Source organism: Cimex lectularius, unplaced genomic scaffold (genome assembly GCF_000648675.2).
Source record: "Cimex lectularius strain Harlan isolate CLEC.00 unplaced genomic scaffold, Clec_2.1 scaffold92, whole genome shotgun sequence".
Lineage (NCBI taxonomy): Eukaryota > Metazoa > Arthropoda > Insecta > Hemiptera > Cimicidae > Cimex > Cimex lectularius.
In genome coordinates, this window is record NW_019942502.1 from 9637 (window position 1) to 297994 (window position 288358).

General features: G+C 33.6%; 4 protein-coding genes across 9 annotated transcripts; 3 read left to right on the forward strand and 1 right to left on the reverse strand.

The window, feature by feature from the left end:
- Positions 1-69784: 69784 nt before the first annotated feature.
- On the forward strand, positions 69785-225940 carry LOC106666907 (suppressor of lurcher protein 1-like). The gene is made up of 11 exons (XM_014394445.2): positions 69785-69984; positions 140662-140818; positions 160179-160238; positions 207802-207998; positions 211355-211414; positions 216264-216453; positions 216519-216709; positions 221450-221657; positions 221732-221979; positions 222045-222189; positions 225655-225940. The coding sequence occupies exons 4-10, from the start codon at positions 207884-207886 to the stop codon at positions 222086-222088; spliced, it is 1056 nt and encodes a 351-aa protein (XP_014249931.1). The 5' UTR covers positions 69785-69984; positions 140662-140818; positions 160179-160238; positions 207802-207883; the 3' UTR covers positions 222089-222189; positions 225655-225940.
- A 6514-nt stretch (positions 225941-232454) lies between these two features.
- Positions 232455-250716, forward strand: LOC106666676 (zinc finger protein OZF-like). Of its 4 annotated transcripts, none has more exons than XM_024230395.1 (4): positions 232455-232816; positions 232877-233038; positions 233120-233349; positions 243397-244567. In XM_024230395.1, exons 1-4 carry the CDS (start codon positions 232652-232654, stop codon positions 244274-244276), a joined length of 1437 nt encoding a protein of 478 aa, XP_024086163.1. In that variant the 5' UTR covers positions 232455-232651; the 3' UTR covers positions 244277-244567. The 4 variants fall into 4 exon arrangements, with proteins under 4 accessions (XP_024086163.1, XP_024086164.1, XP_024086165.1 ...); XM_024230396.1 differs by lacking the exon at positions 243397-244567 and adding an exon at positions 249849-250716 and having other exon boundaries at positions 232456-232816; XM_024230397.1 differs by lacking the exon at positions 243397-244567 and adding an exon at positions 238357-239293 and having other exon boundaries at positions 232479-232816.
- LOC106668434 (ubiquitin carboxyl-terminal hydrolase 15-like) lies at positions 250688-272314 on the reverse strand. Of its 3 annotated transcripts, none has more exons than XM_014397195.2 (18): positions 271842-272314; positions 271607-271737; positions 266955-267220; positions 266761-266883; positions 262778-263160; positions 262456-262713; positions 262207-262396; positions 256876-256969; positions 256631-256806; positions 256431-256538; positions 256261-256371; positions 256082-256188; positions 255798-255993; positions 255523-255737; positions 255322-255438; positions 251932-252056; positions 251722-251865; positions 250688-251009 (listed from the first exon to the last, which is right to left on the reverse strand). In XM_014397195.2, the coding sequence occupies exons 1-18, from the start codon at positions 272006-272008 to the stop codon at positions 250930-250932; spliced, it is 2991 nt and encodes a 996-aa protein (XP_014252681.1). In that variant the 5' UTR covers positions 272009-272314; the 3' UTR covers positions 250688-250929. The 3 variants fall into 3 exon arrangements, with proteins under 3 accessions (XP_014252681.1, XP_024086161.1, XP_014252692.1); XM_024230393.1 differs by having other exon boundaries at positions 266955-267223; XM_014397206.2 differs by lacking the exons at positions 271607-271737; positions 271842-272314 and adding an exon at positions 267301-267437 and having other exon boundaries at positions 266955-267223.
- A 2662-nt stretch (positions 272315-274976) lies between these two features.
- On the forward strand, positions 274977-279786 carry LOC106670500 (viral IAP-associated factor homolog). Its single transcript, XM_014400929.2, has 6 exons — positions 274977-275084; positions 275160-275322; positions 275406-275538; positions 278864-279092; positions 279156-279364; positions 279428-279786. Exons 2-6 carry the CDS (start codon positions 275317-275319, stop codon positions 279559-279561), a joined length of 711 nt encoding a protein of 236 aa, XP_014256415.1. The 5' UTR covers positions 274977-275084; positions 275160-275316; the 3' UTR covers positions 279562-279786.
- Positions 279787-288358: the final 8572 nt, after the last annotated feature.

A 288358-nucleotide genomic window follows, 5' to 3' on the forward strand; every position in this document is an offset into this window, starting at 1 on the left:
TACTGGTTTTTGTAAAAAGAAGACAGTGTTTTACTAATTGTTTAATGATTCTTATACTATTCATTATTTTAGTATATTTATATAATTGCCTACCATTTTATTTCGTTTCTCTCTCTCTCTCTCTCTCTCTCTCTCTCTCTCTCTCTCTCTCTCTCTGTCTCTCTGTATCTCTCTCCTCACCATTTCCTCGCTTTTTCCCTGCCCCCTAACATTGTTGAATATCTCACTGTAAATCTAAATCTAATCTAAGCAACATTCGTTTATCTTTTACATGTATGATGATGTGGTATCTAGTCAAATAGTGTTTTTTGTAAAAAGAAGGCGATGTCTTACTAATTTTTTAATGATTATTATATTATTCATTGTTTTATTTATTACTTACATAAGTGCCTACCTCTTTAATTCATCTTTCTCTCTCCCACTCTCTCTCTCTCTCTCTCTCTCTGTTTCTCTCTCTCTCTCTCTCTCTTATAATTATATATCTATTTGACTATCTCTATTTATCTCCTTGTCTATCCATCTATATCTATCTATTTATCTATCTATCTATCCAGCATTCCTAGTGACTATCTACATGGATCCAAGAAATGATACAGTTCAATTAAATAGTACAAATCAAGGAATCTTACTTTTCTTGCCGGAGATGTACTTTCCTAAAATATAATTTTTCGGCCCATTGAAAAGATTTCTCGGGCTTTATCAGTTTCTCTTATAATTCATTAGATTTCGTGGTTCGATTGACTAAATAATATCTTTCAATTAATTAATTTTTATGTACAGTATTGGTCGAGATAAAAAAGTCAGTGTCACGAGCGGGATTCGAAAGGTTGGGTTGAGATGGGAAGTTGGTGTCGGAGTGGATCGAAGTGGTAGAGCAGCTGTGTATTTACCCGAAGGTCTTGGGTTCGAATCCCGCTCGCGACATTGACTTTTTTATCTCAACTAAAAACCTTAATTAATTGAAATATTATAAAATAAATATGTAGAGATTAGTGACCGTTAATCGATAGTTATTCAGATATCGTGAGATGCGGTCGGGTGTGATGTAGGTTTCAGAAAAACATTTTCTTTATCGTNATTTGTTAAATGTAAACATTGTTTGTAAATCCCAGGCCCTGAAGATGATCTCAATAAAGATCGAAACGTTGGCACGATAAAGAAAATGTTTTTCTGAAAACTCATCACACCCGACCGCATCTCACGATATCTGAATAACTACAAAATAAATATTTAAAAATTATTTAAAACCACAAACCTGGTCCTATAGGTTACCTCGGTTACACATAACTATAAATACACCTCTCTTTTTCTTAAAATAAATAGTAAAATCTTTTTTCCCTCAGGTACATAGGAATATCACAGTTAAGATTAGATTATATTTTTCTAAATCGTACTATATACAGTTAATTCAAATTTGAACAGTTGTAGGTTGAGGAGGCGAGTAGTTGTTCGAGTAGATCGAGGTCACGATAGCTCAAATGGTAGAGCAGGTGTGTATTTACCCGAAGGTCCTGGGTTCGAATCCCGCTCGTGACATTAACTTTTTCAACTCAACCAAAATCACTAGATCAAAACAATAATTAAATGAAATAATTAATATGATCAGTTATGACCGCTACACATGTATTGGTTAAAAAAACTTCTATGGAACTTAAAAATACTTCCCCCCCTTTCACCTATTTATTTGATTTTTGTTATTCAACACAAATTTTGCATAAATTTATTTTTACTTAAATAAAGTGTTTTATTATAAATATATGCCTATTTTAGCATAGTTAAAAAACCTAGATCATCATGCAAAAATAGAAGGAAAAGAAAAATCCCTAATTTTTAAACTTGAACATAAAGCATTATTATTATCGTGCCAAAGTTTCGCTATTTTCGATTAATTAATAATAATGAAAGGTATTGGTTGAGATAAAAAAGTCAGTGTCACGAGCAGGATTCGAACCCACGACCTTCGGCTAAATACGCCGCTGTTCTCCCACTCGAAGTGGATCGAAGTCACGATAGCTCAAGTGGTTGGAGCGGCGTGTTGGGCCGAAGGTCGTGGGTTCGAATCCCGCTCGTGTCACTGACTTTTTTATCTCAACCAATACCTTACATAACGTTCCCTTATAATGTTTTCTTAATATCCCCTAAAGCAAATTATTGAAACTGTTTTGATTTTATGTCCTTAGCATCTTCTTTTAAGTTAATTTATTTATTATGATTTTGTAAGATGAAATCAATAATATTAGTTACTAATAGTGCTAAATTTAAATTAATGGTGTAAAAAAAGCTTTGAATTTTAATTAAATTCAACTAGTTTTTACGTTAAATTTATTTACGTTCAAGATATTCTCAATAAATATGTAATTAATGCAGATTATATATATTTGTAATAAAACATTATTACGTATATTATTTGCTCATTTGTAAGTGAGTAATGGTATTGATAAATTTTCAATTTACCAGAATGTCACGGTTAAATGAAGATAAAAAATAAATGCAGCCTGTGGAAAATGTATAAAATATAAATCCTTATTTACTTCCTCGTTTTGAAGCCGTAAAGGATTAGATATGAAAAAACCTTTCGGCTCATAAATAAACATAGAAAAGTATGGCCAAACGATACCTAAGTCTCCTGAGAGTATTGACCAGAGGACACACTTCATCCGTACCTTACTGTCCAAAGATAGACCATTTCGAACGGAAAACTTATGAAATATTCAAAAGGGAAGTGTCCTTTTCCCGATAATGCCAGAGCCCTGTGTCACGACCGTTCCTTTCTCTTTGACTTGTAAAAATCGTTATAGATGTAAATTATGGCACGGTGACTAGCGAGGGTGCGGCTCTCAGTTATGCTAGCGTTCTAAAGATATACTACCTAAGTTTTCCCTGTGTGCCCTTCCGAAAAAAAGAACATTTCGTCCTTTTTAACCGTGTTGAGGCTAGATAGGAAAGTTTTGTATAAAAAAGGTAAATGGGCTTTGATTTTTAATCCCGAAAAAAACAAAAGAAGAACAAAACTGTCTACTGGAATTTAACAAAACAATAATTTTATTAACTTTTTTATAAACTTTAGTCCTTCTGGTTAAAAAATCAGTTAATAAATTTTAACCATTTAATGTAGATTATTTTACAGGCTATTTATGAATCCGTCTGTCTAACTATAAGTTGTTGTTTTTTTTCAAGTACAAAGATCTGATGTTCGATAATAAATATAAAATTTGGACAAGAAATATTATAATTTAAGATTTTTTGTCAAATCTAAAAATGGTTTCAATTTAAAATACATGTGCTTGCAAATGGTCATGCGAGAATTTCCATGATGCAAAAATAGAATGAGGCTGAAGCAGGTTTTTTATTGTATGAGGCTTGTATACAGGGTGTCAAGCTACTACTCAGAATAAATTAGTAATTAATTTAGCTGTTGGGAAATCTGTTTTGTTAGTTTTGTTTGTTGCAAGGTATTTCCTACTCACATAAAAAAATTAACTTCACAAGCCACAATGACACAACCCAACACCTTGATTGAATATAAAAATTCACTTTTTTCCACATCCTAAATGTATTTGTTAAATTTAAACAATGCTTGTAAATCCCAGCCCTGAAGATGATCTCAAGAAAGGTTGAAACGTTGGCACGATGAAGAAAATAGTTTTTTGAAACCTACATCACACCAGACCGCATCTCACGATTTCCGAATAATCATAGACCAACGGTCACTAATCACCAGAAACTTTACCAGTGAATTTCACTCCTCCAGAGTGACAAAAAATCGTACCATGGTCCTATTCTCAACCATTTTGCATATATCCCACATTTTATGTTGTTTTTTTCCCAACTATCTACCGTTTTCGTCGTATATCTAACTGTGGCTCCAGAACTCTTCAGTTTTGTTGAAATCCAAAAAACTAATTAAATTTCTAAATTGTAGTTGTATCTTTATTTTCTTTCTTAAATTTTTGTCAATTCAATTGGTGGTCAGACTAGGTAAACATACGGAAACAAGAACATCGATTTATTTTTTTATTTAATAACAAAAAAGGAACATTGCACATAATAAAAAAAGGCTTTAATTCCATGTAAAAAAACTAAATGGTTATAATTGTTTGTATTTGTTTAATTAGTCTGATCAGCATTAAATTTCATTTAAGCAAATTCACTTTTAGAATATCCAGTTTAACATTTGGTAAAAAACAAACAATAAATCATTAAAAAAATGCTAAATTTAAAATTGCAAATACTGAATATGCTATATGTTGGAAAAATTCACGATCTAGCTTGGCACATTTTCGAACAACTTCTTCGTTGAATAAGCTTAGATGAGGTATTCTATTTTCTTTAATTACGTCTAACCAAACTGCCGAAATTTTAAGCTAAATGGGAAAAAGTGGTGAAAGTATTAAAAGGAGGGGCGTGGATTACTGTTGTAGTTCAACTTTTTGTCCCGGGCGAAAGTTATTTTCCAACTTTACCTTAATAAAAAAGCAAAAAAAATGAAACAAAACAGATAAAAGGAGAATCGATAAATATAGCGAACGGCCAATGAAGAAAAGTTGGACAAAATATCTACACTAAACATAGACAAAAAGAATAAACAATACAGAAATCGTAAAACCCTGTCCTATCCCTATAAAACTACCACAAAAAGTTCAACGTAAAAATCAAACAAAACCCATGCACTACATAAAATGGACAAACAAATTACGTTGAATTTTTCTTTTGTTTATTTATTAAGTCAAAGTTGGGAAATAAATTTTACCTAGGACAAAATTTTTTTATTAGGTTCCGTGGTTCACATGGCCCAGTAATTTTTTTTTTCAGTTAATTAATGTTTAATTAAGGTTTTGGTTGAGACAGAAAAGTCAATGTCACGAGCGGGATTCGAACCCACGACCTTTGGGTAAATACGCAACTTCTTTACCATTTGATCTAACGTTACTTCCATCCACTCGGACACCAACTTCCCATCTCAACCCCACCTTTCGAATCCCGCTATGTGACACTGACTTTTTTATTTCAACCAATACCTTTCATTAATATTAATTAATCGAAAAGAGCGAAACTTTGGCACGATACGTTTTAAGTTCAAAATTAAAAAAATAGATATTTTTCTTTTCCTTCTTTTTTTGCATGATGATCTAGGTTTTTTAACTATCCTAAAATGTCGCTGCTCTACCACTTGAGCTATCGTCACTTTCATCCACTCGAAATTAACCGAAGGTCGTGGGTTCGAATCCCGCTCGTGACACTCACTTTTTTCTCTCAGTCAATACCATACATGAAGATTAATTAGGTTAGGACAAAAAGTTGAATGGGTAGAGTAACCCACTTATGGATTTTCATATGTATACAGTGTTTATTGTTTTGTGTCTGTGTTGTGTTTATAAAATTTATTAGATTTCGTGGTATGATTGACTAAATAACATCTTTCAATTAATTGATCTTTGTGTAAGGTATTGTTTGAGATAAAAAAGTCAGTGTCATGAGCGAGATTCGAACCCACGAACCTCGGCTCAATTCGAGGCTGCTCTACCATTGAGCTATCGTATCGTGACTTTGATCCACTCTGAATTAGCCGAAAGTCGTGGGTTCGAATCCCCCTCGTGACATTAGAAGTTCGTGGGTTCGAATCCCGCTCGTGACATTAACTTTTTTATCTCAACCAATACCTTACATAAAGATTAATTAGGTTAGGACAAAAATTTGAATGAACAGAGTAACCCACTTAAGGATTTTCATATGTATACAGTGTGTATTTTTCGTGTCTGTGTTGTGTTTATAAAATTCATTAGATTTTGTGGAATGATTGACTAAATAACATCTTTCAATTAATTAATCTTTATGTAATGTATTGGTTGAGATAAAAAAGTCAGTGTCATGAGCGGGATTCGAACCCACGACCTTCGGCTCAATACGCCGCTGCTCTACTACTTGAGCTATCGTGACTTCTATCCACTCGGACACTAACTTCCCATCTCAACTCAACCTTTCGAATTTTCCCTCCTTTTTGCCATTTTTCAATTTTGTTTAATCTGTTTGATTCTCGGCGACAAATGAAATGGCCACGAAGAGCTTTAGTGAAGATATACTTCATTTAACTTATAAAATTCATTAAATTTTGTGGTCCGATTGACCAAATAACATTTTTCAATTAATTAATCTTTGTCTAAGGTATTGGTTGAGATAAAATTGGTTGTTTTAATGTTAATTTATGTGAATGAATGTAATTTCTTATCGTGAAAGGAAATCGTGATAATTAATAGTGAAAGGCTATCTGAGGTACAAATGAGAAGCTAGTATTTTTGGATAACAACTTAATTTTTCAAATAAAAGCAGAAAGTCAGATTGAGACGCTGAAATGGCTGCTAGCTGAAAAATTCGCTTCATTCTCACGAAAAATGTTTAAAATATTCTTATAAATGGAACTTTGATTTGAATATTTTTCATTTGTTTTAGTATAAACCTATTTTATGTAATAGCTGATGAATTGCTATGAACTGGCTGATAATTCCAACGATCCTAGTAGAGAAATCCTCCTGGGGGTGATAAGAGTGTTGAAGTGTTTACCAATAAATTTCACGCGGAAAACCGCTTTTCAAAGTGTAGGTAGGCTAAGTGCTTTATCGACTGTCAAAGTCTTAGCTAAGTTTTTTAATAATTTATCGGCCTGGGGTGAGGGAATTGTGCGTCAGGGGTTCGAGTGAGGGGCCTATCCCTGTTTTTAATAATCAGGGTCAACTTTGGAAGGGTGGTTGCGCTCTGAAAACCCAGCCCAATTTATACGAAACGGGCGCCCATGTATAAACGAGACTTCTTACCTGTATTTCACGTTATCTGGATTTTTCCCGCACCTATTATTCCGCACTGATTGTTCCCTGTTTTTTTCAAAGGTTAAAACGGTAAAATAATTAAATCACAAAAAACAATCATTAATTCAAAATTCAACTAAACTTTGTGATTCTTCTAATATTTATTGCTTCACTAATTCGGTATTGTATTTTTTTAGTTTCTTTATAAGTATGATATTTTCCACATGTTATGTATCTTAGCATAATTTATCACGAACAGATACGAACTCATCATTTCAATTTTGAACGTAGATAACTTCAAAGTTTTTCAGTATGGAATGGTAGGATTTGAACACTAGGCTAGAGAAATAAAAAGAATAGGTACACGTTCTACAAAGATATACATTTTCTCTCAATGTCAGGCCCTTAAGGCTTTATCCTTATGTCAGGTAAAAACAAAACGCGTAAGCGGCAGATATAAGTAGCACCAATGACATTACCCTGGCATAGGTATCTAGGCATTCTGGACATCGCTTCCTTTATACTCGGTCGTCCTAAAAGAGACAATGAGGATCTTTAACGTCCACACCTAGCCCATTCGGCATTATCGGACGTTTTGATTCTCAAGCTGAGAGCTGACGCGCCTCCACATACGACAGAATGGTGTTACTGCCGCAGCATCGGTGTAGAGCCAGCTCAGCCCCAAGGGGCCAAGACAACCTCGCTCTCCGCTTGCCCATTCCGAGTGGTCCGGTCCGCATTAAGCATCGAACCGTAGCCGCGTGCAAAGGGCTACCTAAACCGAAATACATCTGCCTGGTCTCCCGCGCAATCCCTAGATAGAGAAGGCCACTCTACCTCCCAGACTAATGGGGCTTCCCCAGCGTAAAACTACCGGATCCGCTCCGGCCGCGGTTTTCTTTAAAGTGGACTTGCTAACCACCCCCTAGAGGAGAACGCCTGCGGTAAAAGCCTCCAATCGAGCTCAGCCAACACCTACGTGCAAAGAATACTAGAGTAGGAGCAATCGATTCCCATCCGCCACTACTCAGCATTCGAGAGACTTTTCAGCATAATCATAGCGTCCTCAACGCTTATACGCTTCCGTCCGATCCGCCGTCAGATAACGGGTGTATAACGGTGGTCATATGCAAGTTTCGTGCGAAGGTCATAGGTAGAAGACAGCTTCTTGTCTAAGTACCCGCCAGGGGTCTCACCACGACCAACTACGTGTCCGTTCCCATTTCTGTTACCCCAGTACAGATGGTTATGCACCCTCCCCCGTCTATGCAGACAGCATCTCGTACCCTAACCCTCGTGCATCTGATAAGGCACCCGCCGCCCCATCACCGACAAGAATACAGCTTGTGCTTTAGAAAGGTTGCCACGCCCTCAGGGCTGCACCGTTATTTTGCGCCCGGACACCCCCCTTGTAACGAAGGGTTTGGAGGGTTCACAGGAAAGAGTGAAGAAACCTGGATTGAAAGAGGGGCGTGGATGAAGACACGCGGTGCACCTTTTCAGGGCCCCGAGCCTTAACCACATTATACCACCCGTCGTCGCTGTAATTCCATATTGAGTTAGCTACAACTCCCTGGGTAAAAGGCATTCTGGACATAGAGGCTATGAGAATATTGACATGTTTGCCAAAAAAAGAAGCCAATATGAATTCTCTAGGCCACCAACCCTCCTATGGCCTAGCGCCTAGTCATAAAAAAAGATATCCAACAATGAATCGGCAGTGAGTCCAATACCTGGTGTAACAATACCTTAGGCAGAAGGTAAGCGATTCATAGAAGGGCCATCAATAAAACTAACAAAAAATTATTGGTTGGCAACCGCAACAGTGCCAGAATTCTGGTAGACTCTGGAAAAAGCACGGCCTAAGAAGGCACATGCACCGAGTAGGACTGCAGTCAGAGGAAACACTGTGCATATACTGCTAGGAAAAATTGAAAATGCAAAACCCATTTTATGTTTTTGTGGTTGGTTACGTAGGTCTAGCTTTTTCCAACTAGGATAAGAAAAAAGAAAACTCATGTTGAATTGTGGAAGTTCTTGGCTACGTCATTTATCCCAATCCTTATACCTAAAATCAACGTTTTACACTAAAGACCGTACAACTTTTTTTTTCTCTTAGCAGTTTTTTACTTTTTCGGAAGTGTTAAACACGTTTCTTATACACCAAGACTACTTAAACTAATTTCCAAAGTTTCTGAAACTGATAGATGTCCTGTCAATTTAGCCATGACCGACACATGGGGCGCAAATTTACCATTATTTCAATATAAAAAAATCTATAATATTTATTCAGAAGGTTTCATCTTTTTATCAACCAACTTTCAAATTTTGGCAAAAAGAAGCAAAATTTTATTTGAAACATTGCCTCTTTACAAATAATCCCATGAGGGCAATGATCGTCTAGAATTTTTCTGTGAACTTCGACAGAAGGCCAGAACTTTAATCTTTTAAGCTCCCTTTTAAAGATAAATCAAGCGTTTTAGAGAAGAAATGTTTTCGGCATTAAATGGCGTTTTATTTAAGGCCATTAGTAGGCCAGAAAACTCTTGGGCCGTTCCAGTCATTATAAATGCCAAGGCTATTTAAACCCCTTTCCGTGTATTACATCTAATAAATAATACATGTTTTTAGCGTTTTTTTCTTTATATCGGATAGAAGCTTACTTTTGTGCGATTGTTAGGTTTTTTATTAAATACGTTGATATGTAAGGAATTACAACAGAAAGAAGCATTAGTTGTAATTAGCTTTGTATATTCAATTTCCTTATATTATCCTTCATTTGCAGTAGAATACATTATAACGAAGTCTTATTTTTCAAGAAATTAAAATGAGATAATTGACTTTAAGCTAATTAATTTTTTCTTTCAAATTTAATAACAATTCTTTTTTATGAAGTCTTTTCAGAGGATCTTCGGAAGAGGTCAAACAGAGAAAACTTCCTTACGGTTTTCGCCGAGCTTTCGACAGTTTTATACTGTCATCTTCAGGGCCTGTTTTATTATCATATAAACAAACAATTAAAACATGAAAAAACAACAATTACAACAAAAATTGAATATCTTACTTTAAACCTTAATAGGGAATTAAACAACATGGTGNTATAATTAACTTATCTTAAAATTTAAACAACAATCAAGTAGGATCACGCATCAAATCAACAAAAACAAATCCTCTATGACGAGGGGAAACAAAGGCTACGGGATACATTCGTTTTTTTTCTTTTCTCTCCTAGTTAACAAAATCCACCACTAGGCGACCTTCTCATTTCCCTCCTTTGCTTAGAAATCCTGTATTCTCTGTTTGACACTTTGACCTCTTCCGAAGATCCTCTCAAAAAACTTCATGTTTCCAGCAGGTCGATAATCTAGTTCATCGTTAAATTATTTTTTACTTTAAATTAATTATAAATTATAAGCAGATCTTTTCTAACATTGTTATCTATGTTTAAGTGTATTCTTCTGTTCTGTTCTTACATTCTGCAATTGTATATCTTACAGATATTCCTCGCTATTGGGAATAGCGCTGATATTTAGTAAAGATTACCAGCAGGCCTCGACAATCACCTAATCCCCAAGAGCTGGCTAACCAGGGTCAGACATAGGTCGTCCAGCCACCATGGTTGGTCGCCAGTGTCTATCAAGGTCTAGGATATTTCAGCACCCAATGCAATCAGTTCTTACTTTAACTCAATCTTAAATACATTCTTTCTTATTTAAATACCATTCTCTCAGTTAGGGTAGTGAGGAATCTTCCAAGAATAGAGCAAATGCCATGCTCAAGCAGGATGTCATATCGGGTGGCATACTACCAGCTCTGTACATTGGCACCCTTCAATCAAGTGGGACACGTCGAGCAATCTTTATCTCCATGCCGGACACGTACACGGCTTTTGGCCCACGTGCGTCAACCTCGCATGGCCTATTCTCAATCGAGTGAGGATGACCATTCTTCTACGAGACAGTACTTCCGAGGGCCAATTATCACTGATCCAGCCTCGAACTTTCATTTAATCAAGTTTTTTTAAATTGTATTTTGACTTTCAGAAGGCATCATCAGCAGTGGTTAAATCCGTAGGTTGGGACATCCTGGCCTTACCAGTCTCGTCCGTCGTTTGGTACCCTCCAGATCTTTCTGTTCGGGTACCCAGACAATAGCCACGTTTTGGCGGATATTTTGTTCTTGGAATCTCTTCCGCGTGTGCAATAAGTAAAAACAATTATTAAAAACGTTTTTTTTTCTCTTAAAAAGAAATGATAGATTTTTACATACCTAAATTGATTTTGGTTTATTATTATGGCTTTGTACAGGACTGGGGATCACTTAATCAAGAGTAGAGGGTGGACAGAATGAAAAAGAAAAAGAATTTTTGAAAAAGTGACTTAACCACTGAAATGGGATGACAGATAATTTTTTTATTACAGATAGATTTTTATCTCAACTAAAAAACCTTCATTAATGGAAAGATATTTATCGGTCAAGCGGGCCACAAAAATTAGTGAATTTAATAAGTTAAAAGGAGTATATCTTCACTAAAGCTCTTCGTGGCCATTTCATTTGTCGCCGAAAATCAAATAGATTACACGACATTTGAAAAATGGCAAAAAGGAGGGAAAATTAGAAAGGTTGGGTTGAGATTGGAAGTTAGTGTCAGAGTGGATCAAAGTCACGATAGCTCAAGTGATAGAGCAGCGGCGTATCAAGCTGAAGGTCGTGGGTTCGAATCCCGCTCGTGACACTGAATTTTTTATTTCAACTAAAAAACCTTAATTAATTTAAAGATATTAATTGGTCAAGCGGACCACGCAAATTAATGAATTAGAGATAATAGTGTGATTGCTTTGAATAATTTTGACGTTGTTTTACGCCTCAAGACGAATTTCGCCTTCTCACCACTTCCCTGTTTCAATTATGTTTATGTTATAAAGCTTTAAAACATTGTCTATTATCACTTTTATATATTTAATGTTTTATTTTTGGCCTTATGATGACTTAAAAATTGTAGAAAGTACCAATAAAATTTTATCATTTTCCTCAACATCATATATATTTATTGGAATCTTTGATATCTAAAAAAAAATCAAATAAATAAAATGTAAAAATCACTACTTAAGGCTTCCTTTTACGTATTTAATATTTTATTTTTGGCCTTATAATGTCTTAAAAACTATAGAAAGAAACAATAAAATTTTATCACTTTCCTCTACTTCAGATATATTTATTGGAATCTTTGATATCTTAAAAAAAATCAAATAAATAAAATATAAAAAATCGCTACTTAAGGCTTACTTTTACGTATTTAATATTTTATTTTTGGCCTTATAATGTTTTAAAAATTTATAGAAAAAACCAATAAAATTTTATAACTTTCCTCCACTTCAGATATATTTATTGGAATCTTTCATATCTAAAAAAATGTAAAAAATCGCTACTTGAATCTCTGATATCTAAAAAAATCAAATAAAAAAATGTAAAAATCGCTACTTAAGTCTTACTTTTACATGTTTAATGTTTTATTTTTGGGTTTATAATGTCTTAAAAATTATAGAAAGTACCAATAAAATTTTATCTCTTTTCCCCACTTCAGATATAATTATTGGAATCTCTGATATCTAAAAAAATCAAATAAAAATGTAAAAAATCGCTGTTTGAAAATCTAAAAAGGATTTAATGTATTGTTAATGAGAACATAAATTTATTTATTGCTACGTTATTGTATTATTTGAATGAATATAAACTATACTGACAGCATTAAACATTTTCTTCTTAGAATATTTTCAAGTAATAATTTATTCATTTGTTATACCCAAGTAAATTAATTAAACCACGTCTTCAAGTCTTTTAAAATCATTGTCATGCTATTTCAATTGTACTGTGGGGAGTTGTTTGGTAGTGTCATGAGCAAGAAAACTAATTATGGTGTCTTAATTATAAGTGACGGGTGGGCGAAGGCTCTGTTTGTAATTAGAAATGTGATCCGCACGAGTGGGGAAGAACGATTCACCATTTTGAAATATTCAAAACTTGGCCTGGCCAGTGCGAAGCCCACCAATGTAATATTAAAGGCGGTTTGACTATGGGCCGACTTGAATAAAGGTTGATCCCCTCCAGCTACGCTCCCACCCGAATCCCAGTGGATACAAAAGGGGCTTTGTTGGTCCAACATTGTCCTTTGTTACAGTCTCACTGGGAAATTCAAGTACGCCGTTGTCCTACACGTGTGTCATCTATATTTGGCTATACTATACGTTTTTTGGTAGGATAAAGCGGTTTGATCGGTCTTTTTTTTATTCGGCTCTGACCAAGACTGACCTGGGAGTTTTTATCGAAATGCTGAGTCTTACAAGCTGCCCTGAAGGAAACAAAACGATATCAAAATATTTATTCAGCCATGTGTTATGTTGTTTTAACTCTAAAAAGCTTTCTACGAATTATTTAAATTCTTATATGACACATAATCAGTAACAGATAATTCAAAACAGACTGTAATTTAAAATTATTATTTCTTATAATTTTTTAAAGAGATTAACAAATAGTCTACATATTTCAATAATATTCAGATTTTCCTGGATTAATGTTTTATAAATACCAAGTGAGTTTTTAATAGGTTATGTCATAGGAAGTACAAATAGATATGAAATCTCTCTTTCAGAAGTGAAGGTACTGACGCTATCAGGAGTTGAGATGACAGAACCTTAATTTTTTGATCAAGCTGAAAAGAGCTTAATCTATAATGGGCATGGATAGACTTGAGACGCTATCGTGAGTAGAGGTTGAAAGAATGTTACGCTGTCAGTGACGGTTGAAGAATCCTAAGCTTACAATAAGTAGATGGTTACATGAGGTTACACCTTCAGAAATAGAGATTGACAAGAGCTAGACAAGACGCTATAAAAAGTAGACTTCCAAAAGTGCTTATGGTATCAGGAGTAGCTGTTGACTTCATGTTACGTTATTAGGAATAGAGAATGAAATAAAGTTACGCGGTCAGAAGTAGAGGTTGACAAAATCTTACCCTATCGGAAGTAGAAGTTGAGGTGATGTTACGCCATCACGAGTCGAGATGGACAAGAGGTTACGTTATAATGCTGTCAGGAGTAGAAGTGGACAAATCTTAAGCTTTTAGGAGTAGAGGTTGACATGAAGTTACGCCATCAGAAGTAGAGATTGTCAAGAGGTTACGCTATCATGGGTAAGGATAGACATGAGCTTAGACGATCAGAAGTTGATGTTGAAGAGAGGTTATGATATCAAGAGTAGATGTTGACTTGAGCTTACATTATCAGGACTAGAGAATATAGGATGCTATGCTGTCAAAACTAGAGTTTGACAGAATGTTAACCTCTCAGAAGTAGATGTGGACGTGAGGTTATGCCATCAGAAGTAGAGACTGGTAAGAGGTTAGGCTATGCATAGACATGAGCTTACGACATCAGAAATAGATCTAGAAGAGAGCTTATGTTATCAGAAGTAGAGATTGTTAAGAACTTACGCTATCGTGGGTAATGATAGACATGAGCTTACGCCACCAGAAGTTGATGTAGAAAACAGCTTATGTCATCAAGAGTAGATATTGACTTGAGGTTACGTTATCAGGAGTAGAGAATATAGGATGCTACGCTGTCAAAACTAGAGTTTGACAGAATGTTAACCTCTCAGAAGTAGATGTTGACGTGAGGTTATGCCATCAGAAGTAGAGATTGGTAAGACGTTAGGCTATGCAAAGACATGAACTTACTACATCAGAAATATATCTAGAAAAGAGCTTATGTTATCAGAAGTAGAGACTGTTAAGAGGTTACGCTGTCGTGGGTAAGGATAGACATCAGTTTACGGCATCAGAAGTAGATGTAGAAAAGAGTTTACGTTATCAAGAGTAGGTGTTACGTTAGGTTATGCTATTAGAAGGAGAGATTGACAAGAGGTTACGCTAAGCATTGACATTAGCTTACGCCATCAGAAATAGATCTAGAAGAGAGCTTATGTTATCAGGAGTAGATTTTGTCTTCAGTTACGTTATCAGGAATAGAAAATCAAAGGAAGAGGCTGTCAGGCTTAGAGGTTAACAAAATCTTAACCTATCAGAAGTAGATGTTGACGTGAGGTTATGTCATCAGAAGTAGAGATTTGATAAGAGGTTACGCTATAATGGGTAAGGGTAGACATGAGCTTACGCCACCAGAAGTTGATGTAGAAAAGAGCTTTTTTTTACCAAGAGTCGATTTTTTCTTCAGATTAGGTTAAATTGAAGAGAATAAAGGATGCTGTGCTATCAGGAGTAGAGGTTGACATGAGATTACGCCATCAGAAGTAGATGCAGAAAAGAGTTTACGTTATCAAGAGTAGATGTTGACGTTAGGTTATGCCATCAGAAGTAGAGATTGGCAAGAGTTTACCCTAAGCAGTGACATTGGCTTACGCCGTCAGTAATAGATCTAGAAGAGAGCTTATGTTACCAGGAGTAGATTTTGTGTTCAGGTAACGTTATCAGGAATAGACAATAAAGGATGCTAAGCTGTCAAGAGAAGATGTTGACCGAATCTTAAGCTTTTAGGAGCAGAGGTTGATATGAGGTTACGCCATCAGAAGTAGAGATTGTCAAGAGGTTATTCTATCATGGGTAAGGATAGACATGAGCTTACGCCACCAGAAGTTGATGTAAAAAAGAGCTTTTGTTACCAAGAGTCGATTTTTTCGTCAGGTTAGGTTAAATTGAATAGAGAATAAAGGATGCTGTGCTATCAGGAGTAGAGGTTGACATGAGATTGCGCCATCAGAAGTTGATGTAGAAAGTAGCTTATGTTATCAAGAGTAGATTTTTTCTTCAAGTTACGTTAAATTGAATAGAGAATAAAGGATGCTACGCTGTCAAGAGTACAGGTTGACAGAATCTTAAGCTTTTAGGAGTAGAATTTAACATGAGGTTACGCCATCATGGGTAAGGATAGACCTGAACTTACGCTATATGAAGAAGATTGAAAAAAGATCTTTTGTTACCAGGAGTAGTTGTTTGCTTCAGGTTACGTTATCAAGATTAGAGAATGAAAGAACGTCACTCGGTCAGAAGTAGGGGTTGACAAAATCTTAACCTATCAGAAGTAGGTGTTGACGAGAGGTTACTCTAAGCATAGACACGAGCTTACGCCATCAGAAATAGATCTAGAAGAGAGCTTATGTTATCAGGAGTAGATTTTGTCTTCAGGTAACCTCTTAAGGTCTTAAGGATGTTATGCTGTCAAAAGTAGAGATTGACAGAATCTTAAGCTTTTAGGAGCAGAGGTTGATATGAGGTTACGCCATCAGAAGTAGAGATTGTCAAGAGGTTACTCTATCATGGGTAAGGATAGACATGAGCTTACGCGAACAGAAGTAGATGTACAAAAGAGTTTATTTTATCAAGAGTAGATGTTGACGAAATGTCATCTGAGTTAAGATTGACAAGACGATATGCTATCAAAAGCGCTGACAAGAGCTTATGTTATTAGGAGAAAATGTTCACTTAGGGTTACGTTATCAGGGGTAGAAAGAGCCAAAACCTTACCCAATAGGAAGAAAAAAGCTCTTCTAAATGTTGGCCGTTAATGAATAGAATTAATGCTTCAAAAATACAAAGAGAATACTTTATTGTAAAACTTGTACGCATGATTTCACTTTTCACTTATTGCAAATAAGGTTGCGAATGTGATGAGAAAAGAGGGTTAGGTTTTCGCGCATAAGCTATAAAAAACGACTTCTTTAAAAAAATGTATATCCATGTTTACTTAAAATATATGTGCATAAACGATCTTTTTAATAACATTTTGTCATTATTTTTAACCCATTTGTATCAACTCTTTAGAAAATAAAATTTCTCTTTCGAAACATACTAGAATATTTAAAGTTTTTAATATTACATTCTCTTGAGAACGAAACGGTTTTTTGAAAAAAAATTATGATGTAAAATTATAAAATAGTTTATAGACGAAAAAGTAAATTTTTATGTAAAAGTATCAGTCATTTTATTAAACTCCTAAAGGATTTTTTTTTTAAAAGAGTGATTGAATAATAAAAATGTTCACATTGGCTACATTGGTTATTTCAGTTTGGCTTTTGGATTTAGTTGGACGGCGGTGACCGGTCACGGAATTGGGAAAGTTATGAAACTTATTGCTTTTCCGAGAGAAAAGAGTTTCCACGAAACAACGTTTGGCATGCCCTTGTTGAATGAACAAAACTGACAAGTGATAGACACGTGTTGTCTTTTCAAAAATTTAATCAAAGCCGAATTCCTGTATGTGAAAACCACATGGATTTCAATACCCCACGGACAATAATAAAACATAAAATAAAGATGATATGGATTTTTGATTGACTCGACCATCGTTGAAAGTGGTGCCTGGGCCGATTTTCAAGCCCTTGCCAAGATTCGAAACCACAGGCGCCTTACTACTCAGACCAACTAGAATTTGTTTGTTTACCTTTTATAAGAATCGTACAAATAAAGCCCACACTAAAACATCCATTGAAAGCAATATATCCATAGCATAAAACTATTATGCATACAGAGAAAATGAGAGGGATGAAATGAAAGAGAGAGAGAGAGAGAGAGTGTAGATGATTCTTACGTCTAATGTGAAATACAAAGTTCATCTATGTTTACTCAACTCCTATTTAATTAACCATTAATTATTTCAAATAACCTAGTAAGTGATATAGACAGAGCCAGGGTGAAAGGCAGAGAATAAAAAGGTGATTGAATGACAAATAAAAGAAGAAAAAAAGAGCATAATGTGATAGGAATGTGACAAATGGTTATTGAAATAAACTAAATTTTCAAATATTTTCTTTGGTGATTGATCAGCCTTCTTAGTTTAAATATAGTTTTTTCTTTCCAAAAGGTAGATTGGGGATGAGGCCAGGAAGACAGAAACAACATTTATTTTCTTGTCGAGTTTTCGGCAGAATATATCGCCTTCATCAGCACTTCGAAAAAAATCGTTAGCTCTACCGGCTATCCGTTATCCACACATGTACTTGTTCATATAATATAACGATTTTTTTCGAAGTCCTGATGAAGGCGATATATTCTGCCGAAAACTCGACAAGAAAATAAATGTTGTTTCTGTCTACCTGGCCTCATCCCCAATCTACCTTTTGGAAAGAAAAAAGTATATTTAAATTTTCAAAATATATGATTGAAAATTGTCTGTAATGAAATCAAGCAGCATAGCTATAGAATTTTAATGTAAAAAAATCCTTTCACCTAAATGAAGGTTGTTTCATTTCGTCTTAGGCAATTTTAACTAACCACACTAGCGATCATGTCAATCCTTCTTGTTATCCTCAACGTCAGATTAAAGCTCATTTTTAAGTCACTAACCTCATTATCAATGCACAATAGACTAATACTGGTCACGGTGGAGAAGTCGTGAAGAGGCCGGCTCCTATATAATCTAATAACCTCGTTATCTACGATGACCAGTCAAAGCTTTTTCCTACGTCGCCAACCCACAATCATTAGTACCATGTAGCGCTCATACGTGCGCCACTAACCATGTCCAATGTCCTTTCTACGTCACTAAACCTAAGATCCACAATGATTATATCAAAGTTCCTTTCTGCGTCTCATTAACCTCTTTAGAAATTCTTCTACAATTACCATGTAAAAGCTCCTTGATACTTCACTAACACCACATTCTATAGTGGCAATATCAAAGCTCCTTTCAAAGTAGCTAACTGCATCCAAACGTCTTTCTAGGTACCATACCAGACTGTCCAAAATGACTATAACAAAGTTCCTTTCTGCGTCTCATTAACCTCTTTAGAAATTCCTCCCAACGATCCTAACCACACTATCTAAAATTGCAATGTAAAAGCTCCTTGATACTTCACTAACACCACATTCTATAGTGACAATATCAAAGCTCTTTTCAAAGTAGCTAACTGCATCCAAACGTTTTTCTAGGTAACATACCAGACTGTCCAAAATGACTATAACAAAATTCCTTTCTGCGTCTCATTAACCTCTTTAGAAATTCCTCCCAACGATCCTAACCACACTATCTACAATTGCAATGTAAAAGCTCCTTTATACTTCACTAACACCACAATCTACCATGACAATATCGAAGCTCCTTTCAACGTAGTTACCTCCACAATCCAAGCTTCTTTCTACTTCCCTTACTCGACTGCCCAAAATGACGATATCAAAGTTCTTTTCTGCGTCTCATTAACCTCTTTAGAAATTCTTCCCTAAGATCCTAACCACACTATGTACAATTACAATGTAAAAGCGCTTTTATACTTCACTAACACCACAATCTACAAAGACAATATCGAAGATCTGTTCAACATAGTTAACTCCACATTCCAAGCTTGTTTCTACATCCCTTACCCGACTGTCCAAAATGAATATATCAAAATTCCTTTCTACGTCACTAATCCCATTATCCGCAAAGATCATATCAATGCTCCTTCATAAGACTTTAACCTCATTATCTACCATGATAATCAAAGTGTTTTCCTAAGTCGCCAACCTAAAATCCACAATGACCAAGTCAAAGCTCCTTCATACAGCACGAACCCCTCTATACACAATTACCTTGTCAAGATGGATCCTAACCTCACTATCTACAATTACCATGTAAAAGCTCCTTAATACTTCATTAACACCTCATTCTACAGTGACAATATCAAAGCTCCTTTCAACGTAGCTAACTGCATCCAAACATCTTTCTAGGGAACATACCAGACTGTCCAAAATGACTATATCAAAGTTCGTTTCTACATCACTAATCCCTTTATCCACAAAGATCATAACAATGTTTCTTCCTAAGTCACTAACCTCATTATCTACAATTATATTCAAAGTTTTTTCTTAATTCGCCAACCCACAATGGCTATATCAAAGGTGCTTTCTACCTCATTAACTCCACTATCTAGACTGACCATGCCAAAGTTCTGTCCTACGTTTCTGACCACACTATCCAAAATTACCATGTAAAAGCTCATTCATACGCCTTATCCACAACGACCATATCAATGCAACTAATCTTATTATCTACAATGATAATCAAAGCTTCTTCCTAAGTCGCCACCCACAATCCTTAGTACCATGTCAACGACCGGTCGAACGCCACTAACCTAAATATTTACAAAGTCTAATCTGTTTCTTATTATGTGATAGCCTAGGTACCACTAGATGCCACTACGGCTTATGGAATGTTCTCGCCTTCCAACCTGCAACCAATCGGAGTAGAGCCCTTCCGAATATAAGCAGGGGCACTGCCTGCAGACTTGAGACTCGTCAGCCCAACGAGGTCTCACTTAACACTAATGAAGCTCCTATGACGATGGCAAGACGATTCTCAGCGTTACCTTCAAACTCGCCTTCTCAACATAGCCGACTTGGCTACAGGCAAACCTCTCCACTTGGCCAACTGCTGCACCCTTTATCGATTAGAGTCAGCCGACCCACGGCCCAGGACCTCAGCTCTCTCTCCCAACACGCAGAAACACATGGTCCCGGCCTCGATACATCGTCTCAGCGCCAAGTTTCCAAACAAAACTGGCCCTCCTAAGGGCCACCAAAACTCCCAGTCGCTAAAATGACACTAACCCGACGATCCACAATGACTATATTAAAGCTCTGTTTTACGTCATTAGCCACACTATCCAGAATTACCATCCGAAGTTCCTTCCTATGTTCCTGACAGCAGTATCCACAATTACCATGTCAAAGCTCCTTCATACGTCACTAACCTCACATTCTACAATGACAGTATCAAAGTACCTTTTAACGTAGCTGACTCCACAACCCAAGCTCTTTTTTACGTCACTTACCAGACTGTCCAAAATGACTATATCAAAGTTCCATTCTATGTCATTCACCCCAGTATCCTGAATGGCCATGCCGAAGTTCCTTCTTCCGTTCCTTACAACACTATCCACAATTACCATGTCAAAGCTTCTTCATACGTCACTAACCCCACATTCTACAATGACAGTATCAAAGCATCTTTCAACATAGCTAACTCCACAACATAACCTTCTTTCTACGTCACTTACCAGACTGTGCAAAATGACTATATCAAAGTTCCTTTCTGCGTCATTAACCCCACTTTTCAGAATGGCCATGCCGAAGTTCCCGCCTACGTTCCTATATATATTACGCAGGGTGGGCGACCAAAACCCGAGGGGTTAAATGTCTAGGTAGAATCGTACCCCATCCCTAAAAGGTCCGGGACTTGGTCGGCTATGTGGAGGTTTTTATGACTCCCCCTTCTCCTGAAATCAATTGATATAGTTATGATATCCTTAGAACAAAACCTAGTTATGGGGATTGGTTTTAGTTCCTTCTGGGCCACAACACACGCTCTTGGCTTGTCATGCCTTAGATCCTGAAACAGTTCAAAACTATTATTCTTTAAACCGATTACTTGACCCCTATATGTATAGGATTCCTGTATTACATAAATCAATGTTTGCAGCACTGCCATGTCACTTCCGATTTCGGCAGTGGCAGTTTTGCTGTGCTGCATATTAATTTGTGACACCCTGAGAGGCCTCATGAATAGTTCATGGTACACTCGGGGTGAGTCGCTAGATGTGGGTGGATGGTTTAGCCTCTTTCTAGAAAGGAGTCTTCGGCCTCGCTAGATAGCTCGGCCATCAACTCCCCCAGACTGGGACCGCCCGCCTCAACATCTCCCTTACCTATTTCCTCGGCTTTTGCGGGGTTTACCTTCGTATTCTCGTCCTTTGATGTTGGAGGTATCTCCTTTTCGATCTCCATATTCTCTTGTTGAGTTGGTATGGAGACCTTCACCCTTATTCGGTTCAACTCCAGTGTTAACCTAGGGTTCTTCTGGAGTGTCCAATTAGCTCCCAGTCCTTAATGCTTAAACCTGCACTTTATTTATGGACTCTTTTCTGGTTTCGAGTCCCACTGCATACGTGGATGCTTTGGCCTTCCTCGGTAGATCGTTAATATCGCACACCACATATTCCCTCTCTTCCCATAGTTTCTTTAACGTGTCCCTGACAAACTTGACGGTTGGTTCATCGCCACAGCTTATCAAGAACATGGAGCCTCCTTTTACCAGGCCTGAGTTTATGAAGTCTACGCCTTGGTCTTCATCCTCTTCTTCAATTAAGTCCAAGGCACTGTTGCAGATCAGTGATCTCAATTTCAGTGCCTCTTCATTAGTGAAGAAATCCTTACTGGCTTTCCTAAAAACAACTTTATATGTTGGTTTTTGTGTTGTTACCTGATCATCATTGTCCTTTTCCTGCCTTAGTTTTTTGGAAGGTATTATGGCGGAGGGTGGAGTATTAGAGTACTCCATCCTACTTCTTTTTGTGCTAGTCCCCAGTCTGTTTTGAGCTGGGGTTGTACTTACCTGTCCTCGTTTTTGTTTAAACCTGTCCTTAAAAGGTGGCTGGACGTTTGGTGTGGACCCACTCCTTCGAGGGTTAGAGCGACCCTTATTGTGCACGTTCCTGGATCGCTCGCCTCTCCTACCTCTTTTAACCAGGGTGAATCCTGCGTCTGTATCACCCTGTTCCTTAAGGAGAGCAGCGTCATCTCCTTCACAGCGCACCAAAGCGGTGCTGCCGGTGGATAAAGGAGTGCTCTCCATGACTTTATCCGTCTTCTTCTTCCTCTCCAACCCCGTCCTCAACTTCTTCTTCTTCTCCGACTCCATTCCTTCTTCCAGTTTCCCACTCATCCGAGTGGAAAACACCGAATTTTTCAACAAAATTTATAGTTTGCAATTTGCACGTGGCTAAATGTACGTGTTACCTTCCCGCGGTTCACCGCCAAGTCCCTGCCTACGTTCCTAACCTTACTATCCACAATTACCACGTCAATACTCATTCATACGTCACTTACCCGATTGTCCACAGTGACTATATAAAAAAATCCTCTCTACGTCGATAATCCTATTATCCAACGACCAAAGTAAGCTCATACAGCGGCCCTGCATTCGAACCCGACATATTTACAATTTTTTTTTTTCAAAAACATCGGCACCCCGAGGGTTAACCTCTACTCTTGGGAACCCTCGTTAAAAAAATGTCAAGACGGATTCTTACATCTCTAACCGCATTATCTACAAAAATTGTCTCAAAATTCCTTCCTTTGTTACGAATTTAAAAATATAAAGGCTTGAGTAACTATTCACCAAAGTAGATATCTACCAAAATAAAATCAAAATGTATGAAGTATATATATAAATACTAAATATTTAATATAAATGGTAGTGATTAAAATATAATCACTATAATTTTTATAAGCCGGTGCTAAAAAAGAACACACTTTTATTAGGTGTTTAATGTATTACGCTTGTATCTAGACGAATTCTAATATTTCAATTCAATGTGACGACTGAAAAATCGACGAAACAAAAATCAATCAGGGCAATGAACGGATTTGTGAATATTCCAACCGATGTCGCATGTGGGACAATAATATCTCAGAAAGATTTCGACCGAATTTCGGGTCACACACGTCACGCCACGCTAGGTGAATAAATTTGCATGAAACATCAGACGACTAATCACTTCCTTTTAGCGATTTCTTTATAAAACCTGGTCTGAAAGTGTTTTTTTTTATCTTATACCTATTCATCGAGAAGGATAAAAGGAAAATACGATCAAACTTACAACGTCTTATATACTGTATAAAAGTATGAAAAGGAATTAAATGGAACGTTGTACTTGTCTAAATTATCTTTATTTCAAGTGAAAAGCTAAACAAATTATTTGAAAAATGTCGTCCAAACGTTCTTTTTAGCAATTATATTTAATTAAAACAGTAAACTTGCTTTCCTCTTAGAGTGAGATAAATGTTTTCTCATTTCTTTTTATTTTCTTAAAAGCAGAACAAAAACATAGGAAAGTTCTTATATTCCTGGAATAAACATTTCAAAGAATATCTTTGTTTATACTAAACAATTATTTTAAAATATTACTGTATTGTAAAATTTTCTAATTGGTAATATGGTTTTTTTTAAAACAATTTTTATTTCAGCCATATAATATTAATATCAAAAAGTTGTTCGATAGAGATTATGTGGATAATGTGAAATCACAGTGGGAAAATCATAACTTGTATCAGATGATCCTGTAAGCTTTTACTTCTTATTTATAAGAATTATTCAACAAGAAAATAGTACTCTTATAAAAAGTTTTTTTTTGTAGTTTAACTTTTATATTTCCAGACGATCGATCCCGTGGAGAGAAAGCACTCTAAGAAACACTTGAACACTACTTTTTAAAAGGATAGTTCCTACTCACAGTAAGTTGTTTTTGCAACGATCCGGATTTCGAGCCTTTTAGCTCATCATCAGGTTGAAGGACTTCTACAACCACGTCTCTCGACATGAATTGACAAAGTGAGCCGCTGATGAGCCAAAATGATGAGCTAAAAGGCTCGAAATCCGGATCGTTGCAAAAACAACTTACTGTGAGTAGGAACTATCCTTTTAAAAAGTATTGAACACCACACTCACTCCATCATTTATCATTTCTAACACTTGAACACTGTATCAGGCTACTTTTTGCATAACCAGAGTGAAGGATGAGGTGGATCATGCGAAACCAAACGGACCGGATTTTTAGATTCAGCGTTCGATATTTACCACAGGTTTTGGAATTCATGTCCCAAAAACCTTATTAGATTTAATACATAAAAAATATCGAATATGAAGATTCGTAACCGATGTGATACGGCTGATGTCCGATGCAGTGATACGTTATCAACTCCCCTCTGACATTGACAGCGCTCTTTTAACATCCCTATTCTGTCAGAAACCGGCCAAATTCCCTAATCTAAAAACCCTCTTATTTATATTGGTAATCCACAGTAAAAAGAGTTTTATTTCCAAAAAACCTATTCACTTTTTTTCTTTCATATACATGACTTTATATTAAAATAAAAGTCTTATAAAAATATTTTGCGCATTTCCTTATTTTTAATTAGAAAATAATGTTTTTACGGATCGATGGGTTAGGCTTTTAGTTTCTTTTATTAAATAGTTTCATTTATATCTGATGGTGTGGACATCTAGCGATGAAGCTGTCATTGATGACAACTTTTTTCTTATCTTTGATAGCCGTGGAGTACTCTAGTATCTTAAGGATAGCGACTTTTGATTGGAAATATTGGTTGCACTGGATTTTGGAAGGTTTCATCCAAACTTACTGTTCCAATATAAAAAATGTAGGACATAAATGTGTGGTGATTAGTGACCGTTAGTTATGATTATTCGAAAATCGTTAAATGCGGTTTCGTATGACTTAGGTTTCAGAAAAACATTTTTTTATCGTGCCAACGTTTCGATCTTTATTGAAATCATCTTCAGCGCGTGGGATTTAAAACATTGTTTAAATTTTGTCCTGCATATATCCTACGATGTGGGATGTATTTGTTAAATTTAAACAATGTTTGTAAATCCCAGGCCCTGAAGATGATTGAAATAAAGATCGAAACGTTGGCACGATAAACAAAATGTTTTTCTGAAACCTACGTCCAACCAGACCGCATTTAACGATTTCCGAATAATCATAGGACATAAAACACCTATGAAAATGTTTCGCGCATTTACTTATTTTTTATTAGAAAATAATGTTTCTATGGATAGAAGTTGTGCACTTTCAAAAACATTTTTTTTGTTGTCAAAAATGTCATTACCCATAAGCTGATGGGTTTGGCTTTAAATTTCTTTTATCAGATAGTTACACTTTTATCTGATGGTGTCGACATCTAGCGATGAAGCTGTCATTGATGACAATTTTTTTCTTACCTTTGATGGCCGTGGAGTAGTATTTTACTAGTATTTTAAGGATAGCGACTTTTGATTAGAAAACTGGTTGCGCTGGATTTTGGATGGTTTCATCCAATCCTACTGTTCCAAAATAAAAAAACATAGGACATAAATGTGAGGTGATTAGTGACCGTTAGTCTATGATTATTCGGAAATCGTGTGATGCGGTCTCGTATGACGTAGGTTTCAGAAAAACATTTTCTTTATCGTGCCAACGTTTCGGAGATCATCTTAAGGGCGTGGGATTTACAAACAATGTAAACATTGCATATGTCCTACAAATACATGTAGGATGTGGATGTACGATGTGTTTGTTAAATTGAAACAATGCTTGTAAATCCCAGGCCCTGAAGATGATCTCAATAAAGATCGAAACGTTGGCACGATAAAGAAAATGTTTTTCTGAAACCTACGTCACACCAGACCGCATTTCACGAATTCCGAATAATCATAGGACATAAAAGTCCTATGAAAATGTTTTGCGCATTTACTTATTTTTTACCCTAAAGATATCGACCACCTACGCTAAGAAGAAGCTTTGATTTGGCCATTGTGCATAACCTGGTTTTTGACGTAGGAAGGACTTTTGGCAATGTTATTGAGATAAAGCGTAAGAAGGAGCTTTATAGTAAATAGTTGTTCACCAACATGACGTAGTGAGTAGGTTTCACATGTTCATTTGGGTAGGTTAATGACGTTTGACAAAATAGTCTGAAGATGTTTGATTGGAAAGATTGGGTGCGCTGAATTTTGGATGGCTTCATTCAATCCCACTGTGCCAAGATAAAAAAAACCTAGGACATAAAAGACCTATGAAAATGTTTTGCGCATTTACTTATTTTTTAATTAGAAAATAATGTTTCTATAGATAGAAGTTGTGCACTTTCAAAACATTTTTTTTGTCAAAAATGTCATTACGCAAAAGCTGATGGGTTTGGCTTTTAGTTTCTTTTATCAGATAGTTACCCGTGTACGTGATGGTTATCACTTATGACAACTCTTTTCTCAACTTTGAAGACCGTGGAGTATTCTAGTGCCTTATGGATATCGACAACCTACGCTTAAAAGGATCCATTAGAGTTCGTGGTCCGATTTACCAAATAAGGTTTTTTCAATTATTTAATCTTTATGTAAGGTATTGGTTGAGATAAAAAGGAGGGAAAATTCGAAAGGTGTGTTGAGATGGGAAGTTGGCGTCCGAGTGGATCGAAGTCACGATAGCTCAAGTGGTATAGCAGCGGCGTATTTAGCCGAAGGTCGTGGGTTCGAATCCCGCTCGTGACACTGACTTTTTTATCTCAACCAATGTCTTACATAAAGATTAATTAATTGAAAGACGTTATTTAGTCAATCATACCACGAAGTGTAATGAATTTTATAAACACAACATAGACACGAAACAATAAACACTGTATACATATGAAAATCCCTAAGTGGGTTACTCTACTCTTTCAACTTTTTGTCCTAACCTAATTAATCTTTATGAAAGGTATTGGTTGAGATAAAAAGAGTGACTGTTACAAGCGGGATTTCTCGACCTTCGCCTAATTCCGAGCGGATCAAAGCCACGATAGTTCAGTGGTAAAGCAGCGGCGTATTTAGCCGAAGGTCGTGGGTTCGAATCCCGCTCGTGACACTGACTTTTTTATCTCAACCAATATCTTACAAAAAGATTAATCAGCTAGAAAGAATGTATGACTTCGTCATTGCAGATAGCCCGGCTTTTGACTTAGGAAGGGCCATTGACCATCCGATCCCACTGTTCCTAAGGATTCGCAGTTATGTCTTGTAAAAATTTCGTTTCTAAGACATTTCGCTCATAATATTCTTTTATTTTGTCATATTTTTATGTTAATTTGTTTTCTCTGAAGTCCTACGAATCTGCCTTGAAAGGACTTCGATGGCTGCATGTACAATGAATCCTATCGATTTCCCATCTCAACTAAAAACCTTAATTATAATATATTAATTGGTCAAGCGGACCACGAAATTAGTGAATTTAATGATTTGGAATGAAGTATACTTCACTAAAAAAGCTCTCCGTGGCCATTTCATTTGTCGTCGAGAATCCAATCCGATTACACGACATTTGAAAAATGGCAAAAAGGAGGGAAAATTTCAAAGGTGCGGTTGAGATGGGAAGTTGGTGTCCGAGTGGATCGAGGTCACGATAGCTCAAGTGGTAGAGCAGCGGCGTATCAAACCGAAGGTCGTGGGTTCGAATCCCGCTCGTTGACTTTTTTATCTCATCTAAAAACCTTAATTAATTATAATATATTAATTGGTCAAGCGGACCACGAAATTAGTGAATTTTATCAAAATGTTGATCATGTTATGATTTCGTTACATGTGCATTTTTCAATTGTACCTGCTATAATTTTTTATAAACTATTACTTAGCAACAAGATTTTTCACTGTATTTTTTTAACAATAACAATTTTTGAGACTTGTGTGGTAATTAGTGACCGTTAATCGATATTTATTTAGAAATGGTGAGATGCGGTCTGCTGTGATGTAGGTTTCAGAAGGGGGCACTCTCGACACGACACGCAAGAATGACACAATTACACAGAAGACAAACACTTTGAGCCCTGAAGATGATCTCAATAAAGATCGAAACGTTGGCACGATAAAGAAAATCTTTTTCTGAAACCTACATCACACCAGATCGCATCTCACGATTTCTAAATAAATTTTAGAGACTGATACTAAGTGGTGTTGTACGAGTCGACGGATTCATGCTGAAACTGGGTGATTTATTAGGCCCGGAAGGAATTTCGTAAAAAGTCATCAATGAAGATGGCGCAATGGCGAAAAATAAGCTATCCAATGCCGGTTCAGCATGAATTTTACAAATTATTATTTTTCCAATCTCAATAAAGTTTTGTATTTTATCGTTTTGTCCGCTGATCAAGGATTATAACGGTTCAAAAGTTTGGAGAAATTTCGCTTATCTAAGCACAATCTAAACAATGAATTAGATTAATAAGCCTCATTGCAATTATGAAGTTTGGAAAACAGTAACAACTTCCCTGATGGAACGAACTTTCTGTTGTACCAAACAAGGCAGTTTTCTTTTAACAGTCTGGTCATAATATTCTAGATAATTTTTATTTTGTAAATTCAAAAAATAAAAATTCCGTCATATCCGTTGTGACAATATCTAGTGGAATTAGGACCAAAGAGTTATAAATTATAATTCATCCGTGATAATGGTGTTAGCCTGGGGCAGTTAGTGCCTCCCAAGAGCCATATGGGCCATCAAGATAATTGTCATGTGAATTTCTGCAGTAATTACTGGTACTATTGAAAATTAGTGGCAATAAGGAAAAGCCGGAATGGTTTAGGAGATGTTGAAGTTATAACGGTTATTACCCGCTTGCAAATCGATAAGTTCACTGTTTCTACCCAAGAACAAATAATCACCAAAAAATAAGTTTGTGGCTTAAAATCTTTTTATCGCTATATCTTTGACTTAGCTTACTTAATTTATTCGTTATTTTTATTCTATAATAGTTTTGATGACCATAATATTGTTTTAAATATTTTGAGTAAATTCATTAAGGATAATGAAAACTAAATAATTATGATTTGAGATGATTGTCTACAAATTTATTGGCACATCAGAAAGGGTGGATCCTGGTTGGTCATCAGAGGGGGGTAAAAATTTTGATTGTTTTTGCACAAGGGGCCTAAAAACGTGCAAATTGAGAGAAAACTCTACACGTCGTTTTTCGTCCGAACACTACTTTCTTTTCCTTCAAAGGGAAAAACTGAAAATAAATCATTTAATTTAAAAGTTTGAATAGTTCATTTTCAAAAAAGCACGTAACTTTCATAAGTTTCCAAAATGTTTATTCCGTCATAGTCGGCAATGTAAATGTTTTTAGTCAACAACATTAACGAATATAAAAAATTACTCACAAACGTAGCTATTATCACATCGAGAGATCGAGTAAAAAGATTAGAGACAGAAATCAGAAAAGAACCAGAAGAACATGTCTAATCACGAACAAAATCATGGTTTGCAATGTAATTTTTTAGAAAAAAACATAAACGGACAAAAAAAAACACTCACCGCAGTAAGAAGTAAGAAGTAGATTTTTCTTTATTTAAAAGTTTCAATACTTCAATTTAGAAAAGGAACATAATTTTCATACATTTCTAAAATGCTTTTCTGTCATGGTCTGCAATGTGAATATTTTTAGTCACCAACATTAACGAATATAAGAAATTAATCACAAACTTAGAGGTTATCACATCGAGAGAACGAATAAAAAGATTAGAGACAGAAATCAGAAAAGAACCAGAAGGACATGTATAATCACGAACAAAATCATGGTTTGCAATGTAATTTTTTAGCACAAAACATAAACGAACAAAAAAAAACACTCACGGCTGTAAGAAGTAAGAGGTAGATTTTTCTTTTGCGGATTCAATCCACCGGTTCTAAAAATTTGCAACTTTAAAAATTATAGAATAACTTGAAAACAATGGGTGTATATCATTATTTATTTTAAACAAAACGTAACATCATAAACATATTGCAATAGCATAAAAAAATTAATCAAACATTTTTGTTTCTTATTAGCAGTGGCTTTAAATTAAATTAGATTCGGGCCATATTTTCTAGACCACTGAAAATAATGAAAATAAAATAATAGTTTACTGGTTAACTACCTAATTTGAAATTTTATTTTAGCTATTTAATTAATTATTTTTTCACGTTACTTCACTATTAATTTTTGGCAAAAATGTGAGATTTACGAAAAAAGACGTGTGATGGCTACACGAATTTTTTTTAAAAATATACACCATAGTAAGGGCTTTGGCTCTTTACCGTAATTTATCTGTTAATTTAAAATAAATCTTGATATATTTGGTAATAAAAAATTAAAAAACGGCTACTGTTTCATTTTATTATAAAAATGAAATTAATTTGATCTTTTAAACGAAAAAAATTAGGTTTGAAAATACGGTACTTGAGAAAAAATCCTGCTTAAAAATGGGATTTTTTCAAATTATAACTTTTAAAATACCCCTTGGATATGAGCAAAACCAAGCTTAAAAGTTACAAGAAGAATCCAGCTTAAAAAACGCTACCAAAAATGACAAAATCCAATATTGAGGGGTGGAGCAAGGAGTGAGTGAATTTACGCAAACCGAGCTGTTGTGCTTGAGAAAACGCAAAAATGGCTAAAATTTTTATCGATTTTTTTTAGTTTCATCGCCTATAACTTTGCCACCACCAGTCGATTTGGCTGAAAAAAAATCCCAACCGTCCTGATAAGATTCTTCACCACCCTATCAAATTGTATTGCAATGCGATTAAAAATGCGGCCTCTAGAGAGCGCTAAATTTTCAAAGAAAGGTCTAATGTTACGTAGGTTTAAAAAAAAAAAAGTTTTCTTTATCGTGCCAACGTTTCGATCTTTATTGAGATCATCTTCAGGGTTCAAAGTGTTTGTTCAATCTGTTTGTTTTCCGTGTAGATGTGTCATTCTTGTCTGTCGTGTAGAGAGTTTTTAAAACATTTATGGGGAAACTTTAGACTTGTTAATATTTTTATTTATTTTATATATATATATATATATATGGACAAACAATGACTTCAGCAATGATTATTATACATACATAAAAATGTAGTAATCAATATTTATTCAATACATAACGAAGCGCGATAGCAACAGTTACGCAACACATGTGAGTTATGCGGGTTTAGCCTATTTTTCGCCCTCATATTTGTCTACACGGAAAACAAAACTTTGAGCCCTGAAGATGATCTCAAGAAAGATCGAAACGTTGGCACGATAAACAAAATGTTTTTTAAACCTACGTCACACCAGACCGCATCTCAAGATCTCCGAATAATCACTAAAATTAAACATCAACTTACAGCTTTTTTGGTATCAAATCAAATGATGTAAATAACGAACCGGGAGAAAACAAAGCCAAAGCGAGATCAGTTAAAACGAAACTGATTTAATTTAGGGAAGTTTATCAGATGTAACAGATCAAGGTTTTATAATTCTGAAATATAAGCCTCTTTCCTTAATTAAGGCTAAACTAAGACATATTACATATAACACATAACATCTTAACTTGGCTCCCCTTTTACACCCCCCTTGGATCCGCCACTATACATCAGACAATATAGCAAACAGCCAACCAATTTTAATTTGTTCATGTTTTGGTTTATAAGTGACAGACGGCAATTCATCAAAGATCCATCCCCGTGGTTTCGTTTCATCCGGGCTGTGTGTATATCATCGAGGCGATAAAACGTTTCTATTTATACTTGTCGATGTATAAATCAATCGGATCATTTCGGATAAAATAGACCGTCATTAGCTGGAAAGCGCTCGAGTCAACGCATTTAAATTACTCCCTTCTGAAGTTTAATTTACCATTTAAAATTCCCTCTGAAATGTTGGCGTGTGTAGACGACATGCACGGTTTATTGCCGTAGCTAAAATTATTTTCTCCAGTATTTTTTTTATGTGTCAAAGCAGCAATAGAGAAGGTTGAACAAGAAATACATAATGACAAGCTTTGTAAAAATTATAACATAATTTTCACACAAAAAAAAATTTGTAGTTAAAATTAATAATCTTCCCAACTATATTTTTTAGAGGAAGGGAAAACGAGACACCTAATTTTTTTCTGTTGTTTCTCTCGAGTCAAAAGAGCTAATTCTGCCAAATACCAGGATCCTCAACAATGTTTTTTTTTAAGTTACTTGACGCTTAATTCTAAAGTGTAAATGGTTTTTAATTTAAAACGACCTTTTATTCCTTTACCGTGAAATCCTAACCATTCCCAAAATAATAATTGACGCGACAGTTCTCAAGTTATGAGCAAAAATCTGAAACCAAATATGTTTTTTCGGAAAAAATAAAATCATTTTAAACCAATCGACAATTTATTATAACCATAATTAAATCAAATTATTATTTTATAAGTTTCCAAACGCTATTCACCATGGTCCAAATTTTGGTCCATACATTCAAGTACAGCCGGAGACGATCTAGGCGTGAACGAAATTTTGGACGACCAGGTTAGTGTACCACGGATTTGGACCGAATTTTTTTTATATTTTATTTATTAATTCTACCCCACATTCTTCACTACCATGTCTTGCAAATAAGCCCTGGTTTTCCCAACAAGAATTTTTTAAAAGTTGAAATTTTAATATTTTTAATTTGCCGTTCTACTTGCTCAAATCAACTGGTTCAATACATTATTTCACAACATTTTTTATGTTGATTGCAATAAAAATATAGTAAAATCAATCAAAGTATATATTTTTTTGTGGAAAAAATGAAATCTTTTTAAACCAATCGCCAATTTATTATAACTATAATTAAATCAAATTAATTACTTCATAAGTTTCCAAACGCTATTCACCTTGTTCCAAATTTTGGTCCACAAATTCAAGTACAGCCATAGGCGACCTAGGCGTCAACGAAATTTTGGTGTACAAGGGGATGACCAGGTTGGTGTACCACGGATTTGGACCAAACTTTTTTTCTATTTCTATTCTACATCACATTCTACACAATCATTTCTTGGGAATAGGCCCTGCTTTTGACAAAAAAAATTTTGCAAGTTGAAATTTATACTTTTTTTTAATATTTTTATTTCGCCGTTCTACATGCTGAAATCAGATAGTTGAATACATCATTTTACAACATTTTTTATGTAGATTGCAATAAAAATATAGTAAAATTTATCAAAGTATATCAATAACGAAAACATTTCTAAAAACAAAACTTTTCTCGTTCCTCTTCCTTCAAATGGTTCTTTCTTTTAGTTGTTTCTGAATGATGGCAGTTTCAATTAGACCCTCCGACAACGACTTTTTTAAAATTAGAAATTTAGGGGGCAAAAATTCGATAAATTTAAAATCAAACAAAAATTTATATTTAGGGGTATGTAGAGATGCTAAAAGATATTTCATATTAGTTTTAAGAAAATAATTATATGACTAACTTTACTTGAAAAAAATTGGTTTTTTAGAGATTTTGTGATTATTGATAAACGTTGATAGCTTTTCTTTTACTTTTATTGAAATGTAGATAAAAAAATGCTGAAAAATGTTATATTCACATAGTTGATTTGTGAGAGTGGAACGGCGAAATAAAAATATCAAAAAGGGGTAAATTTCAACTTTCTAAAAAAAAAAAAAACATTGGCGAACCAGGGTCTTTCCCTTAATATTAGAATAATTTATACAGAGGAAATAAAATTGAAAATTTAATTACTTTAGATATCTTAATTGTTTCTTAAGCGTTTTTCTTTTTAGTTAGTTCCTAATTAGAGAACATTTTCTCCAGGCTAGAAGAACTCCATATTCAGGTTACTTACGTAGTATAACCTTGAGTGGAAGCCTTGCTTCCATTGAAGAAGTATTACGGTTATCGACTATGGTTCGGATCCTGGATCAGTTTCTGTGTTTTCCCTTTTTTTTAGGGTTGGGTGTCGACCCTTTCTCAACGATACTATAGCTCAACATGAAATTCTTATCCTAAATCCAGGGGCGATGAGAACAACCCCAACAAACACATTAGAAACCTTTCTAAACCTACCTCCACTAAAAATATTCATACAAGGAGAGGCTAGGAAAAGCTCACTTAGGCTCCCGAAACAATTAAATTGGAAAGGAACTAAACAATTCGGGCATACGACCATAATCAACAAAATCAGACACCCATTATTAGAAATGGGGACTGATTATATGATCCCGAAACAATCTTCACAATTTCCTATAAAGTCTCAACGGACTAGAAAGGAGAGGAAGAACACAGGAGAGCATCAGATACAATGATATTGTACACAGATGGCTCCAAAACAAACAAAGGAACCGGATCAGGTTTTTCTGTACAAGCCCAAAATATGAGCAATCAAACTCACTAGGGAAGTACAGTTCGGTCTTTCAACCGGAAATACATGCCATCAATGCTTGTGCTCTGGAAAATCTTAGAAGAGGTTACACTGATAAAAAAATCCTCATAAGATCAGACAGCCAAGCAGCTATTAAAGCATTGGCATGTAAAAGAATTACATCAAAACTAGTCAGTGAATGCATCCAAAATCTCCAAAACCTGGGAAAACTCAACCTGATGATATCTTGGGTGCCAGGGCAAAGGGGAATTCTGTGTAACGAAGAAGCAGACAAACTGGCCAGAGGAGGATCTGCAAGACCATACATCCTTGGGATAACAAAAACAAACATAGAATCCTCCATCGCAGAATGGATCCAAACAAAACAAAGAGAGAAATGGATAAACTCTAGCGGTGCTAGACGTAGTAAACTTATGATGAAACAACCCTCACCAAGATTGGCAAAATCACTGCTGCAATTGGAGAGGGCAAAACTCAGAGGAGTGGTGGGGCTACTAACCGGTCACAGGTATCTGAAAAAACATCTACACCACATGGGTATACACAATGATGATCCCATTTGCAGATTATCTAATGAGGAGGAGGAAACAGCAACTCATATCTTCTTCGAACGCGAAGCAACAGCTCAATGGAGGCTTAACCTAACGTACGGAAAAGACATCAAATTGCAGCAACAGTCAATGACCTGATACTTCTAAGAAGAAGGATTGAATCTATTGACTGAACTAAGGAACTAGGAAGGTACAATAAGCCAGAAGGCTGCAGTGCCTGGGGAATAAACCCCGCTTCCTAGTACCATTTCCACCATACCATACCATGCCATATCCTAAATCAATATTTTTCCTAACACCTTTCATCACATGACTTCACCACCGAGTTACCCTAACGTAGGTTATAAGCAGAATCAGACAACAGTTTCGGGCTTTTTCGCAATAAAAATTAGAAAAATATTCGTGGGGCAGAAGTTAAATTCATCCTGTTGAAGCAAAGAAATATACACTCTCTTATGGATAGTAAATCCGTTAAAAAGCCATCTTTACTTTTCATTCTTTAAAATAGTACAATGACCTGGAATCAATTGTGATCGATACCCTGATGTCATAATATTCTTAAAACTATTTTTTGCCAGTTGTGATAATCTCGACTTGTTTGTATGTTTTTGTGATTTCTCTTAAATAAAAAAACAAACAAAAGTAGTTTATATTTCTTACGTAGCTTTTCTGATATAACCAACTTTTTAATAGAGCAGTAAAATAACTTCCAGTTTCGAACTTATAGCCGGAACGGCCACGAGTTTGATATAGGTTTTTTGATATTTCCTACTTATATTTCCAAGCCGACGGGCTTCTGATAAGTCGAAGACGAAACTTTAATAAAAATTTATCCGCAAGATATGTTCGGTTTATCTGAACCTTGACGTGGCGATAAGTAATAAAGCCAATAAGAATTCTATCCAATATTGAGTTTTTATTGTCTTTTTTCCTTCCCTTAACGTCAATATCGTCGACAGTCGACTTCTGTAAGTATTTAATCTAGCAAGATTAGGTGCCAAATCCATTTCTCCAAAGATCAAGTTACATTTTTATTCAGATAAAACTACATATTGTCCAATGATATATAAATTTTATCGTTGGATTATTTCATTTCAATAAAATTATTTTATAATTATCTTACGTCATAAATGAAACGGGAGGAAAACTTGGCGAAAAGGAATAAATTGATTGATAATAAATTTTCTGTTTGAAAGGGGAATAATATATTAATTGGGGCGAAAATCCTGTTGAGTATTACGCGGTTTGATCAAATAATTTCCTTGGCAAATTTTTATTAAACTTTTCCAATTATTTCACAGGTTGAAATTAAAATTTAGGCCTTATAGGACAACAGAAAAAGTTTAAAAAATAACTAGTAAATACAGAAAATATGTATTTTTTCCTTGGAAATTTTATTTGACGACAAATCGCTCATTTTCTATTATTAAATTCTATTTTATCTTTTAAAAAATACTTTATCAGACAAATGAGGATACATTTCAATCCATTTGTGTTTGATTTTTCTCCTAGATTCTTAATTTCAACATCAAATCTTTATTTTTCTATCGATTTTCATTAAAATTCTAGACTTTTCGCCTAAATATTTTAAATTATTAATTCTCTCCCAGATTATTGGCAACGGCCTTTAAAATTTTCATTGGACGGTTAATCAGGCCACGTTACCTTATAGATTTTACAGTAAGAGAGACAAGCCGGTGGGTAATTGTAGCCATCATGTCATATGTATGGTGGTGTTAATTAAATTTCCACACTTAAACGGCTTTTCCCCTTATAAATCGATTATTGTCCGTTTTTTGCATAACGGTAAAACAAATATCTATAGTGGATGAATAGTTTTGTGTCAAATATTGTACCTATTTGAAATGAAACCTTGTTGTACCGGGCTGTGAAGTATTTATGTTTTCTTGGACTCCTTGGAAGGAAGAAATAATGTTTGATGCAACACTTTTATGGAATAATAGGTCCAAAATGTTTAGACTACGAGGAAACAGATTTAACTAGTTAAATTTTCATGGACAATCTCGCTGTTGTGCATTCATGAATTACAAATTGTAAATTCAATATTAAAGACGGTAAATATATTATAGAAGTTGGAATAGGTATGACTCTCTCCCTCTCTCTCTCTCTCCCCCTCTCTCCTTCTCACCATTTCGTCACCTGTTCCCCTCCCCAGTACATTGTTGAATATCTCACTGATAATCTAAATCTCATTGGTTTATCTTTTACATATATGATGATGTGGCATGTAGTCAAATAGTGGTTTTTGTCAAAAGAAGACAGTGTTTTACAAATTGTTTCATGATTCTTATATTATTTATTATTTTATTGGGTTGTCCGGAAAATAATGCAGGATTTTGGTATTAANATTCATACAAATGAGTAATCCTGTAAACGTAAACAGAATATTTTATATAGATTTTTTTTAATGAAAACTTAAAATCCTGCATTATTTTCCGGACAACCCGATATTATATTTACATAATTGCCTACCACTTTATTTCAATTTTTCTCTCTCTCATTCTATTTCTCTCCCTCTCTCTCTCTCTCTCTCTCTCTCTCTCTCTCTTCTCAGCATTTCCTCACTCTCTCTGCCTGTCTACTTCTGCCTTTCGTTTTCGGCTAAATCGTCCATTTTCGATCAGCACGGCAACAAAGGAACTCCTTCTATATCAATAAGTTATTTTCTGGGAAGTGAGGTTTTTTTCTCGATTTCTCGCTCAGTTTCGTTTTCGCTCTTTCTTTTTTTCACTCTCTGATAATTACTCTTTATCACACACACTCTTTTGTTTCATCTAGTAATAAATTTTGTAAGGAAAAATAAAAAATACCAATTTTTGTTAAAAGCGAACATCGGTAAAAAAAAGTTAGTAGAACATATAACATCAAATCAACTATTTACTAAATATATATACTTATTGTTATGACATTCTTGAATTTTAAAATATAAGGAACCATTAAATTGCGTATTACTATATTTATATGAAACTAGCCTTCCTAGCTAATAAGATTCCTATTTTGTCTTGTATGTACATATGCCAAATGGGAAGCTTATGTGTCGACAAATCGCCGGCCGTCTGCTTGTTTTCCTTTTTTTCTTTTCTTTTGCATTGTATTTTGTTTTAAAGTGCAGCCATTTCAGCGTCTCGATCTGATTCTCTGCTTTCAAATGTGTACCACGTCGATATCCTAAAATATTAGTCTCTCGTTTGTACCTCCGGTTGGCAAATACAGAATCGAAACAAAACATATATTATATATTTATATATACGTCATCACATAAATTGTTTACGCCTGAATTTAAATTGTATTTTTCTTTTTAATTTGTTAGAGTTTGTTTGGTCTCGTTGCCACGCGGAACGAATGTTTACGCCTCCCGTTGCTATGGGAACCAAATATTTACGCTTTTGGTTGCCATGAGCACCAGTGTTTACACGTCGCCGTTGCTACGGTGATTTGTTTTGTATTTTTCATTACCATGGAAACGCCCCTTCCTTTTTTGTCAAGTCCAGTCGCGTCTCAACCGCCAAGAAGACAGCATACGCTCTCTTTCTTTAAATTTAGATGTTTCAGGCAGTAACATTTTGTATAAGTTATTTTGTAATGTGAATGCGATAGTTCAAGTTCTGTTGAACAATACGGGCGTTATTATTATTTTTCGTCCGCCGCACTACAATAGTTGTGTTCTTCTTCTACACAACGACCGCATGCCTGACATGTTCCCACACCGCAGCATACGTGGACCCGACTTCATCAGTCTCTCCCTCACAACCGCAACGCTACATCGCATCTATAAATCAAGAGTACTCAAAGTGAACTTTTAGATTAATTTAAATATCTTTTTTTGAATCTTCATTCTAACATCGTTTTTTTCTTTTTTTCTAAATTCATTGAAGAGCTCTTCCGATATTTCTTTGTTTAATTATTTTTTAATTTAAAACAAATACTATAATTTTATTTGATAGTATTATTATTATTACAATAAGAAACTAACTTTGTTTACTTTTGCCGTAACTGATCTGTATTTTCTTATAATATATTTGTTATTTATATTATATAACATTTTATTTTGCATGTTATTACCTATTGACGCTGTTTTAAGGATTTTTAATATACAGAAGCTCTAGATCCAATCAGATGAATGATTTGAGTGGCAAAGTGTCGTAAAATAGTTCTGGCAACATATTTGAGAAAAAGATTACCTCTAACAAACGGATGAGGTCGCTGAATACCCAACATATATATACGTATTTTACGTATATTTATATATATATATATTATATATACGTCATCACAAACATATCTGGTCACATTCTCCCCCCCTCCAGGGTATTCGTTATTCCTCGGGGCGGGGTTGAACCCCCTCCATTCTCTCTAATTACTTACTTTTAATCTCCAGACGTCACACACTCACCCCAGAGTACTCGATATTCCCGGGGCGGAGTTGAACCCACTCCATTCTCGCTAATATCTTACTTTTACTCTCCAGACATCACACACTCACCCCAGAGTACTCGATATCGGCCGAGGATAAGCAACCCATTCCTTTCATTCTAATAAATTAACATAAAACACAACACTTGATAGAAACGCATAAGTCAGGTCACATTCACTCCTCCAGAGTACTAGATATTCCTCGGAGCGAGATTATGAGCAAACCCCTCGTTTCATACTAATAAATTACGTATGTCGAGTTCCAATATTCGTAGAGGTTGTTAGACGGGTGAAAAAAATACTAAATTCTGGATTCACCGAGCTTTCGGCAATTTATAGTGCCATTATCAAGGACTATTTTATTACATGATGATATGGTTCCATGATGATTATGATGATGGCGCTATAATTTGCCGAAATCTCGGTGAACCAAGCATTTATTTTTTTTTTCACCCGTCTAATGACCTATACGTAGATTGGTACCCTACATATATTATCTGCAGGTCGATCAACGAAAATCATAGCTAAGAAATTACATTCCAATAAATTAACATAAAACACAATACTTGAAAGAAACACGTAAGTCTTATCACCTTCACTCTTCCAGTTTACTCGATATTCCTCGGGATTGGCAAAAATAACCCCTTCCTTTCGCGCTAATAAATTACTTCTTGCCTGTTTTACTTCAAATTTTCAAACTTTGCATGTTTTAACGTTTCTTTTTTTCATATAATCATGTTATTTTAGCAAAAGAGCTTTTAGTAGTGTGATATTTCTTTATAGTTTTATACTTACGTGATTCGCTACAAAAATAATTTTTAGACAATTATATTTGTAAATTACTTGAACAATTTTTTTTAAACACATGTGTGTGTGTGTGTGTGTGTGGTGTTTAGTGACCGTTATTTAAAAATTATTTGGAGGTCGTAAGATGCGGTCTGGTGTGACGTAGGTTTTTGAAAAATATTTTCTTTATCGTGCCAACGTTTCGATCTTTATTGAGATCATCTTCAGGGCTCAAAGTGTTCGTTTTTCGCCTAGATATGTATTCTTGGTTGTCGTATTGAAAAACATTTATGAGAAAACATTAAACTTTTTAATATTTTTTTATTATAGTAAAAATACATGGACAAACAACGACTTCAGCATTGTTTATTATGCCTACATAAAATTTAGTAATCAATTACATAACGAGTTACGCAACACATGCAAGTTATGCGGGTTTAGCCTATTTAACCCCTGTTTCTTTGTAGTGGGGTTCGCGGAGTTTTGCAGTGGTTTTGGGTTCGAATCCCACCATAGCCGTAAGAATATTACTTTAGATTAATTTTGATTTAAAAAAATTGTAAAATAGGCCGAAACTGAACATGTCTTGTAGTCAAAACTATTTTTAAATATTTTTTTTTTAAATTTATTAATTTTGCAAATTCGTTTGTATTATGAGAAACCTGTAAGTTCTCACGACAAATTTATCTAAAAGTTTGGGGCTAATATATTTTTTTATTATGTATGATTTTATAAATTAATAAATTAAATAATTATTATTTAATAAAAAACATCAATTTTCAATTTACTTATTATTTCATAAAATAACGCGCTGAAAATACTTTGACACTATAATATTCGTAGATTTTTTTTACATGTGCACAATATTAGATGGCTAATTAACCTCTAATGATTATTCCTATTAATTTAGCATCACGTTAATTAAACGACTCTTTTTTTATTTTGTAAGCATTCGAAGTTATATTTATGTGGCAATTTTTAAAGACTTAATACTATGTTTGCATTCAGACAGTTTCAAAGCTCCAAAGGTGATAATTATACGGGGTCCATATTAGTCATTCTAATCCGTCAGTATATTTGTTTAAATCCTTCCTCACACGGTATAGAACATCGGTAGTTAGCTTGAGCGAAGATCAAAGTGATTCAAGATCAGAAGAAACATCAGAGGGCCAGGTTAGGATTCAAATCTGCAAAATGAAATCTACAAAGTCAAAGCGATAAGGGAAAAAGCGGATATTGTTAAAATAATTAAAACCCTTTTACGAACATTTAATCACACAAGCGTTTTTTTATGAAAAAAAGCTCTCAACGCCAATGGATGCAAGTGAAATAATATTCTTTTGTAAACTCTACATTTGACTAGTGACATGCGATACCAGAAAATGTTTGATACCAGTACTCGATACTGATATCAAAAGAAATATTCGATACTAACTAGTACTTACTCATATGAGTACTTTTTCGTTTATTCATAAATGATAAACTTACTATTGTGGGCTCTGGTTAAAATACGCGTTAAAATAATCAAGAAATTGCAGTTTTAAGTGTTTTTTTAATACAGTAGGTACGTAGGTAAGAACAAGGAAAAGCTGACAACACATTTCAACATAACTGATATTTAAATTTTACCATTATCGAGTTTTGAGAAAATTGATCATCGGGTGTTTGGTTTTCAAATGTTTGATAATAAGACGTATTTCCAAGATGGCGACGATCCAGTTTTCTTAGTAACATAACCTCATTCCTCACTTTTTTTTGGGGGGGGAGACATGATTAGGTATCTACATACGAGAAGTAAGGCAACACTTTTTAGTGACTCCAAGAAAAAATCATTTTTAAAGAAATTACTGAAATTGAAAGTGCGAGGTGCGACGCAGGAAAGAATTATGAGTTTCCAGAATTATCAGCAGGGTTACCAACCACCAATTAAATATCTCGATTAACTTTTTTAACACTTGGCGCTATTCGGCGCTCTCAACATTAACTGGTCATCTCCCAGTTTGATGAAAGGTAAGTTTCGAACGGAAAATAATTCCATATTACTTGAACACTCGATGAAAAATCTATTTGAGTGTACTTTTCAATACTACAAAAAGTACTGACACGGTATTTCTATCGAATGACAAAATTATAGAAAATACTCGATACTTTACACATATCGTTTGGTATGGCACGTCACTACATTTGACGATTGCGAAATAACAAACTAATAAAATAGAAGAGCTGATGAAAATAATTGCCAAATTACAGAGAAATTGAGGAGAGAGACAAATAAAAAACTAAGAAACTGTGACAAATAAATGAACAGAGTAATAAATAGTTCATTTGTCGCCGAGAATCAAATAGATTACACGACATTTGAAAAATGGCAAAAAGGAGAGAAAATTCGAGAGGTGAGGTTGAGATGGGAAGTTGTTGTCTGAGCGGATAAAAGTCACGATAGCTCAAGTGGTAGAGCAGCGGCGTATTTAGCCGAAGGTCGTGGGTTCGAATCCCGCTCGTGACACTGACTTTTCTATCTAGACCAATACCTTCCATAAAATTGAAAAATGATAATTGGTCAATCGGATCACGAACTGTAATGTATATGTAATAAATAAATAATAATAATAATAAATTTATTTGCGAAAAGTACAGTACTACAGTAAGAAAAAACATAAATAGAGAAAAGTTAAGGATAAAATAATAAGGAAAATTGAGTCATTTAACCAATCTGCACGTTTTCGCCTATCATCTAAAAACAGTGCTTGTAACAGGTGGCAGGAGTTATGTCAGTGAACAAAATTGCTAAAAATTAAATCCAAAGGACTGAGAAGATGTGTATGATCAAATAAATGAAAGAAAAAAGAAAATAATGAAGAGGGAAAACAAAAATAAAATAATATAAAGATAAAATAGCAATTAAAGAATACCATAATTGCATATGTTGCCAAATAAACCACAAATAAAGTTGAAATTATAAATTTAAAATGTTTACAGTAATACATTTTTTGAAATCATAAAAAGAATTAAATTTGTTAAAATTAATTTTATGATTACAAAAAAATGTAAAAACAGCATTTAGTGAATAATTGAAGTAAAAATTAGTTTCACTAGTTTCGTGGTTCGCTTGACCAATTAATATCTTACAATTAATTAAGGTTTTCAGTTGAGATAAAATGGCAAAACGAGGGAAAATTCAAAAGGTGAGGTTGAGATGGCAATAAAATTGGATATAAAAATATTAGTCGCTACTTTTTGTCTCGTTTGATACTCATTGTTTGATTCAGCAAAAAGTTTATTTTTTAAAGATATACATACAAGAACAATTTAAAAACAATTGTTTAAATTTTAAAACCTGAAAAGTGCCATATAGTTATTAAATCTAAAATGTTTAAAAAGAATAGTTCTCAAAAGAGAATTTTGAGTTATGATTAATGGATTTAAATAACAATTACTCGTTCCTCCCCTTGTAACAGTACGATAGGAAATTATAGACTGAACCAAAGAATAATAAACTAATTTTAATCATTTTAAATTTAAAATCTTTTTTAATATACTGAATTTTTACTTATTAGGATTTTTCTCAATCGCATAACCATGGAATCAATGTGTAACTTAAAATTTAACTTATAAATAAATGCTTAATAATAATAATAAGTAAGTCCTTAGTACTATGGATTTATGAGAGATTTGCTAAATTACAGTCAAACCAGAAGGTGACAGAGAAAAATAGGAAGAGAAAGTGAGCGAGAAAAAGTAGAAGAGAGATGTATTTATAGATGTTAACAAAATAAAAAAAATAAATAGAAAAAGCCAAAATTAAAATAAAAATGGATTGCGAAATAACAATAGAACAGCTGACGAAAATAATCGGTAACGGTCAAATTACAGAGAAATTAAAGAGAGAGCAAAATAAACAACTAAGAAAACAGTGACAAATAAATGAACAGAGTAATAAATAAATGCTTAATAATAATTTAAAAAAGCCCTTATGACTAGGGACTTAAGAGAGGTATGCTAAATTACAGTCGAACAAGAAGGTGACAGAAAAATAGGAAGAGAATGGGAGCGAGAGAAAGTAGACGAAAGATGCATTTATAGATGTTAACAAAATAAAAATAGATAGAAGTAACAAAAGTAAAATAAAAATGGATTGCGAAATAACAGACTAATAAAACAGAAGAGCTGACGAAAATAATCGGTAACGGGCAAATTACAGAGGAATTAAAGAGAGAGCAAAATAAACAACTAAGAAAACAATGACAAACAAATGAACAGAGTAATAAATACTTAATAATGATTAAAAAAAAGTCCTTATGACTAGGGACTTAAGAAAGGTATGCTAAATTACAGTCAAACAAGAAGGTGACAGAGAAAAATAGGATGAGAATGTCAGCGAGAAAAGTTGAAGAGTGATGCATTTATAGATGTTAACAAAAGAAAAATAAAAATAAATAGATAGAAAAAGCAAAAAGTCAAATAAAAAGGATTGCGAAATAACATACTAAAAAAACAGAAGAGCTGACGAAAATAATCGTTAACGCCAAATTATACAGAAAATGAGATAGAAAAATAAACAACTAAGCAAACGGTGACAAACACACGGTGAACAGAGTAATAAATAAATGCTTAATAATAATAAAAAATAAGTCCTTATTACTAGGGACTTAAGAGAGGTATGGTAAAATACATTCAAACTAGAAGATGACAAAGAAAACTAGGACGAGAAAGTGAGCAACAAAATGTAAAAGAAAGATTCATTTAAAAAAAATAGAAAAGTCAAATAAAAATCATAAAAAGATGTGTACATATGTTATGAACAACGAAAAAAATGAGTAAGTGGTTGAGATAGTGATAGATCAATAAAAACATTGATAGATGAGAGAGAGAGAGAGAGAGAGAGAGAGAGAGAGAGAAAGGTGAACAGAGAAAGAGAGAAATAAAGAGGTAGGCAGATATTCAGGTAAATCAAAACGACACAAATATAATGAATGAGAGTAATAAATATTTTGACATGATTTGACAGCATATATTTATTCGTTGCTGAATTAAAAAAAGTAAATAGTTTTACTCCAAACTACCCGGATTATTATTAAGCTATAAAATATTTCACTTAATTAGCCGATAATTATGTAAAGAAACGTATAAATTAAAAAAACCTGCGGTACATTATAGAGTTTACATACCGCCGGGCGGAAAGTTCGCAAGTGCGGTGAAGCACGGAAGGCTTCCTGCAATCCGCTCCCCGACCGCACCTTCCAACTTTCCCCCATTAAGCCACACGTCGATAAATCTATCCAAAGTAAAAAAAACAAAAAAACGGTAAAAAATGTGTATTTAATTTGGAAAGACTTCCATACATCCAAGGTGTAACAAAGGGAAAGGTGTTTTCATTTGATTGTTACCAATTTTTTAAAGTGCTTTTGTTTTTAAAACAGTTTTTCTTATAATAACGCTTGTGACAGGGGTGAAAGAAAATAGATTCCACCCGGTATCATCGTTACTGGTCCTAAAAGGAACCTATTGCTTATTCCAGTCACGATCTGAACTCCACGACCCTTCCCCTGGTTATAAAAAGTCATTAATAGCCTTTGCTTTCCTATTACACTTATATAAACGCTCACTTCGTGCGAAAAAAAATTTCAAAATGAAACAGTACGACTGGCTCGACTGAGCTTTTATTCTAAACTATGCAAAATTGAAAGAATCGTACTTAAAACATTTATGGATATTCTGTTGACAATTTTACTGCATTTAATTGTTCATGTCTAGTTTAATAATTTTACTTCTATTGTTCAAATTAGTGGGTTAATCATTCTTAGGAATTGAAATCCTAATCAAGTGAGAAATATCTACTGCTATATTCTAAGAACGCGCCAGTTAACAAGACAAATAACTCTCATAAAGGCCTAATGCTTTAATGGAAAACAATTCGCAGTTTAACACTCGAGAGATAGCGATTTTCGGCGAAATTTAGTCTTGATTTAATTAACCATTAACCAAAAGGAGGAAAAAACGGAATATTTCGGTAGATTTTTCATTTCAGAACTCATTAAGCAACATAAAATGTTCCAAGAAGCCATTTCATCTTGTAATTCTTCATCAGACGAAATTCCCTCTCTTTGAATATTTTGTAAAATTTAATTGTTCAAACGGAATGAACCTTCAACGTGGTGCTCTGGGTAGAATTATGTTGTTGTGCATTCGGGTGAATTAGTGGGTATTCATTTACCCGATTAAATTAAATGGTGCTATTAAGAGAAAGAGGTTTGCATTAACGAGTAGAAATGGAGTCCTTTTCTTTTTGACAAGACCTCATATTTTAAATAAATGGATTTTAACTTGATCCTACTATCACGCACAACTTTTCATATAAATCATTCCTCTATAATCATAATTTATAAATATAGTAACAAAATGTATAATACATTGCCTTCATAAGTAAAAATTAAATATAAGCGTTTTCCTATAAAAAATAAATTTATTCTCATTAACATCAGAAATTTTACGATTCAGAACGATTAGCCTAAAAATTCCACCTATCGTGATCAAATTGTGGAAGTACTTCTGTAACCTATTCAAATTGTTATGTACTCTTTGGCAGCATAACGATGTTGTTTACTGGTTCAACCAACAATTTTCCTCTTTGATCTTCAGTCAAAAATTGAAGAGATAAGGCGCGCCATAACACGCGTCGTACCTGAGGTAAGGAGAGTGTGAAAGACGATTACAGTAACTCACTGAGAGAAAAAAGCGCGATGTCACACTCACCATAATAAATGCCTTAAACTTGCTTGATTGGTCCAAGTAATAACCATGATGCAAAATAGACTAATACTTCTAATATTGTGTTATATTGTGTCTTTATTTTTTGCCCAAAACATTAAAATACAGATTGTTCGGATACTTGTGCTACAAACTTCGCCAGTAGATTCTGCATTCAAATTGGAACCAAAAAGTCTTAATTATTTATGGTCTGAATCTCAACAGTTTCGGAGTTATTTCAGTTTTTCGGATTTTTTAAGATTTCACGACCTTACTTCAAATAAACAATCATAACTCCAAAACTGAAAAGTTTTGGACAAATCCGTTGATATCATTGAAAACAATGTTAAATTTCCAATAAGATGTGATCAATTCTAAATTTGTAAAAGTTCGTAAAAAAAAGTGTTTTAGTTGCGAGAACATTGAAAAATATTATTTTTTTCAAAGTTGAAAAACTATGGTGATTTTAAACTATCATTTCCAAACCCAGAGACCTCCAAATCTCAGGAAACGCACTCCATTTAACATCCTTTTTAGTGAAGTAATTGCTTTTTTAATTACATTTTCAACGATGAAGAAATTAATCAAAGAAAAGAAAAACCATGGTTAAAGGATTGGTAAGGTGGAACAAAATACTTAAAGAAATTTTAATGAAATTATTAAACTTTTTTAATTTGGGTTCGAAATCGAAATAGTGCAAATTTTTATTTATTTACAGTGTTTTTTTAGTGTAAATAACACTATTATTGATAGTGTTAACAAAAAATCACGTAAATAACTAAAAATGTTTTGCATCTTAAAACTCTTTTAATCGGGAGAATAATAATACAATATTTCTTTAATCAAAGTTCCAATCGTGTTGCTAAATAAGCAAACATTTTCACTATTTCGGTTTCAAACTCAAATTAAAAAAACGATTTTTTTTTAAATTTTCCACCTTAAGAATCCTCAGCCACCGTTTTTTCCTTTCCTCTATCAATTTCTTCATCTTTGAAAAAAGTAATTAAAAAAGAAATTACACCACTAAAAAGGATATTACATGGAGTATGTTTTCTGGCATTTGCAGGTCTCTAGGTTTGGAAATAGTAGTTTACAATCAACACAGATTGTTTTTCAACTTAGAAAAAAAAGATTTTTCAAAGTTCACGCCACTAAAACACTTTTTTTACGAAAGTACACAGTTTTGTATTGATCACATCTCATTGAAAATTTAACGTACATTTGAATGGTATAAACGTATTTGTGCCAAACTTTTTCGATTTGGAGTTACCATTGTTTATTTCAAAAAAAGTCGTGAAATCTTAAAAAATCAGGTAAGTGGAATAACTTCGAAACTGTTGAAATTCGGACCATAGTTAGGAATTCTTGGTTTCTTTTTGAATGTAGAATTTACTGGCAAAGTTAGAGTTAGAAACACGCTGTGTAAGAAATCTATGCTTTAAAAATAGAAAAATAGATTTTTCTTTGAACATTTGAATGGTAAAATCTTAAATTTGTCCGTTACTTTACAACAATATTTTGATTAAATAGTAAAACATGTAATGCGCTACAAAAGGATTTTATTAATATTTCTTAATTATATTTTTTGAAGAATAAAAAAGTAAAAAAATTATTTGCATTTTCGCGAAATAAGCGTTTTTGGAGCGAGAACTTTAAAAATAATTTTTTTTCAAAGTTGAAAAACTTACTATGGTGATTGTAAACTACCATTTCCAAACTTGCAAATCTCAGGAAACGTACTCCATTTAATATCCTTTTTAGTGATGCGATTGCTTTTTAAAATACTTTCTTTCAAAGTTGAAGATATTGATTAAGGGAAAAAAAGAACATAGTTGAAGATTGGTAAGGTGGAAAATTAAAAAAAATCTTAAGTAAATTTTGAATGAATTTTTCATTAGAAAAAGTAGCCATAGTGTAAACAAGATATCACATAGAAAACTAAAAACGTTTTAAATGTTGAGCACTCTCGACACGACATGCAAGAATGGGACAATTACACAGAAGACAAACACTTTGAGCCCTGAAGATGATCTCAATAATGATCGAAACGTTGGCACGATAAAGAAAATGTTTTTCTGAAACCTATATCACACCAGACCTCATCTCACGATTTCTGAATAATTTTAAAAAACAATTTTATTCCGGAGGATAATAATACAATATTTATTTAATTAAAGTTACAGTCGTGTTGGTAAATAAATAAACATTTGCACTATTTCGGTTTCGAACCCAAATTAAAAGAAGTTTAATAATTTCATTCAAATTTCCTTAAGTATTTTTTTCCACCTAACCAATCCTTTAACCACGGTTTGTCTTTTCTTTGATTAATTTCTTCACATTTGAACAAAGTAATTAAAAAAGCAATTGCACCACTGAAAAGGATGTTAAATGGAGTACGTTTAGTGATATTTTCTGGTCTCTAGGTTTGGAAATAGTAGTTTAGAATCAACACAGTATGTTTTTCAACTTTGAAAAACTTTTTTTTAATGTTCTCGCTACTAAAACTCTTATTTCACTAACGTTTACAAGTTTAATATTGATTACATCTTATTCGATATTTATCATACTTCTCAATGGTCTCAACGGATTTGTCCAAAATTTTTCAGTTGTGGAGTTATCATTGTTTATTTGAAATCTTGAAACAACCGAAAAAGTGAAATAACTCAGAAACTATTGAGATTCCCACCATAGTTAATTAGGAATTCGTGGTTGCTTTTTGAATGTAGAATCTACTGGCAAAGTTTGTAACACGAGTTAGAAACACGCTGTGTAAGAAATCTATGCTTCAAAAATAGAAAAATAGATTTTTCTTTGAACATTTGAATGGTAACATCTTAAATTTGTTCCTTACTTTACAACAATATTTTGATTAAGTAGGAAAACCTGTAATGCGCTACAAAAGGATTTTATTAATATTTCTTAATTATATTTTTTGAAGAGTAAAAAAGTAAACAAATTATTTGCATTCAAAGATGAAGAAATTGATTAAGGAAAAGAAAAGAACATAGTTGAAGATTGGTAAGATGGAAAATTTAAAAAAAATCTTAAGTAAATTTTGAATGAATTTTTTCATTAGAAAAAGTAGTAGTGTTAACAAGATATGACATAGATAACTAAAAACGTTTTAAATGTTAAAACTATTTTATTCCGGAGGATAATAATACAATAATTATTTAATTAAAGTTGCAGTCGTGTTGGTAAATAAATAAATATTTGAACTATTTCGGTTTTGAACTCAAATGAAAAAACTTTAAATAAATTCATTCAAAATTTCCTTAAGATTTTTTTTTAATTTTGCGCCCTGTCAATCCGTCAGCCACGGTTTTTTCCTTTCCTGTATCAATTTCTTCATCTTTGAAAAAAGTCATTAAAAAAGAAATTACTCCACTAAAAAATATATCAAATGGATTCCGTTTTCTGAGATTTGCTCGTCTCTAGGTTTGGAAATGGTAGTTTACAATCACCATAGTTAGTTTTTTAACTTCGAAAAAAAAATTATTTTTAAAAGTTCTCGCTACTAAAACCTTTATTTTACCAATGTTTACGTGTTTAGTATTGATCACATCCTATTGAAGATTTAACGTAGTTTTGAATGGTTGATTAATGGATTTGTCCAAAACCTTTTAGTTTTGGAGTTGCAATTGTTTATTTGAAGCAAGGTCGTGAAATCTTAAAAAAAAACTATTAAAGTCTTAGCAAAAAACAACGGATATCAAGAAATATTTATTGATAGGTTGCTAGTTAAAAGAATAAAAAAATTAACTTTAAACGAATCAACAATAGGACTCAGTCACCTCGGNGATTTTTTTGGGGTTTTTGTTTTCTTTCTCTTTCTAATTATGTTATAAAATACAGTGAATATTATTATATTTTATTACTTTTTTTAAATATTTTCTCAGTAATCAGCAGACCGATATTCCATTGCTGTACTTATGTTCTTTTTTTAAAGGGTATATTTTGCTATTTATAATAATTGTGAAATAAAGTATTATTATTATTATTATTATTACTTCCCTTAACTACTCTTAACTCTCTTGTAGTCACTTCGTTAAACATAATTATACAAAATAAGTAACCTAAATTGTCACATGATGATATATGTTCAACTTATTTATGATAAAATATTGTTAAATGAAAAATTTGTTTTTAAGAAAAAACGTGAACAGAAAATTCAAGATTTTGGTTGTAATAAGTGAAAAAATGGATTCTTTTCTCGACGAAAAATTTTTTTTGCAGGGCTTTTTTATATATACAGCCACTCTCAGGTATTAAGCTAGCGCGGGTTCCTAACTTTGTTTTTGAGGGTATAAACGAAGGGGGTTTGTGATAGGGGCAGATCGTCCCTCGATCAAGTCCCTCACGTCGCATCTAGCTTGAACTTTTCCTCCGTCGACGGATAACGCTCTCAACGAGGAACGCCAAGCCTTTTAAACATCCGGTCGCTGTACTTGATCCCGCTTTTTTCTTTTTTTTCCCTCCGTCTCGTTCCAATCCAGGGAAGGAAGGGCATTTCATTATAGTCGATCAGGCGTTTCGGGTCCTGTTTCTCTCTTTTTCCTGAATTGCCAGTTTTATTTCCTACCGTATCGCTCAAATCAAAGATAGACTCGTTTAGCATTTGCTACAGTCTTCATGACAATGAATTTGATTTGATCAGATAGCAATAAATTCCTATAGGAAAAATAAATCAAATGTATAAAGGAAAGAGCAGACACAAATGAGCAATTTGTCTTAATGTCGTTCATCTTATTTATATAATTAAACTGTATTTCTGATCTTCTGAATCATTTGTCACTCAAGAAAATTGAAATTGAAATTTTACATTACTTAATGATGCTTTTTGTTTATCAATAAGAATATGAAATTCAACTAGAATTTCAATGTTCAAGATTTAATTTTTTTTTACATTTGAATTTTAAATCTTTATCCTTTGAGAATCAATAATCCAAATGAACGGGGTGTTTTCAAAAATCAGAAATTTGTCCCTTACACATTAATGGAATTGCTTTTTCTTTCTAAAAGGTTAAGTTTTATATTTTTATAAATCAAAATGCTTCTGTTATATTTTAAAAATAATGGCACGATTTATCAAACTATCCATCTCCGTTGTCGAGATGCATGTCATTATGCATATGTTGCAGCGGCTGTAAACTGCGTCAGATATAGACGGCATTGGCAAAACATGAGAAGTGTATTTGGTTAATTAGTGAAAAATTAATTGAATTTTCATTATTGTAACTAAGTGTAATTAATATTTCTATATTAAATAAGAACATTTTTATCGAGCGGTTGCCTCGGTTATAATATGTCGTCAAATGAAGACGGCAGGTCTATCTAGATGGCATTGACAAAAACGTGGGATCTTCCCAGGTTTTTGTCAATGCCATCTAGGTGGTATTGTAAATTAATATTAAAATACATTACGTTTATGGAGGTTTTGTGGGGGCTATAATGTACCGTTATGAAGATGGCATGTCCATCTAGATGGTATTGACAAAAAAAAACCTGTGAAATCTTCCTTAATCTTAGTCCATATCCTGAGAGAACTTAAAAGAAAAGATAAAAGTTTTGACAATCACAAAATAGTGAATCTACATTGCGGCTAAGCTCACTTAATTTTTAATGAGAAACACTTTTTATTTTATTTTTAGTGCTTAACACTTTGGCAGTTTCTGAATAAGGATTAAAACATCAGGACCATGTGCGCTCACACTGGTGAGGTGGGTGAAGGGAAGGTAGAAAACTTAATAGAAAAGAAAACAAAAGACAGACTCGTCATTGTTTTTTTTTTCTGGTATCATTTTTTTCACTTCAGTATTGTCGACGAAATCTTTGTACAAAGAAAAAAATTGCAATTTTCAGATTCTTACCTTTACTTAAAATATAAGACATACATTTGTACCAAATATCACGTTTCTACCTATATGGGGATAATTGAGACTATTCTCTGCCCCTTAAAGAAGCGTTAATTTTGAGAAAATTTCAATTTTTAGAGTTTAGCCTTTTTTTTACAATATAAGACTAACCTGAGTAATAAATCGTGACTTCGATCCACTCGGACAACAACTATGTCAATCTACAATCTTTCGAATTTTCCCTCCTTTTTGCCATTTGTCAAGGTTGTAGGTTGAGATCTGGGGTTATTGTTCGAGAGGATCGAATTCACGATAGCTCAAGTGGTAGAGCAGAGGCGTGTTTAGCCGAAAGCTTACATAAAAAGAATAATTAATTCAATAAAGCAATTTGGTCAATCAGACCACTAAAACATAATGGACTTGGGAACAAACTTGGAAAGAAATTCACTATTTTTCGTGTTCCGCTTGACCAATTAATAACATTAAATTAATTAAGGTTTTAAGTTGAGATAAAAAGTCAGTGTCACGAGCGAGATTCGAACCCACGACCTTAGGCTTGATACGCCGCTACTGAAAAACGGCAAATAAGAGGGAAAATTCAAAAGGTGGGGTTGAGATGGGAAGTTAGTGCCCGAGGGGATCGAAGTCACGATAGTTCAAGTGGTAGAGCAGCGGCGTATCTAGCCGAAGGTCGTGGGTTCGAATCCCGCTCGTGCCATTGACTTTTTATCTCAACTTAAAACCTGCGATGAGAACATGTCCTACAGTTGATATAGAAAATGTACTGGGATTTGTCCCCCTACACCACATGATAATGAGGACAGCACAGAAAACTATTATTAGTATTAAATTCACTAATTTCGTGGTCCGCTTGACCAATTAATATATTATGATTAATTAAGGTTTTTAGTTGAGATAAAAAAGTCAATGGCACGAGCGGGATTCGAACCCACGACCTTCGGCTAAATATGCCGCTGCTCTACCACTTGAGCTATCGCGACCTCGATCCACTCGGACACCGACTTCCCATCTCAACGCCACCTTTTCAATTTTCCCTCCTTTTGGCCATTTTTCAAATGTCGTGTCATCTGATTGGATTCTCGGCGACAAATGACATGGCCATGGAAAGCTTTAGTGAAGTATACTTCATCTAAATTCATTAAATTCACTAATTTCAAGGTCCGCTTGACCAAATAATACGTTATAATTAATTAAGGTTTTTTATCTCAACTAAAAACCTTGAAAAATTGAAAAGGTGGGGTTGAGATGGGAAGTTGGTGTCCGAGTAGATCGAGGTCACGATAGCTCAAGTGGTAGAGCAGCGGCATATCTAGCCGAAGATCGTGGGTTCGAATCCCGCTCGTGCCATTGACTTTTTTATCTCAACTAAAAACCTTAATTAATTATAATTATTAGTATTATGAAAGAGAAACCTCCAACATGAATAAAACTAAAATGGGGAGATAGCAACAAAATAATAAATGACCAACGGATACACATTGCTCCAAGAGACGACATGAGCAAGACATTTGAATTTAATCAAATCTTCCAAATTAACTTAGGAACCAAAAATGAATGGAACGAGAGGAAAACACCTTTTTGAAGTACGGCACAATCCATTGGTACACAGAAAGATCAAGAACCAAGGAAGTAAGGAGTAGGAGTATTCGGTCCTGGAACCAAATACTCAAAACCCATGGAAAAATACACCAGTCCTTTCAAGCTGAGGTCTACGCAATCCAAAGATGTACTCAATTCAACATGACTAAAGGATGCAAAAACAAGAACATAGCAGCCATTAAAGCGCTAAGCTCAATCATTATTACATCAAACATGGTGTTGAACTGCAAAACCAAATTAAACCTATTACGCAGAACAAAGTCAACCTCTGGTGGGTCCCTGGACAGGGGGGGGGGGTTGTAGAAGGCAACGAAAAAGCAGACACCCTTGCAAGACAAGGAGCTGCTTCACCGATGATAGGACCCGAACCCTTCTGTGGCTTAGGAACCAACAAGATCAATGAGTACCTCAGACAAAAGGACAAAAAGAAAATGAGGGAATAATGGAATTCACTCCTTGAACACAAACTATCCAACAACCTTCTAACAAATTTCGAAAAGAAAAAATATTAAAATTTATCTAAAGAGGAAGTGCTTGGGGCCGTACAATGTGACCGTAGAAGAAAGTATCCACTGAAACCGGGCCTACTAATCAAATTCCTTGAAAAATTAGGACTCCTCGGTGTGCTATAGCACAGAACTGGCAGAATAGCTTTTAAAGGGCGCAGTATATTGCACACCCCGGCTGATGCATCTACATCTTGTAACAAACTTCACTTTTTTACCTATAGAAGTGCCTTATAGCTTTGATGTTGAGGCAACACCCTTACCTCTAAAAATCCATTAATTTTGAGAAAATTGCAATTTTCAAATTCGTATCTTTGTACTAATTTCACATTTCTACCTATATGGGAAGTGGTTTACAATTTTGAAGATGAAACTAGAATCTTACCACTAAAGCGGCACTAATTTTGATAAAATTACAATTTTTAGATTTTTATCTTTATTTATTTTTTTCTAATGGCTTTATGTTCTATGCATATTAGCCAATGACAGACAATGTTATGCGTATTCGTTTTGGTTTATCGTGAAAAAAAGGCCAGAGGCGACGGCGGGAATTGAACCCACGACCGCGGGGTCTACGAGCCGACAATCTCTTACGCTAACCACTCGGCTACCGCGGCCTACTACACGTAAAGCTAACTTTTCTACCTAATTTCACATTACTAGCTATTCAGGAAGTACATTATAAATTTGGTGATCGGGGAATCAATCAGGAACAAAAATGAAAATATTGAAATTCCCCCATTGGAAATGCCTTATATTAAGTGCTCAAATTTTTACAATTTCTTAAGCGACTTATGCTTAATTTTCGTTTCAACTTTGAAAAACCCATCGTAAGAGATTGAGAAAAACTAAGTGAATTGCTTCGAGTAAAGCTATACTTGGCAGGTTGCCGGAACTTGGTCAACGCACTGCCGTACTTTCAGATTGAACTTTTATCGTTATATTATTTAAGTGTGATTATTGCGTCTGTATATTTGTCCATTATAAATTATAGAAATCATTCGGAGATCATGAGATGTTGTCAGTTGTGACGTAGGTTTTTAAAAAAACATTTTCTTTATCGTGCCAACGTTTCGACCTTTATTGAGATCATCTTCAGAACCTGGGATTTATAAGCATTATTTTCATTTTACAATTATATGTAGGATGTGAAAAAAATTATTTCTACAATGCTAGAAAATTTTAGATTCAGAAAGTGTGCACGGAAAACAAACACTTTGAGTGAGTAAAAATACTTTTAATTGAATCTAAAATGTTCTAGCATTGTATAAATTCATATTTTTAATCTGAAATTTTCTAGCATTGTGTAAATTCATTTTTTTGAATCTAAACTTTTCTAGGATTGTATAAATTCATTTTTTTACATCCTGCATGACTTTGTAAAATTTAACCAATATTTATAAATCCCACGCTCTGAAGATGATCTCAATAAAGATCGAAACGTTGGCACGAAAAAGAAAATGGTTTTCAAAAACCTACGTCACACCAGACCGCATCTCACGATCTCCAAATAATCATAGACTAACGGCTCCTAAACACCACACATTATAGAAATTCTTTCCGTTTGTAAAATTTCCCGTTTCATATATTTATAAATCAAAATACCACTGTTATATTTCAGAAGAAACGGTTTTGAAGTGGCGCGATTTACCATTCTATCCATCTTCTCCACTGTCAGAGGTGCATCAGGGAGGGAAAGGCGACTTTTCTCAAATCTGTATTCCGCTGATCGATGGGGAGCTGTTCTTTTCCCAGACGTCCCGATTTAGCCCGTATCTCTTACGTTCAAAAAGGAAAGAAGAAAACTTTAACCATGAATCAGATCCGTGGAACTTCGTTCATATTTACAATTGGTTTAGACTTAGTTAGATCTGTTTTATATAATCCCTTTCCGAATTTTCGGGAGACCATTACCTCTTCATCGTCCTGCAAGGAAATTAACGAAATGCATAAAAAATTTCTCAAAAAAATCTGCATTTTTAAATCGGACGACAACGCCATTCTTCATGTTTCATAACATACTGTAAAAAAATTAAAAGAGTTTGTCTATGAAGTTCTTCAGCATCCACCTAATTCTCCAGACTTGTCACCAACAGATTTTGGTTAAGAATTTAGAAAACCTCGTCGAAGGAAAAATTTGTGAATATATGTTCGAGTCCAAAAAGCGTTTTCAGATTTTGTTTCATTTAAAAGCTCAGAATTCTTTAGTACCGTCGTAAAAAAGTTGGTGACGCGTTGGGAAATATGCCTAGAGAATAAAGGTAAATACTTCGAATAAAATCATTTTGTTTTTATGTACTAATTTTAGTAAAAACCCATTACATGGGAAACGGACATTTTATAGAAATAATGAATGGTGGAGAAAGTGCGGTGTTCAATTCTTTATTAAAAAAAATATTTTCTACACACAGTAAGTTGTTTTCTACGTGAAAAGCTAGTTTTTAATGCCGCTCAATTTTGAACGTGCGAAAAGCGAAAATTATAACAAAAGTAAATATATTAATATGTACTGTAAGAAATTAATTATAAATTAGTGATTAAAGATAAAAGATTCAGGGGCGTCGGTGGACGCAATGATTTAGGCGCTGACACGGCGCTCATCACTGTAACTTTAAGGTCCCGGGTTCGAATCCAGCAGCCCTGCATTCGAAACCGACATACTTACAAATGGGCTTTTTTTCAAAAACATCGGAAAGGGTCGTCGGTGGCCGCATCGGTTAAGGTGTTGACACAACACTCACTCGGCCATTATAGTGCCGTAGCAGACATACGTACAAAAAGGACATTTTTTTTTTTTCAAAACCACCGACACCTCGACACCTAAGACATTAAAATGACATGAAACGCATTAGCCTTTGGCGTAATATTAAACGTATCCTGCGTCATAGCATTGTCTCAGTTCCTCTCAGGAATGATGTTGGAACTTGATTAGTTTCTGATAAAAAAAAGTCCAAAACATTTGTGAACCTTCCCTCCGACGTATTCAAACCTCATACCTTTGTCGATATTGAACACGATAAATTTATTTCAGGTTCACTTATGACACCTGTACCTCTATATCTGTCAACTAAACCAATAACTCCAAAAACAAGTATAACGAGAAATAAACTTCATAAAAAAATCAGGTCATGATTTGATAACAGTTGAAGATCAACAAGAACATCCCAAAAAACCGTCGAGTTTCTGACTTCTTTATTTAACGCTATTTTGATAACTACGCACTTTCCTATACAATGAAAATTTTCTTAGATTAAAATGATCCCAAAGCCACATAAAAATTTAAGCTCCCCATCATCTTATCTTCCTATTAGTTTGTTGTCCTTTCCTTCTAAATAATTCGAAAAATTAATTTAAAGAGTAATTTGAATTGCTACTTTCAACATCTTACTATACTATTAATTTAGTTTTCGAGCCCATCATTACTCATCGCCTTCAGAGTGTTACACATTTTATTACTACATATAAATGATGAATGATGGAGTGAGTGTGGTGTTCAATCCTTTTTAAAAAGATAGTTCCTACTCGCAGTAAGTTGTTTTGCAACGATCCGGATTTCGAGCCTTTTAGCTCATCATCAGGTTGAAGGACTTCTACAACCACGTCCCTCGACATGAATTGCAAAAGTGAGCCCACCGCTACCCCCTCCAACCCGGCGTTCCAATTAGCAGCTGGTTTTTTAATGCCGCTCAATTTTGAACGTGCGAAAAGCGAGAATTATAACACAAGTAAATATTATAAAAGTAAATACTGTAAGAAATTAATTTTAAATTAGTGATTAAAGTTAAAGATAAAAAATTAAAATGATACCTTAATATTATTAAATTATTATAAAAATATTTATTAAAATAATTAATTTAATTATTTGGACGTTTAATATAATTTATGTACATATTCGAAATGGGAGTTGGATCAAAATCTGTTATATTATTAATGCATTTATTACCATGCTCAATTTTACATTTTTTAATTTCAAATTTCACAAAACCAATCTAGTTCTCTCACTTTGTTGAAACTATGTAACACTGTTTTATTTAAATTTGAATTGAAATTATGTTTTGTTTCTTTTAGATGGTCCTTAAATTCCCAAAATTTGCTCGATTTAGGCATGTGTTCTTTTACTCTTGTTTTTATTTCTATACCGCTTTGTCCTATATATTTAATATCAGAATCATTACAATTGAGTTGGTAGAACCCTCTTTTTGCCAAGTTGTCTACCTTGTCTTTAGGTTTTGGAAGGTTGTATGTGAATGAACACTATTTCTAAAAAGTACTCTAAAACCTTCTTTTTTAAAAATTTTACTGACCTTTTCTGATAGTTCACCAATTTATATCAAAGAACGGAAACCTGATGATTCATTTATGGTGGGGTGGCTGAGTCCTATTGTTGCTTCTTTTAAAGTTAATTTTTTTTATTATTTTAACTAGCAGCCTATCAATAAATATTTCTTGATATCTATTGTTTTTTGCTAAGGTTTTAATCGTTTCTAATTTTTTATGTGTTAATGGGAGTTTTAAAATACGGCCCATGGACCAAATGAAACCAGCAGAATTTTGGGTCCATGGGTGAGAAGAATCCGCTGGCATCATAGCGTCTGTAGTTGTGGGTTTTCTGTAGACGTGGTTATACAACTTCTTCAACCTGATGATGACCTAAAAGCTCGAAATCCGGATCGTTAAAAACAACTTACTGTAAGTAGTAACTATCTTTTTTAAAAGGATGGAAACGGATATTTCATATGAAACAACACAATATTTTGTATAAGGGTAGTAACCGTTATAAATATATAAAAAAATTATAAATATATAAATTTTGAGTATCAGGTTATTAAAAGTTTGATGGTAAATTATGTTTAATTAGCTGTATAAATTCGATATTTCAGACTCTTCTTTTTGTCCTTACTAGATAAGTTCATGATATTAAAGCTTGTTTTTTTTAACATATGCTATATAGATTTTTTTAAATTTTTATAAAGCAGAATCGTGATTGTCATTCTTACGAGAGTAAACCGAAATTTTTTGAAAAGCTTGGAAATGTGCATCAGCTTCCGAAGCGATATTTTCCACTCGGTCATCAGCTATTCCACGTCGTTCGGGACGAGAGTGGATTTCCGTTTTGCAACCCCAATCGATATTCTCTTAGCTCAGCGCCCGGTCCGTGATGAGACGTGCCGGATTTATGACCTGGGATACGAAGGGTAAAATGTAAATATTCGTATGAGAAGTGAACACCTGAAGTAAAGGTTTTACGAGGTCGATTCGAGGTGGGAAGTCATCGAAGGTATTTCGTTCAAGGGCAGTGTTTACCGTTGGTTACACATACAAACAATCTGATCATTTTATTAGGTTTCGTGGTCCGCTTGACCAAATAGAAGTGGCAAAACTAGAGAAAATTCAAAAAGTGGGGTTGAGAAGGGAAGTTAGTGTCCGAGTGGTTCGAAGTCACGATAGTTCAAGTGGTAGAGCAGCGGCGTATCAAGCCGAAGGCCGTGGGTTCGAATCCCGCTGTGACACTGACATTTTATCTCAACCAAAACCTTAATTAATTGAATCTGATCATTGTTCTTCCTCTGTGGCGTAAAAGATTATTTTATCGACAAAAAATTATCAACGCTGTTCTTTAAAAAATTCTCCATAAAACATGGGTTGTAAAATCTATAACCTATTATATATTGTCAATGATTGTTTAAAATTTCAGATCAATAAAACTGAGAAACTTGAATTTTTTTGAGGGTGGACAAGGATGTGTGGTGTCTTAGATTGTCCAGATCTAACCGGATCTTGACCAAGTCAAGAACTAACAAGTTAATTATGAAAAATTACAAATAAATATAAAATGTAATTACTTAAAACGTACGCACTCATAAAAACACAAAGCAAAAGTGCTTGTAATTGGCATTATGTGGCAAAAAAATTCGATAATCACAAATAGCCGAGTGACGTCTACCGATAGTATACGACCATTATTTAAAAACCATTTTGGTGAGGTTATTGGTGGGATGTTTAACAAAAACGGCCCGTCCGGTCGCTCCGATTCGGAGCTGGTTTTGGACAGGGGATAAATTTCACAATTTTACGTTCGGAAGATAAAGCGGGCAAGCTAAAACGTAGGGCCTCCCCTATCAGATAGCGTCCGCTGATTTACGAGACGTCATAAGATAATGTTCGCTCTTGTCATTCCGAACACTTAAAAGAAGAATAAAAGACGTGTCACACGTTCTCTTGACGACCCTTTTATGCGAAATATGTTATAAAAATAAAACTAATTTATGATCCGGCCATTTATGTGGGCAAATGGTTGTAATTGCAATTATACGTGTCACATCAGTTTTTTTCATATAACATACGGTAAAAGCAAAATTTTATTAACATACATTAAATTCAGAAAAACCTCGTTACAACGCTCTGCAAAAGTAATTTTCAATGACAAGTTTATTCTTTTTGACGCCCTGATTTCCCGGTTATAAGCTCCAATTTGAGATTGTTTAAATGTTGATGTATAGAACATCAAGCTTGTTTTCCTGCCGCCATACACTACGAGTGAGTTACAATCTTTCAAACAAGAAGTATATAAATGTCTTGAAGCAAGGATACGCTACAAAAGAAGGATGGTACAAAAATACCTATTTGGTGGAAGACGACAATGAATTAGGAAAATATTTTTTTTTCCGAAGATAAAGAACCTATATATATATATATATATACTTGTGGTGCTTCGTCAGACCTTGGCGTCAATTCAATGTCTCATTTTTTCAGAATAGCAGAATAGGGGTTGGGATACCGAGGGATACTTTGCCAAATTTATTATTTTAAACAATAAATAGGCTAAACCCGTACGACATCAGAGTAGTGCGATACTGTATCTGTAGCGCCGTTAATTCTTTACAAAATGTATAAAGTTGTAATTATGATCCTTTTACCTTGTAAACTAGTGATGATAAAACCGTTTCGTTTCAAGTGAATCGATTCCCTACGGCTCTATCTCTGGGGTGAGTCGATTCTTTTTTCAGATTTTCGATTTGATTCAATATAATGGTCCATTTTGAGATTTAAAAAAAATTTAATTCTTACACGCAAAATATGTCATATAAAAAGTTAAATTTTAAATTAAATTCTTGTTTTTAAATCAATCATGTGGATGACTAGAGATCGGTTTTCACAATAGCTACACGAGTGGGACGCTGAACTAAAAGATCACAATGTAATTTTGCTAGTAGAAAATTGTACTACACATCCAAGAAATGTTGATCTATAGAAACATCAAGCTAGTTTTCTTGCTGCCATACACTGCAAGAAGAATAATGTCAGTCTATTTTCTATTTCAAATAGAAATTTGAACGTCACTCTCAAACAAGAAGTAATTAAAATTAATGAAGCAAGGCTACGCTACAGAAGAAGAATGGTACAAAAATACCTATTTGATGAGACGCCGACGACTTCCCCAAAAATTTCTATTTTAGACGACAGCAACTTTTTCTGCATGGATAGGAAAATATCTTGTTTTTTTCGAACATAAAGAACCTAGGAATCTCGTTCATTTGTATTATATTTTTATATATATATTCTTGTGCTGCTTCGTCAAACCTTGGTGTCAATTCCATGTCTCAATTTTTCTGAATATCCCAGGGATACTTAGCCCAATTTTATTTTAAACAATAAATAAGCTAAACCCGCACGACATCAAAGTGGTGCGTTACTGTATCTCTATCGCCGTCAATTCTTTACAAAGTTTATAAAGTTGTAATCATGATCCTTTTACCTTGTAAACTAGTGATGGGAAAAACGATTCTTTCAAGTGAATCGATTCCCTACGGTTCTATCTCTGGGGTGAGTATTATTTTTTCAGATTTTCGATGCGATTCGATATAATTGTCCATTTCGAGATTTTAAAAAAATTTAATTCTTACACGCAAAATATGTCATAAAAAAGTTAAATTTTAAATTAAATTCTTGTTTTTAAATCAATCATGTGGATGACTAGAGATCGGTTTTCACAATGGCTACACGAGTGGGACGCTGAACTAAAAGATCACAATGTACTTTTGCTAGTAGAAAACTGAACTACATACACATCCAAGAAATGTTGATCTAGTTCTAGAAACATCAAACTAGTTTTCCTGCCGCCATATAGGTACATTACGAGTGAGTTAGAACCTTTCAAACAAGAAGTAATTAAAAGTCCTGAAGCAAGGTTACGCTACAAAAGAAGGATGGTACAAAACTACCTATTTGGTGGAAGACGACGACAACTTCCCAAAATATTTATATTTTAGACGCCATTTTTGCAGCATGGATTGGAAAATATCTTGTTTTTTCCGAAAAAGAACCTAGGAATCTCAAGTTCATTTCCATTCTATTTTATATTATATATATTCTTGTGCTGCTTCGTCAAACCTTGGTGTCAATTCCACGTCTCAATTTTTCTGAATAGTGGTTGGGATATCCCAGGAATACATAGCCCAATTTTATCTTAAACAATAAATAGGCTAAACCCGCACGACATCACAGTGGTGCGTAACTGTATCTCTAGCGCCGTTAATTCGTTACAAAGTTTATAAAGTTGTAATCATGATTCCCTTCCAAACTAATGAGGGGAAGAACAATTCTTTTAAGTGAATCGATTCCCTACGATTCTATCTCAGGGGCAAATTGATTCGTTTTTCAGATTTTCGATTCGATTCGATATAATGATCCATTTGAGATTTTTTAAAAATTTAATTCATACACGGAAAATAGGCTATAAAAAAGAAAATAAATTGTTACTTTAAAACAATCATATGGATGACTGTAGATATATTTTCACAACAGTTCGAGTGTAATGCTGAACTAAAAGATGCAAGATGGTTTTCCTCGTAGGCAACTGTGCTGCACATCCAAAAAATGTTGTTTTATACAAAATCAAGGTAGTTTTATTGCCGCGAAACACAGTGAGTTACAACCTGTTAATGAATAATAAAAATCCTGAAGCAAGGCTACGCTACAGAAGAAGGATGGTACAAAAATACGTTTTTGGTGGAACACTCTTCTGCGACGACTTCCCTAAAAATTTCTATTTAGACGCCAGCCACTTTTTGCACGTTGCACGGATGGGCGTGAAGAAATAATCAATTCAGAATTGTTTCAAGACAGGAGTTGGAAATTTAGAATTCCAAAAAATCGAAGGGTTGATTTTATTTTAATTTATAATTTTAACTTTTTAACATTTTTTGTTATGTTTGAGCATAATATTACTTAGGCCATTAGTCATTTTCATAATAATACTAATCTTAATAAAGGGAAATGTATTTTTTGTTCTTTTGATAACAGAGGTCTTCTTAATATCTTCCTTTTTTTCTTTTTTAAGTTATACTACCTAAGAATCTCAAGTATATTTCCATTCTAAGATTTTTTTATATTATTATTGTGCTTCTTCGTCTGAACTGGGCGACAATTCCATGTCCCAATTTTTCTGAATAGGGGTTGGTATACCCAAGAGATATTTAGCCCAGTTTTATTTTAAACAAGAAATAGGCTAAACGCGCACGACATGAGAGTGGTGCGTTACTGTATCTGTAGAGCCGTTAATTCTTTTCCATACCTTCTAAAGTTATAATCATAGTCCTTTTGCCTTGTAAACTACTGATGGGAAGAACGATATTTTAAGAGAATGGATTCCCTACGATTCTACCCCTCGGATGCGTCGATTCTTTTTTCAGATTTACGATTCAATTTGATATAACGATCCATACTGAGATTTTTTTAAAAATTAATATATACACGCAAAATAGGCCATAAAAATGTTAAAATTTTTATTTACTCAATCATGTGGATGACTGGAGATCGGTATTTACAATGACTACACGAGCGGGACGCTGACCGAAAAGACAGCAATGTACTTTTGGTAGTAGACAATTCTGATGTACATTCAAGAAATCTTGATCTGTAGAAAATCAATCTAGTTTTCTTGCCGCCATACCAACGAGTAAGTTACGACCTGTCGAACAAGGAGTAATTAAAAGTCCTGAAGCAAGGCTACAGAAGAAGGATGGCACGAAAATTAATGATTGAAGACTCATCAGCGACGACATCCTCAAAAATTTCTACTTTAGACGCCATCCACATTTTGCACGTTGCAGGGATGACAAAAATTCTGAATTGTTTCGAGAAGCAATAGTTGACATATCAGAACGCCAAGAAATCAAATGGTTGATTTTCTTATTTAAGATTTTTTTTTTCGTTTTTTGTTGTTTGAGCATAGATGAATGACGAAACTTCGGATGAACTTAAAACCATAGACTTCGAGTTGGAAGGTTTTCATGTTTTTGACGATAATCTTGAGACCTGCGAAACTTCAAGCCTTGAAACCATCTCAGTGCACCGAAAGATGATGAAGAAGAGAAGCGTATGATGATAATCCTGTAATTGGATGTGATCAAAACGCTTCGTACATTATTTCCCCGTACATTATAATACCGGCATAAATGAAGAAACCTTCAACAAAATTGGATTGGAAAATTTGGTGTTCAAAAAATGTGTTGGCTGTTTTAAACAAAACAAAATTTAAGATTACGTATTACCAGGCACGTCTAATATGTAATTGAATAAGAACGTTTTGTGTTTTATTTTATTTTTTTGTATATTTATTTGTATTTACCCGTTTTTATATATTCTATGTTTTTAATTTTTTTCATTTTATGCTGGGTTTTGATGATTTCCCTGTTATAGTGCTATCTCGGTTATAGCGCTGTTTGTACTTGGACCTCAGAAGAGAAACACGAAATTTTATTATAGTTTTAAAGCATAAAAACGTTAATGAGTCATAACATAACTCACAGACTTCCAGTGGCTAAAATGTGTCATCAGATCTAGATGGCATATCGATCAAGAAGGCAAATTAAAAATAAAGCAAAAGAATATTCTGTTATCTAGTGAACAATAAAATCAGTATTTAAATAGATAATAATTAATATTGTCCCTGCATATTAAAGTATTATGAGCTTATGTTGTCGCGGTTATGTGTGGTAAAATCAATATGGCATGTTCATCTAAATCGCACCGGTAAACCAACTGAGAAGAATATTTTGGTAATGAACAATTAATAAAAATTTAGTGATTTTATTAATTAAATATATAAATTTACTGGTTTCCATAGATTTGAGTATAAAAAAACAATGCGGAGTGAGATAAAGTCTGCATGTCAATCTAGATGGCACTGGAAAAAACCACAGAGCATTATATTTATTTAGATAGTAATTAATATTGATTGATTTTATTAATTCAATACAAAAATTAACATTTTTCCTATACTTCCGTTTGTTAACATTTAACAAATATATTAAAGTACAATAGAATTTTTTGTGGTGCTGGTACGGCGGGTAGAATGGGTCGTCAGATCTAGTCGGCATGTCAATCTACAAAGGTCTACAAATATTAACATTCAAAAAATTTCAATATTAGATTTAATGCACACCTGTTGATTATCATGTTTAATTGAAGTGATATAATACTATAGCTTGACATGAAAGTTAGAAACTACGATAATTGCACTTTTAAACAAGATAAACATCAATATAAACAATACTGGTAAAATCCAGGATTGAATTGACATCTGTTTCTGTGAAACTTTTATTTGAAGTGATAAAAATTCACTAAAATTTACTGTCCAAAAAGCAATTATACAAAATTTATTTATAATACTTACCAGAATAAATAACGTAAAGCTTTAAAATTATTATTGATTTTTCACAGGTTAAAAAGTTAAAGGATAATTTACATTTTTATTTTCTCAAATTATATGTAAGCTTTCGTTTATATACCAGTACATATTTTTGCAAGTGCATACGTAATGTGAACAAAAATATGTTTGCATTGTCGAAAAATCTTGGTTGAAGAAAACAAAGTTTAAAATTGGATTTTTATAATTAAGTTTCCTCCTGTTTTGAAACTTTTCGCATTACAGTTGTGGACAAATTATTTAGAAGATTATTTAAAAATTAAAAACCATCAAATAATTAATTTGGACATTTTCCAACAAATAATGAAAGACTTAATCAGTCTACAACTATACAAAATATGAATAATTTAAGATGAAATGTACAATGAAGAGTAAATTGGAACAAAACATATGTAAAATATATTAACTTTATATACCGTGTATATATGAAATATATAAATTTCCTTTCGGAATACAATTCATCACAGATTCGAGGTTCATTGAATGGACTGAAACAGCCATTTATTCGACATCATCATCACCGAGTCGACATGTTTTCCATTTCCAGTCATGCCTCTTCCAGAATAAAATTTTAGCCGGATAAACCCATTGATAGTGAGTATCCAGGCTGCTCTGTATTCAGCTGACAAACTGTTTTATCTACGATGATCATGCCTTTTTGGCGTCAAGTACGCAATATTCTCGAGACGAGGGATCATTAGCCTTGAGCTCATTCTCTGATGCCGGATACTTCCAGAAAGTCAAGAAATATATTATTTATTTTAAAAAGTTATAGCTTTAGAACATCTACGTGATATCCATTGTAAAAATATATGAAATTAACTGTTTTGTAATTTCTAATGTACTTATTTAAAAAAAAATTGTTTTTGAAAAATATTGAAAACTTATAACTTCAATTAAAAGTTAAGCATATCTAGATGCCACAGGAAAAACAAACTGGGAATTTCTTGTTAATTAGTGAATAGTCAATTAAAATTTAATGATTTTGTAATTTATGTGTCTTATCAAACCTTGTATCTACATAATAAAATACAAAAACCAATGGCTAAAATATACCATCATTATCATATATATATCATATTAAAATATATAAAATCTAGTCGGTATGTTGATTAAAAGCATCTCAGAAATTTTGGTGGTTAGTTAAAAGTAAATTTATTTCTTAAAAAAACTGCACAAAAAGCAGCCTAGGAATCTTGTTTAGTCAAACCCAAAATGAAAATCTTCCAAATTATTCTCTCTGCATAAGACAAAATATACAAATCCAAAAAAAAAGCTAGAAACCTTTGGCAAACTCAGTCGTTCACAAGCAAATCGGCGACAAACTTTTAAATAAATTGAAAAATAAATAAAACAAACATTCGAATTTCCCTCCGAGGTATTCAAACCTCATAACTTTGTCGATATTGAACACGATAAATTTATTTCCAATTCACTTATGACACCTATACCTCTAGATCTGTCAACTAAACCAATAACTCCAAAAGCAAGTATAACAAGAAATACGACAACTTCATAAAAAAATCACCAGGTCATGATTTGATAACAGTTGAAGTTCAACAAGAACTTCCCAAAAACCAGTCGTCTTTCTTACTTCTTTATTTAACGCAATTTTGATAACTACGCACTTTCCTATACAATGAAAATTTTCTTAGATTAAAATGATCCCAAAGCCACATACAAATTTAAGCTCCCCATCATCTTATCGTCCTATCAGTTTGTAAAATAATTCGAAAAATTATTTTAAAGTATAATTTGTATTGCTACATTCAACATCTTACTATACTATTAATTTAGTTTTCGAGCCCATCATTACTCATCACCTTCAGAGTGTTATTTTATTACAAAATATTATTTTCTCATTTTTCTTCTAACCACGGGTGACATTATTGCGAAATAAATGTGTGTGTGTGGGGGAAGAAAGGAAGAAAAAGAGAGAAAGAAAAAATGAGAGAGAAAGTGAGGGAGAGAGTGATTTATATATACAACTCTGATTTTAGTTAAGGTAGAGATATCAGTAGAAACTATTAAAAAAAGTCGAGAAAAAAATTCATCAGCAGCTTTTATATTAATTTAAATTTAATACATTAATAATTAAAAATTATAGCTAAAATTAAAGTAAAAAATAAAAATTAAAAACGTGGTCCAGAAAGGTTACCTAAGTCTAAAAAACCAGTAAAATCTTCCTTTCTTTGTTTTTCAGGTACATGCGATCACAGTGCGTTTCTTAAATATATATATATATATAAAATATCATATATATATGATATTTTTGTGCTCTTAGCGTGCATTCAGAGTGAATGTATTTATTGGCGTGATGTATAGTGCGGCGGAATTTTGAATACCCAATCAACCCTCAATTAGGGAAATTATGTAATAGGTGAAATGGAATGAAAAACACCTGAGAAAGATCTTTTTTAATGAACAATAACATAAAAGTTTAAGATTTTATTAAATTGGCGTCTAATTAACAATACCCTATGTATAAAATTACAATAAAAAACGCTACGGTAAGGTGCAATTGCTAGATTATTTTGTCGGATTAAGACAACAAATGCATCCAGATGGTATGAGAGAAATATTTTATTAGTTAGTGAATAGTCAATTGAAATTTAATTATAATTAATTAATTTTATTAATTAAGACGAATAATTAATATTATACCTTTATATTAAAGTACAAGCTTTTATGTTGTGATATTGCCACTAAAAATAACTGGGAAAAATATTTCTTAGTTAAATATTAAAAAGAGTAGATTTCTTTATGACTAATACTGGTAAGTTGTTTAGTCCTCTTTAAAAAAAATTCTAATTTTAGTACTAAAGTTAAATTAAATTTAAAAATAAGCGGTTCAATCAACAGTTGATGCCTCACTAATTTCCGATAAACGACTGAACGATTTATTTGTAAACAAAAGTTGTTTTTTACATAAAATGATCAATGAACGATTTTGATTCAAATTTGTTTAATAAAATTTCTCTTTATTTTCATTTTGCTTGCTTTACATTTCTCATCAATTAAATTTCACTGAAAATGTTTTTTTCTTGTTTTTCTTCCAGATGTATAAACAGTGACTGGCTCAGAGTGTTTCAAGACCTCGACACGCCGGAAGTGAACGAACGTACTCCCTGGTCAGGGATACTTTGCGGCACTTCCCTCCCGACACTTTACAGTTCCGGTCCAGTACTGGTACTCGAATTTCACACCGATAGCATTACATCCAATTCAACGGGATTCCGAGGAACCTTCTCGTTTGTTGATAAAAGTGAGTGTTTTTATCAATTTTTCTAAAAGTTTCGTACGAAATGGTAAAATTTTAAGACCAGATAAGGCACTGATTGTGTGCGTCATGTGACTACTTGCTATCCCAAGATTTACTGAGTTAAATCTAATGATTCTTCGTCGTTTTATCAATAATAAATCAAATAATTATTTATTGGCTTCTGCCCAATCAGACGTCGGTTTTCGCTTTGTCCGGCTTTCATTACATTCTACGTCTCATTGATTAGTCTGTCAATACCATTTTTTTTACAAGAGATCCCTAAGTTAAAGTGTCTATATTGATTCATGTACGAAGCATAAAAAATTCTTTCTATTCATATACATAACAGAAACTCTTTTTCTGGCTGGATTTCTGTTATTAAGTTATTTAGTGTTATTTGTTACGAAAGGAAAATTCTTTCTTGCAAAACAACAATATTTCGGCCCGCAAAGCGATTTCGCTTTGAAGTTTTAGCTTAATTAAGAGTTCAGCTCTGTATCTAAGATTCCGGCCTTCGGCCTTATTTACAAAGGGTTCAACAAGATCCAACAACTAATGGCTATTTTGAAAGTTGTTATTAAAGCTGAAGGAAATTGGGGGTCTGTGAAATTATAACCCCAAGGTATCAGGGGTAAATTTTCTCCAACCCAATTATTTACGAGTTTATTTGTTAAACTTTTAATGAAACGAGTATTTGCAGGCCGGTTGGGAGACTTTGACAGTACGAGATTAACAAACAATCACTATTTCAAATGGCACATTCTCTTAAATTATGAATGGGAAAAAAGCATGACTGGACATCATGAATTCTATTTTTTTCTAAACGTAAATGATCAAACTTTTTAAAGCATTTTCATAAAATTTTACTATACAAAAAATAGATTTGAAACAAATGTGATCAATGATTACGATGCTCTATAATTCAATAGAAACAGAAATAATCTCAGGATTATTTCAGCTTATTTAGATTTTTAAACAAGGAATAAAAATATTAAATAACTTTTTCTACGGAAATGAATTATAGTAAAGTCACTCAAATCAGACGAACCTGGTCTGCAAATGTCTAACATGTAAAGCATAAAATGTAAGATCAGTTTTTCAATTAATTAATCTTTAAGTAAGGCATTGGTTTAGAAAAAAGTCAGTGTCACGAGCGGGATTCGAACCCACGACCTTCGGCTAAATACGCCGCTACTGTACCACTTAAGCTATCGTGACTTCGATCTTCTCGGACACTTTTGTCGCCGAGAAATGAGAATCAAGTAGATTAAACGAAATTTGAAAAATGGCAAAAAGGAGGGAAAATCTGAATGGTAGGGTTGAAATGGGAAGTTAGTGTCCGAGGGGATCGAAGTCACGATAGCTCAAGTGGTAGAGCAGCGGCGTATCAAGCCGAAGGTCGTGGGTTCGAATCCCGCTCGTGCCATTGACTTTTTTATCTCAACTAAAAACCTTTATTAATTGTAATGTATTAATTGGTCAAGCGGACCACGAAATTAGTGAATTTAATGATTTAAAATGAAGTATACTTCACTAAAGCTCTCCGTGGCCATTTCATTTGTCGTCGAGAATCCAATCCGATTACACGACATTTGAAAAATGGCAAAAAGGAGGGAAAATTCAAAAGGTGGGGTTGAGATGGTAAGTTAGTGCCCGAGTGGATTGAGGTCACGATAGCTCAAGTGGTAGAGCAGCGGCGTATCTAGCCGAAGATCGTGGGTTCGAATCCCGCTCGTGCCATTAACTTTTTTTCATCTCAACTAAAAACCTTAATTAATTTTAATGATTTAATTGGTAAAGCGGACCACGAAATTAGTGAATTTAAAGAATTAATATGAAGTACACTTCACTAAAGCTCTCCATGGCCATTTCAATTGCCCTCGAGAATCCAAACCGATTACACGACATTTGAAAAATGGTAAAAAGGAGGGAAAATTCGAATTTACCAATTACTACAATTACTAATATTTAGAGATTTCCTTAATAAAATAATATTTTGAAAAATGGCAAAAAGGAGGGAAAATTCAAAAGGTGCGGTTGAGATGGGAAGATAGTGTCCGAGGGGATCGAAGTCACGATAGCTCAAGTGGTAGAGTAGCGGCGTATTGAGCCGAAGATCGTGGGTTCGAATCCCGCTCATGAAACTGACTTTTTTATGTCAACCAATACCTTACTTAAAGAGTAATTAATTGAAAAGAATATATTTGGTCAACCCGAGCTCGAAACCTAATCGATATAAAATCAACCTTTAAACCTTTGGACCCGAAAAGCAAAATTTGTCATGAATCGATAGAAAAATGACCACGCTTTGGGTGAATTCGCCACGTTCAAAAGAATCAAAAACTTCCTCAACATCACTTCCAGCAAAACAAAAATCTAACCCTTTCTTAAGGAAAATAAAGGGTTTTATACGAGCTTAAACGCCACTGCAAAAAATTGAAAATCCTGACAACATGAAAAAGCAGAAACATCGGACCATGTTGCTATCTGACTGCGAAGAATCAGACCGGAAATCGTACTTCCTGTTCTGAAAGACTTTCCTCGGTTTGGATAAAAGAATGGTCGATTTGACAATAAATCTTTTAGTTCAGAAGAAAGGAAGACTAATCATTCATCAATGACCCAAGAAGGCAAAAATTCACTATGATTGTCTATTAACTGAAATAAAATTAAATAGAAAAGCCAGAATCAAATATTAAATATTGCATTTATTATATTCTAAGTCATTTGTTATTATTAAAATAACTGTTTCATATGTTCCCAGAAATTTATGTTACTTTTATTTCATTTTAGTCGATTATTTTTTAGTTATCATGACAGTAACACAATATTTCTTATAAGTTTAATCATTGTAATAACTTACTAACTTGCGGTATAATTAAACCCTTCCACCCATCAACAGATAAAAAAGAGTTTGTTTTTAAGAAAACCTCGGCCTCTTTGGGACTTCTCGGAATATGCAAATCGGTCCCATTCTCCTCTTCTATAACCGAGTAGGCTCATTTAAACCTCGTTAAGTTCCGGATTTCCGTCTTATTGCTTGAAAAGAAATTTACAATTGGCATTGAAAAAAGTCCAACCGAATCACCGCTTAGAATGGCCGTTTAATGTCGGTTTTTGAAATGCTTACAATCAGGGAAACAAATTTTATTACAGTCATTATTTCAAGGTGGGGGTGATTAAGCGTGATCATTTAATAAACTGTTCTATTCAATAATCATGGGTAATAAAGAGATATGACTAGCAGGGAATTTTGATGGCCCATGGTGAAATTCATTTCATTCGGGAAATTAACCCTGCATACCTTTCCAAGTGCAAACTTAAGTCCTTCAAAATTAAAACCTTAAAATGTAAAGTCAAAGTTTACAAAAAAAAATTTTGCTTAAGATTTTCTTAATTCACACAAACAAAAATTTAAGTAGGCACCATTTAACAATATAATATTTGTAAATGCAACGTTTCTAGTGTTAAAATGGGAGATTCTCGGATAAATTTCTCTATGTGTTAACAAAAAATCGACGATTTTTCCACTATTCTTCATGAACTTTTGACCGTTTATTTCCGACATTAAAATAAACATTTAATTAAGGTTTTTAGTTGAGATGAAAAAAAGTTAATGGCACGAGAGGGATTCGAACCCACAACCTTCGGCTAGATACGCCGCTGCTCTACCACCTGAGCTATCGTGACTTCGATCCCCTCGGGCACTAACTTCCCTTCTCAACCCCACCTTATGAGTTTTGGAGGCAAAAGGAGGGAAAACTCATAAGGTGGGGTTGAGATGGGGAGTTGATGTCCGAGTGGATCGAGGTCACGATAGCTCAGGTGGTAGAGCAGCGGCGTATCTAGCCGAAGGTCGTGGGTTCGAATCCCTCTCGTGCCATTAACTTTTTTTCATCTCAACTAAAAACCTTAATTAATTGTAAAGTATTAATTGGTCAAGCGGACCACGAAATTAGGGAATTAAAATAAACTGTTAAGATCAAATAACAGACGAACTTAAATAAATAGCTTTTAAAATTCTTATTAATTGTACTTTACAACTTTCGAGTCATTACTGTGTTAAAATTTAAATAATTTTAATCGCTAATTTATATAATTTAAATAAATGAATTGGTTTGATTGAACAATTTATTTTAGGGAAATTTAGGATATTTTCAAAATATTAGTTGACTAAGGAAATCTCTAAATATTAGGAATTGGTAAATTTTAACTTGTGATTATTAAATTCACTAATTTCGTGGTCCCCTTGACCAATTAATATATTACAATTAATTAAGGCTTTTAGTTGAGATAAATTAGTGAATTTAATTATTTAGAATGAAGTATACTTCACTAAAGCTCTCCATGGCGATTTCATTTGTCGTCGAGAATCCAATCTGATTACACGACATTTGAAAAATGGCAAAAAGGTGAGAAAATTCAAAAGGTGCGGTTGAGATGGGAAGTTAGTGCCCGATTGGATTGAGGTCACGATAGCTCAAGTGGTAGAGCAGCGGCGTATCTAGCCGATGATCATGGGTTCGAATCCCGCTCGTGCCATTGACTTTTTTTATCTCGACTAAAAGCCTTAATTACTTGTGATTATTATTTATTCCAGTTCGTTTCTTTGAATTTGAATTTCCCATTTGAATGAAATACAAGGGTAGATTGATTAGGCACAAAGGTAATGGACCTAGGCATAGTTTTGGGAGAAAGGCTAAGTCCTACAAACCATGCCATCAAGATCAGAGAAATGACGAGATGCTTCTTCTCGAAACTAAACTCGATCGTAAAATCAAAAAGGGGGCTGAGTCCAAGGGCCCTCTCCATCACTTACAAAAGCGTATATCTGCCCATTGCCGGAGGAAGAGCAGCTTGCAACAAAATTGCAAAGCAGGAGTAGAAGCATCCTCGAGCAGAGTCAGAGAGTAGCGCTCCTGAGAACGACTACAGCTTATAGCACAGCCCCTAGTCACGCTCTCCAAGTCCTTGCTTCCGCTGGACCAATAGACATTGTCCTCCACAGTAGAATTGCAATCCTACACCTAAAAGACGGAAAGGAGCCAACAATGGTAAATTTGGATGCGTCAGATAGGGAACTGCACCTAGAAATCAGATCCGGGAGATCGTTACTGTTTGGATAGTCAACTCGTGGCAGGAAAGATGGGACAGAAGCACCAAGGGAAGCTTAATCCACGAGTTAACTCAACACTCAGTATTGAGGACCGAGCAAGAGCCAAATAAACCACAAAGAAAGTTAAAATTATAAATTTAAAATTTTTACAGTACATTTTTTGAAATCATAATAAGAATTAAATTTGTTAAAATTAATTTTATGATTATGAAAAAACGTAAAAACAGCATTTAGTGAACAATTGAAGTAAAAATTAATTTCACTAGTTTCGTGGTCCGCTTGACCAATTAATATCTTACAATGAATTAAGGTTTTCAGTTGAGATAAAATGGCAAAACGAGGGAAAATTCAAAAGGTAAGGTTGAGATGGGAAGTTAGTGTCCGAGTGGATCGAGGTCACGATATCTCAAGTGGTAGAACAGCGGCGTATCTAGCCGAAGATCGTGGGTTCGAATCCCGCTCGTGCCATTGACTTTTTATCTCAACCAAAAAACCTTAATTAATTGTAATGTATTAATTGGTCAAGCGGACCACGCAATTAGTGAATTTAATTAGTAGTATTGTTAGAAAAAATATTCTGTATGTTTATTTCCAATCTTTCAGTGATTTAAACATTATATGAATTTGGCATATGTTATACATTGGGCCCAATACGTCTATGGGCGTTTTAAAAACAAAAGGTAGTCTAATTTGAGGTGTGAATTAGAGAAAAACCGGCAAAATTAGCAGGTGTTGCTGAAGTGTCGATTTTCTTCGCCGTGCCTAAAATATTTTTGGTTTAGGATGTTATTGGGTATATGGTCCTTCAATGAATCATACACTGTAATATAAAGTTGCCAAGCTTTCGGCTTTATATATGGCCTTCCTCAGGGCACTACAACAACATAGTAAAATATAATTTTTTTTTAAATACATATTCAGTTAAGTTACAAACACAGAGATAACATTAACATTCAACTTACATTTACGACGTCCTAAATTATAATAATAATGTAATAACCATTTAAAAGTCTACAATTTTATAAATACACCTCAATACACGTTTTTAACAGAAATTGTCAGGTTATAATAAGTATGGTTTATATTTCAGTGACTACCAACTTAACAAATCCATTTTGACCAAAAACTCTCTACAATTAAGTTATTATTATATAATTTGTATTTGCATTTATATAATCAATAAGATACATAAATAATTTTTATGTACACTATTTACATAAAATATTAACCATGTAGAGATAGAAGTTTAGTTTTTTAGCACATTGTTATAAATTGTAGGTAATTTATTGCAATCAGTCTTCAGATTACAGCTTACTGATATTTTGGAAAAATTAGATCTAAACAAAGATTATAATGTAACAATTAATTAACGTTTTTTAGTTGAGATAAAAAAGTCAATGGCACGAGCGTGATTCGAACCCACGAACTTCGGCTTGAAACACCGCTGCTCTACCACTTGAGCTATCGTGACTTCGATCCACTCGGACACCATCTCCACCCACCTTTTGAATTTTCCCTCCTTTTTGCCATCTTTCAAATTTCGTGTGAACGGATTGGATTCTCGACGACAAATGAAATGGCCATGGAGAGCTTTAGTGAAGTATACGTTATTTTAAATCATTAAATTCACTAATTTCGTGGTCCGCTTGACCAATTAATATATTACAATTAATTAAGGTTGTTTAGTTGAGATAAAAAAGTCAATGGCACGAGCGGGATTCGAACCCACGATCTTCGGCTAGATACGCCGTTGCTCTACCACTTGAGCTATCGTGACCTCGATCCACTAGGACACTAACTTCTCATCTCAACCCCACCTTTTGAATTTTCCTTCCTTTTTGCCAAAAGAAGTTAAAGGCTATTTCAAGGACAACTGTGATATATATGAATAGATAGGAGTTGCTATGGGAGGAACATTATTTCCTATTTTCCTAGGGAAAACTCATAAGGTGGGGTTGATATAGGGAGTTGATGTCCGAGTGGTTCGAGGTCACGATAGCTCAGGTGGTTGAGCAGCGGCGTATCTAGCCGAAGGTCGTGGGTTCGAATCTCTCTCGTGACATTAACTTTTTTCATCCCAACTAAAAACCTTAATTAATTGTCATGTAAAGTAAATTATTTCCTGCCATAAGGAAGAAGTTAGCGTCTGACTTCCCGTTGGCTGTCGTCCATAAGAAGCCAGAAAATTGCGATACATTTTGCAAATTTTTATCCATTAAATTTTCAAGATTTTTGCTGGGATTCGAACCCAGAACCGCTACCCTCTCTAATAAGAGACGAGCTCACATGTTACCAAAGGGTAGGCTAAACCAGCATAACATGTAAGTTGTGCGGAAGTGTTGGTTTTTAAGCAATTTGGTAAATGACTCGTTCATGTTAATTATTTTTTAATTATTCAGAAATCGTGAGATGCGGTCTGGTGTGATGTAGTATTCAGAAAAACATTTTCTTTATCGTGCAACGTTTCGATCTTTATTGAGATCATCTTCAGTGCTCAAAGTTTTTCTCTTCTGTGTAATTGTGCCATTCTTGCGTGTCGTGTTGAGAGTGCCCAATCGATTAATTATCGATTAACAGTCACTAATCATCACACATTTATTTTTTATTTTCGTGATATACTCATTTAATAAATTTATCATAAAAATAAAAAAAGTAAAAAAATTAGAAAAGAACTAATTTTATTTTGTACAATTATTTAGTAAGAATTATCGAAGAATGACGGTTTTTTATTATGAATATGTACACATTGCAGGAAAATCGGACGGAGAAAGACAAAAAAATAATTATTTGATAACATACATAAAACTAATGAACTAACCTCTTATTCGACAATGCACCTAATTTTAAAATGAAGCTGTAAATTATGGTATAATAAAATTGTTATACTTTACATTTTCTTTCTAAAAGTATCATAAAAATGAGTAAATAATTTTTAGTAGCTAGTCTTTTTAGTTTTAAGTGCTCCTAAATATCTTACTAATATTGTATTCGCGTCTGAAAGTTTTTGGTATATAAGGATCTTTTTCATTTAAATTTATTGGTAAATTGTTTCACAAATAGGGTCATTTTATACTTTATTATCGTTCTATTCACTCGTATTTTTATAAGTTTTACTTTGCAAAATAATAAAGTAAGGAATAATTAATTATTATAATTAATCACCCAATTTTATTTGGTTGTTGAAATTTCTTATTAGGTCTGCGGGAGATAAACCTACCGTGTGTTCGTTTCCTGATTACTTTGATCTTCTTATCCTTGCTGTGTTAATCTGACAGACCTATCTCGGCTTCTAATTACATTCAGACTCTCCACTGAAGATAGCGAGAAGCCGAACAGAGACTAGTTGTCTGGGCTAAAATGATTAGGCAGGCTAAAATTAAGTAGAATTAAATAAAATACAAATGTTATGTGCAAAAAACTCACGTTTAGTTGTTACAGAGTTTTATCGTTGTCAAGCGGATAAAAAACAAAATTGCCTAAGAAAATAACGTTTATTTAGGTTTCAGGTTTAGGTTTCAGAAAAACATTTTGTTTATCGTGCCAACTTTTCGATCTTTATTGAGATCATCTTCAGGGCCCAAAGTGTTTGTATTCGGTCTAATTGTACCATTTTTGCGTGTCGTGTAGAGACTGCCCACACGAGGCAATAAATTCATTTTTTCACATCCTACATGTATTTGCATAATTTGAACGATGTTTATCAATCCCGGGCCCTGAAGATGATCTCGATAAAGATCGAAACGTTGGCACGATAAAGAAAATGTTTTTCTGAAACCTACATCACCCCAGACCTCATCTCACAATTTCTGAATAATTATTTGTTTAAAATTTATAAATGGTGGATAGTCATTGAAGTTGTCAGCAAACATAAGTGTAAAACATACATTATCGCTGCATAGCGGTCGAAGTGCAAACGTAATAGTATAACCAGTTCTTCAAGTTTACAACCTGTAAAGTCAAAGTTTACAAAATCAAGAAAAAAAACAAGATTTTCATAATTCACACGTACAAAACTTTAAGAAGAAACTATTTTACAATAAAATATATGTAATGGCAACAGTTGAAGTGTTAAAATATTTCGGAGATACTGAAAGAAAGCTGATTGAGTAGGAATTTTTCGGTTAAAATTTGCAGACTTAAAATCGACGATTTTTGTACTTATACTCGTGAAATTTTGACCTTTTCTTTCCAACTTAAAATTTAATCCAAATAAACAATTAAGATCAAATAACAGGTGAATTTAAAAAGTTGTAAAAATTCTCATAAATTTTATTTTTGAACTTATTGATCCTATGCATTAAAATTTCAATAGATTTAATCGCTAATTACTATAATCTAAAAAAAGAAATTGGATTTTTTTCGGGAAATTTAAGTTATTTTAAAAATATTATTTGACTACGGAAAGCTCTAAATATCAGTAAATGGTACATTTTAACTTGTGATTATTATTTATTTTAATTCTCTTCATGAAACAATAATAAACCATTTCAACGAAAGACCGATTCTTCAAATTTACAACTTGTAAAGTCCAAGTTTACAAAAAAAAAAAAAAACAAGATTTTCATAACGCAAAACGTTAAGAAGAAACTATTTAACAATAAAATATTTGTAACAGCAACGGTTCAAGTGTTAAAATATTTCGGAGATATTGAAAGAAAGATGATTGAATTGGAATTTCTCGGGTAAAATGTGCTAACTTAAAATCGACGATTTTTGTACTCATCCCAGTGAAATTTTGACCGTTTCATTCGAACTTGAATAAACAATTAAGATCAAGTAGCAGGTGATTATAAATAGCTGTCAAAATTCACATAAATTTTACTTTTTAACTTGTTGATCCTATTGCATTAAAATTTTAATAGTTTTAGTCGCTAATTACTATAATTTAACAAACGAATTGGGCTATTTTAGGGAAATTTAAGTTATTTTCAAAATATTATTTGACTAAAGAAAACTCTAAATGTAAGTAATTGGTAAAACAGCAATATCTCACTGGCAGTCACACGACACGCAAGAATGGCACAATTACACAGAAAACAAACAATTTGAGTGAGTAGAAATACTTTGAATGAATGTAAAAAATATTTTACATTGTATAATATCACTTTTTCCACATCCTATATGTATTTGTTAAATTTAAACAATGTTTGTAAATCCCACGTCCTGAAGATGATCTCAATAAAGATCGAAACGTTGGCACGATAAAGAAAATGTTTTTCTGAACCTACATCACACCAGACCGCATCTTACGATTTCTGAATAATAAATAATTGGTAAATTTTAACTTGTGATTATTATTTATATTCATTCGTTTCTTGAACCTATAATAAACCATGTTCTTGAAAGACTGATTCTTCAAATTACAACCTGTAAAGTCAAAGTTTACAAAAAACATAAAAAAATGAGATTTTCTTAATTCACACATACAAAACATTAAGTAGTAACTCTTTTACAATAAAACAAATAGAAGTGAATTTAATTAGCTGTTAAAATTCTCATAAATTTTACTTTTTAACTTATTCGTCCTACTGCTTTAAAATTTCAATAATTATATTCGCTACTTGATATAATTTAAATAAATGAATTGGACTGATTGAACATTTAATTTAAGCTATTTTCAAAATATTACTTGACTGACAAAAGGTCTAAATATTAGTAATTGGTGAATTTTAAATTGTATTTTTTTTCTATTTCGTTTCTTTAAACAATAATGGCCCATTTTAATTAAACACATGGATTAGATTCATTGAAATTTTCTCTAATAGAAAATGAATTAAAATATAACTTTATGCAATATAGACTGATGAAAGCTGAAAAAAAATGGAAATTAATAAAATGACATTTGATGTTTTCAACATAATAAAAAGGCTTTCAACATAATAAAACGATACTGGCCGTTCAAAACAGGTTGGACAGGGAGAATAAAATTAATGAGGAATAACGAAACGACAAATTTTATGTGAAATGAACTCACTTTAAGTTGATACAATGTTTTATTGTTGCTAGGAGGATAGAAAATAAAATTTGTACAAAAATTATTTATTGGACAGATTAAAGTGTTAAAAAGAACAACAATTTTAACCAATTTTACTTATGAAAAAAATTATTTAAATTATAATTTGTCGAAAGTAAATAAAGAAAAAAACAATTTTACTAGAAAGAAGTCATTTTACAAATGTTCTGTATTGTGCATGGTTAAACAATCTGAGTTATTTTACTATTTATTCAAATTTGTAAATTGTGGATGGTCAATTGAAGTTGTCAGCAAGCGTAAGTGTAAAACAGCGGCTAGTTGCTAGTGGGGCCAAGTAGGCAAATTACTCGTCCGACACCGAATACATTTCCATGTAATCCCATGTGATATTTAGCAGTGGACATGTAAAGCAATCGAACGTCCTCACGGGGTGAAATCCCATTGTGAATACACCAGGATTAAAATGAGATTGGATCTGCCTGGCGGGAGTTTGCGTGAGCCGGAATTGAAATAGAAGTTATAGGATGTTCGGCTCCGGCAGATCCGGCACGATTACTTTAAAAAGGTCCCAATTAGTCGGAGCCCCGAGCCTCAATCTGTCTGTCCTATTGGATTTATAGCCTTTTCTCTAATGGAGACAAATCTTAACGGTTTTGCCAAACCGTCGTTCACTTTTTTACCTCGCGCAAACGTGACCGGAATGGAGGATTCGGAAAGATTTTCCATAATTGCGCATCCGGGAAACATATGCAAAAATGAAATTTAAATCAACAAATCATCCTCTGCCACCATCGATTTAAATAAGATTCGCGGCCACCCTCTTATATTCAAATCAGGTTATACGTTGTAGGGTAAATAATGCAAATTTTTCTCTGTGCTTCCTTCGAACTCCATTTTTTACATATAAGCATTTGCGCACGCCGATAATTTATAATTAACAGAATGTATATGAACGGAATAAACGTTCAAAAATAAAAATATAAAATATAATTACTCCAATCGTCTGGTTTTTTTCTCTACGTTTGTGTTTAGGAAAAGGATGCTTTCCTAAGAAGTTCCTGTCCAAATAGGAAAATCAAGTTACAATTATGTTCCATGACTTACAAGATAAATTCTCTAATTTCGTGGTCCGCTTGACCAAATAATATATTACAATTAATTAAGGTTTTTTCTTGAGATAAAAAATTCAATGGTACGAGCGGGATTCGAACCCACGATCTTCGTCTTGAAACGACGCTGCTCTACCACTTGAGCTATCGTGACATCGATCCACTCGGACACCAACTTCCGAACTCAACCGCACCTTTTGAATTTTCCCTCCTTTTTGCCATTTTTCAAATGTCGTGTAATCGGATTGGATTCTCGACGACAATCCGATCACACTATATTTAAAAAATGGCAAAAAGGAGGGAAAATTCAAAAGGTGGGGTTGAGGTGAAAGAACAATCTAGAAGATCAAGCTTTATAATTATGACTAAAATTATGTAATATGTAATGGATTTGAGATTTAAAAGCAAATATTTTTTTGTTTAAACTAAGATATTGCCAATATTTAATTGGAACGAAAATGAATTTTTATCGGTTGAAAACATTTTCAGAAAAAAAGGTTCGTTAAATATCTTTTCAATAAAATTTAGCACGTTTTGTAACATCCTTTCGTTGAGAAAAAATATATTACTAAACTTTTGTAATAACACAGCCATTAAAGAATGGGTTTGATTATTAACCGTCTATTTTTTTTTATCCTTATTTATATTTTAAATATAAGTAAGACATAATACATTGGTTAGTAACAATTATGAGAATTGTGAAAATTAAATTATTAAGTAGTTAGTTTATATTTGTGAAGTCGTCAAAATAGAACGATACTCTTTCAGACTGAAGAGAGGGAAATTTATCAAAACAATCCGCTTCCGTATATAGACAATTTTCCTAATCCTCACAATCCTCGGTAACGCATTGATCCACCGGATGGGACGAAAGCTACAAAATCTCCTGTCGCCCGTGAACAGAGCCCGAAACATATTTTCATCCGAAATTAACTTTTCCCGATATTGAGAAAAGGGAAAAACTCCATTCGATTTTACAGCTGTTGGCCCTTGAAAAAGAAAATACTCGCCTTAAAACCAGAATATTTTCTCTGCTAGGTCGAAAACTGCCCAGCTGTTTCCTTTCCCTACAACCAGTTATAATTAAACCGAACATATGTTTCATTCACTAAATAATTTATCAAAAAATGTAAATAAACTAATATCATAAAGGATTGTAATTATAAAGTTTTCCTGTTTCTATAAAATCATCACTAGACAACATTAATGCTTTTAATGTCACTTTGGAAAATCAATTCTTAACGAAAACTTCATTTTACTAGACACTGTATAAAAAGCATCTCAAAGTCTGTTCGGTATAAAGTCCCCATTAAGCACAAGTGGTTTATGGCAACTTGGGATATTACGGAGTGGATCATAAAACATTTTTTTCATATTGCCTAAACTCTTTCAACCTAAAACCTTTTATGCAACAAAAATTCACATATGTATTTCATACATTATAAAATGCTATAAATTGACGATTTTTTTAAATTTTGCAAATCATAATGAACCTAAATCTTATTTGAAGTGAGTAGATCTTTCGAAATATATTAAATAATAATAATATTTTAAAGCGATATTTATTCAAAACAAAAATTGACTATTGAGACCTTTATGTCGTTCCAATTGAGGCGGAAATTTTTTTACGAACGGTAGTTTCGACATTAAATATATGCTTTATTGGCACAAAAGAATCGTTCTCTGTCCATGGTAAATCAGCTAAAAACGGAAAGGTTGTTTCCCATCGGTGCTTTATGAGTTACTCTGAGATACCTTATCCTCAGTCGAGCGAAAAAGGCCTTTCAGTTTTCCGCTTTTTTCCAGATTTTCAACAAGGTATCTCGGGAAATATGCCTGCCATTCTCGTTCCACACGGGCTATTATCGTTTGTAAATAAATTCTATACTTTGGTTACATTTCAATATATTGACATATACAAACCGAAGTTTATTTTAAACAAACATTTAGTTTTTGTAATATATATTTTTAAGATACTTTGAAAAATGCACCGACTCAAAAATTGTACCCACGATTTTAATTGGCATTTAGAGAGATTAAGCAATTATGATTTATAATGATCATATTCTATCCAAAGAAATGGTTAATTCCAAGTGTATACTGCAGGAAATTGGATGGATTAAGTCAACGATTGACCAAAAATGACCGGCGTCCAATTGCATTTTTCCCAAATTACAAATATTTAGTTATAACCATGTTTTCAAGTACTTCCAGAAAAATTTTGATGAAAAAAAGACAAAGTGTAAATTTATCATTGGCTCTATGGCATAATGTCAAATAATAAAATATATACTCTAAAATCTGGGGTGCCCCAAGGCTCTAGCATTTCTCCTATCCTTTTTTCCATTTATATTAATGATCTTCCCGACTCCATCCAGTCTTGTAACTATCACCTGTATGCCGATGACTCCCAAATATACTTATCCTTTCACCCTTCTGATCTTCACTCGGCCATTCTCAAGATCCAAAAAGATCTAAACTCCATCAATGAATGGGCCCATAAAAATTCCTTAGTCCTCAACCCGTCCAAATCCACCGCCATAATTATCGGGTCCAAGCAACTCCTCAATTCCCTCCCCAGCATCCCACCTCTCATGCTAAATAACCACCCCATCCCCTTCTGCTCCTCGGTTAAAAACCTAGGAGTAGTCTTTGATCAAAACCTTTCCTGGCATTCTCACATTTCCCAAATTTCTCGCCATTCCATCGCCTCCCTCTGCCTGTTCCGTCGGTCCTGGCTTCTCTTACCTTTCTCCACCCGCAAACTCCTTGTATCTTCCCTTATACTTCCCTTCTTCGATTACAGCTGTGTGGCATACGGTGGTCTCTCGGAGAGGGAGAACGCGCGATTGAAGCGTATTTTCAATTGTTGCGTAAGATTTGTGTACGGCACCCCTCGGGGATCCCGGGTGTCGGGGTTGTATTTCCAACTTTCCTGGCTATTCCCCTCCTTCCGTGCCCAGTATTTCCTAGGTTGCTTTCTTTTCCAGTCCATCCACACTCGTCGTCCTCCTTATATCATCCAATCCCTCCAATTCAACTCCTCACATCACACCCGTAAAACCCGCTCATCCCCAATCGACCTTATCCTTCCGCAACATACAACCCATACCTTCGAAAGATCCTTTCTGATCCGAGCCCCTAAACTCTGGAACTCCCTTCCCCTATCTATTCGTCACGCTGCCTCCTTCTCCTCATTTAAATCCCATCTTTATAATCACCTCCTCTCCCTCCAAGCAGAGACCTCACGATAACATTTATTATTTTTGTCTTTGTTTAATATACCTCGTAATTTTCTCTTCTGGCCCGCCTTACTGGCATACATTGTGCCACGATTTCTATCTATCTTTTTTTTCCTTTTTTTTTTAAATTATGTGACTTCATAGAAGGTTATTATATTTTGTCTCATGTAAATTATTCTAAGGGGACACCAGTCCCAGAATAAAGTTATTTTTCTTCTTCTTCTTAAAATATCTTTTAAATCCAAAATGGTTATATTTGAAAGTATTTGTAAAATGTCACTTTGTTATGGAGCCCAGACATGGGGGTGTGAGCAGCTGGAACGTGTAGAGTAAGTGCAGAGGTATTTTTTGAAAAAAAAAATGCTTAATTTACCATCGCATACACATAGTCATTTTTTGTACTTAGAGCTAGAATTGTTCCCGGTTTTTGTATACAGGGTGTCCCAGTTCCTTCTGACGAAACTCAGGGAATCGATTCTAATCTTTGTTTGGAGCAAAAAATGCCCAGGAGAAAATTTTCGAAAAGTTCTCTATTTTGAAAATATTCGTCAATTTATGTGTTTTCAACTTTTCACTACCTGACCACATAAAAACGCTTAAAACTTCTAAAATGTTGAGACTACAACAAATCCAATTACACCATTTGAATAATTACAAAATTTTCTGTAAGATACTTATATTTGCAATAATCTGAATGATATAAAATGTTAGCCAATATCAGTTGGAACATGTCAAAATTACAAAATTTAAAATTTTGGTCATGATTGCACGTTCTACTGAGGTTACAAAAAATACCTACAACTTGTCAAATTTCACAAAAAATTTTCATCTAATATCCTTTACGTTTTTAAATAACGTTCTGGTAGAGTTGAAAAATAAAAAAAATTTGAAAGAGGGTAGAAATAAATCAATTAGAACTTGCTTTGTAAAGCATATTAGATGAAAAAGTTTTTGTGAAATTTGATAAGTTGTAGGTATTTTTTTGTAACCTCACTAGAACGTGCAATCATGACCAAAACTATAAATTTTGTAATTTTGACATGTTCCAACTGATATTGGCTAACATTTTATATCATTCAGATTATTGCAAATAGAAGTATCTTACAGCAAATTTAGCGTTCTTTCAAATGGTTTAATTGGATTTGTTGTAGTTTCAAAATTTTGGAAGTTGTAAGAGTTTTTATGTTGTAAAGTAATGAAAAGTTGAAAAAACCTAAATTGACGAATATCTTCAAAATAGAAAACTTCCCGAAAATTTTCTCCTGGGAATTTTTTGCTCCAAATGAAGATTAGAATCGATTCCCTGAGTTTCGTCATAAGGAAATGTGACACCCTGTATACCTTAAAACTACATATACATTATTTGCGTAAATGTCTCAGTCGACCATCAAAACGGTACCCCAATTGCTTTTTAAATCAAATTAAACTTAAAAATGAGTATTGGTTTGAAGTATATAAAATGTTGGAAACGGAATATGGAATAACTGTAACAGACTTGTAAAGCACAGATTGTAAAGTAGAAAAATTGAAAGTAGAAAAAAGTAGTAAAGTAGAAAAAACCTTGAGAAGGTGAGGCTAACCTTAAAAAACCAGTATATACAGAAAAATGGCAAAAAGGAAGTAAAATTCAAAAGGTGCGGTTAAATGGGAAGTTCGTGTCCGAGTGGATCGAGGTCATGATAGCTCAAGTGGTAGAGCAGCGGCGTATCAAGCCGAAGATCGTGGGTTCGAATCCCGCTCGTGCCATTGACTTTTATCTCAACTAAAAACCTTAATTAATTGTAATATATACAGAAAGTTCACTTATGTAGTTTATATAGGCAACTGAATTCTGTAAATAAATATGTAAATTGTGACTTAAGAACTGACCAAATTAGTTGAATTTTTCAAGCTAGATGTGAGTTAATCCATCTAAATAAATACTCATTCAAAATGGTATCTAACTTATGCTCGCTCTGTAATAGAAAAGAAAATGAAACTATTTTGCACTCTGTAGGTATATGTCCAATCTTATCAGAAATCAGAAAATCGGATTTTGGGAAGTGTAATCTTTCGAAGAAGTTATAGAAATTCTTAATGGAAAATGTTGGGACATGTTATGTAATTATTGTAATAGTGCATGGTTCTATAGATATGATTTAATACTGGAGTCTAATTTCGTTTCAAATTCTTAAAATTCCTATAATACAGATGGATTGGCGATAAACACTTTATAATGATGGAAATGTTCTTGGTACTATCTAATTATGTACTCCAATAGCTAATTATGTATTCTAACTAATAAGTTTGTATAAAAAAAAATAAAAATTGCAACTCCTCCGACGGTCACGGTACCAAGGAGTAATGTCTTACGATATGAATAAAATGTACATAATTATTATTATTATTAAATTCACCAGTTTGCGTGGTCCGCTTGACCAATTAATATCTTTCAATAATTAAGGTTTTTCGTTGAGATAAAAAAGTCAGTGTGTCACAAAATATAATTCCTAGTGTTTTGTCAATGCCATCTAGATCCGATACATTAAAACCGCCACATCAACACTATCTTGTTTTATTTTAATAAATAGGTGCAATATTAATTATTACACTTAATAAATACAAGAGTTAAAGTTCAGTTTATTTGACAATTAATTAAGGTTTTTTTTTAGTTGAGATGAAAATCTATCGATTCATGACAAATTTTGCTTTTCGGGTCCAAAGGGTTAAAGGCTGATCTTATATCGATAAGGCTTCGAGGTCCGGTTGACCAAATATATTCTTTTCAATTAATTACTCTTTAAGTAAGGTATTGGTTGACATAAAAAAGTCAGTTTCATGAGCGGGATTCGAACCCACCGTCTTCGGCTTGATACGCCGCTGCTCTACCACTTGAGCTATCGTGACCTCGATCCACTCGGACACTAACTTCCTATCTCAACCCCACCTTTTGAGGTTTCCTCGTGTTTGCCATTGTTTAAAGCTCTCCGTGCCCATTTCATTTGTCGTCGAGAATCCAATCCAATTACACAACATTTGACATTTTTTATCTCAACTAAAACCTTAATTAATTGAAAGATATTAATTGGTCAAGCGGACCACGAAACTAGTGAATTTAATAAGTTTAAATGAAGTATACCTTCATAAAGCTCTCCGTGGCCATTTCATTTGTCGCCGAGAATCAAATAGATTAGACTGGCAAAACGGAAGGAAAATTCAAAAGTTGGGGTTGAGATGGGAAGTTAGTGTCCGAGTGGATCGAGGTCACGTAGCTCAAGTGGTAGAGCAGCGACGTATCTAGCCGAAGATCGTGGGTTCGAATCGCGCTCGTGCCATTGACTTTTTATCTCAACTAAAAACCTTAATTAATTGTAATTATTATTATTATTGCATTTTTCCCAATAGAATAACACTCGCTCCTTCGTGTCTATGCAGACGCGCCAGCAGTTTAGATTTTCATTATTCCTGGCTTATTCTTAAATTTAATTATTAGGAAAATTTTAAGTCTCTAGAAGGCAAAACGAGGAAAGGAGGAAAAACGTGAGAAGTTTTGTTTGGACGGGATTAAGAAATTACATAGAAGATAGAAGACATGTGAATAGGTAAAGAAAAAATATTTTTTATATCTGTGAGTAAATTTGTTTAGAATTTCCTGAAATTTTAATTGAATTTACTATTAATTAGCTGTATGGATTGATTTTACGACCGGACTTTATTTTTTTTAAACTGAGTATTCAAGGGCTAATGGATAACTAACATAATTCGCACAAATTTTTACAGACAGTCTCTGCTAATAAATAATCAATTTATCCCAGAGTCTATGTCAATAAGATGTACCAAATTTGACTGAAAATGCCGCTTTTTCATATGAAAACAGCCTTTTTTCTGAACATTTCTCAGGTCCAGGAAGAAAGAGGCAGTTGAAGTCCTGCTCCATAGGGCCTTGTCACATCACTTATTAAATACTGAGACCGGATGTGAAAACTTTTATTACGTACGTGTTCCGGAGGATGCTGCGACGTCAGACTTTTCCAAATGCCCCGAGGAAACAATTCAGAAGATTTGTTTTTTCAGTATGATTCAGAAAAATACTAAGCGATTTTAATTTTATACCTGGTTGGCATTAAAAATGTATGGGGGGTGTGGAATAATTAGTCAGAAAAGATCTAAATTACACATGCCACCTTGGAAATTTTAAAAAGGAATATTTTGAAAGATATCTTTTGATATGAACAGATCACTTAATTTCCATTATATAAAAAATAAGGTTATATTTGATCAAACAGTTTACAGTTTATATGCATTAAAATTAAACAAACAACTACATAGCAATCGTCCTTGGACTAAAATAATTTATAAGTAGATGGTCATTTACTAAATTTTTTTTATTACATTTATTTGGTATTTACAACTACAAGTGACGTATTAAGTAAATATGTTCGTATATGTTGAATTATCATTTGAGGCTCTTGTAGGAGAAGTTGCCCAGTGGTAACACTCCTTCACACTGATATCTTCAGTCTTCACACGGTCTCGGGGCAACTTTCGCTTCAATAGTCTTGGAGGATTTTCAGGTTGGAAGTGATAAATTTCGTACGAATAGATTACTGTGTGTGTTCAGTGATTGATGAAATTTTTTATATCGGGTTTTGATGAGTTCATGTACAAACGGGATGTGTAGGTCTTTATGGATAGTGTAATTTGAAACGTAAAAAGGGGGACCGCGGTAGCCGAGTGGTTAGCATGAGAGACTCTCACGCCGCGGTCGTGGGTTCGATTCCCACCGTCGCCTCTGGCCCTTTTTTCCCGATAACCCCCAATTTGAACACAAAAAGAAGCATTTATAATTTGACGGAGAATTTTAGATTGGATTGATTGGAGACGCTGGGAATTGGAATCCTTGGTTGAGCCACACACTTCACAACCGTACGCCCAGAGATTCCAAGTCAGTCGTTTATCCATGAAAAGTCCAAGATAACGCACAAGGTCAGTGTTAGGCAATGGAATTCCATTTATACTCACCGCAGGACAGACATTTTTACGTAAGGTAAAATTGATCTGTGTGCTTTTTGTTAGGTTTACCTTTATTCTCCACTTTGTGAACCATATTGTTAATTCATTCAGATGTTGTTGTAAGTGTTGAGTGTTAGTTGAGGGGTCCGAATTGCGTGTAAGAATCGCTGTATCATCAGCGAATGTGTGTGTCGAAATGTTAACGTGTGTAGGAATATCTGCAGTGTATATGGAAAATAGAAAAGGGCCAAGTATGCTTCCCTGAGGAACACCCGCCCTTATGCGTATATAAGGTGAGAATTCATTTCCCTGACGGACTCGACAAAATCGATCCGTCAGATAAGATCTCAGTATAAGATAGTACGTATGACGGAGGATGTTCCTCAGTTTCCAAAGCAAGCCCGAGTGCCAGACTCGATCGAAGGCCTGTTCTAAATCAAGAAAGACACCCAAGCAATGCTGTTTTTGTTCGAGGGAAGAGGCTATATTGTCAGCAACACGATGTAATTGTTGAAATGTGCGGAACCCAAACTGATGATCTGGAATAAAATTAGAATTTTCAAGTATTGGCAGTAATCGTCGGAGAAGTAGTTTTTCTAGTATTTTGGCAAGGATAGAAAGGAGACTAATGGGTCGATAGGAATTTGGAAGATCAGAAGGTTTATTTGGCATATGAATCATTTTAATTATAGAGAACTTCCATTGCAATGGAAAATATGTGGCCCTGAGTACAGCGTTGTATAGGTATGTTAAGAATAGTAAGCCTCTGTGGGTCAAATTTTGTAATATTTGTTTTCTAATTAGATCATAACGTGGAGCTTTTCGTGAAGGTAATTGTTTAATAGTGTGTCGTATGTCTGATGGAGTAAATGCTTTAGGAGGATAAGAGAGTTGCAACGGGACATTCAAGTCGTGTTCAATGTTAAGTTGATGGTCATGATCAAGTATGTCATAGTGTGCAGTAAAAATTGTGGAAAGATGCTCTGAAAACAATTTATCAATGTCGGAATTGGATTTTGCCCAAGCGTTGTTACTACGTATAGGAGGCGGATGGTCCTTATATCAGGATCTTACGGGTACAGTACCACAAAGACTTGTCTGTTTTGGAAAGCTAAATAGTATATTGTTTGTCCATTTCAACCCTAAGTTTGGCCAGTTCTTGTTTCAGCTTTCTCGCGAGTTGGTTCATCCGTCGATGATCACTCGGATATCTGTTACGCTGCCAGATTGCCCTGGCCCTTCTCTTTTCAGTTAGAAGTAGCCGAATGTGTGGAGGTAATAATAACTGCTGATTATTTCGAGGTGGTGGTATGGAGGTTGACACCCATGCTGCATGCTGTATTAATTTTGTAAAATCGTCTACAGCTTTGTCAATTTCTTCTGCAGTTTTTAGAGATGTGTGTAGGTTAACATTTTTGTTTATTATTGTTTGGAAATTTTTCCAATCTGTAGGTCCAGTTATTAGGCAAGGATGTTTTGGTACAATGGAAGGGGCAGAATTTTGAATTAATTGAACTGGGCTATGATCAGAAGAAAAATCAAATGAATTTGAAATATCCAGATGGGTTGAAGAGATTCCGGATGTTATAAAATAATCTATTATATCAGGAAGTTTACGGGTAGATGTTGGCCAGTACGTTGGGTTTGGAGGTGTAATAACAGTGTAAGTGGTTGAGGATAAAGAGTTAAGGAAGTTGCATCCACGTGGGTTAGAAACACGGCAACCCCACTAAAGTTACTAAAGAAATCTAAAAAATAAATCGGTAGAAAAATTCTTTCACATGAACCCCATTAGGGAGAGTAAATGTATTAAGCATGCATTTAAAAAGGCAATAAACAAATATTCAACGTAATAAAGCCATAATGTTACACAGCGTTTGATTTGTATATTTGTGTAGTAGGTTGGAAGGGAAGGGGATGAGGGGTATTTGACCTAGGTTGGTTAACCAAAAGTTTAAAAAACATACAATATGAATAAAATCTTTATAACTTTGGAAAATCGCAAAATGGGCCAAAACGTTTGGCTTTTTTTTCATTTTCTAATTTCACGATTTTACACAATTGTGAACCGTAAGATTTGACTTTTTCTCATTTGAATTTCACTTTTCACATTCGTAAACCGTTTTTATGGTATAAACTGTTTATACAGCCGAGTCCTGACGAAAAGAACGTACACTATGAATAAAATCTTTATAACTTTGGAAAATAGCAAAATGAGCCAAAACGCCCAGATTTGGGTTTTTCTCATTTTCTAATTTAATGACATTTCACAATTGTTAAACAACGTTACAATTCGTGCAACTTCAGGAATGATGATTATTGCGTACTTTACATTAATAAAGTACATCGAGATATTATATCCATCGATTATTATTGACGCCATGGTTTTATTTTTTGTTTTTAAATTTTCATCGTCTTGAGATTTTTTTTATTGCTGAATTTAATTAGATTTTTTCCCGTCAATGGCGTAGGGAACGCAAAATTTACACATTTAAAACGAAACAGCAATCAGAAAAATAGAAAAATCAGCATATGCCTAAAATTATGCAAACATGCACTGGGGAAAAACTGAAATACTTATTCTAGAGATAAAGGGGCTGTTAAAATTCGTATGAAAATTAATTGCAATTAAAATTAAACACTATATATAATTAAATAAAAATTTCTTCTTTTAATTTCAGAATTTTAAAAAATAATAAAGTTGATCCTTAGGTAAAACAGGATATAACTTAATTACAATTAAAATTAAATATAAAAATTAAGAAATCTTTTAATTTATTCGCTTATCAGATATCGAAGGTGGCCCTTAGAAGACGGACCCGTAGAAGAATGATTGTCCTGAAGCGATTAAGAATAGGCCATGCGGGGATCACACTACTTTTAGACCAAGCACGAGTATGTGTCCGCCATTATGAGAAACGCCAATTAATTATTCTTTTTATCTAAGGTTTTTGGTTGAGATGAAAAATTATCGTCACGAGCAGGATTCGAACCCACGACCTTCGGCTCAATATGCCGCTGCTCTAACCACTTGAGCTATTGAGACTTCGAGGTTGTAGCTTGAGATGGGAGGTTGGTGTCCGAGGGTATCTAAGGTAGTTCAAGTGGTTAGAGAAACGGCGTATTGAGCCGAAAGTCGTTGTTTCGAATCCCGGTCGTGACGCTAATTTTTCATCCCAACCAGAAACCTTAGATGAAAAGAATAATTAATTGGAATAATTAATATGGTCAATTACGACGACTAAACAAATATGGATTAAGTGAAACATTGAACGTCGTGTTCCACCAAATTGAAGGGTGCAATTCCTTGGCTCCATATAGAGAGCAAAATTTTTTTTTTGGGGGGGGATTTTTGTTTATAGTATATATTAATGATAGTGTATAGTGCGAAAAGTTTGTGTTGTGCGAGTTTTATGGCCCTAGCGTATGTCGAAAATGAATGTATTTATTAGCGTAAGTGTATATAGGATCATTGAGTACTACATCGATGTTCACTGAGCTTAGTTTTTTAATAGGTATAAAAGGTGATGGTGGAATTTCCAGTACTTCACCATCCCAATTGTGTGTATGGTTCGTAAATAAACAAACAATGTATTTAAGCGTGAGCTAGAGTTGGCATCCCTGCAGCTAAACCTCGGTGACTGGAAGGATCAGACCCAGGTCTGCCCCCGGTCTGACAACACACGAAGTGGGTGTTTCTCGAGGCCGGTAATTTACTATAAAGTCAAAAACTTGGAATTGCGAAAAAAAATAAAACCATGTTAATATTTTATGTTTTATTAATAATACGCCGTGTATAGTATACCAAGGTGCATATTAATTACCGTTAAGTGAATAACCGATCTAAAGGCAGTAAGTAATTAATATGCTGTTGGCTGAGTTAATTACCTGCCATTAGGATGATTAGGAATGTCAGGTGTTTTGGTTAACAATTGGCCCTCTGTCCGGGTTCCTTTAAGTCAAAGTTCGCTTAAGCCGTGTGATATGGCTTTAAAACAGATCTATACGAACGAAAACTGGTTGACTATCGTCAAATCACACCTTGGTAAAAATTTATTACAATTGTATACTACTTTTTCCGCATTTTTTTTTCATAAAATCTTTATGTATTGCCTGGAAGGAGTCAGCCAATCATAGTAAGAATAGGACTTTATTTGTACTAGTAATAAAAAATAAAATAGCTACAAAATAAGCAATGTTAAGCATGAAAAATTTCAGCTGCAGGAAGTGAATGAAAACCGAAAACAGAAGAACAGAACAATAAAAAATGTGAAAGAAGGAGAAAAATTTAAAGAACTTCAATTCACTAATTTCGTGGTCCGCTTGACCAATTAATACATTACAATTAATTAAGGTTTTTTAGTTGAGATGAAAAAAAGTCAATGGCACGAGAGGGATTCGAACCCACGACCTTCGGCTTGATTCGCCGCTGCTCTACCACCTGAGCTATCGTGACCTCGATCCACTCGGACATCAACTCCCCATCTCAACCCCACCTTTTTTTCATCTCAACTAAAAAACCTTAATTAATTGTAATTTCAAGAACATGAAACTAAAGAAAAAAAAATTAATAAAAAATTGAAATCAAATTGTACAACCTTTAGTTGTTTAAGATAAATATACATTGTCACACATGACATTTTTTTCAGTGTTTTTTTAACAATGGATACCAGGAACTGGAGAAGTTCCCTCCTGCGCACTGCAGCTGAGCTCGCAACACAAGTTTGAATTTGAACTTTCGGTGTGCCGGTGTTCTTCCATCGAAGAAACTCATTTTTGAAGGGGGTTGGGACCAAATTCAGGGTCGCTGAGATCTGATCCCGCTCTTTCCATTGATGCCGTATCAATTTATTTCAATTACGGCCACCGGTCCCGTTCGGCGTCAGAAAAATGTCCAGAGGCGATGTTGGGTATCGAACTCACGACCGCGGGATCTACTAGCCGAGAGTCTGACGCCTTAACCACTCGGCTACTGCGGCCCCCAAAATTCAGTGGTTAGTTCATCTCTAAACAAAAAACTGCGGCCTGAGTGGAGCGTATTTTTTTTTTAAATTTTGCATTCTGCTAAAAAATGGAACACTTCTTCCTTTACCTTATAGTTACATAATGGATTTTAGAATGCCTTTCGAATCAGGGTGTGTAATTTAGTCAAAGTAGCCAGTATTCAGTGAGGATTTTAACCTGCCAAATAGTTTTTCCGTAGATCATCGTATGTTTCTATGTTTTTGAGTCCAGTGAAGTTCAAGACTTTTATACAATAAAATCCCAAGTAGTGGATGATATTTGGTTCCACGGAGAGGAACAAAGTTGTAATGGAATTGAAGAGTAAAGGATTCTAGAAATTGGTTTTTCTTGAGTCTGAACTATTTCTTCAACCATTTTTCAGGCAGGAGAGATGGATCCGGAGTTTCTGACGTCCGCTACTGGTCTGGGTTTGCTGAAAAACTTGCGAGTTGTTGCATATGTGTGGAGTTTTTTATCGGGATTGATAGAATAAGCATGAGAATGTTGGTCATCTATCTCTTTTAAACTTTTTCAGCTGTTGAAGACCATAAATAAAAAGTGTATCTTTATTGTAGATTTTTGGCAATTTAATTACACAAAGGTGTAATATTTAGAATAGATACTGGCTAAATGCAATGAACGGTTAAAAAAAGAAAATGATACCAACCAAGTATATAATTAGTAAATATAATAAATTTAAAAAAGTCAGTATCACGAGCGGGATTCAAACCCACGACCTTCGGCTCGATTCGCCGCAAATCTACCACTCTTCCGAGAAGATTGAAGTCACGATAGCTCAAGTGGTAGAGTACGGGCGGATTTAGCCGAAGGTCGTGGGTTCGAATCCCGTTCGTGACACTGACATTTTTATCTCAACTAAAAACCTTAATTAATTTTCCTTATTTGGAAATTTCATTCATTTCAGAAAGGTGTTGAAATTTTTAAATTGTCCATTTTTCTATAAAATTAAACGGGTCCTCTCTGACCTTAGAATTTCAAATAGAAGCCTCCAATGCGGAGATAATTTAACCAATGTAGTTCACACATCATTTCAAAAACTCAACAAAAATTGTCCGGATTTTAATGCTGATTAAAATCAGATTGTCAGCACCAGTGGTCTTTGACTTAGTTGAAGATGCAGAATAGTCAAATAGTTCTTTTCCTTCTGTTTTCACAAATCGTGGAAACCCAATCGAACACAAAATAGAACTAAAAGGTAGTAGCTAACTGTGATGATAAGATCCACGGAAAGCAATTTTCATAAAAGCCTCACAGAATTCTCAAGTTGACATTAACTAAATTTGCGAAATAGAATCAGTATTAAGCTTCTCTTCTGAGTTATTATTAACAATTCAGGTAATTTAAGTTATGTGGGTTGGAATATTTAGAAAACAGAGTAAGCCAGTGGGAGAACCAGAATATATTTTATTATCCTAAGAGCAGTATTTGAAAGAGAGAATCAGGAAGATTAAATATTTTTCAGTCATAATTAAAGAATGTCTCATTTTGAGGATGATATATATATAAGTGGGAAGTTTATGGGCCAACAAACAGCTGAGGTCACCGCGGCCCTCTGCGTGTTTTCCATCTTTTTCTTTTCTTTCGCGCATATTTTGATTTAAACTGCAGCCATTTGAGCATCTCAATCTGGTTACTGACTCTCTGATTTCAGATATATACTACGTTTGTACCTCAGGTTGTCAAATACAGAATAAAAACAAAACATAAAATACATATATATACATCACCACAAACATAGATGTCTGGTCACATTCATTCCCCCAGAATACTCGATATTCCTCGGGGCGGGGTTATAAGCAACCCCTTACTTTCACGCTAAAAAATTACATTCATTCCGATAAATTAACACAAACACAACTCGTTCACTGATCTTGCAAGAAGAGAATCAAGATTATGTTTTTATACGGCGATATTATTAGCATATACGTTGGGAGAACCAGAACAGTTTATTATCTGAAAAGCAGTATTTGAAAGACGGAAATCAGGAAGATTAAGCATTTTCAGGACTTATTGTAGAGAACAATAGATCTGAGGATGTCTCCAAATACAACATATAGCTAGGAATTTAGAAAAGGAGACCTAGAAGCTTTTTGATAAAAAATTTCTGAACTTTTATCAAACACCTCATACGGTTGATATGCCCAAACATGGCATCTATATTTCATCATAGAAAGCATAAAATATGTTAACTTTCAGTGGGATTCTTTTCAATTAATTAAACTTTAAGTAAGGTATTGGGTGAGATAAAAAAAGTCAGTACCACGAGCGGGATAACCAATACCTTACTTAAAGATTAATTAATTGAAAAGAATTTAATTGGTCTATTGGACTACGAAACCTAATCGATTTAATAAAGTATAGTTCACTAAAGCTCACCGTGGCCATTTCATTTGTCGCCGAGAATCCAATCCGATTACACGACATTTGAAAAATGGCAAAAAGGAGGGAAAATTCAAAAGGTGATGTTGAGATGGGAAGTTACTGTCTGAGTGGATCGAACTCACGATAGCTCAAGTGGTAGAGCAGCGCCGTATTTAGCCGACGGTCTTGGGTTCGAATCCCCCTCGTGGCACTGACTTTTTTATCTCAACATAGCTTACTTAAAAATTAATTAATCGAAAAGAATTTAACTGGCCAATCGGACCACAAAACGTTCTAAACGAAAATGTAGTAATTTAACAATAAACCACCAAACATTTTGTTAAATAAGACTACACTGATTTAAACGATATTGGAAGGAAAAATGAGGTGTAAGAGTAACATAAAGATGTTGATGATATTATGAAATTTCAACACGTGAAGGTAATGCCTTGAAATTTCCCCCTTTTTAAAAATGACCATGTTAGATTTTGCAAGGTTAAGTCAAATTACATTTTTCATAACGTACAAATTTTGTAAAAATCATAACTTTTTTTCAGAAGTTTAATAATTGATGTGTGGTGTTTAGTGACCTAGTTGATCTAGTTAATGATTATTTGAAGATCGTTAGATTCGGTCAATTTTTTTTATAGGGCGTCAGTAGTTATTATGTTGGCGGCATTGAGTTTTAATTGGTGTAACTTTTCTCTTAGGGGGACCGCGGTAGCTGAGTGGTTAGCATGAGAGACTCTCACGCCGCGGTCGTGGGTTCGATTCCCACCGTCGCCTCTGGCCCTTTTTTCCCGATAACCCCCAATTTGAACAACATATATAAGAGATTCGTCATGGCTAATATGCAAAGATCATAAGGCCAATTTTAAAAAAATAAAAATAAATAAATTTAAAAAAAAATAAATAAAAAAAATATTTAAAAAAATAAAAATAAATAAAACTTTTCTCTTAGGGTCATAATATTTTTAATGCTAGTAATGATTTCTATGTTTAAGATGTTTCTTTTGAAATTTATTGTGACCTTATGTATGTCGTTAATTTTGGTGTTTGGTTGTGTTAATTTTGGGAAGTTGTGAAGTTAAAGTTTTTTTTGATGTGAGAAGGAAAAATCTTGTATTCCCTGCATTTCAAAAAAAAAGTTCTCTGATTGATAGCCAATGCAAGTTTTTCTCATTCTTTTCAATCAATTAAACTTTTATTAAGGTTTTACTTAAGATAAAAAAGTCAATGGCACTTGCGGGATTCGAACCCACGGCCTTCCGCGAAATACGCCGCTGCTCTACCACTTGAGTATCGTGACTTCGATCCACTCGGACACTAACTTCTCATCTCAACCCCACCTTTTGAAGTTTCCCTCCTTTTTTGCCGTTGTTCTTCTCATTGTCGGCGCTGCCGTTCAAAATACTCTTTGCTTGGTGTGCTTGGTGAAATCTACTCATAGAATCCCATGTTCTTCGTTCTTCTCGTGTAGAAATGTGTGGTGTTTAGTGACCGTTAGCCGATGATTATTTGGAGATCGTGAGATGCGTTCAATTTTTTTGGGTGTCTGTAGGTATTATGTTGGCGGCACTGAGTTTTAATTGGTGTAATTTTTTTGTTAGTGTCTTAATGTTTTTAATGCTAGCAGTGATTTATATGTTTAAGATTTTTTTTTAATGTATTGTGGCCATATGTATGTCGTTAATTTTGTTGTTTGGCTGTGTTAATAATTGAGTTCTTTGATATTTACGTAGAAGTGTGCAAGAAGAAACAATTTATACCGTTGTTTTTTGTAAAATAAAAAATCAGATATTAAAAGTTTTTTGTTAACACGCGTTACGCTCTTTTTTCGACGGAAATGGGCAGAGGGAAATATTTTACGGGGAAAAAATTTATAGTTGGCTTTCCTATTTTATGTTATTGTCTGACGGAATCGTGACCCTTTTCCGTTTTTCCGCTAGTCGGGTGATGGAGGTGTATTAGAGGAGCCGGGTTTTAATAATGCAGCCGTCGCTAATGGAGTCATAGCAGTCTAGCTCCACCGCCAATATCTCGTCCCTCTCTGCATTATCAACCCACCCCAATTTAAACATGCACAAACCAACCCCCTAATTACCCGGATCCTTGTAAATATCTCAACGAGCCTAATCCAACTGGCCAGTTAAGGCCTGTTTTCTAAAAAACAAAAAATAACAACTGTAATATTTTCTACACTAGACTTACATTATTACTCGCTATAACAAAAAAAGTTAAAAGACGATCTATGATAAAGTAAAATAAAAAGAAATCCACTATCATCGTTCTATTAAATCAATTCTATTATTTTCAGGAAGTCTCTAGTAAAAAAACAAAAAATAAAAATGTATTTTTTTACAAGATCCATATATTGTCGTAGTTTATTGAACAATTTGTATCTTTAAGGACTTGGCCGGTTAAAAAACCTGTTCTTAAGAATCTCCGCGACTATATTCAATTTTAACTTTAGACAAATTGGTCATTAGACGAGATAAAAAATTTTCTTCGCGTTAATTACTTTTAATAATGAGGTTTGTTTCTTAAGGAAAGTCTCGTATACAAGGGCTAGCGGTGCAAAATTGTAATTAAAACAAATTTTAAACGCCCCGACGAACAAACAGGGGCACCAACTTCGTAGCGGTGCTTGTGGATCTTTTGGGGCGGGCGAGAATAGTCTGCTTGATGAGGTGAAACTGAAAGTTTTCACTTTGATTGAGCGTCACCCTCAACGAAATCAATATAGGTTGATTAAGGTTGTACTACAAGTTTTTTATATCCCTTTTTACTCCATGATAAAAGAGGAGTTAAATCTAATCATGACTTAGTTTTTGACGTTTCAACTAAAAACCTTTACATTTAGAGAACTTCCTTGATCCATTTTTAGTTGGGAATTTTGAATTAAAAAGATAAGACTTAGTTATAAAATTTTAGTTTGAAATTTATATACTTTTTCTTTTAATAGTATAACCAGACATCATAAATGGAAAAAATACTATATTAATTGATGTTTTCCAGCTAAATTACAAGATTCAGCACTGTCCCTGGTTCTCACTATTTGTGTTGTTAGCAGCATTAATCTCTCTTTCTCTCTCTCTCTCCCTCTCCCTCTTCCTGTCTCTCTCCTTTTTTTTCTTTCGCCCTATCCCTTGCTTTCTATCGATACCTTTTTTTTCTATTTCCCTGGATTTTTGAATGTAACTTAAGTTTTTTTTCATAAGTCTCTAGCAATAGGGTTTTACTATTTTCATCCTGATATACCATTTTTTTAATTACTCTTGTTTACTTACGACCTACCTTCTACCTCTCTCTCTCACACACGCTCTCTCTCTCTCTCCCACTCATCTTCTCCCTCTTTCCCTCTTTGTTTCTTTCGCACTCTCCCTTTCTCTCTCTTTCTTTCTTTCACCATCTCCCTTGCCTTCTATCGCTACCTTTTCTCTATTTCCCTGGATTTTTGAAAGTAAATTAATTTTCTTTTCGTAAGTCTCTGACAATAGGGTTTTACTATTTTATCCTGATATACCATTTTTTAATTACTCTTCTTCATTTACGACCAACTTTCTACCTCTCTCTCTCACACACTCTCTCTCACTCATTCTCTCCCTCTTTCCCTCTTTCTTTCTTTTACCCTCTCCCTTTCTCACTCTCTCTCTCCCTTTCTTTCTTTCGCCCTACCCTTTCTTTCTATCGCTACCTTTTTTGTATTTCCCTGGATTTTTGAATGTAACATAATTTTCTTTTGATAAGTCTCTAGCAATAGGTTTTTACTATTTTTTTCCTGATATACTATTTTTTAATTACTCTTCTTCATTTACGTCCAACTTTCTACGTCCCTCTCTCTCACACTCTCTCTCACTCATTCTCTCCCTCTTCCCCTCGGTCTTTCGCCCTCTCCCTTTCTCTTTCTTTCTTTCTTTCACCATCTCCCTTGCCTTCTATCGCTACCTTTTCTCTATTTCCCTGGATTTTTGAAAGTAAATTAATTTTCTTTTCGTAAGTCTCTGACAATAGGGTTTTACTATTTTTTTCCTGATATACCATTTTTTAATTACTCTTGTTTACTTGAAGCTCACTCTCTCTCTCTCTCATTCTCTCACTGTTTCACTCTCTCACTCTCTCTCTTTCTTTCTTTCGCCCTCTCCCTTTCTCTGTCTCTTTTTCTTTCCTTCTATTTCACTGGATTTTTTAATGTAATTTAATTTTCTTTTCATATTTCTCGAGGCATAGGGTTTTACTATTTTGTTCCTGATAAACGATATTTTAATTACTCTTCTTCATTTACGTTCAACCTTCTACCTCACCCTCTCTCTCTCTCATCACTCTCTCTCTTTCTCTCTCTCACACTCTCACACACTCTCTCTCTTTCTCTTTCTCTCTCTCTCTCACTCTCACACTCTCTTTCTCTTTCTCACTCACCCTCTCCCACTTTCCATCTTTCTTTCTTTTGCCCTCTCCCTTTCTCTCTCTCTCTTTCTTTCCTGGATTTTTAAAGTAATTTAATTTTCTTTTCATAAGTCTCTAGCAATGGGGTTTTTCTATTTTCATTCTGATATACATTTTTTTAATTACTCTTGTTTACTTACGTCCTACCTTCTACCTCTCTCTCACTCTCTCTCTCTCTCACTCTCTCACTCTCTCTCTCTCTCTATCTATCTATCTAATTATCGATCTCTCTTTCCCTATCTATCTCTCCCTCTCCCTCCCTTCCTCTCTCTCTCTCTCTCTCTCACTTTCTCTCTCTCTCCGTCTTTCTTTTTTTCTTCCGCCCTCTCCCTTTTTTCTATCGCTACCTTTTTTCTATTTCCAAATTTTTGAATGTAACTTAATTTTCTTCTCATAAGTCTTTAGGTATAGGGTTTTTTCTAATACACCATTTTTTATTACTATTGTTCATTTACGTCCTACCTTCTACCTCTCTCTTTATCTCTTTCTTTTTTCTTTCGCCTTGTCCGTTTCTTTCTATCGCTTCTTTTGTTTATCTCGCTGGACTTTTTAATGTAACTGAATTTTCTTCTCATGTCTCAAGATATAAGGTTTACTGTTTTTTTCCTGATGAACCATTTTTTATTACTACTGTTCATTTACGTCCTAACTTCTATCTTTCTCTTTCTCTCTCTCCTTCTTGCTCATACTCTCACTCTCATTCTCTCTTTCCGTCTTTCTCTTTCTAACACATTTGCAGTTTGTGAGATGTGTCAATTTGTAAATTCCTCATCAAACTGCTTAGAACAGCCAACTCATTAGCACCTTACATCAATTTAAAAAAGCCTAAAGGAGTTTGCATAAAATACATTCATTAAAATGAATGTATGTATTAGCACGAATGGAGGAGTTTATCACCAATTACTCCGAGAAATATCGAGAACGTAGGAGTAGGTTGAATGGTGGTGTATGAGTGTAATTTATTAAAGTAAATTTGGAATTATCCCCCACTCTTCAGAGAAATATTGACTATTCTATGGTAGTTGATTTATTCACATGAAAACGAGGCTTCCCCCTAACTACTTTAAGGAATATCGTATACTTTGGAATAATGTGAATGTGAACTTCACCTGGCGGACTCAAGGATTTATGTAGATATTTTAATCTTGTCGCCCTTAACGGATGCAATTTTAACCTAAATACACCCACTCTCTCTTTTTTATGTACATTCTTTCCGTTTTACGTACCATTCATTTCAGCAAGGTTTCATATTTCAGAGTATCAAGGTTTTATATTCACACCTTTATTTTTAGCGTTTGTATTTCAGGACTTGTTGTTAGACAAAGTGAGAGGATTAGAGGAAGATCGGTTTTCGCCTTTTCTTAGGTTGTGAATTCCCAGGAGTACGTGATGTGTGTAGAGTCGAGCGATTTTTCCGAATAAAAGCCCGTATAGATTTTACCAAGGTAAAACGCAATAATTCATAACATATAAGAAAATCTGATCTTTTTTCGTACGAAATATGTCGAGATTTTCCCAAAGGGTAAATTCATACGATCTCGCATAATTCCGATATGCTTTTCACAATAGGAATTATTTTTTTATCAACTTTAATAGACCAGAAAAAAATTTGTACCAATCGTATTTTTTTTGGTCTAGTAAAGTTGATAAAAAAAAAAATCCTATTGTGAAAAGCATATCGGAATTATGCGAGATCGTGTGAATTTACCCTTTGGGAAAATATATATATATATTACTATATTTATATAAAAAAAGTTGGTGCTATGGACACCCTTGAGGTAGATCCTGTTTAAGTTCTGCAGGCAATGGAATGATAAATAAAAGGGTGGAGGAAAAAATAGTGAATGAGGAACATAATATTACAAGAGAGAAAAAAATAGTAAAAATATTAGTTACAACTCGTAAGAATAGTTCAGGCAAACACGAAAAACCTAAGAATTTTTCTTTTCATAAGCCTCTAGCATTAGGTTTTTACTATTTTTTTCCCAGATATACCATTTTTTAATTACTCTTCTTCATTTACGTCCAACTTTCTACCTCTATCTCTCTCACACCCTCTCTCACTCATTCTCTCCCTCTTTCCCTCTTTCTTTCTATTGTCCTCTCCCTTTCTCTTTCTTCCTTTTTTTCTTTCGCCCTCTCCCTTGCTTTCTATCGCTAACTTTTTTTCTATTTCCCCGGATTTTTGAATGTAACATAATTTTCTTTTCATAAGTCGCTAGCAATAGGTTTTTATTATTTTTTTCCTGATATACCATTTTTTAATTACTCTTCTTCATTTACGTCCAACTTCTACCTCTCTCTCTCTCTCTCTCTCTCTCTCTCTCTCTCTCTCTCTCTCTCACTCTCACACTCTCTCTCTCTCTCTCTCTCACCCTCTCCCACTTTCCATCTTTCTTTCTTTTGTCCTCTCCCTTTCTCTCTCTCTCTCTTTCTTTCTTTCGCCCTCAACCTTTCTTTCTATCGCTACCTTATTTCGAATTCCCTGGATTTTTTAAAGTAATTTAATTTTCTTTTCATAAGTCTCTAGCAATGGGGTTTTTCTATTTTCATTCTGATATACCATTTTTTTAATTACTCTTGTTTACGTACGTCCTACCTTCTACCTCTCTCACACTCTCTCTCTCTCTCTCTCTCTCTCTCTCTCTCTCTCTCTCTCTCTCTCTAACCTTTTATCCCTCTATCTGTGTCTATCTACCTTTCTGTCTAACTCAATTCTCTCTCTCCCTCTCTCACTCTCTCACTTTCTTGTTTTCTTTCCTCTCTCTCTCTCTCTCTCTCTCTTTCTAACCTTTTATCCCTCTATCTGTGTCTATCTACCTTTCTGTCTAACTCAATTCTCTCTCTCCCTCTCTCACTCTCTCACTTTCTTGTTTTCTTTCTTTCGCCCTCACCCTTTCTATCTCTCTTACTTTCTTTTGCCCTCTCCCTTTATTTCTATCGCTACCTTTTTCTATTTCTCTGAATTTTTGAATATAAGGGATTTTTTATCATAACCCGTTAGCTATAGGGTTTTACTGTTTTTTCCCTAATATACCATTTTTTATTACTATTGTTCATTTACGTCCTACCTTCTACCTCTCTCTTTCTTTCTCTTTTTTCCTTCGCCCAGTCCGTTTCTTTCTGATGACTTTTCCTTTTTAAGTAGGAGGTAATAATTTTTGCTTTTAGCTACATACTCAAATAGCCAACACGACTTTTTTTTTAAATGTTTTTGGATTAGGGATGAGCATCGATAGAAAAATATCGATGGTCACCATCGATTAAACATCGGAACCCCACAATCGATGGTGGTACGACCACCATATCGATAGTCTACACATCGATGGCTTTTTGAGTACTCATTACTCAACCCACAAATTATTTTCACATGCATAAATTACTTTTTTGTGCCACTTCAGAAACACTTATTTTGCAAACTTCGCCTTTTTTGAACCTTTATTAGCAACTTGATTAATAAAAACGAAGTTTATTATTTTAATAACATTTATTACAATGTTTTTGGCTTTGGTTCCATTTATAGTTACAGATAGATCTATCGGTCCCTTTTAAACAAAAGACGTCTATTGTTAAAGTATTTTGTGCCTGAGAATTTTATTTAAATTACCTCCCCATTTTTTCTTCCTTACTTTGGAAGACATCGATAATCTAAAAGCCAATTCCTGTCACTTGCTCAAAAAAAGTTTAGCATGGGCGTGACTAAAATCAACCATATAGTTAATTTCACTAATTTCGTGGTCGGCTTGACCAATTAATATATTACAATTAATTAAGGTTTTTAGTCGAGATAAAAAAGTCAATGGCACGAGCGGGATTCGAACCCACGATCTTTGGCTAGATGTGCCGCTGCTCTACCACTTGAGCTATCGTGACTTCTATCCACTCGGACACTAACTTCCCATCTCAACATCACCTTTTGAATTTCCCCTCCTTTTTGCCATTTTTCAAGTATCGTGTAATCTATTTGATTCTCGGCGACAAATAAAATGGCCACGGAGAGCTTTAGTGAAATATAATTAATTTAATTCAATAAATTCACTAATTTCGTGGTTCGCTTGACCAATTAATATATTACAATTAATGAAGGTTTTTAGTCGAGATAATAAAGTCAATGGCATTAGCGGGATTCGAACCCACGATCTTCGGCTAGATAGGCCTCTTAGGCTAGGCAAAAAGGAGGGAAAATTCAACAGGTGCGGTTGAGATAGGAAGTTAATGTCCGAGTGGATCAAGGTCACGATAGCTCAAGTGGTAGAGCAGCGGCGTATCAAGCCGAAGATCGTGGGTTCGAATCCCGCTCGTGCTATTGACTTTTTTATCTCGACTAAAACCTTAATTAATTGTATCATATACTTAATTTATTAAATTATTAAAATAATTTTATCCAAATTTTACATTGAAACAATACCATAACTTAACTCACTTAACCATAACCGGAACGGAAATTAAAAAACGTAGCTTTAAAGCCAATTTACCTTCTTAGCGATTTCTCGTTGTTGAAATAATCTGTCCAGCTTTAGAAAATAATCGTTCAGAGGGAACAGATGTGCCACTAAGGCAACAAATCGAACAACTCCTGACAGGTTCGGACAGGTCACTTTCATATCAGAAGAATATGCTTCATTCCCTATTCACAAATGTGGAACTTAGGAAAAACTGAAAGAGGGAAGTTTATAAAATATCGACAGCCCAACATCAATGGTTAAAAAAACATCCGCACAGTAACATCGATGTTGAAAACATCGAACATCAGTCGCATACTTACCATGTTTTCTAACCATCGACCATAGATTCTCATCCCTATTTGGGATTCACTTTACATATGATCTCATCGGTACCAAATTGTATCGCTTAGCTTGCGTACAGAAAACAATTCAACGTAAATGTTGATTTTGGTTGGGTTTATGAGACTTCTCATATTACATTTAATTTTTTATATTTGTCTATATAATTTCCACCTATGTTAAAAAACTGAAAATCTCCCTCAAGGTTCAGAAACATCATAATATATCTATCACATAGAAGTAATCATAGCATTGCAGTCTTGAAAATCTAAAACTGTAATTTTAACAAGTCTAAAGAATCAACGCAATTCGAAATTTATTTGTTGAATAAGAGATGGGAGGAGGTTCTTTTTGGCATTTTTTCCCAATGTCATTATGATGGACACGGTGAATGGGCTCTTAATTTCCTGAAGGGCTCTATCCGAACGAGTTCTGAATTTTGACAGGACGGTAATGCATATTTTACCCCCTTTTATGTACGAAAGGACGTCCTTCTTTTTTTGTCCACTCTCAGTCATCGATAAATAATTATTTTTCTTGGTAGAAAAACGTGCATTATTGTCGAGATATAGAACGGACAATCCTCGTCGGAGAAACGAGCCAATTTGTTAAAAGGAAACAGTGTCAAATATGATCTAACTGTTGCTTCTCTTATATTTCTATACTAAGAATGGATTATAAACAAGAAGCTTTCTATATTTATTTTTTGAACGTGAAATAAAAGTTTTATTTTTCATCATTCTGTCACATATTTTATGAAACAAGCAAATACATTTCTTCGTTTATTTATATTTTCACTCATATTACAAGAAAATTACAAATAACAACAAATATGAATGAGAAAACTTGAATTCACTATTTCATTATATAAAAATGCAATTATAACGGGCTCTTTTGTAAAAAAAAATTACAATAAAACTTCTTAAATCATCAAGCTCTGTCACATAATTTTTTGAAAGAAGCAAAAACATTTCTTCGGTTATTTTTATTATAACTCATATTACAAAAAATTACAAACATCAACGAATATGAATGAGAAAAATTGAATTCAGCATTTTATTATAAAAAATGCAATTATAACGGGCTCTTTTGTAAAAAAAAATTACAATAAAACTGCTTAAATCATCAAGCTTTGTCACATAATTTTATGAAAGAAGCAAAAACATTTCTTCGTTTATTTTTATTATAACTCATATTACAAATATCAACGAATATGAATGAGAAAAATTGAATTCAGCATTTTATTATAAAAAATGCAATTATAACGGGCTGTTTTGTAAAAAAAATTACAATAAAACTGCTTAAATTATCAAGCTCTCTCACATAATTTTTTGAATGAAGCAAAAACATTTCTTCGTTTATTTTTATTAAAACTCATATTACAAAAAAATTACAAATATCACCGAATATGAATGAGAAAAATTGAATTCAATATTTTATTATAAAAAAATGCAATTATAATGGGCTCTTTTGTAAAAAAAAACAAAAAAAAATAAATAAAACTGCTTCAATCATCAAACTATGTAAATTAAGAAATAATAAAAACAGCTAACAAAAAAGTTTTATATTTTGCAGTAATTTTATTTAAAACGTGTAGTGTTTAGTGACCGTTAGTTAATGATTTAAACAACTTAAATTCACAAATTTTGAGGTCCGCTTAACCAATTAATACATTACAATTAATTAAGGTTTTTAGTTGAGATAAAAAAGTCAATAGCACGAGCGGGATTGAAAAATGGCAAAAAGGAGGGAAAACTCAAAAGGTGGGGTTGAGATGGGAAGTTAGTGTCCGAGTGGATCGAAGTCACGATAGCTCAAGTGGTAGAGGAGCGGCGTATCAAGATCGTGGGTTCGAATCCCGCTCGTGACACTGACTTTTTTATCTCAACTAAAAACCTTAATTAATTGTGGATTTAAACAATGTTTATAAATTCATTAGAGTTCGTGGTCCGGTTTACCGAATAACGTTTTTCAATTAATTAATCTTTATGTAAGGTATCGGTTGAGATAAAAAGTTTGACGTATAAATGTGTATAAATCCCAGCCCCTGAAGATGATCTCAATAAAGATCGAAACGTTGGCACGTTAAAGAAAATGTTTTTTTAAAACCTACGTCGCACCAGACCGACCCTCACGATCTCCGAACAATTTATTTAAAACATTTTTATATTTAAAAACTTTACAAATAAAAACAATGTTTTAATTAATTAAAAATTTGTCAGATAAAATCTCCAGTTATTTCGACGAAAAGGGCGCATGTATAAATTTATTTTTGGTATTAATAATTCAATGTTTTGTTTTATTTTTTTTATAATAAAAGACAAGCATGAACTAAACATTTCTTCGTTTTTAGCGAAGTAAATTCTCGTCTTTTTTTCTCTTCTATTGACCGAAGGCCTCAAGTCAATAAAGTGGCAAAAATTGTCGCGATTCAGCTGGGACGTGCTACATCTCTCAGGGCCGGACAGAAGCTCCAGTCTGTTGCCAACGGATTTAAAAACATAATAAAAAAGCATACTAATATTAATTATTTAATTATGGTTGGTATAAATTACTTTAATTCAATCAATATAACCATCAAATTTATAAATGGAAAATTCGAATTTTTTTCATTTATATGAACAATCTGTTATCTGTCAGGTCAAAATTAAAACATGTTCATAAGTCCCAGGATTTCATTAGCTGTTTTCGTTAATCACAATATATTATTGAAATTATATATTCTTCGAACATTTTTCATCTTGTCGATTATCGTCTTTTTTTGACAAAGCCTTTTCGTCCTGGGAAGGCAGTAGTGACTAGTTCGTTTCTTCCAGATTTTTTGTTTGGCCACAAAGGCGTTTGTCTTTATAGATTCTTGATATTTACGCCATTTCTCGCCAAATATTTCAATTATAATTCTTCGGTAAATGTTATATTAGTTAAAGAACGGTTAATTTTGGCATGTTGAAGTTTTTAAGCTTACTGTGTGGACGATCGACCAGTCCAAGCCGGCCTTTCTCTCAAGCCTGGAAGACAGCTTGACCTGAGAGGGTGGTTATTTTCGAGGATCCTGTTTTTATATTCAACGATGAAAAACAACCCACAAGAAAAAACATTCCCTGTATATTTTTATTTTTCGTCTTTTACAAGAATATCTCAAGCCACGAGCTTTTAATAATAAATAATACAGTCCTTCTGACAAACAAATAATAAAACTCTATTTACTATGGCTAGATTATTACAATTTCCAAAAAAAGAGATATTTTATATTTTGTTTTTGGAGGTAAATTATATGAAGTTACATATCATATTCTCTTGGTATAGGAATCAAATTTAATTATTGAAATTTTAATTAAATTAAATTAATCATTAATTTATTCTGGGTATTTTTTCCTAAACTACGTCTTTTTTGTTATTATTTTATATGAAAAACATTTGTGATATTTTCCACTTGTCGCTCTTCACATACGAGTTCCTTACTTTTTTCTCTCAAAAGGATCAAGGATCGGGACAATCTTTGAAGAAACGGCCTATAAGTGCCGACATTTAGGCCGATCCCAAAGATTTCCAGCATAAAGCATACCTCGAATGTCAAACGAAAGACGTTTGGTTCAAAAAGTCGACGGTGAAAGGGGCCGGTAAAGAATTTCCGCGTGAGCGGTGAACTTCGTCTAAAAACATCCTGCTTCCCTCCTTCAAAATTCAAACGGCTAACGTATCTACGTCTCTTCAATGGAAATCTTACCCCGGGGGGAAAATTTTTGGTGCAACGTTGACACAATGGAGTTGGTTGTAGAACCAAGGGTAGTTTGCTCAACGAAAAAAGTCTAGCGATTTTCTTTTTTTTAAATATTTTATACTTTTAATAAACGAATAATCCATTGTGAAATACTCGGCTCCATTGTTCCCTATTTAGAAAGAAAAAATTTAGAAATTATGAATGATGGAGTGGGTGTGGAGTTCAATCCTTTTTTTAAAAAAAATGGTTTCTATGGTTCCTTACTTACTGTGGTAGGAACCATATTTTAAAAAGAATTGAAAAAATCTACGTAAAATTAATATGTAAGGTATTGGTTGAGGTAAAAAAGTCAGTGTCACGAGCGGGATTCGAACCCACGACCTTCGGCTAAATACGCCGCTGCTCAACCACTTGGGCTATTGTGACTTCGATCCACTCGAATACCAACTTCCCATCTCAACCTTACTTTTTTGGGAAATTTCCCTTTTTTTCCCATTTTTCAAATGTCGTGTAATCTATTTGATTCTCGGCGACAAATGAAACGACCACTGATAGCTTTAGTGAAGTACACTTCATTTTGCTTATTACATTTATTAGATTTCGTGGTCCGATTGAGCAAATAAATTATTTTCCATTAATTAATCTTCGATTAAATTTAATTATGGTGATTGTCTTTGTCGATGATCAAATAGATTACACGATATTAGAAAAATTGCAAAAAGGAGGGAAAATTCGAAAGGTGATGTTGAGATGGGAAGTTACTGTCTGAGTGGATCGAAGTCACGATAGCTCAAGTGGTAGAGCAGCGGCGTATCTAGCCGAAGGTCGTGGGTTCGAATCGCGCTTGTGACGCTGACTTTTTTATCTCAACTAATACCTTACATAAAGATTAATTAATTGAAAGATATTATTTTGTCAATCGGACCACGAAGACTAGTGAACCTACGTAATATATTTACAGAAAGTAACATCTTTTTCAAACTACAAACCACTTCTTTTGAAATCTGTTGAAGATCATAAAAAGTGAATCTTTATTGTTGATTTTTGGCAATTTAATTACACAAAGGTGTAATATTAGAATAGATACTGACTAAATGCAATGAACGGTTTAAAAAAAGAAAATGATACCCACCAAGTATATATTTAGTAAATATAATAAATTAAATATTTATATTTACTTATATTTACTAACATCTATTTTAAGCCTATTAAACCAAAAACACCCACTGACATGTAAATTCATCAATGCTGTGTTCAACTGGGTCTGGTTCATTTATGGGGTCTGCATACACTCACAGGTTTGACAAAACTTTATTTTCTACTTATTCTTTTAATACAATGAAAATACAATGAATACAATAAATACAATGAACATTTAAAAAAAGAAAATGGTATATATAAGAAGGAGAGAGAGGAGAAGAAAAGGCGGACAATAAAATAAATAGAGATAGCTAGAGAGAGATAAAAAAGAAAGAGAGTCAGAAAAACAGAGAAGAGAGAAGACACAATATTTAAAAAGACTGAAGAAATGAGAAAGAGTAAGGTAGAGCAAAAGATTCACATGCATAAATAAATATATGTATTTATGTAAATGTATANTATATATATATATAGAGAGAGAGAGAGAGAAATAGGGAGAAAAAAGTAAAAGAAGTACAGAAAAGAAAGATAAAAAAAGAAGACAAAATAAAAAAATATTTAGAAGGATTGAAGGAATGAGAAAGAGTAAGATTGAGAAAGAAGCAGATAGACAGAAGGAGACGGCAATATCTAAAAAAGAGAATAATCCAAAGAATGAGAGAAACAATAAGAGAAAAATTGTAAGAGAAAGACAGAAAAGAGAGTTAAAGTGGGAAAAAAATATTTAAAAAGGGAGAAAAGACCAAAGAATGAAAGAGTGATGGGAAGAAAAAGAAGCGAGAAACTGAAAAAAGACATAAAGAAAGAAAAAAGAATATCTAGATAGATCGAAGGAATGAGAAAGAGAATGATTGAAAAAGAGGCAGACAGACAGACTGAGACGGCGAAAGTTAAAAAAAGAGGGAAAAAACAAAAACTGAGAGAGACAATAAGAAAGTGAGTGTGAGCAAAAGGTAACTTTTCTTACGACAGTAAATAAAGGAAAAACCTAAACGAATATAAGTTTAGTAAGAACGTAATGGTATAAAAATCTAGTAAAAACCTTATGGCTGATGACCTTATTCATCTACCTTATTCTTATGTTTTCATGATGAAGACTTACATTTTTATCCGCAACGCGTAGAATTGCAGTTGAACATTTCTCAATTTTACAGGCATGATATGTTCAGTTGAATGAAAAAATGTGTGTGTTTGCTTGTGTTTGCCTGCGCATATGAAACCGAAGGGATTTAGCTCTGTTATCTCAATTTGACCAGATCAGTTTACGAATATTATTATCGTACTTGCTTAACTAATGGCATAATTCTACACACCAGCAATATTTGTTTTCAAACAGCCTGCATTAATACTGATCAAAGATTGATTTAGTTCATTCATTATCTTCTGTAAACTTTCACTAAAAATTGGTTCAAATGATTTTTGAAACGTCAATTTTTATCTTTACGCCAGTGTTATATTGCGGACATAAGACGGACTGTATCCAGTCTATCTTAGACACCTGTTCTAAACCGTTTCGATTCTTTGCAACGAAAAAGATATTCGCACAAAATTAAGCCACAGCGACTCTCTATGCATACTAATTAAATTGCAATGATATATCTTTTACAATGCCCGTAATGACCTCTTGGAGCATCTCAATTTTATTGCTAAACAGATTATTTACTTCTTTTAATCACTACATTTTAAAGTTTTCAAAATAAACCAAGTTAACTTCGTTAAAAAATAGTTGAAAAAAAAATTTTCAAAATTAATTTTACAAAATTACAACACAACAAGTATGTTGGTGATTAGTGACCGTTAGTCTATGATTATTCGGAAATCGAGAGATGCGGTCTGGTGTGACGTAGGTTTCAGAAAAACATTTTCTTTATCGTGCCAACGTTTCGATCTTTATTGAGATCATCGTCAGGGCGTGGGATTTACAAACATTGTAAACATTGCATAATTATGTCCTACAAATACATGTAGGATGTGGATGTAGGATGTGTTTGTTAAATTGAAACAATGTTTGTAAATCCCAGGCACTGAAGATGATTTCAATAAATATCGAAACGTTGGCACGATAAAGAAAACGTTTTTCTGAAACCTACGTCACACCAGACCACATTTAACGATTTTGGAATAATTATAGGACATAAAAGACCTATGAAAATGTTTTGCGCATTTACTTATTTTTTACTCTAAGGATATCGACCACGCTAGGAAGAAGCTTTGATTTGGCCATTGTGCATAACCTGATTTTTGACGTAGGAAGGACTTTAGACAATGTTATTGAGATAAAGCGTAAGACGGAGCTTTATAGTAAATAGTTGTTCACCAACATGACGTAGTGAGTAGGTTTCACATGTTCATTTGGGTAGATTAATGACGTTTGAAAAAATAGTCTGAAGACTTTTGATTGGAAAGATTGGTTGCGCTGAGTTTTGGATCGCTTCATCCAATCCCACTGTTCCAAGATAAAAAAAACATAGGACATAACAGAGGTATGAAAATGTTTTACGCATTTACTTATTTTTTAATTAGAAAATAATGTTTATATTGATAGAAGTTGTGCACTTTTAAAACATTTTTTTTTTGTCAAAAATGTCATTACGCAAAAGCTGATGGGTTTGGCTTTTAGTTTCTTTTATCAGATAGTTACCCGTGTACGTCATGGTTATCACTGATGACAACTTTTTCTCAACTTTGAGGGCCGTGGAGTATTCTAGTGCGTTTAAATCAGCAATTATTCGTTAATCGTGAGATGCGGTCTGGTGTGATGTAGGTTTCAGAAAAATATTTTTTTTATCGTGCCAACTTTTCGATCTTTATTCAGATCATCTTCAGAGCCCGGATTTAAAAACAATGTTTAAATTTAACATATACATGTAGGATGTAGAAAAAAGTGAATTTATTCAATCAAAGTATTTCTACTCACCCAAAGTGTTTGTTTTCTGCGTAACTGTGCCATTCTTGCGTGTCGTGTTGAGAGTGCCACAACAACTAGCAAAAATTGTCAAGTAAAGACGAAAATGATAAAACAGTTCAATAAGTAGATGTTAATTAGTATCAAGGAGTTTGTGGTCACACCTGCGAAAAGTGTCAAAGTTCCTAAGAGTCTTGAGTAAATTTCGTTAAAACCCTTATTCAAAATTCCCCTTTTCTGAATAATTTAAGCCCTATTATGACAACATTTACCGCTAGCCGGGAAAAACAAAAACGGGTCGATTGTACAGTAACTTTGTTTTAAATAACGTCAGTCTGCTTTCTGTTTATTTATATAAGCATGGATAGTTTAATTTGTTAGGAATTAAACGTAAAATGTATTGTTTCGTTTAAATTTAAAAGATAGTTAAAATTTTTCAAAAATTCATTAGATTTCGTGGTCCGATTGACCGAATAACTTAATTTTTCAATTAATTAATCTTTATGTAAGATATTGGTTGAAATAAAAAAGTCAGCGTCATGAGCGGGATTCGAACCCACGACCTTCGGCTTGATACGCCGCTGCTCTACCACTTGAGCCATTGTGAGCTACGTACTAGTAGTTAGTGTCCAAGTGGATCGAAGTCACGATAGCTCAAGTGGTACAGCAGCGGCGTATTTAGCCGAAAGACATGGGTTCGAATCTCGCTCGTGGCTCTGGATTTTTTATCTCAACCTTGACATAACATAAATATTTCAAAAGGTTTAACATTAAACAAGGGTACGCATGAGAACGTGAGAACTTCAAAATATCCTTGGCAACAGGTAAAAAGTATGGAAATTGCACAATAAACTAATATTTTCACGGTGCTAGGGTGTAAAAGAAATCACCGGGAAAAAAAATTCCTCTCTTATTTTTCAACGATACCTTCTTGATTTATGACATCATATTATAGTCGTCACAACCACAAAAGGTTTTTACTTGTACTTTATCATGTTCTATGTTCGTGCGAAGCACTTTCCAGGCTGAGATTCTCCTCGGAGATGAAAATTCAAGATAAAAAAGAGAGGGAGCCCTTAAAAAATTTTGGGATCTGATAAAATACTTAAGCTTAACGAAGAGCTCTAGATAAAAAAAAATAGGCCAATAATGTCCGCAGTGTGTTAGGTCGTAAATAGGTCGACTCTTTTTAACTCTTAACTTTTACCTAGCCAAATACACTTCCAAGTGATTTTTGTACAGCGCATTTTGGAAATTTCCATATATTTTAGCTTCCACATCACTTGCATAAACTTCTAATTCAGCAATAGTGCGAAAGCATATGAAGACTGAAATTTCTATTCCTAAGAAAGAAATCAGGCTCCTTTTTTAAAGCATTGGGATCTAGTGAAAAGTCATAGGCTTAAAGATATCTAAATTAAGATTACATAATAGATTCACATTGGTCACCTTGTGAAAGTCGTTAAGTGGTTGAGTCTTTAATCTTCATCTAAGAAAATAACCTTCTAGCTTGTGTTTTTACCGGTGTCATCTTGACGGAAATGCCGTCTAGACCTGACAAATGGTTCTAACCGCATTGGGAGGGGGAAATCCAGGGCCTGAAGTTACACTCGGGAGCCCTTTACTCTTTCTTGCCCAATATTGCCTTAGGGCAACCCCGAATTTAGCAAATTTGCTAAATCTTACAAGGGGGCGACCAGGTTGGTGTGTCACGGATTTGGAACAAACATTTTTGGTGATTTTACACTCCAAAATATCGGACATGTATCCGCGACTTCTTGTGAATAGGCCATTCTTTTTTTTAACTTTTTGAAAATTGTTTTTTTTAATATTTTTATTTCGACATTCCACCTGCTCAAAGTAACTATATGAATATATCATTTGAGAGCAATTTTTATGTAGATTTCAACAGAAAATACAGTAAAAGCTATCAATGACTATTCAGAAATCGTGAGGTGAAGTCTGGTGTGATGTAGGTTTCAGAAAAACATTTTCTTTATCGTGCCAACGTTTCGATCTTTATTGAGATCATCTTCAGGGCTCAAAGTGTTTGTTTTCTGCGTAATTGTGCCATTCTTGCANTTTTCTTTATCGTGCCAACGTTTCGATCTTTATTGAGATCATCTTCAGGGCTCAAAGTGTTTGTTTTCTGGGTAAGTGTGCCATTATTGCGTGTCGTGTTGAGGGCCCTGCAGAAAACAAACATTTTGAGCCCTGAAGATGATCTCAATAAAGATCGAAACGTTGGCACGATAAAGAAAATGTTTTTTTGAAACCTACATCACACCAAACCGCATCTCACGATTTCTGTATAATCATCGACTAACAGTCACTAATCACCACACACAAAAGCTATCAATGTTTATCAATAACCAAAATAATTTAAAAAACCAAGTATTTTTCAAGTAAACTATAAGTTTTTCTCGTGAAACTAATATCAAATTTCGTTTTAGCACCTCTAGACATCCCTAAATCTAAATTTTTCTTTCAATTTAAATTTATCGATTTTTAGACTCTCCTAAAATTCTATCGACTTTTGAGAAGTCATTATCGGCATATCTGATTGAAACGGCTATAATTACAAAACGGCTAAAATAATTAAATAAGTAAAAAAGAAGAACGTATTTTTTTATTGACGTATTTACCATTAAATACATAAAATATTTTATTACAAAATTATTTGTCAGAAATTAACCTCTTTTATTAATTGGAATTAATCGTCCGATTTTATTATTTGATAGAGTCCATATTTGCTTAGTGGTTATAATTGGCCATATTAATTATTCGTTCTATGCAAGGTTTTTGGTGGAGATGAAAAATTAGTGTCACAAGCGGGATTCGAACCCACGCTCTTCAGTTCAATACGCTGTTCTTACCACTTGAGCTATTGTGATTTCGATCCACTAGGCCCGAAAGTCGTGGGTTCGAATCCCGCTCGTGACATTAAGTTTTTTATCTCAAATAACAACCATAGATAACAAGAATAATTAATGTGATACAGTCATAAAATGCACGCCTTTAAAACGAATTATTAACCATGAAAATCGGTCCACTAGATTTTGAGAAAAATGAAGTTAAACCCATGAATTTAAGGCGGGTTGTGTGTTTTTCCTTCGAAGTTTCAACGCTTGTATTGGCAACACTGATTTATTTGCCGCCAGTCTAAACCCACTATCACTAAACTCGGGGGAATTTCATGGTTCCATTCAACCATATTTCTAAAATTCGTCTTACTCTTTGGAAATTGCCAAATAAACCAATATTGGTCTTGGTGAATTTAGTTGTAATAAGATCGACGCTCTTTTACCGTTGATTAGCAAAATAGTCTTCCCGGTTGCTTTCAAACAGTGCCTTCTAGATCTCATGACACATTCTAGCCGCTAAACCACTTCCATAAGATTATTTATTGCCAAATAAACCAATATTGGTCTCCGTGAATTTAGTTGTAAAGAGAGTGACTCTCTTTTACAGCTAATTAGCAAAATACTCATCCCAGTTTCTTTCAAACAGTGCCTTCTAGATCTCATGACACATTCTAGCCGCTAAACCACTTCCATAAGGTTATTTATTGCCAAATAAACCAATATTGGTCTCGGTGAATTTAGTTGTAAAGAGATCGACTCTCTTTTACAGGTAATTAGCAAAATAGTCATCCCAGTTTCTTTCAAACAGTGCCTTCTAGATCTCATGACACATTCTAGCCGCTAAACCACTTCCATAAGATTATTTATTGCCAAATAAACGAATATTAGTCTCCGTGAATTTAGTTTAAAGAGATCGACGCTCTTTTACCGTTAAATAGCAACATACTCTTCCCAGTTGCAATCAAAAAGTGCCTTCTAGATCTCATGATACATCCTAGCCGCCATTCCACTTCCACAATGTTGTTTATTGCCAAATAAACCAATATTGGTCTCGTCGAATTTAGTAGTTAAGAGATTGACTATCTTTTATCGTTAATTAGCAAAATACTCTTCCCAGTTTTTTTTTTCAAACAGTGCCTTCTAGATCTCATGATACATTCTAGCCGCCATATCATTTCCATAAAGTTATTTATTGCCAAATAAACCAATGTAGGTCGCGTTGAATTTAGTTGTAAAGAGATCGACTCTCTTTTACCGTTAATTAGCAACATACATTTCCCAGTGTCTTTCAAACAGTGCCTTCTAGATCTCATGACATATTCTAGCCGCCATATCATTTCCATAAAGTTATTTATTGCCAAATAAACCAATTAGGTCTCGTTGAATTTAGTTGTAAAGAGATCGACTCTCTTTTACAGTTAATTAGCAAAATACTCTTCCCAGTTTCTTTCAAACAGTGCCTTTTAGATCTCATGACACATTCTAGCCGCCATACCACTTCGATAAAGTTGCTTATTATACTTTAGTTAATTAAAACAATTAATATAATTATAAAAAACCCTGCCTACTAACTAATAAATTACCTTTTCGAGTGATTGTTTTACAGTGCCAACTAGATCTAGATAGATATGCCGTCTAGATCTGACAAACTGAAAATGTAAGATATTCGTTTAAACCTCCAAGATAGAATTTAAACAAAAATTAAAGGATTAATGATGGTGATGGTAAGCTGTTCTGTACAACAATAAGGGTTTAGAAACGCTTATGGGGAAAGCCAAACGAGCCTTCATTAACCACTTCTAAAGGCTGAATGCGCTTAAAGTAGATATTTGAATTTGATGGAACACGAAGGGAATCATTTATTATAGGCCGCCTCCCATACATGAACGTCAATTTGGTGAAATATCGTTAGAAAATCTTCCAAGTATGTGCATTTAAACAACTCGTGGAAACTTTATTACAAAATATTTTCTTAGTGTAGTGAGTTAAAATAAAACAATTTCGGTAAAAACTGACAATTTTATTCGATCAATGAAATGCCATGTTATAAAAACAGTTAAAAAAACAACTAACCCTTTAACTGTAATATATAAATGTTAATTATTTTACGATGCATTTTCCAAACTAAACAACAGTTTAAATTGACCCAGCTGGTATTAACAACAGGGCACCTATTGCATTTGCTTTCATTAGTCATTCGAGCGAATTGTTCAAGGGGATATCGAGTTCCGATTTGGGCCTTTGTGAGGTGCACTAATCATTCTGTAATTACAGGCTGAACGCAGTTAGAGCACAGCTGCCTCACTGACGAGAATTTAATTCGAGATTTTCTTTTCAATTTGCACTATCATAGTTAAATCAATTGGTTGTCACCGGGAGGAACAACATTAACGGCGAAGAAACGCCAATCAACTGCCCATTATAAAACAAATTAAACACTTTTTATACAGATTAATATGTTTAGTTAAATAAATTTGGCCAGACATTGTTTGAAATATATTAAATTGATACAATATAAACATTTATAGTAAAAAAATTTATTCATTCAAACCCTTTTACTCTCACAAGTCGAAATGTTTATGATCATTTATTTTTGTATCTGATAATCTAATTATTTTGCTGCCTTCCCTAACAATATTAATTATCAAAAATATATATTAAAAGTAAGTAACATGAAAGAAATTATGTAGAAAAAAATACGCAGCCAAGCGTACAAGAAATAACACGATGGAAAAAGCGAAATACAATTTACATGCTACGATAACTTTTTTTACATAAAAAAGAGCAATTAAACTTAGAGAGGAGGATGTCTGTCGACTTGGTTCACAGATTCAGATTTGCTCAAAAAATTCACTTAATCGATAGACAGACAGGTTCTCAATTTATGCAAATTTATAGTTCAATTATTAACCTGAAAATCTGTGAGCATAAACCAAGGAGTAGAATTGATACGTGCCTTGGGCAATAAGCCACTGTTATTCCGGTGGAGACTTTAACTATTGAAACAAAAACTGACTAACCGACCGTCTTTTACAGGACTTTGTGTCATTAAGAACAAATACCTCAATGGTAGTAATGTCCAGGGTTGCATTACCTGGTGAGCAAACCCTTCCTGGTATCCTTAAGTCCAGGAAGGTTAAAATTATTCGTCAGATCTAGTAGGCATTTCGATATAGATGGCACGATGGTAAAAAGACAACGAGAAGGTTAGTTTCTTAGTTAAAGCTTAAAAAATAAGACAGGTCGGCCACTTGACAACCTCTCACCAGGTGACCAATGTTAATGTATTGTTAATTATTGTTACAATTAATTAATCTTTATGTAAGGTATTGGTTGGAATGAAAATGTTCGTGTCACGAACGGGATTCGAACCGACGACCTTCGGCTAAATACTCCGCTGCTTGATCACTTATCGTGACTTCGGTCGACTCTAACACAAACTCCCAATCTCATTAATTAATTGAAAGAAGTTATTTGGTCAATTAGATCTCGACAAATGATGGATTTAATAAGTAAAGCGAAGTATATTTTCACTAAACAGCTCTCCGTGGCCACTTCATTAGTCGCCGTGAATCGAACACGACATTTGAAAAATGGCTAAAAGGAGGCAAAATTTGAAACGTTGTAGGTTGAGATGGAGAGTGGTGTCCGATTCGATCGAAGTCACGATAGCTGAAGTGGTAGATTAGCGGTATGAAGTAGAAGGTCGTGGGTTCGAATCCCACTCGTGACTCTGACTTTTCATTTCAACCATTCTCTTCCATAAAGATTAAGTAATTGAAAGAAGTTATTTGGTCAATTAGACCACGAAATACAATGGAGTTAATTATTGTTTTCAATAAATTCACTAATTTCGTGGTCCGTTTGACCAATTAATATATATTACAATTAATTAAGGTTTTTGGTTGAGATAAAAAAGTCAATGGTACGAGCGGGACTAAATTAGTGAATTTAATGAATTTAAATGAAGTATACTTAAGCTCTCCGTGGCCATTTCATTTGTCGCCGAGAATCCAATCCGATTACACGACATTTGAAAATGGGAAAAAGGAGGGAAAATTCAAAAGGTGGGTTTGAGATAGCAAGTTGATATCCGAGTGGATCGAGGTCACGATAGCTCAAGTGGTAGAGCAGCGGCGTATCTAGCCGAAGATCGTGGGTTCGAATCCCCCTCGTGCCATTGACTTTTTTATCTCAACTAAAAACCTTAATTAATTGTTATCAATTTTAACATGAATTGACAGTTTTAAGTGGGTGCCTTTTTAAAGGAAATTAAACGCTTTTTTCAATGCTTTTTGTGACTTCGAAAAAAAAATATTACAAGAACTAAGTAGCTTTATAGTAAAAATACAACCGAGAAGGTTAGTTTCTTAGAGAAAGCTTAATAGTTAAAACAGGTCGGCCACTTTACAACCTTTCACCAGGTCACTAATTTTAATCTATTGTTAATTATTGTTATCAATTGTTAACTTGAATATGCAGTTGTAAGTGGGTGCCTTTTTAAAGGAAATTTAACCTCTTTTAAATGTTTTTTGTGATCTCTCAAAAATATATTTCAAGAGCTACTAGTAGCTTTAAAGTAAAAATAGAACTGAGAAGGTTAGTTTTTTAGTTAAAGCTTAAAAACTAAAACGGATCGGCCACATTACTACCTTTCACCAGGTGACCAATGTTAATTTATTGTTAATTATGGTAATCAATTTTTAACGTGAATTTACAGTTGTAAGTGGGTGACTTTTGAAGGAAATTTAAACTCTTTTAAATGCTTTTTGTGATCCCTCAAAAAAAATAAATTTAAGAGCTACTAGTACCTTTATAGTAAAAATCGAACTGATAATGGTTGTTTTTTAGTAAGGCTTAAAAACTAACAAGGATCAGCCACATTACAACATTTCACCATGTGACTAATTTTAATTATTCAGAGATCGTGAGATGCGGTCTGGTGTGATGTAGGTTTCAGAAAAACATTTTCTTTATTGTGCCAACGTTTCGATCTTTATTGAGATCATCTTCAGATCACTAATTTTAATCTATTGTTAATTATTGTTATCAATCAGACCAGGTTGGTGTGTCACTGATTTGGGACAAACTTTTTGGTGATTATACACTTCAAAATATCGGACATGTATCCGCGACTTCTTTTCTTTTACCTTTTTGAAAATTAAATGTTTTTTTTTAATATTTTTATTTCGACATTCTACCTGCTCAAAGTAATTATATGAATATACCATTTGAGAGCAATTTTTATGTAGATTTCAACAGAAAATACATTAAACGCTATCAATGACTATTCAGAAATCGTGAGGTGCAGTCTGGTGTGATGTAGGTTTCAGAAAAACATTTTCTTTATCGTGCCAACGTTTCTATCTTTATTGAGATCATCTTCAGATCACTAATTTTAACCTATTGTTAATTATTGTTATCAATTGTTAACTTGAATTTTTAATTGTAAGTGGATGACTTTTTAAAGGAAATTTAAGCTCTTTTAAATGTTTTTTGTGATCTCTGTCAAAAATATATTACAAGAGTTACTAGTTCCTTTATAGTAAAAATAGAACTGAGAAGGGTAGTTTTTTAGTTAAAGCTTAAAAACTAAAACGGTTCGGCCACTTTACGACCTTTCACCAGGTCACTAATATTAATCTATTGTTAATTATTGTTATAAAATATTAACTTGATTTGACAGTTGTAAGTAGGTGCCATTTTAATGAAAAATCAACACTCTTTTCAATGTTTTGTGATTTCGCAAAAAAAAAATTATTTCAAGAGCTACTACTAGATGTATGATAAAAACCGTAGTTAGTTCAACAAAACTGAAGGTGAATATGTGCTAAACGGTTTAAAGTCGGACTTAAGTTCATACGACCTTTTTGAGGTATTTTAGGTGTAGAAGCACCAGATCAATTTTGTCCTACGAGAAATGCACTACCCTGTATAATAGCCTACCTATATAAATACATATACAACAAATATAAAATATCATTTAAATAAATAATTTAAATTTGCTGAAATTTCTTTTTCAATGCGTCAAAATGCGTTGGATAAACGCCCAAAAATATTATTTAATATTTTTTGACCTAGTAGAGTCAGACAAATTTCTAACATTTCCTATAGTAAGTTAGCATTGTTTCTGTTGGCAGGCAATCATATTTTCAGTTTATATTATTTTTTATGTAATTAAATTAGAATAAAAGAACCCAAACTACTGTAGTTTTATATAAATGCATTTAAGTTGTTATTACATATTTGAGTAAGTATGATTTCTGTTTTTTTTTGTGTTTTTTAAATCCGGTTCTACGTTCCAACGTCAGATTGATAATGATCCATCGATATGACTTAAAATTTGAAGGAAGTTGATAATTATATTTCCAGGTTTGTACGAAGGGGGATCTCCAAGTGTAGACGGTTGTTCTCTAAAAGCAAAAGTTAGCCCTGGTTAAGTATCAAGCTTCCTCTCTCACTGCTGTTTTGTGCTGGAGCACATCACAGCATGTCCCAGTCCTTACAGGCAAAACCCCCGTACTTAATCAGTTCCCAGCTGCTCTTTAGCTAACCGAATTAATCTGCATGCAATGAGTCTCCTCCTAAAACACGCCCCCCTTTCCTTGTTAAACCACTTTCTTAATCACCTTAAACTTGGTAATGTAGGAGGTCTTGTTTTTGCCCTCATTAATTACTTGTTTATGGCCATTAAAGAGGGTTAGCCCTGGAGACGTTTGTTGTCTTTATCAGCTTGTTGTATTTTTTTCAATGCTTAATATTATATTTTAAATACTAATTAAAACTAAACTACAATGAAAAAATATTTCTTTAGTATAATTATTATTGAATTGTTTATGTTAAGAATTTTTTGAGAACACCAGGCATTAGACTAGTGATACTCTCATGTTTTATCATAAATACATTAAAAAATATTCTCAGTGGAATTTCTTTTATTATATGTACCCCATCGATCCCATTAAAAAATACATTTTTTTTGTTTTGCCCAAAAGTAGTGAAAGGTGTCTTAATTGAACTTTCCCTGGTCAATATACATCCTAGTTACTCCTTTGGTCAGCACGGCCTGGAAACCAAACGTGGGTAATTTTTGGTTGTCCACGACAACTGTTACTGTTTTGATGTAATCCAAAACGGCTCTAGAACATAGTAAGTGGATTTCTCGTTTCCTCGGTGAGCACTATTCTTATTTTCCAAATTTTATGGTGTCTTCGAACCCAGCAGTTTCTTAGTCTAGTGAATGTTTTTCGATAGGTCCAACCCGCAATCATCCGAGAGAATTTAAAATTAAGATATGATGTTCGTTGATCGACCGGCAGATAATCTATGTCGGGTTCCAATCTTCGTAGAGGTCATTAGTTTATAATAATTTAATTTAAAATTCATAGTATTTCGGACTAGATTCAAATTATTTACAGTTCATTGTATCTGTATATTTTGTATTTATTTATTTATTATATATATATTTTTTTTTTACGAGGGTTCGCAACAGCAGAGGTCATATAAGCCCTCAGGGTGCCGGTTTAAAAAAAAACCATTTGTAAGTATGTCGGGTTCAAATACAGGGCCGCTGGATTCGAACCCGGGACCTTTACCGAGCGGCGTGTCAAAGACTAAACCTTGCGACCACCGACACCCCTATGATTTCAATTAATTATTCGAAAATATCTAAAGATAATTAATTCTACATAAAAAGAACTATCCTTTATCTTCGGATGTAAATAATAAAAATAAGCCTTGAGGTAAAAATAATCCAAAGATTTAAAGTATAATTTATCTGCAAACACATTTTTAAATAAAAATTTACAAATATATTATTAGATTTTCGTCTAAAATGCTATAAAGATTTTATGAACTCTTGCGATTAAAAGATAATTACTTATACGTAAAAAAAGAAATACCCTTTAACCTTCGGATGTAAGTAATAAAAATAAACCTTGAGATAAAAATAATCTAATGGTTTAAGTAAAATGCAATAAAGATTTTATAAATTCTTGCGATTCAAAGATAATTAATTATACGTAGAAAAAGATACACCCTTAACCTTCGGATGTAAGTAATAAAAATAAACCTTGAGATAAAAATAATCGAAAATAATCCAAAGGTTTAACGTATAATTTACCCGCAAACGCTTTTTTAAATAAAATTTTACAAATAAATTATTAGGTTTTTGTTAAAAATGCAATAAACTTTTTATAAATTCTTACGATTCAAAGATAATTAATTATACATAAAAGGAACTATCCTTTATCTTCGGATGTAAGTAATAAAAATAAACCCTTGAGATAAAAATAATCCAAAGGTTTAAAGTATAATTTACCCGCAAACGCTTTCTTAAATAAAATTTTACAAATTAATTACTAGGTTCATGTTAAAAATGCAATAAAAAGTTTATAAATTTTAACGATTCAAAGATAATTAATATACATAAAAAGAACTATCCTTTATCTTCGGATGTAAGTAATAAAAATAATCCAAATGTTTAAAGTATAATTTACCTGCAATCGCTTTTTTAAACAAAATTTTACATAGAAATTATTAGGTCTTGTTAGAAATGCAATAAAAAAATTATAAACTCTTACGATTCAGCAAAAAATAGCAAATATAAAAGCAGAATAGTATATATTCAAAACTGTTATAAATGCAGTTTTTATAAAGTCAACGTCTTTATGTAATCATTGCCAATTCATAAAAAAAAATTCTATTTATTAATAGCATAGTTCTTTTGGCCGGAATTATTACGTGGCTAATTTAATTGGTTCATCTGTTTTTATTCCATGCGGTGGTCAGTTTGTCAAGATCTTCTGAAATAAGGTAGGCCTGACCTGACTCTCCAAAGCGGACGGCCCTTTGTCCACCGGCCGCATTACGCCGAGCCCTTGTAAGGGAAACCTTTTCAAAGATTTCTTTCATGCTATCTGATCCCCGCCTCACTCACTCTTGCTCAGATTCCTCAGACAATTCCTTCTTCTATGGCAATTGGGCGTCTTGGTTTTTAATTTAAAACGAGGTCTAAACGGTTTCGTTCCCCTTTGTCCTAAAGCAATTTTCTGAGAGATTTTATTCTAATTTCAGAATTGATTACCATGACCGGCCCGTTCTTTTTTTCCTCAGCTTGTTTCTAAAACTGGCTCTTTAATTAAGCTCAGAAGTATGCTGGTTGACGATTTAAAAACTTTCTGTCTCAGAATTCTCTTCGGGCTCTCTTCCACTATACCTTTCTGGTTGTAATAAAGCAAAAATGAAAATTCCCACATTACTCTTGCTTACTAAATTGCCGTTTCGAGCAAATATCAAATTTTCAAAAATTTCTTTATGTGCATTCTCACGAAATCACAAATGATAGTTCATCAAGTTGAAAGAAAAGAAAAATTTAAATATATGTAAAATTTTCTCTAAAAAGTTTTAAGTTTCAACTTTTTTAAATTTTATTTTCTCCTTTTGTGCACTGCAACTCTAATAAAATTTCATTGAATCGAGATCAATACTTTTCTTAATTATTAGCCTCAAGTAATTATTACATAACAAGAGCAAACATTTAATTATTATTCAGCTCGTTTTCCTTGTTTTATGAAATATAGTTAGGAGTTTAATTAAACTTCTCCAACGAATTAATTAATTCATTTCTGGCTATGCATTTTGAAGCTTAGGTGCTAGAACCTCATCTGATTATTTTGAAACCTTAATCAAAGATAACTTAATTTAATGTAATAATAATCTTTGAGTAAGGTTTGAACTCATAAAAGATTTTCACGTAAGTCCTGAAATTCATAGCCGGAAATTAATTCGATGTCCAGAAAATAGTGTATTTTGTCGAAGAATCTGAATATCAGCAGTGATGGCAGTGAATCCATCGATACCTGAAACGGATTTGCAAATTATTTCCTTTGATGCTACCCACATGTGGTTTTCCAATTTAGATGTATTTATTAGCGTGAATTTTAGTGGCGGAATGTTCAGGTCTTTACACATCTATCAAACTAGGTAATTAATTTCTCGTCCTGAATTGATTTATTAGCGTGATCGGTTTTTGTGACGGAATGTACAGTACTTAACAGACCTTTTCACATTAGAACATTTTTTTAAGAAAATTGTGTTTATAGTGAAAGAACTGGCATAATATCAAATATTCCACTGATTCCTCAAATTTTTTCTGTACATATTGTATGAATGTATTTATTAAATGAAATGCTTATGTATATGTGGGAGGATATACTTCACCTCAAAAATCCACTAACCTAGGTTTAGGAGTAAAACTCCGGTGCCTCCCAAACTTTTAAAGCTACATATATGTTTCCCACTGGGGTCGGAATGTCTTTTAACATTGAGGACCTTTAGCGTGCGCACATGGCACATAGGCTTTATCACACATTTAGGTTTTCAAGTTAGAAGCGACTCATCTCCGCGGACGGAAAATTTCGAGTGAGGTTCGGTGTAGAAGCCCATATCATCCCGCAGCATGGTCGATATGTCGAATTCTCCCGCTTGCCCCTTCCGAGCGGGTGGGTTAACATTGTATACTCAATCGTGTGCTGCGCGTAAAGGGATACCCAAATTGGGACGAAATGCATCGACCAAGTCTCTCACGCACTCCCTAGATAGAGACGACAACTCTTTGGGTGTATGAACTCCGTTAGCCTCCGGATCCGCTCCGGCCGCGGTTTCGGTTTTAGTGGAATCTCTAACCGCCCCCTAGAGGAGACCGTGGCTTCGGTGACCCACCGACAAACATCCTCCCCTGTCCACCATTCCTCACGCATTCGAGGAACTTCGTCAGCAGTATTAGCCTCCTCGTAGGCTGTACGCATTGGCAGTCAGATCTCTCCGATCACCGAGGTCGAGAGGTTATTCGGAGTTCATACGCAAGTCTGGTCCACGGCCACGGATGAAACACAATCTCTTCTCTAGGTACCCGCTGAGGGTCTCGCCACCAAGCCACTGCGAGTCCTTACCCATGCAGCTAGGCTTGAACTTGGAACGAAACTTTACTGCCCCGCAATTCACATGGTTATGCACCAAACCGTCCGTATATAGACAGGATCTGGTACCCTAAACCGTGTGTGCTTCTGATGCAGCACCCGCCGTCCGAGGTCAGCTCTCAAGGGGCAACAACTCTCTTAACGCATCTAGAGGGACTAGGTAGGCGCAGTCTTGGCATCCTCGCGCGCTGTACGCTTCCTTGGTCCTATCGTCCAAATGCATGCAGAGGATGCTTAAGGCGATCATGCATGCCAGGAAACTCGTGCAGCTTAGGTTTAAGATAGTTTGTCACGTTCTCAAGTCTATACCATTATTTTGTGCCTGGAAATCCCTCTTGCAACCAACTGCGCCCGCAGCACAGTCCCAGGAATTAGATTGAGAAACGAGGGAATTTTTTCGTGATGCGCTTGCCCTTAAACGGATCCCGCTTGCTCGTTCAATGTTACCCTTCTCCACATTATAACTCATCGAGAATGATCCACATCTCTTCTGTGGTATCTCTTCATCGAGACCCTCCATGAGGTAACCACCCCTCCAAGCTGCGGGCACGGCATTCCCAGGCTTTACAAGCTTACATTTTCAGGATTCACCCGATCCACCCAGAAACAATCCTCCAATCAAATTTGCTACATCTCTTCTCCATCGAACGAGCAGGCTGCTGTCCTCTTTGTGTTCAGTCTCCTAACAGACCCTAACGGTGGAGCCACGTGTAGGCAAAAGGCCGCTTGGTCAGGATAAGTTATAAACTGCACTTCACCGTTCCCATCCGCTACCCTGTATTCGATGGTCTCCGTCAGCGAAGTCCTCGAACGCTATACGCTTCTGTGATTCGATCCTTCGTATACCACGTGGTCGGGGGTGACAACAAAGGTCATACCCACAGGCGTAGGTGAATGGCACCTATGATACATATAGTATAAAAAATCAAGTTAGAGTGTAAGCATTTATTAGCGTGAATGCTTGCAAGTCTTTAGTGGAATATCCAGTACCCTAGACCCGCCAATGTATGTTTGTGTGTACATGAGTTGCTGGTCGTATTCTCTTCGCCAGGGCCAAATAAGAATGATATAATGCTATATAAACAATGAATGATGGACCAGATGCTTCTACTGGGGAACAAAATTTCCACAATAAAAAACCTCAAAGCGCTGGCCGGTAAGGGGGGAAACTAATTTTTTCGCTAAAAGTATACATTTCGTCTATCTTATCTTTCTAACTAAGAGTTTGTTCGATTCCACCGTGGTTGTGTATAGATCAGATGTAAATTTGACATGGTACAAATTTACTTACTCCCTCGGGTGCTAAATAGTCAGTCAAGGGTTGGTATTTTTATTATAATCCGAATAATATAATTAATATAATCCTGACAAAAGTTAGTACCTCCATTGGTACTCGAACTCGAAACGTTTCTGCCATCTCGGCTATCTCGCCCTTTCTGTCGTTATTTGACTTCAGGTCTTTTCTAATACCAAAAAGAAGTTGAGAACCTGAATTGATGACTTAGCTATCAAGATCTTCAGAAATTGTTATGAAAAATTGGTTGAATCACTTCATTAGTTTAAAATATGGATAATAAGAAAAGTACATGTAAAAATAGAACGTTTTATTTTAAGAAAATTAGTGCAGGGCGAAGGGTAGAACTGACTTTTATTTTTAAATAGTTCAAAAAAAAATAATTACAAAGAAATGAAAACATCTTTGTCCTTCACACATTTATGTTAATCAATTTTTTTTATTTTTAAAAGGACTTAGTGTCAGGCCTGACCTACACACATTCACAAAACTTACTAGAATTTTATGTACGTATATAAATTTTATGCCAAGCAGGATAGGTTAACGTCCAACTATCTGTTGAATGTCGTCGACCAATTTACATAACTTTTATTAATTAAAAGTTCAAGTGTTAACGCCACAATTTTCTTATGTTCAATGTTTTAATTTGTAAAAAAACACCGCTGAAGTGTAATTTATAATTTTTATTAAAGTCAGGTTTCAAGATTTATTTACTTGGCTGTTTTCTTAACACGAAGATCTATTTTTCACGGAGGATTTTGACGGTCAGTAACGTTATATAAGTGGAAGTTTCCCCGGCAAAGGGCGCATGTAGGAGATTATAAATGGTCGTTGTGCAGATTCAACGGGGAAGTTACTCATCAAGCCTTAGCCTTTAAGTCAACATCAGGAATTCTAAACCAACACGGAACCGCGTACTCATAAACGGGACCCTCGCACCAAATATGGTTTATATTTCCTTCCTCCTGAGCCTCATTTCGGCCCAATTTAAACTCAGGTCGTATTATGCGAAAATCTAGCTTGGCTATCAGTTTAACAAATGTTGTGAAGTTTCGCAAATAAATACAGTAATGAAAGATAAATAATACGTATCGAGATGTTAATTAATCTTTAATTATGTTTGTATAAACAATCCCTGAACATTTGTATTGAATTTATTACAAGAATAAAAAGTATTGAACAACTAACTGTACCAATTAATCCTTTTTTAATAAAGTCTTAATTTGTTTTATATAAACCAGAAATATAACAATTTATAGTTTATTTACGAAGTTTTTAATTTAAAATACAAACGTTAAAGGGGTCTCTTATATTAAGAAGTTTTTTCTAAGCTGTTTTTATTTGGTAGGAATTTCTAGCAGCCCCTAACTCATTCCCCTTGTAAACTCTTTTGGCCAAACTTTTTTACCCCTTGTGTCGTATTTTCCCTTGCATATTTGAAATATAGGTCATAGTTTTTTATCACTTGTTTGCAAAATAACGGTTTATTTAAAAAAAACGGAACACGTTCCCTTTAGAACTCAGGTCGAACGTCTCCAAAGGCAGATAAAATCTTGAATTTTACGTAAAAACGTTTTATTTATTTACCTATTGGCCAGTGGAAAATTAATTTTGAACGTTACTTATTCATTTCGTCCAAATCCGATTGTGAAGCGGATTAATTTCCACCAGGCAAAAAAGTCCCCGGAGTCGAAAAGTTAGACAATAGCTCACAAAAAACGGGCGTCGGGATCATCTGGGACTTGGTCAGATGGTTCTGTCAGTCCATATCCAGTATATCATCCACTGATTCCCCCTCTCGCAGTATCTTATTTGGACTTTAAACAAAAATTACCAAAACTTATTCAACACGTCTAAAATTAAGACAAGGATTTTTTTATAATTTCGTTATAAAACTTTTACCATACTAATTTCGTTAAATTATAAACGTTAAATTACATTATTTAAATATTTATCAGTTGAAAAACAGCAAAAATTGTCTGATCAATACGATAAATTATGTAAGATTAAAGAGCTTAAGAAGCCAATGAAGACAAATTGCAGCTGTAGTAAACACTTTTTTTCCTAAAGCCCCTCAAATCACATTATCAAAGACGAATAAATAAATAAAAAATAATAAATCTGTCCTTTAATTAAAACATTCACGGATTGAGAGAAAGAAAATAAGAAATAAGTAATAAATTAGTAATAAAAATAAATAATGCACATTATATCAGAATTTGTTATTAAATTTGAAATAAGGCATTAATAGTGTAAAATTTATACAGTCTATCATTTCCTTAATCTTCTGCATTAGTTGTAAATTTAATTAAAAATGTGGATAGAAATGAATGGTTAAAATTATTTGACATAAATTACCTGTGTATATAATATTTCCAAGTTTTTTTACAAGGTCTTAACGGCGCATCCGTTCTACAGTAACGCAATACACATAAGTCGTGCGGGTTTAGCCTATTAGTGCCTTAAAATTATTAATGCTGTTGTTTAAAATAAAGTTAACCAAAAAAAAGTTATATACAGGATGGATTTGTAAAAAATTAATTCTATTGAGAAAAAATCACTTTTCATATTTTCTGAATGTCATGAGTGTCTGCTTCAAATTTTTCTCTACAAAACGCCATACGAAAAATTGTTTAAATTTGTACAATTTCTTAAAATTATTTTCGGCATAGTGCTGAAATGTGTTTTCTTGAAGAAACACATGCCTTATAAAAAGACATGAAAACATTAACAATTTTTCTTTCTTCAATTATAGCAAGGTATTATCCATTTCCTTTCCAATTAATTCTGGCGGATATGGCTCATCAACCATCACTAATATACAGGAAGACAAATTTCTAGTTTTTCCTAATATTTTATTCTATAAATACCCAATTTAAAATCAATAAGTTCTCTTTTCAGAATTTGCATTAATTACAGATTTACATAAACTCTTTAACGAATTGAAAGATGTTTTCAAATGGTAAACTACAATTTTAATTTGAAGCTTCATCAATATTAATTTACTTTATGCGAAATTGTGAAATTCTTAGAAAATCATTCCACTCTGTGTCTGTCTGTCTATCTGTCTCTCTGACTCTTTGTAGCTCTCTCTCTCTCTCTCTCTCTTTGTTATGCACTAATTCCTACCTCTCTATTTCTTTTAATATATTATTATTTGTATTTTTCCTCCTTTCTCTTTCCTATTTTTCTGTTTCTCTCTCTCCCTTTCTCTTGTTTTTTCAGTGATTCACTACATCAGCTTTTATTTTCTACATTCATTATCCGCCTATATCAATTGTTTTATCCAGTACACTCTCCCCCTCTCGCTCTCACTCCTTCTCGTCTCTCACCCGCTCACCCTCACTCTCTCTCACTCTCTCTGTCTCTCTCTCTCTCTTTCTCTCTCTCTCTCGCTCTCTCTCTCTCTCTCTCTCTCTCTCTCTCTATCTATCTATCTATCGATCGATCTATCTATTTATAAATCTATCTATGTATCTATCCATCTATGTATCTACCTACCTATCTATCTATAATCTATCTATCTAACTATCTATCTATTTTTATCGAACTATCTTTCTATCTATATATTTATCTATCTATACATATATTTATATCTCTCCTCACTCTCTCTCTCTCTCTCTCTCTCTCTCTCTCTCTCTCTCTCTCTCTCTCTCTATCTATCTATCTATCTATCTATCTATCTATCTATCTATCTATCTATCTATCCATCTATCTACCTACATATCTATATATAATCTATCTATCTAACTATCTATCTACTTTTATCGTCCTATCTTTCTATCTATATATTTATCTATCTATACATATATTTATATATCTCCCCCCTCTCCCACTCTCTCTCTCACTCTCTCTCTCTCTCTATCTCTATCTCTATCTATCTATCTATCTATCTATCTATCTATCTATCTACCTATCTACCTATCTACCTATCTATCTATCTCTATATCTATCCATCTATCTACCTATCTATCTATCTATCTATCTATCTATCTATCGATCTATTTATCTATTTATAAATCTATCTATCTATCCATCTATCGACCTACATATCTATATATAATCTATCTGTCTAACTATCTATCTATTTTTATCTAACTATCTTTTTATCTATATATTTATCCAGCTATATCTATAAATATAATAACGGGGATTTCAACGGTGCTTATAGATTTTAAGAGAAATGTTTAGATTAAAAGATATCACGATTTTCCGACGCCAGGACGTGATATCTTTCAAAATCGATAAAAAGCGAAATTACTCTGAAATGGTTGAGAATCGGACCATGGTCAATATGAACTTTTTTGTTCATTTTAGGGTCAAGAATCTACTGGTGAAGTTTGTAGCACGAGTAGCAAGTCACTCTCAAACATTAGCAATCCTTGAACTACCATTTTTTCTCTTTTTGTCATCAACATCTTGGTCTCACAACCACTAAATAAGAAAATGACGAGTGCGTTGGAAGCGTTATTAAATCAGGTAGTTTTCCTCAAATTTGCTGCCTTCTGAGACTAAAATTAGAAACTCTGGATTACTTTATACACTTTCCGATTTACACAATTTTCCACTCTTTTTGTAGTTCTGGCTGAAATAAAACACAAAAAATTAGCCCAAACATTTTGCCACCGTCATCTTCTTATTGAAAAATTAACGGGAATTTCAACGGTGCTATTAGATTTTCAGAGAAATGTTTAGATTAAAAGATATCACGATTTTCCGACGCCAGGACGTGATATCTTTCAAAATCGATAAAAAGCGAAATTACTCTGAAATGGTTGAGAATCGGACCATGGACAATATGAACTTTTTTGTTCATTTTAGGGTGAAGAATCTACTGGAGAAGTTTGTAGCACGAGTAGCAATTCACCCTGTATATTTATCCATCTATATTTATATTTATGTCTCTCTCTCTCTCTCTCTCTCTCTATATATATATATATATATATATATATACACATATCTATCTGTCCATATATCCATCTATCTTGCTGCCTATCTGCCTATCTATCTTTCTATCTTTATCTATCTATCTATCGATCGATCTATCTATCTATCTTTATCGATCTATCTTTATATCTATATCTATCTTTATGTCCCTTTCTCTCTCTGTCTCTTTCTCTGTTTTCGTCTCTTTTATTCACTAATTCCCAACCTCTTATTTGCATTTCATTAGATTTATTGTCTGCCTAATACTATTTATTTTTTTCTTACAATAAAAATAGTCTACACCCTCTTTATCAATATGTTCCATGCCTAACATGCCATCACGTTTTCTTAGAATAATAAATAATTAATAATTTTTAGAAAATGGTTAATGTAATTTTGTAAAAGAAAACTTTTTCTTTCTGCAACAGTGTCAAATTTATAACCATATTTATTAACTAATACTAAATTTATAAACGAAATGGCTAATAGTTATTTACGGAACTAATTTAATTTTAGAATTTATTTAAAGACGACGGAACAAAGTAAGAAACGAGATATAAAATATATTCATAATTGTTCCACAATATTACTTGAAATGTACAGCCACAAAAATTCAATTTAATTAAATACAACTCTTAACAGAAAATATTTTAATTAATATTTATTCAGAAATCGTGAGATGCGGTCTGGAATGATGAAGGTTTCAGAAAAACATTTTCTTTATCGTGAGAACGTTTCGATCTTTATTGAGATCATCTTCAGGGCCTGTGATTTAAAAACATTGTTTACATTTAACAAATACATTTAGGAGGAAAAGTGAATTTATACAATGCATATTTGTTAAATGTAAACAATGTTTCTAAATCCCAGGCTCTGAAGATGATCTCAATAAAGATCGAAACGTTGGCACGATAAAGAAAATGTTTTTCTGGAACCTACATCACACCAGACCGCATCTCACGATTTCTGAATAATTATCGATTAACGGTCCAACCACCACACATTTTAATTAATTCAATCAAAATAAAATTATTCTAAAGCATCCAGTCGGAAATTATTATTACACACACATATATATATATATATATATATATATATATATATATATATATGTAGATATTGAAATACTTTTTTTTTCTTTGCAAGGTTAATATTTGACTCTGGCATGCAATTCCACAGGATTTGGAAAATTATTTGGTCCTTTTTTGTAGTAAGAAATGCTTTTACAGTTTAAATTAGTTACAAAACAGTTCAAAGGAAACGTAATTAACTACTTTTATTGTTCGCCTGAAAATGTCCAGTTTGTAAGGATAAGAAAACGTCCAGATGTTGATAGAGTTTAATATCCAGAGGGGCTTAGAAACCCTGCAGGTGGGTCGCAAAGTCCCAGAGGAATACGGACGTAATACGGGCAAGTGAAAACGTTGGGTCGGGGACCCTCATGTATTCCTGGGGCCAGACTAACTTTTTCATTAGTCATGAGGACCGTATAAGATGCATACCCAGGGGGCCCGCATTTCTCTCTTTCTACCTTTTGCAGCAATAATCAAAGGGCCGCTTTCAACGGGAACTGGACGGAACGTAAATTTCTATAGGCTTAACACACAACGAGTAGCTAATTTGGACCGACTATGCAATCTAACTAAGAACTCTGTACACGGTGGTCAGTGGTTTCATTGAATCGTCTAAATGAGACCCGTTAATGTCGCTTTAGTAAACACAATGAGAATACATAAACATACGACAAATTCTCTCTCACTAACTCTATATATTTCTTTCTTTATCCAACTCTTTCTCCTTAAAAATAAAAAAAAAGACCTAGGCCCGTCGATTTGCATTTTTGGATTTTTAATTCTCTGCCTAAAAAATATACTTTGTTGTTTTTTTTGTGTGACAAAGCCGTACTTTAGTTCTCTGTGCGGGGTGTTTTGGGTGTAACAAGGAAAACACGAGGCCCACCTGTAATGGTAAAGAATATTGGAATCGGTGGAATAATGTTTGCACAAAGCAATCAATTTGCAACCTCCAGATGCGTGTTTACACTGGCGCGGTGGGCCGAATCCTCTTTCGGGTAAAATCAGTATTTTCGAAACAAAAAAAATTTCCTTTACGCATATATAATAATGTAGAGTTTGAAAATGAACTAGCCTCTTAGTAGTTTTATAGCCGAGTCTTTTAATACCAAATCTAATGTAATATTTGATATGTATTCTTATGTTTGTATTTTATTCATGTCTATCTGTACAAAAAAAATATAAATTAAGGAAATAGTACAGCTATATACAGAAAATGGCAAAAAGGAGGGAAAATTCAAAAGGTGGAGTTGAGATGGGAACTTAGTGTCCGAGTGGATCGAGGTCACGATAGCTCAAGTGGGAGAGTAGCGGCTTATCAAGCCGAAGGTCGTGGGTTCGAAACCCGCTCGTGCCATTGACTTTTTTATCACAACCAAAAACCTTAATTAATTGAAAATAATAATTAAGATTGTTATTTAAATAAAAGAAATGAAACTAAAATAATTCACGAACACTCTATATCAAGAAATTGTCTTGAGGAAAAAAGCAAATTCAGTTATAACTGCCAAGGTTTCGACCAATTTTAAGGTCATCATCAGGGCCTATATTAAAAAAACATATTTCTACAATTGATTTAACAATTATTCTTTTTATATAAGGTCTTAGTGTTGTGTCACTGACTTTTTTATCTCAACTAAAAACCTTAATTAATTGTAATATATACAGAACTGTCAGACCAGGAGGAAGTGTGTAGAAAAACCAGCCAGTACTGGAGCTCTTATTTTTTTAAATTGCGGATAGGGGTAAATAAGATAGCCAAAGTAGTTTTAAACTTCGTGGAGGATTATAAGGGTTGAGGAAAGAATTTAAGCCAGATGGGTTAAGGTCGAAGTATAGGTTAGATTCACTAATTTCGTGGTCCGCTTGACCAATTAATACATTAGAATTAATTAAGGTTTTTAGTTGAGATGAAAAAAAGTTAATGGCGCGAGAGGGATTCGAACCCACGACTTTCGGCTTGATACGCCGCTGCTCTACCACCTGAGCTATCGTGACTTCGATCCCCTCGGACATCAACTCCCCATCTCAACCCCACCTTATGAGTTTTCCCTCCTTTTGCCATTTTTCAAATGTCGTGTAATCGGTTTGGATTCTCGACGAAAATTGAAATGGCGACGGAGAGCTTTAGTGAAGTGTACTTCATTTTAATCATTAAATTCACTAAATTCGTGGTCCGCTTGACCAATTAATACATTACAATTATTTAAGGTTTTTAGTTGAGATGAAAAAAAGTTAATGGCGCGAGAGGGATTCGAACCCACGACCTTCGGCTTGATACGCCGCTACTCTACCACCTGAGCTATCGTGACCTCGATCCTCTCGGACATCAACTCCCCATTGAAAAATGGCAAAAGGACGGAAACTCATAAGGTGAGGTTGAGATGGGGAGTTGATGTCCGAGTGGATCGAGGTCACGATAGCTCAGGTGGTAGAGCTGCGGCGTAACTAGCCGAAGTTCGTGGGTTGGAATCCCTCTCGTGCCATTAACTTTTTTTCATCTCAACTAAAAACCTTAATTAATTGTAATGTATAGGTTAGAATGGAAATTGAGGAAGCATGTTTGGATCAGACCCTTTACAGATGGGATTTTAAGGTCTTTAAGGATCATTTGATTGGTGACGTAGAAGGGAGGATTGAGGACGGCAGAGAATTTTAGGTTGGAAGGATTGACATCGTTGGATGTTGGAGGATTTGGCTCCACAGGACCACATACCTCCAAATTGGTCAGATGAGATTTTTTGTACGCGGTAGATAGTTATGCATCCTTAGTGTTTATATTAATCGTACATGTCTGTATGTGCGTTCCAAGTGAGACTGCTATCTGATGATAGGTATGATCTTATTTTTTATACGCACTGATAGGCAGGTTTGACATTTGAGCGTAAACGTAACCGTTTGATTTTTTGCTCAACCTGATCCATCATTCATTAATAAGTTTATGTGGCGAGGCTATGATTTGAGTATGTAGGTAAGATAGAAATGAAGAATGATGGAGTGAGTGCGGTGTTCAATCCTTTTTAAAAAGATAGTTCCTACTTACAGTAAGTTGTTTCGCAACGATCCGGATTTCGAGCTTTTAGCTTATCATCAGTTGAAGGAGTTCTACAACCATGTCTCTCGACATGAATTGCAAAAATGAAACATCCTCTCAAAACCTAAAGACAAAGTAGACAACTTGAAAAAAAGCGGGGTTTACCAACTCAATTGTAATGATTCAGATATTAAATATATAGGACAAAGCGGTAGAGAATTAAAAACGAGAGTTAAAGAACACTTGCCACCTGCGTGTCGTGTCGAGAGTGCCCAAGAATGACACAATTACACAGAAGACAAGCCTTTGAGCCCTGAAGATGATTTCAATAAAGATCGAAACGTTGGCACGATAAAGAAAATGTTTTTCTGAAACCTACATCACTCCAGACCGCATCTCACGATTTCTAAATAAATATCGATTAACGGTCACTAATCACCACACATGTGTCTATAATTTTGTCGCAGACAAAATCGTTTAATTTTAGTATTTTAATCATTTTTTCTCTTATTTACTGAAAAATTAAAGTTTACTGAAGAAAAATATTTATTTCATGTGTTTTGAATAAATATTTGTAGTGCAAACCCATTACATTAAAAAATCATAACAATTAGGGGTGTGTCTATAATTTTGTCACTTGGTTGTATTTTGTTACAAGAATTGCTCACATAAAATGTATTCTTTTCGTTTTTGGTTTTTACACGAATTTATTTTAATGTTATTTTCTTTTTGTGTTATATGCAGATCAAAAACATATATTTAAATTTACTAAAATTCCTAGAAATCCTCAAAAGTGTCAATTATATAAGAAAATTTTTGTAAAATTTATCCTTCATTAATTTAATTTCAAATAGACATTTTATAATTTGACCATATTTTATGAGGCAGGATAATTGATTTAAACTGACCCTGAAAATTTCTAATATTTCTTTAAAGAGTATTTTATCATGTAGTATCTGGCACGAATTATATGACGTAATTAACCTAGTTTTAAATATCTATTTATAATGTTACATTTTAAATTTTGAGTGATTTGAGTATTTTTATAGCCTTTATGAGCTTTTTCAAGCTTTTACTTGCATATATATTTTCAGTTGAGTTAGGTGCCATGCATTTCTAATGCCTCTAATGAGACTTAAGCATAAATTGGTCAGTATTTTTACGCAGCCTAATTTTTCGCTACTTTATTTTTGTTGATCTTTCGTTCACCAGAATAATAAGCTATGAGATTAGGTCTTTTTATTGTCGTATACAGCCAATATACAATTTTTTTATTTTTCTCAAGAAAATGTATCAAGGTTTCTTAATTGTGGCCATTAGTGTAGGGAAAATGAAAAAAAAAGCCTATATCATTCAACCTTTCGTTTAATTTTTGTTTTTTTAAAAACGACCTTTCTCTTGAAATATTATGTTCAAAGCGGAAGGATAAATTTTAAGGATAAGTAAATATCTTTGTACAACGAAGAGATGGATAGAGAGATTTTACCAGTGGTACAAGGTTTACCTTTCTCTAAACAAATTTATATTGCAGGCCACTTAGCAACAAGTTTGTTGAACCTTCTTTTCTTTTACTCCCTTTAACAAAGGAAGGAAATTGTAAAGGTGACCCAGTTTTTTCGACTATTTTTATTGTCATCTCTATTTTTTAACCCGTTTCTTAAACCTTTTTATTAAAAGATTTGTCGCTGTTTGTTTCAGGCAAGTACAAGATAGAAGGGTTGAAAACGCCCGGAGCGACGTGCGATTATCAATTTATAAACACGAACAATTCCTTGACCAAAGGGAGATTCTATTCGCCGCAGTTTCCTTCTAGCTATCCAAAAAACAGCAGCTGTACTTACAGATTCAAAGCGAGGTAAGTTGTCCTACTTCAAAGAGAAAAAAAAAACAGCAACGTAAATGAATTTCGTTGTTTCTTACTATAAAAAATGTTTTAAATATAAATAACATTTGCAAAAATGTTTTTAAAATAATGGATGAAATGTTTTGTGAAATTTAGACATCAAGCCGACATTGAAAAACGGCATATTGTGCTATTTTTCAAATTATTGTAATTACTTCAAGGAATGTTATTTTTTTGTATACCTTCTTTCTTTTGGAACTTTTCTATTTTTGTTACTCTCTAAACAAAAATTTGGATATTAAACTTAATAGCATTAGATTACAATAATCGGTTAATTCAAACAAAAAATTTAACAATTTTAATGGCGCTTTGTCAAATATTTATCAACATTTGATTTTTTGTGAGGAGAACTTATTCTATGAAATAAGCATTAATCATTGATTTGAAAATTGTGAAGTTTACTTGCAAAAAAATAAGTATGATTTCCAAATTAAATAGATTTTCAGAAAAGTAAATTTAATTTGCGAAAGGGTAAATATGATTTGAAAAAGTTGAATTTAATTGCTGTGCATTTCTGAAAAAATGTGAATGTAATTAGCACAATAATCAATTAGATTTACAAAAGGGTGAATTTGATTTGTAAAATAACAAATTTACATTCAAAAGAGTGAATTCAATTTGCATAGAAGTGAATTTGATTTGCAGAAAAATAAATTTAATTTGCGAAAGGGTGAATTTGATTTGTAACAGAATGAATTTACATCGGAAAAGAGTGATTTTAATTTAGAAAAAGGTGAAATTGATTTGTAAATGACTGAATTTACATTGCAGAAGGGTGAAATAATTTGAAAAAGATTAATTCAATTTGCGAAGGATGTATTTGATTAGCAAAAGAATAAATTTACATAGCAAAAGAGTGCATTTCTGCAAAAGAGTGATTGTAATTAGCACAATAATCAATTTAATTTACAAAAGGGTGAATTTGATCTGTAAAATAACAAATTTACATTCAAAAGAGTGAATTCAATTTGCATAGAAGTGAATTTGATTTGCAGAAAAATAAATTTAATTTGCGAAAGTATGAATTTGATTTGGAACAGAATGAAATTACATTGGAAAAGAGTGATTTTAATTTAGAAAAAGGTGAAATTGATTTGTAAATGACTGAATTTACATTGCAAAAGGGTGAATATGATTTCAAAAAGTTGAATTTAATTTGCGAAGGATGTATTTGATTAGCAAAAGAATAAATTTACATAGCAAAAGAGTGCATTTCTGCAAAGGGTGAATGTAATAAGCACAATAATCAATCTAATTTACAAAAGAGTGAATTCAATTTGCCATGAAGTGAATTTGATTAGCAGAAAAAAAATTTATTTTGTAACAGAATGAACTTACATTAGAAAAAAGTGATTTTAATTTAGATGAAGGTGACATTGATTTGTATTGTATATGATTGAATTTACATTGGAAAAGAGTTATTTTAATTTTCAAAAAAGGGGACATTTATATGTAAATGATTGAAATTACATTGCAAAAGGTTGAATATGATTTGAAAAAATTTAATTTAATTTGCGATGGATGTGTTTTATTAGCAAAAAATTGAATATACATAGCAAAAGAGTGAGTTTCTGCAAAAGGGTGAATGAAATAAGCACAATAATCAATTTAATTTAAAAAGGGGTGATTTTGATTTGGAAAGTAACAAATTTACATTCAAAAGAGTGAATTCAATTTGCAAAGAAGTGGATTTGATTTGCAGAAAAATAAATTTAATTTTCAAAAAGGTGAATTTGATTTGTAACAGAATGAATTTACATTGGAAAAGATTGATTTTAATTTAGAAAAAGGGAAATTGATTTGTAAATGACTGAATTTACATTGCAAAAGAGTGAAATAATTTGAAAAAGTTGAATTTTATTTGCGAAGGATGTATTTGATTGGCAAAAGAATGAATTTACACAGCAAAGGAATGCATTTCTGCAAAAAAGTGAAGGTAATTAGCACAAAAATCCATTTAACTTACAAAAGGGTGGATTTGATATGTAAAATAACAAACTTACATTCAAAAGAATAAATTAAATTTGCAATGAACTGAATTTGATTTGCAGAAAAAAATTTAATTTTCATAAAAGTGAATTTGATTTGTAACAGAATGAATTAACATTGGAAAAGATTGATTTTAATTTAGAAAAAGATGAAATTGATTTGTAAATGACTGAATTTACATTGCGAAAGGGTGCATTTCTGCTAAAGTTTGAATGTAATTAGCACAATAATCAATTTAATTTACCAAAGGGTGAATTTGATTTGTAAAATAACAAATTTACATTCAAAAGAGTGAATTCAATTTGCAAAGAAGTGAATTTGATTTGCAGAAAAAAATTAATTTGCAAAAAGATGAATTTGATTTGTAACAGAATGAATTTACATGAGAAAAAAGTGATTTTAATTTAGAAGGAGGCGAAATTGATTTGTAAATGACTGAATTTACATTGCAAAAGGGTGAAATAATTTGAAAAAGTTGAATTTTATTTGCGAAGGATCTATTTGATTAGCAAAAGAATGAATTTACACAACAAAGGAATGCATTTCTGCAAAAGGATGAATGTAATTAGCACAATAATCAATTTAATTTACAAAAGGGTGAATTTGGTTTGTAAAACAACAAATTTACATTGAAAAGAGTGAATTCAATTGCAAAGAAGTGGATTGGATTTGCAGAAAAATAAATTTAATTTTCAAAAAGGTAAATTTGATTTGTAACAGAATGAATTTACACTGTAAAATGGTAAAATGGTGTATTTGATTTGCAAAACAGTTAATTTAATTTTTGCAGAAAGTTGAATTAGATTGTTTTATTTTATATTATTTGCAAACTGGTGAGTTTGATAACTTTAAAGAGAATATAATTTGGAAAAGGTGAATTCAATTAGTAAATTTATGAAATGGTGATTTTGATTTATAAAAAAATTAATTTAATTCATTTAAAAAAATTGTTAATGTTAATATCGACATATTCAACTTTCAAAATAAACAACAATCAATATAATATAAATTTGCGTTAAACACTTAATTATTATTTGATATAAACAGAAAAGTTTATCAATTTATTGACGCTTTATCTAATGGTAATCAACTTTGGAAGTTTTTTTTTCTACATAGGGGAAAGTTACCCCATTAAACAGGCATTAATCGCCGTGGAAAGTTTGCCGTGAAAAATTAAAAATGTAACCAGGTTAAACTTCAATCAAGTCTTCAATTTTATTACAGCTTCGCGGGCGTGAAATTTTCGAAGAGATGACATTAACTCTTGATGACTTATATTGATTTTGTCTGGAGATTCCGAGGAATTCAACCGGCAGTGATTCGATTTGAAAATATCAAAATCGTTTAACCAACGAAATAAAAACCTTATTTGTTTTTATTTACTTCAAGTAAAAGTTTTGGCATGTACAAATTCAAAAGAAATAAATCGAAAATATGATGATGTCAAATAAAAACACTTTGACACTAATGTTGGAAAAATTACCCACTAGTGATACGTTATATTGAAAGACACTAGCCTTAACAGAATATTTGTCAAAGAATGAAGTACCCTGGCTGACTTGACAAGAGTGGTCAATAGACTTCATCGTTTATTTATAGTTATTCGCACACTTCATTTGTGTAAAGCACAATTTTTCATTTTTCTTTTGTCGACTGTTTAACTTTTCAAAGGTTTACATTGACCGAAGGTTGTGGGTTCGATCCCGTTCGTGACACTAACTTTTCATCTCAAACAAGACCTTGCATAAAGAATAATTAATATGGTCAATTAGACCACTAAACATAAATAGGTTTACATTTAAGTTTCCTTACGCACTTTATCCTTCTAGATCCTTCACCAAGAGCCCCAGGACGTTGGCGTAGAGGATATCACCATTGTAATTAATTTCACTAGTTTTAGTGGTCTACTTGACCAATTAATATATTTCAATTAATTAAGGTTTTTAGTTGTGATAAAAAGTCAGTGTCACGTGCGGGATTCGAACCCACGATATTCGGCTTGATACGCCGCTGCTCTACTACTTGAGCTATCGTGACCTCGATCCACTCGGACACCAACTTCCCATCTCAAACCCACCTTTTGAATTTTCCCTCCTTTTTGCCATTTTTTAAATATCGTGTAATCTATTTGATTCTCGGCGACAAATGAAATGGCCAAGGAGAGCATTAGTGAAGGTAAACTTCATTTTTATTTATTAAATTCACTAATTTTAGTGGTCCGCTTGACCAATTAATATATTTCAATTAATTAAGGTTTTTAGTTGAGATAACTTTTTTAAAAAGATTGTAATTAAAATAGTTTATTTTCTAGATTATTTAGTAATAAAGAGAATATTTTTTAATTAATTAATCTTTAAGTAAGGTACTGGTTGAGATAAAAAAGTCAGTGTCACGAGCAAGATTCGAACCCACGACCTTCGGCTAGATACGCCGCTGCTGTTATATATATTTTTTTAACTTACATTTTTTTTCATTTTTGGCGTTTAATTTTTTGTAATGACTGAATTAAACTGTAATTATTATATAAAACTAGTTGATAATTTAGGTTTGATATGGCTAGATTGAGATATAAAATTCATAGCATCTCCAGTAACAGAAATATATGATGCAAATAACACTTTTACAGAGCTTTGTATCAATGGCATTTTTCCATCATTTTTATCGACCAAAAATTTAATAAACCTTGTTTATAGATCGAATTTGTACAATATCTCACAAAAATTTTTTTAGGATCTTTTATTTTTAAAACTAATCGCTATCAAATTCTCAAATTTCAGTAGTTTAAAGTGTTTATATTTAAAGAGTACAAAGAATATGTACTGAATGGATTAACTTTACAAGGTAAAAGGAACGTGTTTATAACTTTTATCAGGTTTGTAAATAATTAACGGCGCTACAGATACAGTAACGCACCACTCACATGTCGTGCGGGTTTAGCCTATTTATTGTTCAAAATAAAATTGGGCTAAGTATCCATGGGGTACCCAAACATCTATTCAGAAAATTTGAGACATGGAATTGATGCCAAGGTATGACGAAGAGATTAAAAAAATAAACTGAGAATAAAAATGAACTTGAGATTCCTAGGTTTAGAAGAAAGGAGATATTAAGAAGACCTCCGTTATTAAAAGAACAAAAAATACCTTTTCGCTTTAATAAGATTAGTATTATTATGAAAATGACTAATGGTCTAAGTAATAATCCATGGGAATTCTGAAGATGAGCGTTATTTTCGTTAAATTAAAACGAAAATCTTAAATGTTTTATTCATGACATCTACCTAGGTTCCTTCTCCTCTAACGATCTTCTCGGATATGGACTGCCAATATTTACTCAGGTTTGACATAAAATACGGAAGTGTAAAAAAGACTATCTTACGTGCTGCGCTGACCGCTGGGCCGATGTCCGTCAACTTTGCCAATTCGTCTCCTTTTTTCTCTGAAAAATAATACAACTTTAATAATTATAAATAATGTTTCAATTAATTAAGGTTTTTAGTTGAGATAAAAAAGTCAGTGTCACGAGCGGGATTCGAACCCACGATCTTCGGCTAGATACGCCGCTGCTCTACCACTTGAGCTATCACCTCGATCCACTCGGAAACTAACTTCCCATATCAACCGCACCTTTTGAATTTTCCCTCTTTTTTGCCATTTTTTAAATATCGTGTAATCTATTTGATTCTCGGCGACAAATGAAATGGCCATGGAGAACATTAGTGAAGGTACACTTCATTTTTACTTATTAAATTCACTAGTTTTAGTGGTCCGCTTGACCAATTAATATATTTCAATTAATTAAGGTTTTTAGTTGAGATAATTTTTTTAAAAGATTGTAATTAAAATAGTTTATTTTCTAGATTATTTAGTAATATAGAGAATAATTTTTAATTAATTAATCTTTAAGTAAGGTCCTGGTTGAGATAAAAAAAGTCAGTGTCACGAGCGGGATTCGAACCCACGACCTTCGGTTAAATACGCCGCTGCTCTATCACTTGAGCTATCGTGACTTTTTTATCTCAACCAATATCTTACTTAAAAATTAATTAATTGAAAAGGATTTATTTGGTCAATCGGACCACGAAACCTAATCGATTCATTAAGCAAAATGAAGTTTTATAACGAAAGCTCTCCGTGGCCCTTTCAATTGTCGCCGAGAATCAAATAGATTACACGACATTTGAAAAATGGCAAAAACGAGGGAAAAATCATATGTGGGGTTGACATGGGAAGTTGGTGTCCGAGCGGCGTATTTAGCCGAAGGTCGTGGGTTCGAATCCCGCTCGTGACACTGACTTTTTTTTCTCAACCAATACCTTGCTTAAAGATTAATTATATTGAAAAGAATTTTTTTGGTCAATCGGACCACGAAACCTAATCGATTTAATGGAGAATAATAGTGGACCAAGAAATCATCCTTGATTTACCCCATTTTATAAGCACTCTTCTTGCCTAAATTCGACCCTTGTAAAAAAGCATAAAGTACTTAATGATAATTTTATTCAACATTATCTAATGAATTATTACTATGTAGCGTACAAGCATTTATTTTATTTTTTGTAGAAATTCATGATTTTAAGTCGCGTAAATAGAAAACATAAAAGTATTTAGAGAGTGGTGGTGAAATGTGGGCCAAGTCAAAAGTGCTCTTTCATGTTATGTTTGTGTTTCTTTTAAGATATTTTTTATCAAATATATACCATCAGTGTTTTTTTTTTAATTATACTTTTTAGATAAATATTTCTCAATGTTTTTGTAATGTAAATCTTTTATAATTAGTTAAATAGAAAGTTAATATTCTTATTACTTTCGGTGAAGTTTGAAGTGCTTGATTAAGCAGACAAATAAAGTTTGCAACTTTCTACAAAAGACAGAAGTGTTGAGAGAAATAAATTTAAATCGGGATATTTCTAAATAAAAGCTGTGACCAACGACAAAAAGCTGGCATGACTTTTCCCTCCGGCTGTCCTCTTCTTTCTCAAGTGTTTTACCAATTTCGGAAGGATCTCTCATGCCCGTCATGATCGTGTTCCATGCGATAGAATTCGGAAGTACGTGCTCGCTTATTATCTTCTTGAAAGGTTAAAGTTACCGGGTAAAAGGTGAAATGTAAAGAGTCATGTTTCAACGCAGATCTTATACGTCATGATTTTCAATAAAAAATCTTTTAATTATTACAGAAAAGTCTGCCGTTTTTGTTTTTTTTTAAAGAAATAGACTTTAATTAATTTTTAATCGAACTTCACATTTCAGCGCTGATGATGTTTGTTCACAATTAAATTTCTCCTTGATTACTAAGATTCCGCCATTCCGCAACAATTATCTGAGTAATTGGCTCTAATAAGCCAAGTTGTTGTTAATGGAAGAAGTTTGTCTCAATAGGGAGTTAAGGTAGTGGAGAGGACGTCGCAAGAAAGTGGAAAAAATTCTCTGAGAGATTGGGAAACTTAAACGTTGGTATGATCCTGGGAATTGCACTTGGACGAGCTATCGAGCGGCACAGCTACTTTTATGAAAGATAAATTTAAAACGTCTTCGCTCTTATAAAATAGCAATGCAGAATCCAATCTTACTCCTTGTAAGATGATTTACGACTTGTAACGATTAATATTCATTTTTAAATTATCAAAACATGAAAAAGATCGGAGAAGATGGCAATAACATTTTGTGTTATTAATGTTGAAAATGTTGAGAATATAATCTTGAAAATTTAATAAAATTTCAGCCTATATCTTATTGCTTCTGTGTGTTTCTGGATGTGGCCCTGGCTTTTGTTAGAGCCTGGTACCCAGGTATAGTTTATAAACTTAAAAGCTGTTTACTCGCGGCTGATTTAGAACGTGGTAAGCAATGAGTATCACAAAAACCAGCCGGTACTTTCTTAATCCCATCCTTTATTAAATTTACACTGCTGAATTCCCCAGACCTTGATATTATCAAAAATTGAAAAAAATGGAGAACAAGAGTGATGAGAAAAAATGTGGACATTTTTAAAAAGACACTCTTGCCCTTCGATGGACATCAATAGCAAGAAGATAGGGGGAGTCGGTGGCCGCAACGGTTTAGGCGTTGACACGGCGCTCATCACTGTAAGGTAAAGGTCCCGGGTTCGAATCCAGCGGCCCGACATTCGAACCCGACATACTTACAAATCGGCACCCTGAGGGTTTATAAGACCTCTGCTGTTGCGAACCCTCGAAAAAAAATGTACCGATATCCGCTCATGACAAAAATTTAGGGCTATAACCTATAAATGGACAGCAGACTGATCTGACAGCAACTGTACGAGTTAATTAGCCAATTTTCTTTAACTCTTTACAAATATTTGGTAAGAAATTGTCTGTGTTTCATTTATTCCATCACTGCAACCAAGGAGGTGCAGCCAAAAAATTAATTTCAATTAGGAAATTGTATATATATATGTGTGTGTGTGTGTGTGTATGTGTGTGTGTGTCTAGTGTAAATCGTCGTATTCTTAATTAATTGAAAGATATTAATTAGTCAAGGGGACCACGAAAACTAGTGAATTNGAACTAAAAACCTTAATTAATTGAAAGATATTAATTGGTCAAGGGGACCACGAAATCTAGTGAATTTAATAAGTAAAATGAAGTATATCTTCACTAAAGCTAAAGAAGTGACTATCGTCATAGTTTTTTATTTTAGAGATTTTTTAATGACAATCAGGAAGGTGTTCATTAGGAAACAAAGACATAATTTAAATTACCAACCTGAGGACGTTATCAACTGATAAATAAAGCAAACTGATTTAATGAACAATAAAGAACTGACACGAAACTATATATATATTACACAGGGCGGGCGACGAGGACCCGAGGGGTTAAAAGCCTGAGTAGGCCCGTACCCCATCCCTCGACACGAAACTAAGAGCCAAACGGATTTCCTGAAAAAATTGAGCGTGCCCCCCTTCATCAACATCAGTTTTTTCAAAAAAACGCAAAATTTATGGGGGCCTTCCGAGTCGAAATCCAAAAAGATGGGTATACCGCTGGAAGCTAATTGAAGACATAACGTTTAAGAGAATTTGCAAAGCTACAGGAGTTTGTAGTTATTAACAGTTACCAATCCAACATTTTCGAAAAATTACAACCTTTTTGCATTTTTCGTGCAGAATTTTTTCATCCATTCTGCAATCTAAATAGGTTTTCCTACGGCAAATTTAATGTTCTTTCAGGTGGCGTAAACCAGATGCTTCTAATTCTGAAGTTTATAAGCAATTGAATGGACCTAAGTCGAAAAATTAAAAAAAAAATTACTTCTTTGCCGTTAACATTTGGACAGGGGATAATACGAAGTTTTTTGTTGTATATGGTGAATAGAAAACGTCCCAAAATTGTCGACAATTATCACCAGTCACCTGTATATATATTTGTAAGTATGTTGGATTCGAATGCAGGGCCGCTGGATTCGAACCCGGGACCTTTACCTTACAGTGATGAGCGCCGTGTCAACGCCTAAACCGTTGCGGCCACCGACGCCACCTAGAGTTTATTTACATTTAAGAAAAATATTTTCTTCCTTACATAATTAAATTATAAATTTTATACTAATTGTGTATAATTAATGTTAAGTAACTAAAGTACTTTTCTAACTTGTCTTCCGTGAAATTTTGCCTATGGTCACTTAAAATTTGTGATTATATTAAATTTCAATTAATCAAGGTTTTTAGTTCAGATGAAAAAGTCAGTGTCACGAGCGGCACTCGAACCCACGACCCTCGGCTAAATACGCCGCTGCTCTACCCCTTGAGCTATCGTGACTTCGATCCTCTCAGGCACTAACTTCCCATATCAACCGCACCTTTTGAATTTTCCCTCTTTTTTGCCATTTTTCAAATGTCGTGTAATCTATTTGATTCTCGGCGACAAATGAAAAGGCCACGGAGAGCTTTAATAAAGTATACATCATTTAAATTCGAATGTGACCTCAAAATGGATGCCGTAGAGGAAGGAAGCTACTACCACCGAGAGGCAAAGAGAGGCCATCCTCATTTATTTTAGAAAATATTTACTTTATTCATTCAGAAATCGTGAGATGTGGTCTGGTGTGACGTAGGTTTCAGAAAACCATTTTTTTTAATCGTACCAACATTTCGATCTTTATTGAGATCATCTTCAGGGCCTGGGATTTACAAACATGTTTTAAATTTTACAAATACATGTAGGATGTGAAAAAAAACGAAACGCTGGCACGATAAAAAAAAAATGTTTTTCTGAAACCTACGTTACTCCTGAACGCATCTCACGATTTCCGAATAATCATGTACATATATGTACAACTACTGTACTATAGGTCGTCCGTGGCCACAACGGTTTAGGTTTTTTTTTTTTTTAATTATTGGCCTTATGACCTTGCATATTAGCCATGGTACGAATTCTTGTGTGTTCAAATTGGGGGTTATCGGGAAAAAAGGGCCAGAGGCGACGGTGGGAATCGAACCCACGACCGCGGCGTGAGAGTCTCTCATGCTAACCACTCGGCTACCGGGGTCGGTTTAGGCGTTGACACGGCATCACTGTAAGGTAAAGGTCCCATGTTCGAATCCAGCGGCCCTGCATTCAAATCTACTTACAAATGGGCTTTAAAAAAAACAAAAAACACCGGCATCCTGAATGTTTCCTCTGCTGTTGCGAACCCTTTAAAAAAAATATATGGCCCGGCTTAAATCTCTAGAATCAATGACGGTATCAAAAAAATGCGTGTTTAATATGTTTTCAGTCAAGTTTCAAATTTTTACCTTTTTTTGGGGAAAAATAATTCCGGGACCTCAGGCCAAATTCAATTTCAAATAAGACCCTATACATCCTGATACATCATTTTATTTCTTATTCCGCAGGTTTCAAACAAAGTTGCAAACGTTTAAACACACAACGTTTTCCCTGTGAAATTTTAAAATTTTGTTTTTTCGTAATTTCTGAACATTTTTTTCATATGTAATCCAAGTCTTGATTCTTGGTCTCATAAATTATTTCCACGTCATATCTGCGGGGTTTTTGCGCAGTGTGTTAGTTTTAAAATTTCAAACTCCCCACGCCTTCAGAGTCTCCAGGTGGTCAGATTTGATCTTATTTGATGGGAAGACGATATGAACCCGATGGTAGTGTTTTCGCTTTAAGATTTGCATGTCCCATTAGTTTCTCCATAACTAGGCTAAAACTAATTTTACGCTGGTAAACACAAAAATTAATTGAACAAAATGGAACTGACTTATTATTTTTCAACTGCCAGTTTATTTCGTCTGTTGGGTCGCATAATCTATCATAATGATGGATGTGCGGTTTGAAATATTACAAAAAGCAACTTTTGAACGTATGCTCACACCGTTAACGTTTATTTTTCATCTCGAAACTGTTTCGCACAATATGTTCCTGATACCAAGACAAATGCGTATCCGAGTTCACCGTAATGATTAAGCATCGAGCAAAATTTATCAGCTAATAAGGCGAGGGCTATTCTATGCCGGTGTAGTACCTAATGTTTAAGGCCTTTTCATTGAATATTCTGTTTGAAATAACATACCAAAAGAAGCAGTTACCGCTTTGAGAGGATCCCGACCGGAGATAACTTAATCTTTTACACTTACCTTACATCTATTTATCATAATTTCTTTTACCTGACAAAGCCGTGGGCGGAATGTCAAGCATTTTTTTTTCCTTTTAAGAGTTTTACCTGGTGGCTGCATTATGGAACATGGTCGCTTTTTGCTGTCCTGTTAAAAAAAATATACAACGGATAAGCTCCTTTCACAGCGCGGAAAAAACTATGAGACAGATTCTATTAGAAAGAGAACAATCCGCGGCGCACGGGACAGGTGTGGCCTATCCATAATTCTTAAGATTGTCTGTATCACAAGGAGAAACGTAACGCGTAATTAAGATTCAAAGTTCTTTCACGCATTGACGTTTATTGTGTGAATGTATCTATTAGCTTGAGCGTTTTGCACATGTGGGTGATGATGATAGATACTAGGAAGGGGTTTGTGATCCCCTGGCACTGCATGCTTCTGGCACCTTCCTAGTTCCTTAGTTTAGTGCAATCCACTCAATACTTCTTTTTGTATGCTAGGTTATGTCCCTGTTGAAACGTTGCTTCGCATTCGAAGATGATATGGGTGGCAGATTCTTTTTCCACATTGCATAATCTGTAAATGGGATCAATTTCGTCATTCACTTCCGTATAAAAAAAGGAAAAATTAAAAACTTAAATGATTAATTATTAAGGAAATAACAGTTGTTTTAGGCCAATTTCAGAAGGTGAATATTCATGAAGAATTAGTGGTTAGTGACGGTTAATCGATGATTATTCAGAAATTATGAGATGCAGTCTGGTGTGATGTAGGTTTCAGAAAACGATTTTGTTTATCGTGCCAACGTTTCGATCTTTATTGAGATCATCTTCAGGGCCTGGGATTTACAAACATTGTTGAAATTTAACAAATACATGTAGGATGTGGAAAAAAAATGAATTTATACAATGCAAAAAAATATTGTTTTTATGATGTTTGTAGATCGACCTGCAGATAATCAATGTAGAGTTCAAATCTTTAAGGTCTTTACTAGGTGAAAGAAAGACAAAAGTGTTGGGATCACCAAGCTTTCGGCAACATTATGTTGCCATCATCAGGGCCTATTTATTAAGAAAAATATACATAATTAATATAAATTTAACAATCAACAATTAAAACAATAATGCATATTTCCCAAGAGAGAAGAGAAAAAAAATTTTCTTCGGAAAAAACTAATGCAAAAGTGCTTTGGTTTATGAAGCACATGGGCCGCGTGTGTAGTTGATTAATTATTCGCATATAACATTAACAATTGACAAAAATAATTTATTTATATAATAACATTTTTAAAAATTGTCCTTACTAGCTATTTTTGACATTAAAAACATATGTTATCACAGAAAGTATTATTTTAATGACTAGAATTACAGCTTGTTAAAATGATATGTACAAAGGATTACAATTAAGATGAGAACACGACACAACGTCGCCTCACCTAAGGTTGTTACACCTGTTACGCACCTGTTACAGTTAGTGAAGGCTACCAGGCTCTGTGCACTCTGCATTACGCGCCCTCTAACGGTCACCACCTTTTTTCCGTTTTTTATAAATTTCCAATAGCCTCGCAAATGTTGAGATGGAACCTAGTTCGTCACCATTTAAATTGCAGGCATTTCTCGTTAAATGGATATATACCTTTTCCGACAGGAGTCTTCTTTCAAAGCCGACATTTCGACCCAAGATCTCCGCGAAGTCCTGAAAAAAATGACCATTCTTTGTAGCATGAGAGGACAACCCTGTCGTCAACTTTTTATGAATAAAATCCAATCCATGTTGGTTCATTCTAATACGAATTTTCTGCTTTGTTTGTCCAACATATTGAGCGTCGCAACCACCCCAGGAGACCCCCTTATAAACTGTGGCAACCATTTTGGCAATACTGCCTTAAAAAAGTGAACCTTCCTAGACTGCTTTTTAGAAGTTAATAAACAAGTATCTTTTCGACCGAACACGTGTTGCTTATTGTACCTCTTAGTGTTTAAACTAAATTGGTGACCCCGACGATTTCGTGTGTTTATTTATTTAATTTCACTAATTTCGTGGTCCGCTTGACCAATTAATACTTTACAATAAATTAAGGTTTTTTAGTTGAGATGAAAAAAAGTTAATGCACGAGAGGGATTCGAACCCACGACCTTCGGCTAGATTCGCTGCTCTACCACCTGAGCTATCCCTCTCGCGCCATTAACTTTTTTCATCTCAACTAAAAACCTTAATTAATTGTCATGTAAATTTAAGTGCAGAGTGATATGAGTTAAAGATTCAAAAGTTTTTTGGAAATGCTCCTTTGGTACAATTGCCAGAAGGTCATCCACGTACTTAATTAAGAATTTTATATCGTAAGGGACTTGGAGCAACAACCACTCGAGCAAATCAGTCATTACCAAATCAGCAAGAATTGGGGATAAACAACACCATCCTTCTGCTTATAGATATCATCTCCATATTTAAAGTAGCCAATCATGGACGTGAACTCCAACGCATCCACAAATATCTCAATAGGTAGATCTAGGAAGCAACTCTCCAGCACACCCCATTTTTTATGTACAATATACGTGTACCCAATGACACCGACGTAAATAATGATTCCACATCAAAAGAAACAACAACCTCTGTCACTCTTAAATTTTCAAGTTTTTGTTTCACGTCAAGTGAATTTTTTACATTAAACTCATTACCAACCGTCAAGACCGACAACACCTCATGTACCCATTTTGGGGTTTCTCTCTTGGGAAAGTATGCATTATTGTTTTAATTGTTGATTGTTAAATTTATATTAATTATGTATATTTTTTCTTAATAAATAGGCTCTGATGATGGCAACATAATGTCGCCGAATTTTTGTTTTATATTCAACGAAAGTATTTCTACTCACTCAAAATGTTTCTTTTCTGCGTAAATGTGCCATTCTTGCCTGTCGTGTTGAGAGTGTGCGTGTCCTGAAGATGATCTCAATAAAGATCGAAACGTTGGCACGATAAAGAAAATGGTTTTCTGAAACCTACATCACACCAGACCGCATCTGACGATTTCTGAATAATTCGTAAAAAACCTTTTTTTAAAATGTTTAAAAAATAATTTAATGAGTCTATAATATCATTCTTCAACATAAAAGTAAGGATTTGTGCAAATTTTAATGAAGTAGGTTAAATTTAGTCTAGAAAATAATATGGCACTAAAATTGTCTTTTCTTGAATACTTGAATAATTGAATAAATTACACCCGGTTAAAAGGAATTTATTCGACACAATTATAGATACCGTTAGAATTTTTGATCAGGATGTTTCAAGGCGGTATTTTTCTTTTTCCGGCTCTCTCGATACGTCGACGATGAAATTTACAACGCGCTATAGAACTCAGGGGAAAGGGCGAGAGAAGGCAAAAAAACAGACAGTTAGTAAATGAATGTTTTTATTCATAATAAAATCTCCAATTCAAAATCCAGAAGGGTTTCTGTTGGATACGTAAGACGCTACCTCGACTGAAGTGCTTCATAAAGAAAAAGTAAAGCCAAGAATAAAAAAATTTTAACAAACGCAACATTAAAAAATACTCAGTTTAATTATTTTGCTATATCTTATTTTTTCACAATATCCAGTAAACAACATAAAATAAAAATTATAACAATTGCAAGCATTTAATAATAGAGCCTTTCAATATAGATCACAGAAAGATAGTATTGTAACCCTTCCTGTGTCCTGGGAGGGACTAGGGTTGAAAATGGAGAAAATAGATGAGAAAAGTTATATATATTCTTACGATTTAAGGATCAATATACAAAGAGTACCTCGATAACAATGGGTCCTTTAGCCTTGGTCGACCCACTAGTCGAGACCAATATCGGAACACATTCAACAGGAACGAGGCAGCCTATTACCACTTCCTCTATCCAATAAACCCTGCAATCGAGGTAAAACCATCTCAGGTTTTGACATCTATACCAGAAACATACGAAATCTTATAAAAACTTCTATAATTTTCATTGCAATTTGTTACAACGCATTCCTTAAAACTAACTACTTTCCCATTTCAATGGAAATCATCAATCATAAAACCCATTCCTAAACTTTAAAAACGTCAGCATCTCCCTATGCCATGCTGTATCAGTTTGATGACAATACATGGAAAAAACCTTAAAAATACTATTTGTGAAAAGTCCAGAGTTATTCCGTCACGTCATTCTACCGTTCAGCAATGCCATAGAAAGCCCGGTTGGGCGAGACAGTGCTGCTTGGGTGCTTTATTGGACGTTAAGTTAAGCTTTGATCCGATTCGGGCTGCTCTAAAAACTCAAGAGCACCTTCCACCTACTAATTACCACTATCGGACATGTAGGTATCAGATACATCCATTACTCCAAAGTGGGTGTTCCGCAAGGCAGCACCTTTTGTCCCATTCTCTTTTCCGTATACACTTCAGATATTCCTATCGATCCGCTGTCTTCTCGGCAAACAGAACCAGTAGTGTTCTTGAGAAACTCCAAGGCTATCTGTACTGATTAAATAGTGGTTCAAAAAATGAGGATCATGCTCGACTAAACCAAATTGCAGCAAATAACCTTCATCCTCCAGTGATTCACCTCCAATCAAGTAAAGCTATGTTGTTCTACCTGAAACCAATTCGGGACTTCCTACTGGGTCTCGATAGATGATATGAACTTTCCAAACAATTTGAGAAAAGATCGAAACTCACTAAAAAACAAGTGCCTTCTGCATATCATTTCTTCAAACTGGTGTGAATCGAACTGTGGAAATGAACCAAGCGTTCCAACCTACAAAAAAATCCAGTCGCTTTAATTCGCAATAGAACAAATCCCATTTCTCCCAAACTAGAAAAAATCTATACAAGCGTCTATAAAATCAAAGAACCTGTCAGTTTTGCTCTATCCTGCGACGGACTTCGGTTACCTAAACTTACCTTAAGTCCGGGAAATGGCTCGCAGATTCCAAAGCCCACGTACAGCGAAATCAGCAGAGTGCGCTTTGATGAAAGCGTGGGGGAATTAAAGAAAAGTAAAATGAAAAGCAAAAGTAAAACAAAACCTTCTTGACCAAAAATAAATTGATTAACTCAATGGTAAAATTGATACAAACTAAAAATAAATAGGCCTCAAACTTTCTTGTGGCAATTAATAATTAATAATTGATAATTGAGCGAACGGAGGAGCTTAATCGGTGGAGACCAAAAGCACTTACGGTTTAACCAGTTAGAGAAGCTAGGATCAGTCCGCTGCAGAGATCAGGAGCCGAGTGCATTAGCCCGAAATTTGATTGACCAACCTTCCGTGAAGGAAGGGGCATTTTGTCCTTCTAAACGTGTCCGTAGGCGACCCATAGGTGACAAACCTCAATCCTTTTTAAAAAGATAGCTCCTACTCACAGTAAGTTGTTTCGCAAGGATTCGGATTTCATGCCCTTTAGCTCATCATCAGGTTGAAGGATTTCTACAACCACGTCTCTCGACATGAATTGCAAAAATGAACCCGCCGCTACCCCCGCCAACGCGACGTACCAATGAGAAGCTGGTTTTTTAATGGCGCTCAATTTGAACGTGCGAAAAGCGGGAATTATAACACAAATAAATATTATAATAGTAAATACCGTAAGAAATTAATTATAAATTAGTGATTAAAGATAAAAGATAAACAATTAGAATAATACATTAATATTATTAAATTATTATAAAAATAATAACAATTAGAATAATTAATTTAATTATTTGGACGTTTTATATTATTGATGTTCATATTTAAAATGGGAGGTAGATCAAAATCTGTTATATTATTAATGCATTTATTACCATGTTCAATTTTACAATCTGTGTTGTTTTCTGTATCACGAAAATAAATTTACACTCCATTATTTCCATGATCATTGATTAAATTGTTCGTTCATGTTTTAGATTAGAAGGGTATGAATGCTTAAATTTAACGTCTAGTAGAAATGATAAATAATGGAGTGAGTGTGGTGTTCAATACTTTTTAAAAGGATAGTTCCTACTCACAGTAAGTTGTTTTGCAACGATCCGGATTTCGAGCCTTTTCGCTCATCATCAGCTTGAAGGACTTCTACAACCACGTTTCTCGACATGAATTCCCAAAGTGAAACCGCTGATAACTGCACCAACGCGACTTTCCAATTATCAGCTGATTTTTTTAATGATGCTCAATTTGAACGTGCGAAACGCGGAAATTATAACACAAATAAATATTAGAATAATAAATACTTAATATTACTATAAATTACTATAAAAATAATAACAATTAAAATAATTAGTTTAATTATTTGGATGTTTGATATTATTTATGTACAGATTGAAAATGGGAGGTAAATCAAAATCTGTTATATTATTAATGCATTTATCACCATGTTCAATTTTACATTTTTTAATTTCAAATTTCTCAAACCAATCTAGTTCTTTCCCTTTGTTGAAATAGGTAACACTCTTGTCTTTCAATTTGAATTGAAATTATGTTTTGTTTCTTTTACTCCTTAAATTTCGAAAATTTCCTCGATTTAGGCAAGTGTTCTTTTACTCTTGTTTTTATTTCTCTACCGTTTTGTGCTATATATTTAATATCACAATCATTACAATTGAGTTGGTAAACCCCGCTTTTTGCCAAGTTGTCTACTTTGTCTTTAGGTTTTGAGAGGGTGTTTTTAAGTGAACCCGTACTTCTAAAAGCTATTCTAAAACCTTCTTGTTTAAAAATTTTACTAACTTTTTCCGATAATTCACCAATGTATGGCAAACAACGGAAACCTACTGATTCATTTGTGGTGGGGTGGCTGAGTCCTATTGTTGATTCGTTTAAAGTTAATTTTTTTATTCTTTTTACTAGCAACCTATCAATAAATATTTCTTGATACCCGTTGTTTTTTGCTAAGGTTTTAATAGTTTTTAATTATGTTTTATAGTTATCAGGTATTAGCGGAGGTTTTAACATCCGGTCTACGAGCCAAATGAAACCAGCAGCCTTTTGGGACCATGGATGGGAAGAATCCGCTGGTATCATAGTGTCTGTAGTTGAGGGTTTTCTATATACGTCTATTTCTCTTAGGTTGTTTATTATGGACAGTTTTAGATATAAAAAGTTCAAACGGCCATCTTTGCCAATTTCCAATGTAAAATTTATATTACGGTGTAGAGAATTAATTAGTTGTAGGAATTCTTTGAGAGCTTCTAATGTACCCTACCATATGCATAAAATATCGTCTACTGCTACCATATCCATTTGAAATATGTATATAAATGCATGAAATACAATATCAAACATCCAAAAAATTATTTTAATTGTTATTATTTTTATAGTAATTTATAGTAATATTAAGTATTTATTATTCTAATATTTATTTGTGTTATAATTTCCGCGTTTCGCACGTTCGAATTGAGCATTGTTAAAAAAATCAGCTGCTAATTGGAACGTCGCGTGGGCGGAGGTATCAGCGGTTTCACTTCAGCAATTCATGTCGAGAGACGTGGCTGTAGAAGTCCTTCAACCTGATGATGAGCAAAAAGGCTCGAAATCCGGATCGTTGCAAAACAACTTACTGTGAGTAGGAACTATCCTTTTAAAAAGTATTTAACGTCTAGTGTCATTACGGCTCATGCGCCATGTGCGAGTTATCATTTCAAAGAGATTTTTTATGATAAGGAATATATTTTTGCCGAAAAATATATTCTATATGTGGTAAATCGTTTCGCATGAACCAATAATGTTATTTCCTCTCTTTTTCAGGCCGAGAGAACGTGTGAGGATTCTCTTCGAAGAAATTCATTTCCAAAAAGGAGACCAGAGGTGAGTGATGGTATTCAGCGCGTGGGACACACCTTTACCCGTTATCGTTTAACAAATCGTAAAATTGTCCCAGAAGGAAACGGCGGATGTGCGCTGCGGGAATTAGAAATGCAAGGGAGTGCGTCACGGAGATATACTGCTCAGGCGACACGGGTAGGAGATAGCGGGTGGTAGATTGGCTAAGCCTCCCCAGCCCTAAGCCACCATATTACCACCCGAAACATCCTTTACAAGACCCCGACCCGACTCCAACCTCATAAATAATAAAAGAGAGGTGTAGGACCAGGACGGCCCTTTTGTCCCCTTCTTGATTATCCGCTTACTTACAAAAAGACCACAGCTTAAAAGCTTATAATTGCGTTATTCACACCTTAATGGCGTATGCTTAGTACACAGGGCCGATGTTCTGTTTGCTTTTACCAGCACACCTCTAAAATACGGATTTTGAAAAGGAACCTGGGAAAAGCTCCGGCTAATTGGCCTCTTCAAACTCGAACGTAATTCTTTTGTTAACATTTTATTGCGTCAACCCCTGTAAACAAGACAATTTTTGCCCGGGCTAAAGTCGCCGACTTTCCAACAAAATCCTGAAAAAGTCCTGTTGTGCTTATTGAGAATTTCACACCTTTTTGACACGTGCTTTGTCGAACTATCACGTAGGACTTTGGTAAGACCGAGGGTTTAACGGCTTATAAGTCTCATGCTTTATTCCTATTGATCCAGATCGTTCGCGAAATGATAAACTCTAAACAGTAAACTCACGATTAACCGCACGTTCTTTATTTTCCAGAATTTTGTTATTTTCAAAACATTATATTGATATATACACAACTGTACTACAAGGCCCACTGAAATAACACTCTACTTAAAACTTAAAAATAGCATATCGCTTTGGCTGTATTAGGCATTTTGAAAAAGCCGATTACTGCTGCCCAAAAACTCATAAAACTTTACGTTCTGATTGATATCGTATTTCGTTTGCTTAATGTCACAATAAAAAAAAATGAATGTCATAAGATTTTCTTTGCATTTTCTATTTAAATAATCACATATACAGTAGGCTTAATGTGTTAGGAAATACGCTGAACTTTAAACAATAACGATATCAATTAATAACGATTAATTTGCTATTTATTACACAATATATATAATACAGATTAATACGCGGGACTTTAATCAACCTACATTAATTCATAACTTTAATTTTCTAAATATTATATCCGGCCCGGAGGACCAACATTTATGTATGTATACAAAAGGTATTCCATGAATTATATTCGAGGTATTTCACTTTCAGGATATTAACGATAATAGAATCTAATGTTATAAAAAGTTAGAATTAAAAGATTAAACCTACAGTTTTTATTTTATTTATTTTTTTCTCTTTGCCGATCAAGTAGGTCGCCATGATATATTATGTGTTTTCATGTTTATTTATCTCTTTACAGTAGGATTAATATTTTATGAGTTACGTGATACTTTAATCAAAAGATATTTTTTCATAACGTTTAATTTTATGGGGCCGAGTAGCGTGAGAGACTCTCGGCTCGTAGACCCCGCGGTCGCGGGTTCAATTCCCGCCGTCGCCTCTGGCCTTTTTTTTCACGATACCCTTCCACCCCCGAAAACGAATACGTATAGCATTTTCATTGGCTAATATGCATAGAACATAAAGCCATTAAAAAAATATATATAGATAAATATTATATCCGGCCCGGAGGACCTCAATTTATGTGTGAATATACAGCGTATTCCATGAATAGATGTCAGTACTTCAGGAAGTTCTTCCCAAATTAAATTTTAAAAAATTGTTGATTATATTCGAGATATTCACATTCAGGGTACTAAGGAGAAAGCAATCTAATTTGAAAAGTTAGAATTAAAAGGTTAAAACCAACAGCCTTTATTATTTTAGCTCTTTACCGATCAAGTAGGCCAAAGATACTTCAGGAGGTTATACTACTGTTATCCTATTCAACTAAAAATTTCCTATTGTCCAAAGCCTGATTTTTAATTGTATTCAAGATATTTCACTTTCAGGATGCCAACGATGTTGGAATCTAGTGTTTTAAAAAGTTAGAATTAAAAAATTAAAACATACAGTTTTTATTATTTTTGCTCTTCGCTGATCAAGTACACTATGGTATATTATGTGTTTTCGTGTTTTTTATCTTTCACACGACAATCTGAATTATAAGAAAGCAAGATAGAGTTTTTAATACGTTGTATTAGAGAGTCACGTATCCGGCCCGGAGGACCTAAACTTATATGTGCGTATAGGTGCCCTCTACAGTTATAAATTGCATCTTTAAAAACAATCGATCACTACATAGAAAATTAAAACCGAACAGTTATTTTTCGTAACACCAAATAAAACAGTCGCCACAAAGAAACATGACAGACACAATGTAGCGATTTTTAAAGTGGAGCTTATGCAAAAAACTGCTTTCATTATTTAATTTTTGAGAAAGCTAGGGGTCACATAAGTATATACCCTGTTTATTAGATAAAGTTTATCTTTAAAAATAATCGATTACCACTTAGAAAATTGTCACCATTAATTCATTTCTGTTACTCAAAATCAACAAAAAAACCCTTGTTTAATTAAGAAAAACCGTAAAAACCTGACAAAAATATTACAATTTTATTTTTTTTAAACAGAGCTTATGCTAAAAAGATAGGGTTTTTTTCTCGGTTAAGAAATTTTTGAAAAAACCAGGTTGGCTGGAGTTGATAAGCGTAACTTTACAAATTTACAACCACTCAAAAACCCGACCACATTTCTGTCACACTAAGTAATAAAACAGTCGCTACAAAGAAACTTGATTTAATAAAAAAGATTTGAAAAAACTTTACAACATTATAGATCTTTTTTAATGCTGAATCTATGATAAAAAGGTAATTTTTGTATTTTTTGGTAAAGAAATTTTTGCGAAAACCAGGACAGAAATTGACCCAATATAGTTGATAAATTTGATCAAGTTAAAGTGTACTATTAAAAACAATTGATTATCACATAGAAAATAGACAACAGTAAAAATTTTGCTACAAAAAATTGTAAACTCTTTTGAATGTAGAGCTTATACTAAAAACATTCTGTTTTCATTTTTTTCTACGGTAGGGATTTTTTTAGAAAGCAAGGGGTTACAGATTACACCCAGTATAGAAGATAAAGTGTTTAAAAATAATTGATTATCTCTTTATTGTTGACGGCAATAAGTCAAAAATGTACAGCTACGAATTGTAAACTTATACATAAGTGTTAAAAAACACTGATTAAAATTTTAATTTAAGCATACCTTAAAATAAACTACAACAGGTGAAGTAGTTTTATATTTTTTTTAGTTTTAAATTTATACTTCAAAAATGAATTATCCTATTATTGCTGTCTCTTCTAAATGAATTAATCCGGCATTTGTCCCTAAGGTTGAGCCAATTTTCTGGGGTTGTACGTTAAAAAAAGTCGAGTACCTGCTTAAGAGTACACGTTCCAATTTCTGAGGGATCGGTCCTCAGAAAGCTTCAATAATTTGGCTCTTGGAATAAGGTATTCAGGTTGAAGAGGCCAATAAAAAGAAATTGAGGTCTTTTTTTCCTAAAATCATTTGCTCAATCTGATCAATTTTATTGGAAATTTTACCAGGGCCCTTGTTATTTTCTAACCCCGCCTTATCGAAAACGGTCGAAATATACGTCCTTATTTATTTTAGGTTGAATTTAAACTAAAAATTTATTAATGAGTACAATATAGTATACTTTCATTTTTTATAAAACTATTTAAATAAATATAATTTTATTATAAATAGTAGATCTATTTAAAAGCAGCTAAGGTAACAAAATATAATAATTATTCAAATCTTGTCCTTAATTTTACACATATATTTTACTTGTGTGATAATAATTTCCTGGACCCCCATTTTTTATTCGTTAAGATTTACAACAAATAAATCTGAAAATGTTTCTGAATTACGGCATATCCCACGATATGTTCAGACCATTTCCATTTCAAGTTTCCGAATATATCTATCTATTCAGTCCATTTTCCTTACAGATTTATCGCTTCTATTCTCTGCGAATAAAATATAATTTTGTTTCCTTACTGTCGTAATTTTTCTTGTCAGGTATTTACGTTCTTTCTGTTGTAATTGTTTTATTTTGTGTGGTAATCGCATGTTTTTAAAGGAAAACTTTATCTATTGTACGGGTACCAAGTGCAGTCACTCTCGTTCGCTCAAAAATTAAATAATCTAAAAAATGTAAACAATATTTTTTTAAGATAATCTCTACTTTAAGGTTTTTTACGGGGTTTTAAATAAAGCAATACTTCCACAAAAATTACATAATCGAGAGAGAAAAAATGAAAGCAGTATCTTTTTAGCATAAGATCTACATTAAAAAACTCTCTATTGTTTCTCTCGGCTTGTATGTGGCGACTGATTTATTCTATATGACAAAAATAAGTTCATGGTTTCAATTTTCTATGTGGTGATTGATTGTTTTTAAAAATACAATTTATCTAACATAGAGAACACCGTGTACACAGAGATTTTGGTCCTCCGGGCCGGATACATGCCTCTATAATAGATGCTATTACAAAATCTATCCTGTTTCCTTGTAATTTAGATTGTCGTGGAAAAGATGAACGAATATGTTACGATGGTGACCTACTTGATCGGCAAAGAGCAAAAATAATAAAGCCCGTTGGTTTTAAGCTTTTAATTATTTTGTTAAACTAGATTTTCCCACACAAATTGTGGCCCTCCCGGCCGGAAATAATATTTCGAAAATTAAACGTTATGAAATCATCTTTTTTTTTAAATAGATTGCATTCTCGTTAGTGCCCTGAATGTGATTATCTCGTACATAATCGACAATTTTTTTAATTTAATTTGAGAAGAAGTATAACTTCCTGCAGTATTGACATCTGTTCTTGGAACACCCTGTATATTCATACACAAACCGTGGTCCCATATATCTCATAAAATAATAATCCTGCGGTAAATTTGAGTACTTAGGTAGAAAAAAAAGGGGATCAAAACCCTATAAATTACATTAGTTTTCTTATTGTCACTGTAGAATTTACATATATCTCATAAAATAATAATCCTACAGTAAATTTGAATACTTAGGTTAGGGATGGTTAGTATAACTTCTAACTTTTATATAACTTTTATTTTGTGTTAATAAAAATAACTTAACGGTTTCAATTTTCTATGTAGTGATCGATTGTTTTTAAAGATGCACTTGTAGGTTTAGGTCCTCCGGGCCGGATACGATCTATTTAATGCAATCTATTAAAAAAATCTATCTTGTTTTCTTATAATTCAGATTGTCGTTTAAAACATAAACAAACACGAAAACACATAATATACCATGGTGTACTTGATCAGCAATGAGCAAAAATAATAAAAACTGTATTTTAATCTTTTAATTCTAACTTTTTAACAATATCGTTGGTATCCTGAAAGTGAAATATCTAGAATACAGTTAAAAATGAGGCTTAGGACAATAGGAACTTTTTAGTTCAATAGGAAAACAGTAGTATAACCTCCTGAGTATCTTTGACCTAATTGATCGGCAAAGAGCAAAAATAATAAAGGCTGTTGGTTTTAAGCTTTTAATTCTAACTTTTTAAACTAGATTGCATTCTCGTTTGTACGCTGCGTGTGCTTATCTTAAATATAACCCACAATTTTTTTTTTAAATTTAAGTTGGGAAGAAGTATAACTTCCTAAAGTACTGACATCTATTCATGACACACCCTGTATATTCACACACAAGTTGTGGTCTCATATATATCATAAAATAATAATCCTGCGGTAAATTTGAGTACTTAGGTAGAAAAAAAAGGGGATCAAAACTCTTTAAATTATATTAGTTTTCTTATTGTCACTGTAGAATTTACATAATCTAGAAGAAAAATGTGTACATAATGTTTTTAGCAAAAGCTCTGTTGCAAAATTTTTGCAGATCCTTTTTATTAAATCAGGTTTCTTTGTAGCGACTGTTTTATTACTTAGTGTGACAGAAATGTGCTCAGGTTTTAAAGGGTCGTAAAGTTTTAAAGTTACGCTTATCAACTCCTGCCACCCTGGTTTTTTCAAAATTACATAACCGAGAAAAAAATTTATACCGTATCTTTTTAGCATAAGCACTGCTGAAAAAATACAACTTTAATATTTTTGTTATGCTTTTTGGGTTTTGTTAATTAAACAAGGATTCTTTGTTGGGACCGTTTCTTTTGAGTAACAGAAATGAGTTCATGTTGACAATTTTCTAAGTGGTAATAAATTATTTTTAAATATAAATTTTATCTATTATACAGGGTGTAATACCACCGGTTTTCTCAAAAATTACGTAATCGAGAAAAAATAAAAGTAGTTTTTTTTCGGTTTCAATTTTCCATATAGTGATCAGTTGTTTTTAAATATGCAATTTACAGGAGGCACCCTGTACACACATATAGGTTTAGGTCCTCCGGGCCGGATACGTGCCTCTGTAATACAAGCTATTACAAAATATATCTTGTTTTCTTATAATTCAGATTGTCTTGTAAAAATATAAACAAACATGAAAACACATAATATACCAATGGTGACCTACTTGATCGGCAAAGAGCAAAAATAATAAAAACTATAGGTTTTAATCTTTTAATTCTAACTTTTTTTTAATAGATTGCATTCTCGTTAGTACATTGAATGTGAATATCTCAAATGTAATCAACATTTTTTTAAATTTAAGAAGCAGTATAACTTCCTGAAGTATTGACATCTGTTCCTGGAACCCCTGGTTTTCTCAAAAATTACATAATGAAAGCATTTTTTTTGCATAAGCTCTACTCTAAAAATAGCTATTGGGTTGTCCGGAAAATAATGCAGGATTTTGGTATTAAACAAAAAAAAAGAAACTAGTTACTTTAAAGCAATGTTCTTTAATCAAAATAATTTCCCATACTCTCAATNTCTATGTAGTGATCGATTGTTTGTAAAGATGCAATTTATAACTGTAGAGGACACCCTGTACACACATATAAGTTTAGGTCCTCCGGGCCGGATACGTGACTTTCTATTACAACCTATTAAAAAATCTATCTTGTTTTCTTATAATTCAGATTGTTGTGTGAAAGATAAAAAAAAACACGAAAACACATAATATACCATAGTGTACTTGATCGGCAAAAAGCAAAAATAATAAAAACTGTGTTTTAATTTTTTAATTCTAACTTTTTCAAACGCTGGAATACTAGATTCCAATATCGTTGACATCCTGAAAGTGAAATATCTAGAATACCATTAAAAATCAGGCTTTGGACAATAGGAAATTTTTAGTTGAATAGGATAACAGTAGTATAACCTCCTGAAGTATCTTTGACCTACTTGATCGGCAAAGAGCTAAAATAATAAAGGCTGTTGGTGTCAACCTTTTAATTCCAACTTTTCAAATTAGATTGCTTTCTCGTTAGTACCCTGAATATCTATATATCTGAATATCTCGAATATAATCAACAATTTTTTAAAATTCAATTTGGGAAGAACTTTCTGAAGTATTGACATCTATTCATGGAATACGCTGTATATTCACACACAAATTGAGGTCCTCCGGGCCGGATATAATATTTATAAAATTAATTAGCGCAACGCGAAAACAAACACTTTGAGTGAGTAGAAATACTTTGATTTAATATAAAAAATATATTTTTTTGCATTGTATAAATTCACTTTTTTCCACATCCTACATGTATTTGTTAAATTTAAACAATGTTTGTAAATCCCAGGCCCTGAAGATGATCACAATAAAGATCGAAACGTTGGCACGATAAAGAAAATGTTTTTCTGAAACATACATCACGCCAAACCGCATCTCACGATTTCTGAATAATTAGTTTTTAGCAAAAGCTCTGTTAAAAAAAGGTAATAATTTTGTTTGGTTTTAATACTTTTCTAATTAAACAAGACTTCTTTGTGGCAGTTGTTTTATTGTGACAAGAAAATGTGCAGGGTGTCAATTTTCTAAGTGGAAATCGATTGGTCGTCAATGTACACTTTATCTCCTATGTGGTGTCAATTGCTGCCAGCCATCGGTTTTCGCAAAAAGTATTTCACCGAGAAAAAAAAATGTAAACCGTATCTTTTTAGAACAAGCTCCAATTTCAAACACTTATTCTGAACGTTTTATTTTGTTTTTTATCATATTTACATCTGGTTAACTCAATTCTTCAAAGTTATTTTCTGATTTTAGTGAAAAAATTTTGATATGGGTTCATTAAAAAAATAAATATGTTAATAATTTGCAAACCAGCAAGAACGACACTTATCGTTTCTAGATCGTGTTTATTATGCTTTATATTATAAATTTTAAAATGATTAAAAAAAGCTTAGTCATAAAAGTGATTTTTGCTTGTTCGATTTTGAATAAATTAACAAGCTATATTTTAAAACAAGTGGCTATTATTTGTCGATGATAAGAACAATTTCGAGAGATAGTTAAAGGGTTCTCTTTCGTTAAATTTGTATTATCGAAGCATGATTTAACTAACTCCCTATATAAATGCAAACCCAATATCGAACATGACATATTTTTAGCGACATTATTCCTTCAATTATCTGCTTAAGAATACAATCTAAATAAATTTATTTTACGGATTTTTTTTTTAAATTCAACAAAGAAAATGTTTTTTGTTAATGTAGTAGTTTTGTGGACTGCAATGCTTCAGTTTATTACTACTATAAAGGGAAGTTGAGACAATGGAGTGTGTAAAGATTAGTTAACTTCAGCGCCACCTGAGACTCCCTTTAGTCTGCATAGAAGCTTTAGCCCAAATAAGCTTTTTTTGCCTTTTTTTTAATCTTTGCCCATACAAAACGGATTTCCAAATAATCATCCGCTCATCAAAAACCCCCGGCTTTGGGGATTTCTCGTTTCCCTAAAAGGTTTTCCGTTTGTGACAATTCAAAACCAATTAAGAGCCACGCCTGCATAAGAAAACTTGAAACACTCCATTAACCCATTAGGGCCCTCCTTCCTTTTCCATTATCTAATTGATAAGCAACTTTTGTTTGGATCTTTGTGTTTAAATGTTCAACAATATTAATATCAGAACTAGTTGGAGATTGATTAAACCAATTTTAAGATCAAAATTTAATTAAACCTCTAAATTAAAAAATTTAGGGAGGTTCATAATAGTTGTTTTAGATAATCAATCTTTTTAAATAATTAAGTTTATTATTATACTTTTTATGTAAGGTTTTCTGTTGGGATGAAATATTAGCATCACGAGCGACTCGATCTCTTTACAACTAAATTCACCGGACCAATACTGGTTTATGTGGCAATAAACAACATTGTGGAAGTGGAATGGCGGCTATAGAATGTGTCATGAGATCTAGAAGGCACTGTTTGAAAGAAACTGGGAAAAGTATGTTGCTAATTGACGGTAAAAGAGCTTCGATCTCTTTAGAATTAAATTCACCGAGACCAATATTGGTTTATTTGGCAATCTCCAATGTTATTTAGTGCTCTTAGTTAAGTATAAGTTTTATTATCGGATCACAAAGTTTTATTAATACTTTATGGCCTAACGTAGTCTTAGAGTAAGACGAACTTTAAAAATATGGTTGAATGGAACCATGAAATTCCCCTGGGTTTAGTGATAGAGGGTTTACACTGGCGGCAAATAAATCAGTGTTGCCAATACAAGCGTTGAAACTTCGAAGGAAAAACACACAAACCGCCTAAAATTCGTTGGTTTAACTTCATTTTTATCAAAAACTAGTGGACCGATTTTCATTGTTAATAATTCGTTTTAAAGAAATTGTGACAACAAATAAATTATTCTTTTTATCTATGATTTTTATTTGAGATAAAAAAATTAATGTAACGAGCGGGATTCGAACCTACGACCTTCGGGCGTAGTGGATCGAACTCACCGTAGCTCAAGTGGTAGAGCAGTGGCGTATTGAGCCGAAGGTCGTCGGTTCGAATCCCGCTCGTGACGCTAACTTTTCCATTTCAACCAAAAACCTCACTGCCAATTAATTAATAAAAAGATTAATTAATTGAAAATAGTAATTTGGTCAGTAGACAACTAAGTATAATGGATTTAACAAGTAAAACGAAGTATATCTTCAATAAAGCTCTCCGTGACCATTTCATTTATCGCCGAGAATCGAATCCTGGTTTCACGACATTCGAAAAATGGCAAAAAGGAGGGAAAATTCGAAATGTTGTATGTTGAGATGGAGAGTTGATAACCGAGTGAATCGAAGTCACGATAGCTCAAGTGGTTAGAGCAGCGGCGTATTAAGCCGAAGTTCGTGGGTTCGAATCCCGCTCGTGACACTAACTTTTTCATTTCAACCAAAAACCTTACATAAAAAGATTAATTAATTGAAAGTAGTAATTTCGTCAATATAATACTAAATATAATGGATTTATTGTTATAATTGTGTTCTTGTCTTCAGAGACCGGCCAAACGTATAAAACCAATATTTTCTGCTTATGTCGAATTAAGTAGGCGGGAATCGGACCGTCACGCCGTCAGGGTGAAGTCTGTATGTACTTGTTTGAACTTGAACTTATAGGAAGGAGTAAAGTGGGTAAACATTAGGTCTCAACTTCGCCGTTACCGAAGCGTAACTGATTTACAACACGGGCTCGTTTCAGAATATATTTACCTGAGGAATCGTCTCCGGGTAAACCGAGCCGGTTAAGTATTGTCGTTAAATGTAAGCGGTAGTTTAAACTAGAGAACTGGGAGAAAGTCGGGCGTCGTTTCATCAAAATGGCCTAATAAATTTTGTTCTGGGGTTGGTAAAATTAAAAAAAAAAAAAAGGGGGAGGTCTCATAGCTGAGGAACGGTTGTCGAAAGTTTGACAGAGGTTTGTTCATCATAACGGAAAAACTCGAACAATATGCGTCAGATACTTAACGAAACATTGTCGACACAATCCTGGCCGGAAAAAACTTCTGAATATGTTGGGGGTTGTTTCACATGAAATGACTGTTTCCAAGTTAAAGGTTTTTTAGTACAATTACTATATAAAAACAAAATAATTTTATTAGATTTACCTTCTATTTTCTACACATTTTTCCCAACGCGTGACCAGCTTTTTTATGCCGGAAATGAAAAATTCTGAGCTTTGAAAGGAAACAAAATCTGAAAACGCTTTTAGGACATGCACATCATTTTCAAAAATTTTTCCTTTGGCGAAGTACATTTTTGTGCATTTCGTCAATTTCCTTGCAGTACAATGTAGTGGTAATGGTTTCAACCTCTAGGCAAAAAGTAGTAGTGAAAATTCCACGAACCACCATACATACACCATGGCATGTGTCCTGATCTTTCGTCGATGTTTGACGCCCTGACGGACTCTGATACGCAATCCATTTTTCATCGCAAGTGATTATTCTTTCAAGAAAAGGTTCGGTTATTGCCTGGCGAGCGAGAAAACGGATGTCTCAAGGCAATTTAACTGCTCTCGCTCAGTGAGGTTATGAGGAATAGATAAAGATTTTTGACTTTTCCTATGTTCCTTATTGTCCTGAACCGCTAGGTGCACTTGCATTTAGTTGTGCTGCGAGTCCTCTGTCTTTTTGATAGCGGTTTTCTTCCACCCGAAGTTTAAGGACATCGTTGACAATAAAAGTTTTAGAATTTGTACAATGATACACACAATATAGAAATTTTATGTTTAATCAAAGTATTTGTACTCACACAAAGTGTGTGTTTTCTGTGTAGATGTGACATTATTGTGTGTCGTGTTGGGAGTGTTAGTGACATTTTAATGTTTTTTATTTATACATCGTGTTCGGCTACTCGTATTACAAACTTTGCCCATAGATTCTACATCCAAAATGGAACCAAAAACGTCCTAATTAACTATGGTCCGAATCTCAGCAGTTTCGGAGTTGTTCTACTTTTCTGTTGTTTTTTTTTTTTTTTTGGTTTTTTTTGGGGGGTTTTTTTTAAGATTTCACGACCTTGCTTCAAATAAAGAATGATAACTGCAAAACTAAAAGGTTTTGGACAAATCCGTTGATACCATGGGAAACTATGTGGAAAATAAGTGTTTTAGTAGCGAGAACATTGAAATTTTTTTTCTAAGTTGAAAAACATACTATGTTGATTGTAAACTACTATTTCCAAAACTAGAGACCAGCAAATTTCAGAAAACGTACTCGTATGGGTAAGGTGGAAAATTTAAAAAAAAATCTTAAGAAAATTTTGAATGGATTTATTTGGTTTAATTATTTACCAACAGTTTGGAACTTTCATTAAATAATTATTGTATTATTATTTTCCGGAATAAAAGAGTTTTAACATTCAAAACGTTATGGCTACTTTTTCTAATGAAGAATTCATTCAAAATTTTCTTAATTTTTTTTAATTTTCCACTTTACCAATACTTCAACTACGGTTTTTTCTTTTCCTTCATCAATTTCTTCATCTTTGGAAAAGCAATTAAAAGAGTAGTTGCACCACTAAAAATGATATCGTGAGCTACGTACTAGTAGTTAGTGTCCGGTGGATCGAAGTCACGATAGCTCAAGTGGTAGAACAGCGGAGTATTTAGCTGAGGGTCGTGGGTTCGAATCCCGCTCGTGACGCTGACTTTTTTATCTCAACCAATATCTTAATTAATTGTAATTTTAATATTTTCCAACACAAACTCATATTTTTTAGCCGTAGTAGATTTATTGAATGATTCATTTATAACGTTAATTTTTATAGAGACTCAACCGCTGATAACATCATCGTTTCATGGTTTTTTTTTAAATTAGCATTAACAGAAACGTTGCTTCATTATTTCAGAGTAGGGTTAAAATACGTGTCGGTGTCGCCACCCGGTTTCAGACGCAAGTTTCAGACCTACAGAATTCTGAATACATACAACCTACATAACTCCCGCACACATTAGCATAATTGCGCATAATGGAGATGGTTCCTTTTGATTGAAGAGCCTTGAGCCGGATTGAACTGCGCGCTATTTGACCTTTGTCGTCTTAAATTATTTGTGATTAATTAATTGAAAAACGTCATTCGGTCAATCGGACCACGAAATCTAATGACCTTTTGAAACATTGAAAAACACCTCAACCCCACCTTTTGAATTTTCCCTCCTTTTTACCACTTTTTAAATTTCATTAAAATTACAGTTAGATATATCAAGCAAAGAAAGAACGAATTCTGTAAATTCAGCAACTTAACTTTATATAATAAATGAATCTACGGCCCTTCTGCCAAATTTATCTGATATTTTATACTCCTATATACTCATTGACCCCTGAGTTACCCCTTATAAAACAATTCTTCGCATTAAAAAGCTTCATCAGTGGTCAGATTTGTTAAAAATTTGGAATAACAACCAGCTCTTTTGAATGCATCGAATATATTTCGAGGACATCCTTCCAGGCTGACAAAAGTTATTACTGAAGAAGGGACGCATGAGTTCCGAAATGAATTCGATATATGCAAGAGAGCTGGTTGTTATTTTTCTGGATTTAACACACCTGGCCACTGAGCATTAAAAAAAAATTAAAAAATAGATACATCTACAAAAAAGCTTCATGTACGATAATAATCCAGACATATATCAGAAAGTATTTTTGTTGGAAACCGTGAGAACACAAAATACTATTTATAAGTGTATGGTGTTTAGTGACCGTTAGTTAATAATAATTTGGAGAGAGATGCGGTCTGGTGTGACGTAGGTTTTGAAAAACCTTTTGTTTATTGTTCCAACGTTTCGATCTTTATTGAGATTTATCTTCAGGGTCTGGGATTTATAAACATTGTTCCAATTATACAAATATATGTAGGATGTAAAAAAATGAATTTATACAATGCTAGAAATTTTAGACTCAATCAAAGTATTTCTACTCACTCAAAGTGTTTGTTTTCTTTGTAAATGTGCCATTCTTTCGTGTCGTGTTAAGAGTGCCAGTGAGATTTTGCTGTTTTATGTTTATGTACGTTGGATTTTGAAGGAATGTGGAAGAAAGTTGGGATAGAAAGACTTTTTATATGAGGAGTCGGCTTCTTTGAGCTGAAAGAATCCGACAATGGAAAAAAATGGCTAACGGTTCGGCCTGATTATCCTTTCTGGATTATTTAGACGGTGATAATTAGGAAAAGGAAAGCCAAATTGTTGAAGAATTAGGCTATGTAGAAATGTTTGATGTGTGGAATGTTATGATTGTTTTATATGTTATATGTTTTGTGTGATGTGATGATGATATATGTATGTCATCGATCAACAAACATAAAACAACAATATCTCACTGGCACTCTCAACACGACACACAATAATGACACATCTACTCAGAAAACAAACACTTTGAGTGAGTATAAAATTTCTGCTATTCTATTAATACATGTAGAATGTGAAAAAAGTGAATTTACTCAATAATTGACTTTTTCTCTTCTTACATGTATTTGTAAAATTTAAACAATGTTTATAAATCCCATGCCCTGAAGATGGTCTCAATAAAGATCGAAACGTTGGCACGATAAAGAAAATGTTTTTCTAAAACCTACGTCACACCAGACCACATCTCACGATCTCTAAATTATCACTATTTATAAGTTTACTAAACTAACTTTTCGTCTATGAAGTAGAGGTTAGACCAATGTTCTTTTATGCTCGCCCCTCATGGGGTTAGAAATAACGATCAAACACGATTAACACAGACTTAGATTGTGTTGTACACTACATAAAACGCCTAACTAAGAATGTTTTTGAACGGTTATATTGTCGTGACAACAATTGTTATTGAAATTACACGTGAAATGTGATAAAGTCCATGAGACGTAATTTTGCGTGTATTTCATTAAATCGTTCATTCATTCTCTCTCTCTCTCTCTCGCTCTCTCTCTCTCTCGCTCACTCTCTCTCTCTATCTATCTATCTATCTCTCGTGTTGTGTGTATATCTTCATGTTGATGAAATGTGTTGTTTTCGTGAAGAAACAATTGCCTTATGAAACGACATAAATACACTAATATTTTTTTCTAATAATATTTCTCAAATTATAGCAAGGTATTATCCATTTCCTTTCCAGTTAATTCTGATGGATGAGGCTCATCAGCCATCACTATTATACAGGATGTCAAATTTCTAGTGTTTCCTAATATTTTTTTAATAATTACCCAACTTAAAGTCAGTAAGTTTTATTTTCAGATATTGCAAAAATTACAGATTTATAGAACCTCGAATTAAAAGATGTTTTCGATTGGTAATCTATTATTTCAATTTGAACCTTCATCAACATTATTTTATTTTATGCGAAATTGTGAAACTATTAAAATTCAATCCACTCTCTCTCTCTCTCTCTCTCTCTCTCTCTCTCTCTCTCTCTCTCTCTCTCTCTCNATCTATCTATCTATCTATCTATCTATCTATCTATCTATCTATCTATCTATCTATCTATCTATCTATCTATCTATCTATCTATCTATCTATTTATCTCTCTCTCTCTTCAAAATTCTCTCTCTCTCTCTCTCTCTCCCTCTCTTCAAAATTCTCTCTTTAAAAATGTTCAAATTAAAGACTTAACAAATCTATTCCACCTCAATATTTTCCTAGAAAATATATACTACAAACTAAAAATCCTTCATAGATGTTTCATAATTTTAAATTTCAATGTAATATTTTTAATAATAGCAAAACAGCGACTCACTGAGTTCATCTACAAAAACACAGAACAAAAAATATTTAGCAATTCATTAGAAATAAAGCTTCGAAAATCTTTAACGCAATACCGAAACAAATAGTGCAAATAAACAGCATAACATCGTCCAAAGTGAAATGTAAGGAATACTTAGTAAGCAAATATTTTTAATATAATATTTCAAACTTATCTTATTTAATATTTACTTACTTAACTTTACATTATATATTTTTACATTGACTTGTAAAACGTTACTAATCATTTAATTAGTATTTTATTTTATTTTTAAATAGTAAAATTATGTTCCTATTTTAGAAAATTTCTCACCTAGTTTTTAAGTATCTTACAAAAAATCTATATCCAATTTTGTTTATACAACTTGTATTGTACTTACTTATTTATCTGTAACAGTACGTATCCAGATTCTTTTTTTAACAGTGGTATTAAATAACAATATGCTTTGTATAAAATTGTAAATTATATGTTTAACTTACTCGCACCTTTGATCATTTAAATTTTTTTGTTAATTTTATTTATGTCTGATTATAAATAAATATTATTATTATAATTACACGTTAAGTGTGAAAAAGGTCTTCGAATTTTGCGTGTATTTTAATAAATAAATCGTTAATCAATCAATCATCTGTTTCTCCGTTTTTTTCTCATTTGTTCTCTTTCTCTCTTTGTCTCTCTCTCCCTATGTCTAATTTCCACGTTTTACCTCAGTCAGGTTGTCACAGATTCCACGTATGTTTGAATTGAATATGCCAAATGTATGGAGATATTGAGGACTGGTTTTATTGAACAGATTCCAAAAATATGTTTACTTGATATCGGGTTGGTTTTTTAACCAAAATGTTATAGACTACTGTAATATAAATATGATCACGGAAAACGTTGGAGTGACTAATACATTCATTTGTAATATTTCTATCTTTTTTACTTTTACTCAAGCTGCAATTCTAATTAAAAAGCTTAATACACATAGCTTTGGCTTTAAAAAAAGTTCATTTTAAATTAAACAAAAACCTTCTCCTGAGCGTGTATTATGATTTACGAAAGCTAAAAATATCTCAAATTAATTGGACAGTTTCAGCCTAACAAGATATTTTTAGCTGACGTAAATCATAATACACGCCCATGAAAAGGTTTCTATATTTAACACGTGATTTTTTAGAGCCAAAGTTAAGTGTATTAAGCTTTTCAATTGGCATTGCAGCTTGAGTAAAAGTTCTTCCACCTGTTAGGCTGAAACTGTCCAATTAATTTTAGATATTTTTAGCTTTCGTAAATCATAATATACGCTCATGAAAAGGTTTTTGCTTAATTTAAAACTGCATTGCCAATTGAAAAGCTCATTACACTTAACTTTGACTCTAAAAAAAAACACGTTTTAAATATAGAAATCTTCTCATGAGCGTGTTCTGTGATTTACGGCAGCTAAAAATATCTAAAATTCTTGGCCAATTTCTGTGTAACTGGTGGAAGAACTTTTACTCAAGCTGCAATGCCAATTGAAAAGCTTATTTCACTTAACGTTGGCTCTAAAAAATCACATTTTAAATACAGAAATCTTCTCATGAGCGTGTTCTATGATTTACGACAGCTAAAAATATCTAAAATTCTTGGCCAATTCAGTCTAACAGGTGGAAGAACAATCGCAATTTTGCGTCAGGAAGAACTATGAATCGTCCCATAGGTCTCTTTGACACAACATTTTATTCACGATTCAATAAATTTGAGAAAATTTCAACTTTTGCTTAAACTTCTAACAAAATATACGATTTCTGTGATACAGTTTGGTTATCCAAAGTTATTCAAAACATTAAATTCATAAAAATGACAGAAATGTGTTCGTAAATAATTATAATCTAGAAAATGCTTTTGAGCCATTTTATATTACATTTTACTATATTTTATTTTTAAATAAACATCCAAATAAATAACAATCTTTTTTTTTACAGCAAATTCATAATTATGAATGAAAAGCGAAAATAAATACACCTCATTTACCTTGTTAACTTAAAAAAATCCTTTGAAAGAAATTAGCTACAGCCAATTCTAGAAACGTCTCCAATCCTAGGAAAAAGAAATACTATAAAGGGACGATAGAAAACCAGATTGAAGAGCATTGCTTCCCCAAGATTAGGTGTTCGGTGAAGCAGGTGGCTCCTGACCTGTACTCTTTCAATTGATTAGGCACAACGTCTTCTCCCAGTAACACTTCACTTTTCTCCCGTTCCTCGTTGAGCAAAGACTTTCACATCTTTATTCCTAAAGGGGTTGTTTATTCGGGAAATGACCTTCTAACCGAAAAGTTATATTATTTGTATTCACCATTGAGGTCTACTCATGCAAATCTTTGAATAGGTTTTCTACCTGAGTGAAAATCCCTTTGGCTCAAAAGGAAATATTTTGAACGAATAGGCCTTTTACTTAAACAAGCCTTTTAACGATAATCCAATTTCACCGGTGAGAAAATTCTTTCGACAGCCGTGCTAATATCAAACAAAACTGGTATTTTCGTAATAACTACATATTCACTGTAATTTAATTTTTTACTTCGAATAACGAAAGAATAAGATATAAAAATAATAATCATCACACGTTACACTTGTATATTGTATAATAAAGAATAGAGATTTGTAAAACTTAAATATTTTATACTTTTTTTAAACATATATTTCATCTTTTTTTCTAATATATTTAAGCCAACGCCAAATGCATTTAAACTTTTTCCATTTCAAATTTGACTTTGAATTATTCAATCTTTTCAGTTTTACTTTAAACTTTTCTATTTACTATTCAAATTTTTCCATTTTCCATTCAACATTTTCATTTAATGTTCTAAGTTTTCATTTCAATTCCGTCATTTTCATTTAATATTCAACTTATTTTATTTTAATTTCCACTGTTCTATTCAATAAGTAAATTTTTGGATTTTAGTTCAGTTTTCTATTTAACATTTGGGTTTTTCTATTTTATTTGCTATTCTATTTAATATTTAACTAAATCCATTGTGATTTCAACTTTTTTCATCTAATAATCAACATTTCCTATGTCAAATTAAACATTTTTTTCGTTTTTTATCCATTTTTTTAATTCTACTTTAAATATTTTCATATAGTATTCAATTAATTTTTCTTTTAATGTACCGTTTTTTATTTTAATTTTATAATTTCCATTGAATATTCAACTTTTTCATTTTAATTTATAGTTTTCCATTTAACAATAGACTTTTTACATTTTTATTTTTATTTTTTAATTTAATATTTACTAATTATTCAGAAATCGTGAGATGCGGTCTGGTGGTTTCACGATTTCTGAATAATTATCGATTAACGGTCACTAATCACTACACTTTAATATTTACGTTATTCCATTTTAACTTCGACGTTTCTATTTAATATTTGGGTTATTCTATTTTAATGTAAAATATTATATTTATTATTCCAGTATTTCCATTTTCATTGTAAATGTTCTATTTAATAATCAACTTATTTCATTTTTAATTTTTTGTGTGTATAAACTTTTTAATTTAGTGTTCGATTTTTTTTATTTAATTCGAATTTTCCTATTTTAATTTAGACTTTTCATTTAATATTCTACTTTTTCTATTTTAAGTTAAACTTTACAATTTAACATTAAACTTAGAAAACATGAGATAAGAAAAGACGTTTGAAAAGTTTTTTTAAATTCTTCTAATTTTTCTATTCTAATTTAAAAATTTTCATTTTATATTCAATTTTGTCACTGTTTTAAATTTTTCTTTTAATGTTCCGTTTTTTGTAGTTTTAACTTTATTAATTCCATTTCAATATTCAACATTTTCATTTTAATTTATACTTTTCCATTTAAGAATAGACTTTTTACATTTTTATTTTTATTTTTCAATTTAATATTTGCCTTATTCCATTTTAACTTCGACGTTTCTGTTTAATATTTGGCTTATTCTATTTTAATGTAAAGTATTGTATTTATTATTCAAGTATTTCCATTTTCATTGTAAATGTATTATTTAATTACAATTAATTAAGGTTTTTAGTTGAGACAAAAAAGTCAATGGCACGAGCGGGATTCGAACCCACGACCTTCGGCAATATACGCTGCTGCTCTACCACTTGAGCTATCATGACTTCGATCCACTCGTGACACTAACGTCCATCTCAACCCCCACCTTTTGAATTTTTCCTCCTTTTTCCCATTTTTCAATAACCTATTATATTTAGTGGTCAAATTGACCAAATTACTTCTTTCAATTAATTAATCTCTTTATATAAGGTATTGGTTGAAATGAAAATATTGGGTTGTCCGGAAAATAATGCAGGATTTTGGTATTAAACAAAAAAAAAGAAACTAGTTACTTTAAAGCAATGTTCTTTAATCAAAATAATTTCCCATACNAATCCCTCTCGTGCCATTGACTTTTTTATCTCAACTAAAAACCTTAATTAATTGTAATATATTAATTGGTCAAGCGGACCACGAAATTAGTGAATTTAATAGAAACTTTAGCATAATTCAACGAAACGATTTATTAAAAATAAAGTGAGATATTAATGTTTTTTGTTTATGTTAATGTTGGGCTTTGAAGAAGTAAGGAAGGAATTTGGGATAGAAATCCATTTTTTTATGTGGAGTCGGTTTTTTGGAGGTGAAGGGGACCGACAATGGAAAAAAGGATAACGGTTAGCCGTTCGGACCTGGTTAGCCTTTCAGGATTATTATAGAAAGATTATTAGGTAAAAGAGAGATAAATTGTTCTATTTAGACTATGTAGAATTATTTGATGTGGAGTGTAATGATTGTTTTATATGTTGTATTCGGTCGTGTAATCGGTTTGAATTCTCGACGACAATTGAAATTCTTTTTCATCTCAACTAAAAACCTTAATTAATTGTAATGATTTAATTGGTCAAGCGGGCCACGAAATTAGTGAATAGTTATATTTAATAATCAACTTATTTCCGTTTTAATTTTTGTGTATAAACTTTTTAATTCAGTGTTCGATTTATTTTTTAATTCGAATTTTCCCATTTTAATTTAGACTTTTCATTTAATATTCTAATTTTTCTATTTTAATTTAAACTTTACTATTTTACATTAAACTTTGAAACCATGAGATAAGAAAAGACGTTTGAAAAGTTTTTTTAAATTCTTCTAATTTTTCTATTCTAATTTAAAATTTTTCATTTAACATTCAATTTTGTCACTGTTTTAATTTTTTCTTTTAATGTTCCATTTTTTATTTTGATGTTTTATTTCCATATACATATATTCTATACATTTTCCTTTTAACTTATACCTTTCCATTTAAGATAGACTTTTTACATTTTTATTTTTCAATTTAATATTTACCTTATTCCATTTTAATTTCGACGTTTCTATTTAATATATGAATTTTTCTATTTTAATGTAAAGTTTTGTGTATATGTATTATGCAAGTTTTTCCATTTTAATTGTATATTTTCTATTTAATATTCAGCTGATTTCCTTTTTATTTTAACTTTTACATTTAAAATTTTAGTGAAAACATTTAGTGTTCTAATTTTTCTATTTAATTTAAGCTTTTTGATTTAATTCGAATTGTCTCATTTCAATTTCGACTTTTTCTGTTTTAACACCAATTTTTCTTTTTACTATTCGACTTTGAAAACATGAGATAAAATAAACGACGTTTGAAATTTTTTGATAATTTAAACTTATTTTCCTCACTGATGATGGAACAAATTTTAAACTGTTGAAATAGATTTACAGAAGAAATATTGTTGAAAAATGGCAAAAAGGAAGGAAAATTCAAAAGGTGGAGTTGAGATTGGAAGTTAGTGTCCGAGTGGATCGAAGTCACGATAGCTCAAGTGGTGGAGCAGCAGCGTATCTAGCCGAAGATCGTGGGTTCGAATCCCGCTGGTGCCATTGACTTTTTAATAATAGTTAGGAACATAATAAATAGTTAGGAACTGTTATCTAAAAATAATGAAAAATTTTGGAATGAAATGAAATCTTATGGATTCAGAGTGAGAGTACATCACCGTTTTATAACATAAATGAGTAGAGCATAAAAAGTTTAACTTGCCATCCTGGATAAACAAATATATTTTTTACACTTACACAACAACAATTAAAGCTCAACTATTAAGAAATAATAAAAATTATTCAGTAAAACATCAAACTATAATTTAATCCTTCAATTAATTAATCTTTATACAAGGCATTGGTTGAGATAAAAAAAAGTCGAGAATCGAATAGATTACACGATAATTGAAAAATGGCAAAAAGGAGGAAAAATTCGAAAGGTGGAGTTAAGATGGGAAGTTAGTGTCCGAGTGGATCGAAGTCACGATAGCTCAAGTGGTAGACCAGCGGCGTGTCTAGCCGAAGATCGTGGGTTCGAATCCCGCTCGTGACCCTGACTTTTTTATCTCAACTAAAATTAATTAATTGAAATATATTAATTGGTCAAGCGGACCACGAAAACTAGTCAATTTAATAGGTTGTATCAACGTTGAAGTTAGATGAAATTTTGAGTTATGAATTTTTAGCGGAATTGAACAAAAATTACCCATGGTTACCTAACCTAAAACTCTTAATTTTTTCTTTCCTATGAAAATAGGTATTTAGAGATTTTACTGGATGTTTAATACAAAATTTAATTGGCTTTACACAATTTTAGTACCTACTTTAATCGAAGAGTTTTTCGGTTTTTGAAAATTTGAACCTCATTAAATACACTCTTGCTTTAATTTTTTACTATTTGGCTGTTTCTCATTCTGCCTAAATAAATCTATTAATATCCAAAAGAAATACATGAAAAACTATGACAAAAAAATCATATTTAAATCACAGTGTCTAAACATTTTTGACATAGTATTATCCAAAAAAGTTTCATTAAGTTGGTGATCCCACGACTGTGGTTTATTCTCGTGTCGTTTTTTTGGTTTGAAACACTTTTTTTAGTAATCAGGTTTGCCTGGAAGTTTGGGAAAGTACATATATATGTTAATATCGTCCCCCATTCCAGGAGTATCGGATATGTATAACATTTCTTCCAATTAAGATTTAATCTCTTTATTGATATTAATGATACTCTGTATATCTATGTAAACATAGCAATGATTTATATAAAACTGTGTGTGTTGGGAACAAAATCACTGGGAGTTAATGCGAGTGGGTGTATACGTTTTATTACCTTACGTTCAACTGAATAAAAACGGCATGTTTTTGCGATCAAATATTAAGTCTTTCAATGAAAGTTTGAAGAGGGTTGGGTATGAAACAAAAACCAACATATCCTACCTCATAGAATATGTACAACTTTCCTTATCGTGCCTAAAAATATTCCCCTCTAGAAATGAAATGTTTAGTTAAACAAGACCTGCATATTGATTTCAGCCGAAATTAAAAATTAAGAACCATTGTAGGACGGCTTTACACCACTGTGTACGGTTTTTTTCTATTTTTACTACACGTCGTTTATTTATAAAACTTGGTGGGTTCTCCATGCAGTTGGACTTAGGGATTGTCGAAAAGCCGAACAAATAAACAGATTGACTCAATTTTTAATGTTTGCCCTGCTCACGATTATATATTTATTTTAATTGTTTAAACTTGATTAATAAAAAATAACTATTTGTCTAATGTGTGGTAATTAGTGACCATTAATCGATAATTATTTAGAAATCGTGAGATGCAGTCTGGTGTGATGTAGGTTTCAGAAAAATATATTCTTTATCGTGCCAACGTTTCGATCTTTATTGAGATCATCTTCAGGGCTCAAAGTGTTTTTCTTCTGTGTAATTGTGCCATTCTTGAGTGTCGTGGCACTCTCGACACGACACGCAAGAATGACACAGTTACACAGAAGACAAACACTTTGAGCCCTGAAGATGATCTCAATAAAGATCGAAACGTTGGCACGATAAAGAAAATATTTTTCTGAAACCTACATCACACCAGACCGCATCTCACGATTTCTAAATAAATATTTGTCTAATATTCCGATTAAAAACGGTAATATTAATTGGTAAGAAAGTGAATCAAAGAGGAAGAGAGAAAAAGGACTGGAAAAAGAAAGAGAGGGAAAGAGCTATAGGGAAAGAGAGAATTAGAAAAAGAGAGAAATAAAGCAAGATAAAGCGAGCGTGAGAGAAAGAGATAAAAAGAAAAAGAAACATAGGGAGAAAGAGATGTAAATAATGAGAAAAAATGAGAATGAGAGAGAAAAAGATAGAGAGAGCTATAAAGAGGAAGAAAGAAAGAGAGAAAGTGATTGAGACAGAAAAAGAAACAGATAGAGAAAAAGAGACAGAAATCAAGATAAACCGAGCGAAAAAAAGAGGTAAAGAAAGAAAAAAAATTAAATAATGAAAAAGAATGTGAGAAAGAGAGATATAGAGAGAAAAGAAGAAATAAAGAGAGAGAAAGAGAAAATTAGAGCGATTAAGAAAGAAAGATAAAGAGAGAACGAATAAAATAAAAAATAGAAAGATAGAGAAAGGGAAATATATATATAATATAATATATAAATATGTATTGTCTTAATTATGATATTGCGAACTTTTTTTTTAAATCTCGATGTAATAATGATTCTGTAACAGAAGGAATTCGTTTCGGACTGTGAAAAGTGAAATATATCTTATTCCTCTTGTGTTTTTTTTACCGTTCAGTTAATCATTTTATGATCTTAATCTTGACTTAATCTCAGACTCTCTGATTCTTAAAGTTCATTTTTGTCGTAGTAATCTTTGATCTTTGGCAATTTTTATTGGTAGATTGTCTGTATTACATAAGGCAAAATCGTCGTGGTGTGGCTTAGGAACTTCATTCAGCTGACAGCTCTTAGCTTTGTTATCATTTGGATGTGGTCAAAAAGACAGATATAGAGAGAGCTATAAAGAGGAAGAAAGAAAGAGAGAAAGTGATTGAGACAGAAAGAGAAACAGATAGAGAAAAAGAGACAGAAATCAAGGTAAAGCGAGCGAGAGAAAAAAGAGGTATAGAAAGAAAAAATGTAAGGATAAAATTAAATAATGAAAAAGAAAGTGAGAGAGAGAAACAGAGATATATGTAGAGAGAGGAAGAAATAAAAAGAAAGTGAAAAAGAGAGAAAGAGAAAGAGAAAATAAGAGCGATTAAAACAGAAAGAGAAAGTGAGAAAGAATAAAATAAAAAATAGAAAGATAGAGAAAGAGAAATATATATAATATATAAATATATAATATATAAATATATAATATGTAAATATATAATATATAAATATAAATAAAATCGTCGTGGTGGGGCTTAGAACTTCATTCAGCTGACAGCCCTTAGCTCTGGTATCATTTGATGTTGTCAACAAAAAGCTCAAAAGTTTCCGAAAAAAATGGGAGTCTCTCAAGGATGCACCTTTGGCTCCATTATATTTGTACATTCTGTTGACATTACTAATTCTAATAAAACAGTCATCAACGACACCTCTCCTTTTCTCACTCCAATCTAGCTCTTCAAAACTACACCCTATTAGAAGACCGGTTCAGTAAATAGAGAATCAAAATAAAGGAAAAAAAGTTAATGTTACTTTTGCAAGAAAAGTCCTCTTGACTGCAGGCAGCACAATATCTGCACATTAGTAAAAAACTGGTGTGAAACCCTGATGTTAAGACACGCTAGTTTTGTAAACTTTTCAATTTTTTTGTCTTTATTTATGCAGTTGTAAAACAAGCGATTAAAGAATAATCAGCGTACGCGCCTAACTACTATTTGAGAAGGGGAAGAAAGCGTACCAAAATGCAACCAGAGAGATGCAGATCGTAAACATTTATTGTCATAGAACCACTTCGTAAATAGAGTAAAAAACGAAAAGTTAAAATACCAAAAAAGTCAGCCATAATTGTAACTCTATTGTGAGGTTATTCACAATAGGACTTACCTCAAACATCCATCGTCTTCTATGATTTTCTTCCTGCAGCTTCCTGGGCCTATTCGACTTATGCAATGGGTAGTACTAGTTAACCGGATGTAACTGCTTGACTGCTCTGACTGAGTCCTTGAGTCGACTGAGTCCTCGGGTTGACTGAGGACCTCTGGCTCTGGAACCCAGTCCGTCCTACTGTCGCCTCTTTCCAAGACACTTGACAGTCGACTCTTTTCGACTTATGCAAAGGGTAGTTCTAGTTAGCCGGATGTAACTGCTTGGCTGCTCTGACTGAGTTCTCGGGTTGACTGAGGATTCCTGGCTCTTGAACCCAGTCCTTCCTACTGTCGCCTATTTCCAAGACACTAGACAGTCCACTTTATTCGACCCTGGACATAGACGTCGTGGCTCGTTTTTCCCACTTTTTAATGTTTAAACTGTTAACAGAGGTCTGATCTTTGTGATGTATAACCAATACCCCATTCTGGGGCTTATTCTATTGTTTAAGCTGCATAATCTCTGGTTTTAAGCATTAGTTCATTTTTTGTAGAGTCTTTGTATCTATCAATCTATCAACAGTTCCTGCAATTGTAATGAATAAGGTTGTTTTTCAGTTCATTACTTATTACACTAAAATTTTTCTTTGATATTTATCCCAGGAAAAAAGCAGTACAAATCTTACAAAGTTAGTCTTTTTTAAACAAGTTGATAAGAAATAACCATGACTTAAAAAAAAGTAGCTGTTATTTTATTTGCTGGAAAACGAAATCAAGTTGTGAAATGAGGGAGAAACAAGCATCTAGGGAAGAGTGGACTTCATTGTAACCAAAGAAGCCGACGAGGGACGGATAATAGAGAGAAAAAGGGGGAAAAAGAGGTGAGATTACGTTGAGGAAAGCCGGGGCAATCAACAGTACAGCCCATCAGTGTAATGGAGCAAGTTGCAACATTTTCAAAACCTCCCAGTTCGGTTTTGCTTTAAAAGTAAAAATTACAGTCTTTTTTCTTCAATCGTTTCAAACATTTAATTCAAATAATTATAAATAAATGCTTTGGTTACTGTTTTGAATTAATTTAAAAATAGAAAATTATAAATAATTCAATTTTATTTATAATTTGACAAACTTTTTCTCGTACAGACTCTTTTTCTTTTTCAAAAGAAGCTAAAATTTTAAAAGTTATATCCAGGGCTCGTTTTTTACCCTTTCTGCGCTTGATGTTATGAAAGGAAGCTTTCAGAAGGCAAAAAATAAACAGCGAATTAAAACATCAAATTAATCAACAACCAGAACTTCAAAGACAGAAATTGTGACGATAGGGATGTGGAGAACAATAAATAATTGATAAAGGGATTGATAAGGAGCGTGTCGGTATACAAAGTCGCGTGAACTGCACAGAAGATGTTATCAACTCCAGTCAAAAACAGCAAAGTTGTCCAGGCATGCTATTTCGCAGGACAATTTCGATTTAGAACAAGTCCCTCCAGACTAATCATGAGCAACGAATTCACATAAATTTTTTAAGGTTTATTATTATTTTAAAGATATTTAATTTTGTTAACAGCAAACCTCGGGGGTGCTATAAACGTGTTATATAACGATTATTATTCGGAGCTCGAGAGATGCGGTCTGGTGTGACGTAGTTTTAGAAAAACATTTTCTTTATCGTGCCAACGTTTCGATCTTTATTGAGATCATCTTCAGAGCTCAAAGTGTTTGTTTTCCGGGTAGATGTGTCATTCATGTCTGTCGTGTTGAGAGTGTTATAAACACTTTTGTACTGAAGAGTACACTTAATGAAGTGGACTTAACGAATCCAATCCATTTTTTTTTCATTTTTAAATTTAAATCTGTTCCGTCTGTCAAATGCTTTATTAAAATGTTTAATGTCATTAACTTTTTTCATATTTTCGAGAAATTCAAGCGATAATATAGTCAGTTTTCCAAAGGGAGGCTGGAGTGTACAACTCTGGTCATTCTAAATTTTTATCGATCATTAATATGTGATACTCATATTTTACTCTTTCAAAATATTCTGGTTTTTTTTAGGTTTTTATTTATATGTTTCGATGCCTCACCACTTGTCTACTTTAGGTCAAAAATCTATATATCATACAATTGGCCTGAATAATAATTTTTTCTTAAGTTTATGTTATGCGTTTTGACTTCACATTTATCACAAGGTGTTCATGCCAATTTTTTTTTAATGGAAGGGTCCTTTGCTTCTAAATACAAACATTGATAAATATTTAAATCCATTTTGTTTATCAAACTGGTCACCCTGTATTAAAAATATATTTATTACAACTTCGGAACAAGAATTAGTAATTAAATGTCACTATAATTAAAAGTTCCAACTCTTACCAAATATATGTTAGAATTTTTTATTTAAAAAATCCTGCCCGGAGGACCAATTTATAAGAATATATGTTGAGCTGAAGAGAACAATTGGTAAAGTGGCTAAACAAAAAAAAATTAAAACCAAAAACAGATTAGAGTAGTTTCAAATTATAAAATAAAATACGTTTTATAATAAATTAAGACATTTAAAAAAATAAAGGAGGAAACAAAATTAAAATTTGGACAGGAAGTATGGTGAAAAAATGTAGTAATTCAATTAATATCAAAACTAAACATAATCGGCTTAAGGACGACACGCCTAAAAATCTAATTGCCGACTTACAGAAATTTTGGTCCTCCGGGACGGATCGGTTTTTTTCCGCGGAAAGGGTTTAAATATTTCATTATTTTAACAGTAAAGTTGTAATTTTGTTCTATAGGTGTAAAAATTATATTTATTTATGCAGTTTGACCAATGTTAATATATTCCACACAGTTATGTTACAAAACTAAAGGTAATATGTTGTGTAACATCGGTAACCGTGGATTCTCCTGATGACTTCACGGCCATTTTTTGCAAGTAAAATAAATCCAGATATTTCTGCAAACGCTTAAGGTGAACACTTTTTCAGTCCACAAAGGCACGCAAAAACTTCGAACAAATAATGTCAATTGGAACATGAAGATAAAATGAAAGAGTTTATAATTATTCATAAAACAAAACCAACACTTAAAATAAACAAAGTTGATAAAAATGGTCGTACATTTGGTATCTACGTCATATCTTTGCAAAATTGATACCAATTAACTCAAAAAAGGTTTACACAATGCATAACAAAAGAAGCAAACTACGTTCTGTTGAAAAAATTAAAACTAAAAAGATTTTACTCAGCATAGTGAAAGAGCGCTTTTTATCTCACCTGGACGGTTTTAACTACAAATTTAAACTCTTTTACTTGCCAGAAAAACTATATCGTGAATGGGTTTTTAAATTAAGCTTACAAGGCGTGTTCATCGGGGAAAGGACGCCCTAAATCATATATAATGGCCGTGGGTGGTTTTCCATTGACCCTACTTGACGCCGCGTCGCGTTCACCTTTGTCATGATAATGAAAGTAAATCACATTAAAATTTCCCCACCTAGGGCTGGAGGTTATCGGACTTGGGTAATAACTCAAATAATTAAAACAAGTTTCTTTTGACAAGCCCTCCCTTCTATGGAAAGCTCGATTCTTATAAATTTCATCTGGCAAGAGAAGAGTCGACTTGAAAGAATTTACTGGAGAAAAAAGTCATTATAATAAACATGATATTTTATCTTTATGTTAAAGAAAAACAAGCAAAGTAAGGCTTCTTAGCTTAATGTTCAAATTTGGGGGGTCAATCAAATTTACATTACTAAAATTAATAAATAAAGGCAGTAAACAATTTTTATTCTTTCTTAAAATTTTTCACAAAAAAATATTTAGAGCGATCAATTATGTTTCGGCATTTTTTTTAGTAACCTAAATTTCTAAAAATAAAAACACATTTGAATAATCGTGTATAATCTTCTTTTTTTTTTTTTTTTTTTTTTAATCGTTACTGAATACTTATCGATCATTATGATATGTGATATCCGTATTTTATTCTTTGTATTCTTTGAAACTACTCTCAGTTGTTTTAGGTTTTTATGTTTACGTTTCGACGCCTCATCAAGAGTCCTCTTCAGATCAGAAACCTAAAACTACAGTTGACTTGAATAATGATTTTTTTCTCTAGTTTGTTTTATTATGCTATTTAAGTTCACATTTATTACAGAGTGTTTATACCACTTTTTTAACGGAAGGGTAGTTTTCTTCGGAATACAAGCATCAATACATATTTAAATACTTTTTGTTTATCAAAGGCACTGGTTGCCAGTATAAATAAAACGCACAGAACAATAGTTAGAACTTAACAGAACTTTTTTAAATCGTTACTGAATACTCGATCATTTTATTCTTTCAAACTACTCTCAGTTGTTTTAGGTTTTTATGTTTACGTTTCGACGCCTCATCAAGAGTCCTCTTCAGTCAGAAACCTATATAACCTATAGTTGACTTGAATACCGATTTTTTCTCAAGTTTGTTTTATGCTATTTAAGTTCACATTTATTACAGAGTGTTTAAGCCTTTTTTTTTTTTTTCAATGGAAAGGAAATTTCCTTCGGAATACAAGCATTAATAAATATTCAAATACTTTCTGTTTATCAAAAGTACTGGTTGCCAGTATAAATAAAACGCACAAAACAATAGTTAGAGCTTAACAGTCTCAATAATTAAAAATTATTGTTACTGAAAGAAAAAATTACTAAAACATAAAATTACATTCTTATTATAAGAAGTCCAGCCCGGAGGACCAAATTATATCACAAGGAGTGAAGTGTTATGCAAGCCATTTTTTTTTCATTTTTTTTAATGGATGAGTCTTTTACTTCTGAAACCCAAACCAAAACAAATAGTTACGAACTGTTTTTTTATCTAAAAGAATAGTCAAATTTTGAATGTAGTGAAATCTTATGGATTCAGAGTGGTCCAGCTCGGAGGACCAAATTATATCTCAAGAAGTGAAATGTTATGCAAGCCATTTTTTCTTTTTTTAATGGATGCGTATTTTGCTTTTGAAACCAAAATCAAATAAATAGTTACGAACTGTTTTTTATCTAAAAGAATGGCCAAATTTTGAATGTAGTGAAATCTTATGGATTCAGAGTGGTCCAGCCCGGAGGACCAAATCAGAAGTGAAGTGTTATGCAAGCCATTTTTGCTTCTTTTTTTTAATGGATGCGTATTTTGCTTCTGAAACCAAAATCATAATAAATAGTTACGAACTGTTTTTTTATCTAAAAGAATGGCCAAATTTTGAATGTAGGGAAATCTTATGGATTCAGAGTGATAGTAGATCACAGTTTTACAACATAAATGAGTAGAACATAATAATTTTAACTTGCTATCCTGTACAAATAAATATATTTTTTACATATATATAAGAACAATTAAATCTCAACTATTAAGAAATAATAAAAATTATTCAGTAAAACATCAAGCATATAATTTAATCCTTCAATAAACTAATCTTTTCATAAGGCATTGGTTGAGATTAAAAAAGTTGAGAAATGAATAGATCACACGACATTTGAAAAATGGAAAAAAATGGAAAATTCGAAAGGTGGGGTTGAGATGGGAGTGGATCGAAGTCACGATAGTTCAATTGGTACAGGAGCGGTGTATCTAGCCGAGGGTCGTGAGTTCGAATCCTGCTCGTGACACTGACTTTTTTATCTCAACAAATATTAACCTTATAATAATTAAGATTAATTAACTGAAAAACGTTATTCGGTCAATCAGAAGAAATTCTAATGAATTTAATCCGTCAGTCAACAAATCCAGCCCGGAGGACCTAAATAAATGAATATTTAGTTTTGTAACAAAAGTGGATGGAATCCTACATCGTGCATAAATAAATATAATACAGAACAAAAAATTGGGCTTTACAGTTCCAAAAAAATGTAAATCCCCTTAAAACAACAGAAAAATCAACAGAACCGGCCCGGAGGACCAAAATATATGTATATGCCGGTGTATATCTGAAATCGTCACCATTTTTTCGCTTTGAGTTTCCATGGGGTATTGGCAGTTGATTAATGTGGAAATCTCAATCCACTATTTGTTTTTCCCCTTTGAAGAAAATGTTCTAACTGGAAACCCTCGTAAATAGGCATATAAAAACTATACCAGATCATCCGAACTAAGCGGGAAAGCTTTCAAAAACAACGCTGAGGAAGTGTAAAGGTTCATAGGACGTTGTGAGCTTTTGTAGGCTCCAAAAAATTTTGGTTTTTAAACTTTGATCGTTACAAAACTATTTAAAACAAAAATTCATTAAACTAAATTGCAACTATTTAATGAGTTTTAAAGTTATGTTGATTGTATTGGTTCGCAATGTTAAAATCTTATTAACACTGACAAATTCTCTTTGGTGTATAGAGCGGGTGTGGATAGAAAGGGCAAGAGAAATAATTCGTTTCTATATTTGACGGTCAAGTCGAATCGGATAGCGACCAAGGCTTGATGGATGGCACTTCACCCTATTTCTCATCTGTTTTAATCAAACCAAAGTCTTTATCTTTCATTAAGGGAGGCTGAGAATGGCTGTTTCGAATGGTCTTTCCTAATGGATGTTCAGAGGAGGAGCAAGTAGAGACTAATGTCAGAATTAAACCGTTTACGACAGCAGTTAGGTTTTTCGCTTGACGGATTATTTTGGAATAGTTTGTATTTCTGTCCTATACAATCTTTTCATTTTTACCGTAAAATTAGTTCAAACGTTCACATTTTAACATAAAACAAATAATTTATGAATATAACAGTACTTTGATAAAGAAGGAAAGACGACACGAGAGACTTTTAGCTAAATTGAATCAACTACACGCATTTTATCGCATTAACTGCAATCTTTCTGTTAATTTTATTGTTCCTTCTTCCAGAAACTTATTATCTTTTTAGAGAATGAATGGGGTTTTGACAGCTAGCCAACCGAATCGAAGTGCTCGTTAGTGAATTTGGTGGAATTGTGAAGCCTCGTCGGTTTGAACTTATTGCTGAACGTTTCCTAAAGTTTTACCCAAGCGTAAACTCGTTTCTGGATCATCCTGATTCTACCGTTTGTCTGTAGTTTTATATAAATGTTAAGATCAAGAGAAACGCCCTTAGATCGGGTGAAGTTGTGATCGGTGAGCAAATGAGAGTGAGAGAGGGTAAGGAAGCGAGAGAAAAAAAGGAAAGAAAACAGACAAAAAGAATAGAACAAAATAGAACAGAAGACCGAAAAGTAGTAAAAAAGAAAAAGAGAATTAAATTTGCATGGTTGAATTTATATTGTTAACGTTGATTTACAGAGAAAAAAATTTATTTTAAATTTTAAAAAGAGTGAATTTAATTTGTAAAACAGTGAATTTAATTTGTAAAAACTTATTTGATTTGTAAAACAGAGAATTTGATTTACAAAAGGGAAAATTTGAAATGTCAAAAAGAGAATTTAGTTTGGAAAACAATCAATTTAATTTTTAAAAGAGTGAGTGTCATTTTCAAATAAGTTAATTTTATTTGCAAAATGGGGAATTTAATTGGAAAAAAGTTATGAATTTATTTTTGGAAGAGTTTGATTAGCTCAAGACTGAATTCGATTTGCAAAAGAGAGAATTTCATTTGCAAAAGATTGATTTTTATTTCTGAAAAAGTGAATTTGATATGCAAAAGGGTGAACTTGATTTGTTAAAGAGTGAATTTGATTTGTGAAAAAGTGAATAAAATTTGCAAATGTGAGAAAGTCATTTGTAAACAAATAAATTTAAATTACATAAGTGTGAATTTAATTAGTGAAAGGGTGAAATTTAATCGAAACACAGTAATTTTGATTTGCAAAAAGTTAATTTAGAAACGGTAAATTTATATGCAAAAGTGTAAGCATTTAATTTGCCAAAGAGTGAATTTATTTCCAAAAAGACAAATATGATTTTAAAAACAGAGAATTTAATTTGCGGAAAAGTTAAATTAATATCCAAAAGAGTGAATTTATTTCGCAAAAAATTAATTTGATTTATGAAAAAATTAATCTAATTTGCAAAAGAGAGAATTTGATTTAAGACAAAGTTAATTTTATTGGCAAAAAAGGAAATTTGATTTGCAAAAAGTAATTTGATTGGTTTAAAAAGGAATTTGAATTGAAAAAGTGTAAATTTGAAATTTAAAAAAGAGAATTTAGTTTGAAAAAATCGATATAATTTGTAATAAACGAGTGTCATTTTCAAATGAGTGAATTTGATTTACAACAAGGTGCATTTGATTTACAAAACGGTAAATTTAGTTAGAATTTATTTGTAAAAGAATAAATTCGATTTGGAAAAGGGTGAATTTAATTTCAAAAAGTTGATTTTTATTCAAATTTTATTCACTTTAATTGAATTGAATCAGGAAAATAGTGAATTTCCTTAACACAAAATTAATTTGAAAAAATCGATTTGAAAATGGTTGATTTTCATTATTTTAGTTAGCAAACCAGAGAATTTGATTGTCAAAAAACGAAAACTTAATTTCCAAAACGTTTAATGTGATTCGTAAACAAGTAGAATTAATTTTGAAGAGAGTGAATCTGATTTGCAAAAAAATATGAATTTGATAGGGTAAAGGGTGAATTGAATCAGGAGAATAGTGAATTTAATTTACACAAAATTAATTTGATTCTTGAAAAAAAAATTATTTAGTTTGAAAAAGAAAAAATTGATTTGAAAATTGATGATTTTCATTATTTTAATTAGCAAACCACTGAATTTAATTTTCAAAAAACGAACTTAATTTCCAAAACGTTTAAAGTGATTCGTAAAAGTGAATTTGTTTGCAAAACAGAGAATTTGATTTATCACTGTTAAAGAATTCAAGTAAATATTTTGTCCATGATTTTTACAGACATTTCATACATAATTTATAAGGCTTATAAAGCTAATCAGTCTAAATTAAATCGGTGAATTTAATAATCATTTAATTTAAAGCGTGTTAAATTGTTTAATAAAATAGAATTGACCTTTTTCTATTGTTTTAGGCAATTTATTTTAAAATTTCTTTTAAACTTCTTTTTTGTATTTTATATTTTAATTAAGTACTATTTGTTAACAATATTCGAAATTTTTCTTTATATATATGTTATTCCATTGTATACTTATGTAATATGTTTTAAAAATTTCATGCATAACAATTTCAGACAGAAGAGTACTCTAAACCCATAGCAAGTTTTTTATTTGTTTATAAAACATTCTATTATAAGTAATGCAATTTTTGGTAACAAGCTTAATGACTGCAATAAGGAAATCCCTTTTACAATGGAAAAATCTTAAACAATTCGCTAAAACAAAATAATTTATCAAACGTTTTTAAACTTATAATTATGACACTTTACTTTGAAATTCTTCAATTAAATTTTTCATTTTCAGTACTTTTATAATTTGAGAGGATCAAACAACAGGTTTAACAGGGTTTGCTAGTTGAACTTTTAAAATGGAACTTTTCACAATCTTTCCACGTCTCTTTAAGGCAAGGCTATAAAAGAATAATTTACGTATCTGCTTGTCTATCTAGGAAACAAATAAAACAGAACCATCCAAACGCTTCCATGTTGTTTTGCAGCGGGATGGGATCGCTATTTATTTTCTCCATTCGCCTTTCACGTCGTACGTTGTGGGATTTGCCTTTTTATCTTTCCGCTCCGAACGATTCAGCTCTTCTTGGAAACACCCATGAAAAGTATCTATCACTCCAATCAGACAAATATGTAGATGTACGAGTACAAAAATAAGTACATTTTCAAATCGTCACTGATATTTTCATAAGAATTACCGAAAAATCGCTTAATCAATAGCCAAGGGCTTTTGGGACTTGTTGACTCAAACATATATAGATTTAATTACTAATCTAATATGTGAAATAAAACATAAAAAAGTCTGAATTTATTGAGTCCTTTGAAAATTTTATGTTTCTTGACTGGCAGGAATTACACATATTTTCATTCAATTTAATATTAGAAATTGTTATTTTATTTTTACTGGTTTTATAAAACGTATTTGATTTATCCACTATTTTTCGTGGTCCGCTTGACCAATTAATATATTACAATTAATTAAGGTTTTAAGTTGAGATGAAAAACTCAGCGTCGTGAGCGGGATTCGAACCCACGATCTTCGGCTTGATACGCCGCTGCTCTACCACTTGAGCTATCGTGACCTCAATCCACTCGGACACCAACTTCCATCTCAACCGCACCTTTTGAATTTTCCCTCCTTTTTGCCATTTTCAAATGTCTTCAAATTAGTGAATTTAATGATTTAAAATGAAGTATACTTCACTAAAGCACTCCGTGGCCATTTCACTTGTCGCCGAGAATCAAATAGATTACATGACATTTGAAAATTGGCAAAAAGGAAGGAAAATTCAAAAGGTGGGGTTGAAGTGGGAAGTTAGTGCCCGAGGGGATCGAAGTCACGATAGATCAAGTGGTAGAGTAGCGGCGTATCAAGCCGAAGGTCGTGGGTTCGAATCCCGCTCGTGGTATTTGATTTATGTTTATTATTCTATAAGATCTGTGAAAAAGAAATTTTTCAGTTTAATTATCTTTTTTTAAATGTCTCCATGTAAAGTCAACAGCTTATTGAATTGTATCGAAAGAAATTTTAAAAATAAGAAGATAAAACTGACAGAAAGAGCAATATTACTAATAAAGAAGAAGAAGAAAACAAAATCTGAAGCATACAAAGGGGAAAAAAAGGCCGTTGCCATTATAAAAACTGTAATTTGATCCTGCCAGAGGTTTTTTTTTCCTTGTGGGAAATTTGTGATTCGAACCTCCCCCATTGGTGGGAGTTGGAAAATGTAGGGGTAGGACAGCGGTTGAATAGGCAAACGGAAGGAACTAACCCAGGGGCGTAAAAACGGCAGGGATGCCTTCCAACCCCCTCTGCCATGAAAATATGTCAACGACCAGTTCCCCCAATTTTCCCAAACCGATTTATCCCTTCATTTTAAAGCGAGAGGGTGGCACCCTCACCCCCGGAGGTGCTTTATGCATTTTTAATCTGGAAAACCATTAAAATCGTAATCAATATCTAATCAGAAGCCGGCCCCTTTATTGGTAATTATACCTTAATAGGTAAGTATTTCCTAATTAGAGTGATTTAGTAAAATTGAATGCAGAAAATTGAACTTTCTTTAGCTTTTGATGAGATTACTTTCCTTTTTTCTTAAAAAATTATCTATTTATTTTATATAGCATGACGAGAACAATATATATTGTTTTACAACTACATGTAAAATGTAACAAAAAACTTATTTACAAAATGTTATACACTTACACATATTGAACGGCCTGCTCGAAACGTAATTTTTTTTGTAAAGAGGACACTTCATGTCAAAATGTACAAATAAAAACATAAAACAGCTTAAAGTAGTTTCGAATAATATAATAAAAATAAGGTTCAGAATATGTTGAGATAGTCAAGAAACAAGGGGAAATCCAAAAAAACGAACTTGTTGCGAGAAAAAAAAATTCCTCAACAGATCCGGCCCGGAGGACCAAAGTTTTCTTTTGTTTTTCCGGTAGGGCCGGCGAATACATATCTAAAGTCGTTACTATTTTCTATGTTCTAAAAATCCAGGTTGTTGATTAATTGGATATTTTAATTCACTCTTTATTTTATTGCCTTCACATGAAACTTTTCTAACTGAGATCCCACGCAGAACAGACACAAAGAGGCGTGGTTAACCATTTTTTTTTTTTTTATAAATAAAGAAAAATTTATGGTTGTGTTATCCTCAGAAAAAAGCACTTTTGAAATACCCAACAAAAAAAATACCATAACATTTAAAAACCGAATTCCATCGTCAATAGAAACTAATTGTAGACTTGCTTATACCAAAAGAAATTCAATTAGAATTTAACTGTTGGAATGATTAAAAATTTAAATGCGAACAAAAAATAATAATTTAACATTAAACAACTTGAATTCTTTACGCAACATCCGGCCCGGAGGACCAAAGTTTTCTTTTGTTTTTCCGGTATGGGCCGGCGAATATATATCTAAAATCGTTACTATTTTCTGTGTTCTAAAAATCCAGGTAGTTGATTAATTGGATATTTTAATTCACTGTTTATTTTATTGCCTTCTGATGAAACTTTTCTAACTGAGATCCCACACAGAACAGACACAAAGAAGCCTAGTTAAATTTTTTTTTTTTTGTAGCCTTTCCTTATAAATAAAGAAAATTTATGGTTGTGTTGTTCTTAGAAAAAAAAGACTTTTGAAACATCCAACAAAAATGGGTAACTCAACCCCATAACATTTAAAAACCAAATGCCATCGTCAATAGAAACAAATTGTCGACTTGCTTATACCAAAAGAAATTCAATTGGGATTTAACTGTTGGAATGATTAAAAATTTAAATGCGAACAAAAAAATAATAATTTAACATTAAACATTACTCAACATCCGGCCCGGAGGACCAAAATATCATAAGAAAACGTTACTCTGTCTCGCATTGAAGTTTCACAAGTTCAGATTGTTGAATAATTTTATATTGCAGTTCATTCTTTATTTTATTGCCTTCTTACAAAACTTTTCTAACTAGGATCACTTTCATAATAAGCCCAGGACATCCATTTTTTTATACGTAGCCGCTTCTTTTGGAAGAAGAAATTTTTCGCTTTCTTTTTTCATGTTAATCAGAAGAAAATCCGTTTTTGAAATATGCAATACAAATTAAATCTTCATGTAAAACAAAATTTGTTTTTGAAAATTTGATGAAACCCGAGACAAAATCTTAAAATAAAATTTATAAAACACCCGTTAAAAACGTGTTTTTAACTTTTTGGATAATTTGATTATTTAAAAGAAAATTGAGCGTAGCAAATAAATCTTGCAACCCTTAGCAACAATTACAAAGTGTAAATTTGATCTGGAACTCTTGACAAGTGTATCAGTCATCATCAATACAGACAATTTATCGAGTTGTTTGCCAACAAGATCGAATAGTTATCGCTGTTTTGCAGATAACATTAAAGGAAGTGGTATTTTTAACTATTTGGATCAACATTATTCTACTACGGGAAAACTATGAAACTAGAACAAAATCCATTTTATTATCCCAGAACTTTAAAAACTGATCAAAAACAAATCATTATGATCACTCGCCAGTTCGAGTAAAACTATCCAGTACGTACGCATCCTAAATAACTTTTCAAAGTAGTGTCGATGGGTAGTCAATTTTCAACCATCGGCTTATTAAACTACATAATCACGCTAATAAATGCATTCCTTCTTAATATAATTTGTTAGTCCTAAATACAATAAAACACCACGTTTCTTAAAAGAATCAGAATAGAAGAACCAAATATTCTGTGCAGTATTTTCATATCGTGAGGCATTTCTACACGCTCTCTATATAGAGCCAACCCTTCGTTAATTTTTTCCTTGATTAAGTGGGTGACATCTAGCAACCTTTCTCTATAAACTGAATAAAAATCGTGAAATTTGGTTTTCTAACTTACTCTATAATTCTTATAAGACTCAAAAAAGTTTCTCGATAGCTATGAATTTTTCATTAAAATTAAGATAGTTTTTTTTAATGTACGCTACAATGTCTTTAGAATGAACGATCTTAAAACTAAAGGTCTTTCTTAACAAGCTTTCAGTCCAACTTCGTTGGCACAAACCTATAAAATTTAAATATTGAAAATCTTAGCAGAATTGAAAAAATTCACCTTGCTTTGACAAAACCTCCTACAAATTGGGGAATTTTACAAAAGCACCGTCATTTAATAAGCTTTCGAATGGTGTGCTTGGTATGATCGGTACATTTTACAGCGTCTAACTTTTTATGGAGTAAGTACATCCAAAAAAAAAAAAATCAAGGTTTTAAGAGAAAAGGAAGATTTAATTAGTATTCATGACAGAAGTGTTTAATACATGAAAAATCAAATTCTAAACATTAACATTAAAATACAGATAAAGACTAATTAAGATTATCATTTTTGACTAATATACATTGTTTATTTATTACTATATTGTTACATATAAAAATTTATTAGGAAATAAATCGTATTTTATAAAATTCACATTACGCCACGAGAGGAGAAAATCAATTATTTTCATAGGGTAAAAATGGAAAACTCATTTTAGTATTATACCGTTGAGAAAATTGTATTTTCAAGATAAGCCTTAATCCAAGTAGAGCCAATTTATTTTCAGCCAATAAACCATAAAATGGAAAAGTTATAATTTTCCGCGGTTTATAATAAAGAAAGAAATAATAACGGGTGTTTTTTTCTTAAGTGTAGAAATGAAAAGACAATATTTTCCTCGGTTTATTGTTGTGTCTGTCTGTGTGTGTGTGTTGTTTGTAAATAATCGATATTACTTTATCCTGGAGACCTGTTTATTTGATCTCTGGTTCAGGGTGAAGTGCAGAAATACTCAGATATCAACCAATACAAGCCGGCGCCTCACAAGGGAGCATTCTTGGTCACACCCTTTTTACTATTATTGCGGACTCTCCTACACGTCCAAACCATTTTATTATCAAAGGACAAAAAGTTGAGGACAAGTCTGCAGGATGACTAATCCACGTAATATTGAACCCCACTGCACAAGGAACAATCGACTTCATTCAAGTCTTACTCAGGGATTATACCTAGATAGAAAACTGACCTGAAATCCCTACACAAAATATACAAGTACAATAACTTTTAAAATGAAAATATTTAAAGAACGTCGAAACTCAACTATCTACAAGACATTACTGAGAGCACTTTGGACATAAGGAATCGAACTGTCGAGTATCTCCTAGCATTCCCATACTTATTCTTTCCAATTCATCCAATAAAAGTTCTCAGACTAATTGGTCAAAGGTCACTAACCCAACTATCCAACTCGATTTTCTTTTGTTGTTTGTAAAGTCCAGCAGTTAGAGTCGGCTTTAAGATTTCATTGAGACCAGATCGCCACGTGTGGGATCTCCTAAGGAGTAGTCTGGCATTGGGAAATATACCAAAATGCTGGAAGGAAATAAGGGTCATTTTCTTACCCAAACCAGGTAAGGTCTCATATCAATTACCTAAATCGTATATACCTATAAGTATATCCTCTATTTTCATAAAAATTATAGAGAAAATTTTAGATAGATACATTAAGCATGATTGCGGAATTAATACAATGATACATCCGAATCAGCATGCCTACTTACCAGGAAAATCAGTGGAAACTGCCTTGCACTCACTAATAGGCAGGATCGAGAAATCATTATTTAATAATGAATATAGGTTGCTTCTTCGATATCCAAGGGGCGTTTGATAATGCAGATACTTCTTGCATTATATCAGCATTAGATAATTACAATGTCGAACATCACCTTACTAGATGGGTGAAGACCTACTTGGAGGGGAGGATGGTCAATATGTGCTTAGGTGGTAGCACTCTTATAATTAATGTAAAAGGAGGCTGTCCACAGGGAGGCTGTTTGTCACCTCTTTTATGGCTAATTACAGTAAACAGCTTAATAGAACTTCTGAATAATTCAGGCTTCTACAGTCAATTATTTTCAGATCATGGTACCATAATGCTCACGGGCAGAGATCCCCTGACTCTTTCACTACTGATAGAAAACGCCATGGGATTACTTTATGGGTGGTGTTGTGACAAAGGTTTATCAATTAATCCTGCTAAACTAGAATTGATAATGTTTAGCAGGAGAAGAATATTAGGTAATTTTAAAAACGCTAAATTTCAGGGCATAGAATTAAAGTTAGTGGATTCAATCAAATTCCTTGGTGTGATACTCGACAGGAAAGTTGATTGGAAAGGTCATATCAATAACATATATATGAAAGGCACCATATCAATGGTACAAAGTAGGAGAATTGTCGGTAAAACATGGGGCATCTATGGGTAGCCAAATGGCTATATACTGCAATTATTCTGCCTAGATTCTTTTTCGCAGCTTTAGTGTGGTGGAAAAGTCTAGAAAATAAAAGGAATAGTAATAAATTAAGGTCATTTCAAAGACTAGGTTGTTTAATGATGACAGGAGCATTTTCAACTACACCCACCCTAGCTCTTGAAACCATAACCAATACCACACCCCTTCACATTGAGGTTAAGGTCAGAGCACTAATCAGCTGCTACAGATTAATTAGCGAGGGCAGCTGGAATCATAAGTGCAACAACAACTCGAAAATCTCACAACTATTGAGTAAGGTTAACGGTCAATTATTAAGCGTTAGTGATAAAAAGATTAAAACCCCTTCGGGGAAAAAGCACTTTCAGGTAGTGATTATGATTAGTCTGGATGATGACCATCGTAACATAGACTGCTACACAGATGGTTCACTCATCAAAGGTAGAGGGAGTGGTGCAGGAATCTACATACCAAAATTAGGAATAAGCATCTCCTCCCCTCTTGGCAATAACACCTCCGTTTTTCAGGCGGAAATCTGGGCCATCAATGTGTGTTGTAGAACACTGATGGAAAATAAAATTATGGGAAAAGATATTAAAATCTTTTCTGACAGTCAGACTAGTCTTAGGGAATTACAAAAAGATTTGTCATCCTTACGACTAGTGGAGGAAACTATAGATCTTATCAATAGGTTCAGGTTTGAGAACAAGGTAACCCTTATTTTGATACCAGCACATAAAGGACACCATGACAATGAAAAGGCGGATGGCCTAGCCAAAGAAGGTTATAATACTTTGTTGGACCACAACCGGTATTACGTCACTCTATGAGCACAGCGAAATATTGTGTTAATAACTGGGGCTTGAAACAATTCCTTAGGGAGTGGAATTTATCCCCCGGACACAGGCAATCGAAAGAGTTTGTTAAGGCGATCAAACCAGCAGAATCAAAATGGCTATTCTCTATCTCAAGAAAGGGGATTAGGAGGCTGAGGTATTCTGACGGGCCACTGCCCATTGATAAGACACCTCTTCGTAATGGGTATCCTACCAGATCCCTTTTGCCGCTTCTGCGAAATAAAAGAAGAAACGGCAAAGCACTACCTCGCAGAATGTGGCAGGTATGCTAGGTTTAGATTTGAAATCTTTGAAGGAGAGGACATCACCAAATCACTCCCCGAGATAAAACGGTCCAAAATCTTGGGGTTTGTGAACAAGTCCAAGAGGTTTATGCAGGACACGTGAGCCGACCAAGTCCCTGACCTTTTAGGGATGGGGTACGAGTCTACCCAGGTATTTAACCCCTCGGGTCTTGGTCGCCCACCCTGCATAATATATATAAACCTTAATATCGACCAATAGCCATGTCGAAGCTCCCGTCTACTTCACAAATGCTATTATCCACAGTGATCTACTTCTATATCCTTAACCCCACTATGACCACCCACTATCCATAGTGACCATGTCAAAGCTCTATGCTACTTCACTAACACCGATATCCACAATGACTATGTCAAAGCTTCCTTGTACTACTAATCCCATCATATACAATAAAAATATCAAAGCCTTCTACGTCACTATCCCCATTATCCACAACGACCTTTTCAATGCTCTTTCCATCGTCACCAACCCCTTTACCCACAACGGTCTCAAATTCTGTCTACGAACTGACCGTTCCACATCACGCTTTCAATTCTAACCCTACTGCCCAATTCTTATCTATAGTTTCCCATCATGAAAAACCAAGATCGTCGTTTAGACGTCTCCGAGACTTCCTAGCCCTTAATATTGTTTTCATATTGAATGCCAGTATTGGCTCTTTTTTAGTCTCTTAGTCTCCAGGTGCCGTGCTACGCAGTAGTGTAGTGACTGGGAAAAAATTTCTCATTTTAACCAAAGAAAATTTAATATTCCAAAACTTTTTAATAAGCCTGAATAACCTGTTTAATTTACAATATTATCTATTTATATTAATCCATATATTATTTAGGAGTCATAATTGATCGTATTAATTATGTTAGTTAATTAAAGTTTTTATCTAAGGTCATGGTTGAGAAGAAAAAGCTAGTCTCACGAGCGGAATTCGAACCCACGGCTAATACGCCGCTGCTCTAACTACTTGAGCTATCATGATTTCGATCCATGCGAAGGTCGTGGGTTCGAATCCCGCTCGTGACACTAGCTTTTTCATCTCAACTAAAACTCAAGTAAAATAAAACTATCCATTTATTTTCCTCCACAGAGGCCTATCATTCAGGGAAAGTTATTCCATATATATTCCCCATTCCAAACCAAACGCAAATGTGCAACTATGCGGTTTCCATTAATAATCGGTCGGAATCTCCACCTCGGAACTGCATTGTGGCTATGTAAACTGCGACAAGATGCGTATTGACTTGTTGCAAGTTTCAACGTTATTAAACTGATAGGAGTGGAAGGTATTTTTAACCGCTTTCCCAATTTTAATCTCAGCTACCTTTGACTTTTCATTAAAAATTGTGAAATTAGAATTACTTATTAAATATTGTGAAAGAAAAAAAAAGAAGAATTAAGTTGCTAGGAATAATTAAAATTAAAGATTAATGTTTAACAAAATATGGGTATAAATAATAAACTGAGCAAAATAGGGTTAAAATAACGCAGATTTATAATCTGAAAGTTAATTGCTAATTATGTAGGTAATAATTGCGTTTATCTCTGGTATTTTGTTATTTTCTGCTTAATTGAATGTTAGTTAAATTGCTTTTACGTTTGATTCTCCAAACTTTTTGGGAATTATTTGAATCATGTGCTTTTCTCGGTGCAGTAAATATTACTTTGATGCTGTTATTTCAATATTAATTATATGGTTTCAGAATAGATCTTATATGTAAGGTTAATCGTGTTTGAATGTATCCATGATAAAGTTCTACTGAACCGAATAAATCAGAATCATCATGAAATAAATTCTGTTATATCCGTTGAAATCATCTATATTTCCATTAGTCCTGTGTAAGTGGGTTTTTATCGAACGATTTCGAACCACGATTACACGAAACAAAATTGAAATTTCCCCCAGAACTTTGGTACAAAGCGGTCTTTGCCCCGTTCTCGAATTGTGCTGTGAAAACAGAAGCGGTCTACGTTGTTTTGTTTGCCCCTGTGCCCTATCTTAATTACAGGCCGGACCGTCCGGAAGTAAATAGCGCTGTGTCACTTGACTCGTATTGTTGCTACTAATTGAATCACTTTGGAAGCCCTCTGCGATCTTTTTGCCGGCTCGTGATGATCAAAAGCGTGCACGAAAGCCCAATTAGGAATATTTGTTTGTAAATTACTCTGTGATTAAAAAACCAAATATGCTATACATCAAAGATCTACCAAACTTGCTTTAAATTTTCCCAGCAATTCAAATCTTACCCACCTCTTAACAACGATGACATGAAAAAAAAACATATAATCTTTTTAAAAAAATAAATACACTAATCTTAAGTTTATATTTAAAAACGACGGGAATGAAACATAAAAGATATATTAAACGTTATGTAAAAATTTCAATTAATTAAGGTTTTAAGTTGAGATAAAAAAGTCAGTGTCACGAGCGGGATTCGAACCCACGACCTTCGGCTTGATACGCCGCTACTCTACCACTTGAGCTATCGTGACTATCGGGCACTAACTTACCACCTCAACCCCACCTTTTGAATTTTCCTTCCTTTTTGCCATTTTTCATCCCGCTCGTGGCACTGACTTTTTTATCTCAACTTAAAAACTTAATTGATTTAATGTTATTAATTGGTCAAGCAGACCGCGAAAATAGTAAATTTCATAATGCCTTTTTTATGGATAGTACTTTGTTTGCATGGATTTCAGGTTGGAATATTGCTGAAGCCAGTCCAAAGGGTTTTGCTACATTATGATTTGTCCTTTTTTACAATTAAGGCCACTTCGTGAAACTTGGGGGGTTGCCTTTTTTACAACGATTTCTATTATCTATGACCCCTTGAAAGGTCTGTCAAATTTGCCATGGAAAATGGCAAATAGGAGGGAAAATTCAAAGGTGGGGTTGAGATGGGAAGTTAGTGCCCGAGGGGATCGAAGTCACGATAGATCAAGTGGTAGAGTAGCGGCGTATCAAGCCGAAGGTCGTGGGTTCGAATCCCGCTCGTGACACTGACTTTTTTATCTCAACTTAAAACCTTAATTAATTGAATGTTATTAGTTGGTCAAGCGGGCCACAAAAAATAGTGAAGTCACCGGGCCGGATCGCGGTAGCTTGGTCTGGATGGCGAGACGTCCCAGCTTTCGCTGCCTCGTCTGCATGTTCATTGCACTCCAGCCCGACGTGTCCGGGTACCCAGACAACTACTACCGTTTTTCTCAGGCGCTCCAGCTCAGCATATCTTTCTAAAAGGAGCACGACAAGAGGGTCCGTGGCGAATCTGTCCTGGATTGCCGATACTGCACTCAGGGAGTCCGTACAGACAAGGAAGGCAGAGCTCTCATCGTCTCGAATCACCCCGAGTGCGTGCCAGATCGCATAGAGTTCCGCCGTGTACACGGTGCAGTGCCGCGGGAGTGCCCATGAAGTGGACGAACCCCTGTCATACACGGCGCACGCCACACCCTCGCCGGTCTTGGACCCGTCCGTAAAGACGAGACGAAAACCAGCGAATTCCGATCTGAGTTCTAAGAACCCAGCTCGGTAGAGGTGAGGCGGTGTACACGACCTGGCTAATACCGCGAGGTCGTCTCGGACGAGTACGGCTGGAAGGACCCAGGGCGGTGTCGGTCTGTTACCGACCCCAAGTACCGTCCCCAGTATCAGACCCGCCCTCCCAAGGGCTTCGCTAAAGCGAATTCCTAGGGGTCGCGTCCGAGTTCGGACCCGCTCGTATACTTGGCTATAATCATTCTTCAGGATCGTGTCCGTCCCGGCCGAGGAACCGAACCCTCTCCACGCATCGAACCGGCGCGCCCCCCGGCAGAGACGAGGTGGGCTATGAGCCCTCCTCAGTCTGCAGAAGTGGACGCACACGGTCTTGACGAGGAGAAGGTAAAACCGGCTTCCTCAGCCCTTGCAGCCACAGCGTTGATCGCCGACTGCATCACCCCGCCGACCTCCGTTAGATCTTTACCAGAATGGTAAAAACAGAGGTCTTCGACATAGAGCATTTTTAGTATCTGCGGGGGACTAAGTCGGCGATCCCGTCCACCGCCACTAGAAAGAGCGTGACACTGACTTTTTTATCTCAACTTAAAACCTTAATTAATTGAATGTTATTAATTGGTCAAGCGGACCACGAAAAATAGTGAAGTTATGTAAAAACATAATCCTTCGGCAAAACAGGCGATAAAAAAATGTAAAAAACGGATGTGGATCTAGGATTGCTGATCGATAACTACATTTTTACTGATTATCATTGCTGGGTTGCTTTCTTCTACCTTGACCATGACATTCTACTTGGTCCTCATCCCATCTAGGATTAACAACTGCTGGTCGATACGTACATCTTTACTGATTATCATCACTAGGTTGCTTCCTTCTACCTTCATCATGACATTGTACATGTACCACATCTAGAATGCCCAACACGGCAGCACTCTCAACACGACACGCAAGAATGGCACAATTACACAGAAGACAAACACTTTGAGCCCTGAAGATGATCTCAATAAAGATCGAAACGTTGGCACGATAAAGAAAATGTTTTTCTGAAACCTACATCACACCATACCGCATCTTACGATTTCTGAATAATTGTAAATTTATGAATATAAATATTGAATATTGCTAACCATAAAATTATAATTATTAATCAAATTTTGGTCTACCAGTGGGTCTACCCTTCCAATTCTGGTTTATTCGGCTAAACTAGAATGATTTAATAGTTTCATGATCGTTTTGGAAGATAAATTAAAATATATTTCTATCTGAATAATAACTTTTTCAAAAATTAATGTTTGATTTGATGGCTAAGGGTCATTCAGCTGGATCTTGGTATGGCCTGGATAAAAAAAAACAAGTTTTATTGCCATTTGCCAATCTTTGACCTATTTTAACGTCATCAGGGCAAACTATCTTAAAAATGTGTACAAATTGACATAATTAACAAATGATTTCAAAAATTTTCAATAGTACATATAATAACCGTTTGATTTTCAGTTGCCTCGACCGAGAAGACATCCTGAAAGCCCACGACGGTGGGGCGGTACAGGCACCTCTGGTAGCCGTATTTTGCAACCAGATGTCCAACACAGAACTGATATCGACAGGCAACCAACTTTACCTTGAGTTCACTTCAAGCTCAGAATGGCCCGGACACGGGTTCACGGCGACCTACCACTACGAAGAGCTTAAAGGTAATTACATAATTAACGTGAGCATATCAATTTAAAACAAAACTATAACGATAATTTGTGTATTTCTTACTGACTGGAAATTTTTTCCGGATCACCAACTGAAATTAAACTACTTTTTGTTGTCGAGAATGAAAACATTTCATTTACCAATGCAGGCCACTTTTCCTTGACAACTTTGCACTTAGTTAAGTATAGTTGGAAACATTACTTGATGAAATTATCTTGCAATCTGATAAAAGTCCTCTAAGTAATGTACGCTGTATTATAAAATCTACTTTAATCGTACCACAAATAAATACTTTATCTATATCAGTAAAATGCAATGGGGTTTATAAAATTTCAATTTGTCTAGTTTGGCTTATGAAATTTTTAAAAAACTCATTCATTAAAAGTAAAAGTGCCTTTCCTTGACAAACAATCAACTCTCTTTCAGCATTTTTTCCAAAATTCAGTTCGTGAAAAAAATCACTATTTTTTGTCAAACTTAGTACAATGATCTTAATAAAAATACTTTTGAAGGTAATCAGAAGATAATGATTAAAAGGGCGGAAAAGTAAATTCTCAAAACTTGGAAGATTAAAACTTTTACCGTTCTGCTATGCAATCAAAACTAAACAAACTGCTTTGGAAAGAATTTAATTGAGAAAGCTATTGTACATCAGCACCTCACAAAACAATAGGGAAATTTTTCCATGGCAAATTTGACAGACCTTTCAAGGGGTCATAGATAATAGAAATCGTTGTAAAAAAGGCAACCCCCAAGTTTCACGAAGTGGCCTTAATTTGATCCACTGATTGATCAAAGATGAAAAAAATAGGTGTAGAGGTAAAAAAGGACAAATTATAATGTAGCAAAATCCTTTGGACTGGCTTCAGCAATATTCCAACCTGAAATCCATGCAAACAAAGTACTATCCATAAAAAAATGAGGCATTATGAAATTTACTATTTTTTGCGGTCTGCTTGACCAATTAATAACATTAAATCAATTAAGGTTTTAAGTTGAGATAAAAAAGTCAGTTCCACGAGCGGGATGAAAAATGGCAAAAAGGAAGGAAAATTCAAAAGGTGGGGTTGAGGTGGTAAGTTAGTGCCCGATAGTCACGATAGCTCAAGTGGTAGAGTAGCGGCGTATCAAGCCGAATGTCGTGGGTTCGAATCCCGCTCGTGACACTGACTTTTTTATCTCAACTTAAAACCTTTATTAACTGAATGAATTATGAAATGTTGATTTTTTTTATAAAGTCTACTATTTAGTGACCGTTAAATACGTACAATAATTAATTTTACAAACAACTATTTGGCGTAGCCATGGGTAGCAACCTAGTCCTGATACTTGCAGGCATAATTATGACACATCTATTAAAGTTAAGATATAGTTTCATCACAACTTCGTTTCAAATTACTCTTCCTCACTAAATACGTAGATGAAATATACACAAATTCCCACAGATCAAATTCAAACTAAAAATGAACAGCCACGCCTACAATTTATATATGAAATCGAAAACAAAAAAAAAATATCATTGTTAGATACACTCGTAATAACACAACCAGATGGCACATTAATCACAAATTTGTAGCAAAAACCAAGAAACACAGATCGCTACCTCAACTTTACATCTCACCATCCTCTTCATACAATAATAAACATTAACCATTTAACAGCCAAAGGATTGCTTCACAGAATTATTACCTTTAGATATGAATCTTTCCACCATAAGAACTTAAAGATATACAAGCAAATCCTACATAACAATCACTACCCTAACTACATAACCAACAGAATAATAAACAACTACAACTCAACACTTAACCTCATCTACTATCACTAATACTCAGAAAACACACACTTTGATTAAACCTAAAATTTCAATATTGTGTACATCACTGTTTAAATTCATATTCATATCTTATATAATTCCTACATACCTTAAATCCTACATGTATTTGTATAATTAAAACAATGTTTATAAATCCCAGGCCCAGGAAGATGATCTAAATAAAAAAAATGTTTTTCTAAACCTACATCTCACCAGACCGCATCTCTCGATCTCTAAATAATCTTTCTTTTTTAAATTGACAAAGATTTGGCCAGATTTTTTGTCTTACTACTTTAAAAATTATCTACTAATGTTAATTAAAAGAAAATATTTATTTTTGACTGCGATAGTAAGAGAAAACTGTTTAATTCATTTGATTTAAAACCTCCGTAATGTAAATCATCAACAAGGGCATTTAATCCATTAAAAATATTTTTATTCACGATTGTGTCGGTGTCACAAAACAAAACTATTACAAAAATGCCCATAATCATAAATAAAATTAAGCGTAAGTTTTACTTTCCAACCTAGCATAAATAATGTCAAAAAGAAAACACAAAATTTGATTTCAACCTAATGCAAATTCTTTATTTCATGCTACAAAGTTGTTGAAATTAGAAATGAAAAAACAGTCCATTAAGAACACCGGCACTTATTAAATTTTTCTGCTCGGTAATTAGAAATGAGAATCAGGGCAAACATAAGGATTTGTGTTTTTTTACACCAAAGAGGTTTAATCCTGTAACTATCTCACGAATTCCACTCATTTCCGTCGCGTCATTGTCATAAATTGAAAAAGAAAATCTCATTTAAGCTAGAAAAAGCTTTCAAGCTGAAGTGAAATAAGCAAAAATTAAATTTTCTTTTGCGGGGGAATAATTAAAATAATAAAACTTTATTCCATCTCTTTATTTTTTCGTTATTATATACATTAATTAATTATAAATATTAATAAAGTGAATTTCTTTCATACCAGAAGGCTTAACGTCCGAATGTCTATTGATATTCAATCAGAACCATTTTACAATACATTTTCTAAATTATTCTCAAATAAAATTCCAAAATCCATGCCCGGATTCGAACCCAGAACCATGAAAGTGGCCAATCCGAGTCGGTAGCTCTAACTACTCTGCCACAGACTAGTGTTATTTAATAATTATGTCCGACGATTATACTTCTCAAAATTTCTCATTTTTTGTTATACGTTGTTTTATAACACTCATTTTTTCTGTATTATTTATAATTCACTAGTTTTCGTGGTCCACTTGACCAATTAATATCTTTCAATTAATTAAGCTTTTAGTTGAGATAAAATGAAAAATGGCAAAAAGGAGGGGAAATTTAGAAGGTGGGGTTGAGATGGGAAGTTAGTGTCTGAGTGGATCGAAGTCACGATAGCTCAAGTGGTAGAGCAGCGGCATATCAAGATCGTGGGTTCGAATCCCCCTCGTGACACTGACTTTTTTATCTCAACTAAAAACAATAATTAATTGAAAGATTATTTATAATTATTAAAGTTGTTTTATTTTTCAGAGAAAAAAGGAGACGAATTGGCAAAGTTGACGGACATCGGCCCAGCGGTCAGCGCAGCACGTAAGATCGTCTTTTTTACACTTCAGTTTTTTATGTCAAACCTAGGTAAATATTGGACGTCCATATCCGAGAAGATCGTTAGAGGAGAAGGAACCTAGTTAGATGTCATGAATAAAACATTTAAGATTTTCGTTTTAATTTAACGAAAATAACGCTCATCTTCAGAATTCCCATGGATTATTACTTAGGCCATTAGTCATTTTCATAATAATACTAATCTTATTAACGAAAACGTATTTTTTGTTCTTTTAATAACGGAGGTCTTCTTATCTTCTTTTTTCTGAACCTTGGAATCTCAAGTTCATTTTTATTCTGTTTATTTTTTAATTTCTTTGTCAGACCTTGGCATCAATTCCATTTCTCAATTTTTCTGAATAGAGGTTGGGATACCCCAAGGATACTTAGCCCAGTTTTATTTTAAACAAAAAATAGGCTAAACCCGCACAACATGAGAGTCGTGCGTTACTGTATCTGTAGCGCCGTTAATTCTTTACAAGCATAAAGTTATAATCATGTTCCTTTTCCCTTGTAAACTAGTGGTGGAAATAATGATTGTTTTAAATGAATCGATTCCATAGATTCAATCTCTGGGGTGAGTCGATTCTTTTTTTCGATTCTTCGAACTCCGGGTACCAAAACTTTTTTAATGACAATTTGATTCATTCGTTTCAAAGCTCTGATTTCCCGTTTATAATGCGGCATTTTGAGATTTTAAAAACAAACAACATAAAGCTAGTTTTATTGCCGCCAAACACAGTGAGTTAAAACCTGTCAATGAATAATAAAAATTCTGAAGCAAGGCAACGCTAGAGAAGAAGGGTGGTACAAAAATACCTATTTGGTGGAAGACTCTTCTGCGACGACTTCCCCAAAAATTTATATTTTAGGCGCCAGCCACATTTTGCACGCTGCATGGATGGGCGTGAAAAAAGAATCAATTCTGAATTGTTTCAAGACAGGAGTCGGAAATTCAGAATTCCAAAAAAATCAAAGGATTGATTTTATTTTTATATATAATTTTAACTTTTTGACATTTTCCTTTTGTTTGAGCATAATATTACTTAGGCCATTAATATTTTAATATTAATACTAATCTTATTAAAGGGGAAAAGTATTTTTTGTTCTTTTAATATCGGAGGTCGTCTTAATATCTCCTTCTTTTTTTCTGAAGATAAAGAACCTAAGAATCTCAAGTTCATTTTCATTCTAAGTTTTTTTTATATATTCTTGTGCTGCTTCGTCTTTTGTCGATAATTCCATGTCTCAATTTTTCTGAAAAGGGGTTACCCCAGGGATGCTTAGCCCAGTTTTATTTTAAATAATACATAGGCTAAACCCGCACGACATCAGAGTCGTGCGTTACTGTATCTGTAGCGCCGTTAATTATTTACAAACCTAATAAAAGTTATAATCATGTTCCTTTTACCTTGTAAACTAGTGGTGGAAAGAAAGATTGTTTTAAATGAATCGATTCCCTACGATTCAATCCCTCGGGAGGAATCGAATCTTTTTTCCGATTCTTCGTTTCCCCCCACACTTGTTACAACAGCTTTTTATTTATTGGTTCTCCCTTCATCCAAATGTCCCACCATAATTCAAATTGATTTTCAATTTTATTGTTCTATTCACTTGCCACAACGAAAACTGTAATATTGTATTAATATTAAATACATAAATAGTAACACATCAGTGTATTTTCTGAGAGGAAGGTAATGATGATAATAATAATATTTATTTTTTTACGGAGAAGTTTAAACGGGATCTCAAAATCGAATTTTCTAATGCCGAAGAAAGAAAACAAATAGAAAGATTGGAACTGAAGTATGAAATAATATATTAAAGTTTGTTTAACAAGAAAGTGACAATAAAAAAATTGAGATAAAAAAATAAACACTAACACACAAACTTCACTAACAAGTAAATAAGTAGATTTGATTTGAGTTCACAGTTTGGCAAGGTACTTACTTGTGAATGACTCACGAGAAACTAAGCTTGAAGCTAAATTAAAATTTAAAAAGCCTAAGAAGATAGAGAAATATTTCAGTATTAGATCAAGCGACGACTGTCTGACACCAAACAAACGAAAATTTTGACTTCAAGACGGGCAGACAGAAAACTGAACTTGGTGAGTGTTAAAATGGTGAAGGTGAATCAATTTTTTTTTATTCATACGATTACCTGATTCCTTAACCCTTTTATTATATCCATTAGCCAGACCTAGCAAAGCTTAATATCTTTTTTTGAGTTATACTACAGTAACAACGACAGAAAAATGTTTAAAATCAATTCTAACAAAATCAATGCATATTTTGAGATGAAAAATTAATAATAATAATAGAATACAAACTCAAATGCTTACTTAATTTTTTATTTACTGACAAATAACTTACGTGATTACATAAATACATTTGTTTTAAAATGTAAATGATTTTTTTTTTCACATTTTCAATAAAAGCAAAATAGTTTATACTCATATACAGAAAATTTACTGATTGTATTTATTTATAGATAATTTTACTTCTACGGTATTTTGCATATTGTAAATAACATTGTAAAAGTTTAAAAAATTGGTAATTTATTCATTATAAAAAATATTAAGAATTAATTTATTGTTTGGTCGAGAGGTTCAGAATTAGGAGCATTGGGTTTGTTATTGATAAATTGAGTAAAATATTTATATATCCGACCTCGGAAAAAACTGGATGAGGCTAGGAGTCGGGAATTGAGGAATCGAAGGAATCGAAGAGCCGAAGAGTCAAAAGAATTGAAGAATCAAACTCGGAGTTGGGAATCACAGGATTCGGAGAGGCGAAGGGTCAAAAGAATCGAAGAATCAAATTGGATGTTGGGAATCAAAGGAATCGGAGAGGCTAACAATCAAAAGAATCAAAGAATCAAACTCAGAGTTGGGAATAAAAGGAATCAGAGAGGCTAAGAGTCAAAAGAATCGAAGAATCAAGGTGGGAGTTGGGAATCAAACAAATCAAAGGAATCGAAGAGCCGAAGAGTCAAAAGAATCAAAGAATGAAATTCAAAGTTGGAAATTAAAGGAATCGGAGCGGCTAAGAGCCAAAAGAATCAAACTCAGAGTTGGGAATCAAAAAAATTGGAGAGCCAAAGAGTCAAAAAAATCAAAGAATCAAGGTGGGAGTTGGGAATCAAACAAATCAAAGGAATCAAAGAGCCGAAGAGTCAAAAGAATTGAAGTTTGGGAGTTGGGAATCCATCCGCTCCAGTGTTCTTTTAGAAGAGTCGATTCTTTGAATCCGTTCTCAATTCCTTTGCCCATCTCTATAGTAAACTATTCAGTACGTATTCTTTGTACTCTTTAAATATAACCACTTTAAACTATTGAAATTTGAGAATTTGATAGCGATTAGTTTTAAAAATAAAAGGTCCTAAAAAAATTTTGTGAGATATTGTACAAATTCGATCTATAAACAAGGTTTATTAAATTTTTGTAGAGGTCGATAAAAATTATGGAAAAATACCATTGATACAAATCTCTGTAAAAGTAAGTTATTTTCATCATAATATATTATATTTCTATTACTGGAGATGCTATGAATTTTATCTCAATCTAGCCAGATCAAACCTAAATTATCAACTAGTTTTATATAATAATTCCAGTTTAATTCAGTCATTTAAAACAATTAAACGACAAAAATGAAAAAAAAATATAAGTTTAAAAGTCTTTGATCTCGAGTAGAAGGTGAATAATTAATTACCAAGAGAGACGGTTAAATCTAGATTTGAAATAAGAACAGAAAGATAAGGCTACTCATGTAATAGAAATGCTTAGCCTTCTGACTGGCAAAATAGAATGGACCAGGAGAGAAGTTAAACTTACCGGGTTCGATAAGGGTTTTTTTTAAATTACTTTCTTTACAGATATCAAGGTAAAGAATTTCAATTTGAAAAATCAACCGTAAAAATTTCTATATATTCAGATTTCTCTTGTTAGTATCGTGGGACGATTAATAAATAATAATCTACATTTTTAAAGAAGTTTAAAAGTTGAAACTTTTTTTATTGGCAGATGAAAATCGGTTTTGTTTTAAATCGGAACATATAAACAATGTTCCCTTTAAAGGTTTTAAATAATAATATAATTATTTTTCGTTCATTGAATTCAACCTTCATTATTTGATGTATGAAATTTCTATTCGGCCTGAATTATGAGTTTTTTAATGAAATTTCATCTCTGATACAAATGTCTGTCAGTGGGAATACACGTTTTCACGCGTTTTGACCTAGATATTTCAACGTACAACTGCCATCGCCTTTTATGTAAAACCTGTCTTAACGCACCATTGTAAAATGATGTACTGTTCTATGGTCTAACATTGTTAGTCGGTTTGATTGTGTGAGAGATAGAGGAAGAAAGATGTGAGCAACATCTATTATATTTTAATTTTTGGATGTCACGATAACAAGTTCTGTTGTTAAATTTAAACTTTCTTAGCATGTTTTCATTACATTTTACCATGCGTTGTTATAAAAGATCGATTTTTTTTAAATAATGTTCCTGATTATTTAAATCTTCAGTCTTTACGGAGATCAAAATATTTTTAGAGAATAATTTTTCTTAGAGCTTTTGTAACAGCCGGGCTGAAATGTGTTAGTTTTATGGCTGTCCAGACATTGAGGATTTTCAAAAAGGATCCTCTTGGACCCCCCAGGACAATTTTATGCCGTCCGCCCATCCCTCGACGAATCGTTGGACTTCGATAAGTCCTCGTTGAACCGAATTTTACGATCTTTCATAAGTGGGGTCCGGCCTCTCGATAACCGCATTCTGTGGCACAATCGGATCGAGTTTTACAAGTCAAATTTTTCTTCTGTTCAGGTTCAAGCTGTGATGTCAAAATCAGCAGCGACTCGACGAAAAAAGGTCAGCTCTTTTCTCCCGGGTTTCCCGTCGGCTACCTGTCCGGTACGAAGTGCCGTTACGAATTCCAAGCAGCGGGAAAAGAAAGAATTAAAATCGTCTTCACTTATTTTAACCTCTTCACGAGAAACACCGTCAAAGCGAAAGAGTACTTACACCCCGAATATAGTAACGTTTCAAACTTATTTTCAACTTATTTTCTTATATTTGCAGGTGCAATGGTGAAGATTCGGTGACTCCGTACGTCGTCATCGATGGAAGATTTGAGAAGCTTGAGAGCTACTGCGGCAACACTATTCCAAAACCGATCATGTCCAACGGGCCAAGGATCGTTCTGGAGTTCAACAGCTTCAATTCATCTAAAGGATCAGGTGGCTTCAGGGCTGAATACAGTTTTGTAAAAGGTAAAACTAACAATTAAAACAAATATTATATATAACATTAACAGTAAAACTTAGTTATAACGTTTCCCCTAATCACGATTTCCAGGCTTTAACGCCTTTTCCGTCGGTATCGGTCCCAAAACTATTTTTCATTGAAAAATGTTTTAACGCTCTGATTTCCGGGTTTAATGCTCAATTTTGAAATTTTTAAAAAATTATTACATACACACAAAATAAGCCATCAAAAAGGAAAATAAATTTTTATTTTAAAACAATTATGTGGATGACTGTAGATCAGTTTTCACAGTGGTACGAACGCTGAACTAAAAGATCGCAAAATACTTTTCCTCGTAGACAACTGTGCTGCACATCCAAGAAATGTTGATCTATAGAAAAGCCAAACACATTTACAACCTCTCAATGAATAATAAAAATCCTGAAGCAAGGCTACGCTACAGAAGATATGTGGTACAAAAATACCTATTAAAGGTGAAAGACTCATCTACGAGGACGCTGCAAGGATTGTCGTTAAGAAATAAATAATTCTAAAGTGTTTCAAGAAAGCCGGAGTCGGAAATTCAGGACTCCAAGAAATCGACGAATTAATTTTCTTATTTATAATTTTAATTTTTGATATTTTTTTGTTTTGTTTGAGCATATTATTACTTAGGCCATTAGTCATTTTCAAAATAATGCTACTTTTTATAAAGAGAAAATGTATTTTTTGTTTTTTTAATAACGGAGATCTTCTTCATATGTTTTTTTTTAAGTTATACAACCCCAAGAAATCGACGAGTTGATTTTCTTATTTATAATTTTAATTTTTGACATTTTTTGTTTTGTTTGAGCATATTATTACTAAGGCCATTAGTCATTTTCAAAATAATGCTAATTTTGATCAAGAGAAAATGTATTTTTTGATTTTTTAATAACAGAGTTCTTCTTAATATCTTTTTCTAAGTTTTACAACGCCAAGAAATCGACGATTTCATTTTTTTAGCATATTATTACTTAAGCCATTAGTCATTTTCATAATAATACTAATCTTATTAACGAAAAAGTATTTTTTGTTCTTTTAATAACGGAGGCCTTCTTAATCTCTTCTTTTTTTCTGAAGATAAAAAACTAAGGAATCTCAAGTTCATTTCCATTCTAAGTTTTGTTTATATATACTTGGACTGCTTCGTCAAACCTTGTCGTCAATTCCACGGCTCAATTTTTCTGAATAGGGGTTGGAAATTCTGGATTGTTTCAAGCAATCCGGAGTCGGAAATTCAGAACTCCAAGAAATGAAATAGTTCATTTTCTTATTTATAAATTTAACTTTTTGACATTTTTTTGTTTGAGCATACTATTACTTAGGCCATTATTCAATTTCATAATAATACTAATCTTATTACTCATAACGGAGGTCTTCTTAATTTAACGAAAATAACGCTCATCTTCAGAATTCCCATGGATTATTACTTAGGCCATTAGTCATTTTCATAATAATACTAATCTTATTAAAGCGAAAACGTATTTTTTGTTCTTTTAATAACGGAGGTCTTCTTATCTTCTTTTTTCTGAACCTTGGAATCTCAAGTTCATTTTTATTCTAAGTTTTTTTATAATTTCTTCGTCAGAACTTGGCGTCAATTCCATGTCTCAATTTTTCTGAATAGGGAATGGGATACCCCAGAGATACTTAGCCCAGTTTTATTTTAAACAATAAATAGGCTAAACCCGCACGACATGACAGTGGTGCGTTACTGTATCTGTAGCGCCGTTAATTATTTACAAACCTAATAAAAGTTATAATCATGTTCCTTTTACCTTGTAAACTAGTGATGGAAAAAACGATTCTGTTAAGTGAATCGATTCCCTACGATTCAATCTCTCGGGAGGAATCGAATCTTTTTCCGATTCTTCGAACTCCGGGTACCAAAACTTTTTAATGACAATTTTATTTGTTTCAAAGCTTTGATTTCCCGTTTATAATGCGGCATTTTGAGATTTTAAAAAAATTTAATACACACATACAAAATAGGCCATAGATAAACTAAAATATTAAATTGGTTTTTTAAATCAATCATGTGGATGACGGTAGATCGGTTTTCACAATGGCTACATGAGTGGGACTAAAAGATACTTTTCCTCATAAACAACTGTGCTGCACATCCTAAAAATGTTGATCTATGCAAAATCAAGCTAGTTCTATTGCCGCCGAACAAAGTGAGTTACAACCTGTCAATGAATAATAAAAATTCGGAAGCAGGGCCACGCTACAGAAGAAGGATGGTACAAAAATACCTATTTGGTAAAAGACTCTTCTGCGACGACTTCCCCAAAAATTTATATTTAAGGCGCCAGCCACTTTTTGCACGCTGCATTGATGGGCGTGAAGAAAGAAACATTTCTGAATTGTTTCAAGACAGGAGTCGGAAATTCAGAATTCCAAAAAAATCAAAGGGTTGATTTTATTTTTATTTATAATTTTAACTTTTTGACATTTTTCTTTTGTTTGAGCATAATATTACTTAGGCCATTAATATTTTCATATTAATACTAATCTTATTAAAGGGGAAAAGTATTTTTTGTTTTTTTAATATCGGAGGTCTTCTTAATATCTCCTTCTTTTTTTCCTGAAGGTAAAGAACTAGGAATCTCAAGTTCATTTCCATTCTAAGTTTTTTTTAATATATTGTTGTGCTTCTTCGTTAGACTTTGTCGACAATTTCATGTCTCAATTTTTCTGAATAGGGGTTTGGATACCCCAGGGATACTTAGCCCAGTTTTATTTTAAACAATAAATAGGCTAAACACGCACGACAATTGAGTGGTGCGTTACTGTATCTGTAGCGCCGTTAATTATTTACAAATTTTATAAAAGTTACAATCGTGTTCCTTTTACCTTGTAAACTAATGATTGAAAGAACGATTATTTTAAGTGAATCGATTCCCTACGATTCAATACATCGGGTGAGTTGAGTCTTTTTTCAGATTTTCGATTCAATTTGATATAACGAACCATTTTGAAATTTTTAAAAAAATTTAATACGTACACGCAAAATAGACCATAAAAAAGTTAAATAAATTGTTTTGTTTTTTTTAAATCTATCATGTGGATGACTGTAGATGGGTTTTCACAATGACTACTCGACTGGGACGCTGAACTAAAAGATCGCAAAGTACTTTTCCCCATAGACAACTGTGCTGCATATCCAAAAAATATTGATCTATACAACATCAAGCTAGTTTTCTTGCCGCCAAACTCTACCAGGAATAATACAACACAACCTCTCAAGGAATAATAAAACTCCTGAAGCAAGGCTACGCTACAGAAAAAGAATGGTACAAAAGTACCTATTTGATGGAAGACGCATCTACGACGACACCAAAAAATTTCTATTTTTGCATGTTGCATGGATGGGCGTTAAGATGAGCGACGAAGTATTCTGAATTGTTTCAAGAAAGCAGAAGTTGGGAATTCAAAACGCCAAGAAATCGGTGATTTTATAATTTTTTGATATTCTCTGTTGTTTGACCATAGATGAATGATGTAACTTGGGAAGGCCTTATAACCGCAGACGTTGAATTGGAAGGTTTTGATGTTTTGGTCGATAATCTTGTAACCTGCGAAACTTCATGTCTGGAGACCATACGTGAAGATCATCCCAGTGCATCAAAAGTTGATGAAGAAGACGATTATCATACAAACGGCGCGATCAAAACGCTTCGCAAATTTTTTTACAAAATGTGTTGACCGTTTTAAACAAAAACGTTTATGATTACATATTTTAGACTAGGCACATCTAATATGTAATTGAATAAGTACATTTTGTGTTTTATTTTATTTTTTGTACATGTACATACCCGCTTAATCATTTTTATTCATACTGTGTTTTTAAACCAGTTTTTTTAATTTTAAGCTGTGTTTTATGATTTCCCGGTTAAAGCGTTGTTTTGCCTTGAACCTCGGAAGAGCGTTAAAACGAAGTTTTACTGAATTTAGTTATTTAACCATAATATTTTTTATTTAAAATAACTTTTATTATAATTTACTAATTGCTATATTTATTGTCATGTATTATGAGCCCAACTTGAGACGAGTGGATTTTTCAAATAATTGACTTAAATTTCTTCAAGTTCAATAATTTTTTACATTGAGAGAGAGACAAACAGAAAAAAGAGTGAGAGAATGGGAGTAAGTGAGATTGGGGCTGATAGCATTTGTAAAATCGTTCGATAGTAATTATTCTCAAATCGTGAGATGCGGTCTGGTGTGAAGTAGGTTTCAGAAAAACATTTTCTTTGTCGTGCCAACGTTTCGATCTTTATTGAGATCATCTTCAGAGCTTGGGATTTACAAATACTTTGACTAAATAAAAAAAAAATATATATATTGTTTTGTACTAAATGTATTTGTTAAATGTAAACAATGTTTGTAAATCCCAGGCCCTGAAGATGACCTCAATAAAGATCGAAACGTTGGCACGATAAAGAAAATGTTTTTCTGAAACCTACATCACACCAGACCGCATCTCACGATTTCTGAATAATTATCGATTAACGGTCACTAATCACCACACATTTCGATAATAATATCGATAATATAAAATTGTGAGATTGAGACGGAACAACAATTATAGAAATATCAGATAATAAATCAATAATTTAAATGTGGTCAGGAAACCATATAACAGATAAAAATTCATCTTTAACATACTTTTTAAATTTATAATAGATTTCAAATTTAAGATCATTTTCAATTATTTTTAGATTTTGGTATAACGACGGGAAAACAGTTGACAGACTACCCGTGTGCATTCAGATACTCCTCCAAGGACGGTCACTCTGGTTCCTTCCACAGTCCCAACTTCCCAGGGCTCTATCCAAGGGAAACCGAATGCCACTATTTTTTCCATAGGACGACCGCCCAAAAGACGAAAATCTATTTTGATTTTTTCGACATAGAAGGGGTTTTCCCGTGAGTGCTGTCATTAAATCGTTAAAGAAATTTTTTAATTCTTGGGTTTATTTAACCTTTTCGTCCGTTTCCAGATGCGATACGGGCACGGCGAGCGATTACGTCGAGTTCTTCAATTTCATGGACAACGACAAAATGCACACTAGGTACTGCGGCCAGCTCGACCCCTTTGAAATAGAAAAGGAGAGCAGGTTTTTCCGGATAACTTTCAGGTCGAACGACAGGCTCGACGGAATGGGATTCAACGCAAGCTATAAGTTCATCAATCATCCCATCGTTCATAAGAAAATTCCAATAAGTTTCTCTTCGGCAGTTACTCCAGGTAAGATAACGACTTTGAACTGTCGCAATTTGAACTGAAATAACTCGCTTTGGTTTCATTTTCAGGCTCTTTCTGGATGCTATGCGCTTTCCTCCTGCTAAATCACTAAAAATAAAACTTTAAAACTATAACGCATTTATGTATATGCGTATGAAACAAAGACTGATTTTTAACTAAAATGCAACATATTACAATCTAGTTTTTTAAAAAGTAAGTATTAAAATCTTAAAATCAATAGTCTTTATTAATTTTCCCTTTTGCCGTTCAAGTAGGTCACAGTTGTACATTACATGTTTTAATGTTTGTTCGACTTTTCCATATAGACAATCAGAACAGTCAATTATTTGAAAACAGAATTTGAAATAGCATGTATTACCGTTTAAATTCATATATATTATATCCGGGCCGGAGGACCAAAATCTGGTGTTTCATGAACAAATGTCAATATTTCAAGAGGGTATCTTACATCTCAAATTAACCTTAAAAGTCCATATTGTCCAAAGTCTGATTCTCAATTTTATCCAAGATTTTCACTTTCAGAATTATTTTTCCAAAAAAGTCTCATAATCTCGTTTTTCCCTTCTTTCTTATGTTAAATTTAGTACCAAAAAAGTATTAAAAATTAATTAATATAAAAAAGGCTTTTCAATGCTCATTCTTTGCATTAATTCAAGTTACAGTAGGATAAACATTTTATTAGATACAAGGAACTTTAAAATTAATAACGTTACTTAAATAACTATACATTTTATCCGGCCCGGAGGACCAAAATCTGGTGTTTCAAGAACAAATGTCAATATTTCAAGACGGTATGTTACATCACAAATTAACCTAAAATGTCCATATTGTCCAAAGTCTGATTCTCAATTTTATCCAAGATTTTCACTTTCAGAATTTTTTTTTCCAAAAAAGTCTCATAATCTCGTTTTTCCTTTATTTCTTATGTTAAATTTCGTACCAAAATGTATTAAAAATTAATTAATATAAAAGGCTTTACAATTTTCATTCCATTGGATTAATTCAAATTACCGTAGGATAAACATTTTATTAGATACGAGGAACTTTAAAATTAATAACGTTACTTACATAACTACACATTTTATCCGGCCCGGAAGACCAAAATTTCAAGAGGTTATCCTACATCACAAATTGAACTAAAATGTTTCTATTGTTCAAAGTCTGATTCTCAATTACATTCGAAATGTTTCACTTTTCAGAACTTATTTCACATAAAATCCCATGTATCTCCATTTTTTATGATCAATTTTGTAATAAAACTTTTTTTAAATTAAACTCATAGGCTTTTAAATGATCTTTCCATTGGCATTAACATTTTATGAGATACAAGGAGTCTTTATGGATTAATGGTGTGAAAGGGTGAACCTGAATAGAGAAAATCTCCAGTACAATTGAAAATCAGACTGTACAAAAGGGACTTTTTATTCAAAATTGAGATATTTTACAATCTTCTGGAGTTTTACGTTGGTTCACAGGACACCCTGCATATCCAAACAGATTTTGGTCCTCCGGGCCGGATTTTTTATTTAAACATTTTCATTGTAATAACAGTTAAGCCCTAATTGCTGTTCTGAAAAGATAAACAATACTTTGATTTATACAAGGTGACCATAATTAAATACTTCACCCACTTTTGTAAAATGCTTTATATTATTATTTCTTGATTTCATATATACAAGACAAAAAAAATCAAACATATCAAAAACTTTCTAAAAAGTATCTCATCTAATAACGCCGAAATAAATATAAATTTTGGTCTTCCAGGCCGGAATAATTTTTGTAAGGAATATATAGAATAAAATATATAGGAATTAAGCGTGTCATTATTTTAATGTTAAGCCTGAATTGCTGTTCTGTAAGCGTAAATAATATTTTATTTAAACATGGGTGATGGTAATTAAATACTTCATACACTTTTGTACAATTCTATTTATTATCTCTTGAATAATACTTTAATGTATACAAAACAAACAAAAACAGAAGTGGAATACCCATTTAGAAGAAAATTTTGGAAAATTATCTCGTTTAATACATGAAATGATGGCTTAAACAAAGATTTGGTCCTCCGGGACGGATTAAATTTTATACATATTTACTACGGGTCAGTTTGTCCTCAGAAAAAATAAATAAAAAGGTCACCCACTTCTTTACTTTATGTATGACTTTATGTTATTAACTGCTAAACAACTCTCTAATGAATCTTCCTTGTTCATTGGTTTTGGTAGTCTAGGATCAGAGCTCAGTCTTATCCATCTGGTCATTTCGGCCAACACATAAGGTGGCTTAGATCTAGTCCTGGCTCCTTCTGAGTTTCACCACTCATAAACTCCTTGTTTCCTCCCTCATCTTTCCCCTTTTCAACTGCAGCTGTGTCTCTTATGGTGGACTTTGCAACAAGAAAAGCGTTTGAAAAGACTGATGAACTGTTGTGTCAGATTTATTTTTTATTTTTGGCACCCCCTAAATGCCCCTTCTCACACCTGCATTCAGACCAATCCTGGTTTATCCCTCCTTCCAAAGGAAATATTTCTTAATCAACTTCCTTCACCAAACCATAAATTCTCTTCAACCTGACTATATTTTCCAGCTGCTTCAAATCAAATCGTCTATCCACCCTCTTAACACTACTCATCTCCCAACAGCCTATACCTTCCTTGTAAAAACCCTCCACATTCGAGAGGTCCTTCCTAGCTTGAGCCAAAACTCTCTGGAATCCTCTTCTTTTACCAATCCACAAAGCCACTTCCATTACCTGTTTTAAATCCTTTCTGTACAAACACCTCATTTCTCCCCAAACAGAGACAACATAGTCCTCAATTTTATTAGGTTCTTTTACTACATAAGAAAACTTGTTTCCTTCATTTTCCCAACTTTTAAGTTTAGAGTTTGTGATTATGATCACGCAAGACAGAGTAAGCTTTATTATTCCTGTTTTTCTCTAAATTCTTATTATTGCTTTTGTATTAGGTGTTTTATGTCAATTTATTTCGCTGTATGTTAACGTTAAACCTTCATTAATTCAAGTGCCAGATTTCTATAAATTTTTGTGACCAGCTCCCTCTTCTGTCCCACTCCCTCTCCCTCGCCCAGCCCCTCTCCCTCTCCATCACCCAGGCCCTCTCACTCCCTCTCCCTCACCCTTGCCCAGTACCACTCCCTCTCCATCACTTTCTCTCTCCCCTCTCACTCCCTCTCCCTCCCTCTCCCTCCCGCCCCCTCCCCTCTCTCTAACCCTCGCCCAGTCACACTCCCTCACCCTCTCTTTCTCTCTCCCTCCCTTTCCCTCCCTCCCCCTCCTCTTACTCTATCTCTCTCCCTCTCCCATCTCCCTCTCCCTCGCCCACTCCCACTCCCTCTTTTTCTCTCTCTCTCTCTCTCTCTCTCTCTCTCTCTCTCTCACACACACACACACACACACACGCGCGCGCGCGCGCGGCTTATTATTTTTTAATATGATCTCTATCCTCCTATTCTGGTAGGATGTGGAAGGTTCTCTGCCAATTCAGCCCATAAGTGTGTGAGCCTTATTTGTAGAATTTTATTTTCTAAGTAATCAGTTCCTATTAAGTTGTTTTGTGAATTTTTCAACTAAAACTTGCTTATCAGTTGTTTTTAAACTTATTTAATTTGAAATTAATATTCTATCATTTTTTTCAGGAGTGATTTCAAATTTTTCTTAAAATATCAACTGTAGTTGATAAACATCTCTCTAATGAATCTTCATCGCAGAGCTTCAAATTACATTAGAAATCTATCATCTAGTAAAAACTCCCCTTAGGGATGGGATTTTTCAACTATAACCAGTGTTTTAAATTTTCGTTTGTTTTTTGTTTCAAAAGAGTCTCCGACTATTTTAAGGGAAATAGCTTTAACTGTATTAGGTGTGATTGTAAATTTGCAAATTGCAAATTTTCCATCTTTGTAATGATTTAATTTAATATTTAATATAGTTATATTTTAGAGAGAAAGAGAGAAATCATATATCACCAAATATTTGTAATAAATGAAATATGACAATCATATTTATTTAAAAAATATATATATGTATATTTTTCTTGTTTTCTTCTCCGTTATATAATCTTATGTTGGACTTATTAATGGTTAGCTTTTAACATACAAATGTAGAGCAAGGAAAAGCAAATTTCTTATTGCAAAAAGTTAAAAATTTAGTTTCTAGGGATTTTAGGCTTAATATGTGAAAATGTCCTTGTTTTATGAATGGTAATTTAAATCTGAAAATAATGGTGGACTACCAATTATTACATTACTCCGTTTTATCTATGCACATATTTTGGCTGAAATAATTTTTTTTTAATATTTTTATGATAGGTTTGGGTTCATTTTTTTAGTTCAAAAGAATTTAAAAAAAAGTTCATAATATATCTGCTATGATAGTGATATGCATTATTGATTACTGATTTATATAAGGTCAAATCTGCACATGTACAGAGTTGAGCCTATCACTTCTCTCAGTCCACTGGCAATTCCAGCTTTGGTAATTTAGAACTACCGGCTAGTCACAAGAATCACCTTGAGGTGATGGCACTCAAGTGTCAGACCTGGGCCTTATCCGTCCAGCCACCAAGGTTGGGCTCCAGGGGCTGTAAACAACATTTCAGCCCCGAGTGAGTAGTTCCTAAAACCAAACCAATTTACTCTCCCACTCACTCTTAAACACTTTTTTCACATTTACATGCCATTCACTAGGATAGTGAAGTATTCGATATTCCTCTATTGGCCCTCTCACACTACATATTCACGCTAATAAATACATTCACTCATAACACACACTAAGTACACAAAACTATCAGTATTATGTACAATAGAACAACACTGATTCCTCAAAAATCAGAACAGGGGACCTAGCTGTACTCAACACAATTTTCATATTGGGTGGCATTAATATGCGCTCTCTATATGGAGCCAAGGAATTTTACACTTCAATTCTCTACATATTGGACACATACACGGGCTTTGGCCCAAAAGTAAATGTCCGTGTGTCGACCTATTTTTAATTAGGTAAGGCCTCTTCTTCTATAAGTCAGAACCTCTGAGCTCCACCCATCATCAGTACTCTTGATACTTCTCAGCTGTCCTCTGATGCTGCCATTTTGTTTAATTATGCATTTTTAACAGAGGGCCAAATTGCGGAGGTTAAATCTAGATTCCAGTCGACTTGTCCACTTGTTCATCCCCCTCCAGACCTATGTGCCTGGGTACCCAGAAAACAACCACCATTTTCCTGAGACACTCTACTTAAGATACTTATCTCAAGAGCACAAACAAGAAGGCATATATGTAGGATTGTAAACCATTCAATAAAACATCTGGTCGTTTTAGCATTTAAAAAATCAAAAATAAAGTATTAAATGTCAATATCCATTGAGGAAAAAATTATATTTGTGATCTTTAATGTTTCAAACTTTAACTGTTTTGTTTTGCTTTCACTTGTCTAATCAACATAGATTAAACATTATATTTAATTTTTAAGAGGTGATGCCTACACGGTACATTTCAACTACACTAGCCAGATAGTTACATTTGCTATAAAATTGATTAGGTATCGTGAAGGAAAGGACATGCAGACTAATTTAAGTAATGACTTAATTTATTAGGTAATAAAATGAAACTAGCTCAACTGAATGATTCAATTGATTTCTATTGGAATATCGCTTGTTGGCCGCCAAGGATCAATTAGCTTAGGGGGGACAATAAAATACTTTCAACAGAAAATAATATTTTCATAAAAAATTTTCTTAAACTTATTTGTATATTGTAAATATGTAGGTTGAACATGCGATGTATAATAAATGTAAATTGTAAAAATAATATTGTAAAGGATATTGTAAAAAATTGAAATGGATGAAATAAAACATATATTTTGTGTTAATTGTTTTTATTTCAAGCAAACTGATTACATTTTCATTTTTATGTCACTGAAGGAATAAAGTAAGCTGGATGGTGCGCTTTTTCAACTTCTAGGGATAAAGGCAAATTTATTTTTATAAAATCACTCTTTCTTATATAATTTATAATGGCACACAAGAAGAGGAAAAAATTCAAATTCAACCTGCAGAACAGTTTTGCTATTTAGTGTGCAGGGTTTGCCCGAATCTCATTTTTACAATTTCTCAACAAAACCTTCAATTCCTCTATAAATAAAAATATTTGCTAAAAATTAATGCTCCTTTTCAAATAAATAAAATTAATACAGTAGACTTTTTGTTCTTTTAATAGTCTTTTGATAATTTGAGGAACCTTAAAACAGGAGACACTATGACAGGTCAGTAACAAAAATTCACAAAAGAAAAAAAAATGTTTAAAACAGGCCGGTGATAACCATTTGATGTTTGTCAGTCCATAAATAATACATATAATAGAGTTATGCTTGGTTGAATTAATTGGGACTGAGCCCTGTTGTCAAGCTAGAAAATTCAGATTTGTTGAATAGTAGCAATAATACAAGGAAAAATCAGTAAAACGGACTTTATCTTAATAATTCCTCAGAATAAATGTCTAGAAATGCCAGATCAAGTAGTTAAACATAAGCTGAAGTCTTACAATTAATTATGGTTTTCAGTTGAGATAAAAAAATCAATGGCACGAGCGGGATTCGAACCCACAACCTTCGGCTTGATACGCCGCTGCTCTACCACTTGAGCTATCGTGACCTCGATCCACTCAGACACCAACTTCCCATCTCAACCGCACCTTTTTTTTTTCCCCCTTCTTTTTGCCATTTTTCAAATGTCGTGTAATCTATTTGATTCTCGGCGACAAATGAAATGGCCACAGAGAGCTTTAGTAAAGGTATACTTCATTTTAAACTTATTAAATTCACTAGTTTCATGGTCCGCTTGACCATTAATATCTTACAATTAATTAAGGTTTTCAGTTGAGATAAAAAAGTCAATGGCACGAGCTGGATTCGAACCCACGATCTTCTTTCTTTTTTATCTCAACTGAAAACCTTAATTAATTGTAAGATATTAATTGGTCAAGTGGACCACAAAACTAGTGAATTTAATAAGTATAAAATGAAGTTTACCTTCATTCAAGATACTGTAGGATAAACATTTTATTAGATACGGGGAACTTTAAAATTAATAACGTTACTTACATAACTATACATTTTATCCGGCCCGGAGGACCAAAATCTGGTGTTTCATGAACAAATGTCAATATTTCAAGAAGGAATCTTACATCTCAAATTAACCTAAAAAGTTCATATTGTCCAAAGTCTGATTTTCAATTTTATCCGAGATTTTTCACTTTCAGAACTTTTTCCCAATAAATTCTCACAATCTCACTTTTCTTTTCCTTCTTATGTTCAATTTCGTACCAAAAAGTATTAAAAATTAATTAACATAAAAAAAGGCTTTTCAATGCTCATTCCTTGCATTAATTCAAGTTACCGTAGGATAAACATTTTATTAGATAAGAGGAACTTTAAAATTAATAACGTTACTTACATAACTATACATTTTATCCGGCCCGGAGGACCAAAATCTGGTGTTTCATGGACAAATTTATATTTATATTATTATATTTCAAGAGGGTAGCTTACATCTCAAATTAACCTTAAAAGTCCATATTGTCCAAAGTCTGATTCTCAATTTTATCCAAGATTTTCACTTTCAGAATTTTTTTATGTTATGTTCAATTTCAGAGGACCAAAATTTCAACAGGTTATCCTACATCTCAAATTGAACTAAAAAGTTTCTATTGTTCAAAGTCTGATTCTCAATTATATTCGAAATGTTTCACTTTTCCGAACTTATTTCACATAAAATCCCATGTAACTCTATTTTTTATGATCAATTTTGTAATAAAACTTTTTTTTAATTAAACTCATAGGCTTTTAAATGCTCTTTCCATTGGCATAAAAAAAAGGTGTGGTTGAGATGGAAAGTTAGTGTCCAAGTGGATCGAGGTCATGATAGCTCAAGTGGTAGAGTAGCGGTGTATCAAGCTGAAGGTCGTGGGTTCGATTCCCGCTCGTGCCATTGAATTTTTTATTAAATTAATTGGTCAAGTGGACCACGAAACTATTGAATTCATAAGCTGAAAGTTTTGACCAAGCTCAACAATGTGATTGTGTAGTTAAATCATTTCTGATCGCTTTTGCCCGTTCTATCCGATGAATTTTTCCTTCTCGCCATCTTTAGTTTAACTAATAATAATTGTTAAAAACCACCATGGTTTTGGAAAGGACTAAACGACAAGTTCATCACACGATGTCATAATTTAACGCTGAAAGAACAGCAAAAAATCAACATTATAATTTAATGCTAGACCTCAATAACTGATCGTTAATACCATTTAATTTAATAATCAGTCCCTGTATTGCAGAGGCTGGGGGTTAGAAGAGAAAATATTGACAGATTGGGCATAGGTCACACCAGGATCGCACAACTACTGACAGGGGCGATATCATTCTGGTACCAGTTGTGTACAGGAATTGTCATTGTAGACAGTAATAACTAATTGAGTCTTTTTTAAACAGATAGTTCCTACTCACAGTAAGTTGTTTTCAATGATCCCAATTTTGAATTGTTGAAGTTCTACAACCTGATTATGAGCTCTAAGCTCGAAATCCGGATCATTGAATACAACTTACTGTGAGTAGGAACTATATATATATTTATTTTTTTTTTTAATTGAACAACACACTCACTTCACCATTCATCATTTCTAACTAATTGAGTGTGCAAAGAAAAAAAAATTTTACATTATACATGGCCTAATGCATTCAATGCCTCAGGGTAGTGGTCGGCAAACTCGTCATCCAAAACATCCGAATATAATCAAAAATACAAGAATGAAGTTCATTCAAAGAGCCAATTTTTTAACTTAAGCTTTGCTTTAGTAGACATTTTTATGGAAATAATTAGAATTAAAAGTACACTCTCGAGCTTACCTTTATTGAATATGTCTTAGTTTAACTAATGGTACATTAAATAAAACTTGGTATCATTCTTATATTAAGATAATATTTATTTAAAAATTTAACAAATTAAATAATATAAAAGGTATCCTTAAAAAAACTACAAATACTCCACTAACGTGAACAATGGCCTTGCATTTCTCTGTAAGGGGTAAGTCAGCTTTGTATGTTGTTTTTAATTTTAGGCACGATAAGCCAATTTCTTAACCTAAACTTATTTATCAAAATTATAGAAACCCTTTCGATGAAAACCAACTTTTTCTTACAAACTTTATAGCTAATCTTAAGGTAATTATTAAAAATTATATTTATTTATTAAATTTTATCATTTAAACATACACAATTTATACTCTTGATAAAGTTCATGCTTGAAAATGATTGTTTGCATAAATATGTAAATCCAAATAAAGAATGAACAGCAAACACTAGTTTCTTCAGTTGATCATCATCATCCAAGTGTTAAAAATCAGCATATCTTCCCTCGCCAGATCTTTCAAAGCAGACCATTTGTGCTGTAAACTTAATTTATTTTGGTTTAAAGACGCTCGAATTTTTGAGCTTCAAAATTTTTTATTTTTTAAATCCAGCAACTGAATTTCAAAGTTGCCAATAACAATATTAAAGAGCAAAAAATTAATTACTGTTACCGTGGCATTCAGAGGTTTTTTTAACAAAGGCTAGCGTCGCTTTGTTGTTAATAAAGTCTTTGAACCTGCTGGGCAAATTTCTTCAGGTAATGTCTGCGCACATAGTGCTTCCTGATGAATAATACAATAGTGAGTATCTTTAAAAATAGTGACAATCCCATTTCTTGCACCTGTCATATTTTGCGCTTTGTGTCTGCACTGAACATTTAGTGAAAGAGCCGCAGCCAAGAAGTCAAAGAGCTGCAGTTTGCCGGCCACAGCCTGTATGTAGATCTTTGGGTGTTTATTTTTTTTCCGTAATTTATTTATTAGCAAGAATGGAAGGGCCAGAGCCCTTGATTCCCAGGGAATAGGTTGAAAACAACTTAATGTAAGTAGGAACTATCTTTTTAAAAAGATTGAACAACACACTCACTCCACCATTCATCATTTCTAACTAATTGAGTGTGCAAAGAAAAAAAAATGTAATTATCCATGACCTAATGCACTCAATGCCTCAGGGCAATTACTTTTTGCTGTATGTAGATCTTTGGGTGTTTATGTGTTTTCTTCATAATGTATTTATTAGCAAGAATGGAAGGTCCAGATGCCTTGATTCCCAAGGAATATGTAGTTTAGCTGTTTGCTGTACTAGTTTTTTTATAAAATTTTCATAACGCGCCCTTCAGTTCGATACTTTACTCGATTTCCACCTTAAAAATGTAAGGGTGGGTTTTATATTTTTGTTTACAGCCCTTTAATAATTTTGTGCAGTGGGCTTTTTTAATTAAGAAAATGAGTCATTTATGACATCGAAGGTGAATTTTCATCATGTTTAAAATGTTTTAAATCATTATTGACGTTTGGAAAAGCTTTGTGGGGGAAAATCCGTAGTTGTCTTTTTTGTTTCAAAGCTATCAGGAACCTCCCTGATCATCTGACACTTGAATCTTGACAGTGTGAGGTTATAAACTTATAACTTATAAGTTATAAGCGAGAGCCGTTGTTTCGGCCGGGCTGATGATGTCCTCGCAGGTGGTCGGAACGTTTATCAACCGGTTCTGAAGGAAAATTGACAGCGATGACAACTCTGACAAGCCAATGCCAAAACCCTAAAGCTCCAGACCTTTGCAGGCTCTGCCTGGAGAAAAGCTCTTCTCTCATATCCCTTTTCGACTACGAACCCCTTGAAAACCCCTTGCACTGTCCTCTTCTGAGTAAAATCTCCCTCTGCCTCTCCGTCCGGGTAAGTTTGCTAAAATATCCTAATTTTTTTTCTTTGCTAATTATCACCCCATCGTCGTAGATAACCCACGAAGACAAAATCACAACAAAAGTCTGTCAGAGTTGTGCTGTCAAAGTTGATGAATTTTATAACTTCTACAATAAAGCGACGCAGTCCCAAAAGCTCCTCGCACAATGGGAATTCGAGCTGGAAGTCCAAAGAACATCAGAATCGACTGTCAAGGTACAAACAAGTCATATTCCAAACAAACATATAACAATACTTGCTCAATTTACCCTGATTATCTTTTTTTAAATATTCTAGAATGACTTCAATAGTGTTCTTGATGGTTCTTCCGAGATCCTTGATGGTGCACTGAGCCTTCAGGAGGAAGAGGAAGGAAAAGAGAATAATTTTAGAAAACATCACGATCTCCTTAAAGTAGTCGATGGCGACAGCCTCAGCGCCACTTTTGACGATGTCGATGCCACAACTTCCGGTACAGGACTCGATACCGATTATCTGAACATTGACCAGCTAGGGCTGTTGAGCCAGTAAGTTTTAGTTTTGTCCGGTTTTGTTTTTAACATATTAACCCTTTTATAATAATTTTAAAGGAAATTTTGGTGTATTGGGTTTTTGCTTTGTTTATGCTTGGTTTTACAGGTGTTCTTTCATTTTTGACTTAATTATTTTAACACTGCGGTAGTCGCGCTTCCTTATGGCACAAATGTAGTCGGCTGTCATCTGTGAGATGCCTTTTTATCTTTCAGTAAACATAATTAAAATAGGCCCTAGAATCCAAATTTTCTTTTGCATTTTTTCTCAATGTGGTATAAGGGTTTTTTCCATTCAAACTTTTTCTCTCGTTAATTACCAGCTATCCAGAAAAGGATGTGCTGGTTTAATAAGTTAACTAGCCTAGAGTCTTGCCCAGTTATGCCTTTCTTATAGAAGTTTGGGTGTCAGGGTTTAAAAAATAATTTCAGTTCATTTTTCAACTATTGGTCAGTATTGAACTCCTGAAAATCAGATGGAGCGTGGGGTAAAACTTTGCAAACAAGCTTCATTATTCTTTATTTTTCTGGCTCAGTTGGCTTCAGCACTTTTCTGCGGTGATGGTCGGACCATGTGGCAGTTTATAGTGGACACAAAGCCTTTTTTGTTAATATTCAGTTTTCACGTCAACGGGACTGGGTCATTTCGTGACAGCAATAGTACGACCTCCTGGTGTTATGTACAGAATCAATCCGGTCAAAAATATCTCTTTGTGCTGTGAATTTATGACATTTGCTCAGCTTCCAAGTCTTCCCAAGTCAAACTAGAGGGGTTTCATCTTTTATGCTGAACGCTGGCAGTTGATGACTTGAAGTTCGATAGCTTTTTTCATTTTATCAACATTCAGTCGTCATTCCCCTCATCCCCAAAAGCAAATTTTTTGAACAACTTGTGGGCAGTGTGCTCACTTTATAATTTACAGTAAACTGTTCAAGATACATTTTCTTTATGAAAAGATTATCCTCTTGGTATTAAAATAATAAATGAAAAACCACTCAAACTTGTATGGTTACCTGGTTCTTCATATTTACAATCGGATTCTCGGTAAATTCACTCATAAGTCATTTCACTTCCTTCAATCATTTGCCCAGAAATGACACGCCTCTCAGAAAGGCAGAATATTGACACATAAAGAAATAAGCGAAGAAGCCCGGAAAGTGCTAAATTCATTGAGGTTTGGAAATAAAGAAGGGTTAATTCTGTAATAGATCATTTTCATTGCAGCGCAATAAAAGGAAGAAAGAAAAGAACAGAAAATATTAATTCTGAGACACCAAAGTTAGCGTATCATACATCAAAGCTCAAGGATATTGTGTATATGAAAAGTCAGATTAATTAAAAAAATAAATAAAACACTGCAATGGATGATTGTTAGTGGCTAAGCCTACAGTGCCCATCACATCAAAAGATGAATCTATGAGTACTTGCAGAATTGAAAATACGTCCTATTACTTCCATAAGCTTTGGCACAATTTTTTTCTTGTGATTTCTTCTTAATTCCACAAAAAATGTCTTCTTCTATTTCTTCTCCACTTTGTTCTGTCAGGACCTCTTTTTCCTCATTCACCCTTTCTTCTCTTTTTCACCACCATATATCGTAAACAAGAATAGGATTGCTTGTTTTCACTTCCTGCCTCAGAATCCACCTCAAAAAGCACTTTATTTATTATTTTGTTTAATTAATTTTACAACCTCCTTGTCTTGTAAATTGTAAAGTATATAAACTGGAGACATGTTAGCTGCTATGTATATGATGTATCAGTAATTAAATAAATTGAGACATAAGCAAATGTAAAATAAGGTTGATGATGGGTCTGCGAGGCAGTGAACTATGGCACTGGGTCACTTATTGGGTTCATCTATCCACGAGTGTGCAATTAAGATCGTTTCCTCACAAAGTCTTTGGATGCCGAGTTGAGTATGACTCTCAGAATGAGTACATGAAACGGCTGAGGATTTTGCACTTGGTCTTATCTAGACCTTCAAGTCTGTAATGTGCTTCGTGAAAGATCACAGTCAATTGCCAGTAAATGCCAGTTCTTTATAGAAGACTAAATACTGCCTAAACTTTACAAGACAATGGCACGAAGGCAAGAAATATTCTTAAAATTTGGTTTTCTGTCAAAGGCTCAAAGAGGCCATCAACGTCAGACTAAAAGAGCCACAGAAAGAAAAGAAAATTCAACCAAAAAAGAGGAGCAATTACTTTGAGTGGGATGAGTAAAAAATTTTGATGTCTGCAAAAAGAAAGGTGATTAGGAGTTTATGGAAATTAAGAAAAGTAGAGGACCAAGGACAGAACCTTGAGGTACACCTGGGCCAAGAAGGGTCAGAAAGTAAATCACAAACTATTACTGTCTCTCAAACAACTTCTGAACCAATTAAGCAGTGAGCCTTAAAAAACCTCACTTTGTTTTTCCACCAGAAGAATATAAAATAAGAAAATAAAATTCAACGAAGGAGTCACAGAATCCAACCATCATCTCGACCAAAAGAGTAGTGACAGAATCCAACCATCATGATTGGTTGGAGCACTTGCTACGAGCCTGATATGCAGTATCATTGAGACAAAACATTTCTTAGTCCCTCAGGCTGGCAAGAGAACTTGACTTCTTCAGACAGTGCTAAAGTTGGCCAGGTGCTTGATGGGCCATTACTCATATAGGTACCCGATGACCCCTCCCTCACTATACTGTAAGAGAAAGCTGGTTAATCCTTCTTAAAATGTATGATGGTAATTCTCAAGTCAACTTTGACAGCTTAGATGTACTGCATTCATACGTCACAATTCTTTGGTTTTGCATAACCTTGGGTTCTTTCATATGAGAATCCCTGCTATGGGCATTCTCAGAGGCAATGAAAAGGTTGACATGTTGGCTAAAGAGAGAGCCAACATGGACTCTCTAGGTCCCAAGCTTGGTGGAATAATACCCAGGCCATGAGACACATGAAGAGATTCATAGAAGGGCTATTCGCAAAAGTTACAAGAGAATTACTGGAAGGCAACCTCAACGGAACCATGATTCTGGTTGGACTCCTGACACGGCACTGCCACTTAAGAAGTCGTACAGACCGAAGAAACACTGTGCAGATACTGCCAAGAAGAGGAGAACACAGAACTCATTATATGTTTCTGTGAAGGTCTATATAAGTGCAGGTTCTTGCAACTTGGACAAAAAACACTACAAGTAGATCCTACACTAAGGAGCTGCTGGCAAGGCTAGGGAGGTTGATTAACAACCTGAAGTTGGCCAGTGAGTTATAAAAAACAAGAGCATGATAGATCTACTCAGGTCGAGGTGCAGAAGGTCCTGTGGACAATTTTTAGACTCTTTTATCTCTATCCCCATCATGAGAATTAACTGTGCCCAGTAGATTAATTTGCCAGGAAATACTTATGACAAGAAACTGGTGCAGCCCAATTATATAATCGAGAACCAAACTATATGAATAGATGGAATGAATAGATGACCCAGTGTCAGTTCAGCTCGTAGTGCAAATAACCATACTTCATCTCTCAGATGACTGATTAATAACGAAATTAAAAAAATTAATTTGGGATAAAAGCTTATAGGCATACCAGAAGGGCACAATAAAAATAGCGAAAGAAAATTTAGTGAATAATTACAAAAGTGGCCGTGTTGTATAAAAAATGGTTCTTGTAATTTAAAATGTCTTAACAAGTAGCTGAGTGGTTAATGTATCATTTTGGGTTCGATTCCCACTGCCGCCTTTGAAATTTTTGACCCATTCCCCTATCCAATAATTAATCAAAATTTAAAAAAACTACTGGCAGTTTCAGTTGACCTAGTACGCACTGGGATTCTTTGAGTCGACTCTTTAAATCTCCGGAGAGTCTCGGCTGTGTCTAGCCTGAGTCCAGGCTGCCCCGACTCATTGTTGCGATGAATCTGGTGTATTTCGGGCTAGCATTTTCGGACTCTTTTGAATCCCATACGATGTAGGATTCTTTGACTCAATGTTGCGCAACATTTGCCAGTGCAGACGTGAATCGGAACAAGCACTCTTGCTTCATTTGTTTAGTTGACGTTCTAGTGTTTTCTTGAAGATTTTGTCTTGTATTTTTTTTTTTTTTTTTGGGGGGGCTTTCAGGCATCCGCCACTCCAGAAGTGTCTTGTATAAAGGTATGTTGTGGAGTACCAAGTTGACTTTACAGTTTATTGAAGACATGCATTCCCATCGATGTTTGTGGGATGTATCAATCATGGAATACAGAAATCAGGAATTGAAAAACCAAACCGTTTAGCCCAAAAATTGAGTGTTTACGACGCCGAAATTGAAAAAAAAAATTCACACTTTAAAAGGACAGTTTTTTAATGCACTTCCAATTGGATGCACTACGTGCAATGCAAAAAGAGCAAGGGAAATTACCGAGAGAGCTAGTTCCTCCGTCATTTTCGCAGGCGCTGATTAATGAGAACTGAATCTTGGTCTGGACACGAGTCTTTGACGCGGAGCAGATTCAGGGCTGCGTAGATTCATTGTTGCGATGCAGCCTCTGCCTCGCAACATGAATCGACTCAAAGAATCCCAGTGCGTACTAGGCTTAAAGGGAGAAATTTAATGTTCTAATGCTTGGGCAACTCATAAAAATCTCCTTGATGACGTGCGACTACTGGAGTGTTAACCTACATTTTAATAAATCACTAAGGTTGCATTAGGTTTAGTAATATTTTAAAACAGGGAGTTTTATTGTATTTTAATTTTTAATTAGGCAGCATGAATAATAGGGGTTTCCTTCTGGTGCTTTTTTAACATTGCAACAACACTAACACATTAGTTTTCACAAAAAGCTGAAAAAAGTTTAATTCCTCTTTACTAATTATAGGGAAAAAGGAGCGGAGCAGTTTGATCTTAAGGTCTCTGAAGATAAAACAAAGGGTTCTAATAGTTTGACTTGTGGTGATTGTGATATTGAATTCAAGACTGCATTGTTATTGAAAAAACATGTGAAAGAAAAACATTCTTCGTATGTTTGCAGCTGTGGAGCGAGGTTTACGTGTCTTAGGTATTTGGCAAGGCACGAGGCGAGGCATAACGCTAAACCGACCATACCGTGTAAACTGTGTAATAAAATGTTCATAAACAATTCGGAGTTGAAGGAACACCAGAAATCCCATCAGGTCGGAGAAAAGATATCTTGTGAACTGTGCGATTACGTAACTCTGTACAAATCGAATATGTCTAGGCATTTGAAAAGGCACAATAAAGATTATCTTTTATTTTGTGATATATGCAATGAGGGGTGTTATTCCAAGGACGAATTGGTGACGCATCATATAAAAAAGCACGGAGCTGCACCGTTTTATTGCAAGACTTGTAATAAAAATTTCACAAATCGGGGTTACTTGTACAACCATAATAAAACAACGCATTGCATTACATCGAAAGACTATCTGTGCGAAACATGCGGTAAGGCGTTTAAAACGAAAAACGCCACAAAACGCCATATGAAAATCCACTTAGGACTGAAATTCTCCTGCCAAATATGTAGTAAAACGATGAATTCCTCGTATTCGCTAAAGAAACATTTAAAAGCCCATAGGGGAGAAAAGGACGTCATATGCTACATATGCGGTAAAGCGTTTGTCGACAAAAAATACATGGCGGCGCATTTAAGATCTCACACGGGCGAACGTCCTTACTGTTGTAACGAATGTGGAAAACGTTTCACGCAAGCCACCACCCTCAAAGTGCATATGAGGTACCATACTGGCGAACGGCCTTACGTATGCCAATTATGTGGTTCGGGCTTTGTCACAAAAACGCTTTTAACCGCCCACATGAAAAACCATGAAAAAGGAATAGGAAATAATTCTTAACTTCCAACCATTCTTCAACGTCCATTAGTGTAATTTTTTGTACAACTTTTTATTTATACATTTACAGAAATATACATGGAATTTATATTTTTTAATTTAACAGAATATATATTTTTCAAATATTTTTTTTATATATTTTTTTGCACCATCCACCTCTGCCGTTCCTGAGAACCATATACTGACCACAAGCAAATTATTTATGATTTGATAGCTTTTCTTGCTCTTTTGTTAATCAGATGCATTTCGGCATTTCACCATCTTCAATGTTGAGTTTGAGCGATTTCACCTGAATTCACTCAAACTCAACACTGAAGTTGGCTAAAAACTGAAACATGAGATTGACAAAATCAGCGAGGATAGGTGAACCGAGACTTCTAAGGTTCATCAACCCATAAACCACAGAATAAATCTCACAAATTATTTCTTCACTCAAAAAAAAAAAAAAATCTAAATTTACAATGGTATATATTTCAAGGGCCTACATGCCACGTCTTCAGCCAATCAAAGTTTTCGGGAGTACCTCTAGATATTTACTCAAGAAAACTTGGAAGAGGAGGCAGGATTTTCCATGAAATATCACTGTAAATGTAGAGTTTTTTTTTTAGTTTCTCAATTTCTGCGATCTTCGCTGGAGCATGTTTAATAAAAATAAGCAACTTGGTGGGTCGACCAAACTTTTTTTGGTAATTCTACACCCCAAAATATTGGTTGCGTATCTTATTATGAATGAATTTTACAAGTACAATTTTTGAACCGATAGGTGTACAAGATCAAGTTGACCTAGTTGAATACGTCCATTCCCCAACACAAAACTTGCCCCTCGACCAGTGCGTGAAAATTTAAAAACTGTTAGAAACACATACTTTTTCTAACTGTTTTGGTAATTTATATATTTCATTAGTTTTAGATAAATTCTAATATGAAGTTATGCAAAAGCTTACAGGATCAGGGTAGCATTTAGGCAAATCAGATTGCCTTGTCAGAAGTTGATCAAGCACTGGAATCGCTCAGAAATGTTGCAAAGCAAGATGGCAAACAAAATTGGAAATTAGTAACAAGGCTGGCTTTTAAATACTTAAAACTTATATAAAACAATCGACTGTTTTATGAAAAATTCAACTCATCTTGAAGGAGTCATGCAGGGGGAAATTTTAAGCCCATTTCTGTTTTTGTATATTGTTCATTATAGTGTTTTACTAAATATGTGGGGTTGATATTGAAAACAGAACAGAATTGATCATTAAACTTTAACTGACTGTAAACAAATAATTTTTTTTCCAAATTTAAATAAACAGTAATTTCATGTAAATCAGACCGTTTGGAACAAGGGTGGGAGGGTACTCACCGTTTACAGTCAATCCGCTGTGTACCGCAGCAGTGTATTTTAGGGAATCCAACACTTTTAAATTCTTTTCAGGATCGAACACTTCTTTTGTCTATCGTCTACACAGAATGGACTCGTTCTCTTCTAGACTCGACTGTCTCTACCCTCATTCTCCCGATCCTCTTTTATTTTTGCTCTAGGCTTAATCATCAAATCTAAATCACAACATTGTCACTTTGAAATAAATTGAAATGTGACAAAATTTCTCACCCGTAAAGGCCTGGAAAAAACAAGTTTGTTTTTCAATTTAAAACTACAATGTTCTCCCCACCGTACATTTGACACCCTTCGGATAGTTAATGATGATGTCTTGCTGTTCGCTGCATTTAAATGCTGAATGGGCTCCTCTGAAGTCATGTATGCTCATACAATGTATGAATGGCCAGTGTATATCCGTGGGTTTCAGAAGATGAGACCTCATAATGTTGTGAACCCAAAAACCATTAAGGTCTTGTTATTAATCCAAAATTGAGCTTTGCGCAGAACCGATATTGATAGGTTGGTCACTCGAACCAGAGAACCTCAATATCTGCAGCTATATTGTTTTATGTAAAAATACATGAGTTTTCAGGAGGCATGTGTTACAATTCAGGACTACAAAATCCTTAAAATTGAATTCCAAATTCTGTCTTTATTCGAAGGGGAAAAGTCTGTGAACATACTGCATGTGATGCACGCCGCGGGGATGGTTACCCTGGCTGGGATATTACGCTTTGACGAAGATGTAATTTAGGTTTTCAGGATAAGCAGCTACAGCCAAAATTCAGATATGCTCTCTACTCTAGTCAACGGTATCCGGGGGAGCGAGATGGCTCGGATTTCTCAGATTCTCAGCATCCTTATGTCAAGCAGGATTTCTCTGCTGATCAAAATGTCTCAAGTACAATAGAAGCACTTGGATACACGCTGAAGAAGACGTCTTTCAGACAGAACGATTTAGCTTCTCCAGCCCGCATCTCTATGAAGAGTTTGCATATGACCTCCACTCCAAAGCATAGCGCAATAGAGATTATCGAAAACCCAGAGCATTCAAGCTCAAATGTATGCATCAACCCTGAAGTAAACGATGAACATTCTTCATCGAATGTGGGATCAGAAGATGCTTGTGAAAATCTTAGCAGGGTTTGTCTCGAAGTTGGAAACGTTGAAAGAGCGGAAAGAGACAGGGAGTTGAGTTATACTGACTTCAATTTTATCCCCATCCAATTATTTAAGGTTTTAAGTTGAGATAAAAAAGTCAGTGACATGAGCGGGATTCGAACCCACGACCTTCAGCTTGATATGCCGCTACTGTACCACTTGAGCTATCATGACTTCAATCCCCTTTGGCACTAACTTCCCATCCCAACCCCACCTTTTTTAATTTTCCCTCCTTTTTGCCATTTTTCAACCTTAAATAATCGAATGATATTAATTGGTCAAGCGGACCATGAAAAATAATGAATTTATCCCCATCGTTCAGTTTATTAAGAGAAACTTAACTTCATTGTCAGATTTGTGATTCTAGCATTATAAAACCCTTAGAAAATTGAAATCAGTGTAAATTAATTTTTTGACTGATAACTGACTGATTTATAAAAAGAAAAACGAAGGCCAAGAATTTTGAAGAAAATATTACAAATTTAAATAAATAAATAAAAATTTTCCCCAAAAAACTCAGTCCATGCTTTGAATTATCAATTTTGTATTATAAACTTTCAATTTTGTTATCCACAAACAGAAACAATTGTTTTGTGATTTTACAAAAAAATTAACTAGGAGAGTTTAATGAGGTTCCATCTACAAAACTAGTGTCATAATAATAGTTCTGTCAAAAAAAAAAAGTGTCAGGACCGTCGTGGCCAAGTAGTTTAGAGCTTCCGACTTGTCTGCCACGAGGGGCAGTCCTGGGTTCAAATCCCAGGCATAGTCCATGGAATTTTATATGAAAAAAAGTGTTGAAAAGTGGTTCTCAACTCTCTTCCATGACACCCAACAAGTAGGACATTAAGCATTTTTATTTGACAGGAATTTCTTTACTTAAATAAGCATCACTGTAAGGGCCTTGGGTTTGAACCCAGTAACCCTGAATTTAAATTTTTTTTCAAAAACACCGGCACCCTGGAGATTGATTGCAAACCTCCGGTTAAAAAGGGAAAAAAAATACTAAAGAACAATTATATTCTAGCATAACGACTATGCTGGTTGCATTGGTGAATACTGCATTCAGGTGTTTTTTATTTTTCACATTGATGTTAACTATATTGTTTGAAAAAAAAAAAAAATATTGTGTAATAAAATTTTTGTTTTCTTTGTATCAGGTTTAAATTTTGAGATATCATACTGGATTACTGTTTAAAGTTAAGATTTTTTTTATTATCAGATATAGTCTTTAAAACTATAGACAGTTTTATTATATCACGCTGACAATTTTAAACATAATTTTCTGCAAATCAGTGTTTGTAAATTGAATTTACTTAATGAAAAAATGTGGTTGAGATGGGAGGTTGGTGTCTGAGTGGATCGAGGTCACGATAGCTCAAGTGGTAGAGCAGCGGCGTATTGAGCCGAAGGTCGTGGGTTCGAATCCCGCTCGTGCCATTGACTTTTTTATCTCAACTAAAAACCTTAATTAATTGTAATATTGGACCACGAAATTAGTGAATTTAATGAAAAAAGTAAAAAAATATAATTCTTTTGTAAAGAACTAAAACTTTTTTTTAAATTTCCAATTCATCCTGATTAAAAATAATTAAAAAAGGATTTTTTTTATCCCATTAGTTGTACCTGCAGCACGTTGGCTAAATTGTTGTATTGAAGTGAACTTTATTTGTAGGGACGGAAGCTTGTCTTCTGCTGATTGGCTCGACGATACTATCGGCTGTGATGATATATTGTCACAGGAGATCCTAGCATTAGAAGAAGAAGAGGTCGTAAAAAAGAAGTGCGGGAGGAAATCATCAGGGCCCGACTACATTTCTCACTTGTACGACCGAAAACTGTCAAAATATAAATGCGACAAGTGTCATTATTCGACCGCTGCGAAAGGAAATTTTAAAAAGCACATAATGAGGCATACAAAGGCGTACAAGATTGTTTGTAAAGAGTGCGAAAGGGGTTTTTACACCATGGGGGCTTACAAGCAGCACGCACCCGATGGAGATTGCACGCAGAACTTGACATTGCACTGTCCAAAATGTAGCAGGAAATACCACTTACCTTCTAAGCTCAAGGACCACATGAGAATCCACGATCCTGATTTTTCAGCGTCCGGCTTCCAATGCGACGCCTGTGGCAAGACATTTCTGACGAAACGAGGGATGGAAAAACACATCCAAGCTACGCATATGGGAATAAGGCATAGATGTCAGCTTTGCGGTAAACAAGTAACGTGCGCCCAGTCTCTTAAAAACCATATGAAGCTCCACACAGGGGAAAAGTCGTACGTCTGTTCGGCCTGCGGCAAATCGTTCAGCTGCATGACCGGCCTTGTCGTTCATGAAAGGACCCACACAGGGGCCAAACCGTACAAATGCGATTTGTGCAAAAAATCGTTTACACAACCTTCAACCCTTAAAGTACATAAAAGATACCACACAGGGGAAAGGCCATACACTTGTGCTTTTTGTGATAGGAAATTCTATACTAATACACACCTTAGTTCTCATTTAAGAACACATCTTAACGATCCAATTCTGAACAATCTAAATTTTTAAATTTGATAACTGAGACAAAGAGTTACCATTATTATCTTGACTATTTAAAAAAAAAAAAAAAATTAACCAATGTTTGAAATAATTCATGACTATATTTCAGTATGATTTTAGGCAAATTTAAATTACAACAACCAGAAAAAGACTCAAACTGATTATTGCATTTCAACCATAACATATCAACAAAAAATTATACTTTACATACATGGCCAAATTTTTAATTCTGAACCATTTTGTATATTGAATTCTAAAAATCTTCATTAATTATTATACAAGATAATTAAATTTTTAAAAAAATGGCAAAAAGAAGGTAAAATTGAAAAGGTGGGGTTGAGATGGGAAGTTAGTGCCTGAGCAGCTCAAGTGGTAGAACAGCAGCGTATCAAGCCGAAGGTCGTGGGTTCAAATCCCGCTCGTGACACTGACTTTTTTATCTCAACTAAAAACCTTAATTAATTGAATGATACAAGTTAATATTGATTATTTTGGCAATTCTGGAATTTTCTGTATAGCAAGTAATCCACAAATTTTTCCACTCATTTTCTCAATTTTTTGGCAAAAGGAGAAACGACAAAAAACCTCTTATATTATAAAACAAAGATAGAATATTTTAGAGTATTTTAGGCCCAATTTTAAATAGTAAATAGTACTCAATGGAAAAAATATAATGGGATTTATTAATTGTTTAATCGATCCTTTTAAAGTTTGATAAATATTGGAACTACGATAACAAATCGACAAATATCGTGACAAATATAATTGGACTATAAAGACCAAATTTATTATGTTTTAACTAAGTCAATATTTATAAATCAAACAATCCTGGGATTTTTTTTTTTTTTTCGCAAGGAACCAATAGGTTTTCTCATTCTGAAATTTCTATCTATGATGTATTCCCAAATTAACGTAGGATATTTTTAGAACTAGAATCCCCTTTGCATCGTACTGAATTCGAACACAATTTTAAAATAATCTGTTCAATTAAAAAACCTGTACATTTTCATAAAATTATGCCAAGAAATACAGTACAACAAACAGAAAAGGCAAATTGTGTTCTAAAGTACTTATAGAAAAAAAATCAGAAAATCAACTGTTCAGACTTAGATTAGACATAGATATTGAAAAGGGCAAAAACGTATGCCCAGATCTAGTCAGTAATTAAAAATATGCAATAATTTTATCGCAGTCCCTCCTTTCCAAAAAATAAATTATTTTCTAGTCGTTCAATTTGAAAAGTCGTTTCTTTTTAGTTTGTAATTTAATTTGTGATATATTTATACACCTGTTAATTTATTTTTTTTACCATGATGTAATTTTAATTATTGACAAAAATTTATAAACGTTGAAGTTTACAAGGCCTAGATATTTATTATTGTTTTCTTGTCATTATTGCAGTGTTCTTGTTGTTGCTTCAAGGTTTTTTCAAATGGGCAGTAGAAATTTGTTTGTTTTCATGTGTTGAAGTCAAAATTGTCATTTCATTCCAAAGATATTAATTAACCAGCTGTTTGTCGTCTATTATATTGCGACAATTGCGACTTAGTTTTAAATATAATTTCCTTCTAATTTTAAAATGTACATCACAATCATGTAATATATATAACACTATGATAAAGGACTCGATATTAAAAATACTAAACCAAAGAATGTTGGAAACAGTCCACTGTTGAAAACAATTTTATATAATAATTATGTTACTCAATGTAGTAGTTCTATGAAGTTGATGTTTTCTTAAGGAAAATTTAAATAAAAGATTAAAAGTTATAATCGAATTTCAATAAATTTATGAAAGTAATGTATTTTGTGATTTTTTTTAATAGAACAATTTTTATTCCTTACCCGCCTTACAAGAGTAAACTACCAACATGAGAAGATTTCAAAACTTTTTTTGTCGATTCTAGGTAGAAAAATATTACTCGTGTCTGAGCATTTTGGCCAACAGGCTCTACATGCCGAGAAACCATTTTTTCTTGTATTTTACATGTTTATTAAATATGGTTTTCTGCCTTTTTATATGAATATATTGCTAGTTTATTATAAATCAGTTGATTTGTTTTTGAGTTTTTTTTTTTATGTAGGATAAGAAAATAAAATTTAGGATTGTATTAAAAAATAAAAATAAATAAAAAACATAACAGTTCGTATTCATTTTAAGCACCCTTTAAAACGCTTGAATACAAATTTTTATAGAAATATAATAGAGTATAGATAAGTTCACTAGTTTCATGGTCCGCTTGACCAATTAATATCTTACAATTAATTAAGGTTTTTAGTTGAGATAAAAAAGTCAATGGCATGAGCAGGATTTGAACCCACGATCTTCGGCTAAATACGCCGATGTTCTACCATTTGAGCTATCGTGACCTCAAATTTAATAAGTTTAAATGAAGTATACCTTCACTAAAGCTCTCCGTGGCCATTTCATTTGTCGCCGAGAATCATATAGATTACACGACATTTGAAAAATGGCCAAAAAAGGAGGGAAAATTCAAAAGGTGGGGTTGAGACGGGAAGTTAGTGTCTGAGTGGATTGAGGTCACGATAGCTCAAGTGGTAGAGCAGCGGCATATTTAGCTGAAGGTCGTGGGCTCGAATCCCACTCGTGCCATTGACTTTTATCTCAACTGAAAACCTTAATTAATTGAAAGTATAGATAAGGTGCTAATTTTTTTCTCACTGATGATGGTGTTCCACTTCCAACTTCATAATACCTCTGGATTTTATCCAAATTAAATGTTATGACCGTTGTAAAGCTGAATTACAGAGGCCAGGTTTGCGCCATTAAGTGCAGTTAAGTTATATATGGATCGTGCTTCAATAAAAATAAAAATTCAAATCCTTACGCTGAGCCTAAGGAAGCTCTCGGAACTCCCAACAAATCCTGATTGAGTCAGCCTATTAAGCATTAAAATAGAACCCAAAGTAAACTTGACAACCCACTAAACAGATCTAGTAAGAAAATTCAATTTTTTTTTTATTGAGATGCCTAGCTACAGATATGAAGTGAAACACTAATAAAAATAAATAAAAAATGGCTGCTTTCATGCCCATATTTCATGGAGGGACATGCTCCATCATTAATCAATTTTGAAACCCAAAGAAAAGCAATCATTAAATCTATATATGTTTTGTGGTCCTGATTGATCGTATTAATTTTTTTTTTATCAAAGGTTTTTGGATGAGATGAAAAAGTTAGTGACATGAGCGGGATTCGAACCCACGACCTCCAGCTCAATACACTCTCTAATTACTTGAGCTACCATTATACACCAAAACAAGGGAAAATTCGAATGGTTGTAGGTTTAGATGAGAAGTTGGTGTCGAGTGGATCGAAGTTACGAAAGTTCAAGTGGTAAAGTAATGGCGTATTGAGCCTAAGGTCGTCGGTTTGAATCCCGCTCGTGACACTAACTTTTTCATTTTAACCAAAAGCCTCACTGCCAATTAATTAATAAAAAGATTAATTGAAAATAGTAATTTGGTCAATAGACAAATAAATATAATGGATTTAACAAGTAAAACAAAGTATATCTTCACTAACAGCTCCCCATGGCCGTTTCAAAAGTCGCCGAGAATCGAATCCTGATTACACTACATTTGAAAAGTGGCAAAAAGGAGGGAAAATTTAAACGGTAGGTTGAGATGGAGAGTTGGTAACCGAGTGGATCAAAGTCACGTTAGCTCAAGTAGTTAAAGCAGTGGTGTATAGAACCAAAGGTCGTGGGTTCAAATCCCGTTTGTGACACTAATTTTTACACCTCAACTAGGGCATTAGATAAAAAAGGATAATTAACTAAAATATAGATGCCTGTATTTACATTCTAAAGCATATAACATGCGTTATTAATAACCTTTATAAATTTATAAGTGTAACTACCTTACATTATCAAGAAACCAGATCTCTTAAAAAACTTGTCACCACTTTTAATAGACTGAAAGTTGCACAAAATAGTACAAAATATTAGATGGTGAAAATATTATAATGCTGTACCTGACAAATTAACACTAAGATTTAAATTTTAAGATTAAAAAAAAAAATAAAAAAGCTAAGGGAAGTAATTTATCAACATCTAATCACATACGCCTTTTAAAGTGTTGTAATACCTAATTCATAGTTGATACAAATAAACTCTTTCTCTTATAAGTTTATATGATTTTTGAATCAAATGAAGGCTAAAAATGTTGATTTAAAAAAATTATTTATTGATTTTCAAGAAAAAATTGTATCCAGGGTTGTTTTAGGGAGAAAAATAAGAATATAACTTTGTTTTTTCTTAAAAAATTAACCCTTATTGCGATGTAGCATGTGAAATGCCAGTAGGTCAAAATATAATTTTTTTTAAAATGAAATTGTTATTAGTTTTCTGTACCCCAAAAATTCAGAATACAAATTTTTGGTTAAAACAAAAAATAATGTTTTCAATTAAAAATTTTTTGTTTTCCATTTGCTTCCTGATTTTTTTTTTTCGAAAAAATGCTTATAAGTTTTTAATGACTCCAGCAACCTACTGTAAACTTTTTAAGCTTCAAGCCCCTCTAAATTAGGCATTAGGCATCCTACTTACATAAATTATAATTGAATAAATAAATAGAAATGTTTGAGTTTGTCAAGTTTAACCTTGTTTTCTCACTTAAAATAACACAAAATCAAAATCTTGTTGACAAAGACTGAAAGAAAGAAGCTTGACAACTGTAATAACTATTTCAATTAATTATTTCTTTTTATCTGAAGTCTTGGTCGAGACGAAAAATTAGTATCGCGAGCGGGATTCGAACCCACGACCTTCTGCTCAACACACCGCTTGAGCTATCGTGACTTTGATCCACTCGAAAATCGTGGGTTCGAAACCCGCTCGTGATACTTTTTCATCTCAACCTAGACTTAGATAAAAAGTATAATAAATTGATACTGTAATAGCATTGAATTTGGATAAAATCAGATGAGTTATGAATTTTTTAATGGTACTAGACATCAATGAGAAGAAAAATTTCCTCCAACACATCCAGACAAAATATGTCAGTTTTTATTGCAATTAAAATCGAATTTATGGGTTTTAAAAGGTGCTTAAAACAAACCTGATTTTTTTTCAATAATAAATTTATCTATTTTACTGAAAGCATCTTGGTTTTTGGAACTTTATATACATTTAATATGATCCTGTGATCTGTATATTATTTTCTACTACGAAAAAAAAAAATCGACTGATATATAATAACCCTGAAATAAATACATATAAAACAAATGTTAAATTTCATAAAATATTTTTTACTCACTCAGAGACGAGTAATATTTTTCATCCTAGTATCACAAAACCAAAAAGTTTCTTTAAAATCGATGATTGGTCTGTAGCCTCTTCCTTATTAGATATAATTTATAATATTTTTTAATTTTAAAACATTTTCTATGCTTTTTTTTTTAATGCACCCTATGTAATTTCATGCTTTTTTTGTTTTACATTTGTTTCTATAATGCATGTTTTATGGTGTTACTGCCTGATAACATGTCAATACAATAGATTATATTTTACATTTATTTTCAAGTTTTTCTGTTGATTTAAGTTTCATTTCATTTTAGGTGTACGGTAAATGAAAGTAAATCAACCAAAGTGGTAAATGATGGGAAGAAGCCTGATGAAAAAACGTCCAATTTGGAGAAAGGGATAAGCGCCGAGCGTCGTAAAGATGATTTATTAGCCAAACACGACTTTTCCAGTTTTAACGTGACCAAAGGTGCGGAAAAAAAGTTTGTATGCAGCGTCTGCCATTATAAAAGTACATCATCGAGTAATTTTAAAATCCACATGATGAAGCACAACAAAGAGTATTTGATCAGATGCGACGTATGCGGGAAAGGTTTTTACAACAGAAAATTTTGCGCCGAGCACAAACAATTGAAACACAGCAGTGAAATAACAATCCACAAGTGTGACAAATGTGATAAAGTATACCACAGCAGCAGTTATTTGAAACAACACTTAAAAACGCATTCCGATTATGAGAAGAAAGCGTATCTTTGCGAAACATGCGGGAAAAAATTCCTCTCCTGGAAAGGCGTGAAAAGGCACAACATGATCGTCCACCTGGGTAGCAGATACAAGTGCGACATATGCAAGAAGGAAGTCAACAGTCTCCAGTCGTTAAACAACCATAAAAAAACGCATTCAGGAGAGAAATCCTTCGTCTGTAAAATATGCGGCAAGGGGTTTATCGCGATGCACAACTTAGTCGTACACGAAAGAGTTCACTCGGGTGAAAAACCGTACAAATGTGATATATGCGATAAAAGTTTTACCCAATGTTCGACCCTCAAGGTTCACAAAAGGTACCACTCGGGAGAAAGGCCGTATCCTTGTTCTTTATGCAATAAAAGGTTCGTGACAAACACACTGATGAAAGTTCATGAAAAAACACACAAATGAGCTAAGTGTTTAATAAGGAAAAGTTTTTTTTTCTTCAAATCATATATTCTGTTCTTCTCTCCAGCCTAGCTCAATTAGCTAAATATAAGGATTACCATCGTCTAAAATATGGAAATAATTATATATTTCATTTTGAAGGAACACCTATATAGTACAAATTTTAATTTTTCTTTTAAAGTTATTATTGGTCATGACAAACCAATAAAAATTTAAACAAAAACTTGCTAATTATTTCTTTTATAGTTTCTTCTTTTCTTTTTTCTGAGCGGGTATTGCTAAGTTAATGTCTTCAGGGTCGAATGCTGGGGTTTTGACTCCTAGAAAATAAATTCAGATCACAAAACAGTACTATTTAACAAATAAAAAAAATTAAATTTTGAAATTGGAAAGTCTAAAATGGTGTTAATTTTACAAGGTAAATATATTTTTCTAAATGATTTGAAGGAAAATGAACCTTTCAAAGTAACCAAGTTACTTTTATTTCCTGTAGCTTTGTACATCAAAAATAGACAAAAAATAAATATTAAAATAACCTAAACATATCATTTAAATAAGTTATAAATAAGTTAATTTTATACAATTTTAATTCATAATGTGAATGTATAAGCACACAATAAATTTGTTTTTTTTTAATTTTCATTAAAAAATAATAAATTGGAGCAACTTTTTATTTTACACTTAAACCACAAAAATATGTTAAATCTTTGGACTTAAAATGTATAATAACAACTGCACAGCTGTTTTTTTTTCTTTTTTTTTATAATAATTACTGAACATGAAAAATATTATATCCAAACTATTATGGAAATAAGGTGCCAACATAATAGTAAAAAAGTTTCAATTATAAATATTGTCACATTGTTTTATAATCTACTAGGAATTGGCAGGACTCAATTTTATTTTTTTAAAAGTGCATTTTTTTTTTTTTTTGACAATTTCTCCGTTAATTCTCTAAATCCTACCCATATCGATTCTTGGCACTTTTTCTTTTTTATATAAATTCGACTAACTAGGCAAAAAATTAAGTACCTTGCTTCTTATAAAATAGGATGTAGGCATTGCTGTAGTCTTCATCCTGCGGACATTGTTTGACAAATTCATTGTCGTTGAAATAATGCCATTCGCCGGTGTGAGGGTGCTGAGTATAAGAAGTATAATGACCAGAAGACACACCTTTATAAATTTAAAATATTTTATTTAAAATCATAAAGAACAAAAAAAAAGTTACCGAAAGCTTACCCCCAATATGGCAAACGCAAGCGTAGAGATCGTAACTGTAACTGCAAGATGCGAAAGATAACCCTGTGAGTGGAAATAAGACTTTTTCCTTTAGCTTTGTGCTAATCTGATTGTGAAAAACAAACCTGTATGCGGAAAATGAAATTAAAATTTACTTTAAAAAATACACAAAAGACAAAAATACGGACACTTTTATTTATTTTTATTTTCAAAAGAACTAGGTACTTTTGACTATACGTACTTTTGATTAAGTTGACTTAAAAAAATTAAGCACATTAAAAATTTGTTGTTTAAGCTGCTGTTATTAATCCTTTACACTCGTTATATTAAAAATAAATAACATTGACTCTTTTATCTCAACCAAAACCTTAATTAATTGAAAAGAATTTATTTGGTCAAGTGGACCACGAAACATAATAAAATGTAATAAGCAAAATGAAGCATGCTTCACTAAAGCTCTACGTGGCCATTTCATTTGTCGCTGAGAATCCAATCCGATTACACAATATTTGAAAAATTGCAAAAAGGATGGAAAATTGAAAAGGTGGGGTTGAGATGGAAGTAAGTGTCCAAGTGGATCGAGGTCACGATAGCTCAAGTGGTAGAGTAGCGTCTATCAAGCCGAAGGTTGTGGGTTCGAATCCCGCTCATGACAGACTTTTTTATCTCAACCAAAACCTTAACTAATTGAAAAGAATTTATTTGGTTAAGCGGACCACGAAACCTAATAAAATTAAAAATAAAGAAAATCAGTCCAAAATAATCCTTTCCAGCGTCANTTTTTAATGAGGGTTTGCACAGCAGAGGTCATATAAACCCTCAGGGTGTTGGTGTTTTTGGAAAAAAAAAAACATTTGTAAGTATGTCGGGTTTGAAGGCAAGGCCACTGGATTCGAACCCGGGACCTTTACCTTACAGTGATGAGCGCCGTGTCAATGCCTAGGCCACCAACACCCCCTATGATTTCAAATAATTATTCTTTTTATGTAAGGTCTTGGATTGAGATGAAAAAGTTAGTGTCATGAGCGGGATTCGAACCCACGACCTTCAGCGCAATGCACCACTGTTCTAACCACTTGAGCTATCGTGACTTCGATCCACTCAGACACCAACTCCCATCTCAAGCTAGTTGGTGTCCGAGTGGATCGAAGTCACGATAGCTCAAGTAGTTAGAACAGCGGTGCATTGGGCTGAAGGTTGTGGGTTTTCAAATCCCACTCATGACACTAACTTTTTCATCTCAACCTTACATAAAAACAATAATTAATTGAAATAATATCATCAATTAGACCACTAAACATATGTTTTTTTTTATTTGTTAAAACTAATTAATTTGAGTAAAAAATTAATTATTCATTTTTTTATCGCATTCAGTAAATCAGCAGCCTTTTGTAGCCGAAGACTCGAGCTGCTCAAAAAAGTAGGAAGCTTAAGAGCAACCACTAGCCAGTTGGCACTATTTCATTGTTTGAGAACCTAACCCTGTTACACTTTTTCCACTTTTCTATAATAAAAATAATAATTTAAAAAAAAAATACACTAACGTACAAAATAAACGCACCACCCTTAAGTTTTAATGTATTTGGATGTATTCATATTTTGCATACCAAAAATAGGAATGGGTGTAAAAATAAGACATTTAAAAAGAAAATGTATGGGGCATCGGTGGCCCAAACGGTTTCGGCGTTGACACAGCGCTCATCACTGTAAGGTAAAGGTCCCGGGTTCGAATGCAGGGCCGCTGAATTCAAACCCGACATACTTACAAATGGGCTTTTTTTCAAAAACACCGCCACCGTGAGGGTTGATATAACCTCTGCTGTTGCGATAAAAAAAAATTTTAAAAAAAATCTAAAGGCAAAAACATTTTTTAAAAAAATGTACCCTTTAATACCGAGTATTTCTACCTCTGGGATGAATCACATTCGTTAAACGCCTTTGTATTCCATGAAACGATTTCTAGTAAAATCCTAAGGAATTCTTTCCCATTCAACAAGTTTACAATACTTTTAAGGTGTTAGGACCTAAGATTCGCCGTCGACCCGAATGTCTTCGATTGGGTTCAAATCTAGACTTTGAAGTTTGAACTGGTCACATCAAGCACTCAATTTCAACCTGAGCTTATTAATAAAATAAGCTCTTTAAGGGGCCTGGCGTTATCCTGCATTAACAAGAAACCCTCTTTTTACAGACGGTCCAAGACCGGCGATGGTGTGGCGTGTGCTGTGTATAGTGAGGGTACAGTACTTCTGGTCGTTGCCCCCTCATTGCAGCATATACATGGCAGAGCTGTATGCGATTTGGCACGCTCTCGAGGCGGTGCGGACCGGGGAGGGCTCAGCCTTCCTCGTATGTATCGACTCTCTGAGCGCTGTCTGGGATATATGCGACAGGTCCTCTGTGGACCCTCTCGTCATGCTCGTTACAGAAATACGCGGAGCTGGAGCCTCTCGGAAAAACAGTGGTTGTTGTCTGGATTCTCGGATACATCGGCCTGGAAGGTAACGAACGCGCGAACGAGGCGGCGAAAGCCGGTACGTCCCACCCTCCGGATCGGACCATCGCGATCAGATCCCCTGATGCTAAACATGCAGTAAAAAATATGATAAAAGAAAGATGGCAGCGTCAGTGGGCGGGGTCGTCGGAGAGGCTCTTGCAAGTCAAGAGCACGACCGGTAGATGGCCCTCAGAGAACCTGAGCAGGAGACGAGGAATCGTCCTCACCCGACTGAGGATTGGCCATACACGGTTGACACATGGGCACTTGTTTTTGGGCCAAAGCCCGCTCTCGAACATGGTAGCGAGTTTCAGAGTCCCCTGTTCCGCTTTTTAGGGGAAATTTGGGTTTTTTTATTGTATATAATATGTCTTATGTGTTGTGTCTATGTTTTGTCTGAGTGCATGTATTTATTAGCGTGAATGGCAAGGGGTAAGGGTGAAATATACATCATCACTGCCCCTCGAACATTGAGAGCGTATGAGTGTGTGTTCGGGGTCGATGGTGGAATATTTATAAAAGTACTCCACCGACCAAACGGAATGAGTGTACTGTATGGATGTATTTATGTGTATGAATGTATTTATTTGTATGAATGTATTGTTTGAAAGGGTAAATAGACTATAGACTTAGTTAGGGGCTGAAAAAAAAACCTCACTGATGTGGGGGGGGGCAAAAGGCACTGCATTGGCCTGCATTGGCCTTAAGAGATAATACGCATTACTAAGAGCAAAATTAGGTAGTAAATTATTAAATCTAACTAAATGTCCGGTGTTTTCATGAATTTTCTTTCAAACCATCATAATTAAATAATTTTGATTAAAACTGAGTGTCCGGTTTTTGTCTTTCAAGTGTATAAAACAGAAATATTACTATTAAAAAAAAAAAATCACCTTTTTAGGTAAACTATCAAATAATCAGGATATCGCCAAACTGTCAATGTTTTTGTTGCACATCTGTTTTCCCGACAGTGCGGGCAATACCACGGATTACTCGAGTCGAGAAGTTCACTGAAATTTTTATAAAATTTAACTAATTATGTATTTAAACCAATAATTAACAATAATTATGTATTTAAAAAATTAATTAATAACCTTTTGCTAAATGATTGTATGCAGTCATTTAGAGTGAGCATCGGTTGCGAGTCTTCAACTTGTTTATCATTTAGCGATGATTCATGACTAGAGTCGACAGGCGAAGAAAATGAAAGGGCGAGAGTATCGCCGTATTTCAACTGGATCTGATCATCCCCGTTCACTTCGCATCCGTGGCAATGCGCATTAAACATACACCTTGAGCATCTGTCGCCCTTGGATGAAAAAAAAAACAACTTAAAACTAGAATTTTTATTTTTATTTTTTAAACTTACTTTTCCCTCGACGAGAAGAAGCCTATAAGGTTCTGAATACGGAGTTATACTAGCTATGGTCTGTTTTAACGAATCTCTAGGGCAAAGATTGGGAAGTCTCAACAATTTTGGATGCCCAAAAAGCTGAACAGCTTTTTGGTTGTTGTTTCCGTCACCGACTGTGTCTACTCTAAATACTAAAGGCACATTTAACATCCTGAACAAAAACATATTTCTCATTAGAATTAATTTTTTAAAAAATTTTGAAAACGTTTCAAACAAAGACAAACATCACTCTTATCTACCTGGTTGTTATTTGTTTATCCATTTTAATTGGATACAAATCTTCAAGCAATATACATTGATGGCATACAGGGCACTTCAATGAAGAACCATAATGCTGAAGAGATGCCTAAAGCAAAAACTTGCCGATTTGTAATTTAATCATGGGGGGGAGTAAATAATTAGATAAAATGGTGCTTACGGTGATACAAGATTCGCAGAGAATGCACGAACAACCTTTGTGCTGCTTCATGTTGCTGTGGACGTCTTCCAGACAAATGATGCAGTGATTATCAGCGAGGGTGTCTTCATTCTTTTAAAAAATAAACTGTCAAATTCAAAAAAAAATTAAACAAATTTTTTTTCGGCTACCTTTGGGTCGATGTAAATATCTTTTCCTTCATCTTTTAAAATAATTTTTTTAAAAGCGTACAAATATCGATCGGAATGATTTAAATGTCTAATTAAATAATTATCATCCTGAAATTGTTTAAAAAAAAATTATTACGCCTTAATAAGAGTTCAGAAAGTTTACTTTAAACAAGACATAAAATATATAATTTACAACCCACCAATAATTTTGATATGTGATGTTGAAAAACTTCAGCTATAATTATCGAATTTGAAGATTCACCATCAAGATCGTTGACGAGTCTGTCTTTAAGCGTTGCTATACTGTCGCAGTACCTGTTCATCTCTAATGTGTATACCCTGGGATTTTTCTTTGAATCGGAGACATAAGTTACATCTTTCAAAAAAGCACTGATTAAAAAAAAGGGCCAAAATTGTACAAAATATAATTATAAATTGTAATTACTTATGATCTTTTGCATCGCGTTCGGGAGCGGAACTGACAGGTACATAAACGGCTCGTAGGTGACTGACACAAATTGGCAAGTAGCGCAAATAACCTGTAAATATTGATAAATAAACAATAATTAAATTAATTAAGGTTTTTAGTTGAGATAAAAAAGTCAATGGCACGAGCGGGATTCGAACCCACGATCTTCGTCTTGATACGCCGCTGCTCTACCACTTGAGCTATCGTGACTTCGATCCACTCGGACACCAACTTCCCATCTCAACCCCACCTTTTTAATTTTCCCTCCTTTTTACCATTTTTCAAATGTCGTGTAATCGGATTGGATTCTCGACGACAATTACGATTCCACATTTGAAAAATGGCAAAAAGGAGGGAAAATTCAAAACGTGCGGTTGGGATGGGAAGTTGGTGTCCGAGTGGATCGAGGTCACGATAGCTCAAGTGGTAGAGCAGCGGCGTATCTAGCCGAAGATCATGGGTTCGAATCCCGCTCGTGTCATTGACTTTTTTATCTCAACTAGAAACCTTAATTAATTGTAATATATTAATTGGTCAAGCGGACCACGAAATTAGTGAATTTAATAATTAAATTTTAAAAGTATGCTTTTCAGATACAATTATTATAGTGGTTGCTGCTTAATCCATGGCTGGTTAATTTTTGCAAAAGTTTATGGAACCAAATAAGCCAATAGATTAGATTAGATTATCTTTATCATTAGATTAGATAAGATTAGACTTGGAGTTGGCTTCTTTCGGACTTGTGATATGTGACCAATATTGGTTTTTTACCAGATCCCAAAGATTTTTCAAGAACTCGTCCATGTATCCTTCAAGATCGGGCTTTTCTTCTCCGAGGAGTAGGAATCTTAGCCTACATAAACCTTCGCAACAAAGGACATGTTCCGATGCCTCTTCTTCCCGGCAATTAAGAGACAGGGTACCAGACCCGGCAGAACCCCTGCTCCTGTGAAAAGCCGAAAATATGGAGGTCTGAAGTCAAGCTGGTAAACCACCTGCGAAGTCAACAATGGATTCAGACTATCTGACACGGGTTAATTTTTGCAAAATTTGGATGGAACCAAATAAGCCAATAGATTAGAGTTGGAGTTGGCTTCTTAGGACTTGCACAACGTGACCAATATTTTTTTTATTTTTTTTACCAGATCCCAAAGCTTTTCCAAGAAGTCCTCCAAATATCCAAATATACAAAGCCTTTGCAGTAACAAAGGAATGTTCCAATCTCTTCTTCTTCCTGGCAATTGAGACATGATGCCAGGACCCAGCAGAACAAACTGTCAGTACGGTCTGAAGTTGAGTGGGATGAACCTCCCGCGAAGCCCACCATAGATTCGTATTATTCAGAGCTGACCCTTGATCCCTTTGAGAGGAGGTCAAGCTTAAAACGCACACCAGACATGAGTGACCAAAGCAAGTCATCAAGTTGCACTTGATGCACATGAAAACTGACTACCGAAAAGGCTTGTTTCTGCCACTCCGAATCTATGCATATGCCTTTGGAGTCTGCAGTGTCCAGTTAGCAGTCCGACCATTATTCTAGTTTTAACAAGTCCTAGATAAATAAATCAATAAGTCTTTCCAAAGCTTTTTGCCAAATAATTTGTTCTTGCCTGGTTAATTCGTGGTGAGAAAAGTAAGAACGGGAAGTTATTTCTTTCCATGGTGTAATGTCTGATTACCAATTGGGTGTTGGGTACAAGAGGTCAACCCACTTTAAAATACATTTTTCACACTCATTTAAAATGCCACAGTTTAAACCCACAACCACGAGTGTAGCAAATAAGTCAGACGTCATAACCACTCAACCACCATGGTCTCCATGATTTATATGTATCTACTAACATGATCTCAGTGATGAAATACAGACAATTTTCCAGGTTTTGTTGAATTGTCTTCACCGTCGAATTTTATCCTAACCTAATTGGAACAATTTAAGTGGCAGCCAGTGTAATAGCAGAATATTTTTAATAATCAATAAATTAACAATAAATCGTAATCGTATGATTGTCCTGAGTTCTTGGATTCTTGGCGAAAAATGAAATGGCTACGATAGCTCAAGTGGTAGAGCAGCGGCGTATCAAGCCGAAGATCATGGGTTCGAATCCCGCTCGTGTCATTGACTTTTTTATCTCAACTAGAAACCTTAATTAATTATAATACATTAATTGGTCAAGCGGACCACGAAATTAGTGAATTTAATGATTTAAAATAAAGGAAAGCTCTCCATGGCCATTTCATTTGTCGTCGAGAATCCAATCCGATTACACGACATTTGAAAAATGGCAAAATGGAGGGAAAACTCATAAGGTGCGGTTGAGATGGGAAGTTGGTGTCCAAGTGGATCGAGGTCACGATAGCTCAAGTGGTAAAGCAGCGGCGTATCAAGCCAAAGATCGTGGGTTCGAATCCCGCTCGTGCCATTACTTTTTTATCTCAACTAAAAACCTTAATTAATTATAGTATATTGGTCAAGCGGACCACGAAATTAGTGAATTTAATAATATGTGCATAATGTCCACTATGTGGACATACGGTATTCAACTATGGGGTTGTACCAAACAGCAATATCAAAATCATACAAACACTCCAAAATAAAATCTTATGTAACATGGTCAATGCACCTTGGTACATAAGGAATAAGGACTTACATAGGGATCTTAAGATCCCTGAAGTCACGGCGGAAATACAAAGATTTGCCGCCAAACACCAGGCTCGCCTCAGCCAGCACGAGAATGTGGAAGCGACAAAACTCTTACATAACCGAAACATGGTCAGAAGATTAAAAAGAACAAAGCCATATGAACTTGTGTAGTTAAAAATGAACAGTGAAATGTAAATCTTATTGTACCAATGGGTTTATTATTGTAAAATTAATGGTTGGTCTAATAAGACCAGTTTTAATAAAAACATTTAATTTAAAAAAAATAATAATATTAATAATAATAATGTCCACTATCTCCTATATTCAAACAATGTCCAGTACATCCTGAAGGGTATGCAGCTTTATCCTCAATGCGATCTTGTTCTCCAGTTGGAAGTGTACGGCTCCTTTTACTGCTGGTAGTACGGAGTGAAACTTTCTGAATCTCTCTTGGATTGTTTCGCCGATGGAAGGTATGATGAGTTCCCAGTGCAATTGGGAATTACGTACAAACTACACTGCGTCTACTGCAATCCTCAGAATTTTGTTCTGTAGTACCTGGATTCTTTTGATTTTGGATGGTGAGGCAGCCCCCTATACTTCAGACTCGTAAAGGCCCAAAGGTCTTATCATGGATTTATAAATCAGGAGAGATATTTCAGGCTTAAGCATGGATTTTCTATTCATTAATGGGTACAGCATACTGAGGCGGGCGTATCCTTCTTGCAGTTTGCTATTAATGTGTATATTATAATTTAGTCTCCTGTCCATTTTAATTCCGAGGTACTTGACAGCACTGTCGGGAGGGTTCCAGGGAATGCTAGTCCCTTCGATATTCAATTCGTTTGGATTGCGGGGTCTTCTCAGAGTAAATATTTTTGCTTCGCATTTGCTGGGGTTGATTGTGAGCTTCCAGGTTTTACAGTCGGAGCTGATTTCAAGGAGCGCTGACTGGACAACATTTCGCGCCTTTTGGATGTCTGTTTCAGTGGCATATACCACGTCAGCATAGGCAGCAATGTTTACTTCTGGAGATGGGAAGTCACTCATGAAAATACTGAATACTTTAGGCGACATCACTGACCCTTGTGGAGTTCCCGAGTTGATACTTTTTTTCGGTTGAATAGCAATTGCCAACTCTGACTTTAAATTTTCAGACTTTGAGAAAGGAGCTTAGTACCTCAAAGGTTTCAGGATTCCCATACGTTCTAACTTATACCTTAATCCAGCGTGCCATACCCTATAGAAGGCCTGTTTTAAGTCCAAGAAAGCAGCAACTGTACGGCATTTGCCCTCTCCTTGCACCACATTTTCATGGATTCTGCATATTTGATGGTTGAATGATGTGAGCAGAAACCAAATTGATATACGGGGATGGTATCTGCTGAGAAGGCAAGGAGGCGTCTCTTTATGCATTTCTCATACAGCTTACCCATTTAGTGAGGAGGGCTTATTGGCCTATAAAAAATATTGCATTGCACTAATAAATAATAATATTGCACTATAACTGACAATATTGGAAAAACGACACGAGCGAGACTGGTCGGTTCTGTTTGGTGGAATAGTGAAACAGACACAATAACCACTAGTGAAACCGCAGTGTCTGTCAGCTGTGAAAAAAAAACCACTACGTGAAACTACCTTGGGTTCCATTTTGGCTCACGTCTAAGCTGTAACCGACACACACAGATAAAATGACAGGAAAGACGTTTCAAAATTACACTATCAAAACTGATTTTGACAAATGGTCTAGAACTTTGGGTCACCGATAAGCATACCAATAACCAACAGTCCTTTTTTTCACAGTCAAAAAATTTTCCAGGATCAACGATAAACTTTCCTCCTGAGCCCATTGCCTATGTCCAATCCCTATAACCCTGTCATACAACTTAGGCAGGGAAGATCATTAGACCTTACTAGTACTTACGTTGCGAGAGAATTAAAAATTATTGCTCCTCTCAAGATCCAGCATCAATGAAAATATGTACATAATCATCTCATTATACGTGTTAGACGTTTGAGGCCACGGTGTTCTGCATACCTTTGAGTTTAACACTTTCACCGAGGATGATACCAAAATGGTATCAAGCTCTCATTTCTTTCAAAACTCAAAAAAAATATCCTCCTGGTAAACAAGCCCAATGAAAAAGGTCCAAACTACTGCAAGTGGAAACTAAGAAGAAAATCTTTTTACTGCAACAGGGAGACTAGTATCAGCCAGACACGTGTCCTTGTGAGTACAGAACAGACGTGACGTACGTGGACAGTGTGTGTGTGTTTAAAAAGAACTTTTTTCCTTTTCCTTTTGTCCTTGGACTTCCGATGGGTGGAAGAGCCATGAAAAGAGAAGAAAGGACCAGTACAAGAAGTTTTATTTTATTTTTTAAGAATTTGTTTTCAAACTGTGTGGTTTTGTTTTTAATTTTTTTTTTTCTGTTAATACATTATTTTATTTTTATTGTTGCATTTTTTATTTATTACTCCGAGGGTTAACTGTTTCCTGGGAAAGAAAAACAGTGTGGAGCCTGATTTTTGGAAAAAGAAGCCACCATGGGAAAATCTCAACAGAGCCCAGGCAGAAGGTAATTTTTTTAAATTATATCAGTAATTTTTTTTAAATTATATCAAACTTTATTGGTAAATATATTTAAAAAATAAGATCTTACCGTACTCTTAAATTGACCCTGAAAAGTTTCTACGATTACGCTTCTATTAGATGATAAATGATCCTGCCAGTGTTTATCAGCGTCTAGTTCGCCAGATGCTTCGAAACTGAGATTTGAAGAGTTGCTCGTCTCAAAACTAGACCCTTCGCCTTTACCCTTGAATTTGTCTTCTTTCCTTTCACATTCCATTCTGTGAATGATCAATTTTTTTTTTTTAAATTGTAAAAAGTCTAGTGAATATGTTTTTACCTTTGGTTTTTTTCAAGCATAAATTGTTCTCCTAATTTTTGCCTTTCTTTTTCAATTTTTGTGTTTTTCTCTTCGTCCGATGAGCTCGAGTTTAGCTTGACTCGTTTCAAATCCAATCCTTCTTTAAGTTCCGCAGGATTAGAAAAGTGCGTCACTGTCGTTTTACATCTCTTCCCGCTGGTGTTATTTTCATAAAGTTGAAACGAATTAGTATTCCTTATTAAATTATCTGTCCTTGGATACTTTTCAGAGTCAAATCTTCAAAAAAAAAAAAAATTTGTCAAAAATAACACACAATCACAACAAAACAATAAAACTATACCTCAGTTCATTATTAGCCTCTTCTTCTGTAACTAAAACATTTTTTGAATCGACCGGACTCGGTTCTTTAATAATATCTTCTAAGCCGGTAAAAGGTCTTATTGTATTGTTGAGAATGATTTTATTCTCCGGCGACGACCCAGTGCATATATTGTTCAATTGCTTATCACAGTTTTTACTATCACATTTTTCAATATGGGCCAATCCCTTGTTGTTCATTTCAGCCAAATTGTTCACAACGGTTTTCTTTGCGCTGAACTTATTTACAATGGAATTGTTGAAAGTTTCCTTTTCCGACATTCTAGACTCTGTACATGAGACAAAGCCAAGAACTTCACTTTTACTGCTCGTCGACTGAGCCTGCTCACAGAAGTTGATTTTTTTCTAAAATACAATGAATTACATTGAATAAAATGTTATTAATGGCAAGGATATTGTTTAGTTTTAATAATACGATAATTTTAAAAGTTAAAATTTTCAATCGCAAATCATGAAAGTACCAACAAACAGTTCAGTACACCAGTTAAGTTCATTATCTATCCGGTTGTAAAATAAGTCCATAGCATTTTCAATATCAATAATTCTATTGGTTACACACTCTAAAATGGGTGTTTTAATTTGTCGAGTTCATTCAACATCCCGTATTTTTACAAGGTATTTTACTAATCTAAAATTGAATGGAAAATAGTGCATTTTTAACATTTATAATTTTTATTTTGTGGCCACAAAGAGAAAACAATAGCGCAAACTGGTAGAAAATTTGTGTTGTGTATGGTGTTAATTCTTTATGAGAAAGGCACCATCCATAAGGGGTTTGCTCGCTTCAGAAGCGTAAATTTTGCTTAATAAAGGGCTCTAGTTGGCCTTCAACCAGATAACCAAATTTCAGCTTTTGACACAAGTGACCCACAGAGATTCTTAATCCATCTCATATAAGCATTTCAAAGCATCTGAGAGCAACTGGATATTTTTTTCCTAGTAGTATATGGGTCTTCAGGGCACCATTGTGGCCAAGTGGTTAAGATGTCCATCCAACTAGCTTTTTAATTGAAAATGGTGAATTTTTTTTAATATAGTTATTCAGATATCGTGAGATGCGGTCGGGTGTGATGTAGGTTTCAGAAAAAACATTTTCTTTATCGTGCCAACGTTTCGATCTTTTATTGAGATCATCTGCAGGGCTCAAAGTGTTTGTCTTCTGTGTAATTGTGCCATCCTTGCGTGTCGTGTTGAGAGTGCCCACGACACACAAGGATGGTACATTTACACAGAAGACAAACACTTTGAGCTCTGAAGATGATCTCAATAAAGATCGAAACGTTGGCACGATAAAGAAAATGTTTTTCTGAAACCTACATCACACCCGACCGCATCTCATGATATCTGAATAACTATCGATTAACGGTCACTAATTTCTACACACTTTTTTAATATATTATGTGTATGAGGGTAGAAGGCTATCATGAAAAAAGGGCCAGGGGCGACGGTGGAATTGAAGTCATGACCTGGAGTTCAAGAGTCTATCACTAACCACTTGGCTACCACGGTTCTCAAAAAATGTATTGTAAAGTGGTTTGACCCATCATCTGCGACACACATTTGAAAATGACAGGAATTGCTTTCCTTTATTTTTGTTTAGATTCTTCACTTGCTGACTGAGAAGAATTGAGTTCCTTCTTTGATTTCTTTTTAAAACAGTTTAAATGTCCCGTTTTTAAAAAGATTTATAATAGGATGAAGTGGTTCTTTTACCACTACGTTCAAAGAGGAAAATTTCCAAAAACCAGATTACATCCCAAGAAGGTAACGTATATTTGGTGGAATCTGAATGACCTGCTTTATAAGGTTCTTCAGCCCAACGAAAAATTAATTTTGGTGTATAATATACATAACTGGCGTGATTAAAGTCAAGACCAAAAATGACCAGCATTGGCTACAAGCAATTTTCCCCCCACTGGGATACCCCCTGAGTATCTGCATAAGCACCGGAAATTGTTGGAGCTGAGATATGCTACCCAACCTCTAGCATATTCTCCTGACCTTGCCCCTTCAGACTTTAACTCTATCAAAGAAAAAACTTCATTTGAGGATTTCAGAAATCTGTTTGTTTAAAAAAAAATTGATTTTTTTAAAGGATATTTCAACTATGAAGTACCCTCGGGTAGACGGTGTTTTTGAAAACAAACAGCCCATTTGCAAGTATGTCTGGCTCAAATGAAGGGGTGCTGGATTCGAACCGGGAACCTTTTCCTTACAGTGATGAGCACTTTGTCAACACCTAAACTGTTGCAGCTAATGATGCCTCCTATTTAAATTTGTTTAAAAGTACCTTTAATTTTCATCGAATTTACCGTTAAAAAAACCCTACGGACTTATTTATAACCCCATATTCTACTATTTAGTTTTCAATTCAAACTTAATTATTTCAATTTTGTATTTAAAACACAGGATTTAAGGTAAAAACATTCTAAATTTAAGGAATATATCGGTCACGATATAAAATGGATGGGTTGTAGATATCGTTCCTCTTCCAACTCGGAAATTTACTATGTTTGAAAGCATAAGTTTCAGCATAAGTAAATATTCGTATTTTGTTAACTTTGCAAATTATTAATAATTGTTTAAAAATTCTGATGAAGAAGATTACTCGAAAGCCTGAAGGAACAGAAGGGTGATGAACTGAAATTTGTTCTTTATCAATTGTTTTTAGCATTGGCTTGTTGAATTGTCATTGCTATCAATTTTCCTTCAGAATGTGTTAAAAAACATTTTGATAAAAAAAATTATAAAAAAAAGACCAAACAACAGCTCTTAATTATAAGTTATGCTAATAGCTTATAAGATATAACCCCTACTGTCAAGATTCAAGTGTCAGATGATCAGGGAGGTTCCTGATAGCCTTGAAACAAGAAAGACAACTACTGATTTTTTTTCTCTCCCCCTCTCACTCTTTCTCTAAAGCTATCCCAAATATCAATACTGATTCAAAACATTCTAAACAGTGTGAAAATTCACGTCTGATCTCATAAATGACTCCTTTCCTTAATCAAAAAAAAAGCACCAGGACAAAATTATTGAAAGCTTGTAAATAAAATCTACCCTTTTTAAAGTGTAAATTGTATGAAATGAATTATGAAAATTTTATAAAAACAGTGCAGCAAACAGCTGAACTAGCTTATAAATAACTTACAAAATTAATTAAATATTAAAAAACGCTAGTTTGCCTTAACGACTACCTCGAATAATACAAAATTTGATTCTACATCTCAAAATAAATAAAGTTAGAAATAAAAAAAAATGACTGCCTAATAAATCTGGTTTTCTCCTCTAAATCGATTTTAAATTTTAGGATTGGGATAATTTTAATATTAAGTGTACAAACAAATCAAAAAAGTTGGTCTGCCTAATCTCACGTGTTGGTCTGTTAGACGTGTTCCAGAATTTTACCATGACTCAGCTTGTCCCGTTGTTCTTCTCATTATTTAAAATGTCAAAAAGCATCTGACAGAGCAATCCAGCGAGGATGAATAAACCAAATTGATAGATAACAAAGGAACCGAGTGTTTTGCTTTTACCTTTAAATTTGCCTTATTTGATTTTTTTTTTTTTTAATATAAACTTATTATAATGAAGGCTGATTAATATTGAAATTATTTATTTTTCCCATCTCAATAAGAATGGTAGAATAATAATCCTGATTCATACAAAGTTTCAAATGTTTCATAAAATAAGATTTAAAACTTTATTGCAAAATTTATCATTTATGTTCTTATAAATTTTGATTGTTTTTTGTTTATGAAAGAATAAGAATAAATAATTGTAAAACAAATAACAAGTGTTTGCAAAATAAAAAAATATGGCATCTAACAAAAGATGGTTTTAAAATTCAGCTGGTGTCTTCTCAAATCAGTTTTAAAATTATTTTCAAATAGCAGAACCTTTAATAAATTAACAAAACAAAAACAAATACAAGTAAATTATTACCATGTCGTTCCCTTCTTCAAAAGATTCATCCTGATTTTTACAGCACAATTTATTTTTCAAAGCAGTATTCAGTTGTTCATGAAGTCCATTGAGTAAAAGTGCGAGGAACTCTTGGCAATCATGCTGCAACAAAGGGCAAAAATCATGAAACATTCTAAAGCAGAAACATACCAAGACGAAGAGAAAAAGTCTACCTGTCTGTAGTCATTGAACTGAGGAAAATGTTTTGCTAAGGAGTTTTTGAAGTCTGCCGGGAGGACAGAGTGCTGCTTTCCGCTCCACATGGTTTTGGCAAGATCTGCGAGGCCGATAGTCAGCGACTGGTGAGGAGGGATCTGAGCATTAAGGAGGGTTGAAACAATCGGTGCTGTTGCCATCAGGCATTGGACACCAGCGCTCATGAAACACGTGTTCCCGAGGTTCCATAGACCGCATACTCCTGCTTCACCCATACCAGGCCCTGCTGGAGGACAAATACAATAAAATCAACAGTTCATTTATAATGTCAGTGGAATTCTATAAATAAATATCCATGTTTACCATTTTTCTTCATTTATACTTTTTAAAGATGATTTACAACCTTTTTTCCCCAATGAAGTTTTCGTTGATTTTACAAAATTATTGTACTTTCTAACAAATTAAATGCTATTATAGTATATTGGGCACATATTTTTACTTTATCATTTTTTGGATTTTCATATGTGAAAAATAAAATTGACAGAATACCACACAGGTGGACAATTTTTTTTTTTTTTACAAAAATGAATTAATAGGCTTTACCAAAAAATAAAACATGCATTAATTTTTCAAGACAAAAACAATGAAACGTTCAAATTCATTTTGAGTTCTTCGAAAATCTTGTTTGGAGGAAAAAGGACTGATGGATACATTTTGGATGTCTGGTCGATTTCATCCTTATCCTTCTTTAAAACTTTACTTGTTCAAAGTGTTAGATTTATTATTTATATCCAAGGGCTAATAAGGTAACTGGTTTCATGAAACTGGCTGGTTGAAATATACAGACATGCAAAATTGTTTCATGAAACTCGAGTTGCCTAAGTTTCATGAGTTTCGTGAAACTTGAAACTCGGGTTTTTGTCATTTATTTTGATCGAAATGTTATACATTAAAGTTATTGATTAAAATTCGTAGACATGCACACCACATTTCATGAAACTTGAGTTACAGCCACCACTAAAGACAAACAGCTTCTACATGGAATGACATCAGAAAACCTATTTCATAATACAATTTCTTCGCTGTGTGCAATCACTTGAAACTGGCTGCGTGAAACAAGTTTCTTGAACTCAGTTTCAAGAGACCATGCACAACACGTATCAAGAAACTCGAGTTGCTTGAGTAACATGAAAATTGAAACGAGTTTCAATAAACCTATTATTGATTGAAATTAACAGACATGCACATTTCATGAAACTCGTCCAGGATGAAATCCATTCCCATGATTGCCAATTTCATACGAACCTCCCAGCCATCATAATTTTCAAATACAAAAACTCTCTTTCCGATAAATTCCCTCCAACCCTCCTCGCCGATTAAAGACAATGGTCAAGAGATCTACTTTCCAGAGATAATGACACTAACTTTGATTAAATAGAGAACACTTAGGACTTATAGGATTGCTGTGGGTTGTTTCTCTATTCTCGTTTATTTGTTTTATACTCAGTTACTTGGTACCCAACTGAGAGTAGTAATGCACTACAAATCAATTTTTACAAAAAGTTTTCATGAAACCTATTGATTGAAATACAGACATGCACATTGCATTACACGAAACTTGAGTTACCTTAGTTTTGTGGGTTTTATGAAACGAGGTGAGGATGTCTCTGTGTATCCCAATCAATCGGTTTCACAAAACTCGAGTTTCAGGTTTCATGAAATCTATTTCAAGAGATCATGCACAATACGTTTCATGAAACTCGAGTTGCTTGAGTGTCAGGGGTTTCATGAAACCGCTTGATTGAAATACACCGAGACATGCCCACCACGTTTCATGAAACTCGAGTTACAGCTACCACCAAAGACAAGCAGGTTTTCATGCAATGACGTTGTGAAACTTTTTTCATAATACAATTTGTCTGATGTGGACAATCTCTTGAAACTGATTCAATATCCTCTGTACCCAAAAAGCACAATCCATAATGCTCAGAAAATCCTTGATGCTCTCATTTATGTATATAATATTCCTTTAGTCCAAGATATAACCCACTCCTGTTATCGCCAATTTCATACAAACCTCTCAACGACCAAAAAGCTTCAAATACCAAAACTCTTTTCCCAATAAATATCCTCCAACCCTCCTTGCCGAATAAAAAGACGATGGTCAAGAGATCTCTTTTCCAGTGATAGTGGCCCTAACCTCGATTAAATAGACAACACTTAGGACTCTTGGAGTTCTATGGGTAATTTGTTTTTTACACTAATTGTTACTTGGTACCCAATTGAGGGAAGTTGTAATGCATTGTAAATAAAATTTTAAAAAAATATTTCATGAAATGTATTGATTGAAACACAGACATGTACATTGTGTTTCATGAAACTAGAGCTATCTGAGTTTCGTGGGTTTTGTGGGTTTTGTGAAACAGGGTGTGCAAGTTTCTGTGTATCCCAATCAATCGATTTCACAAAATTTGAGTTTCAAGTTTCAAGAAACAAGTATCTTCAACTTAGTTTCACGAGATCATGGACAACATGTTTCAAGAAACTTAAGTTGCTTGAGTTTCAGGAGTTTCATGAAACCATTATTGATTGAAATTCAAGCCATGAGCACCAGGTTTTATGAAACCGCTTGATTTAAATACACCGAGACATGAACACCACATTTCATGAAAGTTGAGTTACAGTGTAACACCCGTTATCAAATAGTAACGACATTTACTATTAATTAACCTTGAATTAATAAATAAAATAAAACGAGGTAACTTTTAATTATTCCACATTTATTGAACACAAAATCCCAATAAAGCCAACACCAAATAATGAATAAAGCCTTCCTTATTTTAAATTAAACTAAAATACTGAATTTATACGATAATAAAGGAAATCAAATTAAACTAATTTTCAACTCCACATAAGCAAATAAAATGAAACATATATTATAAATCAAAGGTACTCAATCCTGTGAATCCTTATTCCTTGGGATCTCTCGCACACCTGAGTTCCGAGGTCCAGTTTGCTCTCCCTCTTATTGTTTATCCGAGATACCCAATCCTAATCATAGGGCTCGTGACAACAGCCACCACCAAAGAAAAACAGCTTTTTCATGCAATGACGGTGTGAAACTTTTTTCATAATACAGTTTGTCTGATGTGGACAATCTCTTGAAACTGGTTCAATATCCTCTGTACCCAAAGAGCCCAATCCATAATGCTCAGAAAATCCTTGATGATCCCATTTATGTATATAATATTCCTTTAGTCCAAGATATAACCCACTCCTGTTATCGCCAATTTCATACAAATCTCTCAACGACCATAAAGCTTCAAATACCAAAATTCTTTTCCCGACGAATACCCTCCAACCCTCCTTGCCGATTAAAAAGACGATGGCCGAGAGATCTCTTTTCCAGTGATAGTGGCCCTAACCTCGATTAAATAGAGAACACTTAGGACTCTTGGAGTTCTATGGGTAATTTCTGTTTTATACACTCGTTACTTGGTACCCAATTGAGGGAAGTTATAATGCATTGTAAATAAAATTTAAAAAAAAAGCTTCATGAAATGTATTGATTGAAATACAGGCATGTACATTGTGTTTCATGAAACTCGAGTTATCTGAGTTTCGTGGGTTTTGTGAAACAAGGTGTGCAAGTCTCTGGGTATTTCAATCAATTGGTTTCACAAAATTCGAGTTTCAGATTTTATCAAACCTATTTCAAGAGATCATGCACAACACGTTCCATGAAACCCGAGTTGCTTGAGTTTCAGGGGTTTCATGAAACTATTATTGATTGAAATTCAAGCCATGCGCACCAGGTTTTATGAAACCGCTTGATTGAAATACACCGAGATATGCCCACACGTTTCATGAAACTCGAGTTACAGCCACCACCAAAGGCAAACAGGTTTTCATGCAATGACGTTGTGAAACTTTTTTCATAATACAATTTGTCTGATGTGGACAATCTCTTGAAACTGATTCAATATCCTCTGTATCCAAAGAGCCCAATCCATAATCCTCAGAAAAATCCTCGATCATCTCATTTATGTATATAATATTCCTTTTGTCGAACATATAATCCATTCCTGATATCACCAATTTCACACAAACCTCTCAACGACCAAACAACTTCAAATACCAAATTCTTTTCCCGAAGAAGACCCTCCAACCCTCCTTGCCGATTAAAAAGACGATGGCCGAGAGATTTCTTTTCCAGTGATAGTGGCCCTAATCTTGGAGTCCTGTGGGGAATTTCTGTTTTATACACTTATTGTTACTTGGTACCCAATTGAGGGAAGTTGTAATGCATTGTAAATAAAATTTAAAAAAAAAAGCTTCATGAATGCATTGAGTGAAATACAGACATGTACACTGTGTTCATGAAACTCGAGTTATCTGAGTTTCGTGGGTTTTGCGAAACAAGGTGTGCAAGTTTCTGTGTATCCCAATCAATCGGTTTCACAAAACTCGAGTTTCAGGTTTTATGAAACCAGTTTCTTTGGTGTGCAACCTGCCTAGCAACAAGAGCAACAGTTGCAACTCATCATTGCACTTTATAATTTTAAAATTTAATTCTTTTCTGGTAAACAAACAGGTTCCTACTCGTACTTTTTGTACTGGCAATCACTTTTTTTTTGTCAATATGAAAATAAATAAAATTTGTGCTTACTCAACGAGACGCCCTCGATGTCGTCCTCCGGGCAGATGTCAGTCGGGAAAATGGGAATACAGTTCTCAAAAGCTGAGGACGTCGCATCCTTCGACATATCCAGGAATTTGATGTCAACGTTGTTATCGTTCCTGAAGACGAAAAGTAGATTTAGAAACATGTCAATCGTACTGTCGAAACCCGAAAAACTATCGTTATAAAATGTATTTTTTTAATTTTAATTTTTTTTATTTACCATGTGTTCAGGTCTCGCAAGTTGATCGCCGGTGTGCTTTCGATATCGAAAAAGTCATCTTCTTCATCCTCGCAGACGTAAGACTTGATTGTCTTCGAAACAAGGAAAATTTCAGAGACAGAATCGTCCGATTCATCCTCGACAAGGATCCCGACATCACATTCCATTTTATTTATAATAATTATTTTAAAAAAATTACACACTACATGGTTTTTTTTTTAAAGAAAACCCCGAGCACTTTTCAAGTTCTTGACAAGAAACAAAGCTCGGGAGAGAGAGAACCTCGCCTTCGAAGGACAAAGCTCTCTCCTTTTTACGCCCTAACACAACCCGTCAACATAATTATCCGATTATTTTGAAAAATTTACAAATTTTATGGTATGACAATCCGGGTGGAATTGAGTTTTGAGACGGTTTGACTCCTTTTATGAAACCATGCCGGCCATCGACTCGGACTGCGTTCCATCTGAGATAACGGGTCGATGCTTGAGCGACCCGCTCGTTTCAAACTTGGATTTCTCGGATTCTGAACTTCCTGGTCCGCATCGTCTCGCTTGGTCCGAACAAGGAGCTTTCCTTTTATACAAAGGCCTAATGTAAGACATATTACTGTAGGTTTATCGAAACAAAATTTATCCAAAGTATCAGTCATTATGTATTAAAACAAAACTTTATTTATTTCATCAAATTTGTGCCATACTCTAACCGTTGAAAGTAGACTAATATGAATGATAAGTATAAACAAAAGTGGACCAAGATGTCAGCCTTGCGGTACATCCACAGAATTGCAATTTACAAGCCCAACAGCAATTAACCTTAAATTTTGATACTTATTTAAATAAGCTTAAAAACACTTACTCTTTGTTTGTTTAAATATGTAAATCTGTGGTAGTTTAAAAGCTAGATATCTCTAACAGAGAGAGCAAAAAAAAAAAATCTGTTCTATTAACACAAAATCAGGAGCACAATTTGAATGTAATAAATTCAAAAAATATATTGATTCTCTTTTTTTTTTGATATTTTGAATATGAATGAAAGTAGAAATAAAAGTGGTCCAAGATGTCAGCCTTGCGGTACACCCACAGAATCGCAATTTAAAAGCCCGACAGCAATTAACCCTAAATTCTTATACTTATTTAAATAAGCTTAAAAAACTTACTCTGTGTTTGTTTAAATATGTAAATCTGTGGTAGTTTAAAAAATAGATATCTCTAACAGACAGCAAAAAAAAAAAAAAAAAATCTGTTCTGTTAATACAAAATCAGGAGCACAATTCATATGTAATAGCTAAGGAATCAAATGGGAAAGAGGAAAAATTCAAAAAATATTTTGTTTCTCTTCTTCATTGGATATTTTTCATCTGGATTATAAAAACTTCTTAAGCTTTTCCTTTGATTTATTTTTAAATGTATTTTGAGTCTCTTTCAACCTCCTCCTCAGTACATTTTTTATTTGGAATCTCAACAACCGACTTGAATCTGAGTTTTTCTAATCGAAAAGTTTTATAGAATGTCAAAGCATTGGAATTGGTTGGCCCTCACATACTGAAATGGGCTAAAAATTACATACACATATGAAAATAGACTTTTATACTTGCATATTTCACAATACATAAAAGACATTTTGTTTGTGCCCCACATCAATCAGTGAAAGTGATGATGTGAATGACAAGCAAAAACAAAAGTGGACCAAGATGTCATCCTTGCAGTACACCCACAGAATTGCAATTTAAAAGCCCGACAGCAATTAACCCTAAAACCTGATACATATTTAAATAAGTTAAAAAAACCTTAAAAAAAAGCTTCAGGCAGGATAACTTTCAAACCATCGTAGAACCTTGCATATATTTTAAGAAAAAAAATCATACTGTGAGATATTTGATCTGAAAAGGAAACTCTTATCATATTTATTTTTACAATTTCTCAGAAATCAAATGAAGTTTTAATCCATGGCTTAACAATCATTCTGGCTGTGTTCTGTACTTGAATGTTAAGTAATGAAAAAGCTTAGCCAATAATTTTGACAAAACCTGATTATATAATAAAATAAGCAGACTCAACTGGCACTCTCAACACAACACGCAAGAATGGCACAATTACACAGAAGACAAACACTTTGAGCCCTGAAGATGATCTCAATAAAGGTCGAAACGTTGGCATGATAAAGAAAATATTTTTCTGAAACCTACATCACACCAGACCGCATCTCATGATTTCTGAATAATTAATAATAAAATAAGTTTAATTATGTATTTTTTGTATCTGTTTTCCATGTATTTTCTTTTATGAGACAGTCTGTAAAGTAGAGAATTGATGGGTTTTTGGAATTTTTTTAAGGAAATTTTTTGCTGTAAAATTTATAATTGTATATATTCTTTGCACTTGAATAAATAGTAATTATTATATTGGCACAATTGCACAGAAGACAAACACTTTGAGTGAGTAGAAATACTTTGATTGAATGTAAAAAATATATTTTGCATGGTATAAATTCACTTTTCCACATCCTAAATGTATTTGTTAAATTTAAACAATGTTTGTAAATCCCAGGCGCTGAAGATGATCTCAATAAAGGTCGAAACGTTGGCATGATAAAGAAAATATTTTTCTGAAACCTACATCACACCAGACCGCATCTCATGATTTCTGAATAATTAATAATAAAATAAGTTTAATTATGTATTTTTTGTATCTGTTTTCCATGTATTTTCTTTTATGAGACAGTCTGTAAAGTAGAGAATTGATGGGTTTTTGGAATTTTTTTAAGGAAATTTTTTGCTGTAAAATTTATAATTGTATATATTCTTTGCACTTGAATAAATAATAATTATTATATTGGCACAATTGCACAGAAGACAAACACTTTGAGTGAGTAGAAATACTTTGATTGAATGTAAAAAATATATTTTGCATGGTATAAATTCACTTTTCCACATCCTAAATGTATTTGTTAAATTTAAACAATGTTTGTAAATCCCAGGCGCTGAAGATGATCTCAATAAAGGTCGAAACGTTGGCATGATAAAGAAAATATTTTTCTGAAACCTACATCACACCAGACCGCATCTCACGATTTCTAAATAATTATATTAATGTTTCCCGTTTTGTGATGTCAAGTCATTGGTGATTCATCCCTGCTCCTGAGTCATTTCGACCGAAGAACCTTCACGTCCAAATCTTGGTCACACCATGTGGTCATTGCTCCTTTTGTAGGTTTTCCGGTCAATAGCAGGAATAATTACATGTTTGTAGTCATTTTTTTTCTTTTAAGTAGATCTTTTAATAATGACATAGCCGATTTATTATGCGATTTTTTTAGGGTTGCACAGCTTTAAAGCTGGGTTGTTTCTCTTCGAATTAACATCAAGGCTGGTGTCGAATTCTGGAAAGCCTTATATGGTAATGAAAGCTGGCCTTGCTTAAAGCCTGAAACTGTCAACTTCTGTTTGATAAAAGATCAAAAAATCCAAATCAAAATGCAGGTATGAAGTTTCAATTTTAAAAAAATTTTCTGTCTGTGAACTTGCCTTTTATTAAGGATATTAACAATTGTTTTGTCCAACAGGATCCTAATGAAGACACCGAGTGGAATGACATCCTCAGGAAAAAAGGGATCATCCCTAAAAAAGAAAAAGAGGTTACTGAAGAAGACATCGTCAACATGGTAGAGGCGACTGTGCAAGAGAAGCAAAATCAAGGTTGAAAATAATTGTTTATTGACTTTTAGTACAAATGTTCATTTTACATAAATCTTATGCAAAAAGAGAATGCCAAGGTATAGCAAATATCCAGGCTATAATGAAAGGTCATGATTGGATTACTGTCCGATGCTTCTTCTGCAAAGTCAGTACTAATCCAGCATGTTGCGTAAAGTGTTACATGTATCAACAAATTTTTTTACACGATAATAATCTGGATCTCACCTGGATGACAAAACATTAAATTATCATCTGCCAAGTTTTCGACCGTTACAGTACTTGGCAGTGTTGGTACTAAGTTTATATTCAGATACACTTGATATATAAAACAAATTACTGATCTATTAAAAATTTACTTATGTCAATTTGCAGTCATTTAATGTTTGTTTTGCCCTGATGACCTTAACATAGGTCGAACGCTTGGCAAATAACAAGCAAATTTTTTTTTAGACATACATGTCACAATTTAGATTTAGATTTTATTATTAGGGTATTCTCCAAAATACCCTGATGATATTTTCATTCCTTTAGATTAAAATGTGTGATTTGTTCCTTTTCCCGCTTAAGATTGGCTCGGTACTGTAGATGCTTAAAGTGCGAAAGAATTTCTTTGCCCAAAATTATGAAGTGGTTTATTGTCCTAAAGTATGAAGCAGTTTCTTTTCCCTACAGTATAAAGCAGTTTCATCCTTTAAAACTGTGTAGTGGTTACTTTTCCTAATGTTTGAAGCAGTTTTTTCTAAAGTATGAAGTAGTTTTGTTAAAGTATGAAGGAGTTTCTTTTCCCTAATGTATGAAGCATTTTTCTTCACCCCCAAAAAGTGTGAAGTGTTTACTTTTCCAAAAGTATGAAGCAGTTTTTGCCTAAAGTATGAAGCAGTTTTATTCTTACCACAAAAGTGTGAAGTGTTTTATTCTCTAAAAAGTGTGAAGCATTTTTTTCTAAAGTATGAAGCAGTTTCTTTCCCCCCTAAAATATGAAGCATTTTCTTCCCCCCCTTACAAGTGTGACGAAAATATGAAGCATTTTCTCCCCCCCCCCCAAGTGTGATGTGGTTTCATTCCCTACAGGGTGAAGCAATTTTTTCTAAAGTATTAAGCAGTTTCTTTTACCTAAAATATGAAGCATTTTCTTCCCTCCCAAAAAGTATGAAGTATTTACTTTTCATAAAGTGTGAAGCAGTTTTTGTCTAAAGTATGAAGCAGTTTTATTCTTACCACAAAATTATGAAGTGTTTCATTCTCTAAAAAGTGTGAAGCATTTTTTCCAAAGTACCAAGCAGTTTCCTTTTTCAGCAGTGTGAATTCGTTACTTTTCATAAAGTGTGAAGCAGTTTTATTCATACCACAAAATTAAAAAGTGTTTCATTCCATAAAAATTGTGAATCATTTTTTTAAAGAATGAAGCATTTTCTTTCCCCCCAAAAGTGTGAAGTGGTTTCATTCCCTACAGGGTGAAGCAGTTTTTTTTTCTAAAGTATGAAGCATTTTCTTTCCACCCAAAAGTGTGAAGTGTTTACTTTTCCTAAAGTGTGAAGCAGTTTTTTTTCTAAAGTATGAAGCAGTTTTATTCATACCACAAAATTAAAAAGTGTTTCATTCTCTAAAAAGTGTGAATCATTTTTTCTAAAGTATGAAGCATTTTCTTTCCCCCCAAAAGTGTGAAGTGTTTGCTTTTCCTAAGTGTGAAGCAGTTTTTTTTCTCTAAAGTATGAAGCATTTTCTTTCTACCCAAAAGTGTGAAGTGTTTACTTTTCCTAAAGTGTGAAGCAGTTTTTTTCTAAAGTGTGAAGCAGTTTTTTTCTTCTAAAGTATGAAGCATTTTCTTTCTCCCCAAAAGTGTGAAGTGTTTGTGTTACGGCCAATGCCGTGTAAGAAAAAAAATAATAATTAAAAAAAATGAAACAGTAAAATAAATTTAAGGAAATTCTAAATTAAAATAAATGAAGGGAGAAATTCATAGGGGACTTACCACCTTCCTTCAGATGCCTGCTGCAAGAAGCGTAGGGAGCTCGGGCCCGATTCCTCTGACTTCGTCGCAGAATATCTGATGAATTCAGGTGGAAGAGATCGATACAGCAGAACAGAGGGTTTTTCGGAGATTCGCGTGATTAAAGACTTTTTTAAGTAATAAAGGAGAGAAACATACGAGATTAAAGAGAGGCGTAAGGACACTTTCTTTCGTAGGAGTAGAACAGGACTGGGTTTGCAAGGAGCGTGGGAGTAGGGGATTACAATAATCCAAAACAAAGTATATTTAAAAATGAGATGGCTGGCGCCAACAGTTTGCTTTTCTTAAGTGTGAAGCAGTTTTTTTCTTCTAAAGTATGAAGCATTTTCTTCCCCCCCCCCAAAAAGTGTGAAGTGTTTACTTTTCCTAAAGTGTGAAGCAGTTTTTTGTAAAGTATGAAGCAGTTTTATTCTTACCACAAAAGTATGAAGTTTCATTCTCTAAAATGTGTGAAGAATTTTTTTCCAAAGTACGAAGCAGTTTCCTTTTTCAAAAGTGTGAATTCGTTACTTTTCATAAAGTGTGAAGCAGTTTTTTTTTCTAAAGTATAAAGCAGTTTTATACTTACCACAAAAGTATGAAGTGTTTCATTTGCTAAAAAGTGTGAAGAATTTTTTTCAAAGTTTGAAGCAGTTTCCTTTTTCAGAAGTGTGAATTTGTTCTTTTCATAAATGGTGAAGCAGTTTTTTCTAAAGTATGATGCAGTTTTATTCTTACCATGAAAGTATGAAGTGTTTCGTTCCCTAAAAAGTGTGAAGCATTTTTTTTCCAAAGTATGAAGCAGTTTCCTTTTTCAGAATCGTGAATTCGTTACTTTTTCTAAAGAGTGAAGCAGTTTTTTTCTAAAGTATGAAGCAGTTTTATTCATACCACAAAATTAAAAAGTGTTTCATTTTCTAAAAAGTGTGAATCATTTTTTTGAAGTATGAAGCATTTTCTTTCCCCCGAAATGTGTGAAGTGGTTTCATTCCCTACAGGGTGAAGCAGTTTTTTTTCTTCTAAAGTATGAAGCATTTTCTTTCCCCCAAAAGTGTGAAGTGTTTTCATTCCCTACAGGGTGAAGCACTTTTCTTTAAAGTATGAAACAGTTTCTTTCCTAAATTATGAAGTAATTTGTTCTCCAAATTTTAAGCAGTTTCTTTCTTTAAATTTTGAATCACTTTCTTTTCCTAAACTGTGAAGTAATTCTCTTTCCATAAATTGAGAAACACTTTGTTTTCTTTAATTGTTAACCACCTTAATTTCCTGAAGTGTGAAGCAGTTCTCTTACCCAAAATTTTGAATATTTTTCTAATTTATATTTCTTTTTGTAAGATGGAAAGCCACTCGATGAGCTTACTTTGGACGAGTTGGATGAGTTGGAGGATGATGAGGATGAAAGGGTTCTGCTTGAATACAGGCAAAAGAGAATTGCTGAAATGATGGAGCAAATGTCAAAGGCTCGCTATGGGTCCGTACTAGAAATCAGCGGCCAGGATTACGTCGATGAAGTCAACAAGGCTGGAGAAGGAGTTTGGGTGGTTCTTCACTTGTATAAAACAGGGTAAAATTTATTTCAATTACCAAAACCCAAGGAGAGTTAAATTAATTTTGAGATTTCTTTTAGGATACCTCTTTGTGCTTTGTTGAATATGCATTTGGCAGAGCTGGCCAGGAAATATCCCAAAACAAAATTTATCAAAAGTATATCCACCACATGCATACCAAACTTTCCCGACAAAAATTTGCCAACGATATTTGTATATTTTGAAGGAGTCATGAAAGCTCAGTATATCGGCGCAGCTGAATTTAGAAGAGAGGACATCTCTGTTGAAGGTTTGTTTAAAATTAATTATTTATTAAATGACAAATTATTCGATTGTATGTTTTATTTTGCAGAGGTTGAATGGATGGTTGGTAAAACTGGTGCTATTGAAACTGAAATTAAAGAAGACCCAAGGCCCAAGGAGAAGCCAAGGGATGTCCTTTTTTCACAATTACAAGCTGAAGGTGGTGCAAATGATTGGTTTTGAACTACTTTCTCACAATTTATAGGATTGTTTTTTATGTTTGAACAATGATTTAAAAATCAAATTATATCTTTGTTAATTTTATTTATGTTTTTGTTTTATTAACATTACAATGTAATCATTCAATGTAATAATTACAAGTAAATTTAGTATTACTTTTATTTACACAAAAAAAGTTGTGTTTTATGTAAGTGTGTATATAATATTAATAAAATATTTATACATTGATTTTATTAACTTTGTACCACTCATTAGAAACCTTTTTCCAACAAACTGACTAGATTGTAATTCAAAAAAAGTTTTTAAAATGTTTTAATAGAAAATTTTTTTTTTGGGGGGGGGGGTTCGATTCTGGAAAAAAATTCAATTTAAGTACTGTCAAGTCTCAATGTGAGAAATAGACTGTCAAACTACATTTTACCTTTGAAATCCGAAGAATATTTTTAATTACTTAAAATTCTTTAACATCCAGGGTTGGGTGTGAATAATGCTGAGCTCTTACAAGAGTTTCTTTTCTAGTTTTAATTTAAATGTTTCTTTTCTTATATTGCGAAAATCTTTCTTTTCCTATAGTGCGATGTAAGTTCTTCCCCTGAAGTATGAAGCACTTCTTCTTTGCCTAAAGTGTGTTGCAGTTTCTTACCCGAAATTGAAATGGTTTATTTTGCTAAATTGTAAAGCAGTTCATTTTTTTAAAAATTGTTAAGCACTTTCTAGTCCTAAGTTGAGAAACGCTTTGTTTCTTAAAGTACAAAAAAAGTGCTTTTCCTAAAGTGAGATGCAATTTTTCTTCTGAAATTGTAATGCAATTTCTTTTCCTAAATTAAATCCTTAAATCGTTAAACGTTTTCTTTTCCTAAAGTGTGATTCACTTTCTTTTCCTAAATTGTTAAGCCGTTTCTTTTTTTTTTTAATTCTGAAGCAGTTTCGTTCCTTAAACCGTGAAACATTTTCTTTTCCTAAAGTGTGATACACTTTTTTTCCTAAATTATTAAGCAGTTTCTTTTCCTAAATTGTGAAGCAGTTTCGTTCCTTAAATTGTTAAACATTTTCTTGTCCTAAAGTGTGATACACTTTCTTTTCCTAAATTGTGAAATATTTTCTTTTCCTAAAGTGTGATTCAGTTTCTTTTCCTAAATTATTAAGCCGCTTTTTTTCTTAAATTTTGAAGCAGTTTTGTTCCTTAAATTGTGAAACACTTTCTTTTTCTAAATTGTGAAATGTTTTCTTTTTCTAAAGTGTCATTTACTTTTTGTCCTTAAATTGTTAAACATTGTCTTGTCCTAAGTGTGATACATTTTCTTTTCCTAAATTGTGAAATATTTTCTTTTCCTAATGTGATTCAGTTTCTTTTCCTAAATTATTAAGCCGCTTTTTTTCTTAAATTTTGAAGCAGTTTTGTTCCTTAAATTGTGAAACACTTTCTTTTCCTAAATTGTGAAATGTTTTCTTTTTCTAAAGTGTGATTCACTTTTTTTCCAAAATTGTGTAGCAGTTTAGTTCCTTAAATCGTGAAACATTTTATTTTCTTAATGTGTAAAGCAGTTTCTTTTCCTAAAGTGTGAAGCAGTTTCCTTCCTTAAATTGTGTGGAACATTTTCTTTACCTAAATTGTGATTCACTTTCTTTTCTTAAATTGTTAAGCCATTTCTTTTCTTAAATTCTGAAGCAGTTTTGTTCCTTAAATTGTATAACACTTTCTTTTCCTAAATTGTGAAATGTTTTCTTTTTCTAAAGTGGAAAGGAATTTCTTTTCTTGACTTGTGAAACACTTTGTTTTCCTAAAGTGTGATAAAAGTTTTTTCCTAAAGTGTGATACACTTTCTTTTCCTAAATTGTTAAGTAGTTTCTTTTCTTAAATTGTGAAGCAGTTTCGTTCCTAAAATCGTGAAAAAGTTTCTTTTCCTAAAGTGTGAAATATTTTCTTTTCTTAAAGTGGAAAGCAGTTTCTTTTCTTGACTTGTGAAACATTTTCTTTTCTTAAAGTGCAAAGCAGTTTCTTTTCCTAAATTGTTAAGCAGTTTCTTTTCTTAAATTGTGAAGCAGTTTCGTTCCTTAAATTGTGAAACATTACCTTTTCTTAATGTGTAAAGCAGTTTCTTTGCTTACAATGTGAACAGTTTTGGTTCTTAAATTGTGGAGCAGTTTCGTTCAAGTCATTTGTCCTTTTCCCAAACCTGTTTCGCACATTCAGGGGGTGGAACAGAAAGGGGGATTCTTAGGGAGCAGAAAAGTTGAAGTAAGGCAAGTGGTTCCTCTCCCTCCCTTATAAGAGATAATTGCTTTCTCTTCTTCAATTGCACAAACCCCCAAAAATCAATCAAACAACTGTGTTTCATGCCTCACGACACTAAAACGAGCAACATCAGGACCAAAGAAAATGATGAATGTGAAGGATATGTGATGATGTCAGTTGAAGAATATTGCTGTGATGGACAGAAAAAAGAAATAAAAAGTATTTAAATCAATGAGATTTAAAAAGTTCAGATTTGGCAGAATATATAATTAAATTTAATTCCATCCAGCATGAGAATAAATTAATTTAGATACTATTCCAAGAAATGTCATGGAATTATGAAAAATAATTTATTATAAAACCCATGAAAATTATTATTAATTTTTAATGTTGGTATTTTTTTTTTTTTATTTGTTCAGATCTTTTACAGAAAATTCAACTACACTATCTTCATCTCTCACTGGATCCCGTTTTGTTGTACAAATCTAAGCGACTTTTCAAGTTTATACATTCCAGGTGAAAGTGTCAACTGGCTCCAGTGATACGTCTTAAGAAAGATCTCGAACAAGTTTGTAATTTGTGATAAGGGTGTCTGATTGATGGTTTGTCCTTTGTTTCGCAACTCTTATACAAGATTTCAGAGAACTTTGTTACCACAAATTACTTTAAACAACAGTTCACCTTACTCTCGACACGACATGTCTGATGATTTTGAGACAAACACCTTCAATTACTGTAAAAAAAAAGAAACTTGATTTTTTTTTCAGCAACAGAAAATTCACCAATTTTCCAAAAAACCAAAGTTTTACTTTAAGGAATTGGGCCATTACTCAGAAGAAAATGTAGCCTGAAGGAACAAGGTCAGGACTGTATTTCCAATACAAGTTCAATTCTATCGGAATTTTTTTAAATTTTTAAAATGCCATCTTTCGAAAATTTCATTGCAGTTGTTCAAAATTGAGTTTTGAATCACCAAAATGAAAATTTTTTAACCTAGTTTATTTGATAATTACAATGGGAAGGAAGAAAGCACCATCAATCCCCTTTGGTGGTTATCTTCTGTTACTTTTTCGGATGAATGTATTTATTAGCGAGAATGTTGGATGATGTTTGGTTTTTAAAACATACGCTCGAAGATCTAGAAAAGCATCCAAATCAACAGGATTGGAAATCAATCAATCCAAGACTCATTACCAATTCGGAAGAAGGAAGAAATCCACCCCCTGTGCACATTATTTCCTGTTACTTTTGTGGATGAATGTATTTATTACCGAGAATGTTAGATGATGTTTGGTTGTTAAAACATGTGCTCGAAGATGAATCAAGCCAAGGCGCCTAACCATTGAGAAGGAGGAAGGCATCAACCCCTGTGTACATGATTTCCTGTTACTTTTGCGGACGAATGTATTTATTAGCGAGAATGTTGGATGTTTGGTTGTTAAAACATACCCTCTAAGATCTAGAAAAGCATCCGAATCAACAGGATTGGAAATCAATCAAGCCAAGACCCATTACAATTTGGAAGAAGGAAGAAATCCACCCCCTGCGCACATTATTTTATGTTACTTTTGCGGATGAATGTATTTATTAGCGAGAATGTTGGATGATGTTTGGTTGTTAAAACATGTGCTCGAAGATGAATCAAGCCAAGGCGCCTAACCATTGAGAATGAGGAAGGCATCAACCCCTGCATTATTTTGTATTACTTTCGCGAATGAATGTATTTATTAGCGAGAATGGTTGATGAACGAGTATGAACATCTTACATATTAAATCTATTCTGAAAGATAAAAAAGCAAGCAAGATTGGAAATGAACCGAATTTTAAATCAATGTGCAAGAAAAAAGTGTCAGACTCAGTCGCATATTATCTTCTGTCATTTTTTCGGATGAATGTATTTATTAGCAAGAATGTTGGATGAACAAATATGAATTTCTTGGATGCAAAAAACGTATTCTCGATTGGAAATCAACTAAGAAAAGGATCATAAGTGGGAAAGAAGAAGATGAATGTATTCGATATTTCGTTGAACGTATTTATTAGCGAGAATACTCTCAGGGAACAACAAAGCGCGTTTAGAAAAATGCGAAACAATACAGGACCCAGAATTTAGCCTTGAGAGACTGTTTTTAAATCTTCAAAGGACAAGAAAGAGATTTATGGAGGGTGACACGAAAAAAAACCTTATTTGCAGGTAGTAGTTAACAATGAAAATGTATTTATTAGCGAGATTGATAATGAATGTATTTAAATATGTATTGTATGAATCGAACAAATGAAAATTAACCACTTAATCTCAAATTTTTATTTTTAATCAAAACTGTTTAGTGTTTTATGGTTTGTTTAAAACTTCGGCAGTCATTAATTACAGATACAGGGTGAATTGCTACTCGTGCTACAAACTTCTCCAGTAGATTCTTCACCCTAAAATGAACAAAAAAGTTCATATTGTCCATGGTCCGATTCTCAACCANCGGACCATGGACAATATGAACTTTTTTGTTCATTTTAGGGTGAAGAATCTACTGGAGAAGTTTGTAGCACGAGTAGCAATTCACCCTGTATAATTTGACCCGTAGGCGTTAATAAATTATCCCACTGATATCGATATTAATGCTCGGATGGATCGTCGGCGCCTATAGAAAACTATTGGCCTAGAAATTTGATAAGTCTACGGACTTAAAGGGAAAATAATCAACGATCGGCATGAAGATAAATCGATCAAAGGCAAGTTTGAGCATAGATTTTTAAACAAAATTTAGCCACGTTTGCTGTTCTTAAGAATAATTTCAGAAATAGAATTTCTTTTGACGTGGGTATCAAATTTGTAAAAAATTTAGTTTATAAATATTTTTTTCTTGTATGAAAGTATATAATCTGCATACATTATGTTACATAAATTTGATTGTATGAAACATAAAATGAATTATTTTATTAAAATAAATAAATAAAATTAATTGTATTTCACTTTGAAAAATGTTCGTGTGAAGGCGGTAAACATGAAAAAAGTTTCTCACATTAGCTTAAGGATTTTAAAAACTTCCAGCGAAAAAGTTTGTGCTTTTGCATTATAATTAAAACTTTTCAGTAAAACATATTAATCTTTCTTTGTTTTAAATTTAAAAAAATAATAATAAACGAAAAACCGAGCACGAGACTAATGAGACTACTCTTATTGTAGATATTTATGAGTACTCTGAAGGGAAAAATCTGTCGAGCAGTTGAAGTTATAATTAATGGATAAAAGTTTCCAGCCATCATTCATACACGCCATTAATATATGGCAGTCTGTTTGGACAGGATATCTATCCTTTCCTTAGCGGCCGCAAACCGGTAATCTCTTCTTATCCGCTGTTTCCTTCGGTTAATTGTCGTTTCGTACTCATCAATCACCTCTCCGTCCAGCGATTTGCCAGCATCAGTACTAAGGGTAAAGGACACTAGTTAAACGCTGCGCCTATACAAAATGAATTTTAATTTGAACGCTTCCACCCCGGGGAGATTTCATTGTCTCGATTTCTTATCAATTCGAAAGGAAATCGCTTCGTTAGAAATGAAACAAAAACATAAGACTGGAAAAAGGGCGCCCAAACGTCTCTCATTATCTAAGAACAAAAGGAGAAGAAAAGCCCGTTGACCTCGTTTCTCTGCTCTCAATGTAAATACAGCCAGTGATGGAATTGGCTGCAGCTCGGCCTGTTTTGAATTTCTTTCACATCCTTCCTACCCTGGAGAATTGTCTTTCCAGATAGATTAGACTACTTTTTCAGTCTCTACGAGCTACGATTTTTCTGGTAAATTTTCCTCTCCTTTTCCTACCAGAATTAACGTTTATAATAAAACAAACTTACTCCCATAAATAATATTTGCTGTTAATAATTACTTTTTTACTGTCTTCATTATATTATTCATAAAATTGTTTTGGGTGTTTATCGACCTAGTAAGTTAAGTTTGGGTGATGGGTCTTCTTCAGGGGGCTTATGAACCAAAACAACTTTTTGCGGTGTGCCGAGCTTTCGGTGGTTTATTCCACTATAAACAGACCCGATGGTAGAATAAACCACCGAAAGCTCAGCACACCGCAAAAAGTTGTTTTGCTCCATATGACCTCTGAAGATCCCATCACCCAAACTTATCCATAAAATATTATATTTGGAAAGCGGAGGTTTAGTATTACCTATGCATGCAGTTTGCTGACTTTTACTAGTTTTCCTTCTTTACCTTGTTTCTTAGTAAGGGAGGGTTGATGCCTACTTCTTTTCCGCTGGTTAGGAGTCATGGCTACGTGATTTCCAATTCTGTCGAGTTGCTGGCTTTTTTTACATTTTCCAGCTTACGATATTCATCCTCATCCATCCAATATTCTCGCTAATAAATACATTCATTCGCGAAAGTAATACAAAAGGTTGATTTCTGGCTTTGCTTGCTTTTCCTCGATCTACCAGCATAAATGTTAACCACTAAACATCACCAAACATTCTCGCAAATAAATTCATTAATCGAAGGGTTTTTATACCTTCTCTTTTCCATTTCGATTAGTAATGTTGGATTGGTTGATTACCAATCCCGCTGATTTACTAGGTTTTACTAGATCATTCACCATAAATTGTAACATCTGAAATGTTCAAATTCAGTCATCAGACATTCTCGCTAATAAATACATTCATCAACGTCTTGGTGCCAATTTTTTTCTTTCATATTGGTTAGGAATCTTTGTTTGGATGATTTCCAACCCTGCTGATTTGTTTGGGTTTTCTTGATAATCCAGCATAAGTTTTAACCTCTAAATATCTTCCAACATTCTTGCTAATAAATGCATTCATCGACAAAAGTAACAGAAGGTAATCTGCGAAGGGGCTTGATATCTTCTCCTATCCCATTGATTACGAAGTCTTTACAAGTTTGATTTCTCGCTTTGCTTGCTTTTCTAGATCTACCAGCATAAATGTTAACCACTAAACACCACCAAACATTCTCGCAAATAAATTCATTAATCGAAGGTTTTTGATACCATCTTTTTTCCATTTTGATTAGTAGTCTTGGATTGGTTGATTTCCAATCTCGCTGATTTGCTAGCTTTTCTAGATCACCCACCATAAATTGTAACATCTAAGATGTTCGTATTCATTCATCAGACATTCTCGCTAATAAATACATTCATTGAAGTCTTGGTGCTATTTTTTCTTTCCCATTAGTTAGGAATCTTTGTTTGGATGATTTCCAACCCTGCTGATTTGTTTGGGTTTTCTTGATCATCCAGCATAAATTTTAACCTGTAAATATCTTCCAACATTCTCGCTAATAAATACATTCATCGACGAAAGAAAAGAAGATAATCTGCGAAGGGGCTTGATATCTTCTTCTATCCCATTGATTACGAAGTCTTTGCTTGCTTTTCCTCGATCTACCAGCATAAATGTTAACCACTAAACATCATCCAACATTCCCTCTAATAAATTCATTAATCGAAGGGTTTTTGTACCTTCTTTTTTCCATTTTGATTAGTAGTCTTGGATTGGTTGATTTCCAATCCCGCTGATTTGTTAGCTTTTACTAGATCAACCACCATAAATTGTAACATCTAAGATGTTCATATTCATTCATCAGACATTCTCGCTAATAAATACATTCATTGAAGCCTTGGTGCTATTTTTTCTTTCCCTTTGGTTAGGAATCTCGGCCTGGTTGATTTCCTATCCAGCATCTCGATCATCCAGCATACATTTTACCATTTAAAATAATAGTCGCTCATCCTGAATTCTTTCTAATATAATAATATAAATACATTCATCAGAAAAAGTAGCGATAGTGCTTGATGCCATCCACTGGTTAGGATTGTTGGCTTGGGTGATTTTTACTTGATTTTGCAATCTAGATTGTTCAGCATAAATTTTATCATCTTATCATCATTACACTTTCGCGCTAATATATAAAATCTTCAACCACATGAAGAGACATTAATCTGCAATGATTTTCCCTCCATGATTTGGATATTTCAATCCTGCTGAATTTTTCATTTTCTAAATCTTCCAGCATATATTTTAGCATTTTTTTGCTATGAGGATTATAACAGCAAAGACTTTGCTTAACTTAAACATACTCATTTTGTTTTTAACGTTTCTTTAAGAGCTGAAATTCATGACGTAAAAATTTAAATTTTTTTTTAATAAAGAACCTTCTGTGCGTTAATAACGTTCTCCTCGACTGTAAATCAAATTTTAAACAATATCGAAAATAGATAATGGGATGTATTGAGGCGCGATCGATCCTAAGGCTCGATGGTCTTATTTGTTAAGCATAACAGGATGAAATAAATGAAAGTTTTGAATAGAAGCGGCGTAATTCTGAAGGCGTCTGTCTATACAGCGCAAAGTCGTTTATCTTTGAAGTACATTAACTTGGCGTGGATATATTAACCTCATTCATTCTTTATTTTTGACAAAAAAACCTTGATGACAGTCTTTTATGCAATAATTTGTCTTGGTCATAGAATATTTTAAATTATGGCATTTAATTGACATTAATTTGTTTTGTATCATTGTTTTGCTGGTTTATAAATTTGTT

What these genes read in the sequence shown, in the direction of transcription:
- LOC106666907 (XM_014394445.2), top strand. Translation starts at nt 207,884, where the DNA reads ATGTCCAACACAGAACTGATATCGACAGGCAACCAACTTTACCTTGAG. An exon ending in CCACTACGAAGAGCTTAAAG is followed by an intron (nt 207,999 to 211,354) that starts GTAATTACATAA and finishes TTTATTTTTCAG; the next exon opens with AGAAAAAAGGAGACGAATTG. An exon ending in CCCAGCGGTCAGCGCAGCAC is followed by an intron (nt 211,415 to 216,263) that starts GTAAGATCGTCT and finishes TCTTCTGTTCAG; the next exon opens with GTTCAAGCTGTGATGTCAAA.
- LOC106666676 (XM_024230394.1), top strand. Translation starts at nt 232,652, where the DNA reads ATGACAACTCTGACAAGCCAATGCCAAAACCCTAAAGCTCCAGACCTT. An exon ending in CATCAGAATCGACTGTCAAG is followed by an intron (nt 233,039 to 233,119) that starts GTACAAACAAGT and finishes TAAATATTCTAG; the next exon opens with AATGACTTCAATAGTGTTCT. An exon ending in CAGCTAGGGCTGTTGAGCCA is followed by an intron (nt 233,350 to 238,203) that starts GTAAGTTTTAGT and finishes TACTAATTATAG; the next exon opens with GGAAAAAGGAGCGGAGCAGT.
- LOC106668434 (XM_024230393.1), bottom strand. Translation starts at nt 272,008, where the DNA reads ATGGAATGTGATGTCGGGATCCTTGTCGAGGATGAATCGGACGATTCT. An exon ending in AGTTCAATGACTACAGACAG is followed by an intron (nt 266,884 to 266,954) that starts GTAGACTTTTTC and finishes CCTTTGTTGCAG; the next exon opens with CATGATTGCCAAGAGTTCCT. An exon ending in CGCGATGCAAAAGATCATAA is followed by an intron (nt 256,807 to 256,875) that starts GTAATTACAATT and finishes CTTTTTTGAAAG; the next exon opens with ATGTAACTTATGTCTCCGAT.
- LOC106670500 (XM_014400929.2), top strand. An exon ending in GCAAGAGAAGCAAAATCAAG is followed by an intron (nt 275,539 to 278,863) that starts GTTGAAAATAAT and finishes TCTTTTTGTAAG; the next exon opens with ATGGAAAGCCACTCGATGAG. An exon ending in AGAGGACATCTCTGTTGAAG is followed by an intron (nt 279,365 to 279,427) that starts GTTTGTTTAAAA and finishes TTTATTTTGCAG; the next exon opens with AGGTTGAATGGATGGTTGGT.